Raw genomic sequence first — 288,358 nt, forward strand, 5'->3', positions numbered from 1 at the left:
AAGACTCTTAAGAGTACACAATTTCCTTCATGTCCCAAGAGTTCCTGAATGTTGTGCACATATAAAAACGTCATTTATGAGCTATTTTAGATAAAACTGTCTTTTGGCAGGTAGTCAAGACTGACCAGCAAGATTGTACCCAAGATATTTTGTATTGTGAAGCTGTTTTTGTTTGTTTGTTTGTTTTTGTTTTCCTGGTGAGGGGGAGGTACTGGGGATTGAACCCAGGAGCACTTTACCACTGGGCTACATCCTCAGCACTTTTTATTTCCTATTTTGAGACAGGGATTTGCCAAGTTGCTTAGGGTCTTGCTAAATTTTACTGAGGCTGACCTCAAAGTTGAGATCCTCTTGCCTCAGCCTCCTAAGTCACTGGAACTATAGGCTGAGGCACTTGAGAGTTGGGATTAGCTCTTCATAGAATAGGTCTGAGGATCCAAGAAGGCAATATTTCCTCATATTACACCCCACCACCTCCATGGTGAAGAAATCTAATAGAGATATTTTACTTTCCCACCATACAGCCCCCTTCATAATTTCTGCAACGAAAGACAAATTGAACAATTTTCAAAAATGATTTAGACCACATCTTTAATACCCAAAAGAATTATGACCATCATCATAAAGTCTGTAAAGCCATTGGTGCCACTAATAGCTAGATAAGTAAGCAAAAATATTAAAATTACCCATATGGTTGTCTAAAAATGTTCATTGTCAGATTGCACTGTTAGTTACCATGAGGAATGTGAAGTAATTGTTCAGGTAGGTCATTCCCCCAAGGGAAAACAGGAAAAATAAAACATGAATTGTTTAACAATCAAAATGTAGACAGGTGAAAAAATTGTTAGTGACCTACTTCCCTTTTGAGACCTAGCAAAAAAGTGGGTGAAAGAACTGGGAGATGAAGTATTTAGAATCATATAATAAAATAGTTTTAGAGTGTTCTATTATGTCTTGCCTGAAATCTTGAAGATAAAAAGCAACTTGTAGTTGAAACTGAGTAAAATTCTAGATGGCTAAGGTTTTAATCCTGTACTTAAGAGAAATACTAGTTCTTCATGGAACTTGAGTGTTTTTGTAAGTTGAGAGTTACATATTTGGTTGTGGGGGGGGCTAAATTTCCATTTTATAGTTACCTTTATTTAAATTATTCAGCAGAGCATCCCTGGGTTCAATTGCTTGTACAGGGTTGATGGGAGGGAAGTTGATGTAGCTCATATGGATGAGCTAGTGTTAGTCATACTGTTCAATTAGGAGAGTTGTCATAATAAAAAATCCTGTTTAACGTCTTAGTGAAATAATATGTTCTGGATAAACACATTCTTTCATTTTATTTAACAAATTAAGTACCTATTATATTTCAGGCACGAGGAATACAGTTACTGAGACAAATGTGTAATGGAGTTTGTATTGTAATGTATTATCTTTCTCTAATAATTACAGATAGGTAGTGAGCACTATCTGGGCTACCTGAGTTGTTTTCAGACGTGTTCCACTCAGGTACCTCCAGAGCCCTGAGCCAGAACCACTATTGGTATGGTGTTTCTATTTAAAACACACCCATTTCCTATTGGTTATTTATTACAAATGTATCTTTTTTTAAGTGTTACTCCCTACAGAGCTGCCTTTTATCCCCCAACTGGGGGTAACACACTAGAAGTACTGTCGGTGGAACTATAAGACCTTTAAGTGCTTACTTAACAATATATAGCAGATGTCTGACTACCTTATGGAGAATTTCTACCCATGAAGAAATCTAAAGGCTATACACAGTGCTGGCGATATAACCCATCATGTAGAGTGCCTGCCTAGCATGCTCGAGACCCGGGTTCAAGTCCCCAGCACTGTTAGATTGCGGAAATAAAGGCTATACACAGCTTTTTTATACTCTTATACTTTTACATACATTTTGTGATGTGCCTTGTAAATGTAAAACTCCAAAAAAGCAAGAGCACACTATGAGGGTGTTGAGTGGGGCGTATAGAATGCACCCCTCTGGAACTGAAGTGTAGGATTATTTTAATGGTCAGATTATTTTAATGGTACGAGTAACAACCCATAAGACCATTGCTAGGTCTGAGAATAGGAAAGCGTCAGGTGCTTTATTCCACCTTCCTTATGCAATCTACACCTCAGGGTAACTAAACAGTTGTGAGGAAGATCTTAATTTCAGTTTAACAAGGCATCAGGTATGACAAATAGAAGGCAAGTGCTGATGGACAAGTATTTAATTCCTGAACCAGGCTGAAACACCTGGACCCACTGATGGATCTTCACATAACAGACAGCTAGATACTCTGTGCCTCCTGAGATGATGTAATAAAAGAACACCATCAGGAAGTTCAAATAATTCAAGTTAGATTTGCATCAAGCTTCTAGATCTGACTACCAAGTTAAAAGAAACTTAAAACAGGAACATGTTAAATAACCACAGGGGTGTGAGTAGCAAAATTCACATTGGAATGTTCTATAGGACAATGATCTTATTAAAAAAAAAAAAGTTGCAGGAAAAATGGAAGGGGAAACCTACACATTAAAATAAATTTAAAGCTATCAGTTAAAATGAATAGCCCTTGTTTGGATTCTGATTTGATCAAAGCCACCTGGAAAAGCATCTCTGAGACAATTTGAATAATTTAAATACAATATTTGAAGTTAGAGAATTGTTTTGACAATGGTATTATGACTTTTAAATCCTTATCTTTTAGGAAATATATACTACTGAAGAATTTACCTGTGAAGAAGTGATATATAGACTTTGCTTCAAAACAATTCATGGTGCACAGGTGGGACTACACATGACAGAAAGTTGACCTTGTGTGGGTATTTGTTGATGCTCAGCGATGAGTACCTAGCTTCTTTATACTCTTATACTTTTACATACATTTGGAGTGTTCCATAGTAATAAAACAAACAGTAAAGAAGACATGAGAAACAGCTTGGTTGTTAAAGAACCAAGGTGAAATGAGAAGACATATGAAGACATATCAAAGTCAGTAAGTGTTGTTAGGGTGTCCTTCCAGACCACTTTAAAATAGTACCTTGATCTCTTATCACAGGATCACTCCATTTTCCTTAGAATTCAGATCAGATTTACTGACTGATACAGTGAGAGTTCATGCATGCCCAAAACATAATACCACTATTTAAGGGATGTGTTTAGAACTTGTACTGGTACTTCGTATAAAATACTGGTTTTAATGTTACTCTGTTAAACTTACTAATTTCCCATTTTAAATATTGGCATTTTATTGGTTCCAATGTCTTTTTATAGAAGTATACCCTATTAGCATACTTCAAAAAATACACTAAAACAAGTACTCCAAGCTAAATCAATTTACTGAAAAAAAAAAACAAAAACTTTTTTTTGGCACGAACTGCTTTAGATGTTTTTCTTCTTTTTCTTCTTATTCCTAACTGAAACCTTGTACTCTGTGGCCAGCATCTCCCAATACTCTCCTCCTCCACAAATGCACACCTGGCAACTATCATTCTAGTATCTGCTTCTAAAAATAACATTTTTAGGTTCCATATGTAAGTAATACCTTGTAGTTATTTGTCTTTCTGTGCCTGGCTTAATGTCCTTACCCCAGGACATTGAGCATAATGCCTCGAGGTTCATCCACTTTGTTGCAGATGACAGAATGTTTTTCTTTTTGAATAATCAACAGTAATAGTTATCCTAGCAATTTATTAGACTTTTGTTCTACTTAATGATTTCCTTTTTTTCTTATTGTTCACTCTATATTTTATTGATGTGATACCCAGTATTCCCACTAATGTATTATAAAACTCTTAGCAATTGGTTGTGTTTCTATACATACCATTATTATTAGTCTAATTATCTAAGAGTTTAACTGAATGTCATTCTTACTTTGGAAATAATAGCATACTGTGAGAGTTAAATAAAATGTAATCAACAATTTGTTGTGGGTCGAAAGAATGATTTTGCATTTTACTAAGAACAGAAGTGATTGTGTTCCTGAATGTCTGCCACAAGCCAGGCATACATGTGCATGTACAAATAATATAATATTGAAGTGTTATTGCAGATGTAATTTTTAAATTTAGAAGTATTGCCCCTGTTAAATAGTGTTATTTCAAAGTATATTTCCTAGTGGGTTTTTAGTTTAGTGCCTCTTAACTGTGTATATTTAGTAAACCACTGCCTGGACTCATTAGTTACCCTTTAAACTTAGCTCTGACCTTAGCTGTTGTATGGACATTTTCTCATTTAACACTGGGACTTCATTTATCTTAGCAAACTATTAATAATTGCAGTTTGCATAGATGTTACAACTGCTAACATCTTTTGTATACTCTGGTGACTATTGGTGAGCACTGTGCAGATCATTGTGGGGGAATTGACTTGATATTTCTTAAGCTCTTCCAGTTTCTGCTTATGACCTCATCCCATGTTGACTATTTTATTAAAGGGAATCAGAGCCACTCTTTCCACAGTTAGGCATTCTCTAGTAGTTAAATCAAACCAAGAAGGAGAAAGGTTCACCACTTCCAGGAAATCAGGAAAAATAGCAACCAAACAAACATGTTACCCCAAAGTTAGTATGCAGGTTAGTATGGCCTCTGGGCCATTTTGCTTTACAGTTCATCTTTTTATTCCCTTATGTACTTCTTTTTCTTCTTCCCTATCAATAGAATGATTTTTATGTTTTTCTGTGTGACTATGGTAATAGTCTCCTCCAAAAGTCATGGCAAACTTATGTATATATACAGTTGTGATGAGATGTCAGGCCTTACATACTTTTTTTAATGTAAGGAAAGGTAAGAAAAATATAGGTCTTATAGGTACATATGTGATTTATGCACTGTGAAACTGTTGGAAGGAACTGAAGATGATGAAATGCATGCAGTTGAGTTAGGCTAAGTGGAAAGTCATGTTAGGGGACAGATGGAGTTTTGAAGTGCTAAAAGAACGAGAGAATGAAACTGGGGCCATAAAATTGCTAGAAAGAATATAGGCTGATTTATTCCAGAAATTGGATGCTGTGGGGATAGAAGAGGCAGAAGAGTAAGAACATGAAGAGATGCACACCAGAGCTGCACCTCTGGGTGATCTCTTGGGAAAGGGTGTGTTTTCAGGAAAAATGAAAAAGAATGAGGATTATTCACTCTGTCTCTTTTTTGAGATAGGATTTGCTAAATTCCCCAGGGTGACCTTGAACTTGGAATCCTCCTGCCTCAGCCTTCAGAATTGCTGGAATGATAGGTGTACACCTGGCTTTTGTGTCCTTTTCCACCTTTTCTTCTTCCTCCTCTTTTCCTTCTTCTTCCTCTTTAAAAATGTAAAATCGTTCTTAGCTCATGAGCCATTTGAAACAGGCCATAGGCCAAAGATTTCTGACCCTTTAGACCTTAGCTTTCTCAAAGGAATATTCTTTGCTCTCCCCCCCCCCCCCCTTCTCTCCTTTTCCCTTCTTCCCTCTCTCAATAAGTGCAGGGGAAAAAAATCTTTTCTTGGGAAACAAAAAATTGGAAAAATTTAATACATTTAAATGTATGAACCCCCTGACTTGCTTTTATTCATAATCACTCAGATCTGTGGCTGAAATTGTCAACTATTTGGGGCCACAGGACAACAGTCCTTAAGCCTTCCTTTCTGTTGATCCTTTTCCCAACTGCAGTGTTTTAAAAACGTCTGAAAATTCCTTGACACTTATTCCAGTTTTAGAAAAAAATTAGAATCTGTGTTCCCTTCCCTTGAAAGGCCTTAAGTGGCCTTTGTGACTAACTCAAAAAGAGGGTATGGCAGGGCTGGGGTTGTGGCTCAGTGGTAGAGCACTTGCCTAGCACCTGGGAGGCACTGGGTTTGATCCACATAAAAAACAAATAAATAAAAATAAAGGTATTGTGTCTACAACTAAAAAAAAATTTTTTTTTAAAAGAGGGTATGACAGGAATAACACTGTGACTTCTGAGACAGGGTCTCTCCCTCCTTTCCTCCTGCATGTCAGAATAGCTACCATGCCAAAGGGACCACAGTGAGATCACATAGAGATGGAGAGTGGTCAGCCAAATCTCAGCTGCTCCTGCCCTAGCTTGCCAGGCTGCCTACACCAGGTGCCATGTATGCAAATGAGCAAGTCTGAAATAGCTGGAATGACTGTAAACAAACACAAAAATTTTCCTTCCTCTGAATCTTATACGTAAGTGCCTAGCACAGGGCCTCCCTGGAACATAGTTATTCTTTTGTAAATATTAGCTTTCTTTATCATTCTTTTCCCCTATTAGTGGCATTTCTTTCCCCCAAGATATCCAGCACCTCCTGCTGACTTCTAATTCACCAAGATGAGCCCCTTCAATCCCCTTCACCTCCAGCTCTCTCCATCTGAGCAGCTTTGGGGTCTAGGTCAAATATTTCTTTTGTCTCCTCCATCATTGATGTACAAGTTTCCTATCTAATCCAAATGTTAATAGAAATATTGGAGAAGAAACCCAGAAGAAAGAATTTTTGAAGGAAAAGGAGTTGGAAAAAAGGAGAGCAGTCTTACATGAGTTGTTTTGCCTTGGAAAATAATTTTGCTCATGTAATTATGTGAGTGAATGAATATATGCATATAAATACACATGATTTAACTAGTAGTATTATCACTACGTGACCAGTCACTGTACTGGCTATTACAAAATTAGACCCCTTTTTCTACAGGATAATTCCAACAACAGTTTGGCACTATGCCCTATGTAGGCCTGGGAAATGCTGATTTTGCCATACCTCAGAGAAGGTTTTTGCATCATATCAGGCCCTGTCTCTTACTGCAATGATATGCATTCTTAAATTTAGAAATAATACAGAATTCTTAGGAAATTCTATCAATAATAGAATCTTTCCATAAACTAAGGACTTGCAAAGCCTTAATAAAAAAGAAATCATCTAACTTTAAGAATGAATTTGTTACTAAGTGAATTTCATTCACAAAAAGAATTTTTCCTAATATTTAGGCCATTGTTGGTTTTAGCTTTGTTTTTAATTAACATTTTCAGTTGTTTGGCTTGACTGAATATTGAATTTGAGTTCAGGGATGCATTTCTTCTGAGGATTTAATCTAGAGGCCAAGTAAATAATGAAAAATCATTGTTCCCAGGTGTTAAAGAGCAATGTTCTCTTGTCTTTCCATGGCAAACAGTAAATGTGGTTTTTCTCAGTGTTTTACACAATGGAGCTTCTCCCTCTTACCAATAAATCTTTCCTTCCTTCCCTCCCTCCTTCCTTCCCTTACTTCCCTCCCTCCTTCCTTCCCTTACTTCCCTCCCTCCCTCCCTCCCTCCCTCCCTCCCTCCCTCCCTCCCTCCCTCCCTTCCTTCCTTCCTTCCTTCCTTCCTTCCTTCCTTCCTTCCTTCCTTCCTTCCTTCCTTCCTTCCTCTATTCCTTGCTCAGTCTCTATTTCTTGCCTCTTCTTGTTTGCCTAGTTCCTATATATCTTACTAATATATGGTTATCTTTGAGGAGAAAGGGTGTGGTACCAGAAACAAGGGGCAGACTCTCCATTATGTACTCTTGCCTTGATGTGGGACTCCAGATGGGTCACTAATCATGAAGTTAAGGGTGCAAATGCTTTTTAGGGAGTTGAAAAGATGTAAAACCCAGTGTCTTCAGGCCCTCAATGATGAACTACATATTTCCATTGTTACCACCTAAGTTAGATGATTCTGCAGTGAGTTATTCTGTGCAAGAAGGGGCAAGAACTTCAGAGTCATAGCTAGGGGTTATTTCCTCTCTGTGCCATTTAATAATTATGTGACCTGAGGTAAATTTATCCTTAGTTTCTTTGTCTGTAATACCTGCTTTGTTCTTTGGATCTCAGATAATACACCTAAAGTACCCAGAAAAGTCCTGATGTGGGAAGGTGTTTCATAAATGGTAGCTGTTTAAAGTAGTCTAAAAGGTATTTTTCAAAAGCATAATATACTCATATAATATCAATTTTAATCTTTCTGTCTCACACACAAAACGTTTACCATTCTAACTTTCTGAAATTGCATATCCACTCTACTATCTTTTTTTTTTTTTTTTCTCAGTACTGGGGATTGAACCCAGGGCCTTGTGCTTGTGAGGTAAACACTCTACCAACTGAGCTATATCCCTAGCCTCCGCTCTACTATTTTAAGGCTGTGTTTTTGTAATCAGAGAAATGGCCCTGGTTACCCGTGTAAAGTAATATTTAGGAAACATCTCTATAAAAGATAAAAAAGCTGGGGCTGGGGTTGTGGCTCAGTGGTAGAGTGCTTGCCTAGCATGTGTGAGGCACTGGGTTTGATTCTCAGCATCACATATAAATAAATGAATAAAATAAAGGTCTATCAATATAAAAAAAGCAGAAAGTATTATTATTTTTAAAAATTATCTAAGATAATTTTCTCCCTTGCCAAGTTTAATGTCAGTTTTATCAGAAAACAATAGCCAATCTGAGTCATTTCTTATTGATTGAACTCCGGCCAGCGTAAGATTTGAGTACCCCTCCTTGCTTGATAGCAATTGCACCAGCAATTGTATAACATTGCTTGGATTGACAAGTAAATGGCCAGGAGTCATTTTGCATGACAGCCTTCTAGTTCTACAGAAACTGTAAAACTGACCCAAACAAATGGTTGAAATCCCCTGGGATTGTGGATCTGTATGTTGCTCCATCATTAGAGTGCCAGGCCTTCTTCACTGCCCTGCAGGGCAAGGATGCAAAACCACTGGGCACTGTGCAGCAGTGGTGAGGAGAGGTGGGGCCAGGTGGCATGCTGCCGGTGTGCTGTCATCTCTGGGAGGGATTTTGTCTCTCCTGAAGTGTACTGTGAAAAGTGCCTTTTTGGTCAAAAGCAATAAATCTCCCCTTGTTTAAGTGACAGATGGTTAGGATTATTACTTCTGTTTGCAGCAAACCCATAAGAGGGAAAACAAACAAATAACTGACATTCAGAGTTCTTGGTTTCAGGAATCCTAAGGGAAAAAGCCAGGTGCAGTGGCGCCTGCCTGTAATCCCAGTGACTCAGGAGGCTGAGACCAGGCTGGGCAACTTAGTGAGACCCTGTCTCAAAATTAAAAATAAACAACATTAAAAAAAAAAAAAAAGAAAAGGGCTGGGTATGTAGATCAGTGATAGAGAATCCTTGGGTTCAATCCCCAGTAGAGTGAGGTGAGCATACTAAGTAAAAAAGTGGAAATCATGTGCTTTCAACAAGGCTACACAGTGCTGTGGTCAATAGAATAATGGTGTCCAATTATGTCTCAATCCTAAGCTCCAAAATCTATGAATATGTTAGATTACAAGGTGAAGGGAAACTAAGACAGCAGATAGAATAAAGGTTGCTAATTAGCTGACCTTAAAATGGGGAGATCATTCTGGATGATCCAGATGGGCCCAATATAATCACAGAGGAGGAAGGCTGAAGAGAAGGAGGGGTGACTACAGAAGCAAGGAGAGTGATGCTTTGTGCAGACTCCACCTGCCCTCACTGGCTGTGACGATGAAGGAAGGAGGTGGTGGGTCAAGGTTTGCAAGCAAACCTGCAGAGATAGGAAAAGGTAGGAGACATATTCCATGTTAGAGCTTCCAGAAAGTCCTTGATGCTAGCCCACTGAGGCATTGTGGACCTCTGATCTCCAGAACTATAAAATATCGTTTGTGTTTTTTAAGCCATGAAGTTTGTCATAATTTGTTCCAGCAACAGTTAAAAAAAAAAGTCTAGTATTTAAGTATGAAAAATTAAATATCTAAAATTGGTGAATCCAAATTTCATCTCTCACCTCTTTCCAAGATAGGTGTTATGAGCAGTGAAACAGCAAGGCAAAAGCAAAGCAGAAGAAAGCACCAACAAAAGCATGGCTGGCCAGCTGCTGACGACAGTGGTCTGTCTTCAGTTCCTGTCTTTATATATCCTGTGCTGCCTTTGACCATGTGGGGGTCTTGCCCTCACTACCTCAGTCTCTGTGTCTTTGTATGGCTTCCACTTCTCTTTCTTTTCTTTCTTCCTTTCTCCCCCCCCCCCCCCCCCCCATGATTCCTTCTTCATTTTCCTTTTCTTCCATTTCCCCAATTATTTTCTCTCCAGCTCTTCCCTCTCTATCCCAATAGGAGCTAGCAATGGTCCACGCTGGTAAGAAGAAAATAGGCATTCCTGCTGCTTTCTCCCATCTTCACCACACCAACGTGGTGAATCTTGAGTGAGAGCTAGTGAAGAACAAAAGGAGTAGGCAGAATAAAAGGAGACTCTGAAAATAGTAAGGACAGAAAGTTATGGGCATGGTGGTAGACAGGAGATGGCACCTCATCTGGTTGACTTAGCTTCCCATTTTCCTTAGAGAAGTTATTCCAGTGTTCTGAACACCACTGCAGAGTTTAAATATTGCTCCTGCACTCCTGGTAGTATAGTGGAAATGCTTCCATTTCTCTAGTTAATGGCACACTAAGAGCTCCCGACAGGGTTTTGAATGAAGAGTTAAGGACTCTTGAGTGTACCCAGCCTTATTACCACCTGTGATCTGTTCAAAATTTGATACACATTTTAAGATAGATATTTGCTGAGCCTCATTGTATATCTGGTAAAGCATCAGTTAGAGATAGTATTGTGGGCCTCAGGCAGCACATCCAGTACAGCCTACCTTCTGGTGGAGAACAATCTCTGGTATCACTATAGGAAGTTGCTATTTCTTGGTGTAGTAGATAAGCAGCTTATTGGAGATGTTGTCCTGAAGACATGGACTGCTCATTATTTAGACAAGAATAACAAAAAAATTCCTCTCCCTGATAAAAGGTACACTTACACATTGCTGGTAGGACTTCAGATTGGTGCAACCACTTGGGAAAGCAGTGTGGAGATTCCTCAGAAAACTTGGAATGGAACGACCATTTGTTGTTGTTGTTTTGTTTTAATTTATTTGTGTGTGGTTGTAGATAGACTGCATGCCTTTATTTATTTTTAATGTGGTGCTGAGGATCAAACCCAGTACCTCATACATGCTAGGCAAGCGCTCTGCCACTGAGCTTCAGCCCCAGCCCTGGAACTACCATTTGACCCAGTTATCCCATTCCTTGGTATACATCCAAAGGACTTAAAATCAGCATACTGCAGTGACACAGCTACCTCAATGTTCACAGCAGCTCACTTCACAATAGCTAAGCTATGGAACCAACCTACATGCCCTTCAACATGTGAATGGATAAAGAAACTGTGGGGTATATATACACAGTGAAATATTATTCAGCCATAAGGAAGAATGATTTTATGAATTTTTCAGGTAAATGGATTGGTCTGGAGACTTATGCTAAGTGAAATAAGCCAATTCCAAAAAACCAAAGGTCAAATGTTCTCTCTGATATGTGGATGCTAACACACAACAAGGGTGGTGAGGAGTGAAGAATAGTAGTTCAGTGGATCAGTGGGAGTGAAGGAAAGGGAGGAGGGATGGGAAAAGGAAAGACGGTGGAATGAACTGGACATAACTTTCCTACGTTCATATATGAATACACCACTGATGAAACTCCACATCATGTACAACCAGAATGAAGTCATATTCCATGTATGTATAACATGTCAAAATACACTCTACTGTCATGTATATAAAAAAATAAATCAAAAAAATTTCTCCCCCTGGTTAGCCTGGGCCTCCAAAAGGCATAACTTTTTTCTCTCTCTTTTTTTTTTTTTTTTTTTTTTGCAGTGCTGGGTATTGAACCCAGGGCCTTGTGCTTTCAAGGCAAGCACTCTACCAACTGAGCTATCTCCCCAGCCCATACCTTTTTTCTTTGGATTCAGGCAGGTATTTACAGGGCACAAGGAAAGAACACTCCTTTTTTCTGTTTTCTTCACTCCTTTGACGTGCTCTCCTAGAGGTGCCCGAGATGGCTTGGTATTGTTTCAACCTGTGTTGTTATTTTACAAGTTTTGTCAGATGACTTTGCACTGGATGGAACCACTTTTTTTTTTTTTTTTTTTTTTTTTTTTTTTTTTTTGCAGTGCTGGGAATTAAACCCAGGGCCTTGTGCTTGCGAGGCAAGCACTCTACCGACTGAGCTGTCTCCCCAGCCCAGAACCACATTTTTAAAAGAGACCATCTGACAACTTCAACAGGCCATCATGCTCTGGGCATACTATCAGAGATGTATTTTCACTCTTTAGAATGGAGGAGGAGATTTCCAATGTTCAGTTCTAATCACCAGCATTGCTACAACCCTTTGACTGGCCTCCTTGGCTTCCCCTCCGCCAGTCTTGCCCATGAGCTTTTGCTAGAGGGCAACAAACACTGGCACCTCCTTCTCCCTCCTGCCTCCTTATCTGAGCTAGGTGTTACAACATCCTACACCTTCCTTTTGTCAGCAGTAGTGACACAGTAGTGTGGTTGCCCGCATCTCCCACTAACATCTGTTCCGTGGTGTCTGGCCCTGGCCTGTCTTCTGTGTACTTTTCTGTAGACCCCTTAGCTCTGCTGCTGGGAGCAGTGAGTGAGTAAAAGCCACCCTGCTCCCTTAGAACTTATACTGATTCCCCATTGTTTTCCAGATCAGGCCCAGACTCTGTTTTCAACTCCTCTGACTTTTCATGTATACAAGCTCTCTGATCTCTTCTTTGTTCTCATCTGGTTCTTGCATCTTCATACTGTGGGTTGTTTCCTCTGCCTACTCACCAGTGGTAGCTTGTTTCCAAAGACAGCTGCCGTCAATCTCTTTTCTTCTATACAAACATGCCACTCTGTCATTGACAAAGATGGAGTCTATTAATTTGCTCCCTTGAATCTGGACTGATCTTTTCCTTTCACCAACAGAATATGGCAGAAGTCACATGGCCAATTCTAGATTTTTCTTTTGCTCTTTAGAACTGATTGTTTCAATTCAATTTATTCTCTAGAATTAGTTTCTAATGTCATATTTCTCAGAACCCTGGACTGCCATTAAGTCCTGGCAATTCTTTTTTTTTTAAATTTTTTAAAAAATTTTACAGACTGTATTTTGATTCATTGTACACAAATGGGGTACAACTTTTCATTTCTGTGGTTGTACTTGGTGATTCACACCACTCACGTAATCATACACATACATAGGGTAATACTGTCTATCTCAGTCCATTATCTTTCCTTCCCCCACCCCCTCCAGCACCATTTCCCTCTACACAATCCAAAGTTCCTTCATTCTTCCCTTGCCCCCCTCTCCCCCCATCATTATGCATCGTTATCCACTTATCAGAGAAAACATTTGGCCTTTGTTTTTTGGGGCTTGGCTTATTTCACTTAGCAGGATGTTCTTCAACTGCATCCATTTACCAGCAAATTCCATAATTTTATTCTTCATGGCTGAGTAATATTCCATTGTGTATATATACCACAGTTTCTTTATCCATTCATATGTTGAAGGGCATCTAGGTTGGTTCCATAGCTTAGCTATTGTGAATTGAGCTGCTGTGAACATCTATGTGGCTGTATCACTGTAGTATGCTGATTTTAAGTTCTTTGGGTATAAACTGAGGAGTGGGATAGCTGGGTCAAATGATGGGTCCATTCCAAGTTTTCTGAGGAATCTCCATTCTGCTTTCCAGAGTAGCTGTACCAGTTTGCAACTCCACCAGCAATGTATGAGTGTGCCTTTTTCCCCACATTCACGCCAACACTTATTATATTGCTTGTTTTCTTGATAATAGACATTCTAATTAGGGTGAGATGAAATCTTAGGGTGGTTTTAATTTGCATTTCTCTAATTACTAGAGGTTATGAGCACTTTTTCATAACTTGTTGATCACCTGTATATCTTCTCTGTGAAGTGTCCACCCAGTTCCTTAGCCCATTTATTGATTGGGTTCTTTGTATTTTGGGGGTTAAGTTTTTTAAGTTCTTTATAAATTTTGGAGATGAGTGCTCTGTCTGAAGTATGTAATATTTCCCACTCTGTAGGCTCTCTTTTCACATTATTGATTTTTTCCTTAGCTGAGAAAAAGCTTTTTAGTTTGAATCCATTCCATTTATTGATTCTTGATTTAATTTCTTGTGCTCTGGGGGTCTTGTTAAGGAAATCTGGTCCTAAATCGGCATGATGAAGATTCAGGCCTACTTTTTCTTCTGTTTGGTGAAAGGTCTCGGGTCTAATTCCTAGATCCTTGATCCATTTTGAGTTGAGTTTTGTACATGGTGAGAGACAGGGGTTTAATTTCATTTTACTACATATGGATTTCCAGTTTTATAGTCCTGGTATTCTTTTGGAAAGAGAAACCATGTGGAAGCACCAGGCATGGAAGTGAAGACCCCATCTTGGACAGTCAGCCCAGTTGAACCTTAAGGTAACTCCAGCCCCAACTGCTGTCTATGACAGACCCCAAGCAGGACATTCCATGAACAGTCATCCCACAGAACCACTGAATAATGATATTGTTCAGTCAGTAAGTTGTGAGGTGGTTTTTTTGAGATATCCCCAATACTATTCTTCAAAGACCCAAACCTAGATTTTCTGTGAGGCGTTATATTGCTAGTTTAGTGAACACTGATTTCTTCCTTCACTAACTTACATAGAACATGTTGATACCACACATTTTGTTATCCAACTTTAGAATTGTTTTCCATTTTCTATGCTGATCTGGACAAGTATGACTAAATAATATAATCTTTGAAGATACAAACCATTGAGATATGTCTTTTGTACTCCCTTTAACAACTCCTACTACTGGACAAAAATAATAAGCTGTTAAGTAGAATTTAAATGTATTCTTGGTCAGTTCCGCTGTCTGCCAATATTTTAGCTTTGAGGTTACTTCATAGTATCTTTTGAGCCTTCTTTCAAATCATGACTAGGAAAAATATGGCAGCTTTCAGGATCCTTCCACCTAAAACCAGAGTGTTACAGTGCAGTGATTCTCCAAGTGTGGTCCAAGATCAGCAGCATTAGCACCTGTGCTTAGTCCATTTTGTTTAGTTATAACAAAATACTTGAGACTAGGTAATTTATAGAGAACAGAGACTCACCATTGTGAAGGCTGGGAAGTCCAAGGTCAAGGGCCCCACATCTGGTGAGGCACTTCTTGCTGTATCATCCCATGGCGGAAAGCAGAGGGTAAGAGCAGGGGAGAAGGGGGCCAAGCTCATCCTAAAGTATTAAAGTATGAGGATCACTCTCACAGTATAAAGTCCCTGGTTTTATAGCCAGAAGACTTAGAATTTTTTCATCCTGATACTTAACTAGTTGTATTTTCCACCGCTCTGAGCCTCTTTCCTTATTTGCAATATAATTCCAACCCTGCCAACCTTCCAGGGATGGGAGAGTCAAGTGAGATTTCTGTGACCCCCATTCTTAAAAACTGTAGGAGCATAGTGATGAAAGTTGAAATTAATGTCTGGCTCTTCACTCACAAGGTAGAATAAGATTAAACACCGGGTAGGTTGCTGTTATTTTAAATTATTTTTCTTCCTTTCCCTTCCTGTCCTGAACTCCATATGATTCTGATTTGGCAGGCCTTAGGATTCACAGGTTCATGAGCAGTGGCTTATGTAATAGTCATAAGTCAGGTCCCAGATCGTCTGTGTAGACTTCTCCAGCAGTGGCTACCTTCAAAGCAAATTTTACATTTTTTTTTTTTTTTTTTCCACAGTGCTGGGGCTGGAACTCAGGGTTTTGCATATGCTCAGCACACAGTCTACCAGCAAGCTACTTCTCAGCCCCAAAGTAATTTTTAAGACCCAGTTGATTTTACACTGATGTAGCTGAGAAAAGACAAAAACCCTACCCACTATTAAAAGTAAGGCATTCAGTAACTTCACTAATAATGGTAAGAACTGAACTGGGAGAATAAAAACCAACAAAACAAGTTTTCAATGAATTTAACAAGTATCATGAAAAATCAAGCCAAATTCATAAGAGATATCAACCAGTGAAATTCAATTCACTACATGGGAACTACTGTACCCTAATTATAAATATAGTGAAATAAAGGGAAACTAAAGAGAAAGTATAGTATAGTTTTGAGTAGACAAAGAGATGAAGGCACTGCGAGATCCCAGGACCCTTTGCATGGCTGGACAGAGGTTTCCTGTAAAAGAAAAAGACCCCTTTGAAGAATTCAGGGCATGATTCTCAGTTGCAGTTCACTAGACCCTGAGATAGTAAATCCACAAGAGGGTTAAGGAAGCCAGTGATTTTCTAATCTCTGATTGTCTAATCTCAAAGATTGCCCCAGTGCTTGCCTAATCTCAAAGAAGAACAACCCCTGCTATCTAGGGTGAGCTAGCCTAGGAGTTCCAATCAGATACATGGAGCTGTTGCTTAATTTCCAGGGCCTTCCATTTGCATAGAATGTGAGTACGTGATTTGGGGTAACCCTTGTCCTGGGCCAGGAATATTCAGGCCTTACTGTTTCATCTCCTAACTGATTCATGGAGTGAAATTGGACACATTATATTCTCTTTTTGGGCCTCAATGTTTTGTAGAGTGAGAGGGTTTGCACTCTCAGGTTTGAGTCTGGAGGTGGAAAAACAGAGCTAAAGTTTAAAGAAGGAGCCTGCTACCTTTAATAATGGGAGGCAGTGGGGCCTGCAAGAGGCTTTCCTTCCACATGAAGTATCCATGGCAGTGGCCGCCAGTGACATTGCTGTAGTGTATAACATTGCAAACAATGACTCCCTCGCATAACAGCGGCTGATGAGTGGACTTCTGAAGTAATGAACTGCATAGTGGACACTAAAAATGTAAGGAATATAGCTTAAGAAAAACGTAAGCCAGAAAAGCAAATTAGTTACCTATAGGTGTGTTGCAGTTTCTGAGAAAGATTACAGTAACACAGGAAGGTGGGCTCTGGGTCTCTCCCAATGCCGTGGGCACCTCATTCACCGGGCTCCTGGCAGGATTCAGTTTCTTGTGGGCTGTTGGTCAGTCGTTTACCATGTGGGCCTCTCCATAGTGCACCTCAAATGTGGCAGCAGCTCGTGTCATCAGCGCAAGCACGGAGAAGGACAAGAGTAAGTGCCAGCAGGAGAGAGCGTGGCAAGATGAAAGTTGAAGTCCTAATGAAAGTTGATTGCCTAATCTCAGAAGTGATGTCCGTCTGGACTCTTGTATTCCATTCTTTAGATAGAGTCACTCAGTCCAGTCCACTCTCAAAGGAAAGGGGAGTCAGTATAAGGAGGTGGGATCACTGGAGCCAGAGCAAAGCGCCCTCCCAGAGAAGCCTTTCTGTGTCCATTCTAACTGGAGAATCGCCCAAGTTCCGAGGCCAACGGGAAGACAATCACATGGCAAGGAAAACAATCTCTGCTCCTCCCCTTCTTCCTCCTTCCCTGCCCCTCAGCCTGCAGGAGGCCTCTAGCTGCCCATTGAGCACAGGGGGTGAGGCGGCTCTGGCCTGAGTCATGAGGGCGCTTGCTCTGGGAGGGAACTCGGCTAGCCACAGCATGGGCGCAGCTCAGGAGTACCAGAGAAAAGTCCACGTTTCCCTCTCCACTCTGTTGTGTTCATCTTTCCCTTTTGTTCACACTCTCTTTTCAGGCAACCTTATAGGCTCTTTCTGGCCTTTTTCCCTCCACCTGTCCTTTTCCTTCTCTCATTTAAGCTTTGTTTTCTACCTCTGGCTAGCATGACCTTCTGCCCCTTTTCCTCTTGACCAGTTCCTCACCCTTCATGACCCAGTGCAGTGGGCGGCACGCATGGGAAACATTCCCTGATTCTAGAAGATTCTTAAGCACTCTCTCGGATTTTCTCCTCCGTTGTATTGTCTCACATGAGCATTACACATTTAGGTGTTTGCCTCCCTAAACCTTAGGCTTCTTATTCATCTCTACGTTCCCTGAAATATATGAAAGGGCTTCTGTAATGTTTGCAAAATGAATAAATAAAAACCCAGAGGCTGTCAGAGTCCTCCAGAACTGCTGTTCACAAGCACAGCTTGGGCCCCTGGCTAGCCCCTGGGCTATCTGGCCTCCTGCCCTTGATATGCAGGCACTATAATTCCTCCAGGAAAAATTCTCCAAAGGCTCAAATCCAAAGCACACAGAGAGGTATTGAATAATGCAGCCCAAAGGGAAGTGCTGTGCTCTCAGGTAAGACAGGAAATGGGCAGTGTGTGAAATGGGTGCCCGGAAAAGGCTGTTTGTGATCTAGAATCCACAACTAAGGAAATGTGTATTCTCCAAGACAAAGTTAGCAGCACTCCATCTTCATAGAGCAAACTAGAACTGCTACAGAGACACACAGCTGGTGAGGTTGAATGAAGTAAGGTAAAAGAGGTGTTTTTTGCTTTTCTTTGAGGACAGCCATCAATTGTGCCGTTATAATTCTGATACTGGACAATGAGCTGTTCAGAGATGAGATGAGGAGATGAGGAGGCTAAAGAAGAAAGAAAGAGAAGCATCCATTGCGTGGCCTGAGAGGGAGCTACCTAGTGAGAAAATGAATGCGAAGGAACTGAGTTGATTTCTGTTGTGATGACAGTTGAGTTTCCTGCAGTGTCCAGAGAGTGGCCCAGCAGGAAAAGGCGGAGGGCAAAACTGACCATTGTGCCAGATGTAGGGAGTACTGCCACATAGCTGCCAGCTTGTCTGTCCTTAGATAAAAATACCACCAGCATTCAAGTTGGAATGCTGGGGAGACTGCACTCAGTACTGGGATTTGTTTCCGGGTCACGTGTCATATTAGTGGAGCAGGATTATTTTAAGTTATAAGCAATTATTCTAGGATTTCAGAGGTTCTTTTATGATTTTGGCTTGCCCTGTAATCATTATGGTTAGATATACTTAAAGAAAAACATACAGTTTTCCATTATTTTCTTTAGGAAATTAGAGAAGAAACCTAACTGCTTGTCTTTACTAGGGAGTGAAGTTTAGAGGTAAGACCAGCTTGCAGTTTTACCTTTAGGATCCTTAGCATTACATAGGAGTGGGCAGCCCGGATCAGGTCCTCTTTGTCCTCTCTCCTTCATCCTTGTGCTCCACCATGGCTGGTGAGACTTATGCCCTTTATCCTTGATTAGCTCCTCCTCCTTTATGATCCAATGCAGTGGTCAACACGTAAGAAAAACCTTCCACCCTGATGTGTGTATGTGTGCGTGCGCGTGCGCTACCGGAGATTGAACCCCAGGGGCACTTTACCACTGAGCTCTACCCCTTTTTAAAATAAATTTTGTTTTGAGATAGAGTCTCACAAAATTGCCTGTGCTGGCCTTGAACTTGTGACCCTCCTGCCTCAGCTTCCTGAATAGCTGTTATTACAGGTGTGTGCCACCGCACCCTGCCCCTTATAGATGTGTGTGTGTGTGTGTGTGTGTGTGTGTGTGTGTGTTGCTGGGGATTGAGCCCGGGGCCTTGAGCATGCAAGGCCAGCACTCTACCAACTGAGCCCCCTTATGGATTCTTAAATGCTTCATCCTCTGATTTTCCACAGCACTCTTTTCTTATTTCTATTATTTTCCTATCTCATGTGTTACACTTTTAGGCAGCTGGGCACAAGACCTTTGCATCCTATATACATGCTGTGGCTTGTGGCCCAAACGAGTCCCTGCCCCTGACCTCCAAATCCATTTTTGTTTTTCAGAGGGTTACCATTAACTTCTGTTCCATTTTGCTCTTGTAATAGGACTAAATGGGCCACCTTCATTTCTACTCAAATAGCATTTGATGAGATGAGTCAGTGATGACAGGCAGCCCTTGTTCCCCACTGAGGCAATTCCAACTGGCAGGATTGCTCTTGTCCACCTTGATAGGTGGCAGGACAATCACTGATCACCTTCTCGACCTGCTTCAATGCTTCCTGTAACCTGGCAGTGAATGAAATGCACAACCTTCCAACTCAATGACATTTAAGGCAACCACTCATCGGTTCAGGCAGCAAAATAAATTGATACTCAGCTGCTCCCAGTCTATTTTTCTGGTTTGAGCTATAAATAAAAGAAATGATTGTGCCACTGCATGTGTGACACCAACCTGCCCCCTCCCCCTAAGCAATCAAGTTCTTTCTTTGTCTTTGTCTATTCCCCATTAGGAATAGAGTGTTAAGGATTATATCTGGAGGTTTCCTGGTGCTATGTGTCTACATTTAAGTCCTACACACACAGATAAATATAACAAATGATTGGGGGTACATTTAAATTACATATGCAGCCCTGCCAAATTTGTAATCCATTCATATGAAAAAATGTTCTACTAAATATTATAACTCCCCAATATTCTTATTTAGTTCTTTATTCATGGGACTAAGTTGCATCACTCAATGGTGACATTTAAATGACAGCTACTGCAGTAACCCAGAGTAATGACCTTGTGAAGTGTGGTGTATTGGTGTGTTTATCCAATAATTTATAGATCCCATAAATATTAGTTATGATGTCTGATGAGAACTCAAAAGGCAAAGAAACATTTTTTCCACATAAAGACTATGAAAGTAAACATTTTTAAAAGCACATCCTAATATTGGGCTCCCCACATTCTTTCCCATAAGTGTTGCATTCCCCCAACCCACCCAAAAGCAAAACATTCAAAATAAAAACAAGAAAACACCCTTCCTCCCACTCTGTCTGGTCTGTACAAACATGTGAGGCAAAAAAAAAAAAAAAAAAAAAAAAAAAAAGAATGAGTTTAAATCAAACCAAATAATCTTCGTCTTCTTTCAGGAGAAATCGGCTTTAATCAGCATGCTAGCACATTCTGTCAAACTCCCCTTCTTTTTTTAAAGTAATACATTATTTCTTCAATTCTGGCAAAAGCTTAGACCTCTGCCAGCTCCAAAGTGACTCTACATAAAGGCTGTTACCAAGCCGATCTCCCTGTCTCTGCCAAGAGGCCGCTCCCCGGCTCTGCCCTAAATTAATAAGGCCAATCAGAAATGCACAAAGCCTGGATGGCCAATCATTCTTCCGGAGGTTTTTGCCATCTTCTCTGCGGTCAGATAAATCACGTTAAAGCTATCACACCAATGACCATAAATTAGGGGGCCTGGCGGTGCGTTTCTTCTTGGACGCTACAGACTAAACTGATTCCCAGGGCTGCACTCGGCCCCCCCAGGCGGGGGTGTCGCTCTGTTGTGGGGGGTCCTCGGGGTGAGGGAGGTGGGGGGGGGGCGGGGCGCCGAGTATTTGTTGTTGCAGAATGCGGGAGCTGGACCCGCGCCACCTCCAGGGTCCACGTTCGAGCTGCACCCAGCTGTTGACGCGCGCTGCTCAGAGATGGCCTCGATTCCCCAGGTGCGGGGACTCCATCTGCGCGGCTCCGCGAGACTATTTACAACCGAGGTTAGGTCGGTGATTGCTGGCATGGAAAACTCATTTCTCAGCCTGACTTTTATTTACAGTCTTATTAAGGACGCTTTCGCTCACGTCGGATTGGCAGCAAGGGGCTGGAGGCTGAATGCGCGGTGGGAGAGCGACCGCAGCCCTCCAGCGGAGAGGAGCGTGGCGACGCGCGGGGACAAAGGCGCGAGAAGCCTGGGCGCCCGGCTCTGCAGGCGGCCAGGGTCCGCTGCGTTTCCACCACACTGGAAAAGTTCGATGACTCGGTGGCTGAATTTTTCCTTTCAGTGTTAGCTGGTTCCTGGTTCTCTTCTCCCCCAACCCCCTGGCCCAGAGACTCTGTAAACTCAAAATAGCACGCAACGGTTAGTGAGGTGCTTCACCCCATCTAAAGCCCTGGGTAAAGTTCGACTCCTTCTCCGGTTTAGACCCATGTCCACCTGCAGCTCGGATGGCTGGAAGAAGGCTCTGTACGCCTTCGGGGGGGTCTCCGCTGCCTGGCCAAGCCCGGGCAATGCAGCGGGGTTGGACTCTGCAGGAACCACTCCGGGGAAGAACAGCTCGGGGCTGTTCTTCCGTTAGCACCGCCTCAAACCCGAGCAGGCCCGCGTGTGTGCGTGTGAGCCTGCATGTCCTGAAAATGCTCCTGCAGCCCCGGCACATCTGGGTCCCCTAACCATGCATATTCATGTTTGCCAGCAGTAAAACCCAGGTCAGCTGCTAGGAGACAGCGTTCTTGAAAGCTGACCAAGCCCCAGAATCTAATAAAATGAAGACTGAACTGTCTCCTCTCCAACTCTACGCAGAGTCTCAACACTTGAGACATTATTTTTGTTGTTTTGTTTTGCTTATTTTCCCTAAAAGGAACAAAGGGAACCTGGAGAAGTGTTGCTGCTGTAGAGGCAAGGAGGGCTTTATATTCTTCCCACTGCCATAGAAACTGGTTTCTCTCTGGTAGCTTGCCTGGTTCCCCTGGCCTCTTGGAGGGTTGGATAATATTTTCTTATTTTTTCTTCCGCACAGGTCCCTCCAGTTTAACATGCTCTCCATCCCTTCCTCTATCATTTTCCCTTTGTGTGAGTTGCTCTTTCCTTTCCTCTTCTTCCTGGAAAAGAGTGAATTCCTCTTCTTTCTCTTCCTACATTTCTATCACTTTGCTCAGAAATGCCCCTTTCCTTCTCCCTGGTAGCTCAGGGGTGCAGCCACTCTCTGGCTCAGCCTGGGGGAGAAAGGGGGACTGAACCAGTACACTGGGAAGAGGAAATCAGAGCAATAACACTGGACTGTCCTATCAACTTGGCCACCCCACAGTCCCCCAGGACTACAATTCAGTGAGGTGCACTTGGACTCTATCCAGTTTAGTATGAAGAGAGGCCTCAGGAGAAACCAAACCTGCTAGCACCTCGATCTTAGAATTCCGGGCTTCAGAACCTTGAGAAATAAATTCCTTCTGTTAAAGATACCTAGTCTGTGATTTGTTGTTATGGCGGCCCTAGCTAACTAATACAGGCACCAAGGAAGCCTTCCAGGACCATTTCTGTGTCCCTCCTGCCTCCTCCGTATCTTAGAAACTCTTTCCCTCAGATGGTGTTGACCTGGTACAACTTTTCTTTTTGTTATGTTTCAGGTGATCCTGTTTTTTTGAGACAAAAACTTACACTTGGTGACAATTTTCTGATAAAAGAGTTTTATGGGGCAGGGGGAGTAGCTCAGGGGTAGAGCACCTGCCTAGCACATGTGGGGCACTGTGTTCAATCCCCAGCACCACATAAAACTAAATAAACAAAATAAAGGTACGGTGTCCATATACAACTAAAAATATTTGTAATATTTTTACACCTTTCATTTGATTTTTAGTTTTATTCTATGTAAGGTTTTCAGATAAACGCAGGACACCCATTTAAATTTGAATTTTGGATAAACAGTAAATAACTTTGTAATATAAGTATGCTCCAACTCTTGTATGGGGCATGCAGTACTGAACAAATAAATGATCTGAAATTCAAAATTAAGAGAAGTAGTTTGTTTGTTTTTTGGTTTTGGTCCTAGGGATTGAACCTAGGGATGCTTTACCATTGAGCAACATCCCCAACCCTTTTAAACTTTTTAAAGACACAGTCTCACTAAATGGCCAAGGCTGCCCTTGAACTTGCAATCCTGCCTCAGCCTCCTGAGTCACTAAGGTTACAGGCGTGTGCTACCATACCTGGCAAACTAGATGTCTTATATTTTGTTTGCTAAGTCTGCCAACATTGATTGGTTTAGTAGTGGATCCTTACACAGTGGGTCTCAGATTAGAATCATCTGGAGAACATTCAAAAAGTACTGATGGTAGGGTCCTTCCCTGCAGGATCCTGGTTTAATTGGTCTGAGATCTGAGTTGATTGGCAGAGTCTTTTTTAAAACTCCCAGGTGGTTTTTAACAGGGCAGCCGGAGTCTAGGACCACTTCACAAAGTGAGAGCTACTAATTTAACACTCTTAGCTACCAGGTTGTTGGATTTAGGCTCCTTTAGACTTGTTTGGCTAAAAATTGTCATCTTACCACTCTTCTTATAGCTGAGCTCAGAGGCAAAGGTCAAGCAGATGATCAAAAAAAATGCCCTGTTAGTATGTGAAATGGTCAGCTTATTTCAGGTCAACTGAGCCCATAAAGAGAGATGTCAAGAGCTCTATTATTGGTATCATTGCAGCAAATGGCTCTCCATCCTGACACTTCAGGTTTTGTAATAAACAGTGCAGCTGGGCACCCTGGTAAAAGATTTATGTGTGCCATTGCTTTTATTACAGGTCAATGCTCAAGAATGTAGGATATGTTTTAAGCATACTTGTGGTTCAAGAGGATTTGCACATAATTTTGTTCAGCCTCCAGACCCTGGATAGCTATCCTTCTTAACTATTAGTTGGCATATATAGAGAGCTAAGGCTTACCTATTCCTACCTTTTTACCGAAAAATTCATAGAAAATTCAGATATATAATTATTATACTTGGGGATGAATGCCACTTATTCTATTTGGGCAAAGGCCTTATAATTGAGTCTGGTACTCAACTACTGACATGTCCCTTCATAGCAAGTGGCAAGGAGCTGCTGGCATAGAACTTTAGGCAAATGAGTCAAGACTAGCTGGATGAGATGGTGCATACCTGTAATCCCAGTGACTGGGGAGGCTGAGGCAGGAGGATCCCAAGTTCAAAGTCAGCCTCAGCAACTTAGCAAGGCCCTACACAACTTAATGAGGCCCTGTCTCAAAATAAAAGAATAAAATGAGTTGGGGATGTTGCTCAGTGGTTAAGCACCCCTGGTTCAATTCCCAATACAAAAAAATAAAAATAAAAGAGTCAAGATGCACATGGTGCACTGCACATCTGTAGGCCTAGCTATCAGGGAGGCTGAGGCAGGAGGATTCAAGTTTGAGGCCAGCCTGAGCAATTTAGACTCTCCAAATTAAAAAAAAAAAAAAAAAAAAAAAAAGGGCTGGCAATGTAACTTAGTGGTAGGGTACCCTGGGTTCGATTCTTAGGCCCACAGGGGAGAGAGAGAGCAAGAAATGGCTGAATCTCAGTAAGAACAAGGAGCTTTAAGGCCTTTTTACTTTATAGTCTCTGTACCCTTTTCCCCAACTCTGTGGTAGCTTTGACCACCAACAGCCTCAGAGCCACAATACCTCTGAGAACCAACAGACTAGCAGACTGGAGGGGCAGAATGGATTTGTAACCTCTTCCAATTCTAGAGAATTGTCACTATTTGACCTGTCTGAGAGCTCCTGGAAAAGGCCTCATTCTCAGGGCTTGCCGTCACCTGCTCTGTGTCCACAACTGTATCTGCAGGGAATTCGTTGAAAATAATCACAAGCAATTGTTTAACAGCATAGTTGGTAATATCAGTTGAGGCTAACAGGAGGCTGACCAAAAGACTGAAAAAAGGAAAAACTCGTGACTGAGATGTCCACAGGGTGCTTTGAAAAGCACCAAGATATTATTGAGGATCTAGAAGTCTTCGAAAATGTGCAGGGCAGTGTATGCTCCCAGGAAAGACCCAGAAAGGCCTTAATCTTTCGTCTCTGATTATAAAGTTCTGTAAAAGTTCTGTAAAAGAAGGAAGTGAAAACTCAGCCAGAGTTGTAAATTGCTTACTAGACCACTGGATGTATGCCCCAGATCTGATGAAAACTACACACTCAAGAAGTTCGATGAACTCTGTATAGGACAAATGAGGGACCCATACCCAGACACAACCATAGCCAACCTTTGAAAGCAATAAGAGTGACTCATCACATTCAGATGACTCTCAATAAGATTAACAAATAACTTCCCATCAGAATCATGGAGGCCAGGGGCTGGGGAGGTAGCTCAGTTTGTAGAGTGCTCGCCTCACAAACACAAGGCCCTAGGTCCCAGCACTGCAAAAAAAAAAAAAAAAAAAAGAATCATGGAGGCCCGAAGGTGAGAGAATGACAGATCTAAAGCGCTGACTGAAAAAAAATACCTGTCAACCAGGAATTCTATATCTAAAGCAAAAGTCTCTTTTTTAAAATGAAAGAGAAGCTGAGACAGTCCCAGATAAAAAATGGAAAGAATATGTCCCTAGTAGACCTGTTTTACAAGAAATACGAAAAGGGGTCCAGAGTTGAAAGAACACTAGACAGTCACTTAAATCCAAATGAAGAAATAAAGAATTCCATTAAAAGCAAATGCATAGGAAATATAAAAGACAATATAAATGTATTTTTGTAATTCCTTTTTTCTTGCATGTAATGTAAAAGACAACTGCATAAAATAATAATTATTTAACTGTTGATGGGCTTATATTTGCATGACAAATAATAACATGAAATGAGAAGGAAGAGAATGGAAGCTTATACTGGACCATAGTTTTTTTTTTTTTTTTTTTTTAATAATACTATTGAAATTGTTTCTATTAATCCAAATTAGATTGTTTTAAAGATGTTAATTGTATTTTCCAAGGCAACCACTAAGAATATGCCTCACAAATAAAGAAACAATTGAGAACTAAAATTATGTATTAGAAATTATTTTACATACAGGCAGACAGTAATGGAAGAATAAAAGAACAAAAAGAAAACAAATAGCAAAACCAGACAGTGCAGAGGTGCTCTACCACTGAGTTACATCCATAGCCCCAAATAAGTCCTATCTTATCAGTAATTACATTAAATGTATATGGACAAAACATTCTAATCAAAAGGCAGAGATTGGAAGAATGAATCAAAAAACATAATTCAATTATAGTTTCTCTGTAAGACATGCTTTAGAATAAAAAATACAGATAGGGTAGAAGTGAGAGGATGGGGAAAGTTGTACTATGAAAAAAGTAACCAACTTAGAGCAGGAGTGGCTATGCAAATATGTGACAGAGTAGCCTTTAGACAAAAAAATAACTGGAAGCAAAGAAGGACACTTTATTGTGGTAATGAGATCAATGAATGAGGAAACCAATTATAAACTCATATGTGCCTAACAACCGAGCCTGAGCCTCAAGTTACATAAAGCACATTCTTACAGGATAGAAGAGATGAAAAGACAATGCAACAAAACCAGTCGGTGACTTTCATACCCCCTTTCAATCATGGATAGAATAAGTAGGTAGAAGATTAGCAAGGAAATAGAAAAGCTGTGATATGATAAACTAACTAAAATCTAACAAAAATCTGTAGAATGTTCCATCCAACAAAAGTAGAACACACATCTTCTCAGGAGCATGTGGAACATTCTTCAGGATAGACCATGTTAAGCCATAAGGCAAATCTCAATACATGTAAAAGGATGGAAAGTATACAAAATATGTTCTCTGATTACAATAAAGTTACCTTCTGGTCTGTAAAAGATAATTGTTTTTACTTGAGAAGGGGATAAAAGAATCCAGATCTCAAGTGCCCAGCACAGGGCATAACACATAGTAGGGACAAATTACACGTATATTTTTCTTTGCCTCATGGCTACAGTTTGGCAAACGAGGAATTAACTTAGTCCTTGCAAATTAGAAAAAGAATTAACCATTTAGAATTGGTGGTGGATTATATTACTGATGCTGTGTTAGTACTGAGGAAACAGCATCAGAACCATGATGCAGCTGCCTCTGGTAGCTGGATGGAGAGGACCGTCTAGGAAAGAAACCAGCAAATATATAAGTTGTCCTGTTTATGGCTCTGTAAGTCACTAGTGTTCATTAATATGTGTGACTTTCTTCATTTATTTCCCACCAGAGAAGCAAGATGAGGCTACACTTTAAGGAGTCAATTCTTTTGGTAAAGGTCTAAAGCTTGACTTGATACTGCCTTAGAAAAGATCCTAGTTCAGTTGGTCTACAGCTGCTTTTATGTAACAATAGCTGAGTTAAATAGTTGTGATAGGGTCCAAATGGCCTATAAAGCCTAAAATATTTACTGCTGGGCCAAAGTTTGCTGACCCATAACCTAATAACTAAATAATTCTTGGGTGGCCCTGGCAGATGATATTACAGGAAAGACACTGAAAACATGTAGTCATCCTATTTTTCCCAAGTTTGCATAACTTTCTTTAACATGGTCAATCTTGTTTTATCTATAAACCCATCCAGCACTCCCCTTTAACTGCTCTGAAACAATTCCAAGACATACATGATAAATATTTCACCCATAAATATGAGCCTCTTTGCATTGTATTTGAAGGTATGTAATACCAAATGATAGTACTTATCTGTTTTGTAAGTATGAGAACTATATTGCAGTTAATTTTTCTTTAAGTTCTACTTTGCAAATAGTAGATTGGCCATATGTTCTCTGACTGAATTTAAGGATTATAAGAATGGGCAATTTCATTTCCTAACCTAGAATAATGACAGTGGAGATTTTACAGTTCTCCAGAAATTTCTCCCAACTCTTTTTCTCACTAACCAAACTCAATAGGCTAACACAGAATCGCTGAGACCACTGCTGGCAGGATCTACAATTCTTTTGTTTTAATAAGAGATATGAGGTTACTGTGTACACTCCTCCCAGAAGGATATGGAGTGACTTGCTTTGGGACATTTTGCTGTTGGGATTTCACTTTTCTCCCATTCTCATGTCAACTACTGTCCCTTTCCCACTCCACAAACAGTGCCTTCTGAATGAGCTCATCCACTCTTCATAGATTTGCAGATTTCCATCTTCTTTTAACCTTGAAAAAGAAGATGGGAAAAAAAAAAAAAAAAAGCTCAGATGTATATCCCCCCTTTAGGGAAGTGTACTCCTGAGGGTCTGCATTCAGATCTTCCAAAGGCCAGTCCCAGGTCCCCGGGGTCCAGCAAACTGATTAGATTTTGTCCCTGGAAGACTATCGAGGTACATTCTGTCCCCCACCTTGTGCTTGGTCACACTCTGAATCTCTCGTGGGCAGCCTAATTGGAATCAATGAATCAAGGCAGGTTAGCTGGCTGAAAAGTCTTGTCAGAACTGAAAGACAAGATACTGAAAAGTAGAGAGACAGTGGAGCCAGCAGCAGCCCTTTCCAGGCTCTAATGATAGAAAAAGCAATTAAAAAGGCAGATGAATGGCTAGGATATATAATTTGTTTTTTGGCTTGTCCTTCAGTTTGAAGAAATGGCAGCAAATTTGAAGCATTTTGTAGATACGGATTTTTAAATGATGACTTTTTTTTTAAATAATGAGATTTAAAATATATATATATACTCACATATGATTTTAAAATTGTCTTGTTTTCCCTAGCACTCTCAAGCAACACAATCTCAGTAACCAAAAAAAACCCACTTGACCATTCCAAAAGTGATCAATGGTACAACATAGGAAGGTCTTATCATAAGCAAGGAGTTAAGGACTTTTGTTTTCTCCTTCTGGGCTCAGAGTCCCACAGTGGTCATCATTTCTCTGGCTTACCACTGATCAATGCAAGTGGCATGAAGAAATAAAGGCAACTGGAAGCAGTGGTGTGTGCCTGTAATCCCAGTGACTCGGGAGGCTGAGGTAGGAGGACTGAGAGTTCAAAGACAGCCTCAGCAACTTAGTGAGACCCTGTCTCAAAATAAAAGACAAAATGGGCTGGGGAATGTGGCTCAGTGGTTAAGTGCCTCTGGGTTCAATCCCAGGTTGAAAAAAAAAAGTCAGTTAAAGGCATACATGCATGCATGTAGAGAATTCTTGCTGAAGGATCAGTATGTCTGCATTTTCCTGTCACCCTACATATGGAGAATTGTTTTCCAAGTCACAGGTGTATTTTCTCAAAGTCATTTTCTTTTTTCTTTTTGGTGGTGCTGGGGTTCAAAACCAGGGACTCACACATGCTAAGCGCATGCTCAACCATTTCAAGTTTTTATTTTACCCCAAGCCTTCCAGAGCCAGGTTCTCTCTATATCTTATTCCAGTTGCCTTTTTTTTTTTTTTCTTCCTCCTAGTGATGCTTGGGATGGAACTTAGGGCCTTGCACGTGCTAGTCAAGTGCTCTACCTCTGAGGTATCCCCTAGCCTTCCAGTTATCTATGGATACTTAATGAATTATCCAAAACGTGGAGGCTTCAAACAAAAACCATTTTATATGCCCCTAGTTCTGTGGGTCAGAAGTCTGGGCAGGGCTCAGTGAGGATGGCTCTTCTCTGCTCTATGGTGTCTGTGGCCTCCATGGAAAGTGAAGGACAGTCCAGAGCTGCTGGGCCTACCTTTTTTTAATCTGCAGTGACTCTGTTGGAGCTTGAGGGACTGAAGGCCTAACTCCTAATGCCTGGGCATCTGCTTCTCTCCCACATGGCCTTTTATCACTCAATAATCAGTCTGTCACTTACAGGATGATGTCTTCCAAGAGTGAAAGTGGGTGTTATGAAACCTCTAACCCTCTCTGGCTGAGTGTCTCAGAACCTCACTTTGGTGGTCCATTAATCAAGGTGAGCTTCAAGCCAGACCTAAGTCAAGGGGAGGGGAAACAGATCCCATTTCTTCCTGGGAAGAGGAATATCTGCATCCAGACATATAGGTATCGTTGGCAGGTAAATTACCATTTCTCTCAAAAGCTAACCAGGTAAACAGAACAGGGCTCATAGAAAATTCCAGAAGACTCCTCTATTTTCCACAGAGATATCCCAATCTTCAGAAATTTAATCCAATGAATTGACCCTTTCCATTATTTTCTACTATTAACTGTGACCTGAAAATATGAAATTGAAAATTCCAGGAATAATACACAACTTTTATTTATTGTTACAATTCTGTTGGTTATTGTTATGATTTCTTAGTGTTCCTAGTTTATAAATTAAACTTTATTATATGTATGTATGTAAAGAAAAAATATAATATATATAGGATTATATATATACACTAGGGGGTTCTAGAAAGTAGCTCCCATGGGTAATGGGGGATGATTGTACTTTGATCATCTTTTAACATTTTGTTGATACTTTCTAGATTGCTTTTAACTTCCTAAATTCTAGAATTAAGCAGAATTAGCATTTTGGATGCTGTACCTAACCTGTTAAGGTACCTTTTGTGTATAAGATGGTACATTTTCCCAATCCTTTCTGTTTAAAATGTTTAAGTGATTAAGGATTGTCTTGATTCTTACTGTCTTCAACAAGATCAGGCACTAGCCCTCTTGCTTAAGAATACCTCTTGGGAGTCATTCTTTCCTCCGAATGTTTTGTGTGTTTACACATGCTTATCCACGGTAGTTCCCCAGAGGCCTAGTTGAAATGTGCCAGTCCTTGCTGCTGCTCCTGTGAAGGCCTAGTGTTGGCAGCCTCCCCTTTTGCTTTTGATTCTGTGCTCACAGTTGATAATTTCACATTAATTCATTAATTTCATGCCATTCCAATACCCAGTATGAAGACATTTCACAGTGAATTAAAAGATACAAAAAAAGTTTTGCTAAAGATGGTCTATATACATATATATATATATAATATTTTATTTTAAAACATCATTGAGCATATACATTTCTTTAGCTTCTTCCAGGGGACATTGCACCTAAGTTTCAAAACACACAAAATAGATCCCCTTTGCTAAACAGTTTTCATTTTGGGGTTACAAAAGTCAATGTTTCACAATCACAAAGCATAAAGGTACATGGTTCTGAAACCATTTCCAGGCAGATTCCTCTTAATTCACTGTACATAGGGTAGCTCTGGAAACCCACCATGACATATTCCTGACAAATGATCCTCACCAGGGCCTCCCTGGGTCTCCAGAGAAACAAAGAAAACTGGAGGCAAAACGGAAGTGAAAGAGTAACCTCAGGACTCCCCAAAACAAACACAAAATACTCATATGAGATGGAAAGAGTGGAGGACACAAGGTTCCCCTTCTTTAAGTACATCACAGTAGAAAACAACAGCACGTTTACAGCCTTACTCGGTCACATCTACCTGGTCGCTACACGAACAAAACTTCATCTAAGACACAGAGGAAAAATGAAAGCTATTTACACAGATAACATTGTGGATCAGAAAGAGCAGCACTCCCTAGACTGGCACTCAAGTCTCACAAGAGCCTTGGTGCTCACACAAGAGGCAAGTTGGGCTGCCCGTGTAGTGTCCTTTGAAAACCCCAGTGTACACACGTAAGCCACATCACCACACGGAACCAAAACTTGCTCAGAGAGGTGGGTGAGGTGCCCAGGCTATACTTCTCTGCACTTGTGAGTCCTCAAAAATCTGAGTTCCTAACATAAAATTCTTTCCCGTGGCCAGAAGCTTTTACTATTCTCTTAGATCCAGCATCTTTTAAGGTCAGGACAGTTGTTCTTTGCATAGGCGATGAATGGCATTGCTTTTGCCAACTGCTCCAGAAGCACTAACTTACTGAAATTAGAGTTTCACCGAAGCTTAACATATTCCCTCTGAAAACCATGGAACTGCTGCATCACTTAAGGAAAGGTTAGGCCCTCAAACTGGTGTAAACAAAACCACCGACCCCTTGTGGCCTTATAAATACAGCTGATTGGCAGGTGAGGGAGGAGGTGAGGAAAGGGGATGATAACAAGAGGAAAATAAGAATTTTAAAGACGTGGGAGTCTTTTCCGAGTTGTTTCTACACTAGTGCTCTTGGTAAACTGAAAACCCTGCTCAGATGGCCAAGATCTGGGGCTGAATCTGGCCCCTGAACTCTCATTTTTGCCCACCAATATCTACCTATGCCTCAAATTCCTCCCAAGAAGTAAGGGAATACACACAGGGAAGTGTAAGTGTGGGCACATTGACTTCACTCAGCCCCATGGAAGCAAGTTGCTAGGAAATTAAAAAAATTAGACACTCCAAATTCTCCAAAGTGGAACACTGTGGAAAATACTAGAAGTCCCACTTCTTAGGTTTTGTCTTAATAGACAGCTGAGTACTCAGCCGAGCCAGATTTCCCGCTCTCCCACCCACCTCAAGAACAGGTGTGCAGGATCACACTGGACCACCCTCCACCTCCCTGATTCCAGCTGTAGGTGTCACAAAGTCCAAGCTTTGGTAGTTGTCTGGCAGAGGATGGATGGACTGTGAGTTCACACTCTTCAAGAAAGGGTGTTACCAAACAGTCCAAAGAGCAGGGGCCAGCCCAGCAAAGAGATTTAGAGCTGAAAGAGACTTTCATTAAAGGAAGTAGCCACACAACCCCCAAGACAACCATTAAGACTTGACTAGGAAATCAAATGCTTTTCATTACACAAGACTTCCTCTGAGGCTATTAGGGCAAGCAGATTTGGCTTTAAGTCAGATACACAAGATTTCAGAATCACATATAAATATGTTCTGCAGAATTCTGAGTGTGTTGTCTTTTGACCTTTCCAGGAATGCTCCAAGGTCCAAACCATTATGTAGACACAGTTACTGTTCGGGGATGGGGTGATTTGGGGCCTGAGTGGAAAATAAGGCCAAAATGGAGTAAGCTCAATTCACACAGCAATAACAGTGCTGGTAGATCTGCTGTGGGCATTAACAAATCACTGTTTCCACTTTTGATTTATTCACCTCATTTGTAGTCTTCCACCTATCCCCCAAACACAAACATAGCTTTAGCTGGCTACTAAGATCTTTCTAAGGAGACTTATGGGAAGAATTCCTAGATACCTTTCTAACCAAAACCAGCAGGACTAAATGCTCAAGATTTTAGGGTAATTTGAATTAGGGGTTTCCAGAGTTATTCCTGAGACTGGCCTTGGCAGTAAATGAATTAGTGAATTGAGTGGACAAGTTGCCATGATATCTACACCCAAATTCTGACTCCAGTGGCTTAAGACTAGAGAAGCTCAAGGTAGGGCCCAGAGAGAGGTCCAGAAAAGGAAATAAGAAAGTTAAAAAAAAAAAAAAAGAAAAAGACAACAGGAACACAGGAATGATCCCAAAGGACATGGCTCAGGGTCCTCCATGCAGGACTTTCTCAAGTTTCTATTTTGTGTGTAACTTTGAGAGTTGGGGCAGGAGTGGAAAGTGGACCACACTGCTACAGGATGCTGGAAAGTTTCCCCATAGCATTATACTGTTTCAGTGAAGCAAACTGTTTACCACAAACCTCTCCCCACAGAGACGTTCAGGGTACCGAAGGCAGAGGAAACACGCTGTTAGATGGAGATGGCTCCCATCTCCATGGGAGCAGTGCCCAGCTCTCCTCAGGCAACAGGGTGGCAGACACCTAGGGGGCAAATTCCCATAGTACTTCACCTGCCAGGCAGGGCATGGATTCCACACTATGGAACAAATTTATTTCTGAGTAGTAAGACTCCAAGCCTTTCCTAAGAAAGTATCTACAATTCTAGAAATTGGGGTGAATTACTACCCAGGACGAAAAGTTCCTATCCTCTCCTCTGGGGAAGGAATTCAGACAAACATGAGAACTGGAATTGGCTCTCCAGCAGTTTGGGGAAGTCACACCCTTGACCTTCTTTACTGAGTTGGAAGAGTATTTGAATTACATGAAGTTGTCAAAATGGCACCAACACCTCTTCTGCAGAAGAGGACTAGGTGATTAGAGGTCTTCCTACCAGGTCCCCAGGTGTAGGGTAGCAGTCTGTCTAAAAGACAGGAGTGATTTGTAACATCTATTTTGCCATTCCTCCTGGCAGAAAAGTGGCAGGTATTTATGGGGTCCAGTGCGTGTGTGCTGCTGTGCTTGTGAGGTGTGCACAGAGGTGGGTCCACAGTGGGAAGAGGGGTCTCGGTTCTTAGGTAGCTATGACATGATGCTCTGGAGAAGGGACTGGGAGGTCAGCATGAGAATGACCAGCCTACCCAATCTGAATTCACTTTTATTAAAGTACAATCCTGAGTGGGCCCTGCACAAAACAGCAGAAAGAACTGCTGCTTGACAGAACTCTGATATTTACACTATTTGGAGGGAGCTGAAGGACAGTCACAGCTCATGAAACCTGAACTCAGAGCTGTCCTCAAGTGAGGTACGTGAACTGAATGGTATCAGAACTTTCTAAACTGCTCCATTAAACACTGCAGGTGGAAGGGGGCCAAACATTCCTGACATGAAAATCTAGACTCAAGCAGCCACACAAGAGGGACGCTGAAGATAACAGAGGAACTGTTGGTCCAACGGAACACCCACGTTTTCAAGAAAACACTGATTTGGTGAAAAAACGCAACTTGTTATACAAGAAAGATGTTGGTCTGTCACGCAGGGCACTGTTCCAGATGGCTGCCTGGGTGGTGTGGACCACGGGATATGGGGACAACCCAGCCTAGGCTGGACTTTGACACAAAAATTCCTCAGCAAGGAGTTGGAAAGTCCCAGTCCTGTTCTACTGAAGGGAAATAAACAAGATTCAAGGAATGTCAAAAAGAAAGAAAGAAATATCCCTGCCTCGCCCCACCAATACCACAAAAAAGAAAAAGGTGTGTGTGGGGGGAGGTAAGGAAGGAGAGAAAGAGAGGGAGGGGAAGGCAGAATCCCTGAAATTAATCTTGAGCTTTCTAAAGGTGGACGATTTCGCTTTCTGAGGTGTGATCCCGGATTTTCCAATGCAGCACTTCTAACCCGTAGAGAAGTTGGCAGCTTGACAGGCGGAGAAGTCTTCTGCCAGTTACACCTGAAAATGGCTGCCCCAGCTACTCTAGATCAAATAAATATGATGTAGGTGCCCCACATAGCAACAGCCACTTAGGAGGCCTATTTTAAAAACCAACAGAAATATAACGTTAGCTCAGTAGGAGGCTTTGTCTTCCCCAATCGTGTGGAGTCCAGACCTGTTACTACGGAAATGGAAACCTAGGGGTCATTTTGAAGCGTAGCCAGAGGCCTCTTGGCAGCAAACTTCCCACCTGGGCAGGGAAGAGATTGCATCACCTGGAACTCAGCTGGGGCACTTCCCAGTTCCGCCCTGCCCAGAGGCATCCCAGTTTTCTTCCCTTCCGTCCTCCCGATCCCCTGGGTCATTTTCATGACAGTTTGTTTCCATGTATTAAAGGAATGACATATACAGAAATGTCATCTCCTGAGCCCAGTCGGTCGTTCGATATCCGCCATCCTCTGTCCTTCAGGACACCCCGGGCACGCATCACCAGGTCCTGAGCTGCCAGTGTGTACCTGTGCAGGGAGAAGCAGGAAAGGACAGTCAGTACAGCATCAGGCAGAAGCCGAGGCTGCTGGGTCAGGCGAGAGGCGAGGCTGCGAAGGAGGAGGCATCACTACAGTCGAACCATTTTCAAATACCTTTAAATTCAAAGGAAGCTGAGGTTATCTTTTCCCCAGATGTGGGATGCCTGATGCGAGATTATTTTTTAGGTGGTAGCTGAACAAGGCATTAACTACATCTCCTAAATTACTTTACTGCTCAGTTATTCTATTTTTATTTCTGGTGCTGAGGACTGAACTCAGCTACCACTGAGTTACAGTCCCACCTCCTCTTTTGACATTGCTTATTAAATTGAGGAGCACCTCAGTCTATAGCTAGTGTATCTTAAAGCTCAGAGCTTTCCATGGCAAACACCATCTAGCTAAAGAAGCAGAGAAAACAACTTCTGTTCTCAACATGTTTATTTTTAGGGCTATATTCCTTTTGTGACAAAGGATAGCTATTTTCCATTTATGGTAGGGGTAAATCTCCTTTAAAAATAAAATTTAGCTGGGCATGGTAGTGCATGCCTGTAATCCCAGTGACTCAGGAGGCTGAGGCAGGAGGATCACAAGTTTGAGGCCAGCCTAATAAACTGAGCAAGGACCTAAGCAACTTAGTGAGACCCTGTCTCAAAATAAAAAATAAAAGGGCCTGGGGACGTAGCTCAGTGGTTAAGCACCCGGATTCAATTCCTGGTACCAAAATAAATGAATAAATAAGTAAAATCAAATAAGTTTTTAAAAATTGAGTTGATTTAAAAAATATTAATAATAGTACATGTGTCATAGCAAAAATGTCAAGCTTTTTCTTTTTTTTTCTTTTTGGTGAATGACAGATAAACCTTGGTGGATGTGCTGCTCCACTCATCCTTATTAGTTGCACAATTTCTAGATCAATGTAAGAACAGCAAGGGATCCTTCAAGAATTTGAAAATAAGGTTGCCTCATTGAGATTTAAACTATAAACTGAAGAAAAAAAGAGAGAACGATACTGTAAGCAGATGCAAAGTGTTAACATGTAGACGAAGTCTAACACAGGAGGTGATTTGGGTACTGTGGGCCGTGATTAGCCTTGAGGCACAAAAAAAAAGTTACAAAATACTGGCAGGTGTCTATACAAATTCAGATCAAGGCAGAGAGAATCTTAGTTGACAAACTTCAAAGAAATTAAGTTCCACTGGCAGGGCCCACCCTATTTTGTGTGGGATGGATTACTCTTCAACCTATTCCAATAAACACGATTCACTCGTCTGCTGATTTCACATTCACCAAATAACCTTCTGATTATGGTCTGCCTCACTGTGTAGACTTGTCCACAGGGGATGAATAAGCTAACCATTTGTACACTAAGAATGTAAGTCAGTTATACTTTTCTGCATAATGTGAAATGGCTTTTAATTTTTTTTTTCAATACTACCATTGAGCTTCATCCCTGCCCCTTTTTAATTTTTATTTTGGGATGGGGTCTCTCTAAGTTGCCCAGAACTTTTGATCTTCTCCCTCAGTCTCAGGAGTCACTGGGATTACAGGTGTGGGCCACCGTGCTGGGCTAGCATTTTGGTTTACGAATCAATTTTGCGAGTTTGGCTAAGGTGAGCCCAGCTCTGATAATGAATCTATTCCTGATAATGAATCTAAACACATTCTGAACCTGAAAAACTAAGAGCTAAAGTCTAGTAAACCACCAAAAAACTAACCATGTCCCTCTAAGGCCTGCAGAAGCCAGTGGTGGGACTTTTACAAGGGATCACCTGGATGTTGTCAGTGACCTTTCCCCACGTGGAGTGTCTCAGCTGAGTCTTCAGAACTCTGAGTTAGATAATTCCTTCCATTAAGTAATGCTCCATTCCTTCTGTTAAAACCCCTTATTGATTTACAGATACTCATATAAAAGAGACCTGCTTTTAAGACTATGGGCTATAGCAAATGATCTCAGGATTGTGAAGATTCTAAGTCATAGAGTGTTTGAGAATCAAGTCTTCTTGTATAGCCCAGGGAGCAGAGGGTAAGCGTACACTACAGAGAAGACCTGGCGCCTAATGCAGAATGAATCCCTTTTCTCCTGGAGGGATGGGGAGTTGCTGAGTGGGAAAGATACTGCTTTCTGTTGTATTGAGAGAAGTATTGGCTTTGGGGCAGAAACTTCTCACTTATACTTGAGGGAAGATGCAACTAGTTCATCCTCAGACTATTCTTCTGAGATCAGGAAATAAACAGAAAGGTATCCAAAGGGGCCTTTGAACAAATAACTGTCTTGAAATCCATATACTGCAACTCCTATACTATATTCAAAAGAGCCCCTAAGATGCTCACTCCAGGGTACTCTCCCTTTAAAATTAAACTGTATATGTGAGATACAACCATGCAGGCAAAGGCCAAAGCTAAGGTGACGTTTATTATTGTGGTGACTGATCAGGCTCTGGACCTTAGCTGTTCAGAAACCTGGCTGAGTCAATAAGCTGATTCATCCATCAGGGCTGAACACACCTTAACTCAGCTCATGAGCCGACGAGATGTAGAAAATTATGGCAAGCTGTGAGAAAATATGGCTGACAATAAAAGACACTCAAAGAGGTCAAACAAGCAAGACGCAAGGACTCCAGACACAGCTGTCTGAAGCTCTTATGTCTGGAGGCAAATAGGCCTCCACAGGTCTCCTCAGTCCCGGAGAAACCGCTGAGTTCAAAACAAGGTTAGCTGAGAATGTCTCGCTGGCTTTGTTCAAGTCAGGAAAGAGCATCATCCACAGTGAAGGCAAGAGATCACGCTGATATTGCTACTGCTAGTGACTTTCGGTATGTTTAAAAATGGTCAAAATTAGCTTTGGTATTTCAAAAAGCAAGCATTAGGTCACCTAGAGAAACCGGTTTCCCAGGAAACTCATTTCCCAGAGAACTCCCTATCATTAAGGTCTTATCGTTAAATATGATTGTCACTCATTCCAACAAAACTTCCTCTGAGACTGCTTCTCTCATCACCGTCCATTCTGTCTTCTCTCAGGTGAACTTCTGAGAGAGAAATCCACTCTCGATTTCTTAGTTTTTTGCTTCCTATTTTCTTCCCCTGTCTCTTAGCAGTAGGTCCAAAACCTTTCCAATCTGTCTTCTTAAAGCTTGGTCCAAAGGCAGCTTCTCAATACCCATTCCGGCACAAATACCACTGACCATATTCTTTATTCTGGAGATCTGTTCTTGAATTTTCCTTTCTTTTTCGGATGTCCATGCCATTACACAATCCAAGATCTCCTCGTGAGTCTGTTATTTTCATAGCATGTGGCACAAGTTCTCTCTGATGCTCCTTTGTTTTCTTTGTGGGTCTCAATTAAGACTTAGGAAGGACTCAATAAATGTTCAGTTTTTTGCACTTCCAAGGTGATTCCCCATCCCTCGTCCTGAGTTAATTGCACCCTCGTCTCTGAAGCAAGAAACCATAGTCCTTTTCAATGCCATCTTCTCACCCCGATATTATTCAATCACAAAAGACATAAAGCAGAGTAGGCCTTTTAAACTTTGCAATATTTTAATTGTATTTCATTGGTGGCACATGGTTAATGAAAATAAAATCTAATATTGAAGAGTGGGAGTAATATTTGTTTATTATAAAAACAGGCATATTTGAACTTACTTTTACCCTCTCTCTTTCTCTCCCTCTTGCACACACACACACTCCTTTATCGTGCTTTCAATATTTGTGTTTCTTTTTGCAGTGCTGGGGATCAACCCAGGGCCTTCCTTATGCCAGGCAAGCACTCTGCCAGTGAGGTATACCTGCAGCTTTCCTTCGTTCTTGTCAGGTTGACACCTTTCTAAAATGTCCTCCTCCTCTAACAGGTTTGGAAGGATTGTTTTATTTCTGTTCTTTCACAAGTTTTACTCAAGTTTTTAATATGTAATATTTCTGTCCTCCTGAATATCAGAAGGATCCTAGAATGATTTCTTCATCTTTCATGTTACTGCCTAATATTTTAGCTTCACCTTGTTTTTAATCCTTCATTAGTCATTATTATCATTTATAATATAGGCATACAAATAAACAGTGGGCTGGGGATGTGGCTCAGTGGTAGTCTTGTTTAGTGTGTACATCCTGGGTTTGATTTCCAGCCCTGCAATAAACAGAACAAAACAAAGAAACCCAAAACCCAACAGACTTTTCGTGTTTTGTGTCCAATTAGGGATTGAACCCAGGGGGACTTTATCACTGAACACTAGCTACATTCCTAGTCCTTTTTTAAAAAATTATTATTTTTTGCAGTAAAGTCTTGCTAAATTGCTGAAGCTGGCCTTGGACTTGAGATCCTCTTGCCCCAACTTCCTGAGTAGCTCAGATTATAGGTGTATGTCACTATGCAGTACACTTGTGTGTGTGTGTGTGTGTGTGTGTGTGTATTCCTTCCTTCTGGTTTAAATGTTCTTCTATAGACAGACATTTTTTAGTGATTCTCTTAATAATGGTCTGTGACATTATTAAGGCTAGGTCTCATCTAGCCTTTGGATAACAAAAATGGTTATTTTTATCTTTTATCTTTAATAATAACCTTTTTGGTATAGAATTCTAGATTGGGTGTTTTTTCCCTTAACAGTTTTATAGATATTTTTCCACATCTAGTTTCTAGTCTTATTGAGAAGAAATCTGTCTTTTATCATTCCTTTGGTAGTAAATGTCTGTCCTCACTGCTATCATTGCATAATCACTTTCCTCACATCACTACACTGGGGACTGAACCCAGAGGTGTTCTATCACTGAGCCACATCCCCAGTCCTTTTTACTTTTATGCTAAGACTTGTCTCACCAGACATGGTGGCGCATACCTGTGTAATTCCAGCGACTCAGGAGGCTGAGGCAAGAGGATGGCAAGTTCAAAGCCAGCTGCAGCAATTTAGGCCCTAGGCAACTTAGCAAGACCCTGTCCCAAAATAAAAAAATTAAAAAGGGCAGGGGCTCAGTGACAAAGTGCCACTGGGCTCAATTCCTGGTACACAAAACAAAACAAAAAAAAACCCCCAAAACAGAATCTTGATAGGTTGCTCAGGCTGATTCTAAACTTGGGATCCTCTTGCTTCAGCTTCTCCTGTTTCTGGGATTACAGGCATGCACTACCATGTCCAGCTATTGTTTTGCTGTTAATAGTATGAAGTTCCATTAAGATTTAACAATGAGGATTCTTTTTTATCATTGTTAGAATTCATTTTATTGCTTCAAACAGAAAAATATTTAATTCTGGAAAATTCTCAGCCATGAACTTTTTGAATACTGCTTCTCTAATTTTTTATATATTCTCTATAAACTCTAACTAGGCCTTCCCATCTTACCTTCCAGATTTCTACTTCTGTGATATCTTTCATCTAAGAGGTTCTTCAGTAGTTTACTGTTCATTTCATTTGGCGAGCTACTTTATTTCAATGACAGTGTTTCACTATTATGAATTTCCATTTGGTTCTTTTCCAGGGCAACCTAACAATTCTATTGTCACACGTTTAATTCTTTTCTTAACCCGTCTCTGTTACATGCAGGTTTTATTTGGGGGTCGGAGAGTAAGTTCCACTGGATCTAGTTATTCTTTCTCAAGGTGGGTTTGAAGGTAAGATACAAGCTGCTCTTCAGAAAGCATTTTACTTTGTGCCCCAGGTTATCCACAGAAATTTTAAATTTTGCCTTTACCTGGTTTTAACAGTTTGGATCTGAATATCCCTCAAAGGTTCAAGTGTTGAGGGGTTGGTCCCTAGCCAGTGGTACTATTGGGAAGTGGTGGAAACTTCAGAAGGCGGGGCCTGTTTGGAAGAGGTGGGTCACTGGGGGCATGGCCTGAAAGTGTATACCTTGCCCCTATTCCTTTCCTCTTGCTTTTTCAGCTTCCTGGCTGCCAGGAGGTGAGTAGCCTCTTTCCCATCATACTCTCGCCACCATGATGTTTTACCTCACCTCAGGTACAAAGCAATGGAGCCAACTAATCATGAACTGAAACCTCTGAAACCATGAGCCAAAACAAATATTTCTCTTTGTTTTTTACCTCAGGCATTTTGTCACAGCGATGAAAAGCTGATTAACATAATATGGGTTTTCTATTGCTAGAACATAATAATTTTTTTGGCTTAGGATCCACATGCCACATTAGTAGTATAAGGATTAACTTCACATTTTTTTGTGTGTTTGGAAGGGCTACCCAGCCATTTCTTTCTTATAGAACTTCAATTTTGCCATGTATCTGCTCCCATCCAGGTACTCATATACTTTAGGGAAGGACAGACCCAACCTAAGGGAAAGCCTAGGGAGAATCCCTAGGACTTCTTGGTCCTGCGCTGTTCCCAGTAGTTGAGATTCCTTCACATGACTTTTCTTTGCCAGGCTTCATTAAGGCATGTGATATTCCTCCCTGTCCACGAGCAGTCTCAGTGGACAATTGAAGGGGACTGATTAGACACTGCATTTGATAGGTGAACAGAGCAACAGAGCTCTAGGACCGGCTTCCTGAAATGTGGTTCATGCTACAGCAGATCCAGCACTGGATTGAAAGCAATTGGGTCAGATGAAATCATTTCTAGGAAGCTTTCCTCATAAACTGATCAGCACAAACCCAGGAACCCAGTTCTTGGGAGACTCTTCGCTCCAGTCTCCATACTGGTCTAGGCTGGTGGACATCTTAGTGTTCATTAGCATCCATATAGCCCCATATTCATAGCCCCAGGCACAAAATCATTTGCAAGGTTGCTTTTCATCAGGATTGGTACAGAGAAAAACTGGAGGGCAAGAATGGCTTCTCTTCCCTCCCATTTTTCCCCCTCTAATTTCTACCTTACAGAAGCTGAGTAGGTTGGAAATAATGAGAGAAACTGCTTACTGTGGCAGTAAAACAGGACTCTACTGATTTTGGTACTGAGGCTTAACACAAGGGCATATATGTGCCACAGACTGAGGGATGCAGGGAGAAAATCTGAGTTAAAACATGAGACATATGCATCAAACATTCTGGAGAGCAGTAAAGAACAGGGTGCAGCAGAAGAAAGGGAATAGGAACTTGATTCTGTTATGTATCAAGTGGGACCATGAGGTGGGCTGAGGAGCCTGTTGTTTCTGGAAACTGACTATGGAGCAACCTTAGGGCATTATGAAATGCCTTATTCAGGACTGCGTGGTCAGGCTGCATTAAGGAACTGTTGGAGTAGTTTGAAGTGCCCACTCTCTCCTAAGGAAGATTCTCCCCAGGAGACAAGTTTTGAATTTTGAGAACATTTTTTCTTCTCTGACTGAAGCTTTCAATATTGATCAGCAAAGCTCTGCTGAAAGAAATGGCTGCTGGGGGAAGGATTTGGCTTGGCAAACTTCACAAGGCTGTGCTCTGAAGGGGAAGGGAGCAGAGAAAGGACAGCAGGGGCCGCGAGGAAAACAAAAAAGGAAGAGGGACTGAAGAACCACAGGAAGGCCAAAAGCTCTTTTCACAGTCACCTACTTGAAAGTCAGGGCAGGAGGAGGCCAATAAATCCTCGATTCTCTCTCTTGTCTTTGCCATTTCTGTGACAGTTCTTGATTCTTTCACCTCTTTAGTGGCAATAAAAAAGGGCTCAGGGTGTGGGTGTGGGTTGCGTAGGTTCCAACCCTGACTTTCCCACCACCCAAACGAGTGGCTCTGGAAAGACTCTTTAGTCTATTAGAGCCCCTCTTTTCTTAATTGTAAGTCTGGAATAGTAATCGTGCAGACTGAGAAGGCTCCTGCAAGGACTAAATGAGATTTTTCCATAAAGCATTCAGCACCAGCACGGTGCTGGCGCATGGTCAGAGGTCAATAAATGTTAGCTATCATTTTCCTCATTAGACATAAAATGCCTTTCTCCTCCCCACAAGTTTTTGCCTGAAGTCATCTCCCTCTCACAGAGTCTGTTTCCTACACATCTGAATCACCACTGAAGTGTCAAAAATAAGTCAATTTCAGGCTTTAGGCTCTAACCATGCTTACCATCTTTCATAGTTCTATCTGGGTGGGAACTTTTATTTGCCATTTGAACGGTATGGATAGGGTCTTACAAGAGGGAGGGTAGGTGGCAGGAACTGGGGAATTAATGGGTTCCAAATATTTGCATATAAAAGGCAGCCTCCATCTGCTGATACCCCTCAGTAATACCATGTGATGAGAACAGGAGGAGGAATCCTCTTTGCATTCTGAGCAGGCCTGAGATTTAAGAGGTGAAAAAGCTACCCCCACAGCTTTGGAACATTGGCCTGGATCTCTGGTGACTGGGTGGATGGGGAGAATGGGGGCTGGTTTGGAGGTGGCCTTTGTTGTGCTTGGAAAGTGGCAAATAGCCCTGGTAGGAGGCAGGCATCTTAGGTTCACCAATGGGATCCAGGCCACACCCTGGGAACCAAGCTCTGAAGCAGTTGAAGCTGGTGAAGCTGCTCACACCAGCTTCTGTCCCCAGCTGAGGGTACAGGGACTCCACCCAGGCAGAGTACCCTGAGACACTGGAAGAAGGCCACAGGCTGGAGACAGCTCCCCACCCCCGTGGGAAGGGGGACAGGCTTTGTCTACCTCTCTGTGTTCTGGCACTGGCTTCCTGGCTTTTTTAGATGGCGAGCGAATTTTAGTTCAAATTCCAAACAGTAATATTTCAATACAAAGGGACATAATACACCATCTTCTCAGTCCTTCCTGGCAGGCTCTTTGAAATGCCCTGATGTGGCCACACTGCTAAGTGGCCGCACAGCTCTGCTCTGCCAGCCACACAAACAGCACTGAGGATAGAAAACCAGGCCTGTCTGTGCTGTGCAGAGACTGCTGCAGCCAGGATCTCCGGCTGACTTCCAAATTCCCACGGATCTGAATATGCTAAACAGTGCACAAGAAACAAAAATGCAGATTTTATCTAGTCTTCAAACACCAGATCAAACACTCAACGAATTTGTTCTGAAAACCTGTAAATGACATAGTGGGGGGTGGGGGAGGGAGGAACTCTTCCTTTTTGCATTGGAGGCATAGTTATTGAATACCATATGGTGCTGCTAAGAAATTAGTTCAGCTAACTCATGGAAAGATTTTTTTTTTTTTAAAGGACCTTTGTCTTTTGCCAAAATAAATTTTATTTTATCAAGGCAAGACAAACGAGCATTTAATACCTATATTAAGTTAGCATTTAATGCCTGTTATCATTGGTGGGTGTTTTACCATTAACCTTCCATGGATTAACCCCTTCCTCCTAAAGACACACAGCTAACCAGAGTGTGGCAGTGAAGGACAGTGGAAGCATGACCTGACCATCAAAAAGGCTTCTTTCATTATAGGGAATGGGATTATGGTGCTTTGGTACTTAGAGACTAAATACTTCATAAAATATCCTTGAAGGGCTGGGGAGTGTAGCTCAGTGATAGAATGTGTGCTCAGCATGTGCAAAGTCCTGGGTTTAATCCCCAGTGTGCGTGTGCCGTGCGTGCGCACGCGCGCACACACACACACACACACACACACACACACACAGGTTTAAGGAAATAAAGGACGGGCAAAGCTTTGCAAAGTTATGCCTGGGTATTTGGAACATGAATCTATGCTACGTTTTCATATTTGGTGAACTGTTCTCAGGCTCATTTCTCTTGGCTTTGCCCACTCTCCCTGCCTTTAGTAATATTAACAATGTATTCCTTTCAGACAAAATATTAGGCATCTTTTTTTGTGTGTTTACATATTTGCCTCCATTTTGATATTTCCCCCAGGAGGCCCACCACTAAACCTCCAGGACTAAACCTCTGTCACCCCGACAGAGGGGACAGTCAAATTGCAGAGTTTTCACCTTAGAAAACCCCTTCCAGGTCTTTCTCTGAGTACTTTCTCTAAATCTTGCAGAATCTCAAAAGGTCTCAAAAGAGAATCTTACTGGAATTACGGGAAATTAGAGCCCTGCACAGCCAACCTCCATGACCTCCAACAACCCTACTCCCCAATGCACTGTGATGTGTTTTCTGTGAACGGTTCACTTCATGACCCCACAGGCGAGTCAAAGAGCTGCCAGCTCTGCTATACTTCAGGGCAAACTCCAATAAAAAGAAAAGAAAGACAAAAACCCACTGCACTCATATTCTGGCTTGTCTACAAGGCTGCCTTTAAATTTTCTGGTTTCTTTGTCAAGACAGTTCAAAAGGAGAAAGAGGGCTTAACAAGATGCACTGGGGTCAGGAGGATCACAGAGCCATTTGTCCCCATCCCTGCCTGAGAGGAAGGTGTGAGGTCAGAGCTGGGCAAACACCTCTTTGTGCCACCCATCTTTTCTCTCACAAGGATTCTGTTGAGGGTGGTGGTGATGCTATTTTAAATTCCTTATTGGGAAGGGTGTCATCAGGTGTCACTAGGAGACAAAAGAAAAAACCTTCACACAATAGAAACAAGTGCCCAATAATGAAGAAACTCCCCCAAACTCCTGTCTGTCAGCAGTAGACTTCTGCCCTGTCCCTTTGTTTCCTTTCTAGACAAAACTGGGAAAACCTGGTAAAATTCAAAGTAAAACAGGCCCAAGCAAACCCTCAAATGCAAAAACATTTTGTTCAAAACCTCAAAGTAGAAAACATTTTGTTGCTCTTCTTTGCTTTCTTCCCTTCCCTCCCACCCTGGGGAGTTTATCCTTCCTCATTTTCTCATTTTGTATCAAACAAGAGGCTGGCCTCCTTTGGTCAGCCCCCCAGGCTTGGACCCAGCCACACCCCTGCCCCATGATTCCACAGGCAAACCTAGGGTCCTGGGCTATGTTTGCAGAGGAATGAACTCTCAGTCAAGGAAGGGCTGGTGGAAGCTCTGTGATTACAATTGGCCTTTCCTAAAACCCATTAGGGTGAATTCCACTCATATTTCCATTTTGTGAGACAAGATTAGAATAGCTCCCAGCTGGAAGGGCACCCGGCTTTTGGGTTTGGATGTTGTGTCCTTGGAACTCCCAAGGAGACATGCTAAGGCTGGGGCATGAGTGTGATGCCCTCCTGCCAAGTTACACTCAGATACACGCAAAGATGCCACACGCATGAAAGAGAGCACCATTTGACATGATTCCTGAGTTTGAAACAAATTAAGTTGCTCTGATGTCCCAATATGGCTTAAATTACTAAGGAGCACAGAGGGGTGGAAACAATCCTCATGCTGTTTTTTACCATCAGATTGTGCAGAACGTTTCCTGATTATGGGTCATAATGAACGAATTACACAAATTCCATATCATTACCACAGACTTTCTTTCTTACAAAGAATTTTTACTCATTAATCTTGTGAATGCATGAGGCCTGACATGATACGAACCCGACTGACCTCGCAGCCTATCTGTGGACACTCCACCTCATGGAGGCCCAGTGAGCCACAGTGATCACTGGGTTCTTGAATGTGCCATGCTTTCCCTCCCCAACTCTACCCCACCCCTACATTGCTGGACTCATGCTCTGTTAATTCTTCAGGTTTAAGTGTAGACATCCCTTGCATTAGGATAAGCTCCTCTTTTGAGTCACTCATAAGGTGACTTTCTGAGCTTCTGTAACTCCTCTAGACTTCAGATTCCAATAAGAGGGCAGAGATGAGGCTGGTTTATTTCACAGATTCTTCCCCAGTGTCTAGCAGACCTTGGCTCATAGAACAGGTCCTTACCATTATTTCTCAAATGAATGAATCCGAAAAAGAAGAAAACCTCAACCCCTATGTTCTGTCTCAATAGCTCAAAAATTATCCATACTTTTCCTGATCTTTTGCCTTATGGTCTCTCTCTTACCAACAAACTGGCCTTCCATTTCTCCTTTCACTCATTCATCTATCTGATATAGGATTCTTTGTCAGGTTTTGGTTTGCTGTCTTCTCTGAAAGGCAAACTGAAGGATATATATATATATGTATATATATATATATATTTTTTTTTTTTTTTTTCTGCCCTGTTTGTTCAGAGGAAAACCCTGCAAACTCTGCCTCTGTAGGCAGCAGTTCTCTCTGACCCCAGGAACCTGCTCTGACCTGGCACGCATGCTGCCCATAGGTAACCATTCCTTGGCAGGCAGATTTGTTGCCATGGAGAGAGACGGGCTGGCAGGCAAGACCAGGCCAGCTTAGAGAAAAATTTAAAAAGTGTCAAGCATCTTTTAACTCATAACTGGCAGCTGGCTTTGCAAAGCTTTATAAAAATAATCATGGTAGAGAAAATCGACATGAGAATGTTGCTAGCAAGTAGGACACATAACACAGATTAAAAAGTTGGAAGGAGAAAAGGCATTCAAATTCAAATAAAAGAACCTTTAATTAAAGTAGCATCAATTCCTTTGCACCTAAGCAAATAATTCAGGGAGGAGAGAGATGGTTTAGTTTCACATTTTTTGTGAGTATTTTTTTGTTGTTGTGAAATATATGAAACTTATAATAATCATAAAAAACTTCTATTAGTGCTACTATAGATCAGGCACTTTGCTTTATGTCCATCTACAAGACTGGCACTATTGGAGCCCCATTTCACACCTGAAGAACCAGAGGCACAGAGGAGTTACCAAGGCTAGAAGAAAGAGCCAAAACCTGAACTCAGGAAGTCCAATGGCAGATTCCATGCTCTTAACCACTTGACTACACTGTCTTTCATATTTTACATACATATGGATGTATATAACATTACAGTTTAAAAGTAACATGAACCAGGGGCTGTGGCTCAGTGGTAGAGTACTTGCCTTGAAAGTGTGAGGCACTGGGTTTGATCCTCAGGACCATGTTAAAAAAATAAAGGTATTGTGTCCATCTATAGTTAAAAAAAAAATTAAAAAAAAAAAAAATAACATGAACTATGTACCTGCCATCTAGCTAAAGGAAACATTACCAGAAAATATCTTAGAAGTTCAGTGGGCCCTACTCAAGCACATATCCCCCATGTGTTTACCTCTTTTCCCAAGTTAACCAGAATCCTAAATTTTGGATTAATTCTCCCATCCAAGTACTAAGCAGGCCTGACCTTGCTCAGTTTCTGAGACTGGAAGAAAATGTGTGCACTCAGGATGGTATGGCTGCAATCTGGGTTAATTCTCTTGCTTATTGTTATATTTTTAGTATCTATATTTCTAAATGACATATCAGTAGTTTTTGCTTCACGTAAATGGAATCATATTCTCATCATCTATGTTTTTAAAAAATATTTTAGTTGTAGATGAACACAATGCCTTTATTTATTTTTTTTAAGTTTTATGTGGTGCTGAGGATTGAACCCATGCCTTACATGTGCTTGGCAAGCACTCTACCACTGAGTCACAACCTCAGCCCCATCATCTATATTTTATTTACTCAACTCAGTATCACGTGTTTGATGTTCTTCCCTGTTAAGAGGCACAGCTTTGCTTTATTCCTCTTTGGGGATGTACTGAATTCTGTTTTCATTTTATCTATCCTATGATTGTACATGTAAATTATTCCTGGTGTTTGCAATTAAAAGTGATTCTCTGGGTATCTTTTTGTATGACTGGTGATGTAATACTTGCTCTAGGGAAGTGGGTTCTCAAATTATAGCAGGATCAGGATCACTTAGATGGTTGGTTACCACAAAAATTGTTGGTCCTACCACTGGAATTTTGATTTGGTTGTTTTGGAGCAGGGCTAGGAAGTTTGCCTTTCTAATTAGTTTTCAGGTGTTGTGATACCATGTGGCTCGAAGACTCTACCTGCAGAAGCACCACTGTAGGAACAGACCTGGGGTGCACACTCCACTTTCCCAGGTATGCCAAGGTAAATGACTTCTTAGGGCTCTTTCTAAAAACACTCACTCATTGACAGTTGCTAACTTTTTCATTCAGATGCTGAAAATGTCAATCTGGTGAGAAAACGCATGTCAGTGTGTGTTTTTATATTTCTCTGATTATTAAGGTTGAGTATTTTTCCATATATTCATTGACCACTATTCCTTTTCTGTGCAATGATTGGCTGGTTCCTGGTCATTTTTCTGTTCGTGTATGTGTGTGTGTTCTCTTTATTGCTCTATGACAGTCCTTAATATAGAATGGATAACAGTCCCTCTTTAGTTAGCTATACAAGTTTCAAATACCTCCTCCCAGTTCATGGATTGTCATTTTACTCCATCTTTTGAAGAACTAAAGTATGTAATTTTGTCACAGACTTATTAATCTTCTTAAAACATTTGTGCTTTCTATGTTTTGTTTAAAAAACCCTTCCCAATTCAAAGGACATAAGCTTATCTCCCATGCTATTTTCTAAAACTTGTATTTATTTTGGCTTCTCACATTCAAGTCTGTCTTCACCTGGATTTGATTTTGGTTTATTTTATGAGATAACAATCAATTTTTAATGTTTCCACTGTCTTCATTACTTTGGCTTTATCTTAGTATCTAGTAGGGCAAGAACTATATAGTCCCACAGAAATGTTACAAACATTCTTGGCATCTTGTCCTTCTACAAAGTACTTAGAATCAGTTTGTTAAATTGCATAAAAACGCCATGGATATTTTGATTATAATTTCACTGACTGTGTTGTTTAATTTAGAATAAAGTTATCTTTATAAAGTTCTTATTAAAGAATATGTATATGTTCATAATTGCCTCTTCTATTTTAATTGCTGCTGCATCTGAGTTATTACTCTTGTATTGCTAATACTGTTTATTTGTCCCCCATTTTGATTAATCTTTCAGAAAATTTATTTACTTTATTAATTTTTATTGCTTTTTAATTGCTTTCTTGGTATTGTGATAAAACATCCATAAAGTAAAATTTACCATATTAACCATTTTAAAGTTTACATTTAAAGTGCATATTTCAGTGGTATTAAGTGCACTCATCTTTGTGTAATCACTACCACCCTCTGTCTCCAGTGTTCTTTCATCTTTTCTAGCTGAAACTCATTACCCATCGAGCTTCAACTCCCCATCCTTCCCTCCCGTCAACCCCTGGTAAGCACCATCTCTACTTTCCATCCCTACAGATTCCATTACTGTAGGTCAAATTCACGTACGTGGAATCATACAATACTGGTGCTTTTGTGACTATCTTACTTATATGAGTGCATCTCACTGTGATTTTGACTTATATTTCCCTAATATGTTGTTTTAAAGGATGAAATTTTGGGTTTATAACTTATTTTTATTGTACATTTATTCTCTCACTTGTCTTTTATTTTTCTTTCCTTCCATTACTTTCCTTATTCTGATGTGTTCATTTCTTACATTAGATGCTGTTATTGAATTAAGGACTACAGACTTAAAATTTTAAATTAACACAGAGGTTTACTCATAGTCTGCACACAGGGAAAGTACACATAGTCTGCCGGTAGACGGCTCCATCCTTTGGTTCTGTGGAGCCTTGAAGTTATAAGAATTCCTTTGTGCATGTTTATGTGCAGAATATAGGCAGAACTCGCCAAATAACACAAGTCAGTCCTCAAAGTTTTACTCCAAGAAACAACTTTCTCTGTGGTTAAGGACTCTTCCTGTGGTCAGGGACCCCATGACACAGGGATAGTTTTGGACAAAGTTACCTCAGGATGTGGAGAGAAGGGAGTCACTCTTTGTAGGTCAGGGGTGAGTAGTCTTCATCTGTGCTTAGCTCATTAAAAAAAGAAGGCTCAAATTCAATCTTTAAACTGTTGCTGTGTAGTATTATTATTTAGGCTCAGGTAATTTCTAATTTTCAGTATGACTTTCCCTTTTGATTAATCAGTTGTTCAGAGCTTGGCTTTTATTCCATGTGGGTTTCTTCTCCTCTACTAGTTTGAGAGTTGGATGTTCTAGTACTTTAGTTGATTCCTTAGCTATTTAAATTTGTTTTCTTAAAGTATAAAGTTAAATATCTTTCACCTCTTCTCAGATGGAAGAACCATAGCATCAGCATCCTGAAGCTGATTATTATTCCTCTTTGCCAATTTATATGCTATTTCTGTTCCGTAATTTAGTGCTTTCATTTTAACCCCATATATCAGATATTCTTCTTATTTTATGCAGTCAATATATGTTTAAATACATCCAAACATTTACTAATTCTTTAGCTTAATAATCTATCTTCTCAGATCTTCCACGTTAGATGATTTCCTTTTCTTATGTGAGTACATCCTTTAGAATTTTCTTCAGAGGAGACTGCTTGTCAGTGAAATTTCTCAGTTTTTGTGTGACCTGAAAATTTTGTTACTTCATCCTCTTTATTGATAATTTTACTACATATGAAACACTTTCAGGATGACAGGTTTTTGTTTTTCTTAGCCAATTGAAGATATAATTCCATTGTCTTTTAGCTCCTATTGTTGCTTTCAAAAAGCTGGCTGTCAGTCTAAATGATATTTCTATGTTTCTGTTTTGGTTTTTTTGGCTACTTTGAATAGATTGGGTGAAGTCAAATTCTTCAGTTTCACTGAGAAGTATCTATTTACAATTTTATTTTTTTTTTATTTCTTCTGGCTGAGATCTATTGGGTTTTTTGAATCTTAGGTTTTGCATTGGGAATTTTTTCCTTCATATCTTCTATAGTAGTTCCTTTTGGAAATTTATTTAGAACATCTTAGATCATCTTCCTAGTCTCGTAGTCTCATTTCACATTTTCTCTTTTCTTTGTCCCTCTGAGCCATATTCTGGATTATTATTCAGATACATTTCTAGTTCACTAACATTCTCTTTTACTGTTTAATTCACTGAATTATTAATTCCTATTTTTATATTTTTACCCCTAGAATTTTCATTTCCTTATCTTAAAAAAATGCTTTTCTGTTTTGTAGTCTCTTATCCTTGTTCATTTTCTTGATGTCTTTTAAAAGATTTCTGAAGCATGTTAAAAATATTTCTATTTTTGATAAATCCAGTAAGGAAATATTTACAGGTCCACCTCTACTGTCTGTGTTGTTATTGTTGGCTTTTACTCATGGCGACTTGTTTCTTTGTGTTCCAGTTAAAGCTGCCTTTCTCCAGAGGTGAGTTTTATTTATTTGTGAGAGTCTTCAAGGGTTAAGATATTAACACTGCCACTATACTACAAAGAAAAATCTACTTTACTTTTTCTCTCCCTCCTCAATATTTCTTAAAAAACAAACAAACAAACAAAACAAAAACTAAAAAAAACAATTCCACAATGGATGAAAATCAATGCTGGGAAGGGTCTGTTACCACCCACTTCAGTAGGATTTAACACTGGAAGAATGTGAGAAAGATATGCTGCTAATATATCTAACAAATTAAATTCTTTGCCACTTGTATCTTGGTTCAACTTAAGGAGGACTTTCACTTGGCCAAGAAAGTACCTCTAATAAGTATGGAGCCCTCCTGCAGTTCAGGGACTGAACCCTCCATGTCAACCTCTATTATAAATCATGCATGATGAAACTGCCTGATTGCTATTTGTTTCAGTCAGGTCATGCAAGACTGCTTAGGGAAAAACCCTATGGTCATAGAAATGCACAAACCTGTGAGGGTCATCTGGATCACAGTTAGGAAGAAACTGAGTGATTGCTTCTGCCACTTCTTCATTGGATAAAACATCCCAAAGTCCATCAGTGGCCAAGATCAACACATCATCTGCTCCATGCTCATATTTGGAGAGATCGTAGACTCTTACCTGAAAATAATAGGAATAGTACCACATGAGAAACTGGGAGCATGCCATTTTTGGTCCCTAACAAATTGACTTCTGATTCTTCTTCCCTTTTCCTACCTAACCTAGTGATTTCCAGGTGTGCATTATGAAGTACTTGATTATACACAAGCTCGGCGACCAAGGGTATAGTCTCCTTTGAAGATTTGCTACACAAACATATAGGCCCAATACACAACTGTGAAAGAGTCAAAGAGGTGGGTTTAATAATTAGATTAGAATCATTAGTTGAAAATGTAATGCTTGAGGTCTAGTTGGAATGATGACCAAGTGGATATGGTGTGAACCAGAAAACCAGTAAGGACCTTGCTTGCTGCTCTTCTTTTGCATATTCACTTAGCAAACATTTATTAAGGGGCCACCCTGTACCAGGAGCCATTAATACAAAAACAGATTTTCCTGCGTCAGAGAAGTTCTGAGTCTGTGGGGGAGATGAAGCCAGTCTGCAATCTTTAGTAACTGCTCTAAAAGTATTCAGTTAGGACTAAAGAGAGACATACTTCATCTAATGCACTCATTCAAAATCCCTGCCTTGTTCTGAGGTCTAAGGGATCAGAATCCTCCACATAAGAATGGGGCTCACACTACATTAAGGTTTGATGAGCTCCAATCTACGCTAAGTGACAAAGGACATCCGCTCAGTCCAAATCTTCAAAGTCTGCCTTTGTCTGGACAAATGTTAAGTCTTTCCTCACCTCTAGCACCCTGAATGACTTGGATATTTCAACATTTACCTAAGCTCTTCAAAAAGAATAGAGAAGCCCTGACAAAACTAAAAGGAATAAAAATCAAGCCTTATTTGATTTAGGTGACAAGACTATATTCACCCTATGTGGGCAGGGTTGGGAATGTGTAGGGAAGAGTGGGGAGGAGTTTGGGATTTTATTGCTATCCCTGCCTAATTTGGCAGAATCAGCCCCTGGTATACCACTTCACCAACTGACCTAAAGCAGTCAATTTAGGCTGGGTGTAGTGGTGCATGCCTGTAATCCTAGCAACTTGGGAGGCTGAGGCAGGAGGATCCCAAGTTCCAGGCCAGCCTCAGCAACTTAGTGATACCCTGTCTCAAAATAAAAAATAAAAAATAAAATGGCTGGGAATGTAGCTCAGTGGTAAAATGCCCCTGACTTCAATCCCAGTACCAAAAAATGTATATCAATTTAATCAATCTCTTTCACCCCCTCACTCCTCTGCCCTATTTTCAAAAGCGAGACTGAATAAAAGCTATAGTTGGGGGCAGGATGGAGAAGATAGAGCATGTGGCCTAAGTAACTTTGTCCATGTCATATGTCCAGTCACACAGTCAGTGTTTTGTCACCTCATATCTAGAGACAAAAGAATTCTAAGAAGCTTACCAGCTGTTCAAATCCAAGTCTTTGACAGCCAAGCCTCCTATGTTTTTGTAAGGTTTGCCTGGGCCAGTGATATGCTGTGGGGTACTGGTCCTTTGGGTTAGCAGTCTATCCCCAGCTGTGGAAAACAACAAAATGCCTACCCCTGAACCTTGATAAATGAGCTCAAATGAAAAGCAGTCACCAGGTGCCAGGCCTCTGTGGCCTGCAGATTAGATGGTAACAATTAGCTAATAGCCTAGAATATCAACCACACCCAGGGGAAGAGCACTCAGGGGCATATTGCTCTGGCTTCTAACATCATCTTCTCAAAAGGCATGCTCACTTAAGGTAACGGAAACTTAAGCCTCAAGCAGACTGGAAAGTCCCAAATGCCAGAATTTTATCCTCTGATTTTCACCCCTTAACTTCATCTGTGTGGTTGTGGTTAATATGTGTGTGAGAGCAGTCTTCTCAAAGTTAATACACATAGCATTACATTAGTCAGCGATGACTGGGATCCTGTTAACATGCAGATTCTACTTCAGTTTTGGGCTGGGGCTTGAGAGTCTGTTGTTCTCTCAGGTGATACCAATGGTGCAGGTCCATGGACCATACTGTGAGGAACAAGGTCACAGAGAAACCCCCTGGGCCAAGTTTGGAAACAGGAACTCAAAAGCCCTGGCAAGCTCTGTAATGCCATACACACTGTTCCCTAGAGTAGAAAGGACAGCAAATGTCACTGTGTTGTCACTTCTAGTATGCAATAACTTTAAGAGACTTTTTGCAGGCTTCATATTGCAGTATACCTACAATAAATTTCTGTGATAATTTGAGCTCCAATGAAAAGAACACATAAAGTAATGGGAGGTGGGAAACAATGATGTCAGAAGGCCAATCTTATACTTGCAGTTAAACAGAAGAATCCATTTAACTTCTAGTTCCTTCTAACAGAAGTGTTTCCAGATCTGAAGATATCCACAGGATTTTAGGATCTGTCCAGTGAATAGGGTTCCAAAACCTCTTTGAAATGCTTCCTGCTCAGTAGTTCAAGCTAAAGTTGTCCTGCCTAGCACTCCCATGAAAATCCAGCCACAAGAACTGTGTGAGTTCATACATACAAACATGCTAGAAAAGGTTACTCTTCAATTCCATCAATAAATGGAATCCTTCCCTACTTCTGTTCACAATTCCACTCACAGCTCACTAATGCAGTTTCATTAGCTAACATGAAAGTCTCTTTCAATACCATTCTCCACGTAATTTTTATGTCAATAATAAAAAGCTAGTAGCAACCCTATTCCCCTAGGCACTCCTCAATTAACATCCTTTTAGGTTTTTACTGCTACCCTTTGTTTCCTGCCCTTTAGCCAATTTCCAAAGGACTTTGCCAACTTTCCACTTACAACTCCTGTCTTATACATTAACCTATGATGCAGAACATTTTGTGAAAATGCTTTCAGAAAAATTGGACGGCCACGCAAGTCATCCCACTGCATGCTCATCCTCCCTAGAAGCAAGGGCTTCAAAGGATTCCAGAGAGCTCTGGAGCTCTGACCTTCCCTCCCTGAAGCTATTGTTGGCTTTCCTCAATTGAACACACTCAACTCCCCAAAGTTCCCCTGCTCAATTCCTGAAATAGCTTCTCAGTGTTCCTGGAAGCTTCACATCAAACTTAATGGATTCTGAGGCTCCCTGGGTCTTGGACATCTGGAAGAGTCTCAGCAGTCCCAGAAGGGAGAGGTGCATACAGAACCACCTTTGTCTGAAGGGGGTCAGAGAACAATGGTTCCTTCCCTGGTTCCCATATGCCAAGAAAGGGAGGCAAAGCCCATAGAACTCCCTGGGAGTCTTGTAGCTCCTTAGGGTAACATAAAGATATTCCTTGACTTACAATGGGGTTATGCCCTGAAAAACCCATCATTAAATTGAAAATTGTAAGTTCCACCTAATACACCTAAACTACTGAACATCATAGCTTAGAAACACAGTATAGCGTAGAGTACTGGCAGCTGCCCCTTATGACTGCGTGCTGTGGCTTGATGATGCTGCCCAGCAGAGTGGGGCAGTATCACTGCATACTGCTAACCTGGGAAAATACCAGAATTCAAAATATGGCTTCTATTGAAAGTATATTGCTTTTGGACCATTTTTTGATTTATGAAATCAGAAAAATCGTAAGTTGAGGACCATGTGTAATCTGAGCAGCAAAGGTGGGATCTCCGACTCAAACTTTCATTTGTATAGAGAGCCTTTTCTATGTGCCAAGCACCGGGGAAAATAGTGAACAGAAGTGACAAAGTCTCAAATTCTAACCTGGTAGACAAGATGACACAATTGCAACAGCAGGGAATGACAGGTGCCCTGAAGAACAATGAGGCCAGGTAAGGGCAGCCGGAGTCAGTTTACAAGATATGGTCCTGGGGGCCTCTCAGGGATGCCACCATTTTGAACAAGTGAGATGATTTCCAATGGGTCCCTTCCTGCATCTTCCCTTCCTATCTCTCTTCCTATATTAAGAGTATGTGGACACAGGGTGAAGCCATTGGTGAACAAGTGGGGCTGAAAGGAATGGACATTGCCCTCCGTTATGACAGAAATCCTAGAGAGGACCAAAGAAGAGTTATTGCTCTTTTTCCTAGTCCTCCACAGGCACGATACTTCAAGTCCACTAATGCAATATTTATCTATATGTGTGTATGTGTGTGTGTGTGTGTGTGTGTGTGTGTATATATATATACATATATATATATTCACCTGTTTCTTCTACAAGAATAATCTGAAATTTTCATGGGTTTAAGAACCACAGAGGGAGAGGGTGCTATTTAACCAATTCAGGGGCTCCACCTTTACAAATTCTGATCATACAGATTTGGGCTGGGGCCCAGGTATCAATGTAAACAAGAACTGCAAATGATTCCTGAGAAAGTGATGGGGATATCTCATCTTAAGAATCACTGTAATAAGCAATTAACTCCTCTAGGGGCCTGGTCTGCCTTGTCCTATCCATGTCCAGAACAGAGCCTAACGCTTGGTCACAACTCAGTAATCAAAAGAATCATTTCCCTCTCGGGAAATTTACTCCTGTCCAGTAAATATGAACACCAAGGGAGTTGGTCATCTTATCTTCCATCCCAAATTCAACTTTTAGAAACCAGAGATTCCATTCTGCATTTTTCCTGTGGGCCTAAAAGTATCTTTTCATAGTGTTAGCCACAATAGATCTTCAGGAAATACTTGCTGAGACAAAGAATGAATAAGAGAAGAAGAAAAAAATTAAACCCTGAGACCCCTTCAGGAGATGCCCTAAAATCATGGTGACCCATCAGTTTTGGCTGGATAACTCTGATACTTCCCAAGAGTCATCAAAAAGTATTGTACTGATATTTAACAGGAGTACCAAACACTTTCCTGTTCCTCCTTTTTCCTCAGAGGAGCTACCAACAAATAAACAAAGGGGAAAAACCAAAACAAAACCAAAACAGTGTCAAGGAGCAGGAATGAGTCTGGGGGCACACAAGACCCTTGACTAACGTGCCCTGAATGAGTCAAGTGTAGTTTTCTCACCGGGCTCCGGGCTTCCCAGCACTTAGCAATGTCCTAATGTCATCACTGGTTCCTATTTTAACAGAAGCTGGTGACAAGCTACTCTTTCATCCAGTCCTTCCACTTAGCACTCAGCTGCAGGCTGCTGTTTCAGCATTTGTCTGACATGCACCCCCATCTTTGTCCTATTACTGATGATATTTCGGTGGCATATTAAGAGAGCTCATAGGACTGTAAGCTGACGCTGGTGTCTAGAAGTCACATTTTAAAAAAAGAATCCTTCAATTCTTCCATTTGCCAAATCTCTGCTGCTTCTTTGGGATGCCCTTGCAGCTTTACATCTTTATCAGCTCAGCAAATTCTTCAAGTCTATTTTCCCTTTTAAGTATTCCATGTAGGATGCAGAGCTCCTGGAGTTCAGGCTTGGCTTTGTGGAGGAGAAAGAGCAAGAAAAGAGCTTGCTCAGGTCTCTGTGTCTAGACAGCTTTGTGACTTCAGACAAGCCACTTATTTTCTTTAGCTCTCAATTTTCTCATCTTAGAAATCATTTTTAAAAAAATTAAAAAGAAAAAAACAAAATAAATACTATAGCACCTGCTCTTCCTTACAAAGATATTATGAAGGCCAAATAAGATCACACAGAAGAAAACTGCAAATCCTAATGTATTACATGTTATTCTTTATGATCTCATAGCAATAACTCTGAGTATAAGCTAGTTGTTGGAAGGAAAGAAATAAGACTGGGCTCAGGCAACCTGGGGTCCAATTCCAAAAATCTCATTTAGAATAACAGTGGTTAGGGCTCTCAACAGTGTACTTGGCAGAAAAGCAGAAGGTGGTTCACAAGGTAAAGGCTGCTGTAGGTGGTAGGAAATAAAGAGTATGAAGTCCTGTCCCCTCTACTCCCAAGTGGACAACCAAAAGCTCAGCCCATATAAGTTTGAATATAGCACTTGTACCAGAAGAAAAAACTCCCACGCACTTCTTCACAGTTCGATAAACTAGGTAGATTGTTTCAGGATTCTGGCAGGCCACCAAGGTTGGACCCAAATTCTCTATAGTGATTCTATATATGTAACATGAGGTCAAGAAACTAAAAATGAATCTGGTGGCAAAATTCGGTTTGAGACCGACCTCTGTCCCTTAGTAGTAAGGTAAAACAACTTTGTTCATTCACAATTTCAAAGTTTAGGGACTACCTGCTAGGTGGACATAATGAAGAGGACTACCAACTCCTCAGAGGGAGACTGCTGGGGTGAGGAGTTGGACATCACATACCTTCCTTGCGGAGGGAACTGTGGTCTGGAGATGTGAGACAGGTGCACATCTAGCTTTCCTAGTTTGGTTTAGTTACAGAACTGGATTTATGCTGGGCAGTGCTGTGGGATGAGGCTTGACTTCCCAAATCTCCTTTTGTGAAATGAAAGATTAGGACTAGGTGGTCTGGGCAAGCTATGTCTCTAACATTCTCCGACTCTGTCATCATAGGATGAGTTAGACCTTGGTGTGACTGGCCCCATGACTTCAGAGCACTGGCTGCAAATGAATCAAGTAGCATTTAAGTATTACAAATATGCTGTCTGCTTATACTACCAAGGAGTTGGTTGTTTTGGTTACAGGTATAATTTTATACTAGAAATATATCACAGATTTTTTTTTTTGGTTTATAACAGTTTTATTCATAACAGCCTAAAAGTGGAAATACACAAATGTCCTTTAACATGTGAACAGCTAAACAAACTGTGTTGTACACCACTCATCAGTAAAAAGGCACAAACTACTGATACATGCAACCTCCTGATGAATCTCCAGGGATTCTGAATTGAAAAGTCAATCCCAAAAGGTCTCCTATTGTGTGATTCCATTTTATAATATTCTAGAAACACAGTATTATAGAAATGAGTAGCATATTAGCCACAGATATTCCTGAGGGTTTTTTTTTTTTTTTCCTTTTTTCTTTGTGGAGTCTACAGACAAAATAAACATTTGATGTTGGAGGATAAGGTACAATCTAATAGTTTGAAAAGTTTCTAAATGCACTAAAATATTAGGCAGTGGAGAAGATAGCCTGAAGTTGTACTGGATACCTGGCTGCTATAACACAAGGCTTCCATTTTCTCCACATAAGGCCTGGTAATTCACCACTCCATAGGGAAAGCTTTAGGAAGGAATATGCTTACCTGCTGGGATGCTCCCAAATATAAGCCTTCCACTGGGTTTCCAATGGCTGGCTCACCTCTAAGTGAAAGACTCATAGAACACTTTGGTCAACAAACAGTATTGAATCTAGCTCAAAAATCATTTGAGGAACAAATCCATTGGAACAAATTCACTGAAATGCTCATTTGTGGTGAAAGGGGACAGAAGAAATTCCAGCCTGTGAGTACAAGAATCTAAGTACAGTACAGATGGGTTGAATTGTCATTCAATCCTCTATTCAGGAGGCAGGCAAGACACAGAGTGTCCAAAGAGCCCCTTGCCTGCAATGCTTTTGACGTGTGCTTGTTATCAGTGTCCACCCCTTTTGAATCTCTAAAATGTCCTGGTTGAAGTCAAGCATTCTGATGCATGTCTATAATTTTAGAGACTCAGGGGGCTGAGGCAGGAGGATTAAAAGTTTAAGGCCAACTTCAGCAATTTAGCAAGACCCTAAGCAACTTGGCAAGACCCTGTTTCAAAATAAAAAATAAAAGAACTGGGGATGTGGCTCAGTGATAGAGCACCCCTGGGTTCAATCTCCAGTACAAAAAATAAGTCATAGTTGAGGGCAGATACTATGGTCACCTACAGTATGAATGCTATTCTTGATTCCCCTGGCTACTACTTCTGGTCACTTGGACTGAAAGAATCACCTCTGTTACTACATCACAAGGCTCTTTTTACCATGGTGGGTTTTCAGAGACTTTGGATGAGTAACCTGCTATGCATGTTGCTTGAGAAGAGGAGGTACCGCCACATTGGTAAACTGTGGCACACCTGTCATACAGCAAGGTTGATCCTATTGATTGCAGTTATTCTGGTAGCAAGAAGCCCAGGTCACAGCAGACTTGTGTTGGAGCAGAGATGGGGTGGTTTGCTTCCCTAGCCTTCCGGCTGGCCATATGCGTTGTAAGAAAGAATCACAGTCCAGGACTAGAGTGCGATGGCTCTCAAGCCTATTTTAGGATTATGCTACAAGTTCCTGAGGTACAGTACAAAATGGCTTAGGATAGCATTTCTCAGAGCAGTCTTTGGGTCACCAGCTTCAGAATTATCTAAAAATGTGGAAATTCCCAGGGCCTGCCCTAGACCTAGTGATTCAGATTTTCAGGAAGTGGATTCCAGGGATTTGTATTTTTAAAACAAACTTCTCTAACTATTCTTACACACATTAGTGCTGTAATTAATGCAAAAAGGATACTGCATGTTTTATCTAAACTTCCAAATGAAATTATTTTTTAGTAATGGGTCAGAAGCTCATAATCTCTAACAACAGCAAATGTTTGACACAACTTACAGGTTGGCTCTCATGGTGAGGTCATAAATTTTATGAGTTGCTAAGCAAGTTTTTTTTAGTGTGTGTCACAAGTAAATAAAATAAACCTCAAATTTTGGTTTTATTCAAATAGCTGGTTTGCAAATCTCAAGTCATTGGCTAAACAACTCATGTAAATGACACACAGATGCATACAAGTGATGTTTTACTGTTGCGCTTGAGAGTTAAGAGAAAGAAGCCAGCAGGCCAAATCATGAGTTTCTTGTAGGTAAGCTTAGAGTGTACCAGAATCAAAGAAAGTAGTTTCTGTACGCTCTTCACATGTGATCGACACCTGACATTGAAAGTGATGGTGGTAGTGGGAGGGGGGACACTTGGCCCCCAAGATCACAACTCATCAACTGAGGACCAGAAGTATGAGATATTACAGATGTACAGAACTAAAGAGGAAATTAAGGAAATGGTTAAGTCTGACTGTTTTAGGATACCAAAGTGTCCTGAGAGCTCCTCATTTTCCCTTTGCACAGGGGGAGTCATTTTTGTGATGTCTGAAGTTTATATAATCCTGGGGATTCTCTTTAAAAAAATGATACAAAAGTAATTATGAATACAAATTTATATACCAACATGAATGTTTATTATGAATGAGAAGAGAAGCCACAATAAATTGCTGGAAACTTGGATTCTAATCTTCCTTTCCTCAGACAATGTTTAGAAAAATGTTTTTTGATTGCGATCTTGCTTTTCCTCTCCATCTAGAACATTCTACGTTTTCCAGCAACAAGCAGAACTTGTAGGATCTGATCTGAGCAATTGTCTCTAATACTTTAATTTGCATCTTTGTAAATCTGCCTTTATATATCAAATTAGATTTCCTTTCTTAATTATCTAAACAGTTAAATGATTGATTTGTACTAGTTTGTATTGGAGAGACAGACGATTGTTTAATTCTCAAGACTTCAGAGTAGAGAGGGTACTTCTACAGGAAGACTATCAGAAGACTATCACAGGAAGTCTCCCAGAAAACTGCCATCAGTTCCTTCCCTCTTTTGTACAAGCATGGTGCTCCTCACATCAAGAGGTGGCTTCTGCTTCCCCTCTCCTTAGATGTGGGTTGGCCTCAGTGATTTCCTAGATCAACAGGATATGGTGGTGTGAAGTTATGGATTTCAGAGGCTAGGTCTTAAGACTAATCTGGGACTCCTGAATCACTTGTTCTTGTGACTGTTTATCTCAGGATCCGGAGATGCTATGAGAAGCCCAAACCATGCAGTTTGACTATGATTACTGTCTCAGCTGATCTCTTAACTGCTAGCCAACATCAATGGCCACTCGTCTGAGGACTTCCAGCCCAGCCTAGTCGTCACATGACTCTAGCTCAACCAAAATCTGCCTGTTGACAGTGTGAGAGATTCCCAAGGGAGAACCATCTGGCTAGGCTCAGTCAATGGCTGCAGAATGATGAAAACTAATAGTAATTTTCTGGTAAACCTCTATGTTTTGGAGGTTGCTTGATTTGTAGTCAAAAAGGTATAAAGGTATCGTACAGGGATTAACACTTCCAGGCCCTCTCTCCCTATAGAGTTGGTAAGGGGGGTCACTGAACCCTCTGGAGTTTTGTCCCTACATGTCCATGAGTGGCACTTGTTACCTCTGCTCTCCTGTCTTCCAGCAGGTAAATACTAGGAAAACCCTTCCTCTTTGGGGTTGGAAGACAGTCCACAGCTGTCCATTGGATGTTTAATTTGGGGATTGGAGGAGAGGATTGAGAAGTATATTTTGGTCTTAAATCCAAACCATGGTTTCCAATCTAACTTTATATTAATTATAAAGTTATTTTGATCTCATACTCTTGTGTCTATTTCTTAAATTGGTTTAGAAAATTCAGAAGCCATAAAGTTATTTTTTCTCTTCAGACCATAATAAGCATCACCATTTTTCTTTTAAGTTAGAAAGTGTGTGTGTGTGTGTGTGTGTGTGTGTGTGTGTATACACACACATGTGTGTACAGGGTATTGACCCTGGGACCTCCCATAAGCTACGAATGCACTTAGCCCTAACCAACATCTAACTGGATCATATGACTGAATCCAAGGGAGAACCATCACTTTTACCATTGAGTGAAACCCCCAGCTTGTTCTTTTCTTTTTGGGTTTGTTTTTTTTTTGTAGTACTGGGGATTAAACCCAGAGCCTCACACATGATAGGCAAGTGCTCTACAACCTAGCTAGATCCCCAGGCCCTTGTATCTATTCATTTTTAAAATTTCACTCTGCTTCATCCTCTAAAGTCCACCACCAGTTCTCCTGCTGTCTCACATATACCTTCTTTCAGTTTTGACAGTCCCTACTCCAGTTCAATTCCTCACTGTCACATAGTGACACAGGCTGCTGCCTGCAGCTCCCCACCCCTCCAGGAGCTCCCCAACCTGCATGCTGTTACAAGCTAAGATACTCCCTTGCTTCCTTAGGTCCAGTTCAAGCACCTCTGCAGTAATTAGCTTTATTACAGCTAATAGCCCTTCTAGGTAATCTTCCAAACTCAGTGACTCCCTAATGCAAATTTTATTTCATACCAAACTCACTCGGCTTCCTTCTTTTTCTTGTCCTACTTATTCCCCTCTTTAGATTATATAGTTCTCCCTCCCTTATTCAAACCCTTTTTGTCCCTTAGGACACAAGAAACAGGGTTTATGGCTAATTATTCTTTAGCAAATCTTACCTTCCAACTGGCCCCAAATTCTAATTCCTTGAGGACATGTTCTCCAGTGTTTTACCCATGATTTCTGCAGAAAGAGCCACTGAAATGTTGTGGTTTCGATGGAGTAGGAGATAATAATTATAAGGCCAGGTTGTGTGCTAAGTACTTTATATATGTCATTTAATTTTTTCCCCTTGACTTCCTTCATATAACAACCTTATTGTTCTTTTTTTTTTTTTTTTTTTTTTTTAACTGAAGAGGAAGTTGAGATTTAGATAAAGTAACTCTCTTAAAGTCACTTGGCTAGCAACTGTAGAGACAGAGCTTAGAGCCAAGATTGAGTCCCAGGCTGAGTTTTTACCCACTCTATCATACTGCCCCCCAAGGTTATTCTGAAGGGTCTAGAGAATTTCAAAAAATAAGTGTTTCCTTATCCATCAGCCAAAGAAATTTATTGGTCAGGTGCAGTGTAATCCTGTAATCCCAGCTACTTGTGAGGCTGAAGCAGAAGGATTCCAAGTTTGAGGCCAGACTCAGCGACTTAGTGAGACCCAGTCTCAAAATAAAAATTAAAAGGGCTAACTTGAGATGTAGCTCAGTGGTAGCACACCCCTGGGTTCAATCCCCACCACCAGAAAACCTAAAACAAAACAAAACAAAACAAAACAAAACAAAACAAACACGTAGGTAATGGCTGCTGCCCTTTTTGAAAACTTCAAGATGATTAGTCACACATATACCTTTTTGCCTATTTATGCTTATGCACTGTATATACAATCATATTCTGCTTCACTTCCTATAGCACAGTCATTTACCCATGTCATACACTCATACTGTTTCTTATGACCTGACCAGACTGCAGAAAGTCCAAAATATTACAGAATACACTCTTTCCCCAAACCAGATTTTGGCTTGGAGTACAAAAAGCCAAGAATCAGAAGTCTATGAATGTTAAGATGCAAACATAAGGCCTCGAATATTATTTATGTTTTCATGGGACACAACAGGAATCCCAAACAAAAATTGTCATTCTCCCTCAACGTTGAAGTGAATCCTGGGAATCTCTAAGTGTGAAGCCTTCCAGAAGCTGGTAGGGAAGAATAGTATTTACTGGCCATCTCTGACCTCACGCCAGGTCATTTCACCCATGTTCTTCTTTGCTTTTCTCAATACCTTGTCAATATAGGCCTTTTTGCCCCCAACCTTGAGTAAGAGGAAAGGCAGGCGGAATCATGTGTGCAGGCCATTGGTGCCAGGGCTGGATCCTGGAGTCTAAAATCTGTTCTTTTAGAGAAGGCTGTTTCAGATAAAAAATATTATCTAGATAAAAAATCCCCAAGAGCTAAATGAGTGACCTAGAGCTATTTAAAAAACAAAACGAAACAAACAAACGAACAAAAACCAGCTGATAGGAATCCTGAAGACTAAGAAGAGGCATAAGGAAGCAGGGAGAAAAATTAGGCTCCGTGTGGTTCTGTCTGGCAGGGACAAGAAGAGGGAATTGCTGAGTGGGGGAGGGAGTTGGCTCCCAAACAGAAAAAGGCCCTGTTCTTCCAAGGGCCTGAACTGGGGCATAGGCAACAGCACAGTCCTGGAGTGGAAGCTGGAAAGAAGGGTGAAATTAAGAAGAATCTTAGCTGTACGCAGGGCCTGTCACAGGCCAAAAAGGGGTGTGGAGCAGAGAACATCTGGAAGTTGAGGCTGCAGGTCTGTGCCAAGCTGCCTGAGTCACAGGACACACTGTGTGTGTTGGATGGAGGTGGGAGAATTGCTAGAAAAGAGGGGAACAGCGGAGGGCCTGGGCCTCAGGGCCTGAGAGTTAACAAATGCTTTCCTTCTCCACTTGAACTCTTTGGGATGGTACAAAAACATTTCAGTGAGCTTCATCAGCAAGAAGATGGCAAGCTGGCTGGGGAGGTTTTCCTTCTGCTGGGCCAGGGTCTGCAGCCTGTCACAGAAAATACGGTGCTGTCGACAGAGTGAGAATGGCTCCTATCCTGCACTGTAGCCGCAGCTCGCAGGCCTGGGTTCCCTTGGCGGGGCCTCTTACGGAATTCAGGGCTTGGCCAGAAATCCTTGCCTTCTACCCTGGAAGGTTTGAGGGAGACTCAGCAAACCTGGCGGCTGCTCTTCAGGTTTGGCAAACTGGAGATTTTTCCAGCGCCTTGTGTTCAGTGAAACTGAAAATGTGTTTGGCTAGAAACCCTTCTCTAATTTTTAAACCCCTGTGCATTTTTTACATAAATTTGATCCACATGTTTTTGATTTATTTATATTTAACTCATCAAATCAAATTAGGAGCTACAATGATGAATGGGAACAATGCTAATTTCCAAGAAGATTCTTGAGTCCTTTTTCTTAGAACTAAATCACATTTCCTCACCCCCGCCAACAACCTCCCCCCCCACCCCCCACAACCGTTAAAACTACCAGACTGAGCTGGGTTTGAAATTTAGAACCAAATGTGAAATAAAGATCCATGCTTGGCAAAGACAAAACTTAGCAGGGGAATGTTCTTAGGAAGTACAGTGAGAAAGTGGAGGCAGAGGGGGGCAGTTATCATGAGATGATTTAAACATGGTGACCTCGCTTTCTGGGCACCCCCCAGAAGTGCCCCTGCCTGGGCTGGGGAGATAGCTCAGTTGGTAGAGTGCTCGCCTCACAAGCACAAGGCCCTGGGTTCAATCCCCAGCACCGCAAAAAAAAAAAAAAAAAAAAAAAAGTGCCCTGCCATTTCTCTTGGGTATGATCTTATCACTATTCCCTAGAGCAAAGGACATTTTAGCCCCAAGATTTAGGGATGGGGGTGAGGGGCGGCCCCTGAACCTATCTTCCTTTGTTGGTTCTCTTCCATAGGAGCCAACCAAAGCTGCTCCCCTCTCCCCTTCATGGCACCCGTCTCCACTTTCCTGGCTCTGGCTAAGCCCTCTCCATCTGGAAGTATTTAAAATGTACAACCATATTAATCTCGTGAAAGAGAATCTTAGGATATATAGTACATATCCATTAAGCTAAATTATAGGTACGCAATCTTATTTTGCACAATTCTATCTGGCCTAGTTTGCATGTAAACACACACACACACACACACACCCACTCTCACACCCACACTCACTCACAACCACTACTGCCTTTCCCAGTCACCCCTTCTCTTCCAGCATTTCCCCACTCCAGGCTGCCAAGGTGTCTCTTAGGTTCAAGACAAAAGTACCCTCTACAGAATCCTCTGAGCCAGTACCTTGTGGGTCCCTAGGACCTTGGCCATAGAAATTTCCTTGAACTTGGCTCTTTCCCCTATAGGCCTTGATCTAATTTAGACAGACCCAGGTACAAGTACTAGTTTGCTACTTGTTATTTTTTTTCTTGAGGTCTAATTTCCCAGTCTGTAAAATGAGCCTAAGAGCCATACTTACCTCACAGAGTTGTTACGAGGATTAAATGAGATACTGTCAAACCTTAGTATATTGGGTGGGGAGCAGGGAGGAGGGTACAAAGTGTCAGTTAACGGGAAGAAAACATTTTAGGGATCTGAGCACAGCATTGGCAACTGTAGGTATTATAGGTTTAAAAACTGCTAAAAAAAGTAGACCTTTTCCTGGGATCAACAGTAGCAGAGTGATTTTAGAAGAACTACAAGCACAGAGATTCTCCTTCAAACCATATTGAGCTTCTTCTCACTTTATATAAAAAGTATTTACATATGTCTATGGTGGGGGGGGGGTGAAAATGAGGTTTTCAGTCTGCTCTAAGGAGCAAAATGGTTAATTTGTGTTTCCTGAGATCTCCAGATGCTTCTGGAAAATAGAAAGGAGAAGGTGCCATTTAACATGTCTGATAAATGCCTCTCCTCCAAGGGAGAAAATAGAGATGTTTGAGTCAAGTTACAAGCCCTGTTCTCAGTGGAGTTCAAAGAAACCAAGTTTGAGGTCCCTATTTATTCCTTTTCTCTGGTGGGAAGTTCCTTTAGCAGTAATTCATGATAACAACATTCATGATGTGGGCCAGGAGAGACCAGGAACCCACCAGCTGGGGGCCATTCTGTAGTAATGGGGCTGCCCGTGCACAATTGCTGTGAGGCCTCAAAGAGAACGTATGTTGGCTCCTGAGCAATGGTCGTTTCATTTAAAATCCTGAGTGATGGCAGGAAATGTTTGTTGTTTTCTAAGTCCACTATTTACTGGAGAGTTCCCTTTCAGTGACCTCTTAGGCCCTGTATCTAGATGTGCTTTGGATGCCAGTTGCAGCTCTAAAGGACTCTAAAGAAACTATCCCTGCTCACATCCCTGCCAAAGGGGTGGGCTGAGGTGGCTGTCTGCATCCACAGAAGGCACTCGAGTGGACATACTCTCTGAAAAGGCTGGGAAGACACTTATGGGCTCATATAAAAGGTGAGTTGGGTCAAGCAGGCTCCCCTCTAGAAATCTGGATTTGGGAGACTGAGAAGCCAGGTTGACTTGTAGCAGAGACATGGAATGTGGCTGGCCACATTAACAGCAGAACTCTCTCACGAAGGCTGACAGATTCCTGCTGTGGTAGTTCTCCATGGCTGCTTTGATTCTAGAATCACTCTCCCATAAAGCCTGGATGTTCAAAGATGCCTCTGGTAGACACTGTAAGCATCTTTTCCAATATAATTAAAGTAAACATCTCCTTTTCCTTTGGTGTTAGCTTGAGGGGTTTCTGTTTCCTCCAATCCAAAGAATGGACATACTTCATTAAAAGAGCACCCACTGAGCAGGGGCCTGGTGACTTGTGCTTCTAATTCCAGCAACTTGGGCAGCTGAGGCAGGAGATCCTGAGTTTGAGGCCAACCTGGGCAATAAAGCAAGACTCTATCTAAAACAAAAACAAACAAAAACACCCCAAACCCAGCATGGGAGGGTGGGAGTGTAGCTCAGTGTTAGAACTTCTGAAGTCCTGTGTTCAACTGCCAACATCAAAAACCAACCAACCAAACCCAGTACCTACTTTTGGGAAGAATACACAGGTGGATTGTATCTACACATTCTGGCATTTCCAGTGTGAGGCGTGGCTTTAATACTCAGTTTGACAGTAGGGCTTTCTCACTCACTCCTCCCTGACAACTACAGAAATTGGTAATGCTCCTTCTTCCTCCCAGTGGCCTTTACAGCTAGGGGAGGTCCTGTGATACAGTTCTGGCCAACAAGATGCACGTGAACGTACATTGGGATGGAGGCTGCCTCTCCTTCCTGTCTTTCTTGAGAATGTTATACTTGGGGTTGCTGCCACCACCTTGCAACCAGAACTGCAGAGATACCAGCCCTGGCACAGCTGAGAAGCAGAACCCTCACTAGGAGCTACCAAATCCCAGCCTTATTATGTAAAAAAGATCTGTCTTTAAAATTCTGTGAGATTTTCTAGAACATGGAAACAAAGTCTTTTCCGATACACTCTGCAAGTGAACATAGAACTGATAGGTTTTCCAGTATTGTAGGAAACTTGAGTTTGAAAAAAACCAAATGTATGTTCAATGTTTTTTGATTTAACTTCTCTAAACAACAGTTGAATAATGCAAGTTCTCTAGGTAATTAAAATCTAATGGGAGGATAAGGCGTGCCTGAATAATTGTGATGTAAGGCAGTCAGTGAAAATGCCATTAGAGGACAATGCTCACTGTGTCTCAGGAGTAGGCAAAGTTGACTGGGGTAGGGGAAAATCACAGAAGTCCCTAAAGGAGAAGCACCTGAGTTAAATCACAGAGAAAAATAACTGCATATTTGGAGGTAAGGAGGCAGGGCATTTTTGGCAAAAGGAGTAGTTTTAAACAAATATGGGAAATTAAAGGTCGAGTACAGAAAACAAATTTACCTGGCTGATGCGGGGGAACAAAGATCAAATTTGACCAAAATTACAAGTCTTGAATGACTACTGAAGGAGTCTGGCTTTATTCTCTAAGCCAACAGGGTGCATTGAAGGTTTCTGAGCAATTAGGAGTCAGAGGAATTCTTTGGGAAAATTTACCTGATTGCAATCTGTGGGATGGACTGAAGGAGGCAGAGAGGGCCACCACCAGGAGGTTGTGACGCTCTCTGAGCAGGAGGTGATGAGGGACTGAACCAGGATGTCAAAGTGAGAATGGAGTGACATGAGAGACACTGAGGAAGTGCATGTGACATGAGCTGGCTACTGTTTGGATATGGGGGTGAGCCAGGGAAGGAATAAGGAAAAAATATTTTATTGTACAAAATACACATAAAAACCTCAAGTGGTACCTCTGGAGCTGAAGACAGGAATGGTTTTATGTAGATGTTGGAGTCATGCACCTTCAGGTCATGGTCCCCAAGTCCCCTGGTCACTCCAATAGTTGCCATTACTCGGGCCTAGAAGTATAAACAGAGGATCATCAGAAATAAACACATAGTGAAAACATCCCATCATGCTACAGCAGCTATGGGCTAAGAAAAAAATTGTCCAATTACTCCTGCCCATCTTTCCATGTCCCTTGCTGTTGACTTGTGTGAATAGTTGTTACCAAGGAAGAGTGCCACAAAATCACTTCTGAATTTGAGGAATGGTCTTTCTACCAATTATCCTAACCTTATTGGGTTGCTGTTGTCTCTGCAGCTTTCTTTTGTAGAGACTGGAGAGAAGAGTGCCCCCAAAACGAACTCCAATCCACAAGTAATGTCTGCAGTTACTGAATCAGTTCATCCCAAACCTGATAGCATCCATCCATCCATCCTTCTGTAACACATCCACTCTACAAGTATTTGCTGAGCCCCAGTTATGTCCCTAGTTCTGTGATAGGTACTTAGCAAAACATAAATAGTCAGAGGCCCCTCCTGTCCTCCCAAAGCTCAACTGTTAAGCTTTATGGCTAGAAAAAGTAAATTATTAGCAACTCTGTATCTGTCCTTTTAATGTTCCCACAAATTCCCTCTGGGTGGACAGGAACAAAATGCCATGAGTGCAGTAGCTACCCAGAGACCTCTGGGCTGAGACCTCAAGCTTTCTTCACACTGCTGTTCTGTTTTCTTTTTAATGTTTTAAGATGCCATAGATTTGATGTACCCAAACATTTACTGAGCACCTACTATGCTCAGACACCACGTGATAGGGGACACAATTTTCTAAGGCTTCATTCTTACTATAAAGGAGCTTGGTAAGGAACATGAGAGGTAATGTCTAACTAATAACATATGAAATATGCTTAAGTACTGAAGGACACATGAACAGTGAAGACTATGTGAGTTTACAGGAAATAAAAATTCTGCTGAGAAGGTCCCTGGAGGAGGTGGCACTAAGCTTCATGCTGAAGGATGGATAGCATCAAGACAGGCAGACTCAGAGACGGGGAGAGCAAGTCAGAACGAACTGGAGCCCACTGGTCTAACTCTTACTGTAAGGCCCCCAAAAAGGAAACCCCAACTCTGTCCCATGGATCGACGGCAACCCCAATCAACCGCAGGAGGCATCACTTGATGCAAACCGCAAGAGGTGTTTATTCCAGCGCGCTGGGACCCGACTCATGACTCACGCAGGAGTCCAGGAGTCAAGTCCCTAGCAGAAAATCTTGTAGGTTTATAAAGGCAGAAACCACACATCGGGAGGGGTCGCACATGAAAGGGGGAAAAGGGGGAAAAAAAAGGAAAAATGGGGAACAAAGCTGCCAGGAAATTTCAAAGGGGGTCTGGGTTTGCTGACAACATGTTTCACAATGTTTTACAACAGGTGTAGATTCTGGTCAATAGTTTCTGGTAATCCTACTGTTTGAGCACTATCTGGCTATCAGGCTCAATTTACTCTTTTACTCTCTGTTTGGGGCTGTTTCCTGGAACAGCTTTAAGGGCTTTGTTCCCATTACTGGGAGGGAGACCTTAGGGAGTTGAGATAAGACAGCTTAAAAAAATGTCCATTCTTTCATTACATCATCAATACTATATTCCAGGTAATGTTGTGGTACAAAGACCTGAGCTTGAAACTTCCCTCTGGTACTTGGGTAGTAAGAACAACTCCCTTATAGGGTAAGGATAAAGTAAATAATGGCTAAGAATCAATGCAATCCAATACACTGTCTTCACCTTCATCCTAGTTTTCCAAAAGGGATGGACATTTTGGAGCTGGTCTCAAACCAGAAAGTAGGCAGAGTTAATATCCATGTAGAAATGAGATCATGACATGGTTAAGGGCCAGAGTCAAAGGGAATAAAATGCAAACACGACATGAAGCTTGGGGACCTCTGGGCAGTCAGGCTGCAGAAACCTCTGTTCTGCTGGGAGGCTGGAGAGACTTACTTCCAGCTAAGAGGTGTTCAACTTGCACTGTGAAGATTCTGAGTCCCCTGTGGCCCTTGCACTCTCTCCCTGCACTGGCAATTTCTCTGGCTGGAAAAAGCACATGGCTGTGTTTTAGTTCAAAGAAATCTGATGTTCCTGCTAGTTCCTGAACTTGTTTACAAAGCATACAGGTGTTACCCACACAAATCTTTAAAAGCTTTTCTGGAAATAAAAAGTAACAGCTGTGAAAGCACTCTGAGCCTCCTGTGTAGGAGTATGCATACAGAGAAAAAACCCTGTGAAGGATCTAGGCAGGACTGCATGAAATCACAGAGGCCTCAGACAAGGATGGTGTGCACTACTTTGGGTCAGGGAGAGGCTACCAATAAAAGTCAAGAGGAGACACAGTGCTTGCATAAATTAATTAATTAATCAATTAATTTATAAGTTTGTCTTTGCAGTGCCAGGGATCAAACTTAGCGCCTGGATGGAGCATGCTCTGTAAGCACTCTTACCACTGAGCTACACCCCCCAGCCCATAGCAGCTTTTAAACAGGCCAACAGGTACAATGACAGAACTTGCCAGCTGCTCATCACAGAACTGCCAAGCCTTAATTAACTGAAATGCTTGAGAAACATGACGTTTTCGTGACCTGAACTGGAAAAATCCTGACCCTTTAAATCTTGCTGAGACCTTCTAAGAGCACATCAGTCCATTTTCCTGTTGCAATGTGTACACTGAACAGAACTGCACAACTTACTTAGTACTTAGGCATTTATTGAAGGTCTTCTATGTGTCAGGACCAGGCTGGGCAGGTATGAGGGTTACAAAGACAACAGGATGTGGTCCTGAGCTTACCGGAACATACTGGATAAAGCAGGGTAATGTTGGGAATCTCAGCCCCACAAGGAATGGCAGAAGCAAGCACCAGTCACTGACCTGAACCATGAGACACATTAATGGTGCCCACAGTACTGAAGAGCACATATTCCCAGGGCTTGTCCCTGTCATGATTTTGAAGGCAGAATCGGGGACAGGCAGTTAGTGTAGAAATAGGGAATCGGGTCAGATCTAGGAAATGGAAGTCATGAAAGCCATGTGCCTCTGGAAGTTGGAGACTGCCATGGGACAATGGAATGTCAAGAACCTGCAGAACCCATTGATAACCAAATTTACCTGCCCCAGACGACAGGCAGGAAGATGCTGATTAATGCCCCCTGGGCCCTTATCTGCCTGAATCACCCTGGCCCAACCCCTGTCCATGGCTTCTCACTTAATGCAAAACCAGACCTAGTCATATAGGCAGGAAGAAGAGATAAGGGGGAAAGAATGGGAGAATAAAACCCATAAAAAGGACAGGATTTGCTCATCCCACGGATTCCGCCTTTGGGTCCCCTTCTTCCACCCGGGAGAAGTCTGCTTTTACTTTTCTTTAATAAAGCTGCATTTTCCACTCTACATTTGCCTCGCGTGCTTCTCGGGCGTTATACTTCAACACCTGAGGAAGCAGGACTCGCCACCGGTAAAGAGCGGTATCAATTTCAGTCAGACAATGGTGATGTGGAAGGGCACATTAGTGTATAAAATGATCCCCACTTGTGTCAGATATTCATGTTTTGCTTTCATTTATGATATGCTTCCTTCCATTAAGATCATGGAGGGGCTACACCATTGAAGACTTTTCTGTGTGCCCTCTCTCTCTCTCTCTCACACACACACACACATACACACACATGCACATACAAACACATATTCACATACACGTATGTTCTTTCCAGAAAGGCAAGTTTTGGTTTGGTATTCTTGTCTTGTCAGTTACTTCTTGATAAAACTATCAAATGGTTAAAAAAAATTTCAGTTGAATGTTCTTCTTCATGTGACCACATTTTACTCACTTGGAACGCTTAGCACTGAGTTGAACTGTATTAGTGTTGAGAGCAAGAAAGCAATGATTCAGAAGGCATTTATTCCACTCGGGGAATGGGTTCAAAGCTTTCTCATCTCTACTCCATGATTTCAGTCTCCTCCAGGTCTCTGCTCACAGAGCATCTGAAGATCTCCAGCCTTCCTTTGGTTCAACCCTGTGCTAGTCAGCTCTGGCTTCTGACTGAGGCCCTGGGAGCTGATGATAGTGTTTGCCACATCAGTTGGGCTCTGGCTGATGTGATCTTATAGCTTAATTACAGTGAGGCTCTGGAGTCCCTTCCCTGAGGCACAGTCTGAACTCCCGTGGTGGAGCATGAGAATGGTAGAAGGGGACAGAAAGCCATGGCTCCACATCTGGAGCTGCCCCTCGCTGGCTGTGCAGCTCTGCCTGAGCTGTTTTAACCTCACAGTCCTAGCTGCCTCCTCCAGCAAATGGATATGCCTCCTAGCCTGCTGTCAGATATAAAATGAGATGATGTATGTGAAAGTGGTCCTGTTTCGACACTGTAAAAAGCTACTCAAATGGCCTGGGAAGAGGGGTGTTATTTTCACAAAATCGACTTCCATCTCTGGTGTTTACCACCTGCAGCCCATCCCCCAATCCTGCTACTTCTTGGACCCTCAAGACAGGTGATCTGAAGGATGATGGATGTGGCATTCGTTCAAGCTGGGAAGGCTATAAAATGACGAGCCGCTGAGTGGAACACACAGACTGCCACAGGCCATACAGAGCACAAGGGGGACACAGGCTTCTCTCAATCCCCTGAAGCACAGGCACCTACCTTCTTGCCTTCTCCGTATATAAGGGGAAACTTCAAGTCATCATCTTCAATGGTTTTGTATGCCCTGTGGGAATATAAATAACATTGTAGAAAAGGTTTGCACTCAGTTAGTGACCCTCTGCCTTGACACAGGCTTCTGGGTACTTCATCTTCCCTGAGACCCCATCTGCTTCCCACACTGCCTCTTTTTTTTGTTTTGTTTTATTCCATAGAATTGTTCCCTTTATAGAATCGTGTGTGTGTATCTTAGCAAACTAGAAAATGCCAAGTCTTTATATGCTTGAAGATGGAGAGAATAAGTTGGCATATTCATCATGGTGAGAAGGGGAGCTGAGTTTTCTCCTTATTGTTGGTGTGATTAGGGGGTGACCCAGTAGCAGCCACTGGATCTTTGTCATCCATCTGCAACTGTGAAACAGCAGAGCTGAGGAGAATGGAGTGTGATAGTGCTCCAGGACCAGTTCTCACCTGCAGGGGCTGATCACACCAAAGCAGCCTTGTACTGGGATTGTAATGTATAAAGCTGCTCTCCCGCCCATCAGGTGCAATAATTTTCCCCGCCTCCCAACCACTTGTCAATCTGTGAACATCCTAGCTAGCTATTGGTTCATCAGTCAGCTTGCAAGTATCCTTCTCCAATATTGGTCCCCTGTTAGCCCTGCGGAATTCAACTGTTTTACTGTAGCTTCCCCGCCATCTTTTCCCTATTCTTCTTCTGTCTGTCCTACTCACTTTTCTCTATCCTCCTGGCTTTCCACTCTCTCTAGTGCATGTCCTTTCTTTTCCTTTCTCTTTTCCTCTCATTTTCTCTCTTACCCTGCAGGGAGACACTGTTTGCTTAATAAATTCCCTTATGTGATTTCCCGTGTCTGGCGTGGTTTCGTGGAAATTTCCTTACAGGGATGACTGCAGAAGGAATATGTAGACCCTGTTTAACCTCCAGATGATATTCAAGGTTGGCAGAAAGTTCTTTGTTTCACAATAACTTTTAAATGGCCATTAGGCACATGGTAAGAAAATCCAGTTTATACTTCAAGGGTCTTTTCTGGACATGGTTGTTCAAATGACCCACCACATGTGAAATCCAGGTCTTACAGTTTTTCTCATTAGCAAGCCAACAAACAAACAAACAAACAAACACATAAACCTTTAGTTTTTAGTTTCCTCATCTGTAAAATATGAATTAAAGAGCTTGGCTCAGAGCCTGTACTTATTAAAAGCCAATCAGCAGTAATTGTTACTAATATTTTGTAGATAATTAATACTTGGCATAACAATTTCCCCTTCTGCAAAATGGAATTATTGCTGCTTATGTACCACCTGAAAATGATGTGCTCTCTGGACCACAGGATCCTCACTAATCAAACAAGGCAAAAAAAGTTATTAAAGAAGACTAAGTAAAAGATGGGGCAGGTTAAGTGTTTCAAGTAGATGCTTTTCTAAAATAGCCTCCTGAGTGCATGGAAAAACCCAATATATGAAATGGCCTCCCAGTCCCAGCTACACTTAGACAACTTGGAGTGAACATGAAATCAAATTTATGGAAGTTCTTGATAAACAAAAGAATACAACTCAATTTAAAAAGTGTTCAACTCCAAAGTTAAAGCAAGTTTATTCTTATTGTGCAGGAAGCTACTTGGATAAATCAGGGATGTTTTGGCATCCAATGTACCTGGGCTCAAGTTTGGCACATGTGCCCTCTGGACCTCAGGGTCCTCATTAATCAAATAAGGCCAAAACTGGGTCTCATTCATGGGGTTGTTATGAGGACTTAAGTAGAACAATGTATGTGCTGAGCTGACAAAGTAAGGAGAGCTCAATAAAGGCACATGGTTACTGCTATTCCTGTCAAGGCAGCCAAGAGGTAATCTAGGAATTGAATTTTCAAAAAAGGAGCGCTACTATTTCCTTCCCCCAAATCTACCCAACCAGCACAAATGGGGAAGCACCACTTTGATGTTTTATATATCCACAGGAACTATTTTGAACACCGTGGCACACAAGTCACTTGGGGAAAAAATAAAGCTAATTGTTAGAGTCCAGCACCAGTTTTAGGATTGGCTGAGTTGTACACCTGTGGTTCCCAACCTTGGCTGTACATTGAATCACTCGGAAGGGCTTCAAAACATTGACTAGATGTTATGTCAGACAATTAAAGCAGAATCTCTGGTGGGACTCAGGTATCAGGGTTTTTAAAGCTTCCTGGGTGATTCCAATGTGCAGCCAAGGTTAAGATCCCTGTTGTAGATCAAGGTGCACTGAACTAATATTCAAAATGAGCTAAGCAACATGCCCCTCATCATCTTGACCTTTAAGGGGACAGACTGTGTGGCTTCAGGGATGGGGGAGAGATGACCTGAGAAAGGCCTTGAATGGCAGGAGCAGGACTTGGGGAAGGCCATGTAGAGAGGGAGGTGTGACTAGAGAGGAGACAGACACAGACACAAGAGGGCATGGTGGCAGAGAAGCAGAGAAGGCCTGGACTGGAGATCTAGTTCTAGGAGTGTGTTAGACAGGAGGCAGCAGCTCTAGAAACAAGGGCGGGACATTGCTTACAACTCACTCAAGACTGGCTAAGAGCACTCTGAACTGACTTGAAAAGGCAGTGAGAAAACTGATCTCTAATCCCACCACAAGCCCAGGTAATCAAATTCTTCCAGGGCAAAGACTTTCAAGAGCACGAAGTCCATGTTACCACAGCTCTGAAAGGCACTCACTCACCTGCAGTTGTCACTCTTGGGACCAAGGCAACTAACTGCAGATTTTAAAATTATATTTTAGCTTCTGTTTCTTTATCTTTGGGAATGACAAAAAATTAAAAATAGAAATGACAACCTTGGAAAAGGAAGGTTTATTCTGTGTCTGCCAGTGTGGGTTTTCAATCAGATACTCTTCCTCGTCCCCTGGCAAGAAATGACAAGGATAAAAACTGGAAATAAAGAGAGAAAGTATGATCCACTGTCTGCCTCAGTCTTTTTGGGTTCTAGGTACAGTTCATCTTATAAAGGTAAGTGGACTCCTACCCACAGTCAGGAGGTCTTGCATGATAAAATATTAAATATTTGGGGCTAGGGTATAGCTCAGTGATGCAGCATGTGCTTAGTAGGTGCAAGGCCCTGAGTTCATTTCTCAGCACCAAAAACAGCAACACAAAATCCTTGAAAGTTCAAATGGGCAACTTGATTACAGTAATAATTATAAGAATTATGGTTACTATGATTTACCGAGCACCTTCTACATGCCAGGTACTGGACATGGTGCTTACTTATAGTGTGTCCAAAATCTAAGACCCCGCAGTGTCTAATTTTACAGATGAGGGATCCAAGTCTCAGGGAGATTAAGAGCATATACCAAGTTAGTGGCCCTAAACCAGACTCAGGCTGCCTCAGAAAATATACTTGTTATGGTTTAGATATTAGGTGCCCCTCAAAAGCTCACATATGAGACAAGGTGAGAAAGTTTAGAGGTAAAATGACTAGATTATGATAGTTAACATAATCAATGCAATAATCCCGATAGGGATTGACTAGATAGTGACTAAAGGTGGGTAGGATGTGGCTGGAGCAGATGGGTCATTGGGGATGTGCCTTTGGGGAAGCGGACACTCTCTGCTTCCTGGTGCCGTGTTCCCAGCTGCTTTCCTCTGCCACACCCTTCTGCTATGATGTTCTGTCTTACTTGGAGGCCCCAAGAATGGAGTCAGCCATCTATGAATTGAGTCCTCTGAAACTGTGAGCCCCCACATAGACTTTTCTTCTAAAATTGTTCTTGTCAGGTCTTTTGGTCACAGCAACAACAACAAAAAAAAAACCTGACTAATACAGAAATTGTACCAAGAAGTGGGGTCGTTGCCATGACTAATCTGAAAATATGATTCAGAAGTTTTTGGAGCTTTTTGGAATCTGTGGGAGAAATTTTGGCAAGTTTGGCAATGCAAGCTGGAAAAGAAAATGTTTAAATGGGTTAATGGGAAATCCTGGAGGGAGTTCAGAAGACCAGAATGTCAATAAGACTGGGGACAGCAAAGACTGGCGTCGTGAGGTTTCAGAGGAAAAGAAGAATTCTATTGGAAATTGGACTAGAGGCCAGTTGTGTTACATTATGGCTAATAAGTTGTTTGCATTTTGCCCATGTGAGACTTTCTGTGAGACTCAATTTAAAGGCAATGAACTTCTTAATCTGATGGAGGAAATCTCTAGGCAACATGGTACTCAGGCAGTGGCATGGTTACTGCTGGTGGCTTTTAGCCAAATTTACTGTGATAAGCAGGAACAGAAAGCAAAGCAGAAAGATTTGAAAAACTTGGAGTTTGGTTAGAAAACTGTGAGTAAAACTGGGGCTAAGGAATGTGTGGTTTTTAACGACATTACTGTCTCTAAAGAAATGCCAGAGACTTTGCCCAGAGACAAGAAGATGGCTTGAAGTCATCTCAGAAATTGGTAAGACCACACCCATCTCAGGCTTAAGGTTTGTAAAAATAAAAATTCCTTTGAGCAGAGACCAATGGAGCACCCTGCTTGCACAGAGGGGCCAAGGAACTTGTTTCGCTATGCTCAGCTACCCAGGCATGCAGAGGCTGCAGCAGCCAGGGTCTCAGGAGACTGGACTACTGCTCCAGATGGTGGCAGACCTTGGTGTCAACCACATGGTTCTGGTTCTGCAGGCCTGCGGGCTGCTGGAGTTCAGTGGTCATGGAGGCTTTCACTGAGATTTCAAAGGAAGGCCTGGGAGGCCAGGTAAAATGCAGCAGGGTCAGGGTCCCCGTGGGCTGCCCCTGAAAGGGTGAAACATGGAAATATGAGGAGGAAGCCCAAGCTGCAGTGGAGACCTCGAGGTTAAGCCATGCCAGTACCGTGAGACATTTACTGAGGAAAGCTTCAGGTATGGAGCAGAGACAAGTAAAGAGAGGCCATGCGGGCTGCAACCAGCAAGGCCATGCGGGGGGAGCCACACAAGCCCTTTGGGGAGAACATCAGGATGCCATGTGCTCCAGATGCTGGAATGGAGCTATAGAATTTGTTAGCCCAGCTGGATTTCAGTCTTGCTTTGGTCCCATCCCTTCTTTCTATGCCCCTATTTCTTCACATGGAAATGTTTACTTTGTGGCTTTATATATTGGATATATGTAACTTGCTTTTGATTTTTATAGGGGTTCACAGTGAGAGTTTGCCTTGAGTCTCAGAAGAGGCTGTGGACTTTGACTTTTGGGGAATGTTAAAATGTTGAAACTATGTGGATTCTTGCAAATGGATGAAATGTATCTTGCATTGTGAGATGAGCATGAACTTTTGGGAACCAGGGGCGGGATGGTATAGTTTAGATTTTAGGTGTCCCCCCAAAGCTCATGTATGAAACAATGTAAGAAAGTTTAGAGGTAAAGTAATTGGGTTTTTAGAACCTTAACCCAATCAGTGATTTAACCCCCTGATAGGGATTAACTGGGTGGTAACTGAAGCCAGGTAGGGTGTGGATGGAAGAGGTGGGCTACTGGGGGCATGCCTTTGGGATATATATTTTGTATGTGGTGAGTGAAAACTCTCTCTCCCCCTCTCTCTCCTCTCTCTCTCTCCCTGCTTCCTGGTGCTATGTTCCCAGCTATTTTCCTTTGCCATGATGTTCTGCCTTATCTCTGACCCCAAAGAATGGAATTGGCCATCTATGGACTGAGACCTTTGAAGCTGAGAGCCCTCAAATAAACTTTTCCTCCTCTAACATTGTTCATGTGAGGTATTTTGGTCCCAGCAGCAAAAAAACTGAAACAATACCTCAGAAACGTGCCATCAGGGCTCAGATTTGGGAATGTCTCATTCTAGCCAAAGTGTCTAAAATGAGACCATTACTGTCCACCTCACAGTGGGTGATCTGCAAACATCTAAAGAACAAAAGGGGACTTTTGGCAAAGGAGGAAGGAGAATTTTCTGTGAGTGGCAAATAAACAAAGGTGAACACGTACAGATAAAACCAGTGGCTGCTGCTCTACAGAGTTTTCAGGGGAGAGAAAGGGGGGTCAACAGAAGTGCCAGTCCATGTTCCCAAACCTGTGACTGCTTTCCAGGCCATGTCACCTGTGGCCTCAAGGTGCAGCTGAGTCCTTTCCTACCCAGGATAGATCTCCCTCAAATCTGGAGCACATGTGAAGGTCCCATCCCAGCTCCTGTCCATCTGAAGTCCTGTCTGCTGTTCTAAAGTACAGCCCATATGTAGGCCTGAGTCTGTGCTTCCAGCTCATCACTGGCTTCCATTGAGGGAAAAGGACAGAAGAGAGGTTTGCAGCTTGAAAGCTTTAACACATGGAAGTACTCTGAATCTGAGATTAACAGAGAATACCTGGTCACAGAACCAATTCCTTCATGCCAGGTCCTAAGATATCTGAAATCCTGATTAAATTAAACCCTCCCCGCCAAACCTCTGAAAACCAGATCACTTACTAGTTTTATAATAATATAACTGACCAGAAATTGTATTCAAATAATTACTTGTTACAAGATAGCAAAACCAAAAGTCTTAGGAAAGATTTTTAGAATACTCTTATTTGGGGTCATTTCCTTTATGAATATTTATGAGCTCAATTGACAAAAGGATAAGATGAAAAAATAAATGCAAGGCTTAAACAGGGCTGCTAAATTCTTGGCTTTCCCTAATTCAGAGGCATTATCCTTAGAAGTTTCCATTAAACTATTTTTTTTTTTTTTAAGTAATAGTTTCCCTTGAAATGTTGATTATACAAACTTGAAAAATAAGCCACAATCAGTCTGGATCTATTGGAAGGAGAAGAGTCCTAACGAATATGGCTGATGGATAACTAAGTCACCTGTACCAAGTGGAGGAACCCCGTCCACAACACAGCTTATTTTGGTTCCTGGCCTCTGTTGAATAAACAGTTGCAGACAGTTGTTTTCCTATGGGCTTTGCAGTACTTAATGTTAGTTCATTTGAGTGGAGAACAGAATTAGTAAATTCTTTCTAAATTGACCCAAACCCATCGATGTATTTGAAACGTCTTATGGAAGAACATGAACTAAATTCAGGATCTCTACTTGCTTGAGAGCTAACACAGGAAGAGCTATCTCACACTTTTCCCTTCCCTGATTCCTTCAACTATTTTTCACAGAACCCAGGGGGCTATCTCTTACTGCTCAAGTTGTCACTCATTCAACAAGTACTTATTATTTGAGCACCCAAGTACTGTGGTACGTATCTTCTAGGGAATTTCCAGTTTGTCTGCAACATCAAAGAATGGCGCTCAGAACTGAAAACACTTATGATGAGTCCAAATAAGAATGGAATTATTGCTTTTTTTTTTTTTTTTAATTTGGACTTTGCTCTTTCTAAAATATTAATGAAGCTGTTACCTGGCTCCCTGTGTATGTGTGATTTACAGTCTTAGATTGAGTGAAAACAAATGAACAAAAACAAACAAATAAAACAGACCTGAGTCCATAAGAAAAGTGTCCAGAAGAGATATTTTGTGTGTTGTACAAAGGCTATGAGAATAATCAGATTTTTTTACATTCCAAATCCATACTATTTCCAGGATCAAACAACTAGAAACCCACTGAAAAGAAAAGATTATGAACTGAGCTAGACTTAGTAGTGAACCCTAAGTGGTTCTTCTGATTTTACCACCTCCAATGGATGACGTTCCTTAAATTTTTCTTACTTCCAAGGCAAGGTTTTTCTCCATAGCATATCTTTCTAGATTGGGGCTCTCTCAGTGCCACAAATCAGGCCCTCAGTCTGATCTCACACTCCAGACTTTCAGGAACTTCTCCGCCTTCCCTGATGACTTGCCTTGGTTCAGATCGCATATCCCCTCCCTTGATGTTATTCTCAGCAGTTTCATAGATTTCAATGGTATTTCTGGAACCCTGGCTTAGCCCACTTCCTGAAGGTCTTCTCTGTTCCTCATCAGCACCTGGTCACTTGGACAGCACCAAGAACACCCCTCATCTCTGAGATTCAACCCTTGTTGTGGTTCTCAGGCCAGTTCCCTTCCTTGGACCTGCTATTCTACATGCCTTCTGGCTATGTTTCCAGACTCTACTTGTGACAAATCTTTCTGATACTGTTTTACTAGTAGTTTAGAATACCTTGCCATCTTGATTTGCCAGAAATACAATGAAAATTGAGTAATTGGCTTATTAACATTATGCCAATTACTATAACCTCTATTTTCAAAACAAATTCAGAATCAGAAATTTTCAACCCGTCACAGCCCCAGAGTCCCAGCCATATCATCTCTTCTGGCACGTCTGTAATTGGCTCACTGGGCCTTCGTGCAATAATCTAGGCAAGAGGTAGTGGTGCTAAGACAATGTCACTAGGGCAATAGCTGAAAACTGTTCAGATTTGTCCCTTACTTCTGTTCTCAGAGCAACCAGAGTAATTATTTTAAAATGTCAGATCATGTCATTACTGTACTCCAATTCTTCAGTGGTTTTCCACTGTACTATAAAGTCAAGTAATCAGGTGGCCTTCTTTAAAATTGCTCCCTTCCCCCAAATTTTCGAGTCCACTTCCTTGCTTGATTTTTCTCCAGAGTATCTGCCACTGAGGAAGAGTTATTTTTACTTCTTTACTATGTTTCTTTTTCAAATATTTTTTTGAGTCATAGAGGTACACAATAACTTTAATTTATTTTTACGAGGTGCTGAGGATCAAACCCAGTGCCCCTCAGGTGCTAGGTGAGCGCTCTACCACTGAGCCTCAACTCCAGCTCCACTGTCTCTTTTCTTGACTGCCCCCCATGCTTCTTGAATTCTGTGAGTGCAGAGATTTTTTATTTTGTGAAAACGCATTCCTGATACCCACCATTAATATTATGCCAAATATTGTTACTTCTATCTTCAAAACAGGTCCCGAATCAGAAATGTTATATGGTGGAGCTAGGTGCAGTAGCACCTGCCTGTAATCCTAGCAGCTCCCAGGGGCTGAGGCAGGAAGATTGCAAGTTCAAGGCCAGCCTTAGCAATTTAGCAAGACCCTGTTTCTAAATAAAATACAAAAAAGGGCTGGAGTAAGATATCCTTCTTGGTCATGACAATCTTCTTCTTCTTCTTCTTTTTTTTTTTTTTTTTTTTTTTTTAACTTTCTTAGTTCTGTTTGCTATTGTTTTTGAATATCTCTGTCAGTATTTATAATGGAAGATTGTCTATAATTTACTGTCCTGTACTGCAGGTATTTGGTAAATTTAGCCTTATAGAAAGAATTGATAAGTATTCCCTGTTTCATTGGTGGAAGTGATCATGATTGATCAGTATTGATTTCTTATTAAATTCTTGACAGAATTTTTAAAAATAGGATAGGGAATGTGGCTCAGTGGTTAAGCAACACTGGGTTCAATTCCCATTACCAGAAAAAAGGAAGGAAGGAAGGAAGGTAGGTTATATGCTGGGAAGAGTATCTACCATATAATGGATACATGATAAATATTGAACTGAGTGAGGAAGTTAATGAATACCACCTTCCCCAGGTGGAGCCTTTATTCTGTCCTTACATGTTTTCTTCTTCTACACACATTTACAGAACAAAAACAAGAGCCTTTTTTTTTTTTTTTTTTTTGCTGCTAAGTCTTACCAGGAGTGCCTTGCTTCAGCTGAGGCTCAGTCACAGACACATCCCTTTCTTGTCTCTGGTTTGTCCAGTTCTGTCATGCTCTTTGAAGTCTTGGACACTCTCTGAACATATGAAATGAAGAGGGCCCTGTGCAGCCACGTGGATGTCCTTTCACCTTTCTGATGAGCAGCAATGAGAAGGACTCATGCTGCAGACATGGGTCGTCTCTGGATCACTTTTGTAATTTTCATCAGAAAAAGCTTTGTTTATATTTTTAGTCTGGTTAGGATGTCTGCTAACAAATCTCCCACAACCATTTCTCCCTCTTTGAATCCACAGTCATCAGTCTTCACTTCAAATTCTCCATTGGCTTCCCAGCATCTTATATATATAGTCCTACCATGAGGACCCCTGTGATCTGCTGTTTACACTCTTGGACATCTTCTTTTCCCTCTGCTGCACATTTGTAACACCGTTTGTTGCCGTTTCTTTAACAACACAGAGACTTCTTGTTTCCTGGCCTGGGCCACTCTTTCCCAGATCCTCCTCAGGTGGCTCCTGGGCCTCACTAGCTCCTGACTACTTACCTAACAGTACCACGGTCCCTGTTCCCACCTGCCCCACTTTGGCCCTTCACAGCACTCAGCAGCGCACGGGGAATTACCTCATGTATTAGTTTCTTTCCTTGTTTGTGTTCTGCCTTCCCCTCTCACACATTAGGTTCATGAGGGCTGAGACTCTCTTCTTAGGTACTGCTCCATCCTATTTACAACTGTGCAGGTACATTGTGGATATAAAGTAGACTCTAGCTAAATGTCTGAATCAATGAATGGATGAAGGAAGCCCTTTTCCTGCTAAAGATAAACCATGGTCCAGCATCTCCATTCACTTTGCCTTTAGTAAGCTTTTCTTTGGCTGAAAATCAGAGCTGAGTTCTATCAGTGACACTATTTTTGTTTACCTCTTCATATTAAGTCTTCAGTTTCTTGTTTATTACCTATATATACTAATAGATATTTATAAAGTTATAAAAATACCATTTATGACCCTCTGGCCTATTAGCATCTCCAGATAATTCCTAAATACCATCTCAGAATGGAAGACTTTTCAATCACAGCTGTTTTACTGATTATATGGTGCTACTAAGACAATATTCTGAATTATCTCAGTTTAAAGCCAAGTTTCCCACTTGGGAAAGTTTTTTCTAGGCTGGGGGTGGCAGTGCATGTAGTCCCAGTGGAGGTATGTGAGGATAGCAGGAGGATGGTTAAGGCTGAGGCAGGAGGATCACTTGAGCCAGGAGTTCAAGGCCAGCATGGGCTCGAAAAAAAAAAAAAAAAGAAATAAAAAGAAAATAAAGATGCTGAATAAAGTAGTTTTTTTTCTAGTTTTTGCTGGATTCTTCTAGAGTTCATGCTTTGGCACTATTCACATAGATCACTTCCCACGATCTCCCTTCTCTCCTAAGTCGTGACCTTCCACTAGAAAGAGGGACTGAAAAACCACTTGTCTCCCTAAGTCTTAATTTCCTTAGCAGGACTTCAAAGCCATTTTAAAAGAATATGATCCCTTCTGGGGGAATAAGAAGACTCTCTCCCTTTGGGGACTGCATAATCTCGACAATCCCCTCGTGTGGCTCCAATGACACGCACCAGTGAGTCACATTCTTCCACTAACCTCTGGACAGCGCCTTGGATGCCTCTGCTCCCCTGGGGCTCTTTCTTCCTGGATTCCCTCTTCCCTCCTGGCAGAGCCGGCTGTGGTATATGAAAGACACCAGGCTTGGAGTCAGGGGTTCTGAAGTCACATTGTGATCCTCACGTGAACGAGCCGTGTGAATTTGGGAAAGTCCTGGAAGCCTCCCAAAATTTGCCTCTTTGGCTGGGGGCTTCACAGGATACTTGAGAGGATTAAATGCACACATTTCTGGGGAAAGTCCTTTGCACTGGCTAAGGTGCCATCTAACCATGAGTTGTGGCAGTTAAGGTCAGAGGAGCCTCATTCTTTCTTCAGAGCAGATACAGAGCTCAGATAACTGACTACTAGAGGCAGAAAGCAAGCTCAGAAAAACCGCTTCTTTGGTAGAGTGCTTGCCTTGTAAGCACAAGGCCCTGGGTTCGATCCCTAGCACCACCCCCCCCCAAAAAAAAAAAAACAAACAAAAAAAGAAAACCGCTTCTTGCTCAACAATCAAGCCACCCACTTTATGCCTTTTCTGCCACTGCAGAAAAGATCAAAGCATGAGGGACAGTCCACATGCAAATCAATCTGGAAAAGTCCCTCATTCTGCTCTAATGTGAAGCCTTGGCGACTCAGAGGAGGCTATTAGCCAATAATCTAGAGGGAGCATTGTTGGGTTAGTCAAAAATAGTCTCAAAAGGAGAATTTCCCCACGTTGGCTGGAAGCTCAGAGCACCTTGAAGAGGGAGGGGAAAGCCACAGGCGGTGGTCTTGTTTTCCTCACAGCAGAAACCAAGCCCTAGCTTGGCAGAGGCACGTCTCATAGGGGTTGAGCAGACCTGTGTGGAGGACAGAAGGCAGAAGCATCCTGGTCTGGGTCTCCACTCCTGCCTTCCTCCACAGCAGCTTGAATCCCAGGAGGCCTGGCTGGTCAGGAATAGACACATGCCTGGAGCCCAAAGCCGCTGGTGGCTTCTAAGAGCTTGGCATGACCCCAATTAAGCAATTCTGGAATCTGCAAAGGCTCTCCCCTGTCTCAGCTCCCCCAACACCCGCCCTCCTCAGACCTTCCTGGAAAAAGCAATATAAAATTGGCAGCCATCTCGTGCTTCCTTTTTTCTGCCAGTCATCTGTATTTCCAAAGGAATCAAGCCCAAAGCCTAACCACAGAGCTCAGGAAATGGAGGCAGCTTCCTGCTCCTTGAGGTGGCCCTACAGGCAGCCAACTCTCCCCCTAAGTGCCAGAGAGAGGGAGAGAGGGAGGGAGAGACACAGGGAGAGGGAGGCGGCGGGGGGGGGGGGAGAGAGAAAGAGTATTTCCTTTAAGGGCACAAATGACTTCAGTATTTGAGTAGCTCTTACTATTATTTTTAAAATGTTGTCTTTGAAGAACCCTTCCCCCACCCGCCCCCCAACTTCAAAAATCCACAATTAGAATGTTCTCAGATATTTCTTGTGTTTGCTTGTGGATGGAAACTTAGTGTGCTGGAAAGAGGGAACTAAATTGTCAGAGACAATGAATCTCAGGTCAGCTTAATGAAGGCAGTCTCCTTGAGACTACTTCAGACTAACCCAACAATGCACCCTCTAGATTATGAGGGAATTTTGTAGTGGGGATAAGTGCCAGGGAGAGTCTGAAGGGGTGGAGAAATCTACCATATCCAGAAGGCAGTTTGGGGATTTAAAATCTCCTATACAGTGTTTTGCGTCTGGCCCAATTTTTATGCCACAGGTTCACCACTGTAAGGCAGGCTTTAGTTATCTGCAATTCTAAGTTGGGGGGCAGTGTCCATGTTTGACTCACTGGATTCCTGGGTGAATGTGCTGGCGGCTATTTTCAATTACATGATCCCTGGGAATGTTCCCTAGTTGGGTCAATTTGAGTCTCTCCAAATGAGTGCTACCTGGTTTTCATCCTTTGGTCCTGGGAGTGTCTTTTAAATTAGATGAAGCCTGTAGGTCCTAAGCTATGAACAAGTTGATGCACTTCTGCTAACACAGTGCAACAGATGGATCCAGGCACAAACAGTATGTTCGAATTGTCAGAGTATGATTCATATTTGGTGATAAACTGAAGAGTGTTGGCAGCAGTCTAGTTTAAGCATACCTGGTTATGTGTGATGGAAGAAAACAACCTATTTCCTTAACCACATGAAAGCGGGAGTCTACGGGCCTTCCCTCCAGGAAAACTTTCCATAATGGGGCTTAAGCTCCACTGCTTGAAGAAATCCTGGTTAATAGGTCTGACCCACTGTCTCTGGGAAAATGCCTGCCTCCCATCTTGCACCCCTCAGCATGCCTGAGCTAACCTTGTCTGGAGTTCTGTGGGTGGTATCAATTTCTTTCTTTTGGCCTAACTCCTCGTTTTGCTCCCATCAGGCCTGTGGTTGATAGCAAGAGGCCCTGGAGCTGGCTTTCATTTTACTTCTGTGTTGTCTCGGGAGTTCACTGGGTCAGAGTAGGTTTCACACTTCAGGCTCAGCTCAACTCGTTAACAGAGCACACATACAAACACATCTTAAACAACCCTATTTACACTCACCATGTGACATACACTGGTTATTTTCTTCCTATCGTAGGTGATTTAATTTAAAATGCTTACCTCCATACACTAAATTTGATTGCACAGTCCATAATGGGTCCCCACCCACAATGAAATTTTGGATACAGGAATAGAACCTGTTCTTAGAAGCTTCTAAATCAGGAGCTTAGGCTTTGCCCAGATAAAAGAATGGGTTTTACTGGATTCATTCCTTGTATTTGCCAAAGACCTATTAGGTGCCAGGCATTGGCATAGGTGCTGCAGATAAGTTATATAAAGAAAAGGTCATCTTTTGACTTGCAGGCCCAGATTTATTAGCAAAAAAGTATTTTCAAGGAAGAAAACACTTTGAATCAGTCATTTGAAAAACAGCATTGTGTTCATGCAAAACAGAACCAATAATATTTCAGCATAAAAAATTCTGAATGACTCTTAGGGAAATTCCAGATTTGGAAATGATTTCTGATTCACTGTCTTCTTGGTATGCATTAGCACTTGGCTCAGAAAGCTTCACATTCTAATCAATAACATTTAGGTCTCCCTATGGTTCTGAATCAGAGACCCTTACTTTATGAGCTCACAAATATGGAGTGATTTTGGCTTGCTCAGGGGCCATTCACTCTGAAATAAACATGAATTTGGTAGACATTAGCCTTTTTATATTGTATGAAACCAAGTCAATATAGAAATCAGGAGATGACCAAAATTGACCCCACCATAGTCATAAATGATGGTGAGAAAATTGCAAAAAGATGATTATAAAGAGGTTCCTACTGCAGCCCTCACTTACTGACCTTTTCCCACCCTGGCCATATGAATATGTGTACCATGGAGCATGTAGTCATGTAGTGTACCTGGAAGCCACACTTGGGTCTCTAGCTTATGACACATCTTTCTATCCATGTGCCCTTGAGCTGATATCACACAAAGCAGAATAAAAGTATCTCAAAGCTTTTTAAAGTCTTCTGTTGTCTCCTCCTCCTCCTCCTCCTCCTCCCCCTTCTTCTTCTTCTCTCTCTCTTTCTCCCACCCTCTCTTCTGTGACAGGGGATTGAATCCAGGGGTGCTTAACCACTGGCCCACATCCCCTGTCTTTTTTCTTTAATATATATTTTATATTTTGAGACAGGGTCTTGCTAAATGGCTAAGGGCCTTGCTCAGTTGCTGAGGTTAGCTTTGAACTTCTGATCCTTCTGCTTCAGTCTCTCAGGCTGCTGGGATTAGAGGCATGTGCCACCACCTCCAGTCTTCTGTTCTATCTTAACATCCATGGGAATTTGGCACAAACCTACACATCATCAACATTTACTTTAACACACAAAACATCCCCTCCCCATTTCTGAAATGTTCAGGCAAAAGAGATGCTTATCCTGTGGATTCCCAAACTCTTTGCTAATCCCAAATCACTGGAGCCCTCCAAGGAAGAAGCTATAAACTCCTGGGTGACAGATGCCAATCTTTACCAATGGGAGAAACGTAGTACTGGGCTCCTGCATCAAGGTGATGATCCTACTGTTCCAGAGGATATGAAGATGGTGGGAGAGTGGGGAGGCAGAAATTGGTCAACTGTTATTATCCACCCCTAATATTTACCAGATTCTAATATGTTCAACATACATGCTATACTCACTTGTTCTAGGCACTGTCCAAGTCACTAGGATTACAGCCATGTGCCCCCACACCCAACTAAACAATTTTATTCTTTTAAACATATAACTCCTATAACAGTCTTGTAAGGTAGATATGGACATATCCTCATTACACAAATAAGAAGATGCAGGCATAAGAAAGGCCATACAATTAGGAGTCTGTCCCAAGCATATTATACTTTTTTCTCTGCCCACTCTTGAAGAGCTATGTATAAATACCATCAAAACGGCACAATGGCCAAAACATGTTTAATTATTATTAGTTCTTCTCCTCAGATTAAATTATAAAATTTTTAAAAAGTTCACTTTCAGGTTTTTACTATAAGTCACACTGAAGTTTAAATGAATCACATTCTTAGACTTCTCTTAACAAATGATAGATGTATAAGGTCACTGCAGAATTAGATTTAATGTGAGGTTTGGCTTTCAAATTATTCAAGTGCAATAAGGTTGAGAGACTCCAAATCTTTGTGTCAGCTTTCCAAAGGGTGATCCAAGTCAATTCAGAGGATTAGGCTACATGGTAAAAAAGGGTGGGTGGGTATCATTTACAAAGGATTAACAGGAATGAGAAACCAGCAAGTTAAATGCCCTCGGAGGCTCCTGCCCTACCTGATATATTTACACCATGGCTGGAGCTGGGACTATCCAGAATATGGGAAAGAGCATCAATAAGGAAAGAGGCTTAACTTGAACTTGATGCATTGTTGCACCTGAGGATTTTATTGTTACTACTAATCCACTGCTGGTTCAGTTTACTGATCCCTTCTGAACACCACCCTTGGCTCACTTCTGGTGGACAAAGAGGATCCCAGGCAACAGCAAGTGAATGATCAGGGGCAAGGACCATCAGTACCCTCAAGAGTCACGAGCCTATTACAGAGCCCAGACTGTCCAGTGCTCTTCAATCAGCCACTTTCACATGCTGTTGCTTGTATCCATGGCAAGCATGTCAAGGGCTACCCAAGGTCAATATTTAAGGCTCTAAAAGAATCACCAGGGTGCTTTTAAAAATGCAGATTCTAGGGTTCTGATTCAGCAAATGGGTGGAGCTGGGTTTTAAAAAATTACCCCAGATGACAAAGTTTCACTGTGGGTACATCAGGTTATCAGTTTCGTGTGGGATTATAATCACCCATTTATAGGCCTGACTTGACACCATTCTGTAAGCACCATGAGGGCAGGGGCCGTTTTACTCCTTGTATCTCAAACGCAACACCAGACATGGTTGACTGAGTGCATAATGGTTGAAAGAGAGGACTCCACAGGATGACACCCTGTTCCTGTCCTTTAGGTTCTAAGCATGGTGCCCAGCATCTGACTTTTCCTGGAGGATGTACAAGGTTGAGTCAATCCTAGTGGAACATGAACCTAGAATTTGACAGGTATTCCTGCCTTTGCCAAGCAATGAGGTAAAGAACTAAAGTGAATGTGTTGTCCTCCACCCCTTCACTAGCCTTCTGAAACCTTCCACATGATCTGAGCACAACAAAGGAGAGGGACAGTTGACAAATAACATACTGGCTCTCAAAATATGCCTGGCATGTTATTACCGCCCTTTCTACTTCTTACAGATTTGTGTTCAGTTCTTCAGTCAGGGGAAGACTCAAAACCTTATTCTTCCTCTGAGTAAGTCTTTGATTTACTTGTATGAAGGCAAGAGGACCAGGGTGGTCAGATGAGATCTCTCAAGGTTTAGAGTGATGGTTCTTTAGCTCTCATGTGTGGCTTCAGACAATATTAAACAGCACCCCCACTGATTCTGATGAAGATGCTCTCAGGTCACACCGGGTTAGCATCTCCATCGGCTTGTGGGCTCAAAACCAGCAACACCCAGCCCCGACTCTGAATTCTGGTGGGAAGGGAAGAGGAAAAAAATGTTATAAGTTTGAAATATCTTAACTGGAGGAGTGTTGGTTGGACACAGGAGAACATTTTCTGGCAGGCTTGTAATGTACCTGGAGAATTTGTAGGAGAGTTATGGTGTCTACTCTGAAATTTCCTTAAAATGGGATTCTATAAATAGGCTGAGGATGGTCCCTATGTCCTTTTGAACGTATTGTCAGCTCTAAACTTTTGCCTTGCTGTGTGTCACTTCTGTCCTTCATAGAGGGTAGACTCTTAAGGGTAGAAGAATAAAAGTACGTTAGCATGGGCACTCAAAGTTCCCCAGGGGTGACTCTAGTCCACTTGCAGAGTTCAGTGGTACACTCCATGTACCCCTACTCTACACCCTTACCTCCTCCCATAGGTCATTTATGTGAGGTTCCCACCAGGACTGTTATCTAGCAGAAACACACTAATAATTATGCGAGGAGGGTTAAAATATGAAACGGCTTCCATACTGGTCAGCAAATGACTGACCCAAGCCAACTGACGGCACCACATCTGCTGCTCTGGCCCTCCCAGGATCCCCATGTAGTAGTCAATAAAGGGTTAATGCCTTCTACAGCAGGGGGTTTCCAGGCCTCTGCTGCCACCCAGCTGAGCCCACTCCTTCCTGCTGAGTGTTAAAACATTTGAATATTATCCTCTGGCTTCCACATTCCCCAAACACACTATTTTCACCCCTCTGGGCTTCTGCTTGTGCTGTGTCCTATGCTCAGGATGTCCATCCCTCCAGTCCCCAGCTCTCTTGAAACCCCTCTCTGATTCAGGTCTTTGGTTCATGTACAATCTTCAGGCAGCTGTTCCTGATCCCAATCTCCTCTCTCAAAAACAACCACTGCCTCTCCCATAGCCACAGCCTTTTCTTTTAAAGACCTTCTAGTAACTCATACATTTTTTTACCTTCAGTTCTGCACAATTTCCAACAGGTTTACTCTTCTCACTGCTGAGATTTTTAAGAATAAATTTAAAGGCAAATGGTGTTGTTAGATACATTTCCAGAAGGTCAGTCATGGATCACCTAGATTACGAGATGATCTGGCCATGAGGGGCATAGTGTCTCAATCCCTCGGGCATGGCTCTTTAGGGCTGCAGGTTCAGCCTCTAAGACCAAGAAGGGAGATGGTAAGGTGGAGATCAGAAAAACCTGCCAAACAGAAAGCATCCTGCCACTAAATGCCCAGGGGCAGAGGGCTGGCATGAGGCTTCTTGGGGGCATGGATGGTGTCTCATCTTAGAATTAGAGCCCTAACTCACCTGTGCTGAGCCCTTTTCCTCACTTGCCATGCTGTGGGACAGACTTGCCAGACAGAGGTGGTCAGCACCCCTTGACCTTACTTCAGATGCTTGCATCTCTAAACTTTCTTTTCCTTTTTGGTTTTTATCTTCTCACTGCCTTGTAAAACAAGGGTCTCTGTACATATTAGCTTGGAAGCCTCCTGAGGCCACAGTTGGCTCCAGCTGACTCTTTTACCTCTATAACATCTGATGACTATGGTATTAGACACTTGCTGCATGCCAGGTTTTGTTCAAGGCACCTAGTCATACTAACTTGTGGCACCTTAACCAGGTGCTGCAATTAGCTTCAGTTTACAAGTGGAGAAGCCAAGACAGAGCAGTGACATGATGTGTCCAAGTCACAGGGGTGGGCACTGACCCAGTCAGGTGCTCTGGCTGTACCATCCCTGTTCTTAGCTACTACTCAATGTTTCATATGCAGCAGGCACACAAGAATATTTTGTCAAAAAAAAAAAAAGTGCCTCAGGGGCTCAGTGGCCAAAAAGACACTGAGTACTTTCATAGGGATTTTTGCAAACATTTGATATTTCAAAACTTTCCCAGATGACTTGGAGCTATTACTTTCACACACCAGTGTCATACACTCCCAAACACAAGTCACAGGGGATGAAGGGTAGATCTGCTATGCTTCGGGGTATGTGAATATGTACAGGTAAATGCTGGAACTGTTCACAGAGTCTGAGGAGGGATGAAAGGCTTGGAAGTAGTTTAGCCACTTAGGAATGATAACAGAGTTATCATAAAGGAGAGAGACATGAGGCTGTACATGTGTGTGTGTTTGTGCGTGTGTGGAGGTGTGCCGGGTGAGTACATGATCAATGGGGAGTGAGCTGGTGGGATATCGCTTTTCTTTCTCCTTCCTATGGCCTGATGAAGGCTGTCTGTCTTGGCTTGCAACCATTTGTAAAGATCCCATAGCTTCCATTGGCCTTCTGCACAGGGTGGGAGCAGAGTCATTCATCACTGTCAGGAAATGTGCTGCACACAGCAGGGCAGGCTTTCTTCCCTGCTGCTCCTGCAGCTAGAGCTGCAAATCTTGAAAAGATGCAGAACATGCACATTGCAAATAACCATCCATCATCTCGGCTCTGCATGCCCAGGGAGAGGCACCTCCCCACATGGGGTTGACCCATTCAGACTTCAGCTCCAGCCCCAGCTAGAACTTGGATCACGAGGACTTTTGGGGTGCCTAATCTCTGCCCTCACCAATCTTCATCTGGATAATCTGTTGAGGTTTTGGGGTTCAATTTCTCTGAAATGATAACTAAACCCCCACTTTTCTCTGCAAAACCAGATTTTCAGATTGCTTTCAGCAATTAGACTGCTGCCAAGGTGGCCCATAATCATTAAATTATGAAAATACAAGTTGCTGGGAGGAAATGAATACCAGGTTTCACTAGGGAAAGGCTGCTTTCTTGTGAAGTAATTATAAAATTAAAATGTGATATTTCTCTGGTGAGTCTAGAAAGTCTCCCAGTGCGGTCTGTGGCACAACAGTAACGTCAGAATTTGCAGTGGGGCGGGACTGAAAAATCCTTCTGTGCCCCAAAAATGCCAGTCAGAGACATCGGCAGGTAAATTTCCAAAGATTGGGTTAAGAGTGATTAAAAGCAAAGAGAAGGAAAAGTACAGAGTTTGGATTTTTCAATTACTCTTTTAAAACTCAGGAGTCAAGCTGTTAGAAAATGCAGGCTTTCCAAGCAAGACTACTAATGCTGAGCTAATTAGACCCACAGGCATGGCTAACATATAAATTCAGGACCCAAAGAGGGGCACTGTCCCTTTAAAAACTGCCTTGGGATCAGTGGAAGAGTTAATGGGTAGTGTCAGTGGGGCTGCTTTATTAGGTGGTCCTAGAGAGGATAAAGCCTGGGGTTTCTGTAACAGGGCTTCTGTGCTTGATTCAATAAATCAATTTATATTAAATGCGGGTACAGCTCTGGAGCTGGCTCCACAGAGCACTCTGTGGCGTTTCTCAATCTGCTCATCCACTTCCCTGTCAGCCTGCCAGAATGTGCTGTCAGAGGGCATTGAAGAGAGCAATAAAGAATAAGATAGAAGCTGCATCTACAATATTTGTAAAACTTGACCTGGCAGCTCCAGACCACTCTTGGGGCTGCCTCCAGTGAGATGCTCTCTCCAGAAAATGTATGGACTGTTGGTAAGAAGCCCAAGTGTCTCTGGTTGCTGAGCGGGGCTCCAGGCTGCTGATGAGGATAAAGGTCACCCCAAACAGAATGGAAAGGCTTGGAAGTGCAGTTGCTTTTTAATCACATTCTCAGGGTCTAAAATACTCTCCAAGAGGTAAAAGGGAAAGTGACAGGAATGAAAGTGCCAACAGCTGGTATCAGTCCAGGAGGCAAACAGAAGAGTGGGCAGCCAGGCGATTTGTGGAGAGGGTGGCGTGCTGCTGAGCCAGGCAGACAAACTGGGGCTCTCTTGGCTGGCCTACAGGATGCAGCTTCTCCACTGTCCAGTGAATGGCAGCTAGAGACAACTCCAGTCTTTCCTAAACACAACTGATGTCTGGAAGATCTGGAAGGTGGGGTGACGCCCATCCCCCAGCTGACTCAGTCCTGCAGCAGTGGGGCCAGAAGCCATGGAGTATGGCCTACGCCCATCCGCTTCCCCTGCCTGTGCCTGTCTTTAAACTTTGTGTTTGTTGAGATGCTCCCTTATAGGCAGCTCCTTGCACCACGTTCCCTGACCTCACTAGACCCACACTCTATTATCTGGACCACAGCCCCGTCCAGCAGACCTTTCTGTGGTGATAAGAGTGATTTGCACCATTCACATGTGGCTACTGCATAACTGAGACATGGCTAGTGAGACATAGGGAGTGAATTTTTCGTCTTATTTAATTTTAAGTAATAGAAATTTAAATGGCCACATGTGGTTAGTAGCTACTATACTTGAGAGCATAGAAAATAGAAAAGATTTCCTTTGCCTTCATTGAAATAGGGAGTGTCGAACTGGGCAGATGATGGTTGACTCCACTGTTCCCAGTGGAAAATCCCTTGATTTGCTCATAGTTTTAAGGGGAAAGGGAAGGGGAAAATTACTCTGACACATCATTAAGTTGGAATCATAAAAAGTCAAGGGCTGTAAGAGACTAAAATAAAAGGTTACCATCTCTGCAACCTATCTAGAAGAATCTGTCTTTCCCAGAAGCTCTAAAAGCAGAACAAAGCTTGTTTCCTACCAGACATAGAGGTTGGCAGAAAATGGGCAAAGGAAGGATTTTACAAATGAGAGACTTTGGCAGAGGAAAGTCTCAAAAAAGCCTATTACCCAAAGCAGCACTCTCTTACTAAGTAAGCCATGTGATCTCAAGTCATCAGTTGTGCCTGGCCCCTGAAATAAGACCGTCATAAAGGGTAGAAAGGCTTTGCTTAAAGGAAGAATTCTGGTGTATGCTGTTCATAACCAGAACCATCTGGAAGCAATCTCACTTCACATGATGGACTTTTCTTCTTTGGCCCTTTCTCTCCCTACAAATCCCATCAGCCCAGGAACAGCTGCTGGAGAATCTGGCCAGAAGCCAGGGGTGAAGTCACAGCCCCCTTCCACACCAATGTCATCATGCACCCCCAGCTGGCTTGTTACCCTATGTGGCTACGCACAGGGCACGGAGAACGCTGATCCTACATGAAAAAGCAAAATCACCAGCAGTCACAAGAGGAGGGACCTACAGCCACAAAGCCAGCTGTGAGAAAACTTGTTTCAAGTTGGTAATATAGATACTTGCCAGCAAATTATTGCCTGAGACGGCTCAGAGGGCCATGGGTCGGGACTTAGAGCTCTCAGGACGACTCAGTGTGTGTCCTGCAATGGCAGCTCTACACAAAGGGCCAGGGAGGAGGGGCACCAGCCTGGGGATTCTGGCACCAGGACCACTGAAACCAGGCACAGAAGGTGAGAGCCATGTGGGCGATGGGGACATCAAAGGAAGGACATCAGGGATCAGCACAGCCTTAGACAAAGGCTTTGTAAATCAAGCCACTGAGCTAACTCTCTGAGGAAAGAAGGAAAGGGAGGTGGAGGGGAGCCAGGGAAGAGACCAATTTCATTATGATGGGCCTGGTGACAATAACCTTTTGTCCTCTAAACAATCTGGGCCTGCCAAGCTGCTCCACAGTCTCCAAGAAAGCACGAGGATCCCTTCAGGAGGCAACAGACTCATCCTTAATTATGAGACAAGGCTTCCCAGAGCTGACATCCTCTCCCACACTTCCTTCCTGCTGCACACACTCCACAGAATGCTGGCATGATGCTTCTCTAATGAGAGCAGGCAATTTCCCTAAGCACAGGAGATCTGGTTATTCGGGGGATCTTCCCCTACCATCACCAACCCCAAGTCGTGCTCAGATACTCTTGATAATGAGTGGGAAGCATCAGCTGACCTTGACCAACGGTCTATAGGGTCACATGGGGAGCTAGAAAAGTCACTGCCTGGCAGCTCCTAAAATGCTTCATTCCACTGCCTTATCCCCTTGATTGTCAAGGAGACACCAATTTTAGCAGATAGAGGACCCCAGCTTAAATTTATATCAGAGGTCAAAAGTGTGTAACAATGTCTAGTTTTACCCTGAAAAACGCTGATTGGCACAGCACATCAGAAAGAGCCCCGGAACAAGAGTCGGGACTGGGTTCTAGTCCTCACCCTGACACTTGCACATTGCGGACCCTGTGCAAACCACAGAGTCCCTCAGCCTCTACTTGCTCAACTGCAAAATGAGAAGAAGGGGCCACCCTTTCACAGCTGACAGTTCAGCACAGTGGCTAGCAGTACGCACTCCAAAATTATACTGCCTGGATTTACAGGCCAGGCTCTGGAACCTGCCTAGTTGTGTAACCTTGCACAATGTAGCCTCTGTGCTATCTAGTTGATAGGTCTGTTTTAAGAGTTAAATGTGAGTGGTTAAGTAAAGCTCTCATCACAGGGCCTGGCCCTTAGCTTTCCCAATAAATAGCAGCCAACCCCAGTACTATCATGATTCATGGGGAAGCAGTGGGGGGAATTAAAATCTCCGCAACTAGAAATTTACTATGGAGGATTAAACAGTGTAACAGTAGGTAGACTCTTTGTTAGGGTTCAGACAAGTAAGTTCACAGCCCAAGGCGACTTCTGAAGCCAAGAAACATAAAGGAGGGTCTAGCGAAGGACTTGTTTGCGTCCTTGAGGAGCACACACTACAGATGTCACCAGCCCACCCTCAACCAATTTCAATAACTTGGGAGTGATTTATGGCTTTCATGGGAAAAGAAACAGGATATAGACCCTCACCTCCCTTTCTATAAATTAATTTTCTACTCTTTCTCTTCTATAGACAATTTGGAAAGGCAAAGAACTCCAGTCTTTTTTTTTTTTTTTTTTTTTGTGGTGCTGGGGATTGAACCCAGGGCCTTGTGCTTGCAAGGCAAGCACTCTACCAACTGAGCTATATCCCCAGCCCTAAACCTAGTCTTTTTAAGTCCTAAAAAATAACTATTCCATCTTAGGTTTTTTGTTAGAGGATAAAAGGAACTCATTAGTTGGGGGAAGGAGTTTACATAAGCCATGGTCTAAACTGGTTTTGAGTTCTTCCGACAAAGATATAAAGGGCTTTCTTTCTCCATAAGTCCCATTTTCAAATCAAAATAAGAACAGGTAGGAAATGCACAAAGGTATTCATAAATCTCTACTTGTAGCCAAACTCGTGAGTCAACAGCCATGTTGGGAATTACACTGAAAACAAATCAAATCCTGTCTGACTGAAGCCATTCTCAGACGTGGCTTCTCAATTATTTAGTACCTTCTGTGAAGTTCCATGCAATTAAAAACAGTCCACTTATGGACTGCTTATCTGCATAGGACCCTGCTAACACAGAGAGACAGAGAGAAAAATGGGGGAAGGGAGAGAAAATATGTGCATATAAAGTTGGATGTAATCTAGTTCCTGAACTTATCTGCACTGAGAAAGTTATCAGATGAGGGCAATCTTTAACTGTTTGTTATAGGAAAAATGTATAAGCCACTCCAAAAGCGGGAAAAATACAGCTTCATGGGAATATAAAACACTAACCTCATCGCAAGGCTTGAGTGGACCATTTACAGCCTTTGAAAGCATCTTGGCCATTAAAGTGATGATGCCTCTCATCTCATTAGAAGTGCTTTCCAAAGCTAGTAACAATATATTGTTCTTCCCACCCCGGATGAATTGACACTAAGCAGCTGCAACAAAGATACTCCTCCAAACAAGTCCTAGGCATGCCATTAACCGAGTTTGTGTTGAGTGCTTAGATCTCATTTGCCTTTCTGGTACAGAAAGAACATAAACACAGCCTTGCCTCAAGCTCAAGGTGTCTCCAGTACAAACTCACTGCTCCTGCCTTTCTCTTCGACTGTCCATGACACTGACCTGCTGGCTTCACCTTCTGCCAAACAGACCCCTCTACTTTCAGCCAATAAATAATTGCTTCCTGTCCACTCTGGGTCAGGCACAGGACTAAGCACTGGAGCCTCCTGGGGAGCTTACAGGTTAACTGAGAAGATATATTTAAATAAGTAATTAGAGTCATCAATGACTGACCCCTTATATTTATATTTATCTCTTGACCTAAATAATTTTCTTTTTTATCGATTTCCTTTCTCTTGTTTTCTGCTTCCATCCCTCTAAACAGTGCTTGAGACCTTACATATATATTTCTATGATAGTTTTCCCCTGGGTACCTAAATCTGCTTTCTAGAATCAGTCTCCTCCAAATTTCTCTTAAGATAACCTTACAAAAATATTGCTTCCATTTAATTCTTCTCAGGAATTCACAAGAGCAACCTACAGCCTCCCACAGTAAAGATCAACCTAACAGTTTCCCACAGTAAATCATCCATTTCTCTGTCTGGCTTCCCATGTTCCCTGTTAAGTTCCCTTAGTACAAGTAAATGTGTTTTTCATAATCTCTCCTCTTGTATTTAGCCTTTTTCCTTATTCTCTTTTTAGATATATTCCTTTTTGTTTTTTTAAACGTGTCTACAACCCTGGGTTCCTAATCTTTCCATCTTTCCAAATTGCACAACACCCAAACCAAACTGTCATGGGTATTTCCAAATTATACTAGCCCTCGTCTTAAACATCTCTGCAAGAAGTGCTGATCTGCTGACTGAATACAAATGGATTTATAAGAAAACCCAGTCAGGTTTAGAATAATGGCTCTAGGTCATAAAAACTCAAAGCTGCAAATATGGTGAACCCTTTTTGATAAATCCATTCATCTTTTAGAGCAGGGGCAAATATTTTTGGCTCTGTGGGCCACATAGACTTTGCTGTAACTACTCAACTGCCCTGCTACAGGTGAAGGCAGCTATAGTTCAAATGTAAACAAAGGAGAGTAGCTGTATCAAAAAGAGAATTATTTACAGAAACAGGTGGTGAGCTGATTTTGGCTTTCTAGCAATAGTTTGTTGACCTCATTCTAGACAAAGAGAAGTGAATCTGGGTGAGGATCTGCTTTTTCAGCTGGCAAAGAACAACCAAAGTTTCCTTAGATGAGCCTCTTATGGGTAATTCAACTTGTTCCTTTATGACAATATGTGCCCTAGAAGTAGGTCCCCAGCCTAGAAGTCATCAGCATGGGAATCTCGGCTCTGACCATCTGTTCACAGTGAAGAGGGACAGTGAAAGCTATGGCTCTGCCTTTGTGGGAGATGTGGTAAGGAGAGTAAATGACCTCATTCTTCTATTATCCTCCAGGCTGACAAGAGACTCCCTGATTAGATCTCAGAACATAAGAGCAAATCCCCCACCCTTCTGCATGCAGGGCACTGCTCTCTCATTGAATCCTTATGCCGACACTATAATGTGTAAGAACTTGTCACCCTGTCTACTACTCAGAAGAAACAGGAAGTCTTAGTCAACATTAGACACTGAGGTATGTTTAGGGAACAAGACACCGCACATCAAGAGTTCTTATATCAATCTGAACGGGATACAATGCAGCAGGTCTTTCACATCTGCAGGTGTCTATATCTGTGGTGTCAATCAACTGTGGATTTTAAATATTTTTTTAAAAGTATCTGTAGTGAATATGTCCAGTTTTTTTCCCCTTCATCTTCATTCTGTATATGATACAGTGTGGTAATTATTCATATAGAATTTACACTGCATTAGATATTTTAAGTAGCTGAGAGGTAACTTAAGGATACAGGAAGGACAATGTGCATTGGCTACATGCAAATACTACACCATTTAATAGGAGGCACTTGAGTATCTTGGGATTTTGGTATCTGTAGGGGATCCTGGAACTAATCTCTTACAGATTGAGGAATGAATATAGCTCATCATCTTGAATTTTTACAATGATCTTCAGAGGGCATATCTTTTCTTCACTTTATCCATGGAAAAATAGGCTCTAGGTATTAAGTAGTTTACCCAAATTTGCTCATTTAGAAAGTCAGAGTTAGGATTCAAACCCAAGTCCCTTTGGCTCAATTACTCCTTGGCAGATTCCTTCAAGCCTCTCTACCTCTTCAATAACCCTGGCCTAAAAGCACAAGGCTTAATGTGTTTTATAAGCTCCCAAATGATTGATCAGTGCAAAGTGAGGAATTAAGTCAGACTCAGGGGATCCAGGATCCCTGAGGAGGGCCTCTGAGCAGAGAGAAACAAAAGCCTGTGATTTCAGAACTGGTCCTAAGTGAGAATGGCAGAAGCAGTCACAGACACTTGTCCTTCACCATGAACCCAGGTCTCTGGCTGCACATCCTGACACCAACTGCATAAGTGGCTTTTCGTGGTGGTGACGAGCTTCCTAAGCACACAGACTGCAGTGGCGCTGGGGAGGAGGGTGGCGTGTTCTTACCAGCCTGTCATATTAAAGTCCCTGTAGAGCATCTTCTTTCCAAGTTCCTTTCTCTGTACTCTCCTTGGAAACTCCAAATGTGTGAACTCATTTCCCAGCAAGTGAGGCTGCATGAATGCCTAATAGCAAAAAAAAAAAAAAAAAAAAAAAAAAAAAAAGAAAAGAAAAGAAAAGAAAAGAAAAAAAAAAAAGCCATTCACATTTAGAAGAAAAATAAGATTCAAGGATGTTTTGTACATTGAGACAGGCCATAGTTCAAAAACATGAAAATCATCTCATATTTTATAGGAAATAAATAAATTTCAGCATTTAAACACTAATAGAAGATGACCAAATAGAAATCTTGCACTTAATAAAGGACTGTCACTTTTTCATTTAGTATGAAATATTTGCTATCAGAGACATGTAGAATGAAAGGTGTGAGGAAGAGACTGAGCTCCCAAGTTCACTTTTGAATTCTGATCCCAGATGGTTCACTGTCCTGAATGGCACATGATGAGTTAGAAGGTGAGCATTCTTACCCCGACTCTCTTTGCTCTGATCTCATTTATACATTCCTGCAGTTACCATGGCCTTGCCTTTGAAAGCCGCATGTGAGTCTCCAATGAACACAGGGCTTGAGGCCGCAGGGTGGGGCCAGATTCACCAGACAGGAACATTTTTCTGGACCCCCTCCAGTTTGTACTGCAGTCATTTGCTCCTGTCATTGGAAGACTATTCTGGAGCAGATGGCTTCTCTCCCTCCCCCCAAATCTCTGTTCACACGACCAAAGTCTTGAGCAAACAGTCACTTAGGGAATTGCTTTGAAAAAAACAAACAGTCTCATTGTCACATTCAGAATTCAAATCTGGCTGTCCAAGAGATGGAATGCTCATGTTTTAACATCCCTGCTCAGGAGACACACTGTAAGCATACCTACACCAGACCTTCCCATGTCAAGCCTGATGCTTACATATTAGCAGTGTGGTGGGATGGACTGTCTTTCTCCTTCGGCAGGAAAAAGAGTGGGCAGAGCACATCATGGCCTGGCACTGTGGGAAGGCAAGGGATTCCTACTGCCAGACAGATGGTCATGTCCTCAGCTTACAGGTATAGGTTGACTATCCCTTATCCGAAAGTTTTTGGTCCTGAAATAATTAGAATGTTAAAAAAATATTTCAGTATACCTAATGAGGCATCTTGGGAATGGGACCAAAGTTTAAATACAAAATTCATTTATGTTTTATATATATCTTATACACATAGCCTGGTGGTACTTTTATACAGTATTTTTCAGTGTGCTTGTGTTTTGACTACAAGCTGTCATGTGAGGTCAAGGTGGAATTTTCCACTTATGGCATTAGGTCAATACTCAAAAATTTTCAGATTTTAGAGAATTTCAGACTTTTCAATTTTTTAAATTAGGGATGCTCAACCTACAACACACAACCCCCAAAGTCTCCTTCTCAGGACTGATGCTCACAGTGATTTGGAGGTACTAGTTAGACATTAGTCAATGGAAATTAGGTTTATTAGGAGCCAAGGGAAGCAAGTTGAATTGTCTACCAGGCTGATCACATTTGGGCAGTGGTGAAACTCTGAGGCAATAGTTCTGGGCAGGCATAGGCCAGATAGGATGAGGTGACAGAACAGGGCAACTGAGGCTGAGAGACTTGGGTGTTTCCTGTCTACAGCAGGTTCCAGATCTGGTGGGAATTCTGGAAGACTTTGAGGGGGTATGAAACTCTGGGAGGTGAGACTTGGGTTGCTGATGGTTATCAAGAAAGCTTTAATTCTGGGTTTTACAGAGAAGTTCTCCTGTGAAGGAAGGAAAGGAATTAATATGTACTGGGGCAGGTCAGTGGTGCAGGCTATGTATTAGACAGAAGAGTCTGCATTCAAGCTCTGCATTTATAAACTGTGTGATTTTATTGGGAAACTAATTCCATAGTTTCCTTACCTATAAAATGAGATTAATTGTATATTTTTATTGCTATTTTTATAATTAAATGTCTCAAAGGTATTGATCAAGGTTGTCTTTGCTCATAAACAATAACTGTTGTACTCATGAATGATTATCGAGTCCTATCCCATTCTGAGTACTCTTGCTCAGAGACTTGTGGGTTTCATCTCACCCTCCAACAACCATATGGGCAGGGACAGCTATTTAATTTGTGGGATCCAGAGCAAAATTAAAATATGGAGCCTCTGTTCAAAATTAAGAATTTCAAGGCAGGCATAGCAGTACATTAAACCAAACGCAAGGCCGGTGTGACTGTACAAATTACAGTCCAAGAAGTCCAGCTATGCTGAAGGACAGAGAGCATTTTACTCCTATTTTGGTCCACCAACAAAAACTAAGGAACAGAGGTTTGAATTGTCAATAAACAAAAGCATCTGTCGTGTATCCTTTATCAAGTTTCAGAACTTTGGGACTATCAGCATGGAGTTTTGATCCACCTCCCTACCTGCAAATCAAACTAACACTGATTTAGGGGGTTACCATTTGCCTTATACTAGGGACTTTATACCCCTTATCTTAGTCACTCAATGCTACAAAGCCCATGTCACAGACTTAACTTACAAACTAGGAAACTAAGTCCCAGAAAGGTTAAGACCTTAACCCAAGGTCATCAGCTAGGACTGGTTCTAGAGCCTGAGTTTAATGTCCTCCTCAAAATCTGTCCTATCATCCTATGGGAGCCCTTCCATTCCTACCACAGCAGGAGGGCACAGAAGGCCTGTGAATATTTGCTCTGAGACCATGTAGTCTGAATCGCTAGATACAGTTAAATAATAAATGAAACACAGATCTGCACACAGAACAGTTGCAAGGATGGTCCTGACATTGTTTTTAACAGCAAATAACTAGCAAATAAAATCATTTAAATAATGAGTGACTAAATAAACTAGCATAAATTCATTCAAAGGAACTCTATGCTATTTAAAATGATGCACCAGAGTTGATTTCATTGTACAAAGGTTATCAAATGACACGTGTATGTATAAGCGTATAAGCTTACATGTGTCATGCCATACATACACAGATCTATGTATTAAATATATATATATGTAAAAACAAGTGTGTACTATGGTGTGAATGTGTCTAAAATTCATGTGTTGTAGACAATCCCCAATGCTGTCTTTTGGGAGGTGTTTAGGTCCTGGGGCTCAGCACTCATGGCTGACTAATGCTGCTATAAAAAGGACTGTGGGAATAGATCTCTCTTTCCCTTCTGCCTTCTGCAGTTGAGGACGTAGCAAACAGGCCCACCCAGATTGCTGGCACCTTGATCTTGGACTTCCAGACCCCAGAAATATGAGGAAGAAATTTTCTGTCTTTTATACATTACCCAGTCTATGGTATTCTATTATAGCAGCAGAAAATGGACTACAACAGCATGTATGTATAAATAGATACACAACACACAAATACATTAGTGACAAACTGGACAGGACTCAAAGAACATTTCTGAGCACATATCTTTACAAACCACATGATTACGAGGATGATGGATTTCAGGACACATTACACCCAAAATGACATTTGGCACTTGAGGAAACAGCAGAAGTAGGCTGCTATGGTTTGGATGGATACCTCAAAGTCCAGTGTGTTGAAGGCTTGCTCATCAGCCTCTGGTGCTAGACTGAGACCTCTGAGATTGATTTATCTCAGGTACCTGTTATAATGGTAGAAAGTTGACTAACACAGAGGCCATGGACACTAGAAAGAATTCTTCTCACCACTTTCCCCAAAGCAGGACATAAAATTTAGTTGACCTTCTTCCAAAATTGGTTGTAAGACACTCATTCTAGAGGAGTCGTGCTCCATACCCAGGGGAAAGGAATGTCACACAAGGATGCAAAGAAAATTCTAAAAGAACAGGCCTTGTTGAGCTAATCCCTTTCCTCCAGGTTATTACCATTATATCATAAACCCTTCCATCCTCCAGTCAAATTTATAGAGGACTGTCCATAAAAATAAGCCTTCTTTGTTTCTTTGGCTCTTCATTTCTGAAGGATCTTATGTCACATGCAATTTATATTAAATACATTTTAGACTGTTCTCTTAATTTGTCTGGTGTTAGAGGGCCATTGGCCATGAACCCAGCAATGGGTAAGAATAACTACAAAAACATCTGTTCTCTCCTTCAAGGGTAAATGTGCAGGTTTGAGGCACTGTGCCTCCTAATGAGTGAGTGGCCCCTTAAGTGGTGCCTTAACCGGGTACCCTTGTGCTATTTTTTGCTGGTATACATTTGCCAGGGCAGCTGTATCAGAGGATACAGCAGGTGCCTGCGGGCTAGCTGGCAACTCCTCAGTGGCTCCGTTATCTGCAGGGGCTACTTCACCTCTCCTTTGAGGATGTACATGTTCAAAGGAGCCTTAAACCCCTTGTCACTTGTGACATGGTAGCCTCTTCACATGTGAAGTCTTTCACAGTCTCAACAGAGTGCTTTCTCCCAGGCTAACAACAAGGTACTGTATTTTACCCAATCTAAGATGTCATTATTAAATGCACCATTACTTTATGACTTCTAAAAAAGAAAACAAGAGCTGCCAATTAAATTGTACTCAATGCTTTCTTACCATTTCAGATTGTTGTTTTGTTCATTCTGGAAGAGCTCCTTTAGACTGAAGACAAATTTTATTAACTTTTCCTTTTGTGTAGACTTAGTAAAGGATATAGAAGCAAAGTACAGATGGTCCACGACTTACAATGGAGCTACATTCTCAACATAATCCACTGTAAGTTGAAAATGCCTTTAATATTCCTAACCTACTGAACATCATGGCTGAGCAACACAGTACACTGTAGAATATCCATTGTTCACCCTTGTGATCTTGTGGCTGGGACTTGGAGCTGTGGTTCCCTGCTGCTGCCCTACATCATAAAAGAGTATCGTACTGCATTTCACTAGCCTGGGGAAAAATATAAAAATTCCAAATCTGAAGCAGGGGTTCTACTGAATGTATATTGCTTTCACACTGTTGTAAAGTCCAAAAATCATAAATGGAACCATTATCAGTCAAAGACAGTCTGTATACTGGCTCAGGTTTTCCAAAACTTTTTCACTGTTAGAATCCTACAGCACTCATCACTTTTCGACTTGGGATCGTGATGTTCATGATGTTCCACAGTGTCCTGGGTTTCACGAGAGTGCTGGTGATGCAGTATTTCTTAAATCATCCACAGCAGAACTACATGCCGCAAAGCCAGCGGTGCGGAAGTTCTTAAGCCAGCTCTGCAATCATCTAGAGCCAGCTTACTGCTGACTCCCACTTTGGGAATGTGGTTCAACAAGTCTGATTCACACCTCCCCAACTTCCTCCACACAACCAGTTTGATCCAAAGAGACAAGAGAATCTGAATAAAGACATCTTGCTAAGTTCCCCTGGCTTATTCCCATTTGATCATAACTCCATTGTCCGATCGTATTTCTCCATGGATGCCCATTCTATCAAACCTAAGGCATAAAAAATACACAAGTTTACATATTTCTTTGGAGCTTTATGTTCTTATAAAGGCTCCTGTGTCAGGTACAACTTATAGTACATGAATTTGTTTTGTCTCTTGCTAATCCATCTTTTGTTATAGGGACTTGGCTCTGAATGCTGTAATGGAGAGAGAAATAAATCTTTCCTCCCTTCCAGATGCTTCTCATGTGACATTTGCACATGCCCAAGTCATACAGCTGGCTAACAAGAACTGCAAACTATTCCAACTTCAATATGTTAAAAGGTGGGGGAGGTGTGCTCTAACTCTGAGGGAACACAGTAATGTTCATCCCACATCGACACTGATGCCACACCTTGAGCATTCTCCATCCTTTTGGTGATTTTTCCTTCCTTCTTGCACATTGCCATAACACATGTGGCATGATTCTTTTTTGTCACAGTCATACCAACTGTGGAATTATGAGTAGCTCATGTGCACCTGTGGAATATTTTTACCACTCTTTCTTCTTCGAAATCACCATCGATCCCCCAAACGGTAGGCCTGCTTCTTACCAGCACTTCAAATACTCACTGCTGTTGCCCCTGGCAGACCCTCTGGAGCTAATGGTGTTCAAGCAACGCAACTCAAGAACGAAGTTAAGAGCCGCATGAACATATGGCTGCTTAGTGAAAAATGAGATGCTAAATTACATGGAAGGCACACAATTTGTAAAAACCACCTGTTGATTTTCAGAGAAAGACACTTCTGCTCATTAGTGTATCATTTATGCAATCATCATGGAAGTTTATATAAATGGTCTTACATGCACATGTTTACATATATACATATATGTTCAATGTCATTGAAATATCTAAAATGCTATTTGAGTATTTCCTTTTTAACTTAACCATATTTGTAAATACTTTTACCATTGAACTTTTTTTTTTTTTTTTTTTTTTTTAAGAAGTGCTGGGGATTGATCCCAGGATCACAAGCATGCTAGGAAACTGCTTTATATTGAGCCTTACTCCCAGTTCAGGTTACTCATATATTAAAAAACTCTAAAAATTATTAGTTTTGAGAATCCAGGTTTTAAAAAGTTGAGAAGAGCTTCACTGCTCCTTATTCCAATAATTTTAGGGAAAACTAAAGTCACTGAGAGGAATTAACCAAGTAGGGGCCTGGCTTCCATGCAGGGTATGCAGAAGCTCAAGAGAGTCTCCAAAACGCCAACATGGAGTTATTTGGTTAGCAGAAGCAGAGGGGCCTTGCTACCTGGAAATCTGGAAATTTCTTAGAACCTTCTCAGCATTCAAGTGCCATGATTCACATTGATCTGTCCTGCTAGAGGGACTGCTTACATCAGCATTCAGGACACTTAAGTCCCAAAGTCACTTTACTTTCAAATTCATTATAAGCAACAAACACCAAGTTTAAAGTCTGTAAAATGTAGGGGAACTTGTTAGGTTGTATTAAGCAATAAAATCTAATGATTTCCTGACTCTAAACTTGTAAGATACATGAATAATTTCAGCCTGATTTACCCCACTGGCTGTACCTGGACTGTTTGTAAATGTGTATACATGATGATAGCTCCTTTCCTAGCACATTTCACAGGGACGCTGGCCTATTAAAAATGTGGGCCAAATCCAAGCTGAGATCAAGCACACGTTAAGACCAAAGTCCACCTGCAAAATAATTCTGGACACTCTTCTAAACATTCCTTATTTATCTGATATGCTGAATATATTTTAAGTTTTTTCTTCAATGATGTTATTTGGATATACACATGCTAGAAACATCTGCAGAGTGAAGTGAGTTAGTAAAATAAACCTCTGGGTATATGTGAACATCAGCTGACACCTAATATGTTCATGATTTTTAAAATTTTATCTCAGCCTTCCACTCAACATAGTAAAGGCTTTAAGTAAGTATTTGTTGGAAGAATGAACACACAACATTCTGACCTGTTTTACACAATTAACAGTTTAGTGATTATTTAACCTTTGTAAAAAGTAACATAGCTTTCTATCTTTTGAAAAAGTTAAAACTAAAGCCCATAGCATATAAAAACAATCTTGGATACACACAATCTTTTCTAATTTGATAGAAATCTTCCCATAAATCACGCGTATGTGACTGCAGTTATACTATTTAAAATCCCATGATATTTCACCATTCTAAGAATATAATAAGACTGCATCTCTTTTCTACTTAATGAGCATGCAGACTAGAAACCCAGAAATTGGCATTTTATACTACAGTGCAATTTAAAATGTGCTAGCCTGTTCTGTATGTATAAAAAAAAGGAACCTCTTTTCCTATACTCTCATGTTAAATTTTGAGGTTTTCCTTCAAGGATCCATAATGGAATGTTCCTGAGAAAAGGGTGGAGGTATACCTTTAGTTTTACTAGCACTCCAGAAAAACCAAAGGCATATCATCAAGACTTAAGGATTCTGGAGGACACAGGTTTGCTAAAAAGAGCGTATATCCTTGTCACTTATTGGGCAGTTAATAAGAGCAAGCTTACAGACATGGTTACATCTAGCCAGGGATGAGAAGGACATCTTTTCTCTGTAAGGGATGTTGGAATAACCTACTATACCAGGGCAGGACACCAGAGTTGGGGCAAGGGGACTGATGTCTTCTTTTGGCTGCAAGCCCTTCTTTTTTTTTTTTTTTAATTGTAAACAAATGGGATACATGTTGTTTCTCTGTTTGTACATGGCGTAAAGGCATATCATTTGTGTAATCATAAATTTACATAATGTAATATTGTTTGATTCATTCTGTTATTTTTCCCTTCCCCCCACCCCTCCCATCCCTCTTTTCCCTCTATACAGTCCTTCCTTCCTCCATTCTTGCCCCCCCAACCCTAACTCTAACCCTAACACTAACCCCTCCCACCCCCCATTATGTGTCATCATCCACTTATTAGCGAGATCATTTGTCCTTTGGTTTTTTGAGATTGGCTTATCTCACTTAGCATGATATTCTCCAATTGCATCCATTTGCCTGCAAATGCCATAATTTTATCATTCTTTATGGCTGAGTAATATTCCATTTTATATATATATATATATATATATATATATATATATATATATAGAAAGCTCTTTTGGAAGGAGAGGGAAATTAGTACTATATTGTGAAGAAATAACAATCACCCCATCCTAATGAGAGTTTCCAGGTGCCCAGAGGGATTGAGCCATAACAGGAAGGGACAAACCTGAAGATGCGACACCTTCTGGAACCTTCCAGTAAGCTATCACTTGAGCAGAGGAGGAACAAAGGTCTAGAGTAGGGGAGGAAACTAAACTTGATCCTGTCTTACTCAAGAAGATGTGGACCTGAGTGCTACCCTTCTGAGTTGGGGGAAGCTTTGAGAACCTTGGCAATGTAGAAGAACAGGAAGCTGGAGCAGGCAACCCAGACCCTGGGAGGGAATCAGGGCCTGGTTGTGGGAGCAGGTCAACGAGACTGGAGCTTCAGTCAAGGGCTGAGTAGAGGCTTCCAGTGGACATAAAGACAGTGCGTCTTGAGGTTACTTAAATTTCCTACTAGTGAACACAAAATGCTTCCTCATTTTCTTTCCCCTTTTAATAAAATTTCTTCCTGCTACTATGTGGTCAGCTGGCCAGTGAGCAGTGTCAGCCGATGAGGAAACTGCCTCAGATTTTGGGAAATCCAGCCAAAGGAATTCACATAATAAACATGTGAGCTCCAGTACGTGCCAAGCACCAGGGGTCAGGGTTTCAAAGAATAAGGAAAGAGACTCCTCTTCTCAGAGTTCACTCACTAGTGGAGATGGAGGAAGGTTTATGGGCAAAATGGTGGTATGTCTAGGGGCTAAGGGACAAAGAGTGGAGCACTCACCAGGTGGGAGGATGTCAGAGAGAATCTGCAAAGAATTTTGGGAGCTGGTCAGGCAAGGACTCTGGGGAGAGTGCTGCCAGAGCAAAGGTGAGAACATGGGGAGCAGCTCAGTGTCTAGGGTGCCTGTGAGGTGCTCTTAGAATGGTGTGGGGCAAAGAGGTGGCAGGAATGTGGCTTTCTGTGGGACACCAAAAAGGGTCCTCTGGCAAAGGGTAACAATGAAATGACAGATACATAGAGTTACATAAAGCAAAAGTATTTTAAAAACTCTTCAATGAAGTACAAGATATATGGAAATGTGCTTATATCACACAAGTACAGGATGAATTTTCACAAAGTGACCACCCCACATAGCTAGCGTTGAGATTAAACAGAACATCACCAGTACCCCGGAACGCCAGGACCCCATCCAATCATTGCTGCTTGACTGCTTGGATCAGCTCTACCTATTTCTGTACTTTGTTTGGAATCATACAGGATGCCCCCTTTGCTTTGTTAAGTCTGTGAGATGCATCCGTGCTGTGCATAGTCACAATTTGTTCACTCTTGATGCCGTACAGTGTTCCATCCTGTGACTGTGCCAAAATTTATTTACTCATCCAACTCTCCACGGGCACTTGGACAGTTACCAGTGTGGGCTATTATAAGCAGGGCTGCTCTGCACAGTCTAGTCTTTTGGTGAACATTTGTACACAGTTCTGCTAGGTACATACTGAGGAGTGAAACTGCTGGGCCATGGCATGTTCTGGTTTAGGACTGACTGCCAAGACCTTTCCCAGAGGAGTTGTTCCAATTTCCATTCCCATCAGCAGAATATGGAAAGTAAAAATACTTATTATGTTCCCTAAGATGGCAAATTCCACTCAAGCAGTATTTTGTAAAGTCCTTTAACTAAAACTTTAAGATAAACTAATTTTTAAATGTTCAGACTTCTGAGCATTTGGAAGGAAGTTATCAAAAGGAAGAATTTTGGTGTGTAATAGAAATCTTTTTTTTTTTTTTTTTTTTTGAGTAATCTCTCCTTTTTTTGCCTTTAGGGAGAAAAAAGTCTCATCAGGTTATAAGAGGAGGTTTGGAAGTCATATAATTCAAGATGATTTATCATGTAGAAAGTCTAAGGTCAAGAATGAAATGAAATTAATAATGTCAGCCAAGCCACTGGTGATCTCTAATGGTCACGCTAATAGTTAAATGAGAAAGCTCTTCCAGGGCCAAGGCTGGTCACCTGCTTTACAGAGAAGGAATAGAATAGTTCGGTTTGGGTTACAAAAGTGAAGGAAAAAAATGTGAAATGGCTGAGATCTTAATAAGTGTGGATTAGAATCTTTCATGAAAAATTCTCATTCATAATTTGTCTTTCAAAATCTCAAAGCAGCTAGAATCAAGTTTGTATACGAAAGTTGTTATAGAACTGAATACTGATGATACTCTGCCTGGTTTATGTGGATTCCAAGAAAAATTCACAATGACATTTCTGCATAAATATGAAAAATGCCACAATAGCTTTGAGCCTGCCACTATTTAATTAGAAAATCTGCAACTCACACGCAATTTCATGAAAGGGGATTAAATGGAGAGGAGGTGGCTTTGGGGTGGATTTTTTCCATGATTTGTGCATTTTCCAGGGAGTAAAGTAGAGAGCTGCATCTTTGTGTCTAAAGCTAGGCTGGCCAGGTTTAATCACCTGCTCTCAAGGTGAAGTGGGATGTCAGGGTGGCGAACCTATCCTTTTTACTTTTTACTCACAAGTACACTTGAACCTCTCCATGATAACCTCCTGTTGTAAAAGCAAGTTCAGGTTTAAGGAATACTTTAGTGGAGATAACTCTTGAGCAGGAAAAATCCCAGTGAGCCAAGAGGCTTGTTCACTTGAAGCCTTTCCAAGCCTCGCACCAGGGAGAGCAGACAAACAGAATGAGGCGGCACAGAGAGCAGGGATAGTTCCAAGGACATGGCAAGAAATCACCTCAGATAATGTTGCACTTGCGTGTATCAAATGTGTATTTGAAACCCACTTTCATCTCTTCTGTACATTGCCCTTGATGAAAAACAGCTGCAGGCTTGGATTCTTCCACAAGGACAGAAGTACATTATTTGAAGGTTTGATGATAGCAGCACATCTTAATGTAATCAACTCAGAGTTTATAAATATGTCTAGGCAGAACAGAGGGAAAGCTGTCACTTTTGCACCTCAGGGCTACAGAGGTCCCCTGAGGGAGATCCATTTCTAGCTATCACCTGAAGTGAAGGTGGGGGCAATTTCTTCTAGGCTTTAGCATCAGAGTATTCAACACTGCTGAGAAACATCCAGAAAACAGACCCCCTTCCCTCCTACTTGAGCCTCGACTCCATTCAAAACACTCTGCCTAGCTTGGTGAAACCCCTTACATATTTTATTTTAATCACCCTGGAAATAAAAATTAAAAAAAAAAAAAAAAAAAAAAAAAAAAAAAAAAAAAAAAAAAGCCCAGCTACAAAAGAGCAAGGCTTATGCACAACTGTACGATCAGCAGCTCTCCCTGGCTGCTGGGGCAGGAGTGCAGGGCCCCTGATCCCCCTGTCACACACCTGCCACATTCTGTGTGAACACGTCAAACTGGCAAGTGTGCTCAATTAATCACCCAGCCTGAGAATCTACGAAACAAAGTTCACATTACCCAGAGAGCTGTGCGAAGGGCCTTCTGAGGTCAGGATGCAAGACCAAACAGAATTAACGTGCCTGCCACATCCATCATTTTGTAATCTGCTTCCAGTTCTCTAATCCCCCAACATCCGGACCATGCATACCAAGAGCATTCCTCACCGATGCAGATCAAAATGACTCTTGTACAAAGGGCTCTGGCCGCCCTCCCCAGCCTAAAAACGCCATTAGCCATTTCTACAAGTTAGATGCCTCTGGACTACAGGCTTCTGCTCAAAGTGGTGAGGGACCTAAAAGGTTTAATAAATCTTCTATGTGTGGTTCTTCACACACTATACATATACAATTTGATTTGACCTAAGAATAAGAAATCCATTGTTAATTTTCCAGCAATGTACTAACCGGGTGAGATCAAGTAAAGAAAAAGGACACTACAAGTATCATTGCACCAAATTATATCACCATTAGTTCCAAGGAATGAGTATTCAAAAAACAGAAATAAGTAGGTTAGTCCTACTGATTATGATTTTAAGATGTGTTTAAAAGCACATATTATAGAGATGATACCTGTCTCACAATGGCTGGACTTAAAGATTTTTTTGACTTTACAACACACAGACACGCTGGTTTTCACTTTTAGCACAGTATGCAGCATATTATGTGAGCTGTTCAATACTTCATTACAAAACAGGCTGGTGCTAGAGGATTTGCCCAACTGCAGACTAATGTAAGTGTTCTGAGCTTATTTAAGTTAAGCAAGACGGAGCTCTGATGTTTGGTAAGTTAGGGAAATGAAAGGCACTTTTGACTTAAGGTATTTTCAACTTACGATGGGCTTATAGGGACAAAATTCACATTCTAAGTCGAGGGGCACCTGGAATTACTTTTCATTTCCATTTCAGAACATGTTCTGAGTATCCCAAGGGAAATATTATTACCCATTTCTTTTAGGAGAAAAGGAGACTGAGAGATACTTGTGAGGGGACTGAGGTCACGCAGCTCATGATTGGGGTGAGAGAAGTCCACGTCACATTCTGGTTTTCCTGGTTGATGCTATTTTCAAGATTTTATGCTACAAACCTCCTAATTCTCACAATACTTTACCATAAAGATTTCACCACCATATTATTTTATGCTATAAATATTCTAATTCTCTCAAATACTTTGTCACATTCACATCATTTGATTATTACTGGAGCCATTCATTTCAAAGTATACCTCTCTAGATTCCTAAAGGAACAAGAAGTTAGACAACCAGAGCATTTTATGTTCTGATCATTTATAGTCTTGATGTCTGGGAGGAAAAGTTTTAGTTGTAAAATGGAGAAGTTTAGTTATAAGTTTTACTTATAAACTTATTTAGGAGTAAGAATTTAAAAGAATATGGACAGTGTTATCTTTTGGAAATTTAAACATTAAGCTATGAGCTAATAGTGTCCACAGGAATGATCCAAGAATGACACCAAAATATACATCGATCTTAGGACATTAAAAGTTATTCTTAAGCACAAAAGAGAAAAGGATATCAGTGTGGTTGCTGGTCAGTAGGGTTTTGCTATAGACTGAATGTTTGAATCCTAGCAATTCAGGAGGCTGAGGCGAGAGGATCTCAAGTTCAAGGTCGCCTGGTTAATTTTGTTAGATCGTGTCTCAGAAACAAATAAATGAACTAACTAACAAATAAAAAAAATGCTGGTGATGTAGCTCATTGCCTACCCATGTGCAATGCCCTGGGTTTGATTCCCAGAAAAGAAAAAAAAAAAAAAAATCACATGTTGAAGTCAAATCTCTAATGGATGGCACTGGGCGGTGAACGAACCCTTGGGGAGGGGATCAGGTCGTAGGTGTATATCCCTTATGAATGGGACTTAATGCTCTTGTAAAAGAGGCTCCAGAGAGCATCCTTGTCTCTTCACCATGAGGCTGCAAACAAGACTGCTGTCTATGAAGCAGGAAGAGGGCCCTCACTAGACATCAAATTTTCTGACATCCGAATCTTGACATTGTCAGTATTCAGACCTGTGAGATGAAATTTTTTTTTTTTTTTTTTTGCTTATTGGTTACCCAGTCCATGGTATTTTGTTATAGTAGCCCAAACAAAGGCAGATTTGAAGCAGTAAGGCTTTGATTTGCTGAACTATAGCTGAATGAGTTCTTGTGCCACAGAATTGTGCACATATAATTTCATCTAATCTCTATGTAGACTTCCGAGGTTTTCTATCACTGTAGTGAAGACTGGGCATGTGTAAATTGCTCTGTGGAAATTATGCACATGATTATGTGACAAAGCTGAAATCCAAAGCCACACACATCTTATTTCCACTATCCCAACATATGCCACTGATACTTGGAAATCTGAATAAGTTCAGCATTTCTATCCCTCCTTAAAAAGTAGCCTTCCAGGTTCATTCCTGAAACATAAAAATATGAAATTATTTCAAAATAAGAGGTAAAAAAAAATCAGCCTATTATTATTTATTGCCTCTAGTTGAAAAACGGACACCAGAGGGAATAGGAAATAGGTTTTAATAGGCGGTAGAGGGTGATGAAGATGGGGCACAGAGGAGGCAGGGGAGATAAGGGTCTCGTGCCCTACTATGAGATGCCTGGGAGAGGGCAGAGGGGAAGAGTTCCGCTTGGCAACAATCCAGCATTCTTTCCTTAGTCAGCAAACGCTGATTCCAAGTCTTCTCTGTGTTGAGCCAGACTGCAGGCCTCTAGACGCTGCTGTATGAGCGCTGCGGACTGACTTCCTGGGAGGACTCGTGGACACTTGCAAGAAGTGTCATTTGCTGGCGTCTCAAAAAACGAGGAGGAATTCTCTTGGCAAGAAAGGAATGACAGTGTAGCACAGCGTGTCGCTAAAGTCAGTGGGGTTGGAGAGACTGTGACATGTGCTGGACCCGGAAGATAAATATTTAGCATGGGGTGCATGGTGGCAGTGGTGGTGGCATCAGTGAGACGGTGTGCAGGAGGTGGGCAGGATTCTCTTCAGCCAACAAGCAAGATCTGCATTCTGTATGTTGTGGGCAGCCAAAGGCTTTTAGGCAGGGAGTGACAAGGTCCACAATAAGATCACTTGCATGGTCCTGGATGACAGACTGGAGAAAGCCAGACAGGTAATGAAGAGGCCAGCTGTTATGAACTCTATGTGGAAGAACCCTGGCAGTTCAAAGGCCCTTGGTGGTCCTCTTGTCTATCACTCCATTTCACAAGTGATACACCAAGGTCCAGAAAGGTTAAAACCTATCCAGCCTTGGAACTCGAGAGCCACAACCAGAATGAAAATCCGTGGGCGGAGGCAGGATGCCTTCCACCTGTCTAGACAACCAAAGAGGTCTAGAGTCCGGATTCCCTACAAGCGGCTTCAAGTATATCTACTCGAGACAACACTCAAAGGCTAGAAAACAACAGCAGGTGAAAGAGGAAAGCTGATTTTACACTGGTTTGGGATTTCTGCCATTGCATATATCAGATAACTAGCAACAGTGACACAGCTTAGTTAAAAAATAAGACAAACACAGAGACCAGGGTATGGAGGGAATGGACACGGCTACTTTATACATCAATCAAAGTGATCAAATTCAGACCGTTTTCATATTCTGAAACTCAGAGACACGAACAAAGTCCTTTTGGAGCAGTGTAGATCAATTCTTTCCTAAGAGCAGATGGTCACTGCTTGACTGTGCTGTCTTAAAAAAGAAATCCTGTTGGCAAGAAAGTATTTCCTTCACATACTACTATTCACAGGGCTAGTTACCAGAGATGCTCACCCCAAAGAAACTGGAATGATTACCAGGGTCACTTTTAACTGAGATCCTATGCCCAACACCTGCCCCTGAACTCTGAGGACACGGATTGTTCTGTTCCAGAAAACTGAGATTTTTAAGGGAAGCAGAGCCCTCCTCGATTTCACCCCAAAGAGAATGATCTCTACAGACAATCTATTTTCAGGGTAGAAATGGATTTTACGACATCCAAACCTTCCCCAAAGGGCCTCGAAACTTCCCATCTGATCATGAAGTGTAGTGTGTTAGCTGGGTCTCAGAGATGCCACGTGGGAGGGGGTCTTCCCTGGGAAGTGATCCAGAGCCAGACACTGATACCTAGGAGAAGGTATCTGTACTCCTCAGAACTGCACTTCACATTGTGCACACCAACCCATGAAAAGAAACAGAGCACATTATGTCTCCAATTGGTCACAGATGGGAGAAAATCAACCACAATAATAAATTCACGGAGGTGGAGTGTGCCGTCACACATGGAGCCAGGATGTGTGATCCAGAAGGTGTGTGTGGGGGAGTTAATACCATATGTCGTATGACTGCTGTGGGCCTGCTCTCATGTCCCAGCAGTGTCTTCTTCCCAAAGAGCTCTGATGCTGTTCCCGACACCGCTGCCCTCTGCCAGGCCTATATGTCTCTTACCAGGTACTGAAGTCTCTGGCGCTCAGTCTCAGGGGTGAATTCCGAAGACATGGGGATGATTTCTCCATTTCTGATGATTATGGCCCTGAAATGGTGAAAATGTATTGTCAGCAACCGATCTCATAAGTACTGTGATGAAGATCAACCACAACGAAGTTCAGATCACACACAAAATGCCAGGAGCAGCTTTCTCCTCCCACCTGCAATGCAACTCTGGATCCCCCATGAGGTTGGAAGTATCTATTTTAAGTGCACTGCATTCTGGTCAGTTTATGATGACTTTGATTACTTTTTCTGCTGGTTGACACTATTGCTTTAATGCCTTGGCACCAAGCGTACTACTTAGCACAACAAATACTTGGTGGATAAATGGATGGATGAATGAATACTGTGGAGGCTTACTCTAGTCCAGGGTTATCCAAAAGGACCTTCTGTGGTCATGGTAACAATCTCCCCTACCCAGGGGTGCTGTACTACTGGGTTATACCCACAACCCTTTTATTTTATTTTGAGATAGAGTCGCACTAAATTGCCCTGGCTGACCTTGAACTTGGAGATCCTCCTGCCTCAGCCTCCTGATTTGCTGCACCTGGATGGTAACATTTTTATTTGTGCAGTCCAACATGGAGACATGTGACTATTGAGCATTTGGATTGTGGTTGGTGCAGTCAAGCAATTAAATATCTAAAGTTATTTAATTTTAATTAATTTAAGTAGTTCCAAGTGGCTAGTGTTTAAAGTAGTGGATGATTCCACTTCAGACTCTTGTTATTCAAAGGATTAATAGGCCAGCAGCATTTGGCCTTACCTGGGAGATTGGTAGCAATGCAGAATCTTAGATTACCCACCCCAGACTACCCTCAGGTGATTCATAAGCACAGTAAAATCTGAGAACATCGAGCCTAGAACTTGAGCATCCTCAGTAACATCCTGGGTCCAGAGATAGCCACTCTCATCTCATCTCAAGGCTCAGAAAATTCACACACTCCAGAAAATGTGCTCAAGAACTATTGCCCACTCAAGAGCTCCTGAGAGAAGAGAGTACCCAAAGCCGATGTCTAAAAGAGAGGCTGCAGGATCAATAACCATGAAACAACTTTTCCTGGACCTGGTCCCAGAGGTGCCTCCTATTTTCAGACCTTCTGATTCTGAAGTGGCTCCTGACAGTAACTTTCCAGAAATCCATCCATCAGTTGTGGCAGAAGGCTGCCCTTTTTATGACAAACAGAAGTGGCTTAGGAAACTGCATTTTATACCATCTGAACAGCTCCCTGGCACCAGGAACCCAGAGGCCCGAGACCTGGCTCACTTCTCAGTGAAGACCCACAAACAGGGAAATGCCTTTGATGAGCTCAGCTCTGGTGGATAACTCATTGACTCTAGGGCATGCTGCTTCTTTGTGCTACAAAGCTCTCAGGCACCTCTCTCCCTGACCTGGAGAGGCAGTCCCTATCTTAGAAGCAGTTCCTAACTTGGAAGCAAGCCCTATTATGGTTCCAGTTTCACAACCTTGCCCCTAACTCCTGACTACCTGGGCCCCAGTTGCTGCCATCACAGTAACTGGTGTGGGTGTAGGCAGGGGAGATGACAACAAAAACCTTGGGGGCTTTAGAGAATTTAGGGCCCCAGAGGTAGAAGTTTGAGAAAAATGGAAAAGTATAGGGAAGCTAATTCTGCAAAAGAGATGCCTCTTGCCGTAATGTTCTTTATCCCTTCTATTATTATGCTGCCTAAATTGTGACAAATTGGATTCCTTCTTATAAACCTATAACCACTTGTAAAATGCAACCCCCCCATTCTCAAAGGTGATAGCCACCATTTACAAATCAGTGTGAGTTGATTCACATGATCATCGTCCTAATTATCAGTTGAGATTTTACTACCAAAATAGAGTAAGGGTTTGACAGAGGATGGAGAAACTTGGAGAATTGGAAAGGGTGTTGGGAATTAGGAAGGTATAGGTGAAGGCCTAACAAGAAGGCCCTGAGATCCTTGGAGCTGGACTGCAAGTTATAGGATACATTCCAAAGGAGTTTTTTCTTTCAAAGTTTTGTTTCAAGCTAGTCTTAACTTTTTTTCTTTTTGAAATTCATGACCCCTGAATTTCAGCTGATTTCTGGGTATGGACCAGGAAAGTGAGAACCCTGGAAGGAAGCAAAACAGGATGAGGAAGAGGAAGGAAGGGAAGAGAGGCGGAGGCTGGGGTCTGCAGACTCAGGAGAGGGTGATCAGAGTGTCCACTGGGACAGAGCCGCATCACTCCGTCAGGCCATGGAATCAGGACCTGAGTGTCAGGAGGTCAGGGGCTTTTTGTTTCTGAATGTTCCAGATGTTTAGTATCATGTCTGTCACATAACAGGAGCCCCACAAATACTTGCTAAATGAAAGAAAAGATGAGAGAACTTGGGAGAAACACTTTCTTGAACTTGAGGCAGGAGGAAAACAGAAATAAGAGGCAGCAGAGGCTCAGTTAAATAATGTGAGCTCGACTTCACAGAAAGGAGGAGACTTTGCCTGGAAATCTACCTGCTCCCCAAGTCATCCTCTCTTCCTGTCTGGGGCTAGTTTGTCCATTACTCCCCACCCCAGAGTCCTCCCAAGATCAGTTATTTCTACTCTGATATTTCAACTTCTCTCTCCGCTGGATCTCTGCCTACAGCACAAAACCATGCTCTAGAACACTTTGTATGTATATGCTGGGTCTCTACTTCCTTACTTCCTATTGATCCCTCAAACAGTGGTAGATTCACATCTGACCTCTCTGTCCATCCAGCAGCTGTGACTAGAATTAACGAATAACCCCCTCCCCAACCACCATTGCTACATTTACTAGAAAAATCATCATTCTGATCTCTCTGGTAGCATTTGCTGTCTCTCCCAAGCTGGTTCCTGGGGATCTCCTCCTCCTGGTTTTCCTCCCACCTTCTAGGACATCTTTGCTGTCGGGGACAACTATGTCTCACCACTCTCACATCCTGGGCAATCTCATTTCCTTAGCTCTTAAGGTTAGGTTCAACTCATCGCCTATATTTTTCCTTAGCCTGGTACTTTCCCTAATATGGAACATGTCACATTTTGGATCTGAGGACTTGTCTGCTTTCCATGCTAGCATGTAAGCTCCTAAGGCAAGACCATGTCTGACTTGAGAGTGTAGCCCCACTACTGTGCACAGTACCAGGCCATTGTAGGCAGGACCAGCTATACTATCGCAGGGTCCAGTGCAAAATATAAATGCAGAATTCCTTGTTTAAAAATTGAGAATTCCAAGATAGCAATGACAGGGCATTAAATGAAATGTGGCTTACTTTGGCAAGCGGGGTGCTGCCATGACTACACAGGTCACATCTTCATGAAGCTGGCTCTGATAGTATGCCCTTGATATTGGCTCAATAAGCTGATTTCAACAACTAGATATACTGATGATTTCAGGTAGAAATCCCAACCAGCACATCTCTGTTGTGCTCCAGCATGGAACAACCAGTTGCCAACAGATACAGTCACTTGCATATTTGCAGGAATTGCATACTTGGTGCAGTATTCAAAATTGATAATCTTTGTCCCCACCACACCTCCAAATCTGTCTTCCAACATTCCTGGTCTCAAGGAACAACACTATTTTACACCCAGTTGCCTGTCCCAGACTTCTCTCACCCCACATGTCCAAACAGGCACTCTGTCTTACAGATTTCACCTCCTCAGTTTAACACAATCTGTCTCTTTGCAGGAGTCCTATTGCGGCTGTCTTGGTTCTGGTTTCCATCAGAGACTGCCTGAAGGACTCAGGAGCTCACCACAATCCTCCCACCTCTGACCCACAAGCATAGAGGGTACAGTGTGATAATCAGTACATATGTAAAGTGTATGCAAATCAGATCTGGGTAACTGGCATATTGATTGACTTTAACATTTATCACATCTTTGTGATGGGAACACTCAAAATCTTCTCTTACCAGCTATTTTGAAATACACAATTAAATGTTCTCCACTGTACTTATTCTATGATGCTACAGAACATTAGAATTTATTCCTCTTATCCAACTTTGCCCCTCTACTGGTTAGCATCTCTACCCACCATTCTATTCTCTACTTCTATGAGATTGACTTTTTTGCTTCCACACATAGGAACATGCTGCAAGGTGATTTTAAAGTACTGCTGTCACCTGACATATCCTCAACCTAAAGCCCACTGCTGGCTTCCCAGACCTTCCGAATTCCTTCATTATCTGGTTCTTGCCTGTATTTCCGTCACCTCACTCTTGCTACTCCTTTAATAGCTACTTTTCCCTTCTATAGCCAACCTATTCCCCCTGAAGTCAGTTCAGAGGGCCCTCCCTTGTCCTTCTGGGCTATAGTGGATGCCCCTACTCTGTAGTGCCATGGGATGTTGTCAGAGCTGCCCCATAGCCCTTACCAGCCCTGGCTGCCATGGTTGGCTTCTGAGCTTGTCTCTAATTACCCTGAGGGTATTTTCCAGGCAGAACCTGAGTAAGTGTATCTGATCTCTGATGCTTATTGTCTGCATGTGGCAGACATGCAATGACTGTTTGCTGAGGAGATAAGTGACTGAATGGGTGACAGTGAGCTGGACTTGGGTGGGTGAACACAAATATCCAGAGACCCAGGCCCTAAACGAGACTTTTCTTAGTAACAACATTATTAATTGTACAGAGTCAGTCCTCAAAAACACATACACCTTTCCACTGGTTCTGGAAAACCAGACAACAAGCTTACAAGGATGTTACTGCCGATCAGTGACTTGAAGGACAGGGGGAAATGAGGCAGGTCTTCTTTCCTCAGGGGTCAAGGAGGGGGAATACAGCAAGGGCAGCAGTGACCACCACATTTTCTCTGTTTCTATATTTTGAATTCACCCACGAAGTATTTGCATTCAATTCCAATAACTGCCAGGGTAATCCTAGCTTATTATGTTCTTAAATAGATAATTATATCTAAATCTGTCCATGTGCAGAACACTCTTCACTTCTGTTTGAACTCCATGTTCTTCTTTTCTGAGGCACCATGGATTAAAGATGACAGCGTGTCCGGCTGCCATCCTTTGCAGGCCCTGCACTGTGGTGCCTCTTCCTATGTGATCCTTGGCTTCCTTTTGATCTCTCTCTCTCTCTTTCATCCCCTCTGATCTTGGGATCAATTTGTCAGAGTGCTGGTCTCCAATCTAGAGTAGGGCAGTGAGAAGAGAGGGGTTTCAAAGGGAACAGAGGGCAGGCAAAGGCCGACAAACCTCAGACTAAGCAATCAATAGAGTGGAGAGATGCCTTTAAAGTGGTGTTCTCTCATCACAGACCCCTGAACTTCACATCTTCTTCATTATTTTACGAGACGCTTTTCCTCAGGAAAATTAAAATCAAAGCTAAGTCATGGTGTGTGTTGTGGGTCAGGAGGGCTGGGTGTGTGCCCAATCTCTATCCTGGGGGCTTAGGCCTCCCCTGTGGACATTACCATGGCTGGAATTTGGATGGGATTCCATTTACCACTCAGGATTTAGAGAGAGGGAATGAGAAGTTCCCAGGACTTGGGGTGATTTAATCAATTGGCAACCAGACCCCACCTGGGACCCCTTACCCTGCAGAGGAGATGGTTCTGAGCATGTCCCTCAATGTGAAGGTGAGTCTTTCATTCAGGAACTGAGCTGAAATCTATATGCTTTTATGTTAATCCCAGCATAATAGATAGGGTGTGTCATGATATGGTGACTGTGGAGTTTTAATGTGTTCTTATGAGTCAACTGCAACGATGGTAGAAGACGAAATAAAGACACAAACGGTTTTCCAAATGGCCTCCTCCCAAATATTAGTCACAGCAGAGATAAAGGCAATTTATTCCTAACTGATGAGCATTCTGAGTTTAGAGAATAAGTCCTAGAAAATCCCGCTACTTCTATCCACTTTTTTGGATATATTTTAGAGTAAAACCACCTGTTTTTTGTTGCTAGAGTTAGTGAAAATGTTAAGCAGTCAAGTGGGAAAAAAAAAAGGTAAAATGGAATGCTCAAATATTTGCTTGATTTTGCAATTTAAGGAGATCACACTAACTCGTGTTATATCTCACCTCAACGTGATGTCCTCAGAACAGGAATGACAAGCATTCGACAAACAAGCAGAAGAAAAAAAGCTGATAAAGATACCATTAGGCAATCAACAGAAGGGAAAATGCAAATGTTCAACAAACATGAAAATACATCAATCTCTTACTAGTCCAGGAAAATGCAAATTAAAGCCAAGGTAACATATTATTTTGTTCATCAGACTGACAAACATTTAAAACATCAACACTACCTCACGGTTCTTATAGGATAAGAGGACAAAGTCATTCTCATAATTAATGGGAATGGTTATATCTTTTAAATCTATTAAAATTATAACTACATATTCAATGGTTGGGCCCTCTCACCTTTGGGAATACATGCTAAAGAAATTAAAGACTCAATACACAAGATACACAAACAAGAATTCAAGCTCTGACATTATTTGTTGTGGGAAAGGCTGGAAATAGCCTTAATGTCAAAAGATGAACTGCTGAAGGACTTAGTTTGTAAATTTTGTGGTCATTAAAACAAACAAAAAAAATAAGACAAGGTATATGTTTCGTAACCTGGAGGTCACGGCTTATCAGGTGAAAATTAAAAAAAGTAATTTGTAAAATAATGTGTGGTACAATCTTGTTTTTTAAGAACTGAAACTATACATAGACAACCTGCATACTTTGAGTCTGATTCCAGGGAAAATTCTGTACGTGATCCTTTGAGCTGGGTCTCACCATAGACCATCACAAAGGCTTGGTCTGGCAGGCCCTCTCCACCCAGACTTGGTGCTCAGCCAGTGTGTCACAGTCCCAGGGGACCTGCAGCCAAGGACTGACTCCTACCCTCTCCTGCAGAGCTGCCTGCTTGGCCTCACTTGCTGAGACACTTCTCTGCACTCTGCCTCAGTACTTTTCCGTCCTCATCCTTTCCCTTCTCTTTCCTCCCCCATCCTCTGGTCCATAAGATGGCTGGAGACTTTAGATCAGAGTTCCTGGGGAGTGAGATTCTCTTCTACCTCCTGCCAGGGCTGCACATCCTCTGACAGACCCTAGCCCAAGGCGTCCTGTGGGGAAAACGGAATACCAGGGAGTTGGCACTGTCCTTTCCTTTGCCTCTTGCAGGAAGCGAATGAAGGTTGGATGATCCCTTGTTTGTTTCATTGTCTTAGCTGAGCACCTTGGCACCTGACAGCTGACAACCTAGAATTATGTTTGACTGAGTAGGGTGAGAGGTATGGAAGTGGGAGAGATGGCCAACTTTCCTTTATATATCTTTGTATTATTTGTACGTTACAGGGGATGTGTTCCTTTTGTAAATTCAAAGAGGAATGTCTCTGCTCAGATTTGACTGCCTATTCTCTGAAGTCTTCCCAAATGTGGATTCAGCTTTGCAATACTCCCAGTCATCATGATCCTGGGGGCCCCAAGCACCACTCCACAAGTTCCACCCAGTAGCCCAACCTCTTAGAAGTCATTATGTGGAGCTTAAGCATGACCGAAAAAGTATCCAAGTCTGGAGTCATTAACCAAGAAGCCAGAGGCCAAATTTTGTTACAAAAACAACAACTGGCTGCACCTAAAAATGCTTGTGCTTTTCTCTATCTCTTGTGTTTTAAGATGGGATCCCATAAAAGTAGGTTCAGAATTGCCAATCATGCTCAAAAGTGAAAAAGCATAAAAAGAGTTTCTGAGAGATTAACTGGATGATTAAAAATTTATCATCCCCTCTTGTTGATGGCCAGCTCATTAAATCTTAGCCCACAGGTGCAGCCTGGGCATTCACATTGGTCTGATAAAAACATTTCTCTGGAGACTTAAGGACTGACTTGAAACTTAGACATGGACAGTATGTAACCATGTAGGATTTATTCAGGGCAATAGGGAAGTTTTCTTTTTATAAAAAATTTTTTCTTTGTTCTTTTTAGGTATACATGACAGTAGAACGTATTTGGACATATTATACATACACAGAGTACAACTTTCCATTCTGATGGTTGTACATGATGTGGAGTTACAGTGGCCGCATATTCAAACACAGGGAAGTTTTCAATATGTTACATCAGTGATGCTGATTAAGTGAAAACAAAATAACCTCCCCACCCTAACCCCATTACTGCACTTATCACCTGTGGGCTACCTCCCAACTCTCCAAAGTTCAAGGCTCAGATAGCCACCTGGCAGTCAGGTGGCTTTCCCCTAGAGATCACTACTGGGAGTGAACAGTACAGGTGAGGTCCCTCTCTAAGAGGTAGCAAACAGCCAATTATACCTAATATGGCTCAGAAGCCCTTTCTCTTGTTCCAGAGCAAGCAAAACTCAACATACATCTGGCCCTCTATATCCATGGGTTCTGCATCCACAGACTCCACTAATGGTGGCTAGAAAATATTGGAAAAAAATGTTTGCACTGAACACATTCAGACTTTTTTTCTTGTCATTACTGTCTAAACAATACTGTACAACAGTTATTTACATAGCATTTACATTACATTAGGTATTGTAAGTAATGGAGAGATGATTCAAAGTACAGGGGAGGATGTACAAAGGTCGTATGCAGACACCACACAATTTCACATAGGAGACTTGAGCATCCTCAGATTTGGGTGTCTTGGTAGGGGGTGTCCTGGAACCAGTCCCTCATGGGACTGAGGGATGACCGTTCTGGAGTGTGTATGTGAACCCTCTTCCCAGAGGAGTCACTGTCCGAAGAGTCCTCTCCCTGCCCCTAGGATGTTACTAGGTTTGAAGAGCAGCTTAATCACACTCTTTCTAACCTTCACTGAAATAAGATGATGTGGCCTCAGTACCCTGCAGAACTCCTGTGTCATCAGTTGAAGCCATTAAAGAAAGTTTCAGAACAAGGAAAGGAGAAGCAAATTGAATGTTAAGAGGAAGGTGAGGCTTGGCAAATCAAGGAGGCACACAGAGGGAACCTTTGGCTGTACCCTCTTTCTGTAACCTAAACATCCCTGCTCCCCAGGGCACAGTCTGGAGCATGCCCCCTTTCAGGCTTTCTGCCCCTCAAGATGAAACCTTTTGCTTTAAAACCAAACAAAATTCCCAAATTCACACTCAAATGATTTTACAAATAGGTACTTGGTAAGCATGGCATAGGGACAATCAATAAACATATTGCTTTTCAGTCTCAAGAGAAGGCCTAAGTGTGCACCTGAGGCGGGGGGGGGGGGGGGGGGGGGGGGGGAGAGGGAGGAAAGAATGAGAAAGAGAGCCAGAGCTAAAGGCTGTGAAAGGCATGCTCAAAAATAGGGAAGAATCTCTTTGTAGAGCAGGAATGGGAAAGAAATCCAAAATGGCCAGGCTGCTAGATCCAAGAAACGGGTATTGGTGTCTAGGTGTCCACTTCCCATAGAGTAAAAGGCATTAAAATGCTTAAGCAAGACAAAGAACAGGGAACAAGCTCACACCTGAAGTTAGAATCCAAGCCAAGTTGCTTCATGTGGTCATACCTTGGGTTCTTCTCTCTGCAGCACAGGAAGTTGTTGGGCAGCAAAGTGGTTTAAGGCTGTGGCTTGCAAGAGTCCCAAGAGGGCAGAATGTCATTGCCATGCCTAAATGCTAAGCAATCAGCGGGTTCTGCAGCATGACACGTGCAGTGAAATGTGTGTCGGAGTGGAACGCACAAACCTGCTGGAGGAAGGCTCTCCAGTATATCACCTTTGGGTCCTAAGTTCTGACAGCTTGGGTGGTGACAATGCATTAAGCTCCAAAGCATTAAGTGACACACTGTGGGGCAAAGACTAATTGTCAAGTCCTCTTCCAACTCAGAAAATTCCTGGTTTTGGAGGAAATTCAAGCACATGGGAACAGGTCTGGGAAGCAACACTGGCCTGGCCTGGGAATCGAATTTCTAGATGCCACTTCACCTAGGGCTGGTGTTTAATTTGAGCCCTGGTAACCCAGCCTATAAACAGAAAGGGTAGGGCCAGATGATTTGTTAGGCACCTTTCAGGTCTAACCTGAAATGCTTCTGAAAGGAAGCCTGACACAAGAAGGGTAAGGGATATACCCATGGCTGCTGCAGTTACTGCTTTCCTTCTCAGGAGGTGGCAATCACTGCAATTTAGAGTCTAATAAATATGAACCCAATGTAGAAGCACCAGCATGGGACAAAGCACTCTTAGTGCTTCTCTTAATCAAAAAGGACAAGGAACCCATTATGGAGCAAGGTCCCCAATGTAATTTCACTGTTGTCACCAGTCCCCTTGGAACACAGGGCTACAAACAAAAGGCAGCTTTGACACTGTTAAGAGTATTCATGGATGCCTCGATTCCATTACACACTTTTTCTGCTGGAAGTGATTTGAAACGCAACATTAAGCTGCACACTTCCAGAATAAAGGAGAAAATCTGGTACAAGGTGACATAGAGGAACCATTTGGAAAACCCTTTTTGACAGTGTATATCAATTCCAAGGTATGTGGGGGAGGCATCCATTCTGTCCAGAAGCCTCAGACCTTGCTGCTTCTGTTCAGATGTGGCAGAAGCGTCAGTCTCCTTCAGAAGAATCGGAGATGTGTTGCTGAGAAAGAAAGCAGGGCAGCCGACAGGACAGGCCAGGTTTGCCACTGCCAGAGGACAGCCAGGCTGCGGATGCTAATTAGAGGTGTCAAAAAATAGCTGAAGGGAAAAAGTAATCCCATGAGCTGGGAATTAGTTTGGGTGTGTTTCTAGTCATTCTAATTTCAGAATGGATGCTAAAGATGAAGTATGCTAATGCAATGATTTATTTGCCAAGATCTCAAATACACAATTAAGCTCCTCAGCAGAAAACATTTGTGAGAAATGATCAGGGTGGAAAATTCAGATATTTAAGTAGCAGCAAAAATAAGTGACTACTCACAGATGGGTAACTGAGTCACGTGTTCCTTGCTTTCCTCAGAGCCAGCCCAGTCTGGGTGTCATACCACCCAGAATAATTTCTCAGTGTCATAATTCAGCCACTTTCTGCAAACATCTTGCTATACCAGCAACATGCAAACCCAACACACCAGCACAAAATTTTCCAGTTCAGGTAGAAGCCTAAAAGCCATTAAAGAAGCCTTCAAGGTGCTTATTCTTTTTCTTCTTCTTTTTGCAGTACTAGGAATTGAACCTAGCCTTATACATGCTCCACAAGAGCTCTACCACCAAGCTACACCCCAGCCCCAAACGCCTTATTATTTAAATAAAGAAATAAACAATAACAAAAAGATCAAGGGGTGGTTCCTTGTTTAAGGAATATACCTATAGAAAATTCACACTTTCAATTGTACAGGACTGTGGGTTTTATTATAGTCACAAGGCTGTGCAACCACCACCATTATCTAATTCTAGGATCCTTTTTTCATCTCCAAAAGGATCCCCTGTCCCCTGCACCTGTTAGAAGTCACTCGTCATTTCTCCTATCTCTAGTCCCTGCAACTTGTAATCCATTTTCTGTCTTTATGGATTAAACAATTCTATACATTTATTGTAAATGAAATCATGTGTCTTTTATTACTGGTTTATTCACTAAGCATATATATTTTTTTCCTATCCTCCCTCCCTCTCTCCCTCCCTTCCTTTCTCTCTCTGTCTCACCCCTTATCCCTCCCTCCCTCCTTCCCTTCCTTCCTTCCTTCCTTCATGCATTCCTTCTGAGTGAACCCAGAAGTGCTTAACCACTAAGCCACATTCCTAGCCCTTTTAATTTAGAGACAGTGTCTTGCTGAGTTGCTTAGGGCCTCACTAAGTTGCTGAGGCTGCTCTTGAATTTGTGACACTTCTGCCTCAGCCTCCTGAGCTGCTGGGATTACAGGTGTGTGCCACTGTGCCTGGCTTAAGCATATATTTTCAAGGTACACCCATGTTATAACATGAATCAGAACTTCATTCCTTCTTATGACTGAATAATACTTCATTGCATGAATATACCACATTTTATTTATCCATTTATTAGTTGATGGACATTTGGGTTGTTTCTTTTTTGCTGCTAACCAATGATGCTGCTATGAACATTTATGCACATTTTCATGCAGATGTTTTCAATTCTCTTAGGTATACACCTATGACTGAATAGCAGAGTTAGCTGAGTCATATGGTAACTCTCTGGTTAACCTTTCAAGGAAACACTGACTGGTTTTCCAAAGGGGCTGTACCGTTTTATGATCCCAATTGGGGGGTTTAAAAACTTTCTCTTTAAGGACTACAGAGTTCAAAGCGAATTTATTTTGGAAAATCCCACAGTGAACTCTTACTTAACACTGCTTTAAAACCACCTTGCTGGTAAAGTTTTGCCTGCATGCTTAGATGCCAGTGGGTACACTAAACACTTAATGCTTCACTTCCATTTGCGTCACAGAGTACATATTCTGTTTTTCTCAACTGTAGGTTCAAGGTTTAAAATCCACAGCACCGTGCAGTCCCCAGCACAAACGTGTTTGCCGCTACCCAAGTCCGAAAACAAGCACATTTTTCTCCTTGTAGCAAGTAGTCATTGGGTAAGGCAGTCACTTTTTTCTCTACTGCAATCATTTTTGGAGTAAGATAATTTTTTCTTTGTAAATGGCTGATGAGTAGAACAGCTCCCTGTTTGTGTGTCAGGGCAGGTAGGACATGCCGAGTCCAGGAAGAGATCTCTTTACTAATACTCTGCATTAATCACACCTTTGTTACATTTGTGTCAAATTCTGGGTCTCTTTACTTTAAAAAGACATTGTGATGGGAGTGAGCGAACAGAGCCCCAAGATGGGAAGTAAAAACAATCCAAGGGGTGGAAAATAGATGCTTTGAAGGCAGTTAACGAAATTGTGGTCTTTTTGCCTCTAGGAAAGAATGAAGAGTGATTTGATCATACTTTCCTCCACACATTTGAAATGGTTTGGAATAGAGAGTGGTGGGTGATGAGTTCTTCATGCTCAGAGGGAAACAAACAAGAGGACATTCTATTTAAATCAGATCACCAAGATTCTATGGTCAGAAATGGGAAAAAGAATTTCCTCATCTTCACGTTATACATTTCACAGAAGGCCATGGATCTGCATCCCTGGAATTCTTCAAAAGGATATGAAAGAACTTTGTCTACACTTACCTGCCAAGAATTTTGAGATGTCCTTCACTGTTGTTTATTTATGATGCTATAAATCAGGAATTACATCTGCTACATGAAGGCAAAACTGGATCCGTGAACAATTAGATCTGGACTATATAATAGACTCAGAAAATATGACAATCTTACTGTGAAAGCAAATAAGGCTTCCTCTTTGCTAGATGCCCCTATTGAAAATAAACTACATATTCTATCTGGTAGGACAGGTGGGCTCATCTGCGGTCCCTGGATAGGTTACATGGGCAAGATACTGCTGCCAGTCAGACCTGTAAAGCCTCTCTGGCTTTGCCTGGTGACAGTTATCCATGGCCTGGGAAGCCCATCTTTAATTCACTGAACATAACCCATTCAGTTGGGTCTGGGAGCTGGCTGGGATATAGTAGAAAGCAATCTAGGCTTGGAGTCCAAAGTACAGTTCACTTTGTGAACTACTATGCTGTGAAAGTGAGTCACTGAGACTCAATTTTGCCTAATTCATAAATGGACAATGCCACTGTTTAGGATAGTATGAATTTATGTGCAAAAGGACTTCCTGCAGTATAGCTTATTAGTGATGCTGAATGAATCATTAAAGGAAACACATATTCAAAAGTAAAAGTAGAAGACTCAATTACTTGGAGCACTGTTATTGTACACACAATGATAACTGTCTATAACTGGGATTGTAAGAATTACGTGAAAGAAAAAATTATATTTAGTGATCTCGCTTTGGCTTAAATGATGAAATAGTATGCTGATTTCCATTCATGTGTTGCCATCCCCCCACAAAGCTAGAGAAAAGAGGAGATTCGCAGGGCAGAACTGGGACACTCCTGCTTCTCTTAATCAACAGCTTTAGGACCCCATTACTATTAATGTTAGAATCTTCTTAACACCTTTCCAGGCATATTTGTAATTTATAATTTTGTTTTGACAAACAGATATTTAAGGGTTCCTATGTCAAATCTCCTTTCCCTGCTGAAATTGTACTCAGTCCATAATTTACCTAAGGCTCTGGCAATTGTCTAAATGGAAAGAAGTCTGGACTCTGTAGAAACAGAGAAAATTCTTAAAGATTCTCTCTCTCTCTCTCTCTCTGTCTCTCTGTCTCTCTGTCTCTCTCTCTCTCTCTCCCTCCCTCCCTCCTTCAATGAAGGAAATGAAAAAGAAAAAGCTTGGGACTCTACTATGGTTCCCAGCTTGGGCAGCAGAGGGTTATGATATTAAGGACTCAACAGACAGAAAGAAAGGCCAGTGTCTAAGAGAAAACACAGAGTATTGGACACAGTGATTTTGGGTGTAAGCCTGGTGCCAGGTGGAAAAACAGATTTGGGCCTAGTCATGTTTATGTGGTAGTTACAATCATGGAACTGAAACCAGTACTTCAGTGAACACATATAGAAAAAGTCAGGATGAAAACATGGCTGAGAACAGAAGCAACATTTTAAGTTGAGCGCACAGCAGGACAGGTTCCCTTCCTCATCTGCTTTCTCTTGGTGAGCGTGTCTACTTGGTGAGTGGTCAGGGAATTTCATTTGGCCTCCAAATGTTTCTCATGGAATGCTCTTCTGAGTGATAAAGACACACACACAAACACATACGCACACACACACACGCTCACAGACACCTCATTTTCAAAAGAGCTCACAAGAAATGCTTCTTTTCGTTGCAGGACTTTTCTGAGCCATTAACATACTAATATGTCACTGTTCTCCAACACCAGGAGATCTATGTAACAATGATTAAATCTGGTTAGGGGAGACATATCTCCTAACATCTCTTCACTTTTCTTACCACACATAGGGTCAGATTCATGGATAGATGCCCTTGACTGAAATACAGCTGAGGGACACAGTGGTTTAATTGTTGGAAGCCTCATTCCCTATTCCTGAAGGCTTGTGTGATGAAAAAATCAGCGTTGTTCCCTCTTGGGACAAGGCCAACTCAGTTATTGATCCCTGTTCCATTTTCTTTTCTGAGATGCACAAGCAGAGGTAAAAGGGGCTAAATTGAGGTTGGGGGGAGCCTGGGAGAAAGCCAGGCTAGGGTCCGTGTTCCCTTAATTTTGGACTTCCTTTATTCTTGTTCTTACTAGTTTGTTAGGTAAGAGGGCTCAAGGTATGCATTGGCTGCCTGGATCCATTAGTTCTAATGTGAAGCTTGGGGGCTTTCTTACAGATTCTCATTTTATGTTTGCATTTGCAGTTTCTTTGGGATGATTTTTCCTTTATCATCAGGATTAGAGGGAAAGAGACAACAAGTGTGCCAATTCTATGCCCTGGTACAGATTCGAGCTTAAACAAATGAAATATGCTTCAGCCTGCTTCATAAGGAATGGCACTGGGATTTAAGGGCAAAATGTATTGCTTATAAAGCGTGTCCCCCTCTCCATACATTTCTCTGTTCAACTTCCAGGGCTTGGGAGGCAAAAGAACCACAGTTTATAGTTCTTAGCTATGTAGCTTCATACTTCTCCCTTGACCTTCCAGAAATCAAGTTGAGTTTCGACTCTGCAGAATGTTATTGTCCCTCCCTCTACAGATTCCCTAGTGGAGGTTCCATACATAAAAATCTGACACTTACAGGTAAGGAAATGTGTTTTGAATGTTATAGCTTTCCCATTTGCAAACACTCAGAATACTAGTATAAAGTTAATTGAAGGCCCCATTTCTTTTGATAGGAAGTTGGCAAGGATGGACAGTAATACTTATCAAAAATGTTCACACACCCAAAGCCCAGAATAGATTTGTACTTATGGAAAATGGTAAACACATCAGAAATGACCTTCTTTGTATTGCTTGAAAAACTGAAGTGATTGAAGAAGAGACTGATGGACTGCTTGAGACCAAAGGCATATTGTTCAAAGATGACAAAGCAGAAGGACAATTTTATTTCTGTTCTCTTTGTCAGACTGAGAAGATGGGGATGGGGTGGATAACCACAAGTAAAAGTAAGGCCAGAATTGAAGAAGGTGCTACAGAGGAGAACCTTGGGGCAATAAGCAGGTTCAAATCCTTAGGCTTCCATAGATTACATTCTGGGGCTCTAAAAGTCCTCAAAAATTAGGATGTTACAGTGCTGACAGGGATCTGAGGAGAATGACAGGGAAGAAGAGAGATGTCCAAAGACTGCGGATATGCAAATCATATCTGATTTTCAATAAGGAAGACAATGGATTCTGGAACCTGAGGAGGTGAGACTTGATATCTATCTGGAGTAAATTTCTAGGGTAGATCATTAAGGCTAGGCTGTGAGGAAAGCTGTGGCTGCTGGGGACCCGCCTGGGTCTCCTGAAAGAGTTAAGTCCCACCACTTCCAATCCTTTTCCCCCAACTCTTTTCTAATCCAGAAAAAAGAAACGCTACAGAGAGTGTATTTGCTTGAACTCTAGAAATCAACTATATCATTCATGATATTCTGGATGACAATGAATAGGAGCTAGTGACACCCAGCAAATTGAAAAAGATTGAAATGTTCACAGAACATTTCCACCCACTGTGGACATGTACCACCCACTGTGATTCAGCTTTGTGGCGTGGCTTTCAGGAAAGTGAGGGTGGGTGTAGGGTGCTGGTTTCATGTGGTGAGGTGGCCATCGGCCCTATGGGTTGGTTCTAAGAGGTGCCAGGTGTGACCAGGGATATCATGAGAAGAGGGTCAGGGAGCCAGATCCCATGATGAGAGGCTCAAATAGCTGAAAGAAACCAGGAGGTTCACTCTAAAGAGAAGGCTTGTGGAGGTTTACACAGGTGCCTTTGGATACCTGAAGGAATGTCAAGGAGAAGAGTGAGTCGTTATCTTTGGGTGGCAGAAATGGTGGGAATAGGCTGCCTTTTCTTTCATATCTTCTTATCTTTTATTTTTATTTTTAAAGACTGCATTTTGATTCATTGTACACAAATGGGGTACAATTGTTCATTTCTATGGTTATGCATGATGTAGATTGACACCATTCATGTAATCGTATGTGTACATAGGGTAATAATGTTATTTGTATTTTAAAAATTATACACAAATAACATATATTGCTTACATAACAGTAAAAAGGTGTGTGTGTTTGTTGTTGTGTTTTTTGGGGGTATTAGGGATTGAACCCAGGGGTGCTCTATCACTCAGTGACATTCCCAGTCCTTCCTTCCTCTCTATCTATTTATGAGACATGGTGTCACTTAGCTGCCCAGGCTGGCCTCAAATTTGCAATCCTCAGCTGAGCTGGTGACATATGGGACATGGTGATGAAAGGTGAAGGGTACTTCACTGGGAAACGTAAGGGAAAAGAAGGGGAAAACAAGGAGGGTGGCTAGCTGAATCTCTGAGGAGCTGGAAAAGGATGAGGACACATGAAAGATGCAGGTGCTCACTGAGGCAGCCATCTTGGTTGCCAGCTGCGGAGATGAGGGGGAGGGAGAAACCAGGATTTCTAACCAGGAACCAGTTGGACCTCATCAAGGTGGCTCAAGAGGTGGTTGTGATGTCAGCAAGGATCTAACTAAAGCCAAAGAGAGCATCTCCAAGGGCTCCACGAGGACAGACCTCTTTTTTCCAGAGTTCACAAAGGATACTCAATACTGTCACTGGCCCAGTTGGAAAATGAGGTTGGGAATAGGATGTGTGACCAGAAAGTGACAACCCCAAAGAGAAAGCTCTGTGGAGAGACCTGCTGCCAAAGAGGAGCCAATGGGCACTGCCTGGTTCTCACGAGAAGCCCCAGCTGGACAGCCTCTTAATCCCCATAATCCCTAATGCTCTTGCTAAGGCTGGGTTATGAATATGAATTCTTTGTACATGGACAGTAGGAGACAGGAAAAGAGGGAGATCATCATTAGTAACATCAGGATTGTTGACTTTGGCAAGTCACAAGTGGAAACTTAGCTTCCTTGAAAGAGTTAGGAAAACCATTCCCATTTTCAATTCAAGAATGAATGGGGGCCTGGGCCTTGTAGCGCACACCTGTAATCCCAGCTATTTGGGAGGCTGAGGGAGAAGGAAGGCAAGTTCAAGGCCAACCTGGAAAACTTTGTGAGATTTGTCTCAAAATAACAAATATAAAAGATTGGAAGTTTAGTTCCATAGTAAAGTGTCCCTGAATTCAGTCCCCAGTATCACAGAACAATACAGAACAAACAATGACGGCAACAAAAACAGATGAGAAATAATATTTATATGTATGTTATTTACTAGTGCATTTGAAATTCACACAAAAAAAATCTGGTAACAATGAGTACTTAGGGTTTACGTTCTTCCTTAAAGTATAAAATGCGAACAAACCAGTTCATCCTCACGTTTCACAGGAATGAAGAGAGAAAAACAATGACAATGTAAATTCAATATAAGAAAACACAGAAATATCGTAAATAAATACACGAGAAATATCGTCGTCCATCGACTCTTTTCAGATGGTCCTCTGGGGGCACGGGTCAAGTTGCAAGCCTGTCCTTATCACTACTCGGGTGGAGAGGCACTTCTTATCATAACACCACTCCAGAACACACTCAGGAGAAGCACTATCCCTCAAGCCCCATGTTTCTGTGTCCCAATTTCTATGGACTTGCTCAAATTTACATTTAGCATCAGTTAAGAAGTTACACACTCCATAGAACAAGAGGCTCTTAGAGCACAATTATCCTATTCCTGCTGGCTGGTCTCATTCACAACCACCTTTCAACAGAGAAAAGCTGTGAGAGGCAAACCTTCCCAGTCCTAGTCAGGTGCAATTTAGGGGTGAGGTTCAGAAGAAAGCAGAGAGGGCACCAACAGGGACATTCATTGTAATTTGAACCACAATTTCCTGTTAAAAAGGCTAAAATCTAGTGCTTAAAGCTTAGTGCTTAAAACTAGCACCAGATCCTAAAGTAATGTGTCCTCATTATAATCCTCTCCTTTAAACACAGGTGAAAAACTTAACACTTTCTCATGTTGGGCTGATTCCTTCCTTCACTGTAGTTGTGAGGTCTCTCTAATAGGAATCAGCATCTTCATTTGGTTTCCACATGAATAATTCTTGGAAGCTATAAAGTCTTTGAAGGGTATCTATTTTTGCCTTGAGGTCTGGTGGCCTCAAAGTTCACATGAACCTCACAGATGCAAACTATCTCAGCGTGATTCATCTATGCCTACAGCGCTCTCACCAAAGGGAGGTCTCTGAGTGTGTGGGGGTTTCTGTGTTTATATTGCTTATGTGTTTATTTGTAGTTAAAATTGTTTTCACAAGTCTAAGGAATTGAAAGCTGATCTACAATGCAGATTTATGGAGAATTAAACCAAAACTCAGCTTCTTAACCGAATCAGTGTTTGTTGTACCTTGGCAGGGAGACATATGCTTTGCTGAAGCTTCAAACTTTGTATCTTTCTGCCTACACAATTGCAATCATTTTGCTTCCCACACAGACTACATTTTATTTAAATCTTTAAACTATGGAGTAAGAAAGATGCATCTGACCCAAGAGAGGTCTCACAGAGTTGGGAGCCATATGACAGTTGGAGGGATTTCTTTTCTTCTTGAGATGTTGTGTAGATAGGGCCACTTTTCAGAACAGTTTTTAAAAATTACTTTTCCTATAAAAGGGGATGAAATGGCCAAGTGACACAGACTAGTTCTAAGGGGTAAACACCATGTCCCAGGTTGAAGCCCATGTTCTGACCACCTACTAGTCACATGCTGCTCTACAAAAACCTTATGTACTTTGCTTATGGCCCTCTGACCCAAACTTACATCCTACTTACTTTTAGTTTATTCACAGAAAAAAACACATGTGGTAATATAAGTTCTCAAATAAAACCACACTAGAATAATACAGAAAGGAGAACAAAGTCTATTCCATGCAGGTTCATTGACAGCAGCAAGAAATACCTATCAACACAGGAGGATGCAGAGGAACCAAGGTTTCAAAGAAGATGGCAGCCACCAATACATACCATAAAGAAAGATCCTAAGGGCATCAAAATTATGGAAGAGCAAGGGAATGGAAGTTTTTGTCTGTTTAGTGGTGTGAGGGATTGAGTCCAGGGGCTTACACATGCTAGCCAAGCACTTTACCACTGAGCTCTATCTTAGTCCCTTTATTTTTAAAGGGTCATGCTAAATTGTCCAGGCTGGCCTTGAACTTGTGATCCTTATGCCTCTGCCTCTAAATAGCTGGGATATAGACATGTGCCACTGTGCCTGTCTGGGAATGGAAGTTCATACATGATTTGGAACCTCCAAGAAATGTTTAAATTCATCTCCCTTATACTCTTTGTTTTGGGAGGAAGATAGAAAGAGGTTCTAAAATAGTACATAGAATGTCATGCAGGGAAAAAGACCGGAAAGATGCAACCTAAACTGTTCATAGTGGTTGGGGAGGGAGTGAGATAACACGTGATTTTTAAAAATATTTTACTTATTTATATATGGTACTGAGACTTGAACCCAGTGCCTCACACATGCTAGGCAAGTGCTCTACCACTGAGCCACAACCCCAGCCCACGAGCATGTAATTTTTTTTACGTGTTTGTATTTTCTATAAGGAACATAATGAAGATATACATATAAATACAAATCTTGTGAACTTTTAAAAATATATTAAAAATAGCCTTACCTCCCAAATTTGACTTTTCCTGCTAAAATTGGCCTACCTTTTATAGTAGAATAGAGATTGCTATACGTGTAACCACAAAACATCAGGTGGAGATTTGCCTGTCTAGTACACATTACCCCCAGAGAGGGTACTGAGAATTTCCATTAAAAAAAGAGTCATTTACACAGGTGTTTTGTGAGTGTGTAGGAAGTCCAAACTGTGGAGAAAGGACATTTAGGGATAGTAAGAGGCCTTTTCTCCATAAACCTTAGGATTCATGAACATGACCCACCTTAATTTAAGATATGGACAATGATAAAGCTTACAAGGCTTTCATAAAAGACTGGCCTCTGCCAACTGGTGTGAAGTAATGGTTGTGGCTCCCTGCAGAGCTTCTCCCCACTCCTGGGACCTGAAGCCTGTAGTCTGTACCCAGAGACCCACAGATAAGCAGAGAGCCTCCTGATGGGCCCAGTCAGTGCCCCATCTGTAGCTCTTCTCTGAACAGCACTGCCCTACTTGGGTCCCACAACTTGAGGTCACTATTTTAGAGAATCCAACTAAAGTGCTCAGCCCTACTTCTGATTAACCCCTGCCTGGCTATGGTTCCTCTTAGGGGCCCTTCAGAGAGATTTCCGTCTCTTGAAGGTGGTCAGGTGGGCATGCACAGAGCTCTGTGATCAGGTTCTGTGGTGGAGACATCTGAGGTGTGCCTGCCCACAGTGGTTCTGTGCTGTGGGGCCACCCTCCTGGGAAGGTGGCATCTGCCTAAGCCAGAAGAGTGACAGGGGTGCCAGCAGACAAGGTCTTCCTGACCCTTTGCTGAGGACCCCTGACAGATATGGGGCTGCCCTGAGTTCATAAGGACACAAAGCTGATAAGGAAGCTCAGAAACTCGCCTTTTTCAATTACAGGCCTTCTTGGAGGCTCAAAAGAACATGTGTGAAATGAAGTAGAATTGAGGCAACAGCAGTTTAGATAAGAAAGAGCACAGCGGTGACCAAGAGGGTAGAGGCTTGTATGGAATCCTAGAGATCATGCCTTTGAACCAGAAGAATCTTGCATGATCAATCCTCCCTCTTATTGAAGGGAAAGGAACTGTTCTTTTGTTTTTAAAAGCACCTGTTAAGAGGCTAGTACTGGGTCTAATTTCTCTTCAACAACCCAAGAAGGCAAGGATTATCTTTACTTTGCATGTAAGGAAACATCTCAGAGTCAAGTGATTTGCCTGAAGTCACCAAGCAGGACTGAGAAGCAGGTTGACCTTGACCCAAATATGTGCCATCTCCCAGATCAACTACAGGGTCCTTCGAAGTCTATAGATCCTTCTGAAGGAATCTCTTGCCTGGTCACCACCAGGAGTTGTGCGGGTGGGGTCAGGTGAACAGGGGTGGGGTGCCAGCTCTTCCATTGGTCATCTGCAACTTTGCACTGACTATTTGAAGCTCAACAAGGTTACATGAAACATGGCACCTACTGCATGCTAATCTATGAAGACCAAGTCAGTCAGCACCCATCCAGGGCTCAGCACCGACTACGTCTAGTTGGAGATCATGGGCATGAATGGAGGAGCATCAGGAGCAGCATTCTGCTTTCAGATCACCTGCTTTACAGGTGGTGGACTGCTTTTCAGCTGTGATCCTAATGGTTCACCACTTGACAAAGGAGGCGAAGTACGACATAAATTGCTACAACCTCTCAGTCCTCAGCTCATTTCTTCCTCAGCCTCTCCTCTCTCAATGGGTAATTAGAGAGAACACTTGTCACATACACAAAGTCAAAATCACTAATGTGACTCCAAAACTTACTGCAGGGCATTAAACATTTACGAGAGGTGCATAATACGCAGATGTGGTAAATGACATTTCTTCACAGAAATTCTGGAGCTTAGAAATCTTATTAGTTCAATCATTTCATTTTAGGGATGAAGAAATCAAGATCTGGGGAGGTTCACACTTTGGAAACCTGTTTATTAACTTTCACCTCAGGTTTCTTTCTTCAATATGATGGACTTCTTCCTGCTCATGGTAGACTACTGCTTCTCACCTACACCCCCAGTTGTTTTTGAACAATTAGGGACAGCTTTGAGACAGAAGAATGCTCACTGATGCATTCAGCCACCCCCCTGGGAAGGTCAGGATTCCTTTCAGGCCTCCATTTCTGCTTCAGTCTTTTCTTTTGCCTGCACTGGGTTTGTGTCTCAAATCCTCTCCCCTCTCCTTTGTAAAGTCCAATAAGTAGGTCTCTAATATGTGGTTTCAGTTACCTGAGGTTCACAAATATTAAAAGGAAAATTCCAGAAATAAATAATTCATGTTTAAATTCATAAATTTATTAGAGCATATTGTTACAATGATTCCATCTTATTACTAATTATTTTTGCTCTTACTGTGCCTAATTTACAAATTTATCATAGGTATGTAGGTACGGGAAAAAAAAACAGACTGTCTAGGGCTTCAGGCATCCACTGGGAGAGGGTCTTAGAATGTATCCCCCACAGATAAGTAGTGTCACTTACTACTGTGACACTAACAGTGTTGAACTCTGGTGAATTTCCATCCAGACAATTACCAGGGACAAAAATAGTGAAATGAGAACAAATGGGAGTGACCCAGAAGAAAAGAGAGAGCGCGCACCCAGAGAGACCACTTACTCTGGAGCCAGCATGTTGAGAGGCACCGTCTGGGGACACTAAGGTCCCCTGGCTTATGTCCTACATTGCTGAGAGGGGGACTTGTGCTGGAAATCTAGGTATGCCCTAAATTAGCGAGTGGAGATCATGGCTGCAAACGCTAGACAGAGCCAAACCACCGATCTGAAGCAAATCTGTCTCAAATGTTGGGTAACAGTTACACTGAACAAAAACACTCCCTGCAGATGGAGGGCTCAGCCTCCAAAGGAGCTTCACATTTTTAACCATAAAAACTGACTCAAATTAAATCCATGTGACCTTGAGTGTAATGGGAGCCCCAGTAACATAACCCTTTTTACCAACTGAATTAGAACTTCTAAGACCTTTCTTTTTCCTCATTTTCTTTCAGTGAACATACTTCAAGCACTTCCTCTGTTATAAGGTCTCTGGTCGGCATTGGAATTAGGTGGGGAAACAGGGAGAACAGTATTTGCTGCATGGAGCCCACGCTCTCCGGAGGAGCCATGGCAGTCTAGGAGGTGGAAGATCTGGAGTGGGGGTCTGGGAGGGCACCATGAGGCATGGCCAATAGGACTGATGGGAGCCACTGCAAGTTCTGGGGGTGCAGGTCAGGCAGAAGCATTTGCCTGTGTGAAGCCTGCAGGGTGGGGGACTTCTGGGTGTGTGAGGAGCTGGGTACACCCTGTGTGGCTCTTCAGTGAGGCTGGCAGTTGGCTCAAGGAGGCTGGAGAGGTGGGTCGGGGCCACTTGGGAGAACCTTACATGTCATTTAAATAGTTCAAATAGTTCAGCAGTCAGCTCCCAAGGGCTGTGAGCACAGCAGTTTACTTTTAACAAAGGTTATCCTCGTTGTGTGTGGAAACTGGATAGGTTCAGGACACAGAAGGAGGAGGGAAGCCAGAACCTCTGTTGAAGTTCAGTGAGAGACGTGTCAGTGCCTGCACAGGTGGTGTGACAGAGAAAAGTGCTGCATTTCAGATGTACTTTGGAGTCAGTATTAATAGGATATATGTTAGGATGGGTTGGAAATGGAGGACGGTGGCGGGGGTGGGGGGGAGAAGCCATGTCTATTAAGTGTCTCTGTGTGATGCAAATGGAGAGGGGGTGTTTCTCCACGATTGGCCACCTCTGTCATAGTACAGGTCCCTGTGCATCCACGCTCAGTAGTGTCAGCCCCAGGGTAAAGGCACTTACTTTCCCAGGGCTCTAGAGACTACTAAAATGCTTGCAATGGTATCAACATTGTCATAGCATTTCTAAACAGCAATACTATTTATAAGCAGTTTTGGAAGGACCTAAGCAAAGTTGAGCCTGCTTCTGGGAGAGCTTTGAGGGGATATAAAAATGAGATTTAGGACCAATGAGTTCTCTCCTAATAGGGAGGAGAGAGACAGGCCCAACTACGCTGCAATGTGAAAGTGAAGCAGTAGCACAGGAAGGCAGACCCAGGGCCTGGCAGGTGAAAGGGAAACAGTGACAGGTGTCTGTCTGGGATGGGATGGAGAGGAAGAAAATCCATCAAGGAAGAAGTGATACTTAAGTCGAATATTCTAGGAAGACATTCCAGGGTGTGCTTGACAGAGCAGGAAGGAATTGGGCAGCCTGGAAGTGGAAGCGTGGTATAAAGATAAGGAGCAGGCACAGTTTAGTACTGCAAGATGTGAGTACACGGTCTGGTATTGCCAGGGGTTGGCCTGTGAGGATAAGTAATGACACAAGAAGATAGACAGAGGTTGACAAAGAAGGCTAAAGTCTGGCCTTCATTCTGGACAAAGGAAATCACTGAAGGGCTCTGAACAGGGAAGTGGTGTAGCTACCCTACATTTCTGCAGCCTCAGGAACTAAGCAGATGAGTAACAGTGAAGTGGCGATTCAGGAACAGAGCCCAGGTGAGGCTCCCTATGGAGTGTACAAAAGATGCAGGAACTTGGGACAGGTAAGGGAGGGAGATGGGGAGGAAGAGAAGGTCTTGGCAAATTGTCCCAGGCTTTTGGATTAGCACTCAGTGTTACCTTAAAACAAAATTGGGAATTCAGGAGCAAGAGCAGCAGTTGGAAAAATAAGATTCCTTTAGTTTTGGACATTCTAAGTGTGAGTTTTGTAGGACATCTTATTTATTCATACCTTATCTTGTTCCAGAAAGGATTTAAAGGGAGATTACATAAATGCACACTAGATAAAAATAAATATATGTGCAAAATAAAACTAGAAAGAACAGAGGAAGCTAGGAATTAAGTTAATACAAAAAACATGTGCTGCAGGCCCTTACATTTGCTAGAAGTGGGTCACAAGTGCTTCTCACAGGCAACACAAACACAACCAGGATCAGTTGACACAACTCAGGGTCCAAAATGGAAAAGTAACTACCATCCTACCCTTGACCTCAGTGTTTCCTTAAAGTGCACATAAGAGAGAAGTTGGTGGTGGCACTTTAAAAAGAAGAGGCTGTGTGATAACATGAACAAGTCCTTCCTCAGGATCCTTCGGGGATACTGCATCACACTTCAGAGCTGTCTCTTGCAACCTTTTCCATCGAGACTCATGACATAAATTTGGGAATTTTTAGAAGGATGCAAGGATTGGTAATCCTCCCTGTATACTGCCTCTCTTGACACAGTTTTCTAGAAGAAGCAAAGAAAAGAAGTTCATAGTTATCCTGCCTGAAAAATACCTGGAAAGCAGTTACTCTATGCGGTAAGTCATAGGCTGGCAAAGATGGTTAGGTTTTTGGGGTTAGGGGAAGTGGAAGACCTGATCTGAGGGAAGTTCAACTCTAATCACACTATGTGCCTCACGGAAGGCCACGATGTTCTGCAGAGGGGAGATGGTGACATGAGAGAAGTGAGATGACCAGAGGCAGGAGGTCATGGACCTGAGGTGTGGGAGAGGTTGTTTTGGGCTTCCATATTTGGGCAATGTCAGCATGTAAGTGGTTGATGAAGGTGCACGAGATGGCTCAGGGATGGGATACAGAGAAGTGGGCTGATAAGGAAATCCTGCGGTGGTCTGCGTGTCAGGGGCATGTGAGGAGGACACGTAAGTGAGGGAGAAAGGCGAAAGAGAATGAAGAGAGAGAGTGAGACCCTGAAAACTGATCAAAGAGATCATTTGGAGAAGAGTTGAGTATGTACATGTGGCAGCTGTCTTTAGTTTTTACTTCTATAAGTAATGTTCAAGTTAAGGGTAATAGTAGCAGTTAAACCATAAAATCCTCAATGGTTTGACACAGCACACGCTTATTTCCCACATGAAATACAAAGTCTGATTAGCTTGGGATGAGGTGGGGAGTTCTGCTCCATGGAGTCGTAGGGAACAAGGCTGCTGGGTACCCTGCCAGCTTAGGCCACCCTGGTTTATGAACCTCTGGTTGACAGAAGGGTCAACAAGATGAATAGAGCACATGGTGGTTCCTATGAATAGGATGACAAATTACCATAAGGTTGGTGGCTTAAAACAATAGAAATCTACTCTTACAGTTCTGGAAGCCAAAAGTCTAAAATCAAAGTGGCAGCAGGGTCATGGTCCCCTGAAGACTCTGGGGAAGAGTCATTCCTTGCCTTTTCCTAGCTTCTGGTGGTTACTGATAATCCTTGGCTATGTCAATTCAACTCCAATTTCCACTTCCATCTTCACTGGGTAATGGTTCCTGTGTCTCTCGGTCTCTACTGGACCTCCTTACAAGGACTTGTCATTGGATTTAGGATACATCTAATCCAGATGGCCTCCTCTTACGTTGCAAAGGTGTTGGTAGTAGGATTTGAACATATCTTTTTCAGGGACACCATCACAGTGTATAAGAGGGTATGTGGGTCATACCCTACTTCTGCCCACACCCCCCTGATTGAAACAGTCAGGTAGCCATACCTTAATAACAGGGGAAGCTGGGAAAGGTAGTGCCCTGTGCCTAGAGGAAGAAGAAAAGTGGCTGGCGGGCAGCTAGCTAGCTCCACCATACAGCAGGGCAGGGAAATGGAGAAGCAAATTGCATTACAGGAAGTGGCAGGAACAGAATGAAGTCTGTCATGAGAGAAGAGAAGCCAGAGAAATCCTGGATGGGAAGGGAACCAGCAAGATGAGGGAATTTGGGGCATATTTGCAGGCAAAAGGGATGAAGCCAGGGGAAGGCAGCAGATAAAGATACGTGAGGGCAGAAAGGATGGGTAAAGACTGTTCTGGGAGGAGGTGAGACCAAGAATATTAGTGGAAGAAATCAGTATATTCTTGAAGCTAAATATAGCAAGGTGAAAATCTCATGAAATTCCAAATAATATGAGAAAAGAGAGTTGGGGTTTGTTTGGCATTTTAAGACTGTTGCCTGGTTTCTTTTAGGTCTACCCTAGAAAGTATCTATTTTGTACAGCTCACTATACATTATCATGTGCCCATGTACATATATTACATATGTTAGGAAACCCCATGAAGTGCAATTTCTCTCTTCCCAGCACGACTGGACATTTCCATTGTGGTCAGATTGAGAGTTCTTGTAGAAATGTTGGCTCAACCAGGTGTTCTGGTGGCGATGTAGCAGAACAGTAATTAACACCTGGCATAACGTAATTAGGCATCAGCTACAGAAAGAATGGCAGCTGGCAGGAGGGCAGTGTCTAGCGTTTCCTGGTGTGGCACCGCCACTGAGAGGCTCCACACCGTCAGAGCCCAGGGTCTGGGGGTAAGGCTGTGTATGGGAAAGCTAAAGAACACTCCTTGGTCCTTTTAAGCAGAATAATGATGGCTGTGACATGCAAAGTCCATGTGATGTAGCACCATGTGTGTGAGCAATCGGTCCTTGAGCAGAGAGAGGGCACGCTTGCCCAGTCACTAGCAGAACTTACAAACAACTTAGCCTGTTTGACAGATCACTCATAAGCTAAAAAACTAAGATCCATTTTAGAAAATAGTATGAAGATTTGTTTATTGGTCTTTTTTGACCTATTCAATGTCTTCTGTGGACAAAAGCAATATGTTAAAAGCATGCGTTGCTGGCATAGTACACTATGGAAAACCCTTGGGAACCATTGATGGGGGATAATGTCACTAATAACAAATTATGATTATTATTATATTAATATGCCAAATATTTATTGAGCATTTACTACATACCAGGAACAGTGCTTGGCATTTATATACTTTAAATCACTTAATCCTTCCACTAAACTTATTCTAGATAAGTCTCTAGTTCCTCGTTTTTACTGATAAGATGGGAGAGGTTGGGTATTTTGTTTAAGGTCACACAGCACTATGATAAGTGACAGAGGACAGGATCTCAAATTAGCATGTCTGTCTCCAGAATCTGTGCCATTAATCAGTGCATAAACCTCCTCTATACCATAAGTGCTGTCATCTGTTTTCCACACTGGGCCTCTGCTTTAAGATTTCATTTAAGTAAAGGGTCTGGAAAGTATGTAATATAGTCTAGCCATTTTGAAGATGATCTACTAACACTAAGAAATGAAACAGTCCATTTGGAAAAGGACCACATTGCCTAGAACTATTGGTGGCAGTTATGACCTGTACCTCAAAATCATAAAGAACATGACTGAGTGAGGCAGAAAAAAAAAGCCAGCTGTACAAAAACTTTGACACAGAAAAGCAGAAAAAAAGGAGTGAAAAGCAAGAAGAGAGATGAATCAGCGTGAAAATTAATTGCCCGAATCCAATTTTTGCAGGCAGGGCCCGGTGGCCCAGGTTAGGGAAAGAGTCCCCACTCTGCAACTTCGAATGCCTGTTTACTGCTGGGATGACATTGGAAGAGAAAAGCAAGGGTCCAAGAGCTGGGTGGCAAAGCTCAGTCCAGCACAGAGGGTCAGGGTGGGCTCTGGGCTATGGGCTTCTTGTACAGCTGAACTCCCTGGGGCAGCAGTGACCTTGAATTCACAGTTCAGTCTTGTCAGAAAAAGAAAAGGAAAACAACAACAACAACAACAAAACTTGTGTGTTTGTCAAGTGCTGGAGAGTCTAGAGGCTTTTTAAAGGACTTTGTTGAAAAGGGACTTTTCTGTGTTACTTAGAGACAAACACTGCTTGCCAAAACACTAGGTTAAAAAAAAAAAGAAAAGAAAATTCACTAAACTGAGAGGCTGGAGAGAATATTATGGGTCGCCCAGTGTGCCCCAGAGCAACTAAATTATCACCGTAAGCTATCTGGAGCCATAGACACATGCTTGTGCATGCAATCGTGGTCCTATGGAGTGTGCTGACTTGAATTCAGCATGTTGTCCATATCCAATCTAGTAAGAATACAGTTCTAGGTTGGGTCCAGCATTAATATTTGACAGCAATATCAGCAGCTGAGTTATACTCCACACTGGAGTCTGGAAGCAACTGAGAATGCAATCTGAAGCGTTCACACACACACCCTGTACTCCAAAGTTCATGCAGCTCTTTTCGTTTCAAGCCATTTATACATGATGCAACTTCAATGTTACCTTTCATTTATAAACTGAGATATATTAAAGTGGTAAACCTTACTATTTCTAGGAGTAGCAATAGCAGAAATAATATTGATAATCATTATTACTACCTACAACTTATTAAGCACTTTCCATTCAGTAGGGAGGTGCTTATAGAAACATTTTAAATGCATTCAATTCTTCTGTAATGTTTAATGATTTTACATGAACTATATGCTTTACTTATTTATTATGAGTCTCCCCTACATACACACTAAAATGGAAGCCCCAGAAGAGCAAAGATTTTTGTCTTCATATTATGTCTCTAGTTCCTAGAAGGTGCCTAGCACTCAATAGGCATGCAAATTTGTGGGGGTTCTTTGGTGGGGAAGGGTACACCGCAAATTGAGTCCAGAAGTGCCCTACCATTCAGCTATATCCCCCAGCCCTTTTTATTTACTAATTTATTTTAGAGACAGGGTCTTCCTAAGTTGCCCAGGCTGGCCTCAAACTTGCCATCCTCCTGCCTCAATCTCCAGAGTGGTTGGGATTATGGGCATGTGATACACCCAGCTGCAGATATGTTTGTAATTGAATTAACTCATTGCCTCACATATGGCTGTACCTCCCCAACCAGTATGGTCTATTTCTTTCCAGTCTTCAACTACAAAAAGGTCCATTCCTGGTTCAAGGCCTTTGCTATTACATTTGCCAGAGAGCTTCCCCCCAGACACCTGCTAGACTCCTGCCTTACCTCCTTCAGAGCTTTACTCAGTCACTCCTTTTGTGGGGAATGCCCTCCCTTCCTGCCCCTTCTGAAATTGCAGCCCCTACCTATTCTATTTTTCTCTTTAGAAATCATCACCATCTACTATACCCATCAGGTCACTTACGTGCCTTGCTTATTATTTACCATTCCAGACTGGTCTGTAAGAGCAGGGGTTTTGTTCATGGCTGAGTTTCCTGTGCCTCTGACAGTAGCAGGTATGAGCAGGTTCATATTTGGCAAATGAAAGAAGGAATGAACCAGGTGCCACACTGCTGGGCTTCATGCACACTATCCCAGCCTGAATGGCAACCCTGAAGAGCAGAAACCAGCTTCTTCCGCAGAGGGGAAGGTGAGGTGTTTTCTGTAGGGGTGAGGGCCACCTCTCCCAGACTTGTCCCACTTTACCATGCTGTTTCCCCACAATACTGGTTCATTTCCAAAGGCTGATACCTTCTTCCTCACTTCTTGCCACCAGTAGCTAAACTGCATTTGGCCCTGGAGTGTATTACGTTATTCACATACATGAGGATCATGTTGAAGGTTAAATACCCATGTTGTCCAGTTAACTTTCCAGAGCAAATTACCCACCTGATTACCACAGACTGCAAACCAGTGAGGGCAGTCCAGTGAATATCAATGCCCTACACGAAACAGGAAAGACCTCCATGTACCCTGTCCTGCTGATGATGACCTTAATGAGGATGACAATTTTCAAAACAAGTATGGTCCCATCAAAAGTATTTGTACCACAAAATGACGGCTAAGTGCCAAAAAACTTTCAAGTGTATTCATAACCACAATGACAGTGGAATAATAAGCATGTGAGACCCTCTTACAAATGAATCCCGACCTGTACAGCAATCTTGTTGAGGCAGTGTATCCTCATTGCCAGTACCAAGGACACAGAACCCGATTACATACATGCTAGAGATTTTTCCCAGCCCAAGGCAGCCTCCATTAAAGTCCAGTGCTTCATCTGTCACCCAAAACACCTGCATCTGCCCATCACACTGCATAGTTAACTGTATGCCTGCCTGCCTACCTTCCTGGGCTGACTGTCAGTGCAAAAAGATGGGGACCCTGTCTGTTCATTTGCAGTAGGTGCCTCAGTACAGTGATGAGCAGGTCCCTGGCTCATGCAGCCAAATAAATATTTATTGAATCCTCCTCCTACTGAGGGAGATATAGAAGGGCTTAGGCAGCCAGGGAAAATGGCAAGTGAGGAGGCTGGGGGCAGGGCCAGAACAAAGGAGGTTGGAAAGGTCTTCTAAAGAGGTCAACTTCTTGCTTGACAAAAGTGTTCATGGACACAAGTGGGGGCCCAATCAGACACTCCGTACTCATGCTCCTATGTGGGGGATCCAATAGATAAACTAATAAGACTCATGGGCAGAGGGGGCACCAATCTATAATAGTGAGGAGTATGTGAACGGGGGAGGAGATAAGGAAAGCAAGAAATTATAGAGATGGTAAAAAGAACAGGCCAGAACTCCCCACCGGACTCCCAGTTCTGGGGGCCCTTCTTTTCAGAGAAGTCAATCTCTGTCACTTTTTCAATAAACCTGCTGCTTGCTATTGCTGTGTCCTATTCTTCCATTTTTTGCTGAAGGGAGACAACGAACCCGGCACCTCTAGACAGTAACAATATCATGACATTTTACTTGATTTAAATCTTATCTTCACATTGGGGCTCCCAACAAATGCACAAACATTGAACAAATTCATCATAAATTAATATTAGATGGGTTAAGTCATATTTATAAACAACCCATTTGTAGTAGTTATTTCAACCCAAAAAAGGATCACATGGAGAAGAGGAAATGAGGTCAAACAAAAAAAAAACATTGAAAAACTAGTTTGAGAGCAGATGAGAGATGAAACTATAGAGCTGAACGGGTATGTCACTTAAAAATATCTTGAATATAACATGACAAGCTAAAAATCATCTTAAAAGAATCAAAGTTGTTAAGCATCAGTAATCCAGGCTGGTTAATATGATTTTTCTTCTTTGAGCATGAAATGAGTATTGCTTTTTATGATGAACTTTCTAAAGACAAATATTTGGTATGCAATCTACTTGGAGGTTTTTCCGTTATTGGCATGTGCTCTTCTCAAAGATGAAAGTAGATCACAGCAAGTTTCACTCTTTCTTCACTGTCTTTGATAGTTTGAAGCTGAACTTATATCTCTTCTAAAATGAACAGTGACAAAATTAAAGTAACAAAGAGCTAACTGGTGGTTGGGCTTTAGAAAAGAGAGTGACATCTCTGTTGTAGTTCCATCGGAACAATGGGAGAAATGTATCATTAATGAATAAAGACTATACTAACAGAACCTCATATGAATCCCCTCTTAATGCCATGGGTGGCCCAAACTGCTAACTGTGTGACCAAGTCAATTCCTTGGACCTGGGAATACAACTTAGATGACATTTCCTGGCAGCCTTCCTTGATTTTCAGTATAGCATGCAACTGGATTCTAGCTAACAGAACACATGCAGAAAGGGAGGTGCAGAAAGGGATGGTTTGTTAAGTGGTTCCTTGTGAGCTCCTCCATGCTCTCTTTCCCTTGCCTGGATGGAAATATGCCCAGAACCAAAGGAAGGTAAGTGTTAAAGATAACAGAGCTTCCTCAGCCCAGGTCTCTGAATGCCTGCATGAGACAAAGTCACTGCTTTTCTTAGACCAGTGAAGTTTGGGGTCTGTTATTTCCACAGTCAGCCTACCTGATAGAGCATCTTACAGCAGGAGGCAGGTGTCCTTCTGCTTATACAAACTCAAGATCAGGCAACTCTCTCAAGAAGAAAGCAAAATGAAGAGTCACAATATTTTTTAAAGATTCTCAAAGCCACAGAAATGTAGTGCTGAAGGGGAATCTTAAAAAATGAAATTACTTGGACATCCTTGCTAAGCACTCACACAGTTGACTGCACAGATATTTTCACTAAGAGAGAACCCACTAGGTTCTTTGGCAGCTTGTTCCCTCTCTGGTTAGCTCTCCTGATGAATATGACAATAATAATAGCTGCCTGCCATTACTGAGTAGTCACCGTGCGACTTGACCAGTGCTATGGGCTTTTCTTAGCTGGAAGGTGGGCAGTGCCATCAGCTCCCTTTACAGCTGACAAAACTGAGGTCCTGAAAATGTGGAACTGGCCCCAAGGTCACACCCAGCTAACCGTGGCAGAGCAGGATTCGACCTAGGCAGCTCAAGTCCAGAGTCCCTCCTGTTAACACTACCCCTGTTTCCTGCACCATCACCTCTGTCCCAGACTCACAGGGAGCAACTTCACTGCTCACACCTGAAGTTCTCTTTTACATCAACAAAACTCATCTCATTATGTGGCTGAAAAAATTCTAGCTGTTATGAATCTCCTTGTCTTTTCAAATGTGGTTCCAAATCTCACTACTCCAGCTTCTTTGAAGGTTTCAGTTTTATTCAAAAGGATTGATTTGTGTCACCCAGAAAGGGACTGAGGGTCAGGAGACTAATAAGTAGCACCCCCCAAAAGGGTTGGGGTGAGGATTAGTGAATCATTATTAAAGCCCTAGAAACTAGAAATAGTGCTTGAAACAAAGTGAGTCAACCAATGGATTTGCCTTGTGTCTCAAATACTGCAGCCTCTGATTGCACTGGGTGGATCCACCTCACACTGCTGACCACACTGAATTAATTAATATCGGCTTAAACACATTTCTTAAAAAGTAAGCCACTGATAAGCCCCCCAAGTCCTGAACTTTTTACCTTCTTTGCAATAGGAGTTATACCTGGTACCCCTGGTTAGGTTTAGCCCACACTCTGTTGCACTGAGGTCTTTTTGAAGCTTACTACTTCATCTGACTGGGTTTCACGTCATCTGCAAATCAGGTGATATGACCCTGAGAGGCTTTATCTAGTGGACTGGAGTGGACCAAAGAGAAAGCCGTGGGGTCCTCCACTAGAAAGTTCCCTCCTGCCTCTATCTACTCTGTTATCCTATCCTGGTACCAGGGATAGAAAAGGTCACTAATCTGACCACAACAGCCTCATGCTGGCATTTCCAAGTGCAAGTACTGCACTTATACGCAATTTTCACAAGGCACCCCAGCTCAGCCTCTCACTGGGCTAGGAGAAAAGGGAAGTTCGTAAAAGTGTAAGTTGGATGGAGGTGGTGGTGGAGGCGGGAGGTGGGGGGACAAGAGCCACAGCTCCACAACAAATGACCAAAAGTTCACACAAGCATGTCTGACCCATTACAGAGAAGTGAAGCATGACTCGCTGGGGTAGAACAGGACTTCAGAACCACCCAGTGGTAGAGTGAGGGTGAGACAGAAGCTGGATCATGCAAGAATTCTCACCTCGAATCCCACTTTTCAGAGGAGCAGGGTCAACATAACTGAATATTACTGGAAAAAACAAAAAAAAACAAAAAACAAAACAGATCCACAACCACAGGACAGAGGTGTAGGCAGTCATCCCCCCACCTGCCCACCCAGAAGACAGCACTGTGGAGTGGACATGTGGGCTTTAGCTCCCCTGCAGTGTGATGTCCAGCCACAGCATGATGGCTGAGACTGCCTGACGGTGCTGCCAGAGTCTGCCAGACACTTCAGCCCTCAGGCTTGGAACAGCTACACTTTTAAATCCTGAGGACATATTGGTTCCTTCCTGGCTCTCTCAGATGCCCAGGGGTAGACTTTGGAGCAGTGATTCTTAAACTTGAGAACGTATCAGAATCACCTGGAGGATTTGCTTCCAACACACGTTGCTCAGAGCAGGGCGTGGAAATACTCAAGGGAGGGGACTGGAAGTCCAGAGAGAAGGGGTCTCTTAGATGCCTTCTACATAGACAGTGAGTGGCTTGACAGGAAAAGCACAGATTGTTTGGAGCCATCACTTGATCTCTACGACTCTGCATGTATTTGTGATCATTTGACAATATTATATTCTGTTTGCCGATCCTTCTAGAGAGCATGGGCCTAGCTGAGAGATCAGGGAAAAGACATACTAAAAGATGGGGGTGGTGCAGAAAAAGGCAGAAACAGTCATTTAACTTTCCACAGTGGAGAATGGTTAATTTGATACCTCTGCATGTTCTTTTTCAGATACAGTCAAAGAAAGTGAGAGGTGTAGTGATATTTAATGTAGTCAATGGAAGAAGAATCAAATATATTTCTGAACTCAGAGGAAGGCTACTATCAAAGAGGTAGCTGACTGGCAGGGATGAATAGATGAACCACTTATGAGCAATGAGGAGCTTCAGGAAGGTTCTGTACTGGCCATTGGTGAAATCGCCAGCATAAGAAGGAACGAATAGTTCTTTATGCTCCCTTGGGTTGGAGGCAGTTACATAATGTTTCATTATCTTTCCACCAGCAAAGGGGAGAAGCCTGGGAGAGAAGACACCACAGATGTGAAAGTGGTTTTGAATTTAGAAATGCATGTCTTGTTCAATATCTAACTCCTATCCTCAAGAAAATTCAGACTTGCCATAGGAATTCATATCTCACCTAATATAGAAAGCTTTAACTTCGAATGGGATCCTTCTGAAAAACTAAAAATGAGGTGAAAGACAAATGAAAGAAAACCATTTTGGCTGGACTCACAGGATTCATTTAAACAATTAATGGAATGCTTGTTCAATCTTGTACACAGTAAATGAATGAACACATTTACCTCCCCACCTTTTCTAGAGGGACTTTAAGCTATGAAGATGACTTTGTATTCTCAAGAGTCTGTGGGTTCATATTTACATTAATAACAGCAATAATAGATAATAATTATTATTTTATTAATCTTATATTGGAGATAGAACCCAGAGGTACTTTACCACTGAGCTATATCTGCAACTCTTTAAATTTCTTATTTAGAGACAAGGTCTTGCTAAGTTGCCCAGGCAGGCTGGTCTTGAATTTGCAATCCTCCTGTCTCAGCCTCCTGAGCTGCTGGGATAACAGGCATCCACCACTGCACCCAGAATTGGGAAAAAGTCTGAGTCACTTGCTTCCAAAGGAATCCCAAACACAAGAATGGAGGTTTGACTTCAGGCAGTGGTCACTGATAGAACAGTCGTCAGAAGATCTGTTACTTCCAATGCATCATCATGAAAATGAAACACAACACTTCAGATGGTCTCAAAACTTTGGGACCCTTAGAAGTGGCAGTCCTCACTTTGAGAAAATAACTTTTCCTATACAATAAGTGAATGAGCTGGAATTCCTCCAACCTTATTTGCTTGGCGACTGAAATGCATTTAAAATAGCAGCTACATTCAGTTTCCACTCACCTACATTCCATAATTCATTGTAGGTAAAATCTAAGATGCCACTGAATATTATATGCCATGACTTTACATACAAATAAGCAGGGAAGAAAAATGTTAATTAGAAATTCTTGTTTTATAAATGTTAAATGAGGAAAAACACAAAACCCAAGTCTTGGCATAGATGGGAGATCCAAGGTGCAGCACAGAGATTGAGGACACAGGATTTTTTTTTTTTTTTTTTTTTTTGTGGGGTCGGCGGGTAACTGGGAATTGAACTCAGGGGCACTCAGCCATGAAGCAACATCCCCAGTCCTATTTTGTAATTTATTTAGAGACAAGAGTCATTGCTTAGCACCTCGCTTTTGCAGAGGCTGGCTTTGAACTCACAGTCCTCCTGTCTCAGGCTCCCAAGCCGCTGGGATTACAGAGTTCGGCAGGACACAGGATTTTTGACTCCCAGTTCTGGGCTAGGTGGCAGCCCTGCTCCTTAGTAGCTGGGGGACGTTGAGCACATTGCTTCACCTTGCTGTACCTTCATGTATGTTTCATAAATGGTATTTATCTAATGACAGTACTGCCTTCTATTCAATACACTCTATTATAGTACTTAGTGTGTGCCTAGCACTTACTAGCTATCTTATTATTGCTGTTACTATAATTCTGGCAATAATGGAATAAGAATTTAACAAATCTTAAATGGTTTCCTTTAATGGTTTCCTGAATGGGCTCACCTAGTCTCAGCTGCCAAACCTTTAGACACTGTTTGAAACAAGTGGAAATGGCTTAGCTTCCTTAGGGCCTTAGTTCCCTAGAAATAAATGAATCATCTTCTAAAATGGAGCCAGAGCACCTTCCTAAACTGAAAAAGAGAGTCCCAAGGAGCTGGAGATTCAAACACAATGGGTGATAGTTTGCATATTGCTTTGCATGACATTTACATGCTACTAGTTCATTTTTGCCTGAAATGAAAATCCACCCACCATCTGCTTCTTTCCTAGTCCCTTAAGATCTCTAGGTGTTGAGTTGGTTGCCTTTGCCTAGGAAAAATAAAGTAACTGGTGAGCATCATGCAGTTACTACATGCGCCTCTATGGCTAGTTAGCTCAGCTGAGCAGAGAGGGGAGGTCTGTCTTTGGCTGCTGATCAGGCCACTAAGGTTGTCACCTGCACCAGTGTGAACCATTTTACACAGAGGATGACCATTGACTCAAACACTGGTAAGCCACAAACAGCATCAGATAGCGTTTCCTGAAAACAACCCGTGAAAACACATATGCATGATGGTAAATCAGACAATATATAGCTCAGTGGTTTAGAAAATAGTTCTTGACTACTGGTGACCTCCAAATCAATCAATGTAAAACTTCCCATTTCCTGAATGTGAATAATTATAGGGTAGGAAACATAAAACAAAGATCTATTTTCACTCTCAAAACTGTCATGGTTTAAAGTAAACAATGACAGCTAATATGTAGAAATTTAAAAAAATTAGCACTTCATTCATCAGGGCCCTGTTGCCAGAATCTGCCAACTCTAAGCATGTTTAAACTAACATGTAGATTCCTGACTGCTTGTCCTTAGGTGATAACAGATTTATATTTCCGTAGGTATGAAAAAGTTCACTAAGTTGTTTTCTGTGGAAATAAACTGAGTATCTTTAAAAATTCAAATACCTATAGTATATCATTAGTATATAAAGTAGGCAATAGTCCTATAAATGATATAAAGTATGTATGGTTTATAAAAAAAAATGCTATAAATAGCACCTTAATGAGTAAGTGTCCTAATGAATTACATAGGATAGTTAATGGGTCCCAGTTAAGGGTATATATGTATGTATGTATGTATGTATGTATGTATGTATGTATGTGTGTGTGTGTTTAATGTAAAGGCCACTCCATGAGGTTAACCTATAAACCTTCCAAACATTCCAGCCAACTCCTTTGTCCCAGAGTGATGGGAATAGGGAGGTGAGACAGACCTGTGTAAAGACTACAGACTCAAGAGCTAACCAAGAGCCTTAACACTTTTCTAATACCTATTTAGCATGGATTTTCACCAATAGCCTTGGCACTTTTCCAGTACCTGATTAACATGGATTTTGATCAATGATCCATATCTAGAAGCTATATAAGCCCCGGACTAGTATGTTTAAGTGGCAATCTGCTACCAGGTACCCTCTCACCTTGTGGGAGTTCTATCTCTTTTCTTCTCACCTAAATAAATCCCAGCTCCTTTCACTCTTGCCCTCCTTTATTGTCTGTGCATTCCATTCCTTGAATTTGTGAGACAAGAACCAGAAGCAATTGGCATGGAGTTGCTAGGGTTTGCTGCAATATTGGAGGGCACAGCCTATCACTAAGAGCTGTAATATGCCAATCAATACTAGTGGAGAAGAATCCAGCTTTGCTGGCTGTGACCCTTGTAGCTGATGCCAGTGGGCATCCCCTGCCTTGATCAGCTGCTAACACTAAAATAGGCTTCCCACTGCAGAGCACTGCAGCTTACACAGACCCTACCTGCCAGCAGAAGGGAGAATCGAGTTTTCATCTCAAACTGCAGTTTCACTACCAATGATCCATTTGATAGCACCTATAAATGCCAATTCATATTGTTTAGGTTTCTATATGAACTGTGACCCATGTGTGAGGAACCAATTAGCTATAAAAACCCCAAATTCCTATCTGGATATTGGGGTCTGAATACTACAAATGAAATCAAGTTTATTAAAGTTTAGAGGTACTATTTTATCACAGGCTAATTTTTATTATATGCTTTATGGCTTTATTAAAGAAAAAAACACTTGTTAGGTTTTTTAATTATTGGAAATAAATGGAGGTGGGTACAGCCCAGTGGTAGAGTGCTTGAGTAATATGCATGATCCCTAGCACCACACACACACACAAAGGAAAAACATATTTTATGGACACTTAGAAAAACAGGGACCTTAGTTAAAATCTCAAAAACTGACTCTTAAGAAACATTTGCTGGTAGAGATCAACTTGTTATAACGCTAATTTACTTTCCATACATGTCACTTCCAGAGGATAATCTTAACAAAGCCAAAAGTTTTAGAAGTCATTTGGTCCAATACCACCACCTGTATAGATGAGGAAATCCAAGTCTGGTCTGGAAAACTGGCACTCAAAGGGAAAAAAAAAAAAAAAAGAAAAATGATGGATGGGGGCGGGGGCAAGAGCCCAGGAGATGAACACAGGCTAGGAAGGCTCTGGGCCAGGGCTGGAACTTCTGGGATATAGAACCATGTCTAGGCAGGTGATTCAGTTAGGGAGTGTGGAGTTTTGAAGAAAAAACTGTGTTTAAAAATGAGGAAAGGGAACTGGAATGGAGTCAGTCTTTTTTTCTTTCTTTTTTTTTAGCCAGAGATTGAACCCAGGGGCGCTTAACCACTGAGCAACATCTCCAGTCCTGTTTAAATATTTTATTTGGAACAGGGTCTTCTAAGTTGCTTGGGGCCTCAGTTCCTGAACCACTGGGATTACAGGTGTGTGCCATTGCACCTGGCAGGAATTCAGTCTTGAAGGAAGAGTAGACATGAAGGCAAGAGGCGATGTGAGCATGACTGCGGGAGTCACCGATCCAGTCTGTTCAGTTGGAACAGGAAAGGAACTGCCTCCTTTGCTGCTCACCTGTGTCCCAACAATGTCATGATTCAGAATGGAATAAGAGGACCAGAGTCCTGGCCCCACAGTGTGTTTTATAAGTTTCCTGATTCCTGTTCAGAAGTTGTTAAACACTGGAGCAGGCAAGGAAGGAAAGGAGGAGAGGCAGATGTGCTATGATTTTCTATTTGTCCTCATCTTGGAGATGTAGTCTAAGCCTGTGTCTGTGTCCAGGCAGACCAACCTTGATGAATGGCACTCCTAGGGCTACCTGTCAGCTGGCTTCCGGGCTGGGCTCAACCAATAGGAAGCCCAGGCAAGAGATGAGAGGGTGGGAAGAAAGGTCAGAGAATTTCCTCAATTCCTCCTGTAGTTCCTTCCCTGTGGCCCCTCATTAGTGGCTCCCACTTCCTTGGGATCCTGGAATAGCATTTTGGAATAGCATCTGTGGTCTCTGCAGGTCTATGGGGATGAACTCCTTCCTGGGAGTCTCCTTACTCCTGGTCAGTTCCCTTTTACTTCTTCATTGATGCACTGACTTGGAGTCTGTCTCCTGCCAGAACCATGCCTGGACACAGGAACAGAAGTTATGGGAAAAAAGCATCTTATACACTTTCATTTACTGGGAAAATGTTTACACTGAAACCTGAGCTATCTTACACAGCAAAATAGAGGATGTACTTATACTTTTAAAATAAACGCATCCTCCAAAAACATCCATCCTGTGAGGAAAAAGGTGCACTCATACAATACTAGTGGGACTGCAAATTGGTGTAACTACCCTAGAAGGTGGTATGGAGATTCCTCAGAAAATGTGATCCAGTTATCCCACTCCTCAGTATATACCCAAAGGACTTAAAATCAGCACACTATAGTAATGTGGCCACATCAATTTTCTTAGCAGCTCAATTCACAATAGCTAAGTTATGGAACCAACCTAGGTAACCTTCAATAGATGAATGGATAAGGAAAATGTAGTATATATACAAAATGGAATATTACTCGGTCAGAAAAAATGAAATTATGGCATTTGCCAGTAAATGGATGGAACTGGAGACTATTGTGCTAAGTGAAATAAGCCAATTCCCCAAAAATGAAAGGCCAAATGTTCTCTCGAATATGTGGGTGCTAACACACAATGGGGGGTGGGTGGGGAAGAACAGAAGTACTTTGAATTAGACAAAGGGGAATGAAGAGAAGGGAGGGATGGAAATAGGAAAGACAGTAGAATGAATCCAACATAACTTTCCTATGCTCATCTATGAATCACATATAATAGTGAGAATGGGAAGTATAGTCCATGTACGTATGATGTGTCAAAGTACATTCTACTGTAATGTATAAGGAAACAGAACAAATAAAAAAAACAAAACAATAACAACAAAAACCATATCCATCTTCAAATTCCAAACACTGTCAGTTCTTTGTCCCTTGTTCTCTGGGATCTTCAGTGGAAAGGATGCTTTACTAGGAGGAATGGAGACAACTCAGGCCTAGGTCTCCTGTTTTTTCTATGAAGTAAAATTTGGGTGCATTTCCTGAGGGCCTCATGGGGGGCAGTTTTCCAGGCCACAGAGGTAGTAGCAATGAAATGAGCTGGTGACTGGAAAGGGGGAAGGGGTGAGGGTCAGCCCTCAAGAAGGGTCAGAGCAAATAGGGGTGCTGACCAGAGACATGGGGCCTTGAAGAACAAGAGAATCTACTGCAGCCCTCACTAGTGAATGGTTCATCTTCCAAGAACACTGTGTTTAGATTTTTATTATTTTCAGAATACAGAGTCTTTAGTAAAAGGTCCTGTTATATAGCCAGTTATTTTGTTATTAGAGCAAAGAAGTATAGAAAATACATATTAGAACACTTTTCACAAAGTCTGTGTTTTAAAAATTCCCCACACTAAAGGTAAAGCAGCACCCCATTATTTAAAATGGAATTATAACACACATTTATCTTTTTCCCTGGCAGTGCTGGATAAAATAAGGTTAAACATGACCTCCTGGCCAAAATTCCCTTTAACTGAACCTGGAAGAGAGGGGACTGTGGCCTCCAAGAGTATGTACATAAAAGGAGCAACTTTGGGGAGGGGAGGGGACAGGGCAAAGTTGCAGTGGGGAAGGGCAGAGGGCTGGGAGTCCTGTCAGGTCCCCTTCCAAATACCCACTCCACCTCCCCTCACTCCCTCACATATCCTGTCTCTACTAATCTTTCATTGAAAATAAGGTTCTGAATTCAAAATAACACTTTAATACTCCTGATATAAACTATTTGCTGGTATATATCTGAACTGCTACTATGAACAAGAGAAAGACTACCTTCTAATTCCAACCTGATTGTTCTTACATGAATTTTTATTATGCTATAAATTGATGTTTCTTAATATCTAATCCAAGCAGGATTATTTGTATTCCTAATCACTTAATTTTAAAGAAAAGATAAAAATGATCAGAAGGCACTAGAACTTAGTAGGAATCAGACAGCTAATGCACTTACCTGCTGTCCCCAGCATTTGCCACATACAGCTTCCCCAAAAGGCAAATCACAATGAGAGCTGTACAGCCACCAGATATATTATAGGAACTTCTCTCTCGTTCTATTTGTAGGTCCTGGAGAAGAAAAGAAAGTGAGCGCTGGATTGTGAAGGAACCTGTATCAAAAGCTTTCTTACCCTCTCTCCTCAACACAATCACAGGAGTCTGGATATGCTTCAAGAATGGACAAGGACATTCTCTTTCCTACCACCTATGGAGCACTTCTCGGGGGGCACATGTACTAGACCATCTGCAGACCAGAGACAGGAAGCAAAGGATAGCAGATACAATATTCTTCAAAAATGAGAAGAATAAAATGTCAATCACATTATATCACAGCTTATGAAAACGTGCGTCTGTGTATGGACTGCCTGAGCTGCGGTGTAGTACATGGATTAAAGAGGTTGCAAGGCTCAGAACTGGACCTGATCAATATTTTTAATTCCAAAGTCTCAAAAAAGTAGTTTCCTGTACAGTTGGATAAAAGGGGAGACTTGAACCCTCTTCTCTTCAGCATCGACAGGAGTCAACCCGCGACTTAGAGATCAAACATAGATGCTTCTGAACTTTGATCTGACTTTCCCTCTTCCCACAGCTACTAATTCACAGCAGTGACACACTCATAATGTAACAGCCAACATTCACCCAGCATGCCGAGCACCTTGCCTGCACCACCTCATTTTAACCTTGGGACCATCATGACCAATCTCATGGTTCAGAAGCAGGGAAGAGGGGTAGACTGCTCATATTTACCTGGTTAGAGACTGGATTTCAACCTGGTTCACCTCCAAAGCCTATGTTATGCCACCTAATGAGGCATTCCCAAGAAATTTAACAAGAGACCCTAACTTGGGCTGGGACTGTGGCTCAGTGGCAGAGCACTTGCCTAGCATGTGTGAGGCACTGCATTTGATTCTTGGCACTGCATACAAATAAAAAAAGGTTCATCAACATGTAATAAAAATATTTTAAAAAGAAAGCCAAACTTTTATTGATATATGTACATCATCAAGACAGATGCCTTTGTCATGGGGCCACCATAAGACCCAGCTATTCCCTGCCTTGGTATTTGTCCTCAAGAATTAAAGTCATCATACCACAGTGATACATGCGTACCCATGTTTATAGCACCACAATTGACAATAGCTGAACTATGGAACCAGCCACGTGTCCATCAACAGATGAGCAGATAAAGAAAATGTGGTATGCATACAAAATGAAATTTTATGCAGCCATAAAGAAAAACAAATTATGTTATTTGCAGGAAAATGGGTGGAACTAGAGACGATTATGTTCTCTCATATGTAGAAGCCAGAGAAAAAAAGGAAAGGAAAAGTGGCAGTGGTGGGGGTGGGGGAGAAGGGTCTCATGAAAATCATAGGGAGATCAGTAGAGGAAAGAGACCAGAGGGGGAAGTGTTGGGAAGGGATAGTGCCCAAATTTATTGTTATATCATGTGCACAACAAATACCATCATTATGTACAACCATAAAACACCAATAAATAATGTGGAAAGAAAAAAAAAACATTTGTCTTGTGTGAAATTCTACATTAGTGGCTAGAGTTAAGTGCTCTGTGTCCTCAGAAAAATTCAAGTTGAAAGGAGAAGATACACTGAACATCACACTGGATGCAATCTACTACTACTAGAGAGAAAATCAAGGGTTGGGTAAAAATTACAAGAAGAACAAGAAATGGAGCCCAGGCTGATTTCTGATGGTGCTGTTGGCAGATTTAAGGCCAGGGCACTTCTGTGAGAGCTCAGCTGCTTCAGCAGCCTCCTCATGGAACAGGAGAGAAAACTCAATAATCCAATGTTTTACTAGCAACTGCTACGCTCGGGGGGCCAGAGATGGTGGTATAAAGATAGATAAATCGCCGGTGGAAAACTGCAAGAAAAGTCTCAGCTGAGGATGTAGATTAGGAGCAGCATGGTTTTAAAGAGTGAGTAAATAGAGAAAGACACAAAGACAGGATGGAGGAGGAACCCATATACTGAGAGTGACGTGGGCAAGGAGGGGAAGGGCTGAGGAGCCACATGGCCTGGGAAGCCCATCTTTATTCACTGAACATAACCCATTCAGTTGGGTCTGGGAGCTGGCTGGGATATAGTAGAAAGCAATCTAGGCTTGGAGTCCAAAGTACAGTTCACTTTGTGAACTACTATGCTGTGAAAGTGAGTCACTGAGACTCAATTTTGCCTAATTCATAAATGGACAATGCCACTGTTTAGGATAGTATGAATTTATGTGCAAAAGGACTTCCTGCAGTATAGCTTATTAGTGATGCTGAATGAATCATTAAAGGAAACACATATTCAAAAGTAAAAGTAGAAGACTCAATTACTTGGAGCACTGTTATTGTACACACAATGATAACTGTCTATAACTGGGATTGTAAGAATTACGTGAAAGAAAAAATTATATTTAGTGATCTCGCTTTGGCTTAAATGATGAAATAGTATGCTGATTTCCATTCATGTGTTGCCATCCCCCCACAAAGCTAGAGAAAAGAGGAGATTCGCAGGGCAGAACTGGGACACTCCTGCTTCTCTTAATCAACAGCTTTAGGACCCCATTACTATTAATGTTAGAATCTTCTTAACACCTTTCCAGGCATATTTGTAATTTATAATTTTGTTTTGACAAACAGATATTTAAGGGTTCCTATGTCAAATCTCCTTTCCCTGCTGAAATTGTACTCAGTCCATAATTTACCTAAGGCTCTGGCAATTGTCTAAATGGAAAGAAGTCTGGACTCTGTAGAAACAGAGAAAATTCTTAAAGATTCTCTCTCTCTCTCTCTCTCTGTCTCTCTGTCTCTCTGTCTCTCTCTCTCTCTCCCTCCCTCCCTCCTTCAATGAAGGAAATGAAAAAGAAAAAGCTTGGGACTCTACTATGGTTCCCAGCTTGGGCAGCAGAGGGTTATGATATTAAGGACTCAACAGACAGAAAGAAAGGCCAGTGTCTAAGAGAAAACACAGAGTATTGGACACAGTGATTTTGGGTGTAAGCCTGGTGCCAGGTGGAAAAACAGATTTGGGCCTAGTCATGTTTATGTGGTAGTTACAATCATGGAACTGAAACCAGTACTTCAGTGAACACATATAGAAAAAGTCAGGATGAAAACATGGCTGAGAACAGAAGCAACATTTTAAGTTGAGCGCACAGCAGGACAGGTTCCCTTCCTCATCTGCTTTCTCTTGGTGAGCGTGTCTACTTGGTGAGTGGTCAGGGAATTTCATTTGGCCTCCAAATGTTTCTCATGGAATGCTCTTCTGAGTGATAAAGACACACACACAAACACATACGCACACACACACACGCTCACAGACACCTCATTTTCAAAAGAGCTCACAAGAAATGCTTCTTTTCGTTGCAGGACTTTTCTGAGCCATTAACATACTAATATGTCACTGTTCTCCAACACCAGGAGATCTATGTAACAATGATTAAATCTGGTTAGGGGAGACATATCTCCTAACATCTCTTCACTTTTCTTACCACACATAGGGTCAGATTCATGGATAGATGCCCTTGACTGAAATACAGCTGAGGGACACAGTGGTTTAATTGTTGGAAGCCTCATTCCCTATTCCTGAAGGCTTGTGTGATGAAAAAATCAGCGTTGTTCCCTCTTGGGACAAGGCCAACTCAGTTATTGATCCCTGTTCCATTTTCTTTTCTGAGATGCACAAGCAGAGGTAAAAGGGGCTAAATTGAGGTTGGGGGGAGCCTGGGAGAAAGCCAGGCTAGGGTCCGTGTTCCCTTAATTTGGACTTCCTTTATTCTTGTTCTTACTAGTTTGTTAGGTAAGGGCTCAAGGTATGCATTGGCTGCCTGGATCCATTAGTTCTAATGTGAAGCTTGGGGGCTTTCTTAGAGATTCTCATTTTATGTTTGCATTTGCAGTTTCTTTGGGATGATTTTTCCTTTATCATCAGGATTAGAGGGAAAGAGACAACAAGTGTGCCAATTCTATGCCCTGGTACAGATTGAGCTTAAACAAATGAAATATGCTTCAGCCTGCTTCATAAGGAATGGCACTGGGATTTAAGGGCAAAATGTATTGCTTATAAAGCGTGTCCCCTCTCCATACATTTCTCTGTTCAACTTCCAGGGCTTGGGAGGCAAAAGAACCACAGTTTATAGTTCTTAGCTATGTAGCTTCATACTTCTCCCTTGACCTTCCAGAAATCAAGTTGAGTTTCGACTCTGCAGAATGTTATTGTCCCTCCCTCTACAGATTCCCTAGTGGAGGTTCCATACATAAAAATCTGACACTTACAGGTAAGGAAATGTGTTTTGAATGTTATAGCTTTCCCATTGCAAACACTCAGAATACTAGTATAAAGTTAATTGAAGGCCCCATTTCTTTGTGATAGGAAGTTGGCAAGGATGGACAGTAATACTTATCAAAAATGTTCACACACCCAAAGCCCAGAATAGATTTGGTACTTATGGAAAATGGTAAACACATCAGAATGACCTTCTTTGTATTGCTTGAAAAACTGAAGTGATTGAAGAAGAGACTGATGGACTGCTTGAGACCAAAGGCATATTGTTCAAAGATGACAAAGCAGAAGGACAATTTTATTTCTGTTCTCTTTGTCAGACTGAGAAGATGGGGATGGGGTGGATAAACCACAAGTAAAAGTAAGGCCAGAATTGAAGAAGGTGCTACAGAGGAGAACTTGGGGCAATAAGCAGGTTCAAAATCCTTAGGCTTCCATAGATTACATTCTTGGCTCTAAAAGTCCTCAAAAATTAGGATGTTACAGTGCTGACAGGGATCTGAGGAGAATGACAGGGAAGAAGAGAGATTCCAAAGACTGCGGATATGCAAATCATATCTGATTTTCAATAAGGAAGACAATGGATTCTGGAACCTGAGGAGGTGAGACTTGATATCTATCTGGAGTAAATTTCTAGGTAGATCATTAAGGCTAGGCTGTGAGGAAGCTGTGGCTGCTGGGACCCGCCTGGGTCTCCTGAAAGAGTTAAGTCCCACCATTCCAATCCTTTTCCCCAACTCTTTTCTAATCCAGAAAAAGAAACGCTACAGAGAGTGTATTTGCTTGAACTCTAGAAATCAACTATATCATTCATGATATTCTGGATGACAATGAATAGGAGCTAGTGACACCCAGCAAATTGAAAAAGATTGAAATGTTCACAGAACATTTCCACCCACTGTGGACATGTACCACCCACTGTGATTCAGCTTTGTGGCGTGGCTTTCAGGAAAGTGAGGGGTGGGTGTAGGGTGCTGGTTTCATGTGGTGAGGTGGCCATCGGCCCTATGGTTGGTTCTAAGAGGTGCCAGGTGTGACCAGGGATATCATGAGAAAGGGTCAGGGAGCCAGATCCCATGATGAGAGGCTCAAATAGCTGAAAAGAAACCAGGAGGTTCACTCTAAAGAGAAGGCTTGTGGAGGTTTACACAGGTGCCTTTGGATACCTGAAGGAATGTCAAGGAGAAGAGTGAGTCGTTATCTTTGGGTGGCAGAAATGGTGGGAATAGGCTGCCTTTTCTTTCATATCTTCTTATCTTTTATTTTTATTTTTAAAGACTGCATTTTGATTCATTGTACACAAATGGGGTACAATTGTTCATTTCTATGGTTATGCATGATGTAGATTGACACCATTCATGTAATCGTATGTGTACATAGGGTAATAATGTTATTTGTATTTTAAAAATTATACACAAATAACATATATTGCTTACATAACAGTAAAAAGGTGTGTGTGTTTGTTGTTGTGTTTTTTGGGGGTATTAGGGATTGAACCCAGGGGTGCTCTATCACTCAGTGACATTCCCAGTCCTTCCTTCCTCTCTATCTATTTATGAGACATGGTGTCACTTAGCTGCCCAGGCTGGCCTCAAATTTGCAATCCTCAGCTGAGCTGGTGACATATGGGACATGGTGATGAAAGGTGAAGGGTACTTCACTGGGAAACGTAAGGGAAAAGAAGGGGAAAACAAGGAGGGTGGCTAGCTGAATCTCTGAGGAGCTGGAAAAGGATGAGGACACATGAAAGATGCAGGTGCTCACTGAGGCAGCCATCTTGTTGCCAGCTGCGGAGATGAGGGGGAGGGAGAAACCAGGATTTCTAACCAGGAACCAGTTGGACCTCATCAAGGTGGCTCAAGAGGTGGTTGTGATGTCAGCAAGGAGCTAACTAAAGCCAAAGAGAGCATCTCCAAGGGCTCCACGAGGACAGACCTCTTTTTTCCAGAGTTCACAAAGGATACTCAATACTGTCACTGGCCCAGTTGGAAAATGAGGTTGGGAATAGGATGTGTGACCAGAAAGTGACAACCCCAAAGAGAAAGCTCTGTGGAGAGACCTGCTGCCAAAGAGGAGCCATGGGCACTGCCTGGTTCTCACGAGAAGCCCCAGCTGGACAGCCTCTTAATCCCCATAATCCCTAATGCTCTTGCTAAGGCTGGGTTATGAATATGAATTCTTTGTACATGGACAGTAGGAGACAGGGAAAAGAGGGAGATCATCATTAGTAACATCAGGATTGTTGACTTTGGCAAGTCACAAGTGGAAACTTAGCTTCCTTGAAAGAGTTAGGAAAACCATTCCCATTTTCAATTCAAGAATGAATGGGGGCCTGGGCCTTGTAGCGCACACCTGTAATCCCAGCTATTGGGAGGCTGAGGGAGAAGGAAGGCAAGTTCAAGGCCAACCTGGAAAACTTTGTGAGATTTGTCTCAAAATAACAATATAAAAGATTGGAAGTTTAGTTCCATAGTAAAGTGTCCCTGAATTCAGTCCCCAGTATCACAGAACAATACAGAACAAACAATGACGGCAACAAAAACAGATGAGAAATAATATTTATATGTATGTTATTTACTAGTGCATTTGAAATTCACACAAAAAAAATCTGGTAACAATGAGTACTTAGGGTTTACGTTCTTCCTTAAAGTATAAAATGCGAACAAACCAGTTCATCCTCACGTTTCACAGGAATGAAGAGAGAAAAACAATGACAATGTAAATTCAATATAAGAAAACACAGAAATATCGTAAATAAATACACGAGAAATATCGTCGTCCATCGACTCTTTTCAGATGGTCCTCTGGGGGCACGGGTCAAGTTGCAAGCCTGTCCTTATCACTACTCGGGTGGAGAGGCACTTCTTATCATAACACCACTCCAGAACACACTCAGGAGAAGCACTATCCCTCAAGCCCCATGTTTCTGTGTCCCAATTTCTATGGACTTGCTCAAATTTACATTTAGCATCAGTTAAGAAGTTACACACTCCATAGAACAAGAGGCTCTTAGAGCACAATTATCCTATTCCTGCTGGCTGGTCTCATTCACAACCACCTTTCAACAGAGAAAAGCTGTGAGAGGCAAACCTTCCCAGTCCTAGTCAGGTGCAATTTAGGGGTGAGGTTCAGAAGAAAGCAGAGAGGGCACCAACAGGGACATTCATTGTAATTTGAACCACAATTTCCTGTTAAAAAGGCTAAAATCTAGTGCTTAAAGCTTAGTGCTTAAAACTAGCACCAGATCCTAAAGTAATGTGTCCTCATTATAATCCTCTCCTTTAAACACAGGTGAAAAACTTAACACTTTCTCATGTTGGGCTGATTCCTTCCTTCACTGTAGTTGTGAGGTCTCTCTAATAGGAATCAGCATCTTCATTTGGTTTCCACATGAATAATTCTTGGAAGCTATAAAGTCTTTGAAGGGTATCTATTTTTGCCTTGAGGTCTGGTGGCCTCAAAGTTCACATGAACCTCACAGATGCAAACTATCTCAGCGTGATTCATCTATGCCTACAGCGCTCTCACCAAAGGGAGGTCTCTGAGTGTGTGGGGGTTTCTGTGTTTATATTGCTTATGTGTTTATTTGTAGTTAAAATTGTTTTCACAAGTCTAAGGAATTGAAAGCTGATCTACAATGCAGATTTATGGAGAATTAAACCAAAACTCAGCTTCTTAACCGAATCAGTGTTTGTTGTACCTTGGCAGGGAGACATATGCTTTGCTGAAGCTTCAAACTTTGTATCTTTCTGCCTACACAATTGCAATCATTTTGCTTCCCACACAGACTACATTTTATTTAAATCTTTAAACTATGGAGTAAAGAAAGATGCATCTGACCCAAGAGAGGTCTCACAGAGTTGGGAGCCATATGACAGTTGGAGGGATTTCTTTTCTTCTTGAGATGTTGTGTAGATAGGGCCACTTTTCAGAACAGTTTTTAAAAATTACTTTTCCTATAAAAGGGGATGAAATGGCCAAGTGACACAGACTAGTTCTAAGGGGTAAACACCATGTCCCAGGTTGAAGCCCATGTTCTGACCACCTACTAGTCACATGCTGCTCTACAAAAACCTTATGTACTTTGCTTATGGCCCTCTGACCCAAACTTACATCCTACTTACTTTTAGTTTATTCACAGAAAAAAACACATGTGGTAATATAAGTTCTCAAATAAAACCACACTAGAAATAATACAGAAAGGAGAACAAAGTCTATTCCATGCAGGTTCATTGACAGCAGCAAGAAATACCTATCAACACAGGAGGATGCAGAGGAACCAAGGTTTCAAAGAAGATGGCAGCCACCAATACATACCATAAAGAAAGATCCTAAGGGCATCAAAATTATGGAAGAGCAAGGGAATGGAAGTTTTTGTCTGTTTAGTGGTGTGAGGGATTGAGTCCAGGGGCTTACACATGCTAGCCAAGCACTTTACCACTGAGCTCTATCTTAGTCCCTTTATTTTAAAGGGTCATGCTAAATTGTCCAGGCTGGCCTTGAACTTGTGATCCTTATGCCTCTGCCTCTAAATAGCTGGGATATAGACATGTGCCACTGTGCCTGTCTGGGAATGGAAGTTCATACATGATTTGGAACCTCCAAGAAATGTTTAAATTCATCTCCCTTATACTCTTTGTTTGGGAGGAAGATAGAAAGAGTTCTAAAATAGTACATAGAATGTCATGCAGGGAAAAGACCGGAAAGATGCAACCTAAACTGTTCATAGTGGTTGGGGAGGGAGTGAGATAACACGTGATTTTTAAAAATATTTTACTTATTTATATATGGTACTGAGACTTGAACCCAGTGCCTCACACATGCTAGGCAAGTGCTCTACCACTGAGCCACAACCCCAGCCCACGAGCATGTAATTTTTTTTACGTGTTTGTATTTTCTATAAGGAACATAATGAAGATATACATATAAATACAAATCTTGTGAACTTTTAAAAATATATTAAAAATAGCCTTACCTCCCAAATTTGACTTTTCCTGCTAAAATTGGCCTACCTTTTATAGTAGAATAGAGATTGCTATACGTGTAACCACAAACATCAGGTGGAGATTTGCCTGTCTAGTACACATTACCCCCAGAGAGGGTACTGAGAATTTCCATTAAAAAAAGAGTCATTTACACAGGTGTTTTGTGAGTGTGTAGGAAGTCCAAACTGTGGAGAAAGGACATTTAGGGATAGTAAGAGGCCTTTTCTCCATAAACCTTAGGATTCATGAACATGACCCACCTTAATTTAAGATATGGACAATGATAAAGCTTACAAGGCTTTCATAAAAGACTGGCCTCTGCCAACTGGTGTGAAGTAATGGTTGTGGCTCCCTGCAGAGCTTCTCCCCACTCCTGGGACCTGAAGCCTGTAGTCTGTACCCAGAGACCCACAGATAAGCAGAGAGCCTCCTGATGGGCCCAGTCAGTGCCCCATCTGTAGCTCTTCTCTGAACAGCACTGCCCTACTGGGTCCCACAACTTGAGGTCACTATTTTAGAGAATCCAACTAAAGTGCTCAGCCCTACTTCTGATTAACCCCTGCCTGGCTATGGTTCCTCTTAGGGGCCCTTCAGAGAGATTTCCGTCTCTTGAAGGTGGTCAGGTGGGCATGCACAGAGCTCTGTGATCAGGTTCTGTGGTGGAGACATCTGAGGTGTGCCTGCCCACAGTGGTTCTGTGCTGTGGGGCCACCCTCCTGGGAAGGTGGCATCTGCCTAAGCCAGAAGAGTGACAGGGGTGCCAGCAGACAAGGTCTTCCTGACCCTTTGCTGAGGACCCCTGACAGATATGGGGCTGCCCTGAGTTCATAAGGCACAAAGCTGATAAGGAAGCTCAGAAACTCGCCTTTTTCAATTACAGGCCTTCTTGAGGCTCAAAAGAACATGTGTGAAATGAAGTAGAATTGAGGCAACAGCAGTTTAGATAGAAAGAGCACAGCGGTGACCAAGAGGGTAGAGGCTTGTATGGAATCCTAGAGATCATGCCTTTGAACCAGAAGAATCTTGCATGATCAATCCTCCCTCTTATTGAAGGGAAAGGAACTGTTCTTTTGTTTTTAAAAGCACCTGTTAAGAGGCTAGTACTGGGTCTAATTTCTCTTCAACAACCCAAGAAGGCAAGGATTATCTTTACTTTGCATGTAAGGAACATCTCAGAGTCAAGTGATTTGCCTGAAGTCACCAAGCAGGACTGAGAAGCAGGTTGACCTTGACCCAAATATGTGCCATCTCCCAGATCAACTACAGGGTCCTTCGAAGTCTATAGATCCTTCTGAAGGAATCTCTTGCCTGGTCACCACCAGGAGTTGTGCGGGTGGGGTCAGGTGAACAGGGGTGGGGTGCCAGCTCTTCCATTGGTCATCTGCAACTTTGCACTGACTATTTGAAGCTCAACAAGGTTACATGAAACATGGCACCTACTGCATGCTAATCTATGAAGACCAAGTCAGTCAGCACCCATCCAGGGCTCAGCACCGACTACGTCTAGTTGGAGATCATGGGCATGAATGGAGGAGCATCAGGAGCAGCATTCTGCTTTCAGATCACCTGCTTTACAGGTGGTGGACTGCTTTTCAGCTGTGATCCTAATGGTTCACCACTTGACAAAGGAGGCGAAGTACGACATAAATTGCTACAACCTCTCAGTCCTCAGCTCATTTCTTCCTCAGCCTCTCCTCTCTCAATGGGTAATTAGAGAGAACACTTGTCACATACACAAAGTCAAAATCACTAATGTGACTCCAAAACTTACTGCAGGGCATTAAACATTTACGAGAGGTGCATAATACGCAGATGTGGTAAATGACATTTCTTCACAGAAATTCTGGAGCTTAGAAATCTTATTAGTTCAATCATTTCATTTTAGGGATGAAGAAATCAAGATCTGGGGAGGTTCACACTTTGGAAACCTGTTTATTAACTTTCACCTCAGGTTTCTTTCTTCAATATGATGGACTTCTTCCTGCTCATGGTAGACTACTGCTTCTCACCTACACCCCCAGTTGTTTTTGAACAATTAGGGACAGCTTTTGAGACAGAAGAAATGCTCACTGATGCATTCAGCCACCCCCCTGGGAAGGTCAGGATTCCTTTCAGGCCTCCATTTCTGCTTCAGTCTTTTCTTTTGCCTGCACTGGGTTTGTGTCTCAAATCCTCTCCCCTCTCCTTTGTAAAGTCCAATAAGTAGGTCTCTAATATGTGGTTTCAGTTACCTGAGGTCACAAATATTAAAAGGAAAATTCCAGAAATAAATAATTCATGTTTAAATTCATAAATTTATTAGAGCATATTGTTACAATGATTCCATCTTATTACTAATTATTTTTTGCTCTTACTGTGCCTAATTTACAAATTTATCATAGGTATGTAGGTACGGGAAAAAAAAACAGACTGTCTAGGGCTTCAGGCATCCACTGGGAGAGGGTCTTAGAATGTATCCCCCACAGATAAGTAGTGTCACTTACTACTGTGACACTAACAGTGTTGAACTCTGGTGAATTCCATCCAGACAATTACCAGGGACAAAAATAGTGAAATGAGAACAAATGGGAGTGACCCAGAAGAAAAGAGAGAGCGCGCACCCAGAGAGACCACTTACTCTGGAGCCAGCATGTTGAGAGGCACCGTCTGGGGACACTAAGGTCCCCTGGCTTATGTCCTACATTGCTGAGAGGGGGACTTGTGCTGGAAATCTAGGTATGCCCTAAATTAGCGAGTGGAGATCATGGCTGCAAACGCTAGACAGAGCCAAACCACCGATCTGAAGCAAATCTGTCTCAAATGTTGGGTAACAGTTACACTGAACAAAAACACTCCCTGCAGATGGAGGGCTCAGCCTCCAAAGGAGCTTCACATTTTTAACCATAAAAACTGACTCAATTAAATCCATGTGACCTTGAGTGTAATGGGAGCCCCAGTAACATAACCCTTTTTACCAACTGAATTAGAACTTCTAAGACCTTTCTTTTTCCTCATTTTCTTTCAGTGAACAATACTTCAAGCACTTCCTCTGTTATAAGGTCTCTGGTCGGCATTGGAATTAGGTGGGGAAACAGGGAGAACAGTATTTGCTGCATGGAGCCCACGCTCTCCGGAGGAGCCATGGCAGTCTAGGAGGTGGAAGATCTGGAGTGGGGGTCTGGGAGTGCACCATGAGGCATGGCCAATAGGACTGATGGGAGCCACTGCAAGTTCTGGGGGTGCAGGTCAGGCAGAAGCATTTGCCTGTGTGAAGCCTGCAGGGTGGGGGACTTCTGGGTGTGTGAGGAGCTGGGTACACCCTGTGTGGCTCTTCAGTGAGCTGGCAGTTGGCTCAAGGAGGCTGGAGAGGTGGGTCGGGGCCACTTGGGAGAACCTTACATGTCATTTAAATAGTTCAATAGTTCAGCAGTCAGCTCCCAAGGGCTGTGAGCACAGCAGTTTACTTTAACAAAGGTTATCCTCGTTGTGTGTGGAAACTGGATAGGTTCAGGACACAGAAGGAGAGGGAAGCCAGAACCTCTGTTGAAGTTCCAGTGAGAGACGTGTCAGTGCCTGCACAGGTGGTGTGACAGAGAAAAGTGCTGCATTTCAGATGTACTTTGGGGTCAGTATTAATAGGAATATATGTTTAGGATGGGTTGGAAATGGAGGACGGTGGCGGGGTGGGGGGGAGAAGCCATGTCTATTAAGTGTCTCTGTGTGATGCAAATGGAGAGGGGGTGTTTCTCCACGATTGGCCACCCTCTGTCATAGTACAGGTCCCTGTGCATCCACGCTCAGTAGTGTCAGCCCCAGGGTAAAGGCACTTACTTTCCCAGGGCTCTAGAGACTACTAAAATGCTTGCAATGGTATCAACATTGTCATAGCATTTCTAAACAGCAATACTATTTATAAGGCAGTTTTGGAAGGACCTAAGCAAAGTTGAGCCTGCTTCTGGGAGAGCTTTGAGGGGATATAAAAATGAGATTTAGGACCAATGAGTTCTCTCCTAATAGGGAGGAGAGAGACAGGCCCAACTACGCTGCAATGTGAAAGTGAAGCAGTAGCACAGGAAGGCAGACCCAGGGCCTGGCAGGTGAAAGGGAAACAGTGACAGGTGTCTGTCTGGGATGGGATGGAGAGGAAGAAAATCCATCAAGGAGAAGTGATACTTAAGTCGAATATTCTAGGAAGACATTCCAGGGTGTGCTTGACAGAGCAGGAAGGAATTGGGCAGCCTGGAAGTGGAAGCGTGGTATAAAGATAAGGAGCAGGCACAGTTTAGTACTGCAAGATGTGAGTACACGGTCTGGTATTGCCAGGGGTTGGCCTGTTGAGGATAAGTAATGACACAAGAAGATAGACAGAGGTTGACAAAGAAGGCTAAAGTCTGGCCTTCATTCTGGACAAGGAAATCACTGAAGGGCTCTGAACAGGGAAGTGGTGTAGCTACCCTACATTTCTGCAGCCTCAGGAACTAAGCAGATGAGTAACAGTGAAGTGGCGATTCAGGAACAGAGCCCAGGTGAGGCTCCCTATGGAGTGTACAAAAGATGCAGGAACTTGGGACAGGTAAGGGAGGGAGATGGGGAGGAAGAGAAGGTCTTGGCAAATTGTCCCAGGCTTTTGGATTAGCACTCAGTGTTACCTTAAAACAAATTGGGAATTCAGGAGCAAGAGCAGCAGTTGGAAAAATAAGATTCCTTTAGTTTTGGACATTCTAAGTGTGAGTTTTGTAGGACATCTTATTTATTCATACCTTATCTTGTTCCAGAAAGGATTTAAAGGGAGATTACATAAATGCACACTAGATAAAAATAAATATATGTGCAAATAAACTAGAAAGAACAGAGGAAGCTAGGAATTAGTTAATACAAAAAACATGTGCTGCAGGCCCTTACATTTGCTAGAAGTGGGTCACAAGTGCTTCTCACAGCAACACAAACACAACCAGGATCAGTTGACACAACTCAGGGTCCAAAATGGAAAAGTAACTACCATCCTACCCTTGACCTCAGTGTTTCCTTAAAGTGCACATAAGAGAGAAGTGGTGGTGGCACTTTAAAAAGAAGAGGCTGTGTGATAACATGAACAAGTCCTTCCTCAGGATCCTTCGGGGATACTGCATCACACTTCAGAGCTGTCTCTTGCAACCTTTTCCATCGAGACTCATGACATAAATTTGGGAATTTTTAGAAGGATGCAAGGATTGGTAATCCTCCCTGTATACTGCCTCTCTTTGACACAGTTTTCTAGAAGAAGCAAAGAAAAGAAGTTCATAGTTATCCTGCCTGAAAAATACCTGGAAAGCAGTTACTCTATGCGGTAAGTCATAGGCTGGCAAAGATGGTTAGGTTTTTGGGGTTAGGGGAAGTGGAAGACCTGATCTGAGGGAAGTTCAACTCTAATCACACTATGTGCCTCACGAAGGCCACGATGTTCTGCAGAGGGGAGATGGTGACATGAGAGAAGTGAGATGACCAGAGGCAGGAGGTCATGGACCTGAGGTGTGGGAGAGGTTGTTTTGGGCTTCCATATTTGGGGCAATGTCAGCATGTAAGTGGTTGATGAAGGTGCACGAGATGGCTAGGGATGGGATACAGAGAAGTGGGCTGATAAGGAAATCCTGCGGTGGTCCTGCGTGTCAGGGGCATGTGAGGAGGACACGTAAGTGAGGGAGAAAGGCGAAAGAGAATGAAGAGAGAGAGTGAGACCCTGAAAACTGATCAAAGAGATCATTTGGAGAAGAGTGAGTATGTACATGTGGCAGCTGTCTTTAGTTTTTACTTCTATAGTAATGTTCAAGTTAAGGGTAATAGTAGCAGTTAACCCATAAAATCCTCAATGGTTTGACACAGCACACGCTTATTTCCCACATGAAATACAAAGTCTGATTAGCTTGGGATGAGGTGGGGAGTTCTGCTCCATGGAGTCGTAGGGAACAAGGCTGCTGGGTACCCTGCCAGCTTAGGCCACCCTGGTTTATGAACCTCTGGTTGACAGAAGGGTCAACAAGATGAATAGAGCACATGGTGGTTCCTATGAATAGGATGACAAATTACCATAAGGTTGGTGGCTTAAAACAATAGAAATCTACTCTTACAGTTCTGGAAGCCAAAAGTCTAAAATCAAAGTGGCAGCAGGGTCATGGTCCCCTGAAGACTCTGGGGAAGAGTCATTCCTTGCCTTTTCCTAGCTTCTGGTGGTTACTGATAATCCTTGGCTATGTCAATTCAACTCCAATTTCCACTTCCATCTTCACTGGGTAATGGTTCCTGTGTCTCTCGGTCTCTACTGGACCTCCTTACAAGGACTTGTCATTGGATTTAGGATACATCTAATCCAGATGGCCTCCTCTTACGTTGCAAAGTGTGTTGGTAGTAGGATTTGTAACATATCTTTTTCAGGGACACCATCACAGTGTATAAGAGGGTATGTGGGTCATACCCTACTTCTGCCCACACCCCCCTGATTGAAACAGTCAGGTAGCCATACCTTAATAACAGGGGAAGCTGGGAAAGGTAGTGCCCTGTGCCTAGAGGAAGAAGAAAAGTGGCTGGCGGGCAGCTAGCTAGCTCCACCATACAGCAGGGCAGGGAAATGGAGAAGCAAATTGCATTACAGGAAGTGGCAGGAACAGATGAAGTCTGTCATGAGAGAAGAGAAGCCAGAGAAATCCTGGATGGGAAGGGAACCAGCAAGATGAGGGAATTTGGGGCATATTTGCAGGGCAAAAGGGATGAAGCCATGGGAAGGCAGCAGATAAAGATACGTGAGGGCAGAAAGGATGGGTAAAGACTGTTCTGGGAGGAGGTTGAGACCAAGAATATTAGTGGAAGAAATCAGTATATTCTTGAAGCTAAATATAGCAAGGTGAAAATCTCATGAAATTCCAAATAATATGAGAAAAGAGAGTTGGGGTTTGTTTGGCATTTTAAGACTGTTGCCTGGTTTCTTTTAGGTCTACCCTAGAAAGTATCTATTTTGTACAGCTCACTATACATTATCATGTGCCCATGTACATATATTACATATGTTAGGAAACCCCATGAAGTGCAATTTCTCTCTTCCCAGCACGACTGGACATTTCCATTGTGGTCAGATTGAGAGTTCTTGTAGAAATGTTGGCTCAACCAGGTGTTCTGGTGGCGATGTAGCAGAACAGTAATTAACACCTGGCATAACGTAATTAGGCATCAGCTACAGAAAGAATGGCAGCTGGCAGGAGGGCAGTGTCTAGCGTTTCCTGGTGTGGCACCGCCACTGAGAGGGCTCCACACCGTCAGAGGCCCAGGGTCTGGGGGTAAGGCTGTGTATGGGAAAGCTAAAGAACACTCCTTGGTCCTTTTAAGCAGAATAATGATGGCTGTGACATGCAAAGTCCATGTGAGTGTAGCACCATGTTGTGTGAGCAATCGGTCCTTGAGCAGAGAGAGGGCACGCTTGCCCAGTCACTAGCAGAACTTACAAACAACTTAGCCTGTTTGAACAGATCACTCATAAGCTAAAAAACTAAGATCCATTTTAGGAAAATAGTATGAAGATTTGTTTATTGTCCTTTTTGACCTATTCAAATGTCTTCTGTGGACAAAAGCAATATGTTAAAAGCATGCGTTGCTGGCATAGTACACTATGGAAAACCCTTGGGAACCATTGATGGGGGATAATGTCACTAATAACAATTATGATTATTATTATATTAATATGCCAAATATTTATTGAGCATTTACTACATACCAGGAACAGTGCTTGGCATTTTATATACTTTAAATCACTTAATCCTTCCACTAAACTTATTCTAGATAAGTCTCTAGTTCCTCGTTTTTACTGATAAGATGGGAGAGGTTGGGTATTTTGTTTAAGGTCACACAGCACTATGATAAGTGACAGAGGACAGGATCTCAAATTAGCATGTCTGTCTCCAGAATCTGTGCCATTAATCAGTGCATAAACCTCCTCTATACCATAAGTGCTGTCATCTGTTTTCCACACTGGGCCTCTGCTTTAAGATTTCATTTAAGTAAAGGGTCTGGAAAGTATGTAATATAGTCTAGCCATTTTGAAGATGATCTACTAACACTAAGAAATGAAACAGTCCATTTGGAAAAGGACCACATTGCCTAGAACTATTGGTGGCAGTTATGACCTGTACCTCAAAATCATAAAGAACATGACTGAGTGAGGCAGAAAAAAAAAGCCAGCTGTACAAAAACTTTGACACAGAAAAGCAGAAAAAAAGGAGTGAAAAGCAAGAAGAGAGATGAATCAGCGTGAAAATTAATTGCCCGAATCCAATTTTTGCAGGCAGGCCCGGTGGCCCAGGTTAGGGAAAGAGTCCCCACTCTGCAACTTCGAATGCCTGTTTACTGCTGGGATGACATTGGAAGAGAAAAGCAAGGGTCCAAGAGCTGGGTGGCAAAGCTCAGTCCAGCACAGAGGGTCAGGGTGGGCTCTGGGGCTATGGGCTTCTTGTACAGCTGAACTCCCTGGGCAGCAGTGACCTTGAATTCACAGTTCAGTCTTGTCAGAAAAAGAAAAGGAAAACAACAACAACAACAACAAAACTTGTGTGTTTGTCAAGTGCTGGAGAGTCTAGAGGCTTTTTAAAGGACTTTGTTGAAAAGGGACTTTTTCTGTGTTACTTAGAGACAAACACTGCTTGCCAAAACACTAGGTTAAAAAAAAAAAGAAAAGAAAATTCACTAAACTTGAGAGCTGGAGAGAATATTATGGGTCGCCCAGTGTGCCCCAAAGCAACTAAATTATCACCGTAAGCTATCTGGAGCCATAGACACATGCTTGTGCATGCAATCGTGGTCCTATGGAGTGTGCTGACTTGAATTCAGCATGTTGTCCATATCCAATCTAGTAAGAATACAGTTCTAGGTTGGGTCCAGCATTAATATTTGACAGCAATATCAGCAGCTGAGTTATACTCCACACTGGAGTCTGGAAGCAACTGAGAATGCAATCTGAAGCGTTCACACACACACCTGTACTCCAAAGTTCATGCAGCTCTTTTCGTTTCAAGCCATTTATACATGATGCAACTTCAATGTTACCTTTCATTTATAAACTGAGATATATTAAAGTGGTAAACCTTACTATTTCTAGGAGTAGCAATAGCAGAAATAATATTGATAATCATTATTACTACCTACAACTTATTAAGCACTTTCCATTCAGTAGGGAGGTGCTTATAGAAACATTTTAAATGCATTCAATTCTTCTGTAATGTTTAATGATTTTACATGAACTATATGCTTTACTTATTTATTATGAGTCTCCCCTACATACACACTAAAATGGAAGCCCCAGAAGAGCAAAGATTTTGTCTTCATATTATGTCTCTAGTTCCTAGAAGGTGCCTAGCACTCAATAGGCATGCAAATTTGTGGGGTTCTTTGGTGGGGAAGGGTACACCGCAAATTGAGTCCAGAAGTGCCCTACCATTCAGCTATATCCCCCAGCCCTTTTTATTTACTAATTTATTTAGAGACAGGGTCTTCCTAAGTTGCCCAGGCTGGCCTCAAACTTGCCATCCTCCTGCCTCAATCTCCAGAGTGGTTGGGATTATGGGGCATGTGATACACCCAGCTGCAGATATGTTGTAATTGAATTAACTCATTGCCTCACATATGGCTGTACCTCCCCAACCAGTATGGTCTATTTCTTTCCAGTCTTCAACTACAAAAAGGTCCATTCCTGGTTCAAGGCCTTTGCTATTACATTTGCCAGAGAGCTTCCCCCCAGACACCTGCTAGACTCCTGCCTTACCTCCTTCAGAGCTTTACTCAGTCACTCCTTTTGTGGGGAATGCCCTCCCTTCCTGCCCCTTCTGAAATTGCAGCCCCTACCTATTCTATTTTTCTCTTTAGAAATCATCACCATCTACTATACCCATCAGGTCACTTACGTGCCTTGCTTATTATTTACCATTCCAGACTGGTCTGTAAGAGCAGGGGTTTTGTTCATGGCTGAGTTTCCCTGTGCCTCTGACAGTAGCAGGTATGAGCAGGTTCATATTTGGCAAATGAAAGAAGGAATGAACCAGGTGCCACACTGCTGGGCTTCATGCACACTATCCCAGCCTGAATGGCAACCCTGAAGAGCAGAAACCAGCTTCTTCCGCAGAGGGGAAGGTGAGGTGTTTTCTGTAGGGGTGAGGGCCACCTCTCCCAGACTTGTCCCACTTTACCATGCTGTTTCCCCACAATACTGGTTCATTTCCAAAGGCTGATACCTTCTTCCTCACTTCTTGCCACCAGTAGCTAAACTGCATTGGCCCTGGAGTGTATTACGTTATTCACTACATGAGGATCATGTTGAAGGTTAAATACCCATGTTGTCCAGTTAACTTTCCAGAGCAAATTACCCACCTGATTACCACAGACTGCAAACCAGTGAGGGCAGTCCAGTGAATATCAATGCCCTATCACGAAACAGGAAAGACCTCCATGTACCCTGTCCTGCTGATGATGACTTAATGAGGATGACAATTTTCAAAACAAGTATGGTCCCATCAAAAGTATTTGTACCACAAAATGACGGCTAAGTGCCAAAAAACTTTCAAGTGTTATTCATAACCACAATGACAGTGGAATAATAAAGCATGTGAGACCCTCTTACAATGAATCCCGACCTGTACAGCAATCTTGTTGAGGCAGTGTATCCTCATTGCCAGTACCAAGGACACAGAACCCGATTACATACATGCTAGAGATTTTTCCCAGCCCAAGGCAGCCTCCATTAAAGTCCAGTGCTTCATCTGTCACCCAAAACACCTGCATCTGCCCATCACACTGCATAGTTAACTGTATGCCTGCCTGCCTACCTTCCTGGGCTGACTGTCAGTGCAAAAAGATGGGGACCCTGTCTGTTTCATTTGCAGTAGGTGCCTCAGTACAGTGATGAGCAGGTCCCTGGCTCATGCAGCCAAATAAATATTTATTGAATCCTCCTCCTACTGAGGGAGATATAGAAGGGCTTAGGCAGCCAGGGAAAATGGCAAGTGAGGAGGCTGGGGGCAGGGCCAGAACAAAGGAGGTTGGAAAGGGTCTTCTAAAGAGGTCAACTTCTTGCTTGACAAAAGTGTTCATGGACACAAGTGGGGGCCCAATCAGACACTCCGTACTCATGCTCCTATGTGGGGGATCCAATAGATAAACTAATAAGACTCATGGGCAGAGGGGGCACCAATCTATAATAGTGAGGAGTATGTGAACGGGGGAGGAGATAAGGAAAGCAAGAAATTATAGAGATGGTAAAAAGAACAGGCCAGAACTCCCCCACCGGACTCCCAGTTCTGGGGGCCCTTCTTTTCAGAGAAGTCAATCTCTGTCACTTTTTCAATAAACCTGCTTGCTTGCTATTGCTGTGTCCTATTCTTCCATTTTTTGCTGAAGGGAGACAACGAACCCGGCACCTCTAGACAGTAACAATATCATGACATTTTACTTGATTTAAATCTTATCTTCACATTGGGGCTCCCAACAAATGCACAAAACATTGAACAAATTCATCATAAATTAATATTAGATGGGTTAAGTCATATTTATAAACAACCCATTTGTAGTAGTTATTTCAACCCAAAAAAGGATCACATGGAGAAGAGGAAATGAGGTCAAACAAAAAAAAAAACATTGAAAAAACTAGGTTGAGAGCAGATGAGAGATGAAACTATAGAGCTGAACGGGTATGTCACTTAAAAATATCTTGAATATAACATGACAAGCTAAAAATCATCTTAAAGAATCAAAGTTGTTAAGCATCAGTAATCCAGGCTGGTTAATATGATTTTTCTTCTTTGAGCATGAAATGAGTATTGCTTTTTATGATGAACTTTCTAAAGACAAATATTTGGTATGCAATCTACTTGGAGGTTTTTCCGTTATTGGCATGTGCTCTTCTCAAAGATGAAAGTAGATCACAGCAAGTTTCACTCTTTCTTCACTGTCTTGATAGTTTTGAAGCTGAACTTATATCTCTTCTAAAATGAACAGTGACAAAATTAAAGTAACAAAAGAGCTAACTGGTGGTTGGGCTTTAGAAAAGAGAGTGACATCTCTGTTGTAGTTCCATCGGAACAATGGGAGAAAATGTATCATTAATGAATAAAGACATTACTAACAGAACCTCATATGAATTCCCCTCTTAATGCCCATGGGTGGCCCAAAACTGCTAACTGTGTGACCAAGTCAATTCCTTGGACCTGGGAATACACTTAGATGACATTCCTGGCAGCCTTCCTTGATTTTCAGTATAGCATGCAACTGGATTCTAGCTAACAGAACACATGCAGAAAGGGAGGTGCAGAAAGGGATGGTTTGTTAAGTGGTTCCTTGTGAGCTCCTCCATGCTCTCTTTTCCCTTGCTGATGGAATATGCCCAGAACCAAAGGAAGGTAAGTGTTAAAGATAACAGAGCTTCCTCAGCCCAGGTCTCTGAATGCCTGCATGAGACAAAGTCACTGCTTTTCTTAGACCAGTGAAGTTTGGGGTCTGTTATTTCCACAGTCAGCCTACCTGATAGAGCATCTTACAGCAGGAGGCAGGTGTCCTTCTGCTTATACAAACTCAAGATCAGGCAACTCTCTCAAGAAGAAAGCAAAATGAAGAGTCACAATATTTTTTAAAGATTCTCAAAGCCACAGAAATGTAGTGCTGAAGGGGAATCTTAAAAAATGAAATTACTTGGTACATCCTTGCTAAGCACTCACACAGTTGATGCACAGATATTTTCACTAAGAGAGAACCCACTAGGTTCTTTGGCAGCTTGTTCCCTCTCTGGTTAGCTCTCCTGATGAATATGACAATAATAATAGCTGCCTGCCATTACTGAGTAGTCACCGTGGACTTGACCAGTGCTATGGGCTTTTCTTAGCTGGAAGGTGGGCAGTGCCATCAGCTCCCTTTACAGCTGACAAAACTGAGGTCCTGAAAATGTGGAACTGGCCCAAGGTCACACCCAGCTAACCGTGGCAGAGCAGGATTCGACCTAGGCAGCTCAAGTCCAGAGTCCCTCCTGTTAACACTACCCTGTTTCCTGCACCATCACCTCTGTCCCAGACTCACAGGGAGCAAACTTCACTGCTCACACCTGAAGTTCTCTTTTACATCAACAAAACTCATCTCATTATGTGGCTGAAAAAATTCTAGCTGTTATGAATCTTCCTTGTCTTTTCAAATGTGGTTCCAAATCTCACTACTCCAGCTTCTTTGAAGGTTTCAGTTTTATTCAAAAGGATTGATTTGTGTCACCCAGAAAGGGACTGAGGGGTCAGGAGACTAATAAGTAGCACCCCCCAAAAGGGTTGGGGTGAGGATTAGTGAATCATTATTAAAGCCCTAGAAACTAGAAATAGTGCTTGAAACAAAGTGAGTCAACCAATGGATTTGCCTTGTGTCTCAAATACTGCAGCCTCTGATTGCACTGGGTGGATCCACCTCACACTGCTGACCACACTGAATTTAATTAATATCGGCTTAAACACATTTTCTTAAAAAAGTAAGCCACTGATAAGCCCCCAAGTCCTGAAATTTTTACCTTCTTTGCAATAGGAGTTATACCTGGTACCCCTGGTTAGGTTTAGCCCACACTCTGGTGCACTGAGGTCTTTTTGAAGCTTACTACTTCATCTGACTGGGTTTCACGTCATCTGCAAATCAGGTGATATGACCCTGAGAGGCTTTATCTTAGTGGACTGGAGTGGACCAAAGAGAAAGCCGTGGGGTCCTCCACTAGAAAGTTCCCTCCTGCCTCTATCTACTCTGTTATCCTATCCTGGTACCCAGGGATAGAAAAGGTCACTAATCTGACCACAACAGCCTCATGCTGGCATTTCCAAGTGCAAGTACTGCACTTATACGCAATTTTCACAAGGCACCCCAGCTCAGCCTCTCACTGGGCTAGGAGAAAAGGGAAGTTCGTAAAAGTGTAAGTTGGATGGAGGTGGTGGTGGAGGCGGGAGGTGGGGGGACAAGAGCCACAGCTCCACAACAAATGACCAAAAGTTCACACAAGCATGTCTGACCCATTACAGAGAAGTGAAGCATGACTCAGCTGGGGTAGAACAGGACTTCAGAACCACCCAGTGGTAGAGTGGAGGGTGAGACAGAAGCTGGATCATGCAAGAATTCTCACCTCGAATCCCACTTTTCAGAGGAGCAGGGTCAACATAACTGAATATTACTGGAAAAAAACAAAAAAAAACAAAAAACAAAAACAGATCCACAACCACAGGACAGAGGTGTAGGCAGTCATCCCCCCACCTGCCCACCCCAGAAGACAGCACTGTGGAGTGGACATGTGGGCTTTAGCTCCCCTGCAGTGTGATGTCCAGCCACAGCACTGATGGCTGAGACTGCCTGACGGTGCTGCCAGAGTCTGACAGACACTTCAGCCCTCAGGCTTGGAACAGCTACACTTTTTAAATCCTGAGGACATATTGGTTCCTTCCTGGCTCTCTCAGATGCCCAGGGGTAGACTTTGGAGCAGTGATTCTTAAACTTGAGAACGTATCAGAATCACCTGGAGGATTTGCTCCAACACACGTTGCTCAGAGCAGGGCGTGGAAATACTCAAGGGAGGGGACTGGAAGTCCAGAGAGAAGGGGTCTCTTAGATGCCTTCTACATAGACAGTGAGTGGCTTGACAGGAAAAGCACAGATTGTTTGGAGCCATCACTTGATCTCTACGACTCTGCATGTATTTGTGATCATTTGACAATATTATATTCTGTTTGCCGATCCCTTCTAGAGAGCATGGGCCTAGCTGAGAGATCAGGGAAAAGACATACTAAAAAGATGGGGGTGGTGCAGAAAAAGGCAGAAACAGTCATTTAACTTTCACAGTGGAGAATGGTTAATTTGATACCTCTGCATGTTCTTTTTCAGATACATGTCAAAGAAAGTGAGAGGTGTAGTGAATTTAATGTAGTCAATGGAAGAAGATCAAATATATTTCTGAACTCAGAGGAAGGCTACTATCAAAGAGGTAGCTGACTGGCAGGGATGAATAGATGAACCACTTATGAGCAATGAGGAGCTTCAGGAAGGTTCTGTACTGGCCATTGGTGAAATCGCCAGCATAAGAAGGAACGAATAGTTCTTTATGCTCCCTTGGGTTGGAGGCAGTTACATAATGTTTCATTATCTTTCCACCAGCAAAGGGGAGAAGCCTGGGAGAGAAGACACCACAGATGTGAAAGTGGTTTTGAATTTAGAAATGCATGTCTTGTTCAATATCTAACTCCTATCCTCAAGAAAATTCAGACTTGCCATAGGAATTCATATCTCACCTAATATAGAAAGCTTTAACTTCGAATGGGATCCTTCTGAAAAACTAAAAATGAGTGAAAGACAAATGAAAGAAAACCATTTTGGCTGGACTCACAGGATTCATTTAAACAATTAATGGAATGCTTGTTCAATCTTGTACACAGTAAATGAATGAACACATTTACCTCCCCACCTTTTCTAGAGGGACTTTAAGCTATGAAGATGACTTTGTATTCTCAAGAGTCTGTGGGTTCATATTTACATTAATAACAGCAATAATAGATAATAATTATTATTTTATTAATCTTATATTGGAGATAGAACCCAGAGGTACTTTACCACTGAGCTATATCTGCAACTCTTTAAATTTCTTATTTAGAGACAAGGTCTTGCTAAGTTGCCCAGGCAGGCTGGTCTTGAATTTGCAATCCTCCTGTCTCAGCCTCCTGAGCTGCTGGGATAACAGGCATCCACCACTGCACCCAGAATTGGGAAAAAGTCTGAGTCACTTGCTTCCAAAGGAATCCCAAACACAAGAATGGAGGTTTGACTTCAGGGCAGTGGTCACTGATAGAACAGTCGTCAGAAGATCTGTTACTTCCAATGCATCATCATGAAAATGAAACACAACACTTCAGATGGTCTCAAAACTTTGGGACCCTTAGAAGTGGCAGTCCTCACTTTGAGAAAATAACTTTTCCTATACAATAAGTGAATGAGCTGGAATTCCTCCAACCTTATTTGCTTGGCGACTGAAATGCATTTAAAATAGCAGCTACATTCAGTTTCCACTCACCTACATTCCATAATTCATTGTAGGTAAAATCTAAGATGCCACTGAATATTATATGCCATGACTTTACATACAAATAAGCAGGGAAGAAAAATGTTAATTAGAAATTCTTGTTTTATAAATGTTAAAATGAGAAAAACACAAAACCCAAGTCTTGGCATAGATGGGAGATCCCAAGGTGCAGCACAGAGATTGAGGACACAGGATTTTTTTTTTTTTTTTTTTTTTTGTGGGGTCGGCGGGTAACTGGGAATTGAACTCAGGGGCACTCAGCCATGAAGCAACATCCCCAGTCCTATTTTGTAATTTATTTAGAGACAAGAGTCATTGCTTAGCACCTCGCTTTTGCAGAGGCTGGCTTTGAACTCACAGTCCTCCTGTCTCAGGCTCCCAAGCCGCTGGGATTACAGAGTTCGGCAGGACACAGGATTTTTGACTCCCAGTTCTGGGCTAGGTGGCAGCCCTGCTCCTTAGTAGCTGGGGGACGTTGAGCACATTGCTTCACCTTGCTGTACCTTCATGTATGTTTCATAAATGGTATTTATCTAATGACAGTACTGCCTTCTTATTCAATACACTCTATTATAGTACTTAGTGTGTGCCTAGCACTTACTAGCTATCTTATTATTGCTGTTACTATAATTCTGGCAATAATGGAATTAAGAATTTAACAAATCTTAAATGGTTTCCTTTAATGGTTTCCTGAATGGGCTCACCTAGTCTCAGCTGCCAAACCTTTAGACACTGTTTGAAACAAGTGGAAATGGCTTAGCTTCCTTAGGGCCTTAGTTCCCTAGAAATAAAATGAAATCATCTTCTAAAATGGAGCCAGAGCACCTTCCTAAACTGAAAAAGAGAGTCCCAAGGAGCTGGAGATTCAAACACAATGGGTGATAGTTTGCATATTGCTTTGCATGACATTTACATGCTACTAGTTCATTTTTGCCTGAAATGAAAATCCACCCACCATCTGCTTCTTTCCTAGTCCCTTAAGATCTCTAGGTGTTGAGTTGGTTGCCTTTGCCTAGGAAAAATAAAGTAACTGGTGAGCATCATGCAGTTACTACATGCGCCTCTATGGCTAGTTAGCTCAGCTGAGCAGAGAGGGGAGGTCTGTCTTTGGCTGCTGATCAGGCCACTAAGGTTGTCACCTGCACCAGTGTGAACCATTTTACACAGAGGATGACCATTGACTCAAACACTGGTAAGCCACAAACAGCATCAGATAGCGTTTCCTGAAAACAACCCGTGAAAACACATATGCATGATGGTAAATCAGACAATATATAGCTCAGTGGTTTAGAAAATAGTTCTTGACTACTGGTGACCTCCAAATCAAATCAATGTAAAACTTCCCATTTCCTGAATGTGAATAATTATAGGGTAGGAAACATAAAACAAAGATCTATTTTCACTCTCAAAACTGTCATGGTTTAAAGTAAACATATGACAGCTAATATGTAGAAATTTAAAAAAATTAGCACTTCATTCATCAGGGCCCTGTTGCCAGAATCTGCCAACTCTAAGCATGTTTAAACTAAACATGTAGATTCCTGACTGCTTGTCCTTAGGTGATAACAGATTTATATTTCCGTAGGTATGAAAAAGTTCACTAAGTTGTTTTCTGTGGGAAATAACTGAGTATCTTTAAAAATTCAAATACCTATAGTATATCATTAGTATATAAAGTAGGCAATAGTCCTATAAATGATATAAAGTATGTATGGTTTATAAAAAAAAAATGCTATAAATAGCACCTTAATGAGTAAGTGTCCTAATGAATTACATAGGATAGTTAATGGGTCCCAGTTAAGGGTATATATGTATGTATGTATGTATGTATGTATGTATGTATGTATGTGTGTGTGTGTTTAATGTAAAGGCCACTCCATGAGGTTAACCTATAAACCTTCCAAACATTCCAGCCAACTCCTTTGTCCCAGAGTGATGGGAATAGGGAGGTGAGACAGACCTGTGTAAAGACTACAGACTCAAGAGCTAACCAAGAGCCTTAACACTTTTCTAATACCTATTTAGCATGGATTTTCACCAATAGCCTTGGCACTTTTCCAGTACCTGATTAACATGGATTTTGATCAATGATCCATATCTAGAAGCTATATAAGCCCCCGGACTAGTATGTTTAAGTGGCAATCTGCTACCAGGTACCCTCTCACCTTGTGGGAGTTCTATCTCTTTTCTTCTCACCTAAATAAATCCAGCTCCTTTCACTCTTGCCCTCCTTTATTGTCTGTGCATTCCATTCCTTGAATTTGTGAGACAAGAAACCAGAAGCAATTGGCATGGAGTTGCTAGGGTTTGCTGCAATATTGGAGGGCACAGCCTATCACTAAGAGCTGTAATATGCCAATCAATACTAGTGGAGAAGAATCCAGCTTTGCTGGCTGTGACCCTTGTAGCTGATGCCAGTGGGCATCCCCTGCCTTGATCAGCTGCTAACACTAAAATAGGCTTTCCCACTGCAGAGCACTGCAGCTTACACAGACCCTACCTGCCAGCAGAAGTGGAGAATCGAGTTTCATCTCAAACTGCAGTTTCACTACCAATGATCCATTTGATAGCACCTATAAATGCCAATTCATATTGTTTAGGTTTCTATATGAACTGTGACCCATGTGTGAGGAACCAATTAGCTATAAAAACCCCAAATTCCTATCTGGATATTGGGGTCTGAATACTACAAATGAAATCAAGTTTATTAAAGTTTAGAGGTACTATTTTATCACAGGCTAATTTTTATTATATGCTTTATGGCTTTATTAAAGAAAAAAACACTTGTTAGGTTTTTTAATTATTGGAAATAAATGGAGGGTGGGTACAGCCCAGTGGTAGAGTGCTTGAGTAATATGCATGATCCCTAGCACCACACACACACACAAAGGAAAAACATATTTTATGGACACTTAGAAAAACAGGGACCTTAGTTAAAATCTCAAAAACTGACTCTTAAGAAACATTTGCTGTAGAGATCAACTTGTATAACGCTAATTTACTTTCCATACATGTCACTTCCAGAGGATAATCTTAACAAAGCCAAAAGTTTTAGAAGTCATTTGGTCCAATACCACCACCTGTATAGATGAGGAAATCCAAGTCTGGTCTGGAAAACTGGCACTCAAAGGGAAAAAAAAAAAAAAAAGAAAAATGATGGATGGGGGCGGGGGCAAGAGCCCAGGAGATGAACACAGGCTAGGAAGGCTCCTGGGCCAGGGCTGGAACTTCTGGGATATAGAAACCATGTCTAGGCAGGTGATTCAGTTAGGGAGTGTGGAGTTTTGAAGAAAAAACTGTGTTTAAAAATGAGGAAAGGGAACTGGAATGGAGTTCAGTCTTTTTTTCTTTCTTTTTTTTTTAGCCAGAGATTGAACCCAGGGGCGCTTAACCACTGAGCAACATCTCCAGTCCTGTTTTAAATATTTTATTTGGAACAGGGTCTTCTAAGTTGCTTGGGGCCTCAGTTTCCTGAACCACTGGGATTACAGGTGTGTGCCATTGCACCTGGCAGGAATTCAGTCTTGAAGGAAGAGTAGACATGAAGGCAAGAGGCGATGTGAGCATGACTGCGGAGTCACCGATCCAGTCTTGTTCAGTTGGAACAGAAAGGAACTGCCTCCTTTGCTGCTCACCTGTGTCCCAACAATGTCATGATTCAGAATGGAATAAGAGGCCAGAGTCTGGCCCCACAGTGTGTTTTATAAGTTTCTGATTCCTGTTCAGAAGTTGTTAAACACTGGAGCAGGCAAGGAAGGAAAGGAGGAGAGGCAGATGTGCTATGATTTTCTATTTGTCCTCATCTTGGAGATGTAGTCTAAGCCTGTGTCTGTGTCCAGGCAGACCAACCTTGATGAATGGCACTCCTAGGGCTACCTGTCAGCTGGCTTCCGGGCTGGGCTCAACCAATAGGAAGCCCAGGCAAGAGATGAGAGGGTGGGAAGAAAGGTCAGAGAATTTCCTCAATTCCTCCTGTAGTTCCTTCCCTGTGGCCCCTCATTAGTGGCTCCCACTTCCTTGGGATCCTGGAATAGCATTTTGGAATAGCATCTGTGGTCTCTGCAGGTCTATGGGGATGAACTCCTTCCTGGGAGTCTCCTTACTCCTGGTCAGTTCCCTTTTACTTCTTCATTGATGCACTGACTTGGAGTCTGTCTCCTGCCAGAACCATGCCTGGACACAGGAACAGAAGTTATGGGAAAAAAGCATCTTATACACTTTCATTTACTGGGAAAATGTTTACACTGAAACCTGAGCTATCTTACACAGCAAAATAGAGGATGTACTTATACTTTTAAAATAAACGCATCCTCCAAAAACATCCATCCTGTGAGGAAAAAGGTGCACTCATACAATACTAGTGGGACTGCAAATTGGTGTAACTACCCTAGAAGGTGGTATGGAGATTCCTCAGAAAATGTGATCCAGTTATCCCACTCCTCAGTATATACCCAAAGGACTTAAAATCAGCACACTATAGTAATGTGGCCACATCAATTTTCTTAGCAGCTCAATTCACAATAGCTAAGTTATGGAACCAACCTAGGTAACCTTCAATAGATGAATGGATAAGGAAAATGTAGTATATATACAAAATGGAATATTACTCGGTCAGAAAAAATGAAATTATGGCATTTGCCAGTAAATGGATGGAACTGGAGACTATTGTGCTAAGTGAAATAAGCCAATTCCCCAAAAATGAAAGGCCAAATGTTCTCTCGAATATGTGGGTGCTAACACACAATGGGGGGTGGGTGGGGAAGAACAGAAGTACTTTGAATTAGACAAAGGGGAATGAAGAGAAGGGAGGGATGGAAATAGGAAAGACAGTAGAATGAATCCAACATAACTTTCCTATGCTCATCTATGAATCACATATAATAGTGAGAATGGGAAGTATAGTCCATGTATGTATGATGTGTCAAAGTACATTCTACTGTAATGTATAAGGAAACAGAACAAATAAAAAAAACAAAACAATAACAACAAAAACCATATCCATCTTCAAATTCCAAACACTGTCAGTTCTTTGTCCCTTGTTCTCTGGGATCTTCAGTGGAAAGGATGCTTTACTAGGAGGAATGGAGACAACTCAGGCCTAGGTCTCCTGTTTTTTCTATGAAGTAAAATTTGGGTGCATTTCCTGAGGGCCTCATGGGGGGCAGTTTTCCAGGCCACAGAGGTAGTAGCAATGAAATGAGCTGGTGACTGGAAAGGGGGAAGGGGTGAGGGTCAGCCCTCAAGAAGGGTCAGAGCAAATAGGGGTGCTGACCAGAGACATGGGGCCTTGAAGAACAAGAGAATCTACTGCAGCCCTCACTAGTGAATGGTTCATCTTCCAAGAACACTGTGTTTAGATTTTTATTATTTTCAGAATACAGAGTCTTTAGTAAAAGGTCCTGTTATATAGCCAGTTATTTTGTTATTAGAGCAAAGAAGTATAGAAAATACATATTAGAACACTTTTCACAAAGTCTGTGTTTTAAAAATTCCCCACACTAAAGGTAAAGCAGCACCCCATTATTTAAAATGGAATTATAACACACATTTATCTTTTTCCCTGGCAGTGCTGGATAAAATAAGGTTAAACATGACCTCCTGGCCAAAATTCCCTTTAACTGAACCTGGAAGAGAGGGGACTGTGGCCTCCAAGAGTATGTACATAAAAGGAGCAACTTTGGGGAGGGGAGGGGACAGGGCAAAGTTGCAGTGGGGAAGGGCAGAGGGCTGGGAGTCCTGTCAGGTCCCCTTCCAAATACCCACTCCACCTCCCCTCACTCCCTCACATATCCTGTCTCTACTAATCTTTCATTGAAAATAAGGTTCTGAATTCAAAATAACACTTTAATACTCCTGATATAAACTATTTGCTGGTATATATCTGAACTGCTACTATGAACAAGAGAAAGACTACCTTCTAATTCCAACCTGATTGTTCTTACATGAATTTTTATTATGCTATAAATTGATGTTTCTTAATATCTAATCCAAGCAGGATTATTTGTATTCCTAATCACTTAATTTTAAAGAAAAGATAAAATGATCAGAAGGCACTAGAACTTAGTAGGAATCAGACAGCTAATGCACTTACCTGCTGTCCCCAGCATTTGCCACATACAGCTTCCCCAAAAGGCAAATCACAATGAGAGCTGTACAGCCACCAGATATATTATAGGAACTTCTCTCTCGTTCTATTTGTAGGTCCTGGAGAAGAAAAGAAAGTGAGCGCTGGATTGTGAAGGAACCTGTATCAAAAGCTTTCTTACCCTCTCTCCCTCAACACAATCACAGGAGTCTGGATATGCTTCAAGAATGGACAAGGACATTCTCTTTCCTACCACCTATGGAGCACTTCTCGGGGGGCACATGTACTAGACCATCTGCAGACCAGAGACAGGAAGCAAAGGATAGCAGATACAATATTCTTCAAAAATGAGAAGAATAAAATGTCAATCACATTATATCACAGCTTATGAAAACGTGCGTCTGTGTATGGACTGCCTGAGCTGCGGTGTAGTACATGGATTAAAGAGGTTGCAAGGCTCAGAACTGGACCTGATCAATATTTTTAATTCCAAAGTCTCAAAAAAGTAGTTTCCTGTACAGTTGGATAAAAGGGGAGACTTGAACCCTCTTCTCTTCAGCATCGACAGGAGTCAACCCGCGACTTAGAGATCAAACATAGATGCTTCTGAACTTTGATCTGACTTTCCCTCTTCCCACAGCTACTAATTCACAGCAGTGACACACTCATAATGTAACAGCCAACATTCACCCAGCATGCCGAGCACCTTGCCTGCACCACCTCATTTTAACCTTGGGACCATCATGACCAATCTCATGGTTCAGAAGCAGGGAAGAGGGGTAGACTGCTCATATTTACCTGGTTAGAGACTGGATTTCAACCTGGTTCACCTCCAAAGCCTATGTTATGCCACCTAATGAGGCATTCCCAAGAAATTTAACAAGAGACCCTAACTTGGGCTGGGACTGTGGCTCAGTGGCAGAGCACTTGCCTAGCATGTGTGAGGCACTGCATTTGATTCTTGGCACTGCATACAAATAAAAAAAGGTTCATCAACATGTAATAAAATATTTTAAAAAGAAAGCCAAACTTTTATTGATATATGTACATCATCAAGACAGATGCCTTTGTCATGGGGCCACCATAAGACCCAGCTATTCCCTGCCTTGGTATTTGTCCTCAAGAATTAAAGTCATCATACCACAGTGATACATGCGTACCCATGTTTATAGCACCACAATTGACAATAGCTGAACTATGGAACCAGCCACGTGTCCATCAACAGATGAGCAGATAAAGAAAATGTGGTATGCATACAAAATGAAATTTTATGCAGCCATAAAGAAAAACAAAATTATGTTATTTGCAGGAAAATGGGTGGAACTAGAGACGATTATGTTCTCTCATATGTAGAAGCCAGAGAAAAAAAGGAAAGGAAAAGTGGCAGTGGTGGGGGTGGGGGAGAAGGGTCTCATGAAAATCATAGGGAGATCAGTAGAGGAAAGAGACCAGAGGGGGAAGTGTTGGGAAGGGATAGTGCCCAAATTATATTGTTATATCATGTGCACAACAAATACCATCATTATGTACAACCATAAAACACCAATAAATAATGTGGAAAGAAAAAAAAACATTTGTCTTTGTGAAATTCTACATTAGTGGCTAGAGTTAAGTGCTCTGTGTCCTCAGAAAAATTCAAGTTGAAAGGAGAAGATACACTGAACATCACACTGGATGCAATCTACTACTACTAGAGAGAAAAATCAAGGGTTGGGTAAAAATTACAAGAAGAACAAGAAATGGAGCCCAGGCTGATTTCTGATGGTGCTGTTGGCAGATTTAAGGCCAGGGCACTTCTGTGAGAGCTCAGCTGCTTCAGCAGCCTCCTCATGGAACAGGAGAGAAAACTCAATAATCCAATGTTTTACTAGCAACTGCTACGCTCGGGGGGCCAGAGATGGTGGTATAAAGATAGATAAATCGCCGGTGGAAAACTGCAAGAAAAGTCTCAGCTGAGGATGTAGATTAGGAGCAGCATGGTTTTAAAGAGTGAGTAAATAGAGAAAGACACAAAGACAGGATGGAGGAGGAACCCATATACTGAGAGTGACGTGGGCAAGGGAGGGGAAGGGCTGAGGAGCCACGGGAGTTGGGGGGACACACAAGGAAAGATTTCTGTAAGGGAGAGGGCAGCAGCACCAGAAGTCACAGAAGGGTCTAGCGGAGGACCACATAGACCGGACTACGTCAGATTTTTTTTTTTTTTTTTTTAACATTTAAACTCAGTATAACTTGACTTTCTTAAAGGGCTGTCATAATGATTAAATTAGATGGCATATGCAGGGCTGGGGAGCCTAGCAGCCCATATGGATCCTTCCTACAGCCTGAAAGCTTCATGATGGAGAGAAGTGACCTTTTTGCTCACTTTAGACTCTCAATACCAACACGGGACCAGGTAAAGGGTAGTTTGATAAATGTGTGTTAAATGGACAAATGAATACACTTAAAAATGCTTGGGTTTCCAAATTATCTCCCTACTACCTTATCTGTGCTTTCTCATGAGAAATGGATTCTACATTTCACACATGAAAAGCTTACCATGCAAAAGCTCCTGGAGATAACAATTAAGCAGGAACCCTTGCTTCAGTGAAATGCCCTCAGTAGATTAAAAAGGAATGAATAATTATCACATCCTACAGAAGGAGGGTAGGAGGCTTGGCGGGTAAAAGGAAGGAGTGGTAAAGATGTCAGGCAGGAAGGATTCTCTCAAGGAAGTAAAAAAGAGGAGAAAGAACATTCATACACGAGACAGTTTAATACCCAAAATATAAAGCCAGAACCAACAAACCCATCTGCAAAGTTTGTTGATTGTTTTTTGCCTTAAAATAACTATATAAGTTGATATCAGGGTATAGCCATATTCCATATATAATCAATATATAAATTGGTGTATCCAAGTCCACAATCCAAAATTACTGTTTTAAACACATTGGACGGAATTGCTCTAGAGCTACAGAAACTATCTCTTCTCAATCAGAATAAATATTTGTTTGAATACCTAAAATCTTATTGAAAGATGATTTTTATTAAAAACTCAGAGCACCCAACTGCTTGCATGCTGTACATGGACTGGCTTGTACAGGCTTACAGCAAATGATCAGTGCAATCCAAGAAGGAGGAAAGCCCTTGGGGACACAAAGTCCATGTAAGAGAGTTGTTGATGGTGAAGAATTCCCTCAGGACTCAGACGAATAAGTTTATTTTACATTTTAGGTAAGGGTATTATTTATCATGGCTTCTAAAAGAAGAAAATCTAATTTAAAATTTTTGAATCCTTAGGGGGAGAAAATAAAAAAGAGTGTGCAACACCAAGATGTTGTGCTATGGTGGAGTTATAGTCACCCTTCATCTTGAGTGGAAACATCCCAGTTCCTATACTCAGTTAATCCCTTAGTATTATGTGAACCGGTGTGGCTCAAGATTCTTTTCTAATTAATTATATTGTTTCTTTCATCTTTTTCTATGTTTCAACCACATTCCCTCTGTAACTGCCTCCCAATAAGGCACGCTAAATCTGGCAGTGCTTTCTCACCCAGTGTGGACTCCAGTGTAACTATTTTTTGTCCAAGAAACTTTCTAATACCTGCTTGCTTTCTGGTCCTCTCCTCCACAGTCCTGTGGGACTGAATTCGGGCACCGTACACACAGGCACACATTAATTACAAGTGTGCTCTCTGCAGTCACGGTGGCGAGGATTTGAAAGATGCGTTTCTTGCAGACTTCATCCCCCTGAAGGATTCACTGACATTAAAACACACTCTTCTACTTCTAAAACCAAGCACAACTAGAACAGAGTCTAAAAATAATTGCTTCTTTCCCCTCCTCCCTAGAAGCCAAAATAGCACATTTATTTTTTCCTACTTACACCACCTACTCCTCTTTAAAAGATGTTTCACCAAATCTTAGCACTGAAAGGAACATTAAAGCACCATCTGGGTGGTTCTTTTACTATCAGATTAAACATGATAAATGAAGTCAATAAAGATATATTTACCATCAAATTAACTGCCTTTTCCCTCGAACCCTTCATCTTTCAAATTAGCTTCAGTTTTTTTACACTCTAGGTAAAAAATAAAATTGTATAACTATTTTTTAAAAACCTTCAAGTTCTGGGTATTTTTTCACAAATCAATGAAATTGTGAGAAAAACTGCCTACTGCTTTGTGCTAAGCAATAACTTATTTGCAATGTTTCCCCATTTGAGCCGTCAATGAACTCCAAGACATAAGTCTAGAATAATTCACTAGCAAAACACATACTATCATTCCTTTCAAGTGCCTCTAAAGGATCACGTAAATGACTCAGAAGATTCAATTAACAAGATAATTGGTTTATCTGCTCAATCAAGGGTCCTGAAGACCTCTCAAGGCAATTTTCTGCTTAGCAAGACTGAGTTGTTCTGGGCTGTGTCTGCTTAAATATTACATTTAAGCCAGACTTATCTCTAAATCAAAGAATAGATCCAATTTTTAAGACTGGGATTTAATTTTACTCCTCTTTGTTGCAAGGAGTGGGAGCAGAGAAGGAATAGAGACATGTGTGTGAAATGAGGCTGATTCAACAGGAAAGAATTGCAAGAAAAAAATTATATTGCCCAGAATGGTTGTAATTTGGTTTGGAAGTCTCACAGATGATGCAACTCCAGGGTCAGTCTTTGTTTCCTACTAATTTCAGGTTGCAAAAGGAAAGCAAGAGCAATCTGCACCAGAGAGCGGGTGTTGGGTAGTTTCAACAGGACCTGGCAGCTCCCACTAGCTGGGTTAAAATATGGTTCTGAGCACACTGCTAATAGTGTCAGTCACAAATAATATGATTCTGCATGGTTTTAGTATCCGGGTCTCATCCTGGTTTATTCTGAGAACACGGCCATCTGCCAGCCAGGCAATGAGGGGGAAAAAAAAAAAAAAAAAAAAAAAAAAAAAAATCAGTCCTGCCTAATATTGCCACCTGCTGGCTGCTATGAAATAACAAGCTTGTTCCTTCTGAAGGAATTTCCCGGACTAACAAAAATGAAGACAAAACAAAACTAAAGCTTAAATAAAGGCAGACATCCAAGTTCCCAGCTTACCATTAATATGCTAATTTTTAAAGTGTTAGGATTTATTAACTACGAGTTAGCCTTGTATTTATTCTCCCCCATTTTGTCCCAGTGTCACTATTTATATAGTTTTTGACAAAACCAAGCTGGTATTTTCAAACACCCAATAACAGAAAGATGTATGGTGATTTTACAAGTTAAAATATTTTAATTTCCTCCTTTTCCTAATAACCAAACTCCTAGAAATATTCCTCACGGTGGCAGAGAATTGATAACTCACAATAAAAAGGAAATAGGGCAGAATTTAAATTCCTCCTGTCTATGACCAGAACTCCAATCCTGTAGTGATGAGCTAAAAGGCTAACCACTGCTGGCTTGGTTCTGACTCCTACTACAGGCCTCCTGTACCTACCCCAATGCTGGAACCGACTTCCTCAGCTACTCTGAAATACCGAGTATTCAATTTTTTTTCCCCCTGGAGGGTGAGAAGTAGGGAGATTTGAAATAAAGACTTAGAAGACATATCTTATGCATATGGATTGTCTGTCCTGGACCAAGGAACAACTTAATCAGGTGACAAAATTTAGCTGCTAAGCCAGGTTGCTGCAAAGCATTGTTGGGAAGAGGAGTTGAAGTCAGTCAAAAGGTTTCTGAGGTTCTGGTCCTTTAGGAAGCCACAATTTGTTTTTCATGGCAGACACAAAAGAGACTAGCCACACAGCCTTCTTACTAGAAACGAAGACCCAGGATGAGACACAAGGGAGTCGAGGGGTAAGCCTGCCTCTGACAGCTGCACAGTAAGTCTTAAAGACCAGAGGTCAGAAGCCACCTTCCCCACAAGCCCCACGCAGTGCCAGGCAACCTGAGGATCAAAGATGAAAAGCAATGACCTCAAAGAAGCATAGTGTTTGATGAAACCACTACCACCTCCCTGTGCTCAAAGCACAGTTTCCTCTCCTCTGTTAAGTCTGTATTTTGCAAATTGTACCTACTATTTCCTAGAAATAGGTACTACTCATTCTGGATGGTATTTCTGAACATCTTTACAGATGGTCCTTTACAACAGGTAAACACCACCTCCCTAAACATCATTTAGAACATCAAAATAAATGAGATGTGGCACTTTTCTACATTCATATAATGTATAAGGACAAATACCCCCAAATACAAGCTCTTCCTTTTTATTTCTTTTCTCTGTGTTACTTGGAAGAATGTTGATTATAAAATGTAAGCTTAATAAATACTAGTGATTGAGAAAAGAGTTACTGAGAGAGAGTCAAAGAGAGAATTCAAGGAATTCTGATCCTATATTGTTGAACAACTATAAGTAAGCAAAACCCTTGGTGAAGGAGAAGCTCCATCTCTGAGGCACCTGCAACTGACATTCTGCTCCTCAGGAGCAAAAGTTGCAGAGAGGCCATCAGTGAGGCAAAGTAAAGTCTAGGTGCTGGGTTTGGGTGCTTCACTTTTAGGGACTGAAAATGGAAAACCAGCAAGAGAAACATTGATATGGCAATCTTAGTTGATAATGAATTTTCCTATTATAGATCAGAATAGCAGAAACCTGGGATACCCAAAGAACACCCAGAAACAGGAAGGCTAGAATGTGGCTGACTATTGTGGGGGAAAATGTTCAGGAATGGCTTGAAAATTCTAAAGCTGATTCTATCTATAAGGGCCAGGAGGAGCCACCTGATCAGGTCAAAGAGGTAAGGAAACTGGCTTCATCAAAACCCCCCAAAGCTTTCAAAAACCTAATACTGAGAGGATGAGGAAAGAAAACATGTTTTAGATGAATTGGCAACGGCCTTCCAGGCTCTTATTTTGAGAAAACGTGGTGTAATTTCTGTGTTGTTGGTTCTGAAGCACACCTAGAACAACCAAATGATTAAGTTGGGCAGGCTTTCTGACACTGGAGAAGATTCTTCTGCAGTGCCTGACAAAGCAAAGAAAAACAAAAGTACCTCTTTATGATGAAGGTAAATATAAGCTCATCATTAAACAGGGATAATTCTGAGAGAGAAAGAGAATATTAATAATTACCCTAGGACAACAGGCATCAAGAGGCTCAGTCCCTGTCAAACAAAGCATGAAGTATGGCAACTTTATCAAGCACCATGAGAACCAAAGAACAGATGGCAATTCTCACTTAATAAGACCAAGCATGTGGTACAAAGTCCAGGTAGGCTGTAGGCATGTTGTGGCTGAGAAGCAACCTGGGGGGAAGAAGTGTGAAAAGGAAGTTGGGGGTGGGACAGATTGAAGAGGAACACATATGGAGAAGAGGTGAGGATTAAAGCTGAAAGTGCATCCAAGTTGAGCATCTGTAACCCAAAAAGCCAAAATCTGAAATACTCCAAGATCTGACACTTTTTGAGCTGATACCAAAGGTAGAAAATTCTATATGATAGAACTTTGTTTCATGTACAGTTATTAAAACTATTGTATAAAATTACTTTCAAGCTAGGTATATAAGGTGTATATGAAACTTAAGTGAATTTCATGTTTAGACTTGGGTCCTCTTCCTAAGATCTTATATGGACATGCAAATATTACAAAATCTGGGGGGAAAAAAATCCCCAATCCGAAATACTTCTGGTCCCAAGCAATTCAGATAAGGGATATTGAATCTATAATATGCCATACTGAGTCCCACACGGAGGGTTCCAGACTATCTCTCCAACTCACCTTTCATCATTTCTGTGCTCAAAATCTACCTCTTAACCACAGCAGATATCAGTTTGCTGCTTTGGCTCATCTGGGTTCTCTCTCTCTCTTGTGGTGCTGGTGCTTGGTCTTAAGCATGCTAAGCGACTGCTCTACCACTGAGCCACCTCCCCAGCCCTGGGCTCTTTCTCTGATGTGGTTCTCCAGTTTCCTCAGCTCAGAGCACTCTACTCTCTACTAGGCAACCCCCCACACGTTTTGTCTCCTTACTCCCATAACCCCCATCATCTCCCCTTCATCTCTTTAACAGATGCCCACTTCACCTTGTATTTTCCCCCTCGAGGCTCTTCCCATTCATATTTTATTTGTTGGATACCTGTCTTTTCCTAATTAGTTCGATCTATTCCCATTCAGGTCAGGCTTATAGTTCATTTTCAAAAATATTTATTGATTGAATGTATTATATAAAAGTAAAGCAAGATCCCCCACTCTCCATGCCCCTTTGACAGATGAGGAAAAATTCCAGGTAATAAACTACCTAAGTCTGAAAAAAATTCAAAGACAAACATGTAGCTCGTTATTAGTTTTTTTTTTTTTTTTTTTTTTTTCTGAATGGACACCTTAAATACAACTGCTGATAGCAACCCTGAGCCATTCATGGATAGAAGCAGCCTGCGACCCTTGTGGAGGCCTGAGTCAATGTGACATTGGCCTCTAGTGGATGAAATTGAGAATACAGCAGTTCCTGGTAAAAGGTCCTGTAGCCCAAGCAATGACTGAAGGAAATGCAAATCCCAGAGTTTCCTTTATTTTCTCTTTTACTATGTAAATTGAATTTTTTTTCCTTTCTTCATTTCAGGGAGAGCACATCATCAAATTCCTCAATGTACTTCCTCAATGAAATACTTAGCACTGTGAACATCAGTGTCTAGAAACACATCATAGCTTCTCTGAGAGAAGCTGAGAGAAAGAGTGTAAAATTTTATAGCAGGCTTAAGTAGGAATCAATTTTTTGTCCTTGATCCCTTTTTCCCTAAGTGATATCTTCTAACCCCAATATACTTATTGGGATTGTAGGGCTGGAAGCTACCAGACATGCCCGAAACAGAAGTGCATTTTAAACTATCTGCTAATTGAAGGGTAAATATTATGGGTATGACAGGAGAGAAAAGTTGAAACCAAAGGAGGGATGAGTTTAAATTATAAGCAGAGGCAAATATGAGGTGCAAATACATGAAGTGCTTTTTTTTTTTTTTTTAACAAATTGAATGATAATGATCATTATTATTTACTTTTTTCCTCTGATGATGACCTGACATGGTGAGATCCTGGAAAGGGCATAGCGTACATTCAGTCCTGATGAGAAGCTTCTAGCTGTACTTACTCACGGAATAGCCTGTCATCGCTTTTCAATCTCTAGGTTTTAAGGACACTACCGCCCACTTGTCTTACTCAAATACTTACAAACATCCTTAAATCTTTCTTTATTGGTATGCAGGCTGCTGCTCAGGAAAGAAGTATCTGGAATCGAAATAATGCCTCAGTAAAGAACTGGCACAGAGAGGGGAGGAGATGACACAGAACAAAACAGAGGGGCCTTCTTGGTGCATTCCTGCCAGGAAGTGGGACAGCACGGGTCACTCTTGGGAGCTGCTAACCAGTCAGCGCCAGTACATTCTCCAGAGCAGGACTGGGAAGGATGCTGAATTCTCTGACCAGAACCCTTCAATGCAAATGTAGAAACAAATCCATGTGCCAGGTAAACAAAAGATTCTTGGATACTGGCCCCCTGGTTCTGTTCTCCTCCAGCCAAAGATCCCTTTTCACTAGTGTGAATCACATCACCAAACCACGGTCAAATAGCTGTTCTCAGATCAGATTTGTATAGGAAGTGGACTTTTGAGCACTTCACTGAATGCTGTTTCTCCAAACACCTGGACTTCATACACATGTGTAAAACAGATGGCAACCGTGCTCACATTTCAATGAAGTAGAACTGTACCAGCTCTACTTCAGGGTATCAGTATGAGTCCGATGAAATGGAAGCGATAAGGCAGACATTTAATAAGCTGAAGACCTCATGCGCTAGCCTTCCCTTTCATCTCCTTTTTAATTTTTGCCAGTACTTGTGCTAGGAACTCTCTATCTTGCTACCGACTTTTACTGAGAATGGAAGCCCAGTTGTAAAAGGGAGATGTCCACGTGCAACAAACGGGTGGTGCAACCAGGCAATTTCCAAAAAAGAAGGCTTGGATTCAAGTGACCCCTGGGGCCCTGGACCCTGGACTATCTGCTATACCTACCATCTCCTTGAAAGCGCTTTCCAGAGCCCCGATGACCAGGCACTCGTGTGGGATCTTCTTCTCGGTGAAGAAGCGCGTGGGCGGGGTGCTGGGGGAGCCTGGGGCGCCCACCCCTCCTCGCAGGGAGGCAGCACGGGTCAGAGTCCGGCTGTTGGCGGGTGTGTTCTCAGGCTCCTCCCCCAGGCAAGTCGGGGGCAGGACGGCAGAGTTCTTCAGGATCTCCACGATGTCCTGCAGCTGCTCTGTGACATGGTGCTGTAGTAGGCGTGAGGCCACCACAGCGGCCCCGGACCCCGCGTGACCATCAAACAGCGACCAGTAGTGGCAGGAGACACCCTCGGATTCCTGGTGGGACAAGAAGATAGAGAGGAGTGAGAAGGGCAGTAGAGCCTCTGCCCCAGGACCACGCTGACACTGTGAGGACGACAGGGCTCCGTGTCCACTTGATGGTCTCTGGTCTGAAGATGGTGGGATTAAAACATGGCTAAAATGTTCAGAGAAGTGTCTCCAGATTAGTCACTGCTTTTACTGCCACCCAAGGCATGACATGGTGCACCTGGAAGAGAAGCCCAAATTATCACATACTGGGATACTACTTGGAAGGCAAGATCTGCTTTCATTCCATGTCCACAGGGTTTTCTATAAAACTCCATACAAAGAGTCCTGCTTTAACATCTCACTTCCCACCTCCCTGTGATTTCAACCCCAGATGAGTTTGGGTGAAGCTTTGGAGAACATTAGGTCTATTTGTAAGTAACAAGTAGACATGCATTTTTTCCCCCCTTTTAGGACCCTTACCATAGATAATTGTCCCATCTTCCTCCGTCTGTATCCTGAGTCTTATAACATGTTCTCTTCCTAGTCAGAGAGTCTCCTCCAGGCCTTATGAGATACAGCCGGTTCAGACCTGCCTTTCCTGTCTCCCTTGGTTCTCTAGCAGTCATCACTGGCATCTTTCTGTTCCCGCTTCCTTGAATTTTTGCACAGTTTATGATCTCTCCTCTGTACCTGCCAGTGGATTTCTAGAATACTTGAAGATTAGCACCATTAGAAACCATGTTTAATTTGCACATGCCTAAGCTCTTGGCTATAAGAGAGAGTGTTCAACGATGATGTAAGGGAGACTAGAGAGGCCTGAAATAAGCCCACATGTATAGTGTCAACTAATCTTAAGGCTCAGAACACACACTGGGGAGAGCATAGTCTCTTCAATAAATGGTGTTCAAAAAACTGGATATCTACATGCAAAGGAATGAAATTGGACCCTTACATCATAAATAAAATGAACTCAAAATGGCTTTAAAAGCTTGACTTGAAATCATAAAACTCCTAAAACACAGAACAAAAACTCCTCAACATTGATTTTTTTTGAATGACACCAAAGCAAAGGAAAAAAAAAAAAAAAAAAAAAAAAAAAAAGACTATAAACCTAAAAGCTTGCAGAGGTAACAATCACCAAAATGAAAAGGCAACTGATAGAATTGGAGAAAACATTCGCAAACCATGTGTCTGATAATGTGAGAAGAGCTTGAACAGACATTCCTCCAAAGACATACAAAGTGGCCAACATCTGTGTGAAAAGGTGCTCAACACCAACCATGAGGAAAGGATGAGGTGAGCATAAAGGAGGCCTTCAGCAGGTGTGACGGCACACACCTATAATCCCAGCAGTTCAGAAGGCTGAGGCAGGAGGATCCCAAGGTAGAGGCCAGCTTCATCAATTTAGCAAGGCCCCAAGCAACAGGGAGACCCTGTCTCAAAATAAAAAAAAATTAAAAAGCTGGGGATGTGGCTTAGTTGTTAAGTGCTCCTGTGTTTAAGCCCTAGGAGACAGAGAGAAAGAAAAAGAAAGAAAGACAGAAAGAGAGAGAGAGAGAGACCCTTTCACAGTCAGATAAAGAGAGTCTATGAGAAACCTACAGCTGTATCATGAAATACTAAAAGATTTTCCCCTAAAATTGGGCAAAAGATAAAAAAGGTGCTCTCACCACTTCTATTCAACATTGTACTACAGGTCCTATATAAGCTTGAAGACTGCAAAGGAAAATAAAATTGGATTTATAATTGAGCAATTTGTGGTGTGCCTTGGTATCATTTTATTTGTGCTTCATGTACTTGGTGTTTGTCATTTTTGAATCTGCAAGTTTAAAGCTATTTTATAAAATTTAGAAAGATTTCAGGCTGTTTTTCTTCCTTTCCTCTCCTTTTTTTCTTTATTTTAAGGTTGGGAATTGAACTCAATACATTGAACATGTCACACTTGCGAGTGTTCTACCACTGAACACTGAGCTATGCCCAAAGCCCCTAAGCCATTATTTCTTTCTTCTTTAAAGAATCTCATTACACATATATTAGTCCCTAGATGTTGTCCCAGGTTCACTGAGGATGTTTTCATTTTTAGAAGTTTCGTTTTGGCATATTTCTACTGCTATGTAAAGTTTACTAGTGTTTTCTTAATCTTTTTCTGTTTTGATTTTAAAATGAGCAAAGGATTGAACAGACTTTTCTCCAAGGAAGACTTGCAAATGGTCAACAGGGATATGGAAAAGTGCTCAACATCACTAACCATCAGGGAAATGCAGATCACAGCCACAGGGGGTATGGTCTCATGCCTGTCAGAGGGTGACTACAAGAAAAATAATTAATAAAAGATAAATGTTGGTAAGGATGCTGAGGAAAGGAAACCTTTGGTTGGAGGAATGTAAACTGGTATAGCCATTATGGAAAAAAGTATGGTGATACCTCAGAAAATAAAAAACAAAACTACCATATGACCTGGTATATACCAAAGGAAATGAAATCAGTACCCCAAAAAGATATCTGCACTTTCATGTTCATTGTAGCATTACTTACACTAGCTAAGATACAGAAATGACCTAAAATTCACCCATAAAAGAATGGACAAAGAAAATACAGGATCTTATTCAACCATAAAAGGAGGGAAATTCTGCTAATTGCAACAACATAGATAAATCTGAGGACGTTATGCTAAGTGAGATGTGCCAGACACAGAAAGGCAAATACTGCATGATCTTCCCTCTGTGTGGAATCTAACACATTGAACTCACGGAAGCAGAGAATGGTGATTTCCAGGGGCTGAGGGATGGGCAAAGGGGAGATAATGTGGTCAAAGGCTTTAAACTTTCTGTTATAAGAAGAATAAGAATGTTATCCTTAACAGAGTAATGTACAGAATGTGAGTACAGTTAACAATACTGTCACAAATTTCAAAATATCTGTCTACCAACTAGTAGTTATGTGAAGTGACAGATGTGTAAATGAGTGGAAATCATTACAAATCATCGCACTGTACACCTTAAATACATACAATTTCAATTGCATATCTCAATAAAGTTGAGGAAAAAATTACATGTGAATAAAGTCTGATATAACCAGAGGGTTGGGATATTAAATTCTAAAATTAAATAAACATTTGGGATCTTTATTTTCAGAAAACTGATAAAGATATGGGCAAGGTGCATATAACATCCATTTCCGACTAATAGGTTTATCTACTCTACAATAACAAATAATGAAGTCTTTTCTTTTTTTAGTTGAAGTCATTTAATAAAGGTCTTTTTGTTCATCTTAGAACAGTGCTGGAAGATGCAGTGAGGTTAGTGTGACAGTATGCCATTACTCTCTGCTCTTTCAAACACTGCTTACCTTTAATTCTATGCTAGGTAATAAGATAAAATCATTGTTTTTTTGTTAATAAATATTTGCTGAGTACTTTTTATGTGACAGGCACTATAGCAGACAGTGAGGCTCAAAGACTCCTTCAAGAGATATCAGACATGACCTGTTCTTAACAATCCAGCAAAGAAGGTAGATACTGATCAAATAATAACCAAAATAAGTGAGAGATCATATGCCTGGTCAGTGGTACAAGGAAAGGTTCTTGATGCCATGAGATCAGCCTACATAGGGACACATTGGAGAAGATGTCACGAGGAAATGAGGATCCAACTGAGGACTGCATGGCAGTCATAAAATGAGAAGAAGAGGGGAGAGAATGCCAGGCAGTAGCAACAACAGGTGCAAAGGCCCTGTGGTAAGAAGGTGCATGGTGAATTAAGAGGAGACTAAACCATGGCCCTTTGGCTCAGTGCAGGGAGTGAGACAGGAAAAGGGGAAGATGACGAGGCTGGAGAGAGAAGTAGTAATTAGACTACTCAGTCCTTACAAAATACATGAAGGATCTTGGCCTTTAGTCCAAGAGTAATAAAAAGCCATGGATTGAGTGGGAAAGACAAAATTGATTCATGCTTTAAAAAGACTACTTGATCCATGCTGTAGGATTAAGAGAGAAGAGTTAAAGCAAAAGTATCAGGAGGTAAATCCTACTCTAAAAAAAAAAAAGCAACCAAATTCAGGCAGAAAAAAAAACACATGAATGAATAAAATCACCCTAAAGCAAAGGTACAACTCAACTCAGAGGCAAGCAAGGTGGAAAGAACACTGACCTCAAGATGAGGAGGTTTGGATTCGAATCCCATCTTCCATGCCAGTCAGCCGAGAGGGTGGCAGTGCCAGGTTAGGGAGGCAGCAAGGGTTAGACCCTGCCTGGGTGGGGTACCAGCTGGCTGTCCCTGTTGCTTAACAAGTCTTTGCCATGATTTCCTAACATGGAAAATGCAGGTGCTGGTTACCTGATGGGGAGGTGGTATGGGAGGGTTAAAAGGCAATTTATGTCAAGTGACAGGCTAAATGCTATGTGCAGAGTGTGTGTGCACGTGCGTGACCATTGCCGTCAGGATGAGCTCTTGTGTCAGTCGTTTTCTGGATTTCAGCTTTCTGCCAAAAGGTGGGGCCACCCAATGGACTCTTGTGCTTTTGCTGATTCTAAGCTTTTCAGAAAGCTGGGGAAGAACTTGGGCCTTGAAGACTGCAAGGCCTGGGAAGGACTGCAGGGTCACATGGAAGGCGGCAGCCTGGCAGTCCAGGAGTGGCAAGTCCCAGGGACTTAGGTGACACCGGAGAAACTGGTAGAGGTGCATCCAGGATATAGTCTCCCTTCTTGTTACTACTGATTTCAGTGTGGGCCAGCAGTGTGCCTATTAAAAATATTTCCCAGACTCCCTTGCAGCTCTGTGTTGTCACATGATACACAGGGTGCAACTGGGAGTTTCCTGGATGAAACTTCCAGGAAAGCTATTCTTTTCTTGATAAAAAGGATCAGCTTGACTGGCCTGATCCCGTTTGCTTTTTTTTTTTTCTATTTGGTAACAGGGTCTGATGCATACTTGGCAAGTGCTCTACTACTGAGCTGCATCCCCAGCTCTTTTTCAGATTTTGAAACAGGGTTCCAATCAGTCACCCAGTTGATCTTAAACTTGCCCTCCTTCCGCATCAATCTCTCAAGTAGCTGTGAATATAGGTGTGCACTACTGTGCTAATTTGGGCTCGTCTTTGGCCCTTTTTATTCTTTCCTGTTTCTTCCTGTCTGAGTGACAGGAGCAACACCTGGAGGCAGAGTAACAAACAAACAACAGTCTAAAAGCAGAAGGCTCAGAGCAATGGGCCCTTGCTGTCTTGCCTGGGATGCCACACAAGCCCTAAACAGTTTAGCTTCTGGGCTTTTTGTTATATGGGCTTCATGACATGTGGATAAGCCACAGTTGTTAGTTTCTGTAACAAGAGCTGGGGACATGGGACTTGTGGGATGCACAGGTGAGAAAGTAGAGAGCAAAATAAGGCACGTGTAGGTACAAAAAGAATGACGAGTAGGTCAAAGTGGGTATCAATCTGGAGGAAAGCTGCCGCCCTAGGCCATGGTTCTTAATTTAGGGCACCTGTGAATAGGATTCAGGGAGTCCATGAATCGATCTTTATTTTTACAAAACTCTGAAATTTAGCATTTTAGGTTGTGATGTAGCTAAGTGGTAGAATCCTTGCCTAGCATGTAGGAGGACTGGGTTTAATCTTTAGTGCCACAAAACAAACAAACATATACCCACTCCTGAAATTTAGCACTTCCTCCTATGATGAATATAAGAGAACAATGGTATTAGCAGTGCCTGTAACTTGGTTGTCAACAGAAACAGTGTACTGCTATTCCAAATATCTTGAGTTACTGTTTATGCTCACGACCACTTTGAAATTTCAGTCATTATTAAACCCTCTACCAGCACTTTTGTTATCTGCTGCATTAATAAAGGGCATAATATCATATTATAAATTTGGTTAAATTTAAAAAAAATTTTTTTAGTTGTTGATGGACCTTTATTTTATTCATTTATTTATATGTGGTGCTGAGAATTGAACCCAGTGCCTCACACCTGCTAGGCAAGTGCTCTACCACTGAGCCACAACCCCAGCCTGAAATTTGGTTAAATTTTTGATAAGCATTTCAATATAATTCATTTCCTTGGTACAGCTATGCATTTTTATTTTATTTTTTGCATATAAAAACAAAGTCACAATGAGTCTTTAGGTTTTACTAGGCCACATAAATAGATAAGCACCAGCCTTCACTTCTGTGGAAGAAGGGCAAGTGGGAAACAGGCTGTGCTATACTCCCTATACGACCTCTGACCAAAGAGTGGTTTTCCTTCATGCAGAAGAAGGGACATTAACCAGTCAGTATGACCACCTAGTGGACACATCAACCCTGTCAAAAAGGAAGTGATTCATTCTGCATATTGGGCATCTGCCAGAGTGTCCTGAAGGGGACGAGTCTTCTTTTAGGTTGGATCTCCCTAACCAGGAAATAGTGATCTTCCCATCTGAAAATATCCTCACAACCAGGAAAAAGTGGCAGAACAAAAGGATTTCTTGTTCATTATATCTAAGTCCCCAAAGGACTCAAGGCCACCAGAGTGAAACCTGCATGCACAACCACAGCCCTCTTTAGATTAAGACCCAGCAAATCTCTTTTAAGAGTGCTGCCACAGGAGCAGATGAGGGATGCAGGGGAAGGGATATCAGTGTCCAGGCCCAGATTCTGTTCTATCGAACTTTATCATGTTTCTAGAGCCATGGTTTGGGACAAATAATAGCAAATCTCATAAAATGAGCCATAGTGCAATGGGGTTCTATTGTTTTTTTCTTCTTCCTTTTGTGGTGCTAGGGGTTGAGCCCAGGGCTTCACACATGCTGAGGCAAGTGCCCTAACTTAGTCACATCCTCAGCACCCCCCTACAGTTTTAAAAAGGAGACTTTGAAGTTTTCCTGACAAGTAATCCATCCATTTCCTGCAGCAAGGGGAAGCAATCCACAGCCACTGCAACAGTAGAGGAAATACTAGGGGAATTTTTTTAAAAAAATATTTTTTAGTTGTAGATGGACACAGTATCTTTATTTACTTTATTATTATGTGGTGCTGAGGATCGAACCCAGTGCCTCACACTTGCGAGGCAAGCGCTCTACCATTGAGCTACAGCCCCAGCCCTATTAGGGAAATTTTTAAGTGGTCAAGAGAAAACTTGATTGGGGGCTCCAATGTACAGTCCCCTGTGCACAAAGGTGCCATAATTGGGACAGCCTGTTTTTTTAAATGCAATCAATAATTCTTGCAAGTAACACCTGGAAGGGTTTCTTTTCCACAAAGAAAGTTTGTTGCTTATTAAACATGGAATAGTTCAGCTCTGGATAATGCTGCCAATCCCAGACCGGTTCAGCCAGGAACTCTGAAGGTGGGGCCCTGACACTGATCCCTTTTAAAATTCCCCGGATAATTCTAATTAACAGTTAGAGTCGAGAATTCCTGATCTTAATGGAGGGGGGATTGTCCAGAAGTCAGGAGACCCACACTGTTGCCCCTAATCCACCATCTGTTCACTCTGGGCCCTTGGATAAGTCACATCTCCCAGAACAAACCAGAACAGTGGGGTGTGCACTGCATTCTCTGGTTCTGAAATGTTACCTTAGGAAAGAGGAAGTGAAGTGGTTGTGTAAGTTGTGAGCCCTTTTGACCTTTATTTCGACTACACAATCATGGCTTTATTAGTTACAAAGTAGGGGCTTTACCAAAGATTTTGGTCAATGAAAGAACTCAAACGTTTAAAAAAAAAAAAAAAAATCAAAAGCCCCTGAACTAGATAAAACTAAGTTCATCAAGAGGTTTCAAAATTGTCACTGTACTCCGAGGTCACTGAGCGATGTATGATTTGGGGAACTACAAAGACAAAGTGAGCTCTCCCTATATGCCTAGGTTCCAGCTCAACTGTTGAAGAGTGAAAGACCCTAAAGTCAGAGAAACATCCAGTTACGGGTCTAGAGCAACCATCCCACCATGTAACAAACCTTCTGTAGTAGGCAACATTGGAAATGCTTTGCAAATATGAACTCATGTCATTCTTCCTCCAGTCCTATGAATAACCACCCTACGAGGTGTGGTTATTATACCCACTTTACACAGCAGGAAAATGAGAACTGCTCTAGGTCACCAGCAGTGAGGCAGCAGCGACCAGTGTCCATGCTCTCAGCCCTCAACAACACCCCCTGCTCTGCCTGCCCCAGAGGGAAAACTTCCCTTAGTGCACACTGGGCCTATTAATCCATTTCTCCACACTGGAACTTGAATTGCAACCATTTGGGTGTTTTTCCCCTGAAATACAAAATACGATCCTACATATTTCTTTTTTGGCCGGGAAACCTGCTCTGTGGGCTGGCTTCCAAACTGTGAGCCCCCAGTTTGAAATCTCTGCTGTAGCCTCTCATGATCTCTTCCTGTTCAAGCTCTTGTTCAAATCTCACTCACACCAATAGAGACCATGCAGCTCATCCCAAACCCCTCTCTCTGCCTCCTTTGCCAAACTCCCATAATACTCGACTTAAATGCCATTCCTTCCTGGAAGTTCTTGGTGGTACTGACCTCCTGGGGACAGTGGCCTTGAGGTCTAGGTAAGGCTAGGGCGAGAGGTTAGAGACAAGCTTCTATCCACTGCCTGACCCCTCGAGAGTGGCAATGGCTGTACACTAGAGAGCACCATGAAAGTTGTGCTGCCAGGAGGTAGCACGGGGGTTTGAGAGGCCCCAAAGGACTGTCACTGTGACAGGACAAAGAGGGTCAGGGTTGGAGTAGTACCAATGTACATGCAGATGGATGAATGGCTTCAAGAGACATTTTAAAGAACACCAGGAGGCTGGAAAGGGTGATATAGTCTTTGAAATGTGTCCAACCTGTTATGGAGAATAAAGATGTGACCAAGATATTACAGAGAAAAAAGTCTCTTTTCAGAAGTAGCATGATCAACAGGATGTGCTGTGCACTTCTACAGAAAAGGATATGAGGGTTTCTCCTCTCTCACCCTCTTACAATAATGCCATCACCTGCTGCAAGGGAAGCAGATGGTTTGCATCCAGTCAGATGTCAGACCCGGGAACCTTGAGGAACGAGTGCCTCCCCAGTGTCACACAGCATTGAGGCCTTCAGGGGTCTAAGCCAGGAATAAGGTAACCAAGGTGACCCACTGTCACCAGTTATCACCATCTGTGAGCTTCAAGACAGGCTTGTAGAAACACCAGGTGCAAGAACATGATGTTTCCAAAGCATCTCAAATCTTATTTCACTGTAAATACACCTGAACTGCTTTGTTGATTAGAACCTTTACTGACCTTCCACTACCCTTAAACTACCATTTGGTCTCCTGGATGCTGACATTGCTTACCAGCTTGGAATGATCTGGCAGCTACTCCTACCTTCCAGTGCACCTACCTCTTGCTCCTTCTCAGTGGTCCTGAGCGCCTCTCATTTCCTCTCTTCTAACCCTCAGTTACTTCTAGAACTATGTTTTTCTTCTGTCTGAAACACTTATTTCTAGCTCTCTGCTTTGGGAACTATTTTCCTTCAGTTTTTGGTCAGACCATACCTCCCCCATCCAACCTGCTGGTCCCCCTGGCCTCTGCCTGTCCCCTACCAAAGTGTTTATCCCACGGTTGGTGGCACTGCCTGTGCAGGTCTGAATCAGCCCTAGTCACAGACACTCAGTGTCTCTCATTTGCTCTGGAATTCCGGGGAGTGCCTGCTAGAGAGTAGACGCTCAGTGAATGACACCATCAACACATCAACATGCCTGGCTACTTAAAGGTGGGGTAATTTACCTAGGCGATTCGAATGGGATAAGATAATTCTCTCTCTCATGGTATGTCTTAACATAGAAAGACTACAGGCTACAGGTCAAGACAATCCTGAATTCTGGAATTTACTATTATCTGATCTTGGGCAAGTTTTTTAACTTCTCTCAATCTCCATTTCCTTATAGGAAGAAGGACGGCAGCAGGGGATGTGGCAGAGCACTTGCCCAGCATGCACGAGGCCCTGGGTTCAATCCCTAGTCCTGCAAATAGAACAAACAAAAACACCTTGAAGGCTGTGCTTCTCTTCTGTTTGTATGCTGGCAACTAGAAGGAACTCTAAAACTGCTTGTTGAGTTAAACAGCAAATTCAAGTTTAACAACAAGGTTTTTTTTTTTTTTTTTTCTTGTCTTTAAGGGAAAAAAGGAGGAGGAAGAAGGAATTAAGAAAAGGTGAAACTGAGGCACAGACAGTAAGGACTGATTCACTTAAGACACGTCTTGGAGTCTCCTCTCCTATATGCCCAGCACTTGGAGTAGAGCAGGGAATAAGATATCACAGTTCCCAAGCTCTTGACCCTAAAAATCAAGAATAGGACCATGTGAAGAATAGGACAAGTGCAACAAGTGTTAGGAAAAGAAATGCACAGTGCTGGACAGCACGCATTCAGTGTGCAGATGACCCTGGGTTAGAGGGAGTGGGGGACCAGAAAGGATGGCACCAGGGAGATGCTGGATGGAACAGTGATGGATCCTGATGGTGGTGGTGATTATACATATCCACGTGTGTGTTAAAATCAACAGAACTGCAAACCAAAAGAAAAAAGCCAATCATTGTATGTAATAATAAAAAACAAACAAATGTGAAACACCATGACCAGCATGTAGGAGAAGCCAATGCCCTTGAAGTGGTGGTGACTGCCTACACTCACCATCACACAGCCTGAGGGACACCGGGCAGGAGGAAGACCAAGCTGCCTCTCGAGCTCCTCACTCTCCACCCTGAAAAATGGGGTGCTCATCTCCCCCCACTGTGGGACTCCTGTTCTTTTCTCAAGTTACTTCCCCTCTACCAAGTCCCAGTTCAGAGGACATCTATTGAGCACCTACTATATTTGACCTTCCTAAGACCACCATTTAACGGTGGCCATTACCCCATTTTTTTTTTTTTTAACTGATGATGAAACCAGGGTATGGACAGCTTAAGTAATACCACTGTGGTAGAGGTAGGACTTGAATCCAGTTCTTCTGATTTCAGATAAGGAATCTTTCCAACTTTCCAGTGTCACACAAGTCTGTGTAGCCTCCCTGGTTTCCATTACTCAGGCACTTCAATGTTGCCTGCATTATTTCAGGCTGGATGCTGCTTAGTAGTAACTGTGTATGTGTCCTGGGCCATCATTTGATGGCTAAAACTTTCCAGCACTGACTTCATTACTCTCCTGATAGCATCTGAAAACAACTCTGGGCCCCAGCTTAGAAGCAAAGCTCTACACCTGAAAAATCAGACCCTCCAGATTTATAACATCACGCTTTAGATAAGATGAATTTTAAATTTACCAATATTATATTTTAACAAATGTTTCCTTTGTTTTTGCCTCAGATAAGCATAAGGGAAACATGTACTTTAAGAAAAAATTACCAAACAAATTTGTAGAAACAATTTATGACTCACATTTTTTTTCTGGGGTACCAGGGATTGAATCTAGCAACATGCTACTACTGAGCCCCATCCCCAGTTCTTTTTTTAATAATTTTTCATTTTGAGACAGGGTCTCACTAAGTTGCCAAGGCTGGCCTCTAACTTGTGATCTTCCTGCCTCAGCCTCCTCAGTAGCTAGGATTACAAGCATGTGCCACTGTATCTACCTAAATTTTTTTAAAAAAATATATCTAATTCAAATAAACACATATAAATCAACAATAAGCGGCTTTTCAGTTATTCTAAATTACTTCATTTACCAACAAAATTAGTCTTACATGCAATTTACAACTCGCATACCCTTCTCTGGAGGAATACATCTAAAATTTGATAAAGGAAGGTTCCAGAAAAGAGGAGTTTTTCAATTGTACAGTTTCTCTTTGGCTTTCTCTAAAGTAGGCCCAAAGTTGCCTTCTCTTCTCTCAGAAGTCCTAGAAACGGCTGTTTAATAATATTGCTTATTATCTTTTCAAGACCATTGAAATTCAGGAGATTAGTAAGTTCTAACTGGAAAGGGGTCCAAGGGCCTTCCAACGAATATGACTGCTCTAGGCAGAAATTTATCCACTGATCAAGGAGCTGAAATAATTTCATATATAAGTAGGTGATGCTTATTCAGTTTCTGCTGTAAATACACAACCAACCAAAGATGTCAAAAATAACCAGCCTTCATTTTAGTCCTATTGCAACAGGAGCCTCACCAGGTGCACCTTAACTCAGAGGAATTCACAGATGCAGAAAGTCAGAGATCCATGGGGGTGGCAGTGAGATGCCACTGACTCCCAGGAGGGGGTGGCAAAGAAGGGGGTGCGCTAGATCACCTCAGATGTTTCCTGTACAGCCCCAAAGAAATACTGAGATGCAAGGCAGGAAGCACAGGAAACCAAGAGAGAGGTTTAAGAAATGAGGGCTTTGCATTCTTCCAGTTACTGCACAGAATTCTGAAGTTTAGAAAACGTGTTCATCCTGCCTGTGCCTCCAGGACGGTCTCCACAGGGAGCACACAAATCCCAGGAGGTGTTAAAAACAATCAATCAACATTTGGAATCCTTTCACGTTTTTCACCTGAATTTAAGCTTTACTGGCATTTCTCATAGAATCTGACACTGGCGCCCTCAGGTGGCAGTAAGCAGGACAACGAGGGGCGTGGGCAGCCTCTGTATACTGTGACCTACCATGTCTCCAGCTGAGAGGTGCAGAACAGTATAATGCTAATTTAAATGAAATTATTCCTTGCAGAGTGGACAACAGATTAAAAAAAAAAAATTTCTGCAATGAAACTGCAGACTGAAAAGATGAACAAATAAAGATCCTGTCAGCTCTGGCACTTCTTACTCTGAATGATGACAATATAGTCATATCTGACAATAATGATATTCATATCCAGTCAAAAGAACCTCAACGCTCAAGGAGACAGCTGAAATATGGAATTATACTCGCTATTGTTAGTGATGAACTGTGCCTTGAGACATTAGCTAATGATAGCATGAAGCCTTTGCTCTTAGCAAGATGGTAAATGAGATGCTTTGGAAAAAAAAAAAAAAAAACACCTCAGGACAATGCGTGGCATATAATTAACACCATAAAATTGTTGGCTGCTATTATTTGAAAATACGACCTTGAATTATTTTTAAAAACTTTAATATTATTCTTTCAATTGTAAAGTAATTATATACTATATGGATATATGGCAGTAGGATTATGTATCAATGAATGAACAACACATTTCAAAAAAAAAATTTTAACTGATGGTCTGGAGACTGCTACTATCGAAATAACTGTCCTGAGGGGGAAGTGGTTTCCCCTGGATGCGTTCCATGGGGACAAAGTACTCCATGCATTCGATGACCCCCTTCTTCTCCCTACCACACAAACCAGGGAGGGGCTGAACACACAGAGTAAAGGCAGAATACAAATGAAAAGTCCCACTTTCAAATCGTGTGATTCATTTTACAACAGGTTCCTCAAGGGCTTGGCATGCAGGTGTCTCCCTTCTTTCCCAAGGTCAGAGAAAAGGGATTAAGTCTTTCCCATTGGGGAAATGTTGAATTCACACTTTCCTGATTCTCCACTAAAAGCTATTATAGGGTTTGATTTCCCTAGACTTTCTGGCCACTTTTCAAGGTGTCACAGACAGCGTGATAATTCAGGGTCCAGAATATGTGTGGTAGGCCTTCCGTCCACAGAGCTTTCAATCCCGTTTCTCCCTGGATCCTCACTGCAGCACATTGAGTGCAAGGAGAAAGTCAGTGTGGAGGCAGAGGTGAGGAGGAATTTGAGTAAGTCTGTCAAAGTCCCTTATAGGGCCCACATTCTATTGCTGTCCACTTGGAACCTTGACCATACAGCACAGTTTGCTTTTTACTGTACTTCTCCTTTTGACTAACTTATTCAGATATTTTGTTCCACAACGGTGGGGGGGAACCCTTAATTTTCCATATTTCATTAAGTATGCTGTTTCTTTCTCATAAGACAATAAGATATAGGATAAGTTTATTTTTTGTTTTTGAATTGCAATTTAAGTTTATTTATTTACTTAATTATTTAAAGAGACAGGATGTCACTATGTTGCCCACTATCTCACTTTGGGCCCAGGTTAGGCCCAAAGTCCTGGGCTTAAGCAATTCTCCTGCCTTAGCCTTCCAAGTAGCTGGGCCTATAGTACATGTCACCATATCTGACTCAGTCTCATACATTTAAAAAAAAAAAAATATTTTTTTAGTTGTCAATGAACTTTATTTATTTATATGTGGTGCTGAGATTTGAACCCAGAGCCTCACACATGCTAGGCAAGTGCTGTACCACGAGCCATGACTCCAGCCCTCAGTCCCATATTTTAAAACACCATTAGATACATATTAATTTCACAGAGCTAGCAAGTCTGAAGTTTGTAATAGTTTTCTTGCAAAGCTGTGTTCTGGTTTTTCCTAGATTCAAATTATTTTAGGAATGTTCTCAAGCTATCACCTTATACATCAACAAATTCTCCCTAAATTAGTAATAAAAACCCCCATAAGTTCCTAAGATAATATTGAAATACAGCTGTTAAGTACCGATATTATAACAACAACAACATTGGATAATTTCTGTCAAGCACCATATGCCAGGCACTATTCTAAGCACTTTTAATATTTTTAACACTATGAGGTAGAAACTATTACACCTGATTTACAGATGAGGAAAAGGAGGTATGAAGAAGTCAAGAAACTTGCATAAAAGTAGTGTATCAAGTAAATGGGAAAGTCAGGATTCAAACTGAGATACTCATTGTTATTCAATCAGGCTCTTTATTCTTGTGGTTTACGTGCATGATAGTCTTTATAATTTAGTAAGAAATATGTACTATAAGGACAATTCACTTCATCTGTCAGGAAGAGCTGCTACCCAGTTTTGGAGCTGACAAGGGGCACTGCTAACTAAACTGCTAGATGAAATGAGAAATCATAATGAAAAGGAGAAAATATTTAGTATCAAATGGTATTAAATACACATATCAGCTGGGCACAGTGGTATATGCATGAAATCACAGCGGTTCAGGAGGCTGATGCACCAGGATCGCAAGTTCAAAGTCAGCCTCAGGAACTGAGTGAGGCCCTTTATCAAAATAAAAAAAAAAATAAAAAAGGGCTGGGGATGTGGCTTAGTGGTTAAGCACCCCTGGGTTCAGTCCCCAGTACCAAAAAAGAAAGAAAGAAAAAGATATATATATATCAACATTAAAGGTTGTTATATTTCTCAACTGCTAATGGATAAAGAGGCAGCATGTTTCAAATCTGAACTTTGAGGCCAGACTGCCTGGGATCCATGCTGTCCATCTGTGTGCTTTAGTTTACTCATGAGCACAACGGAGATAATAATACTAATACAAACTGACCTATGTATTATGAACATACAATTAACTAAGACTGGCAAAGCACTAAGCTCAGTGTCTGGCACATGAATGCTGAATGTTACTTTTGAAAAATAAAAGAAGACTCTGATGAAGGAGGAGGAGGAAAGAAAGAAAAGAATCTTAAGAGTTATCACCCTTGCCAGCATTCTTCCCACTTAATGCTGTGGGAAGTTAGACTACAATGGAAGCCAGGAGAAGTTTCCAGTTCAACACTGTTTATTTTCCTTTCGCCTTAAGATTTGCCACAGTGGGGAAATCTACAGTGGAAGCAAGTTTTAGTTGTGGTCTCAGCTACTGCATATATCTTGGTCAAACCTGGCCTTCAGGATAAACCAACACCTACTGAGGTGGGAACTTTAAAATTATTCTGGCGGACAACAGCCTTGTTGATTCCTGGTGGTAAAGTCATCCTTCTTAATCACTGGCAACAATTCTTCATTCCTGGAACTAAGAGATAAGAGTTTTGAAGAAAAACCTTGCCCTCCTACTTAGAAAAAAAAAAAAGGATAGAAATTATATATCTTCTTGACACACACAGAGCAAAATGAAAATTTAGAGTAAACACAGATGAAAAAAGGTCACTCATATTGCTTTTTATAGCTGACGTGGTTATAGGGAGTGGACCAATAGATGAGGGCCAAGTGTTTCAGGAAGACTGCTATGTGGAACCAGAAGCAGCCTTCATTTAATATCTTGGGGTTGAAAGAGTCCCTTTTATAGAAAATGGATGGAAAGAAGGCAGATTTTTAGTTCAGAGTTGAACTAGCTCCCTTCCCCTTTCCTTTTACTTCTCCCTGCCCCAGTTTGATCCTACTTGCCTTGAATTCCCACAGCACTGCCCTATGGGCTGCTGAGAAAGATAATCAGCTTCCCTCTCCCCTGCTGATGAACTTGGACTGATGCTGACACAGCCGTCTCCTGTTATTGTAATCAGACACTGAACTAACATACTGAAACCATACACTTTGATGTGTTTTGACTAAAACAAACAGCATAAGGGTACTCTCAAGGAGATAGACTTGGAATGCATGGTACACAAGTCTAGTCTCAAGCCAAAGACAATCTGTTTCAAATATGGAGTCATTCATGGCAGGGGCCGGTGATTGCCACAATAACCCGACTATTTCCACCCAGGCGTCTTACATAGGAACATGTACTTCTTATCTTAATACTAAGGCTGCAGGAGACCGGTAAGCATGGGTTCTCTCCTTCCTTAGAAAAATCATCTCTTGGTATTCTCCTTTTTTTTTTTTTTTAAATTTCATTCTCAGAAGGACTAGATATTTGTAAACTGAAAAGCAAAAACTCTTGGAAAAGCTCTGACTACCTGGGGATGGTACTCACTATGATGAATAACCCTTTATATCCTTTCAAAATCAAAGGAAAGAAAACCTAGAGATGTTGATAAACCCCCACAAGTCCTGGTCTGTGCAATGAAAAGGCTTTCAGTGGGGGCAAGAGGCTACTGGGAACAGGGTGCTATCCTCAGCTAGCTTATGGCATCTTTCCTAAGGGATGGTCTAATGCAAGTGATTGTTAGAGATGCTAGCATTTTAGATTTACTCCCTCCTGGTTACCCACCCTATCTCCCCAAATAACCACAGTACAGGAATGGTTAAGAGGCTTATGGCTCATCACACATAAGTAATCTGGGCACAGGAAAAGTTCCACCTTCACTTGTCATTGAGAATATACTTCTCTATAGCCCTGTGCATCCATATTATCAGAGATCTCAAAACTCATCTACCTTATTCCTCAAAAGAGATGCTTTTACTAATTTCTTACAGAGTCTATTATGTGGGAAGCTGTCCTTATTTAGCAGAATCAGACTAGGTTCAGCTATGTGATGCAGAGGCCTGGCTTCTAGGAATTGCCAGGAAGTATGTAGTACTACGTGGGAGTGGTTCCCTATCTCCTTCTGGAATTTCCCCCCTAAGAGGATGGCTCCCCCAACTCCACCCTATCCTGTTCATCACAGAAAAAGCTCCTCTCAGTCCTTGCCCCCTTTACCTGTATATTCTAAAAAAGGAATTGTAAGAGGCCAGAGCTGGTATGGCCAGACCTGTCACATCCCCTCTCTCATAAAAAGAGTACTGGCTTTTGTATGTTCATTGAGTAGATAAGCTTTTTTGGGGGAATAGATAGAAAAACCACCAGCGTCCTCCTCCTGCAGTTAACCCTTTCCTCCTCCATGTGGGATGTGGCAGAGAGGACCCCCACACTATTACTAATCTCTTAATTAAAAACAACCAAACCTAGATGGATTGCAGAGTAGTTATAAGGGAGAAGAAAGTAATTCAACCATAGCTCCTAGCCTTTCTTAAGTCTACAGTACTACTAGGCCAAACACTTTAAAACTTTTATATCTGTACTCTTTTTAAGTTTTGTGACTTCTTTCAAGCATTACTTCTGTAATCCCTGACATTTTACTTTTCATGTAGATGGAACTTGACATCAATTTGTTTTCTTTCTTAGAAGGCACTGCGGTCTAATTCTCAGCCAAATACAGGAAATGACACACCTCCCGGACATCCCTCACCAAAGTCAGAAGCAGAATGTAGTGTTTTATTATTTTATCTACCAAAATATTTTTAAAAGGCTTGTATGTTTTAAAATAGAAGGCTTAAGTTGAGTTCTTAGGCTGAAAGATGACTTGTATTAATGGGATAAAACATCTGTGAGTTGGCATGAGGAATGGCTTAAGGTTGCCTTAAAATCTTTATACTGAATGATAATTATCTGTGGTGAGAATCATCTCATCGCTACCCAGCTACCCTGTTGCCGCTCAATATAAGAAATGTCATCAAATATAGTCACACTTTTGCTGAATTGTTCTGCATGTCACTGATATTTCTAACAAAGCATTCCTACGACAATTTCTTTCACTGTGAATTTTATGTTATTTGACAGGAAATTTTAGGTTTTCTATAATCTCCAAGGAAGATAAAGGTGATATTATGCACAGAAGAAGTCTTATGGAAACATGTATTGTGATTTTACTAAATTTCTTGGGAACAAAGAGGTCAAGGAAGGAGGGGGAAATTTTACACATGCATCCAGGAGGGAGACCACCCACTTCCTTTTGCTGTTCCTCGCGGTCAGCAGCTCTGTCTGCAAGTGAGATAATGTTGCTCTTTGTCCTGTTGTTCCATTTTGGCTTATGATAGTATGTGACCAGCTTTTCTATCCTTATCTTTCTTGACCTTTCTGTGGTCCATGGCAGAGTTACCCGCCTACTTACAACCCTTCTCTCTTCTTGGAACTTTTAGAAACCCCTTGGCATCAGATTTGCATTCTTTTTGTTTTGAATTCTTTCTGTTTGGTGATATAAGTCACATCTTCAACTTCAACTCCTCTAACTCCTAAGATCTAAATCTCTTTAGATTTGTTCCTGAGCTCCAAACCTTTATTTTCTTCCTAGAAAACACTTTGCCTAGAAAGGCAGAATTAGCATACTCAAAGCTCAAGTTCCATCTCTGCACATCCCATCCTTCAACCTGCATCTGCTCCCCTGGTCCAGCACACACTGGCTGGGACCTGCCATTCTCACTTCCTCCGCACCTCAAGGAGCTGGTCAACTGTCCTCTCAATTGTTCCCTCTCACATCATCTCTTCTGAGCCGTCCCTCACTCGCATTACTGCCTCACCTTAAGCTTTCATCATTTCTTCCCTGGATTTCTGCACAAGAGCCTTCCAACTGGCATCACAGCCTCCAGGTCTGCACTGCCAGCCTTCCCAGCTCAGCCCTCCCCACAGCCACTACTGTCTTGATTCCGTGTGCCCTTGTCTAAAATCATTTGGTTAACACTCCAGCTTATTATGGTAACTGTCAGGTGTGAAATTTGCTTGCTGTTCCTGCCTTACCACCCTCCAAGTGACCACATGTGCTCCAAAACAATAGAAGACATGTCTCATGTGCTCTCATGTCTATGCGTCTCTGCAAATGCAGTTTCCTCATATCAGAAACTCTCTTTTCTCATATTTGCTTGGTTAACTCCTATTCACAATTCCATTTTTCCCTTTCCCTTTTTCTTTGCAGTGCTGGGGACTCAGCCCAGGATCTTGCACATGCCCAACAAGTGCTCTTACCACTGAGCTATACCCCAGCCCTCTTGTTCACTTTTCAAGGCTATAGCTTTGAAGACCCACTTTTCTCTAGGAAATCTTCCCTAATCTGATCTATCTCCCTCTTGACTGTTCCCCAAACTACCAGTTGCTGATGTGAGTTAGGCTTCCATACACACTGGGATTTTTATCTTTATCAAAACTCACTATGAGATAGAGTCACTGCTTACTGACTTTGTCCTCCAGCAGTAGGCAGACTGGAGTGTATGGAGCTCATCCCTTTATCCCAGGGCTCAGGATGCAGACTCTGCTCACTGTGTTTGCTGGGTGAAGGAACAGATTCATAGGGGGAACAGGTAGCATCTGCTTTACTTGTCTCCCACAGATGCTTTTTCACCCAAGGCCCTATAACTCTCAATATTCTTTAAGAGGTTTTGAAACACACAGTACATTATCATTATCTATAGTTACCTGACTGTGCAAAAGACCTAGGCCCTATAATCTCACTATGCTTCCTTAAGTGCCACTGCATTTGAGTTTTACTCTTCAGGGGATGCCTTTTAGATGGGAAAAACTACTGGCTTCTTTTAAGAGTATCAGTGTTCTCTGCTAATAAACCGCTCATTTCAACTAGAAGCCCCAAACCTGATCATGACCTTCAAAGTCCTGCCACATTACTGCACTCCACTTCCATGGCCTCTCGGTTCATTACTGAGAAAACTGGGTCTGCTCCCACCTCCTGGTCTTTGAAATGGCCCAGAATGCTAAAATGCTCTTCCTCTAGATAGCCTCCAGATAGTAATGCCTTCTATAGTTACCCCGGAACTTCACACTTCCCTAGAATCCTGCTTTCCATGTTTCCACATTTCCTAGAGTCCTGCTTTCCTATTCTATTTCCCTCCACTGCATTTATCATCGGGCACACCATGTATTCTAACCATTTCTCTCAATAGATGTCAGTGGCCTGTGGGTAGGAATTGTAGTCTGTTTTATCTCTGCTGAACTCCCAGCATCTCATTCTTCGTACATAGCAAGTGCTCAGTGACTGATCTGGCTCACTAGATCATGGTTTGCAGGTTTTAAAAAATCAACCCGAACAGCAACAAAAAAAGACAACCCAACTCAAAAATGTATAAAAGGCTCAAATAAATGTGTCTCTAAAGAAGGTGTACAAAAGGCCAATAAGCCCATAAAAACACATCATTGATCATTAGGGAAATGTAAATCAATCCTATAAAGAAAGACCACCTCATACATACCCATTGGTAAAAGTATTATTACAAAAAAAAAAAAAAAAAAAAGAAAGGAAATAACAAGTATCTGTAAGAACCCTTAAGCATGTTGGTGGAAATGGAAAAGGGTGCAGCTACTATGGAAAATAATCGCCATAAAAAATTAAATAGAGTTACCACATAATCCAGCAATTCACTTGCTGTATATGTACAAAAGAACTGAAAACAGTAACTTGAAGAGATATCTGTGCACCTATGTTCATAAAAGCCTTATTCACAATAGCCAAAAGGTGAAAGCATCTCAAGTCTCCACTGACAGATGAATGAATAAACAAGATGTGGGATACACATAAGATGGAATATTATTCAGCTTTAAGAAGGAAATTTAGACTCATGCTGCCACACGGATGAACCTTGATGGCATTATTCTAAGTGAAAAGAGCCACCATAAAAAGACAAACATTATACAACTGTACTTCTATGAGTTACTTAAGAGTGGTCAAATTCATGAAGAAAGAAAATAAGAGTGGTTGTCAAGGGATCAGGGGAGGGAAGAATGGGTGGTTAATGTTTCAAGTGCACCAAATTTCAGTTTGAGAAGAAGAAAAAGTTCTGGAGTTAGATCATGGTGATGATGGCATAAATACGTGGATGAATTCAATGCCACTAAACTGTACACCTAAAACCGTACACCATAAAATGACAAATTTTATGTATGTAAACAATTTTATGTATATTAATTCTGTGTAGCACACACACATAAAAGGAGGCACAGTTCCTTCCTGAACTCTCATAAGAAGCCTACTACATAAGGAAGATAGAAGTGAAGCTGCCGAGGCTGAGGCTGAGACTGAGACTGAGGCAGGAAATGGAGGCCCAGGCTATGCCCACTCTGCTCAGTGCCTCATTACTGCCTCCTGGAGCATGAATCCCACAGAGATTTAGAACCATCACAGGGCAGGGTCATGGCTACAACCTAAAGCTCATACACACTAGCTCCACAGTTCTGATGGACAGGAAGATAAACATCTCCCTGGCTCCATTTCTAGGAGGAGCTTAATTTGCAAAAAGGAAAAATGCCATCACCAACTAGCCTTGGGACAAATGTCCACACTGACTTGTCTTTACAGAGATCACTTTATTTCCTAGTGGCAGGGAAGAAATATTTGAGGAAAAGAACAACACTAAATCACCAACACTTGTACTCCATTATCATTAATGCCTTACATTTTGAAACCCTTTCCCATAATGACTCAATTCTCAAAATAATCCTGTCAAGAAAGGAATTGTATACTCTCCAATTCACAAGTGAACAAACATCTGAAATTCACTGGGTCTTATCCGTAGAGTGACAGAAGAGCTGCCCTTGGGATAATCATCACTAACATTTATTAAGGATTTATTAATTAAGACACTGGCTCAAAGTTTTCCACAGACTATTGCATTTCACACATTTAACTAGCCTGTTAATATTCTTTTTTTATATACTAGAAGAGCAAGGCTCAAATAATAAATAACTATCTCAAAATTAAATAGTTGATAAGTGGTAGATTTCACTTACCATCTTACCCTAAAGCCTGTATCTTTAGCCATGATTATTCTATCTTGCCCATTAGCACCCTCGAATCTTTGGGACAGGCCTAACACAATGTTTCCTTCAACCTTGCTGCGAGTACAACTGGTGAATCCCTTGATCACTGTGTTTTCCAACTCTAAAATGAGCTAGTACTTGTAAAATTAATCAGTACTCTTATTTTCTAAGAATAAATGTAAAAAGACACCATTTTTTAGACTAAGAAGAAATTCCTAGTTCCTTTAAAATTCTATAAAATTTTTTGTAAATACCCTTAAGATTACTAGAATAGTCACATTTGGGTTATTCTGTTCAATGTCCCCTGGTTTTCCCACTGAACACCTCTCCATAGGATTAATAATTTGCTGATGGACAGACTATTAATGATCTGCTGACTGTTCCCTATCCTTTTTTGAGGGGTTCTTCAGAACTTTCTGAGGATATGTCTTCTTTATTCTCCAGAAACTGGAGAGAAGAGACATGCTTCGCAGTTGATTAATAGTAGGGCATTCAGTCTGCAAGGCCACCCCACGGGCTGCAAGGGCTTTAGGCCAAATGAAACAAATATTAATTTGGAACAGTGTCAGGCACAGGCTCCAGCTGAACAACTCCGATGAATAGGCAATGGGAAAAAAAGGGGCAAAGTCATAGCAGGGCTCTGGGCCAACAGATGGAGGTATTTCCACCCCTTATGAGAAGCTTCTGGATCATTTCTTTCATAAAGGCCTAGAAGTGGTTTCTTTGAAACCACTGAAGATTATGTACACAACTCCTACAGCAAAACCTATATATAAGGATGGTGATTTACTTATTTTGTTAAAAATGGTAACACCAGCTTGCCAAACGTGCTACCTTCTGCTTGGAATGTGTGATGCCCTGAGCATGGACCCACCACCCCACTAACTCTGAGACAATGCTTTCTCAACAACACTCCTCACCCTTATTAAGCCCTAACATGCTGTATGCATGTGGGGCTGTATGCACTGTTCCTCTCCCCTGAAAACCAAGGATGGAGGTCTTACCGAGTTCTCCTTTAGCTGAAGCCCTTCCCCATTGGGAAGGGAGGACCGTCTCTTGGAGTTCCTGTTTGGGGTTGAGGTAATGGCCCCTGCTTTCTTCTTCACAGTGAGCACCTCACAGCTGGCTTGGTCTTCATTGTGTGTGCTCTTCCCAGCATTGATAACCCTGGAAAAGAAACCAGAAAAGCTGATCAGACAGAGTGGTGCCCGGAAAGCCAAGAGTCTCCATCTCAAGGGTCAGCCAAGGCAGTCTCCAGAGCTGGCGTAAAACTAAAGCACCACTTAAGGCAAAGGACCTTGTGGTCTCTATATTTTATCTTCCTGAATAAACAGATTTTTAAGAAGTGTAATTATATTAGCACTCACTGAAACACTCACTGAAGTTGTTCTGCACCTGGTTCACTTAGGTGTCTTATAGATGTGATCAGATCCATGACCTATTCTAGTCAAAACACAGGAGGCAATCACTCCTTCAGGTTCATTTGGAGCCTTAACATTTTGGCAGTTACAAGGAAGACAGACTGGCTGGCTCAGGGAATTGTGTTTTGTCTAAGTAATAAAAGAGGAAATCCATCTTCCATCTTATCAACCAACATGGTAGTAATTTAGAGCACATTAGGAACCCCAAGCAAATAAAGAACCACATTCCACTATGTTGTGACCAGTTTTACTTTACACTCAGGGAAGTGAGTGGATCAAAAGTGTATTCTTTGAAACATATTATTTTTAGTAACTGGGGATTAGATCTAGGGCCTTGTGCATGCTGGGCAAGTGCTCTAGTGCTAAGCTAAATCCCCAGCTCTTTTTCTTAAAACTTATTTATGTATTTATTTATTTAGAGACAGGGTCTGCCTAAGTTGTTCAACTGGCCTTAAACTTACAATCCTTCTGCCTCAGCCTCCGGAGTACTGGGATCATAGGTATGATAAATGGCTATTTTAAAAGCCTCCATCTTTTGTCCTATAGAATAATGCTCATCACACTGGCTACAGGGCAGTCTGTTTTGTACAATAAAGACCCATAATAATGATACCACAGCATGTAGACTTGGCTTTGTTCTAATTACTAAGCACAGGGATGCTTCAGAACACCACACTGCATCTTCCATACACTTTCTCCTGTCTTAGGTGACTGCAGACTCAACTTTTGGCTTCAGTACTATGATGTTATTAAGCAATTAAGCAGCAGCTAGAATAGATTTCCTGAAAGAGAGCTCTCCTTGATTTGCCATTGGTTGTGTTTTCTTTCTGAAACTTTAACAGGGTCAAAATAGCTGACAGAGTGTGGAGTACACAGAACTCAGTGGCAAGGAAAAAAATAAAGGGTGGTTTTTGTATTATTTGTTTTCATTTAAGGTAAGCCAAATGAAAATTCACTCTGTAAGTGTGGTACGTATACTGCTCTATTAATATGGTTACACACCCTCCTACCAGTTAAGTAAAAGATTATCATTCTTGAATGACTTTAAAAAAATGATTCTCCCATAATTGTAGACTCAAAATGTAGACTCAATAAGAAATAATAGTCTCATGTACCATCTTCCCCCAATGGTAACATTTTACATAACTATGGTAAAACATCAAGTCAAAAAATCCACGTGGATATAATACCATCGCCCAGACTAAAGACTTTATTCAGATTTCACCAGTTTTTCCATCAGCTTTTAGTACTAAAAATCATTTACCCCTTGTTTGTCCTTGGTAGTGATATTAAACTCCAAAGCTGACCCAACTTCACCAAGAGGTCCCAGAAACTTTACTTAACACAGGAGAAAGCCAGGGCCCTGGAAGACTGTGACCTGCACAAGGTTACACGGCTAAATGCAGCAGAGCTGTGAACACACTTCTTGAGTCTGGAGCCCTCTCTCTGCCTCAGCTCTCAATTGTGTTATTTTCCTACTGTGCACCTATTCCTGGCGGCACGTGGTTCAGAGGTCTATGCTGCAGTGACTCATCAAAGCCAGAGAACTGTGAAAGAAAAATTACTGGTGACCTTACTTTGCTGTATCATGTTGAATGCAGCAAAATATTAAGAAGTCGGAAATGTCTATCTAGTGAGAAGATGGCAGCCCCCACCCTGCAAAGTCATTTAGTCAGACCGTTGATTATTATCCAGATAATATACTAACTTAAACATAATTATCAAAATACCAATTTCAAATCCGTCACTTTAAAAAATATATAACTCTTATCATCCCCTACCCTGCCTTTTTTGTAGTGCTGGACTTGAGCCCAAGGCCTTGCAAGTGTCAGACAAGTGCTCTTACCACTGAGCTATATCCTGGACCCCTTACCCCATATTTTATATCATCCCAAATTCCATACTCCAGACAACTTTAGTAGAAAAATCTGATTCTTCTCAATTTACTTGGGTTCTCAAAAGTTCAATTGCTATCAACTCAAACATTTTATTTTGCTCTTCAGAGGCAAAATTCTCATTTACCAACTGTAAAGGAAATCTTTAATTCATCTAAAAATAAATTGAGGAAAACGTGGCTTCCCAAACTGTGGTGTTAATAAACTCAGTACTTTGCATTTGTCTCAGCAGCTACACTCTCTTCTTGTCTCTTGCTCTAGTGTAAAATCAGCACGCCCTTGAGAGCAACAGGTACTTCTCTTTGTCTACACAATATCTATGATGCTTACTTTGAACACTTAATATGCTGCTGGGACATGAATCATCAAACTTTTGGTGACGTTACTTTCCAATCTCCTACAGAGAAGGAAAACGTTTTCCTTGAAATTAAACTAAAGGTAATGGACTGGGTGATAAGGAACCTGGGGTCTCTAATAGCAAATGCTATTGACTAAACAAAGGAAAGAATCAGATAGAAAATAACCCTGATATTTCCTGATGTGAGAAGAGTTCTTGAATTTGTTGCAGACTGTCTACATGCTAGAGATTATTGGTAGCACCTCAAATGTAGCAATTAACTCATTTCATCCTCTCATTAACTCTGTGAGGTAGTTGTCACCACTAGTGCTTTTTTAAAGATAAGCACAGCTATCAAGTGGCAGAGTTTGGTCAAGTTACTTCTTCAAATCTCAGATCCTTAACTGTACTTCATGAATTAAATTCAACGAATTCTTAAGATTTGTGTGTTGGGCAGGAGAACTTTAGTCACTTAAAGAATTGAGTAATTTGAAGTTAGGATTTAAATTCAAGGAAAAAATATTAGAGGGCAAAGGGGAAGGAAAGCTACTGCCTCATCAATACAGTAAGTTTATACCCACTTTTTTCAAATCTGAGAAGAACAGCACATGTCTATCTAAGTAAAAAACAAGTGGCAAACTTACTTAATTTGTGTACTACTTTAACCCACAAACCCACCTTCAGCTGAACCACCCCTAGGTTTTCTTTCTTTCCTTGTAAAAATAGGTGAAAAGTATTTCAAAGACTCGAGAGTCCTATGCAAAGGGACAATGGCTTAACAAGGCTGCCGCCATTATTCTGCCCCCACCCCCACATACCATTTTACAACCTAGATTGTTAGTCCGCAAACTACCTCACCAGTCATTGGTCTGATTGTTATTAGCCTGAAACCTTCCACTACTTGAGAATAGTTCCCCCGCCATTCTCTCTCTCTCTCTCTCTCTCTCTCTCTGTCTCTCACCCTTAAGGACAGACACTCTGCCTGCTTAATAAAATCTCTTGTGTAAGTTCCCACATCTGGAGTGGTTTTCTGGGTGCTTTCATTGGTACCATGACTTGGGTGGGCTCTTCTACCACCATTTAGGTGAGTGGAATCCCATCTGATGTCCCAGACCCTCGGATGCTGGTCTCACCTTCCATTTGCCTGGACGCCTGGCTCCACATCTACTACTGGCCTTCAGATTGGTGAGTTTCCCCCTAGGTCAACCTAAACACTCCTCTGCTGACCTGAGATGCTACTGTTGATCATCTGACACTGTCAAGGCAGTTGAGGAGTGGGGGTCCCCCCAGCCATGACTTTTACAGTTACGGCTGGCCCCCTTAATTGATCCTATCTGATGGGGGTGGGGGTCCCCGATCTTCATGGTGGAGATTCCCTGTCTGGGTTGAGGCTCCTCTTTACTTTTCTTCTCAAAATTCCTGGTACCAGATCCTCAGCCCCCTCAGCTTTTGCCTGGCACACACTGACCCATCATGTGCTGTGTCCTCATCTCCAACCAATTAGTCTGTGACCTTGGGACGCCTTGGACACTGACTCAGCTGTTTATCAGTCTCCACCATGGGATCTGGGTCCTCCAATCTGGCAGATTCACCCCTGGTGTATCTACTAGACAATTTTAAACCCCTTTGCCTGACCCCTGGCCTAAAGTCACCAAAACTTATTCGCTTGTGTAATAATATTTGGCCACAATATACTTTAGATAATCAATCCAAATGGTCACTTAATGGCACCCTGGACCCCAATGTTCTACAGGACTTATACAATTTCTGTGAGCAAGTGGGCAAATGGAAAGAGATTTCCTACCTTCAAGCTTTCTCTTTCTTGCGCACTAAACCTGATCTTTGCTCTTCCTGCAAACCCGAACACCTCCTTTGGGCAATGAAACCTTCACTTCCCCCAACTTCTTCTCCCCCTCCTAATCCCTCCTCCTCCTCCAACTTTGACCCAGCTAATGAACCACCCCTATACTGGTCCCCTGTGGCAGAGGCCCCTCCAGCCCCTGCTCCTCCATCTCCTTTGCCCTGCTCTGCTTCCTGCTTCTCCCACTCAGCCCATTCAGCCTACCCAGTACTCCCATCACTTGGTCCCTCACACGTGTTCTAGCCCCCCCTACAGGAGGAGGCTGGTGTGGAGGCAGTGATCAGAGTTCATGTTCCTTTCTCGCTCTCCAATCTTTCTCAGATAGAGAAGCGATGAGGCTCCTTCACCGCCAGCTCTGCAAACTTCATTAAGGAATTTCAGTATCTTACCCAGTCTTATGACCTTACCTAGCATGACATTTATATGAACACATCCAACACTTGACCCCTGAGGAGCACAGGAGAGTCTGAGAACAGGCATGCAATTATGCAGATGAGGTTCACTGTAATCGACCCCAACCCATCCCATTGGGGCTGAAGTAGTACCAGATAGGGAGCCCCAATGGGATAAAATGGGGACTGGGCATCTTAGGCAGGACAAGTTCTAAACCTGAATCCTTTCAGGTCTCTGAAAGGCTGCTGTTAAACCCATTAATTCTTCACGAAGAAACACAGGACAAAACTGAAAACCCATCCACCTTTCTGAGTCACCTCAGAGAGGTCATGCTCAAATATACTAATCAGGATCCTGAAATTCTGGAGGGACAACAGTTACTCATGGCTTATTATTTTTCTCAAAGCTATCTGGACATAAAGGTTAAATTGAGGTGGTTGGACAGGGGGCCCCTTACCCCATAGTCAGAGGTTCTAGCAGTGGCATTCAGGTTGTAAAAATGAAGGGAAGAAAAAAAAATTAAACTATGAAATGCTAGCCAAAGCCTTTCAGCCAGCTAGACCTGCCCAACTGGCCACTACTAGGGGTACCCTAGCTCCAGGCCCATGCCTCAAGTGAGGAAAAGAGGGCCACTGGGCATGAGCCTGCCCCAATCCCCTGCAGCCCCCAGGTCTTGTCCAAAATGCCACCAACTGGGACATTGGGCAGTGGATTGCCCTGGTGCTCAGGGAAGTGCTAGGTCACCCTCACTTCCTCCCCCCAGTAATTTACTAGGATTGGCAATCGATGATTAAAGGGGCCTGGGACTTCTACACCTGATGAACATCACCGCTCAGGAGCCCCAGGTGACCCTTATGGTGGCAGGCAGGCAGCGTCCTTTCCTTATAGACACTGGAGTTACCTTTTCAGTGCTGTGGGAGTTTTGGGGACCCACTTCCCCTGCCAAATCCTCTATTATTGGGATAGAGGGAAAACCATACCACCCCCTACAAACCCTTCCAATAAGTTGCCATAGAAGACAAATCTGCTTCACTCTTTCCTTTTTGATAATTCCTATGTGTCCCATTTCCCTCCTGGGAAGGGACATCCTAACCAAATTGGTTGCCCCTATTTCCTTCTCACCCACCATGTGCCTCCACCAAGACTCCTCTGCTATTCCTCTCCTCATGACTTGTAGGAACATACAACCCAACCTGAGTCTTCATATCCCCTTCCTCCCTCCCTGGTTGACCACAAGGTCTGGGACACCCACACACTCCCTGCAGCCACATGGTTACCTGTACTCATTTGCCTGAAGGACCCAACATCCTACACAGTCCAGGCCCAATATCTCCTTCCCCAAAGGAGCCTCTTAGGGTTTTAACCAGTCATCCAGAATTGAAAGCAGAAAGGCTTCCTATGCTCTGCCAACTCACCTTAACACTCCCATCCTGGCTGTTAAAAAACCTAATAGGTCTTACTGTTTGGTGCAAGGTCTCTGTATCATCAACTGGGCAGTTGTTCCCATCTTCCCCATTGTGCCCAATCCCTACACCTTGCTTTCATCTATTCCCTCCTCCACCATATACTTCTCTGCATTGGATTTGAAGGATGCCTTTTTTACTGTCCTTCTTCATCCTGATTCACAGGAACTCTTTGCTTTCACCTGGACTGATCCTCTCACTCAAGTTTCTTCTCAGCTGTCCTGAACAGCTCTCCCACAGGGATTTCAGGACAGCCCTCACCTCTTGGTCAAACGCTGTCTCAGGATCTTGCCTGTCTTACTTTCATTTCCTCCCCTCTCTTACAGTATGTTGATGATCTTCTATGTAGTCCCTCAGTCGAGGACTCCCAAGGAGACACTTTTAAACTTCTAAATTATCTGGCTGACAGAGAGTATAGGGTCTCTCCAGCAAAGGTACAGCTTTCTCAACCTCTGGTTATCTACTTAGGGGTCAGCCTTTCACCTGGATTTAGGACCATCACTGTAGAGAGAAAAGCATTGTTGTAGGGCACGCCCACTCCATCTACCAAGGAAGAAATCCTTTCCTTTCCAGGGCTAGCAGGATACTTATGATCCTGGATTCCAAATTTTTCTATCCTGGTTACCCCCTTGTATGAGGCTTCAAAGGCACTCCTACCAAACCTTTCCTCAACCCAGTGGAAGCCCCTTTCCAGAACCTAAGGAAAGCCCTCCTTCAAGCCCCAGTCCTACACCTCCCTGACATCACCAGACCATTCTACCTGTTTGTCTCTGAGAAAAGTGGGTTCGCTCTGGGGGTCTTAGGACACGTGTTTGGCCCCACCTTTGGCCCAATAGCATACCTACCAAAAAGGCTAGACCCCTACCATAAGAGGCTGGGCACCATGTCCTAGGGTATTGGCCACAGCATTTGTCTTAACCTTTGGGGATCCCACTGAGGTGCTCCCACCTCATCATCTGTCCATGCTTCTTACTTATTATAAGGTCTGAAAACTCTACCACTCTGTCAGGTGTTAGCTTTGCAAACTGCTCTTATTGAGGACACTTTTATTTCCTTTAAGACATGCCCTCCTTTAAATCCAGCCACCATCTTACCCCCACCTTCCAACAAACATGCTTCAGCAACACATAGCTGCTTTGAGACACTGGAAGAGTTACTCTCCTGCCCCTCCAATGTTCAGAAGGGGTCCTTACACAACCCTACTTTCATATGGTTCACTGATGGGAGCTCTTTTCTCCATGAAGGGATTCAATGGGCTGGATATGCCATTGTCTCCCTGGAAAAGGTTGTAGAGTCAGGATCACTACCTAACAACACCACCAACCAACAGGCAGAACTAATCACCCTCACCCCACATTCACCCTTGCAAAGTGAGAATCCCTCACAATCTACACTGACTCCAAATACACTTTTCATAATATCCTTCCCCATGTGGTAAGAGGCTCTTCACCTCCCAGTAACCATAGGCCTTGTACATTGCTGTGCCCATCAGACAGACCAATCATTCATCTCTTCAGGCAACAACAAAACAGATGAGGAGGCTAGCAGAGAGGCCCTGTCATCCACACCTGCCCCGTCATGACTGTCCATGATTCCTTACCTCTACTGCCCCGCAACAGGGAGATACTTTACTACCTTCACCGTCTATTCCACCCCAACCTTTCTTCGCTCTCACAATTTGCTAAGACTCATTTGCAACTATCCTTCTCTGACAACTCATTTCTGAAGGAACTCTCCTCCATATGTGAAGTTTGCCTATGAACCAATCCTACAGCTGTCAGACTCCCCACTTTCCCGACTCACCATGGCCAGGGTGCCATTCCAGGGGTAGACTGTCAACTTGACTTCACTCACATGCCCACAGTAAGAAAATCTAAATACCTTTTGGTCATAGTAGACACCTTCTCAGGATGGGATGAAGCCATCCCCACCTCCAACAAAAGGACACTAACTGTTTCTACCTTCATCCTTCATGAAATCATTCTTTGCTTTGGAGTGCCTACCTCCTTCCAATCAGATAATGGGCCTGAATTCATCTCCAGAATTTCCCAACAACTTGCCAAGGCTCTTGGAATCCCTTGGTATTTCCACATTCCCTTTCACCCAAAGTCATCAGGTAAAGTAGCACAAACAAACTGAACTCTTAAAAATGTTTTAACTAAACTTTCTTTAGAACTTCGCCTTGACTGGGTTAAACTTCTGCCTCTTGCTCTTCTGTGTCTTTGCTTGCTCCCAAAGAAACCTGTCAATATCTTTTTGAGCTGATGTATGGTCATCCCATCCTTCCCCCTGGGATAATGCCCCTTCCTTCCTTTCTTCCTTCTCATATATTCATTCCTCTCCTAAACCACATTCAGGCATTCCTATGGGATTATACTAACTCCTCCCTGCCTAGAAACTTGTCTAGCCCCCTGGCTTAACCTCTTCAAATAGGAGACCAAGTTCTTATTGCTCCTCCTCAGGAGGCTACAGTCTATCTCCTAAATGGCAGGGACCCCATACAGTGATCCTTGAAGGGTTATGAAAAATAATATTCCTATAAGATAACTCCCCAAGAAAATGGAGGGACAGTGTGGCTCAGGAAATCGGTGAAACATTAAACCTCATCCAGTGCATTCCTGATAACAATGGGCCCTAAAAGAAAGGGGTGGATATGGTATGCCAGGCCATAAACCTTGGCCTTCCCCATGTCAACCTGGTCCTGAATGACAATGGGCAAGATTTAAATACTCATCCTTCCAGGTCTGGTATTAATCTGTACAACTAGCCCCTAATGGTCAAAACTGCACATGCACAATGATTACATCATCTTCCTTGTAATCGATAAAACCAGAATCCCCTGTGTAACTGATGGTCATTTTCCTATCTGGAAAGTTGATCCAAATGGTGCCTGAGTCTGCAAAGGAATAAAGGCTTCTCTGAATCCGTGGAAGTCTGCTTGCCCTCCTTTTGTGCTTACAATCCTGGCTAAGTCAATGGTTGTCAAGGTGCAAGTTTTACCGGGATGGTTAAACATTTCTTGGTTAAGCTCTACTCTCAATCCACAAACTCCTCTCCAGCTTCTAACCCTCAGGCTTCTTCCAACCAATACTTGGTCACCCTGGTGGGAACTCTCCACCTCAGACTGAAGGCCATCAAGCCCTCCACCCTTCTTCCTATTTTGGAGGCCGAGGACCAGAACACTGAGGCACGAGAAAACCACACCGACCCATGAGGACTGGACTGCCAGCTACATTCTTGCCTCCACTGTCATTCGCCCTGTCATTTTCCTATCTATCAGATTTTTCACCAATAGATCTGCCCAGGTGCCAGCCATTTCCTCCCTCCCAGATTGCCCATGGGACTGCTGGAAGACTGACTCCTACTGTCCCCAGGGATGTTTTACCCATTTCACATAATGTTCACAGCCAATGCTCAGAGGATTCACTCTTAACAGTCACCACCACACACCACATACTCAATTTAACTAACCCTCTCATGGCACAGGGATGTTGGATGTGCATTAGAGTGGGGTTCTCTCATCTTCTGGCTAGCACCCTAGATTTTGACAGTTCTTTGACTTTCAAAAGCACCCCCTCAGTACAGGCAGATATCACCCCCAAAATTATCATGAGTCCCTCTCTTTCAATTTGCTTCCAGGTGCATATATTCCAATTCAAGCCACACTGTGGGTTCACTAGTAAAAGGGAAGTGCTCATAGGAAGAGTGCTGCTTCTATGTCAACCAATCAGATACTGTTAAGGGCAATATCGAATAGCTGCAGTAGGACTTAGAGACAAAAAGGAAAGAACTTACTTGAGGAATCCTTGTGGCCCATTTCAGGCCAATTATGGCAACCTATTTTCCCATTTATGTCCTCCACGCCTTATAATTGTCATCATACTGGACTTTGCCCCCTGCACATTGAAATTTGCATAAAATCAGATTTGAAAAAATTTCTAGTCAGACTATTAATCAGCTTGTATTACAGAACCATCAGGTCCTCATAAAGGAAGAATCAGAGCCTGGCTACAAGTGCACTCCCCAGGTGAACTAACCAGTCCCCAACCCCCACCTACTGCAGTGACCTCTCCCTCTCCTGAATCAGCTCTATGCCCATGCCCAGCAGCAAGCAGTTACTGAAGATGGATCTTTGCCCATATGCCCAAAAGGGATTGTCTTATAAAAACAAAAATAGGGGAATGAAGAAACAATGGGTTAACAAGGCTGCAGCCATTTCTCCCCTGCCATTTTGCTGCTGCCATTATTCTGCCCCTGCTCCACACCATTTTACAACCTAGATTGTTAGCCCACAAACTTCCTCGTCGGAGTCACTGGTCCGATTGTTATTAGCCCGCGAACTTCTACTACTTTAAAATAGCTCCTCCCCCATTTTTTCTCTTTCTCTCCCTCTCTGTCTCTCTCTCTCTCTCCTGTCATTAAGGGCAGACACTTTGCTCATCTGCTTAATAAAATCTCTTATGTGAGTTCCCATGTCTGGAGTGGTTTTCTGGGTTTTTTCACTTTAGGTACTTCTGTAGCTCAAAGTTATGATTTAAATACCAGGTGTGAGTGTGACTTTGAGAACATAAAAACAGCAGCAAGTGATTCATTTTGTGCTACTCTCATACCCTTGGGAAACTTGTTCTCCTTCTTTCTGTTGGTGAAATACACTAGTCCCATTATTTTGGCAACCAGGTCCACTTGAATTTCAGCAGAAAATTCCTGCTTTTAATTGTAATTTTTAAATTATGATGTTATCTACTTTTTCAACTACTCATAAACTTGATTTCAAGGACATTCATCTGACAGGACATTCATCCAACATGAGAACTGGATCATGTCCCCATACCTAAATATAGGCAAAGTAAAAACCCTCAAGAATTCTCAAATAGTAAACCGATGCCACAGAGATCACTGGACCCAAGAACTCATCATTGTGGCCATTTTCAAAAGGATTTGCACAAGACAATCAAAAAAGACAGTCATCATTGACATGATTTGAAGAATCCTGTGTGCCATGTATTGTGCTAAATACTTGACAGGTGTCAAGGCATTGAACACCACTCCTTCTTCCCCTCCAGAGGCAGCCAGTCGAGCACAGAAGGACGAGCAGGGCCAAACTAATTCAAATGTGCTTTCTGCTAATTACCAGCTCTAGCTGTGTGTTCCTGGGCAGGTTACTTTCTCCCTCTAAAAGGCGGATATTAATAATCACTTCCCATCTTATAAGAGCTGTGAGAATTAAATGGTCTAGCATGAAGAACATTTAACACTACCTGCACGCTGCAAGCACTCAACAGGTTATTTAATAAAAAAGATCAAATACAAAGACAGTTGCCTCTTCTGTTAGACCCGGGGGACTTTATCCAGTCAGGTGACTTAGAAGAGAACCTCCTCTCCCCTCCCTTCTCTTCTATCAGCCTCCCTTTGCCACCCCAAGGACACAGGCAACCTCTAGACATTCAGAGCCCTCTGGTGGCATGGCAGGAGACTGGCCAGAAGAGGGACCTGGGCAAGGCCACTGGCTTCCTCTCAAGCCACATGAGATGGTGTTGTATAGACAGGGAGAATCCCACATGGTTACAAATTCCTACCCAGATCACCAGCGCCAGATCCCAAGATACTGGTCTTGGAAGCTTAGGTCTCAGATCCCCAGAGACAGACAAAAACAAAGAATTCAGTTTTATTTTTAGAGAAAATATAAAGACCTGAACAGTTTAGGCTAAAAATTCGCACTGTTGATTCTGCTCAGCAGGAGTAATTACACTGGTTAAAAAAGAGCTATTTTATAAGGGCCATCAGGTGAAGTGAAATATTGTTGATTCACATATAATTGAGATGCAGACAGAAAACTGCTTTATGGGGGAAATGAATCTTTTATGGGAGACTAAATATAGCCATCAATTATAATAATTCTCTTTTCCAGGTAACCTCTTAAGCTATGCTTTGTGTTGTTTTCTGAAACAGCTGCCGACCACCCAGGCAGGCTAGGGAAGAAAGACAACTTAATTCCTAGCTCCCAGGGAGATAATAACCTCTCATTCTTGGGGTACTAGAAAACCACGGCTCTGACCAGGGACCTAATCCTTTGATAACAGCTATCAGCAAAACCAGCCAGAGGATCAGCAGGAACTCCCTCTAGAATGATGGCTTTTGGCTTCTCCAGGACAGTTCTAGCCATTTCCGGGTAGGAGGGAAAATGGAGGTCACCCAAGCCAATGCAGTTAATAGCAGTCAGATGTCACCAGGGTGGAAAAAGGACAGTATGAAACAAATTTGCTGTGGTTTTGAAAGGTAACTAGGTACCACCTAGTGGAAGAGGCAGCATGGTGAAAGCAGAATAAATATGCCAAGGGAAAGGTCCTTCTCTCAGTGCACAAAACCACGCCGCCTGGCCCCAGGCCCTGTCTATGAAGAATAAAGGGCTGAGACCAATCAGGGGTTGCAAAGTGGGGTCTTAAAAACCATATTCAGCCTACAAATAAGCTGGTATTTAAAAAATTTTGTCCACAAGTGCTTTAAAAAAAAAAGGCAAATTTTGTTGCCAATATTTAAAGTTTAGATTTATATTAAGACCAATTTTCTCTCTTTTCTTAAAAATGAATACTCTCAGCTACATTTCATTACATTTCTACACGACAACAATCAGCTGGACCTGAGGGGAGGCTGACCCATGATGGTTATAAACAATATAAATTCATTTCTCACAGTTCTGGATGCTGGGAAGGCCAAGTACAAGGTGCTAGCAGATTGCGTGTCTAGTAGAACCCCCTGGTTCACAGATGGTTGTATTCTTGCTGTGATCTCATGCGGTGGCAGGGACAAGGCAGCTGTCTGGGCCAGGGTTTCCACCCCCATGACTTAACTCCTCCCAAAAGTTCCAGCCCCTAGTATTATCACTTGGGAATGAGGATTCAACAGTGAATTTTGTGGCAGGGACACAAACATTCAGTTGATTGCACCTTCTTACAAAAACCTACAGTGTTTTCAAACAGATGCCATAGTTGAGGTTTGTATCACAAGGGAACTAAGAAAACAGAAGAGAAAAGTCTACAAGATAAGAGTCGCAGAAAGTGTCATAGGTGGCATCTGAGTATAGTCTCTGAAAACGTCTGCTGATCTGAGGACTTAGGCTAAAATCTCTGAAACTATTTTTGTACATCGGAAATGGCTTCTTCTGGGCTGGGGTAGCTCAGTGGCAGAGCACCTGACTAGCAAGTATGAGGCACTGGGTTTGAGCCTTAGCACCACACAAAAATAAATAAAATAAAATAAAATAAAGGCATTCTGTCCATCGACAACTACAAAAATTTTTTTAAAAAATGAATTCTTCATACTGGTTGTTTAGAAATGAACTTTAACTTAGTAAAAACAAATATTGGAAAGATGCCTGTAGGCAATGGAAAGCCAAGATTGTGTGTGGGTTCCTGCCGTGCCCCTCCCCACCAGTTATTCTCTGCTCTATGCCCCTCCCCCCAGTTATTCTCTGCTCTACCCCCCAATCCTCTTGGCAAAACCATTAATATTCTCAATGTCTGACTTCCATATTTAAATAAGGAAATCTGTGCTTTGTCAGATGCTGATCCCCATGCAAGGCCACAGTGCTGCCCTGGGGGGGGCAAGTGAAGTCAAACTAAGGCCCCCACCCAAAAGGAGCTGAAGTATTGAGGTTTTACATTAATAAAGCACAAAAACACCTTTTTCAGGTTCACCCCAATATTGCTTGTATATAGCTGTTAGTGTCTGTTGGCCATTAAGAAAAAAAGGCAACATATTACTTTTCTAAATAAGCCTACTTCAGCAATGTGAGAGAAATGCATTTTTTTAAAAAAAACAGTGGAAGTTAATTTTAAACATATAATTTAAAAACACAAGCTTTAAAAAGTCTGGAATGAATAAAGAAACCAAAAAAGGAGAAATATTCAAATCTCCACAGATATCAAACCAAAATAATTTTTTAATCAACAGTTTCCTCAAAAAAAATCCCAGACATGGTCTTGGATTTTCCTTTGCTGTTGGATAAAGAAACTATCAGATTCTCTAGGGTGCTGATATTTCCCTTATAAATCTTTAATGCAACGTAAGTGGCACAGTGTTTATAGAAGAGGGCCCTTTGGTGGTAAGCAGGGTTAAGCTCCAACTTGCTTGGAGTTCTGAGTCCTTGCTTTAGATAATAACTTTAAGAATGTGCTATCACTTTCTCATAAGAGGGGGCCACTCCAACTAAACACAACAGAGCAGGAAACACCAGGTGGGGAAGGGCAAGCAGACAGGATCTACAGAAACTTTGGGAAGTTATTTCATACAATAACTAAGAGCAGAGACTGAAACCAGAGTCACTGTGTTTTGAGTCCTGGATTAGTCAGTTGGTAACTGTGTGACTTTCAGCAAGTTATCTCCCTGTACCTCAATTTCTCATGAGTAAGATGAGAATAATAAAGACTACTTTCCTCATAAGAGAGTTGTCTCACTATGGGAAAACAGAACTATTCAAAGTTCTTTACATCTAGTAATTTGTAACCCTAAGCATGAGGAGAGGTATTGTCATTGTCCTCATTTTATTAGCCCCAGCAGTCTCAGGCAAAAGGACTCAGTGAACCATCCTACACAAGCCATTCTAGCATTTCCTTGTAGCAACTAAGATTTTTCAATGGTGTATTGTGTTCACATGGATGATGCTCTTGAAATTACTTGCACAACAACTGAATGGAACACAGGTGATACAGGGTTTGTGACATGTCACACAGTTTCAGCACTCCAACATAGTTTTTCCAAGTCAAACTTCGTATTGCCACAAATGTACGTTAAGAGCAAATTTTCCCCTCATTACTTCAGTCTTGTTTTGTTTTGTTTTTTTAATGCACTATATCTGAAAATAATCTGATTTGGAAAATATTCACCCCTGGGTTAACTAACTTGCAGAGAAAGTTTGTTTCCAGTGTAAAGTTTGAATAATATACCAAGGGTCCTTTTGAAAACTGATTGTTATCTGATCAAACATTTTTACTTTTGTCTCCAGAAACCAGGGCAAAGCTCAGTGAACAATCCAAATCTCCCCAATTTACCAGAAAATGAACATGCCCATTTAAGCCTTGAAGTTCCAGAAGGGCCAGTCTGGGTTCCATTTTAGGCAAATTGAACTCTCAACTCTCAAAAAAGTGAGAAAGGACAATGAGATTTGCCAAAGCCTTGAACAAGACAAATGTCATAAATGTAAACTATTTTAAATAGGGTGTCCAATATCATGTTCAAATAAAAAGGACAAGGTGGTCTATCAAGACATTTGTTAGTAAGAAGAAAATATGCTCCATAACGATGTATGTTTACTTTGGTTACATTTTCTTTCCCCAATCTCAAATCACTCATCTGGGAACAGGCACACAAATGTAATGAACAAATTAATTCTTTTTTTTTTTTTTTTTTTTTTTTTTTTTTTTGGTGGGGGCAGTGCTAGAGATTGAACTCAGGGGCACTCATCCACTGAGCCACATCCCCAGCTCTATTTTGTGTTTTATTTAGAGACAGGGTCTCAATGAGTTGTTTAGTGCCTTGCTTTTGCTGAGGCTGGCTTTGAACTTGCAGTCCTCTTGCCTCAGCCTCCTGAGTTGCTGGGATTACAGATGGGCACCACAGCACCTGGCAAATGAATTCATTTTTACCATACCAGTCCATGGAAGAAACTAATGAAGGAGTTCTAAACCTGCCTATTTGTTTGTGAAAGCTTAAAATATTTTGTCTGTGGTTTCCCATTATTGGTGCCAAAAAACAGTTTCATCAAAATGATTTTAATGATCAAATTGGCTTTTATTAGTGATTCATGAATCAAGCTGAATTCCATCTAAAATTAGAAAGGTACTCTGTTGCGCATACCAGAACACTCAGTTTTTGTAAAGTTTGAGCAAAAAAAAGAACAAGGAAATAGCGCAATACATAATTAAAAGGCAGATTGGTTAATGTCAGTTTACTTCAGGTAATTTCTTTGTAAAGGTTAAAGAAAAGGACTTCCTCATGCCAGCTCAGGTTGACCAGGCCCCCCTGCTCAATTGGCTGCTGCAATCTCTTGTTTTTAGTAAATAATGGTTTGGGGATTTTCCAGTTTTCTTAAAGTTTCCATTTGATTCTGTGGCATTTAGCATCAGTGGTTCCATTTTGGTATTGTCTGTTGGGGCCCAGTGCATCAGCTCAGTCTAAAACCATGGCTTTCCATAAATGTTACTTAACACTTGGCTTTAAGAAAAACAAGTTAATATTCAAAAGAAAAATATGTATTTAATTTTAAGCACTTTTACTAGAAAAGGGACTTGGGAGTAAGATTTGCAAAGTGAGCCCAAAACATCTCAAGCACAGGAATGGCCAAGGGACATCAGAGTCCAAGGCAGCTCAAGGTGAAAGCTAATCTGAACTACAGGGTCCCTTATGCCTTACAGTCAAGTGCTTGCTTTATTAACAGTCACAGTCTATAAAGTCTTTGAGGTCCTGGACAGGTTGGTCTCCACACTAAGACCATTGTGGAGCAGGGAAATTCCAGGGGCCAAGGGGAGAATTGGAAGCAACAAGGCCATTCTGACACAATTACTTTAAAGCTATCCAGCAAAACAATGAGTTTCCTCTAAAAATAGGAATTCCTGTAACTGGAAATGTCTAGCACCTGGTTTGTCACCTATCAGAAGTACTCTGAAGATTTCTGAGAAGGTTCTGTGGCTTCTTTTCCGACTGTTGAATGTCTCTCTCTCCACACACTGCACCGTACCCTCAGCTAACACAAAATCAACATTTCCTTCAGAGCTAAAATGAATTTGCATGGAATATAGTTTTAGACTGTCTTATGGAGGTAATTTTCTGATACCTGGCAAGCCATATATAACATATAAGTCTCTATAAAATAGAAATCCGATTAAACTTCCAAGTGGGGGTATACAGATGAGCCTCAAGTGTTGCTGCTTTCTGGGGCTCTAGATTTGACTTGCTTTTCTTCCTCCCAAACAAACTTCCCTGGAAGATCATCTCTATTCCCAAGGCTTCATTTAAGATCCAAATACTAAGCACTGCAAAGTTCATATCTATAGCACACATCTCTGGGGCGTCTGGACTGTGGTTCCAAATGCCTTCAGAATATCTATATTTGCACATCACGCACATGCAAGCTGCTCAAACCTGTATTCATTTTCCTTTTCCTTATGTTGACCTCTTGTCTCAAATACAATCCTCCTTCTGAGGTTCCTGGTCGTGATGAACCAAGAATTCCCAGGAACATGCTTGAGCTCCTACCCTCTTGCTCTTAACCACATCTAATCTCTCTGCCTATAGATTTCATCTCACTACTGTGACTTACATCCCCCGACCCCCATGCCTTACTCAGGCCCTCATCATTTCCTCCAGAAATCAGTGCCTAAACTTCCTCACCTGTTGTCTCCTCCAAAAAGAACCCTGTCCACATGGGCACACTGACCTTTCTCAACCATGAATTTTCCCATGTCTCGCCCATGTTCAAATCCCATCAAATGAATTTTGAAGATTTCAGGATAAAATGTAAACTCCTTGGCTCACCACACAAGGATCTTCATGATCTGGGTCTTCTCCACACTCTAAGTTTGCCCCATCTGCTCTGCTGGCACCCCTTGTCCCCAGCCATGACAAGCAACTTAAAGATTATGGAAAGCAGCATGTTGCTATACAATTCCCTTTTCCATGTTAAATGTCCCTCATGACCCATGTTAAAGCCTTGGTCCCCAGATGATGCTTCTGGGAGGTAGTGGAAACTGTAGGAGGTGGGGCCAAAGGGGAGATCTTTAGGTCACTGGGTGTGAGTCCTTAAGAGGACTGTGGGAATATAGCCTCTTCCTCTTCATTCCTGGGCTAGGAAGGAAACAGTTTTGTCTTGCTGCAGGCCCAAAGCAATAAAGGTCAATGGATGATGGACTTAATCCTCCAAAAGTGTGAATAAAATAAATCATAAATTTATATGATTATAAATTAATGACCTCAGGTATTTCACTGCAGTGATGGAAGTTGACTAATATGTTGCCTTTAGCACTTTGCTTAAGGCAGCCTCATGTACACATTTTTTTAAAAATTATAGTTCTAAAACACTGCAATGTAACCATAAAGTAATGCTGTGCTTCCACTGATGGAAAACGTCAGAAATATGGATCAGTATCCTAGTTCTGGCACTAACTAGTGGTGTGAATTGGGTAAGTTAACTGACCCTTCTAAAACTTGGCTTCCCTAGCGATAACGCTGGGCTGGCAGAGACACGTTTATATCTACCCAGACTCCTTTTCTTTTTGACATTCTTTTCCTTCCCCCCTCTATCCCATGTATATAGTTGTTCTGTGGCCATAGATCATCAGTCTAGGGACTGCCACCTCACCCAAACTGACCAATTAGAGCCCTTCCATGCAAATGAGAGAAAGATAAAGGTGGGGGAGAAGAAAAAGAAACAGAGACAGACAGGGAGGAGAAATGGGGAAGATTACAAAACAAAGCACACAGATTAGAAAAACAGAATCTTAATGGAGTCCTTAGTTCTATTTCCAAGAACCATTTATCCTTGGAATGTCTGGGTAACTCCAATATCCTATGCTAAATTTCCCTTGGTGGCTGTCAATTGAAATATCAAAAATCTAATAATACACGTCTCTCTCAATTCATGTTCACTTATCTTATTATTATTAAACCATAAGCACCCTAAAGGCAGGGTGGACTCTTACTTGATTTTTTATCCTCAGACCAGCATAGTCCCTGATCACAACAGACAAATACTTTCAGAGTGAAAGGTGGCTGAATTCAGAGCGGAAATGGTTAAGTTGGGGTTAAAAATTTTAAAACAAGCTGTAAATACTATCCTGTGCTAAGAGAAAAAAAAAAAAAGAAAGAAAGAAAGAAAGAAAAGGGAAGAAAAAAATGAACAACAACAATAATAGCAACAAAAAGTAGCAAAATTTTGACAGTTGTAAGTAGGAAGAGTCAGTGGGGTACACATCTACGAGCCACTGTTCAGGCATATTTCATTCTCTGGATATCTTTGACTTGTTAACACCTGAGCTAATCATGGCTTATTTGGGGGATTAAAAAATAAGTTGTATTCTACAAATAAATGTTAAAGTCATATAGAAAACTATTCCTTTTCCCACAAAGAGAGACAGTAAGAGGTTCAGTCATCAGAAATCCAGCAACCAAGGAAAACAAATCACCACCCGCAACCATGACCCTGGGATAGGAAAGAGCTTAGACAAGTCTCAGAAACCATTGGAAATTCCACAGACTTGAAATGAGGTAACTGTTTACCTTCCTTACTGCATTTCAATCTAGAGATTAAAATAGATCTCATTGTTCCAGAATCCTGGCTGTAATAAGAAATAAGTACTCAATGACTGAGAATGAATTTTGGTAGCGGAACCAGGAGCATGAGAGGAAATTGGGAGGAAGAATTTTTCATCATAAAGGGGCATGAGGGTAATTTTTATTTTGATAGGTTTCTAAATTGCATATATTTTTGTATGCTGGTTGCAACATATCCTTTCTGCTTTGATATAAAGTATAATTAGCAAATAATAAAAGTAGTACAAAATCCTACATCTTACATTTTCCAAATATTTTCTAACTTACTAATACATTCCTGAAAAAGGGCCTTTGTCCAAAAGTTTGTGAGTAAGGTTACTGATTTACTAGATATCCAATTTGGCCAAAACCAACATCAAATATTGTTAGACCCATATACAGGCTTACCTGGAAATTTTACTAATTCAAATTAATAAAGTATACTAAGTGGCTACAAATTCAACTAATGACACTGTTTCTGTGTAAGGGATCATTAAGAATTCCAACCTCTGTTGTTCAGAATGTTCTCAACCTTCTGTGTGCCTCCAAATCACCTGACGGACCTCTTAAAACACAATTTATGGACTTTACTCCAGAGATTCTGACTCGGCAGAGCTAAGGTTGGATCTGAGGAAAGTCCCGTGTGGCGGTGTTACTTGTGGTCACTGGTGATAACTGAGAGGCACCTGGTGAGATGACTGCTTTGCTTCAGCCAGGAACAGAATCTTCCTGCACCTTCAGGCTCATTCCGCTGGGCTTCAGGAGAGCATGTAGCTCCCTCGTGGTGTTAGCACCGCCAGGGACAGAAACTCAAAAGGCTTCTAGGGCAGGAAAGGGGATCCCACTGAGGCATAGAGTTACAGTGACAGTAACATGAACTTGCGGCAGAGAGGACAGTCATCGAGAGTGGTAGGAGCTTGAGGAGGACAATGGATCCCCAATGAAGGGACTGAGAACAAGAGCCCTGGCAGGGCTTATAGGTCACATTAGCCACAGGGGAAGGGAATTTGAGTAGTGGTGACTGAGAGTCTATCACACAGGGCATTCTTGTTAGGAAAAGAAATGGTAAGGAGGTGAGGAGTGAGAATCAAGATGTAAGAAGGTTGTTTCCCATGGCAGACGTGGCTGCAATAAAAAAGGATTTGGATTATTTAGCATATCCAACATGGAAAGTCAATTACCACCTGGGGCACCTGCTCTCACATCCAAGAGAACCATACCCCATAATCCAAATAATTAGCAAGATATTTGTTACTAGAAAGAAAAATGACATAATACGACACTTGTAAATACTATGTGATTTAATTGTTACAATATCTTATTTGAGCCTCTCAACAACAAGGTAGATAGGAGAGGTATTATCTGTCCCATGTAATAAAAACTGACTCCAGAAAGTTAACTAACCTGGAGTCAGACAACTACTGAGTAGCAAACCTGCCTTAGACCCAAGCCTATCTCAACCCTGTCCTTATACTGCAAAGAAAGGAAACTGAGCAGCTTTCAGTCCCGGAAGGAAAATAGGGGTCAACTGGAATCACAGAAGCCTAGCAGGTAAGATTTTAAACAAGTGTCCAGGGCTAAAGAAAGTTCAAGTGTGCACTAGATCTGGCAATTATGAGGTTACTGGTGGCTACTGTTAAGGACCATAGAACTTGAAGTACTAAAATACTCTCCTCTCTCAAGGAAAGGAAAGTTGTGTGGTAATAAAATGTGCCAAGTCTGAGACTGAATGCCCTAATTTCCAGGAAAGTATTTCACGTCTGCCTGCTTTCATGAATAAGGTAAAAAACTTAAAACGGCATCTGCGACTCTCCACAGACAGACTGTAACTGGAATCCAAAGGTGATACTTTCAAACAACTGCTCCAAAATGCCCCCAGGAATTTCTAAGGCTTAATAGGAATGGATAGAGCAACTGAATAGGTAACAGACAATGTTTAAATTAGCTTTAAATGTAATGCTACACAGACATTTCAAAATTCAAGGTACCATTGTAGTTAAAAGATTTACTAATAATTTATAAAAGTTTTAAACTTTCATATTATTCTTTTAAAGCTCAGATTCAACCTCTGGTTTTAATGAACATTTCATGGAGAGAAGTTTTTTTTAGTAAATCTATATTCGTGTTGTCATATAAAATGAAATAAAGCAATATTGTACTATTCTTTGAGAAAAGAATACGTCATATATATGTGTATGTGTATATATGCATATATATATGTACACAAACATATATAAGAAAATGCTGAAATGATAAATTGGAATCTAATAAAAACAGATTCATATAAGGGCTATTTTTGTTAAGTACCAGAGCAGAAATAATGATGGAAAATAACTTTTGTAACTAAAAATAATTGTAATTTCTGAAGATTAAGTTACAAATGAAAAAAGCATACCCTATAATTGGAAACCAACCCAAACTTAACTGCATATCAGATTGGTAATCTAACAATACATGTTATGCAAGCAACTTTTAAACAACTATGAGGTAAGATATAAAGGAAAAAACTGTAAAATGTCAACATTTGCTCAGAGTTTTACTGAATTACTGTTATTGAAAATTTGAAGCCATCGTACATATATTATTGAATATTGAAAATACTGATGTTATTTATTCAATGTAAGGCAATAAATATAAATTAAATTCAAGTTAAGAAAAATCTTTTAATGGTAACTTTGAACATTCTGAGCTCCTAGACCTTGGTTTCTAAATACCACTCCCCTCCAAAGAAACCAGGATTTCTAGGCAAAATGGTCTGGTTCCAGATATAGTCAGTGCAAAATGAGTCAGTGGCACTTGTTGGGTCAGAGGGTCAAGAAGTACTAAAGACAGTAGACCACTTCAGAAGGACACAGCGGTATAACTAGTTAAATCTGAGGTAATTTGAGCATCAAAAACATACAAACTGATTTTAGCAGAGAAAAATGTTCCCAAATCCAGTGAAAGGTAAAAAGGAAAATAAAAACACTGAATTGCCACCACTGTTATTTTAGATGCTTATTCTGAAAATAATTTAAGAAATTAAACAGATTTTATCTTATTTAGAAAGAACTGCAGTTCTTTCCCAGTTCATAAGGTACTATGGACTGAATGTTTGTATCCTCTTCAAAATTCATGTTAAAATCCTAACACCCATGTGATAATATTAAGAGGTAGGGACTTTGAAATGTGTTCAGGTCTTAAAGGAAGAGCCCCCATTCATAGGATTAGTTCCCTTATAAAGAGATCCTGGAGGGTTCTTAGCTCACTTCCTGCATGAGGGAATGTAAGAAGTCAGCTGTCAGCAACCAGAAGGAGGGTCCTCACAAGACCTGACCACACTGGCACCTTGGTCTTGAACTTCTAGTTTCCAGAGCTATGAGAAATAAGTTATTTATAAATGGTCCCTTGTTATAGCAGCCTGAACTAAGAAATAAAGAAAGTCCTTTACAGAAAAATGCCATAAAATATAAAGAATTGATCATCAGAAAACAATCCTCAAATGATAAAAATGGTTTGGTCAAAACTCATGCACAGATGTCAACACCTTTAGGTGAAAGATTATTGTCAAAGGGGTTTGATACGTGTTTGATTGTTGTCAAAGGGGTTTGATATGGTGCCAAAGTGTCTTTCTTCTGCAAAGATTGCCTGCGAATTATACCTTAACAATGGAGAGATTGCCACCTTAACCTCTCCACAGCTTGACAATATGAGTTAGGTACAGATGGGAACCAACAGGAAGTGCAGGGCACCAGCTGGAAAGTACCCTTCTAACCTGATCAAGCCTTTAGGTAAAAATTCTAGTACATGTGCACAAAGGGGACAAAGAAATGTGCTAAACAACATAAGGAAACACCCATAAAAACCTAAAACATGATACAATGTTGCAAACTAGTTTAGTTTCTTCAAGAAGTTAAATCACAAAAAGACTTGAGAAGAAATTTCTGGGACAGTGGGGAAAATGTAAATGTGGACAATATGCTCAATACCCCAGCACATGGGACGATGAGAAGTTTCTTGGTGGTAATTACGTTTCTGAGCTATGTAGGACAATGTGTTTGTTTTTTAGGTGGTTTGAATGGAAATATCTAAGCATAAAGGTATTTGAAAAGGATTCGGAAAAAAAGGTATATTTAGAGAGACAAAGAAAACTAGCAAAATGTTAATAACTTCTGACTTTAAGTGAAAGGTACTCAGGTATTCATTGAATGATTCTTTCAATATTTTATATGTTCAAATGTTTAATAAAATGTCGTGAAAATAATTTACATCTCACGAGGAAAGTTTTTATGAATGCATGCAATAAGATGGTGAAAAATACATATGTAAGTCTCTAGATAATGGCAAAGAAATAAAAGGAAGATCATGGATGGGAGAATTTACATGCCCTTATGCTGGCTATAGTACAGACACTTAAAATTAAACCTCAGATGTAACTCTCAGTTTCCTGGTTGTCACTGCAGAATGGGAACCATGGTGACTGTCACAACATTCCAGCATCCAAAGGCCAAGGGTTTGAGTTCCATAGGGAAGACTCACTGATAAAGCAAACATCCTCATCATCACCCCCATAATAAGTACAAGAGGAAGGGAGACCATTCCCTTCTGATATTTCTCTATACATAAACTAAGAGGGTACGTTCTATGTCAAGTGCACTGACAGCCCTCTGGGGTAGGTAAGGATGAGGAATAAGGACAAAGTTCACAGAATGTCACAGAAATGGACATACTGCCTGTCATTCAAATTAACTTTCATAAGTGACATTTGCTCCAGAAAGACTTTTGCTAAACAGCTAGACTGCGAACAACAACAAAAAACCCTACACGAACAAACAAAAATTTTCTTTTCTGTTTGGTGCTCACATATAGAAATAAAAAATGACATTTTTATTGGGCAGCACAAGATTTCCTGTTACCATCTGGCAAGTGCATACAGTGCAGAAGAGCTCTCAGACTTTTGGAAACTAGAGAGCTCAGGTAACTACCCAACAGATGGCTGCCCTACCTCCACAGGACCAGTGTTGTTTTTAGAAAGTCACTTTGGTTTGCTGTAACTCAGGAGTGATCTAGATTCTAAGAAAATCTTATATGTTCAATGCTGAAAAGTAATGTATCCCAAACTGTGGTCATTTTCCACAAATTTTACCCTTTTTACCTTATCCACATACCATTTCTAATTATTTGGGGAGGGAGGTAGGGGCAGAGGTGACCTTGGGCAAGTTACTTGCTACTTAATTTCTCCACCTTCAAATGAGGATAACAGCATTTTCTCTCAGTGTTTAAAAGATAAATGAGTTTTATTACAACCTGTGAAAGCCAGGCATCCTGTAAGGTCTGTGGAGACATCACAATGACCACTTTTTTTTCCTCCTAGGTCACAGCCATGAAATCACTGGCACCACATGGAAGCTTTTCTTTTTTCTAAGAGATATTGAGATTTTGTGCCTCCTAAATGATTTGTACCCATCAGAAACTGGTAAATGTTATCTTGATGTCTTCTGAAAGGCGGGATGATGCAAAGGCAACATAAAAAACGAGAATAAAAATTTGGAAAGTATATGTATTTTGGGAGAAAAGAGGAAGGACTGAAAATCTCATCATAATGGTCAAGAGACGGTTCCTAGGATCCTGACCCTCACCCACAGTGGAGGTCAGAGTGTAGGTCTGTTGAATTAATATAATATCCTTTAAACCAGCCACTGTCAAATGTAAAGTAAGGTCAATAAAAGTCACTTGTTCGAATGGTCTTGAAGACTTTTCCCACATGAAAAAGAATATGCTAATCTTGGTCAATAGTAGAATAAAGCTAGGGTGACAACTGTTCCAGCTTGCCCAGGGCTGTCCTGGTTTTCCCAATGAAGTCCTATGTTCTCAGTCCCTAGCATGAAGGGCCAATGGTACGCCTCCTTAAAGCTCACTTGCTCCTAATATAAAACATTCCTCCAAGAGACCAAGACTGGTGATTTTTTTTTTAAAGTTGGAAACCAGCATAAATAATAGACTGTCCAACAAATTGACGCTGAAGCTGAGGAAGGCAGAAATGGGTGAACAATATTTCAGACATATCCACACGGGATCATCCGTGGGATAATAAACAGAAACAGGTTGTCATGGCACAAAGCCCCAGGATCACATTGGACTTTGAACAAGTGCTAAGGTTTTAATTAGTGCTGACAAAAGATGACTTCTTAGGATTCAGTATTCAACAGGCTAATTTGTTACATTCGCAGTTGATTCCTGGATCTCTGGGATTTCAAAGTCATATGAATCCAACCTTTCAGATGACAGGGGATTGTTGAAGACCTCCATGTATAGTACTTATGTTATTCCAGGGCTTAGGGACTGTGCAGGCATAGTCAAGTTAAAGCCAACAACCGAGCCATATTCCTCTGCATCTTTGCATGCCTCGTCATTTTTGATTAGATTGTAGACATTATGAATTTTACTTTACTGAGTACCAGCTATTTTTGAATATCTATATTTTTTTTCTTTTTTTTAAATTTTATTTTGATTCATTGTACACAAATGAGGTACAAAATTCATTTCTCTGGTTGAACACGAAGTAGAGTCACACCATTTGTGTAACCATACATGTACATAAAGAATGACGTTTGCCTCATCCTATTATCTTTCCTTCTCAAGCCCCTCCCCACCTCTCATTTTCCTCCATACAGTCCATCCTTCCACTATTCTTGTCCCCCCCCACCCAGTTATGTATCATCATCTACTTAACAGAGAAATCATTTGTTTTTTTTGGAATTGGCTTATTTCACTTAGCATGATATTCTCCAATTTCATCCATTTACCTGCAAATACCATAATTTTATTCTTCTTTATGGCTGAGTAACATTCCACTGTGTATATATACCACAGTTTCTTTATTCATTCATCCACTGAAGGGCATCTAGGTTGTTTCCATAGTTTAGCTACTGGGAATTGAGCTGCTAAAACATTGATCACTGTAGTATGCTGATTTTGAGTCCTTTGGGAATAGGCCAAGGAGTGGGATAGCTGGGTCTAATGGTGGTTCCATTCCAAGTTTTCTAAGGAATCTCCATACTGCTTTCCAGAGTGGCTGCACCAGTTTACAAACCCATCAGAAATGTATGAGTGTGCCTTTTATTGTTTCTTGTATTCTCATTGAGGTGAGATGAAGTCTTAGAATAGTTTTGATTTGCATTTCTCTTATTACTAGAGATGTTGAACATTTTTTCATATATCTATTCATTGCTTATAGATCTTCTGTGAAGTGTCTGCTCATTTCCCTAGTCCATTTATTTATTAGGTTATTTGTATTCTTGGTGTAGAGTTTTTGAGTTCTTTATAAATTTTGGAGATTAGTGCTCTATCTGAAGTATGTGTGACAAAGATTTTCTCCCACTCTGTAGGCTCTCTCTTCACATTGTTGATTGTTTCCTTTGCTGAAAAAAAGCTTTTTAGTTTCAATCTATCCCATTTATTGATACCTGCTTTTATTTCTTGTGCTCTGGGAGTTATGTTAAGGAAGTCTGGTCCTAAGCCGACACGATGAAGATTTGGACCTACTTTTTCTTCTATTACATGCAGAGTCTGTGGTCTAATTCCTAGGTCCTTGATCCATTTTGAGTTTTGTGCAGGGTGAGAGATAGGGGTTTAGTTTCATTTTGCTGCATATGGATTTCCAGTTTTCCCAGCACCATTTGTTGAAGAGGTTATCTTTTCTACACTGTATGTTTTTGGCACCTTCGTCTATTTATGTGGGTTTGTCTCTGTGTCCTCTATTCTGTACCACTGGTCTACCTGTCTATTTTGGTGCCAATACCATGCTATTTTTGTTATAAATATTCTTAAGGTTTGTTACGGGACACAGTCACTTGAAGAGTTTGAACCTTTCAAGTTTTCCTGTTAAGGTGTGTTAGGCAGGACCCACCTGTGTTTAAGCCAGGACTAATTATTATCACTTCAAGCAAGACCCTGTTGAGCACTCTACCCAATAGTTCATGAATGATGAGGTTTTCCAATCTGGCCAATGGGAACCTGTTTGTTTTTCAGTTTTGAGTAAGCACTGGGTGATTTTCGTCTAATCCTTTTGGATAGCTCAGCTAGTTTCCTTACATGAATGTGATCAGAAGCCTACTGAATACTCGAACACTCTTCAGATCCCTGGAACTTTCTCTCTCCACATAACTATCTCTTCTTTAGTTTGCTATTCTGTAAATATGGCAGCGTCAGTCTTCTCAGACTCTCAGATCCTCTTCAACTCAGGGAGTTTGCTTGGTTCTCCCTGGGTTTCCCTGTATCAAAGTTAGGACAATCAGGGGATCACATCATTTGTTTTCTCTCTCCCAGAGCTCACTCTATTGTTGCCTGATGCCAAGTTTCCCCAAATCCCCTATTCCTATATTTATATCCCATCTTTGAGTTACTTCAGGTGAGTTGGCTCATTTCTCCTGGCTGGATGCTGACATGCCCCAGGCTCATTTTCAAGATGTAATCTTTGTCAACATTCTAAAGTGAATTGATGCTAAATAGGATCTGACGGTGTGCCTGGCCCTGCACCAAGAACAGTATTTCAGAAGTAGAATACTATCAATATCAAGGAATGGCCTGGGAGATGACAGGGGCTGGAGAGGACCTACAGCTTTCCAGGTTACTATGCACATGGTTGTTTCATCATAATAATCTACTTCAGCTAAGTAAAGATCCTAAATTACCTAAGAAATATATTCTGTCTTTTCTTAAATTGGCTACACATCAAGTCAGAGTTGAGGCCTCGAAGAATCTTCTGCAATCATAATCCCCTCCTGCCTTTACTCTCAATGTAGACAAGAGTTGAATGTGTGTATGTGTGGAAAGGGCAAAGGAGGACAGGTGTCTTATTTATCTCAGCATCCCTAGCACCTAGCAAGAAGGCTGGCACGAAGGCAGCACTCGGATGTGTAATGAGCGATGACATGGTATGATTTTGAGAAACTAAATATCTAACCCAAACTCTTTCTAGTGCTCCCAAGCTTCCCTTGCTTTAAGTAGTGGGAATGTAGATGACTGGTTTTTATATCCTTGTCTTTTAAAAATTTTTTCATCCTGCTTAGTAGTAGGGAAGACTAAGAAAGCTCCCCAAAGAGATAAAATCTGATTCTAAAGAGCCTCACATGCCATTTTGTAAGTGAGTACAAATTAGAAACTCTCTTGAAGCCTTTTGGATGAAGCCTCAAGAATGGATTTAGACACTGTCTGGGTTTAGGGTCCACAGGCATGTCAAGCTTTTTATTTTTAAGTCCTTCATATGAAAAGGTCAAATTCATTTTATCATGTTGTCAACGGAATTTGACCTCTTCTTCACATGAGAGCATCCTTTCTTGTCTTTGTAATTGTCCCTTTACCCCTCAAATTCTATACAGAACATTTATATTGTGGATATTACACTCTATTGTCCTCTTTTGAAGCACAGCACACTTCCTGTATGAGGGTTATATCAAGGCAGACCTAACCCAGGACAGCAAGTCTCACAAATTGTTCTGTAATGATTTTCAAATACATAAACTCCTGTCCATTTGTCATGACTCTTCAAACTCCTGTGCCCCATCTTAAGTCTCAGCATGCATTTGCTACACATGGACCATGATCTGATAGAAGAGAATTCTACCAATTTTTAAAATTAATTACTAAAATAAAAAATGGTTCAATGAATAGTGAATTCACAAGTTCCCATATTTAAGAAAACTTTTACTTTTCAAAGGTATGTAATATGTTCATATACCAGATAGAAGCAGTTCTGTGATCTCTTCCCTCTCAAAGTATTAAGAACAGTATGTCCTAATGGCTAGACTTACTTTTATCAGTAGTCTTTGTTGACTACATTTGTTATTACATTGACCTCTGCACTATTTTTATTCAATAAAATTTGCATTAGATCAAATGTTTGAGGGTAAAAAATGATATAAAAGTGAAAAGACCAAATCCTGTTTTATTGTGAAACAGGTTTATAATAAAATCAGTGATTTCAAATAAAGCAACATTGATTTGATAAACATGAGAATAAATGATCAAAATCAAGTGTTTCTTGGGCTGCGGGGGGGCATCCAGCTCAGCAGTAGAACGTCAGTGCCTAGCAAATACAAGGCCCTGAGTTTGATCCCCGGCACTGTAATCAATCAATCGAGAAGTGTCTCTCCAGCTTTTCATTACGGCTTCCTTAAGGAGAAAAATTGAACTTAAATTCTTCCTAACAAGATAAACAAGGAAAAAGACTTGTCAGATAGAGCAACCACACTGTAAAGTGTAAAATGTTTTTGTGATCTCCCCCTTAGCGAACAAGCTTTTTGCATCAGGGTATCTTAATATCAAAATACTCAATGTTTTGGCACCAGGGTCTGCACTCACTAGTCAAGCACATTTAATGTGCTCCACGCAGTAGATAAAAGTATTACGATGATGGAACATTTCCAATGCTCTCTTACTTTAAAAACATTCTCCTAGCATTTACCCCAGTGACCCCAGAGAATCTCCCTCACTTATACCATGGGACCCACGGATTTTATATCTCAGGGGTTGCCACAGAACAGTTTATATTCTAATTATGTAGGTAGGTATTTTTCTACCCTATTAAATTGGTAAGAGCCCAAAGAGTTGGAACTTAGTCATCTTTAGGATAAATCCAAGAGGTTGGTACACAGGTACGAATGAATATATTTTGCTATTAGTTATTACAAGCACTGAGAGAGGTTGACCGGGCCTTTTCCTGAGGTTTCTTGCACAGCTGGCTTTATTGGCTAACTTATGCTCATTTATCAGCCCTGGTACATGTAGTTGCAAAGTGGAAAACCTTTTTTTGCACAGTGTTTTTCATTTATGAGTCTAAAACTTTCCTTCTAAAAGTTCACTATTCAGTGACTACCTACAAATAGTCATCTCCCTCCTCTGCTGTCCCCAACCTCACAGAGCAGAAATTGCAGGGAAGCCATCATTCCTCCAATGTCCCACCAGTTCCACTCAAGCCTTAAAAGCTGTCCCCTACCTTTTCCAGTCATATTTTGCTATTACTCAACGGCAAGGCAAAGAGAAATGTCCACTTCATCTGAAGATGTTAATCAAAGGAGTGATGGGTAAACATCACCGGGTAATTCAGTGGACAGTTTCATTACCCAGTTATAACACCATTATAATGTACCTGTTTTGTCCAAACATAGGAGCTTTGGATAACTCCCACTCTGCCAGACAGCAAAGTGAAGGGGGACCTTTTTTTTTTTGCTTATTTTTTAGGCTTTCAAGGAGAATATAATCTAAAACCCGGATTAAGGATTTTATTTTTTCCTTTTATCTATTAAACAAAAACTATGGGAGATCACTATTTTGGGCTGAACTCCTGCACTAAATCCCAACATACCAGACCAAACCAAAACACAATCATTTCTGCCAACTGTCACATCACCAAACTGAAAGTTTAGGGAAGTAGACTGATCTCAAAACAGACCAGTTTTTCGTGAAAATAGGAGATTACAGTCTACCCAAAACATTGTAATAAAGAAGTCTCCTATGCTTTAACTTATAAAAAAGCAACCTAATGTTAACCAATCAGTTTTTCCCCCCATTTTTCTCCTTTAAATCCCCCCGTGTTCTGCTAGTGTGCCATGGAAGCTCCTCTTCTAATTTGTGAACTGAAGGCTGTCCCAATTCATCAAGCAAATAAAAGTAACTTTGATCCATAACTACATTAGTCCTAATTTTGACTTTTGACACCTCAGATTATCACACATAAAAGGTACCTTAATTTATTATCGTTTGCCTCAAATTGCATACAAACATAAATGAGCTAAAATTCTGAAAATGTCAGAAGCTAAGTTCATAGCAGCAAACTGACAATTACCATAAGGGGAACTACATAAATTCCATAACCAGTTACACTTATCCAGTTTCAACATAAGCAGCAAATGATGTCTGGAAGAGACATGGGAGGTGTTTCTTAAGGAAGTAGCCTCATTAGGAAACAAGCCTCTAAAAAGCACATGTCTTCAATGCCAGTTCCTCATTAACATCCACCCAGAAAACAAGGGGGGAAGAGCGCATAAAAAGCAAGATCTACAGATACATGGAGGTCACGATTTCACAACTCAATATAGAATCTGAAATTTGTTCACATTTCTGTTCCACAGGTAAACCAAGAGGTTCAAATTTCTATTTTCAAAATGAACCCTGCAGTGACTTGCATTTTAAACAGCATGATGCATTATCTTTAATAATAGCACTGGCCACATTTTGGAGGAAGTTAACTGTCTCAGCAAATGACAGAAAATGATCCTTTCACATCTGCAGCTAGTAATCTAAGCCCTGAATAGCTGCTCATTCACATCAGTCAGTCAAGTAATGGCCTAATTCCTCTTCCAAATTTGTAACTGCTCATTGTCTTATGGAACAATCACAAATGAAAAGGCTTCAATGCTTTGCATAAAAATCTGAAGTTAGGAAGTAGATCACCTGAATGAGAAGAAATGAAGTTATCATTTGACACCCAGGCTTGGCTCCAGGTTCTTCCAATCTTAAGGGACAAGCTCCTGCCCAAAACAATGCTAGGAGGGGGTTCCTCTTGTTGCTGGGGGCCCCTCTAAGTAGGATTTCTTCAGTAAGCTTCTCTTTCACTTCTTAAAGGACATTCAAAAGTCAGAGGCACAGAATTTTCAAAGGAATTCAGCATGAGCTGTTAGCACTTCTTAAATCTAAGAGGCTAAAAAGGAAAGGGTGGTGTCTGTGTTTGTCTTCAGGGTGGGGTGGGGGGGGGTGAGGACAGGTTGTTGAAAAGAACCAACAGTGGAACCCTTTGAAAGTGTTCCTGACAGGACTAAAGACCTTGATAAATATTCATAATAAAAAAAATTCAAGGAACTAACAAAACAGGAACACAGCTCAGTGTCATTTAAATTGATGATTGTGGAAAATCAGAGCTGGGACATTGGAAATGATTTGTATAAACTGTCTCATTTTTCAGATGAGGAAACTGAACTTTAGCAACTGTCCAAGCTGTCCAAGGTCACATGGTGGTGATCCTGACTGTGAAGTCTTGGATCCCTGTCTAATAATGCTGTTCTGATCACGAATGTGGAAAGGCTCAGCAGGCCTCAGCACTCTTCCTTCCAAACATAAAGATCAAACCTACCACAAAACCCAAACCTCTGTCTTCTCACGGGTCACATACCAGCATCACCTCCGACAATTCACAGCAGTTTGCATTGCTGATTTTAAGTTTCCTGGCCACGGAATAATGGGGCTGGTGGATGAACACGGTTTAACACTGGTGGACCAGATGGGGGAAATGGAAGTGCGTCCCCTTTTCTAGTGAGTGTCTTGTCACTTACCCAGCACCTCTGTATACATCATCTTACCTGACACTCCAACAAGCCGGCAAGGCCAGCAAATGGGCATCACACCTCCACTTTTCCAGAGAAGAAAACTGAGTCTGCCTAGTCACAAGACCAACGATATGAATAAGAGGACACTGGAAAGGTACTGAGAAAGACAGTGAGGTATACTGGGAATTGCATCAACATAAAAATCAAATTAAGACTGGGCTAAAATCCTACCTTGTCTCCTCACTGGCAAAATAAGTTATGGACCTTATTTTTCTCCTCTGTGAATTGGGGATACTATACCACCTTCCTTCCAGGCTTTTATGAAGATTAGACAGAACTTCTGCAAAGTGCCTGGCACTCAGCAGTCTCTCAAGTGAGTGCCAGCTAATGTTAAGAAGCACTAAAATTAAACACTCTAACAAATTACAAGTTTCAAGTCATTGCAACTGTAAGTAGATAATAGAGCAGTTTCATTAAAACTGGAAAATCTTTAGACATGGAGTTGACAACAGCTGATTAGCAACAGTGATACTGGTAGCTATCCCTTCTGTTATTTCTTGCCATATTGACTTTATGTCAATTTTCCAAAGGTTGCTTTCCTATGCTCTCAAAACATTGAGCTCTTTGTATATTTGAAGAAAACCCATATTGCTGTAGAGAAAGAGAAAGGTGAGAAAATGAGTACTCACAGCTAAGACTTCCTGGAAGACCTCAGGGGCTTTTACCCACTTAGAGCAGGGCTTAGACCCAAATGCTGCCTGGGCCAGAATGTGTATCTAGGGCAGGTGGTGCCTGCAGCAAACTGGAGAGCTGTGCCCCCTTCTAAAGAGGGCAGCATGTACCCAGCTCCAGTTGATTATAGGAATATGGCTCAGAGTTGCCAAGTATCTTCGCATTTCAAGAAAAGCAAAAAATATTATGGAAAATGTCTAGATTTTGAAAATATTGAGTAGGTCTACCTAAACATGGTTATGAGTAAATCTAGTCCATTTGTCACCAGTGTTTCCAGTATTGTCTTAAAGTCTTCTGAGACACATGAAACCCACTGCAGAGACAAGCCTGGAAAGGGAGACAGAGAGCAATGATCATGAAAGGCCTGGAGTGTGGGCTGCTGAAATAAAAAAGATGAAACCCTGAACAGAATCCATCAGAGAGCATGCAGATCAAGAAGTCAGGGTTTAGCAGAATAGGCAAAGCAGTCCTCAGCAAAAAAGTGAAGCAGGAGACATCACAATACCAGACCTTAAATAATTCTACAGAGCCATAGTAACAAAACCAGCATGGTATTGGTACCAAAACAGGCATGAAGACCAATGGTACAGAATAGAAGGCACAGAGACAAATCCACATAAATATAGTTATCTCATACTAGACAAAGGCACCATAACCATACATTGGAAAAAACAGCCTCTTCAACAAATGGTGCTGGGAAAACTGGAGATCCTCATGTAATAAAATAAAATTAGACCCCTATCTCTCACCCTGCACAAAACTCAACTCAAAGTGAATCAAGAACCTGATTTGGTATTAGACCAGTCCCTGAGCCTACTAAAAAAAAAAAAAAAAAAAAAAAAAAAAAAAAAAAAAAGTAAGCCCAAATCTCCATCATGTCAGTTAGGAACTGACTTCCTTAACAAGACCCCTAAAGCACAAGAAGTAAAAATCAAGAATCAATAAATGGGATGGTATCAAACTAAAAAGCTCCTTCACAGCAAAGGAAACAATCAAGAACAGGAACAGAGAGAGCCTACAGAATGGGAGAAAATCTTTGCCACTTGCACCTCAGATAGAGCATTAATCTCCAGGATATATAAAGAACTCAAAAAACTTAACGCCAGAAGAACAAATATCCCAATCAATATATGGGCAAAGGAACTGAATGGACACTTCACAGAAGAAATATGAATCAACAAATATCAAAATCATTAGCAATTAGAAAAATGCAAATTAAAACTGCACTGAGATTTCATCTCACTCCAGTCAGAATGGCAATTATCAAGAATACAGGTAACAATAAATGTTGGTGAGGATGTAAGGAAAAATGTTCACTCATACATTGTTGGTGGGACTGCAAATTGGTGCAACCACTCTGGAAAGTGGTATGGAGATTCCTCAGAAAATTTGGAACCACTATTTGACCCAGTTCTCTCACTTCTCAGCATATACCCAAAGTACTTGAAATCAGCACACTGTTGTGATGTGGCCACATCAATGTTCACAGCAGTTCAATTCACGATAGCTAAGCTATGGAACCAACCTAGGTGCCCCTCAATAGATGAATGGATAAAGAAAATGTGATACATATATGCAATGGAATATTCCTCAGTCATAAAGAAGAATGAAATTAGGGTATTTGCAAGTAAATGGATGCAACTGGAGGCTATCATGTTAAGCGAAATAAGCCAGTGATAAAAACCCAAAGGCCAAATGTTCTCTCTGATATGCAGATGCTTACTCACAATAGGCAGGGGAAAAGGGAGGAGTGGAAGTTCATGAGAATGGATGGAAAAGTCGGGGAAGGGACTCACAGTAGGCAGAGGTGGGGGAGAAGTGGAGGTTCACCATATTGGACAAGGGGCATCAGGGAAGGGAAGGGGAATAGGAAAGACAGTAGCATGAACTAGACATAGCTTTCCTCTGTTCATATATGGATACATGACCAGTGTAACTCCAGTGTGACTCCATATTATGTACAACCACAAGAATGGGAAGTCATACTCCATGTATGTATGATATGTCAAAATACATTCTATTGTCATGTATAACTAAAAAGAAAAAAAAAGAGAAATAAGAGTTAGGATATGAGGTAGTTGTTGGACATGCATGCTGCCCTAGCCCAGGAGAGGTGGCAGCTGGGGCCTTGTACTCAGATGACAGTGAGAGTTATCAGCTTAAAGACAAGAACTTAGAAAAAGGTTTGCACAAATACCATAGATATAAGGATTGCTGACCATGTATTAGCTTGTGATCTAGATAAACCTGAACATCTGAGAGCAGCAAACTCACTTGAATGCTTCTGAGGTCTCCATTTGAATCTTCAAAGTGTGCAGGTGCACTAATGATAGATGATAATTTGCCTTTTACAAAGACTGTTTTTGATGACACAACCCACACTTTTTAAAATAGTATTTTTCTAAGGACAAAACTGAAAGGAACTTAGAAAAAAAAATGTAAAAAAAAAAAAAACTTTACGAACTTAGAGTACAACTATTATAAATATGTACAGACTGCTACCCTCCTCATGAAATAAACTTAGAAGTAGTAAAAAAAAAAAAAAAAAAAAAAAAAAAAAAAAAAAAAAGCCCAGCCACCTTAATGTTTTATTTAGCAAATTATGACTCATGGAATAGTCAACCTTAAAAAGTTGCTGAGAAAATCCATTTGTCAGACATTTCGATCATTCACTCACACATGAAAGGTAGAGGTCAGAAAGGCACCAATTTATTCTTATTGTCTAACTTAACACATGTCACTTCAATCACTTTTAAATGCGTCAGTGAAAATTCAATCATGTTTTAATGGAGTTTTTATTTTTTTCTCCAAGGTAGCAGAATATCATACAATCCCAAGAATTTCTCAAATCTTTAAATTCATTGAAATTTCATTACACCTCAAGATTCTACCTACAGAGCTCTTTGAGGAAAAAAATAATTAGAAGTTTAACTACATATTGCTATTCACATATGTGGACTTTATAACCCAAATATTCTTATTCAGAGATACTCAATCAAAATGTAAAGTTTCCATGGCTAAGTTCCCGGTTACAAATGCTGCATTTCTCAGAGGTGAATTCTCAGCTAATTCACTTTTATACTTAAGGAAAGGTATCCAGTACCTTAATGTGCTCTGAGACCAAGCAAATGCGTGAAAATGATACTGTCATTTTTTATCACTGTACCTCTGAACCTTTTTATATTTGCCGGTTAAGTAAGAGTTAACCTGGGACCATAGAGTTTTAAGCCATCACTTTAAAGTGAATAAAAAGGGGTGCTGAGAACTGAGTTTGAGGAAAGAAACAGGTCTGATTTTAAAGTTGGCTTAAAAGGTTCAGGGATGCTTTCTCATTTCACAGAGACAGGAAACAGTCCAGATGATGACACAAACCATTGCTCAATAAGTCAATAGACCCGAGATATCTTAATTTCATTCCTGACTTTTTCCTCTATTGAGGCAGCTGATAAAAAATTAACAAAATAACATACACAATCATGGAATACAAGGGCCTTTCCAGCACCACCCCTACGCTTCAGTGTTATAATCTTATTTTTCAAATTCATCTGTGAAAACCAGTGCTTAGTTTAGACATTTTGGGTACAGGAACCAGGTGAAGGGGGAGCTATTTGGCATAGGATTCATGTAATTAACAATTTAGTCATTGCACTGGAAAGCCCCTTGCAGTTTAAATGAAACAGGTAGAAGCCAAGGAATGAAGTCCAACCTCCTGCAATGTCTCAGGCAGCACCCCACCAAATTATCCCACCTGAAATGCCAATATAGTCAAGGCTGAGAAGCCCTGAGACAGAGGCAATAAAAGTTAGGCATTTCTTCTACAGAGCAAGTTTGCATTTAGAAAACAGGATACAGTATTACTAGGACAACATGGAACAGTATTTTTAAAACGAGGCTCAATACTGGTAAAGAATCTGGAATAGGCATTATAATTAAAGATATAAGACAAAGCAAATTTAGAGTGTCTGGCCACTCAACTGACATTCTCTATTCAGGACTTGCTCAATGTTCAGCATTATTCTTATCTATTTGGAATAACTGGTTTACTTTTATTTTGCAATAATAAAATAGAATTACATAAGGACTTTTTCCTTACTGAAATCCATGTGGGAAAGTAAATGTTGCAGATCTAACCTCTCTTTACCCCCCAGCCCACGCCTGCCCTCTCCTGCTTTAGGGTCACATACAGTGGGCATTCCACAAATGTTTATTCAAGAGCTACTCTGAGTTAAGCCTCAGCCTGTGGTCCATTCACATAACAGAAAAAATGCACCAAAAAGCTGAATTGCCCCTTGAATGCTCACAGAACTTAAGACAAAGCATGGAAATTTGTAACCTGCCTTTTCATTATGAAGGGTTTATTATTAATATAGGCTCTGGATTTGGAGCATTAAATCTGGCTCAGACGTTTAATCTGTCTGTGCTAATTTAATGCTAAATCTTAGCTCCAATGCCTTTATCTCCACAGGACTCATTTCAGATCATCAGTCACTTACTATACATTAGGAGTGGTGAAATTCTATTTTACACCAGATCAATGCCCGCTCAAGCTCTTTATTTTTAAACTTTTCCCTCTGATTGTTTTGCCCTCTTATCTGAGTTTACCTTCCTGCCTCCTCCCACAGACCCATATTTGTGCTAAATATAACTCTAGGGAAACAAAACACTCTATGACGTGGTCATAACTGATACAATTACTTTAAACCAGCTTCCTCTTCTGGAAAGGGCTTAGGAGTACATTTATCCAGCAAAAAAAGCAAACATTCTTTTGGACTTTTCTTACGAAAGAACAAAACACATTGCTTTTCCCTCGGAGCCACAGAAGCTGGTGTAAATGCCCATGTTAAGATCTGGGTGATTCCAGAGCCTGGTTCTATTTTCACTTTGTTTTCAGTTTCTCACCATGTCTAACAAGATGTAATGTCTACGGGGCTCTGACAAGGTCAAGTGCAGGATAGGTTACCAAATGCAAGATGACTCTCCTGCCCTCCTATCTTGACCTAAATCAAGATAGGATTGACCTAAATCAATGTAGGGAGCTAATGAGACCCCAAAGCAGTTTTCTCTTTATATTTTAGGTGTACCAGGGATTGAACTCAGGGGTACCCCACCACTGAGTCACATCCCCAGCCCTATTATGTATTTTATTTAGAGACAGGGTCTGAGTTGCTTAGTGTCTCGCTGTTGTTGAGGCTGGCTTTGAACTCGCAATCCTCCTGCCTCTGGATTACAGGTGTGCACCACTGCACTTGGCCAAAACAGTTTTCTTAATACTACAAACAATGCAAGGTCAATCAGAATTCTTATAAGCCAGGTATATGAAACTGTGAGTCTCTTCTATTCAATATACATCCCATATACATTCCCTTAACAGAACCTGAAAATTAAGAATGTGTGACAGATTCCCCCCTAAGGACCACGTATATCTGAGTTTGCAGAATGTCTAGGTCCCATGCTGGTGCCTCCCTCCTGCTTCAGAAGGGGTACCCAGGCTACATGGCAATAGGTCCCACCTCTGCCCCCCTCTAAATTAAAAACCCCACAGCCGAATTTTAAAAACTATATTGGCGTTCACTCAACACTACCTTATGGACTGTTGCCAAACATTGAATGATTCTGTAGAAACCAATCTCAGCAGGCAATGAACTGAAATTTTAATTTTTACTTTTAAATGCCATTTTCGCTTATATCAAGAACACAACAATATACCATGCAAACATCCCCAGGAGATGGTGCATAGTTCAGGCCATGGGAAGTGCAAATAAGGAAAAGAACTGCCCCAGAAATGTAGAAAAATAACAGCAACAGCCACTTCTGTAGGCATGAGTGCTCCTTGTGGGGCTAATGGGGAGCAAAGTGTTCTTTGCATATTATCAAGTTACTCCCTGGGTGTCCCGTGAGTTCCTGAGGACTCCTGATTCCTCATGTGAGGAAGCTGAAGTTCCCAGAGCCTGTGAAATTTGCCCAGAGACCCCCAGCTAAAACTAGTAGAGCCTGGATCAAAGCCAGAGGTGAATGACTCCCAGTCCCTGGTTGGACCCACTCACCGCGCTGTACCTGGTGCATGCTCCAAAGTCCATGTGGTCACACAGCTGGCAATGAGACCAGTGCCCCTGGAGCCACACCCCACAGTGCATGATGCCCTGCTCAGATCCACAGCCACACTGTATCTGGCTTCAGATATTAAGACAAGGGTATAAAAAAGCACCCTGAAATAAAAACAACCATCTTCCTAGAGTTTCTCTTACAGCTTTGTTTTCACAGTATTTTCATTTTATTTGTATCTAACAAATAATGTTTTAGTAGAACACTAAAGTCATTCCTTCAAAATAGTTTACTTTCCAACTGTGTTAGTAAAATGCTTACTTGACACTTAATTGGTATTGGGATTTGTTCTAAATTCTTTACGCATATTAGCTCTTTTATTTATATTTTGAGGGGTACCAGGGATTGAACTCAGGGGCACTTAAACACTAAGCCACATCCCCAGCTCTATTTTGTATTTTTATATAGAGACAGGGTCTCACTGAGTTGCTTAGTGCCTCACTTTTGCTGAGGCTGGCTTTGAACTTGCAATCCTCCTGCCTCAGACTCTTGAGTTTCCAGGATTACAGGTGTGTGCCACCACACCGGCTTAACTCTTGAACCTCAGAACTCAAAGGGCATGTGATGTTAATGGTCCCATTTAGTAGATGTGCAAACTGAAGACTAAAGAGTCTGAGTAACTCAGGATCCTGGAGTCAAGAGGGGACACTGGAATGCAGGCAAGGCGACTCCAGAATCCACATCTTAACCACTAGACCATGTTTCTGTGCTGCACAATTAAATGTTTCCCTGTGTGCATGCTTGCCAGCCTTCAAAATCACCACCACACAAAAGATCTCCCTGGGATGCACTAACTTCAAACAGGAACATGACAGAATATTGAGTTTCATTCAAAGCCCTTTTAATGGTTTCTCAGTGTACTTGGGATAAAATCTAAAGTTTTTTTTTAACCTGGCTTAAAATCCTTGTGTGGGCTAATCCCCCTCTCTCTCATTAGTCTAGAGAATGCTCCCTCTGATTATAGTCTCTGAACTTTTTCTTCAACACAATACAGTAGTATTTTTTACTTCAAACCTTCAAACCTGCTGGACACGTCTAAACCATTCTTGCCTCCAACTCTTCTCAAGCTAACTTTTGCTCAGTTTTTACAAGTCACCTCATACTGCCTCAGAAAGAGGCCTTCCCAGCTTCTTCTCTGCAGGCAACAAGGCCTGGTACATTTGGGGCACTCAGTAGATATTTGCTGAATAAATATCTGATGGGTTACTCTATCCCAGAAACTACCAAACTCAGAGAGAAAGACAGAGACAAAGACAAAGAGACACGATTACTTATTGCCCTAAGACAAGAATATGGGCAGATATGATGAGTAGAGAGGGAAAGGAAGCAAAACTGAGGTTGGAGATGCCTGGAATCAAGGGGGAGCATTCAGAGAAGTCAATCTTGAACTGTACTTTGAAATAATTTTAGACTAGTAAAAAGGCAAGGATCCAAGGCCTTGCAGGCTCCCTCAGGCATGTGGCCGTTAGCCTACAGGGCTTGGGTAGCCCTGGAAGGATGTTTAGCAATCTGATTTTGCTTCAGAGAATGTAGAAGAGAGAGGAAGGGCAGACTGTAGGCTAAAAGACCAGAAAGGAGATCATTTTAGTTTTATAAGAGAGAGGAGAGTTTAGAGAAACATGATGATAGTAGCAAAGGAGAAAAGGAGAGATTTGAGAAATATCCCAGAGGAAGAATCCACAGGACATGCTAACAGACTAGAGATACTGAATGGTGAGAAGAGAGGATTCCCAGATCCTATGCCTTGGCAACTGAACAGAGTGATTCTCTTCATGTGATAGGTAGGGAAAATGGCAAAACGACAGGTTGGTTCTTAGGCTGAGGAACACTCAGGGACTAAATGCCAATTTTAGGTTCTTAGGGAACATCTGGGCAAAGTATTTGAACAGGCACTTTTGCAAAGTGATATACTAATGGCCAATAAATATATGAAAAGATGTTCAATATCTTTAGGCACTAAGGAATGCAAATCAAAATCACAATGTGATACCACTGCATATCCACTAGGATGGGGAGAATATAAAAGACAACGAAAGTGTCAGTGAGAGTGTGGAGAAACTAGAATGCTCATACAGTGGTTGGTGATGGGAATGTAAACTGGGGTGGCCACTGGAGAAAACAGCAGGCAATTCCTGAAAAAGTTAAACATAACCCATAATAGGTAGCAATTCCACTCCTAGGTATGAACCCAACAGAACTGAAACTATTATGTTCACATATAAACCTGTACATGAAAGTTCATAACAGCATTGTTTTTAACAGTTAAAAAGCAGAAGCAAACCAAATGCCCATTACTGATAAGGGAACACAAAATGTGGTAAATCTATATAATGGAATGTTACTCAGACATAAAATAAAAGGAAGTACTAATTCATGCTACAACATGGATGAACCTTGAAAGTGCTGGGCCAGTGAAAGAAGCCAGACCAAAAAGTCACATATTATATGATTCCATTTATATGAAGTGTCCAGAATCGGCTAGAGATAGCAAGCTGATTTAGTGGTAAGGGGCTGGAGGAGAGGAGCATGCAGAGTCATTGCTAATAGGTATAGGGTTTCTTTTCTGGAGTGATGCAAAGGTTTTGGACTTAGATAGTCATGGTTGCACAACTTTGTAAATATTCCAAAAATCACTGAAATATACATCTTAATTGGGTGAACTATATGGTAGGTAAATTATATATCAATTAAAAAAACCCATATGAATTATACAAGGTGGACCGTGCATCTATAACTTTTATTATATGGGGCACAGAATTTAATATTAGTTTTCAGGATTTGCAAACACTTTCTATAAGCTGGGGGCAGTGATGCATGCCCGTATCCCAGCTACTCAGAAGACAGAAGGATCACAAGGTCCAGGTCAGCCTGGGCAATCTAGTGAGACATTGTCTCAAAATTTTAAAAAAGTGTGTGTGTGGGTAATGGGGTATAGTTTAGTGAGAGAGATCCCCTGAATTCAATCCCCCAGTATTGGGGGCGGGGGCGAAGCCTTCAAACCCTTACTAAGCTTTTGAAAACTGAATCTATGGAAATCAATGCAGCATTTAGTTTCTTGCCAAATGTTTCTCCATAAACTTTAAGTTAAATGTGTAGCTTTTGCAATCTCATCAGAATTTCAGAGATAAGGTATATTGGATGAAAGGGACTTCAATGATTTTCTGTTCTACCCTAAAAATGCACACGCACAAAGAAATTTTTTTAATTCATAACATGAAACAGCATGCTAAAATGTTGAAAGCAACACTAGTACCATCAACTGAGGTGTTCTGAGAGACACAGGACATACCGATGGCTCTTCGTGCTGCCTTACAGCCTGCCCTTAACCTCCAAGTCACTAGAAAGGACAGGACTGGAATGTTTTTAGTTCTAAGACGTGTTTGTCGCTGGCTCTTTGCGGTACAAAATCCGTGGATATTTGTCACCGCTTGCAGCAACAACTTGCACGGGTCTTATGGGTGGTGGACTGGAAACTGAGCTACTTCTATCTTCCTCTTTAGTGCACTGCTTTTCTTGCTTGTTTGTTTATAGAGGACAGAGGAAATGAAGCTTACTTGCTTTGAGAGGAGAGAGAGACTTTGCTTATCAGAGAGAAAGAGACTTTGCTTATCAGAGAGAAAGAGACTTTGCTTAAGAGAGATTTTGAGAGAAGGACAGGCTTTGCTTAGAGCTTAGAGGAAGAGAGACTTGCTATGCCTCACTTAAGGCCTGCCCGCGTCTTCTTCTACTATCTGCTGCCATGTTCTTCTAGCTGCTGCCGCCGTGTAGCGCTGTCTTGTTCCGCCTGCGCTATATCACCTCCAGGAGGCGGAGAGTAGGGCCACGCCTCTTACGCAAAGATTAGGCCAGACGCTCCGAGCAGGCACAATTAGGAGTGCTCGAGAACACATGCGCATACATTGTGTGCGTGGACGATAAATCACCTGAGTGTGCTTATGTCAGTTAGCCTCCTTGCTGCCGATGTGATCAGGCGCCACCCTGGAGCGGTCAACATGGCACAGCCCCCAACAGTGTTTTTAATATTTTAATTCTTTTGACATCAAGATGACATAGAATACAATGGTTATCTTTTGTGCTAAATCACTATTATTAAAATTTTGGGGCAGTTTAAAATTAATAGGTAGTCCAATCAGATGGTGTTAGCTGGAGGCATGAGGCACACTTCCTAGTTCAATTTCTCTGAGATATTTTATACCCTAGTTCAATTTCTCCCTGAGATATTTTAACTGATTTCTGAGTTAAAAAGAATAATTACATTTGCATACATTTTAGCAGTCTCCATATAAAAATAGTGAGGTACTCTCTTGCTAGCAAATGTTGATCAAAATATACTACCCTTAAATCAATCAGGATGTATGGAAGTTCTTTTCCTAAAAGGTTCTTCTACGAATCCACACATAGTAAGTTACTATATTCATAAGCATTGTAGCTAAAAATGAAATTATTTGACTAAAATATATTACTAAGAAATTTATGTATGAATTTTGTGCAAAGGAGGTACTTCAGAGAGTTATTGATGGATTCTTCTACAATTTTTAATTTAAGCACTGTTTTCTGTATATTATACCTTGTATATTTCCAAAGTGTATCTGCATGTTATTTCATTTGATCCCTCCCCACAAAAACCCTCGAATGAGAAAAATAGTACTGTTTTTATTTCTATTTTATAATAAGGAAACAAAGGAACATAGGTTAAATATGTTTATAAGGCCACAAACCTGTTAATGGCAGGATTAGAACTTTTAATACATCTCTCTCTGAGTTGGGAATCTTCCCACTGTGGTACACAACCTCTACATGGAAAGGGTACAGGAACTGGTACCAGTAAACATCAGCACCTGTCTCACATCGTGAAAAAGAGCTAAGGGGACCTGGCACAGACTTTTGACAGGGATCACCCCCTGCAGCTCTGCACATCCTCTCTCTCTCTCTCCACACACACACGCGCACACACACACACTCTTCTGGTGCCTGGCATCTGCTCCTTCCCCCAGCCATTGTGCTGGCCCAGTTCCTAGCACTTCTCTTCCTTTCATCCTCTGCTAGTCACGATCTGAATTATCTCAAGACAATAGACATTAAGGACAAGTAGGTGCTCTGTTGTATAGTTGTGACTACATTCAACCAAAAATGACTCATCTGAGCTTTACAACATCTACCCCAGATAGGTCAAGATCTTTATCCTCAGCTTAAAAGATGAGTGGAGGACAAGACGATCAAGAGATCTTTTTAAGATTATGAAGCTGATAATCAGCAGGATTGAACCTGGAATCTCATCTTTTTATTACCAGGCCATAACATTTTTCTGTTTTACCACGTTTTGGTAAGATTATGTAGCATTCTCCTACATGTTCATTCAACAAATATCTTTTTTGTCTTTTCAAAAAATATTTCATGATATACTATGGATTAGACTACAGGAAAGTTTGTAGGGATTATAGTAAGTAAAGACAAAATAATTTCCATCCTCATAAACTTTACAGCCTGTGGAGACAAAGATTTAAGGAGATAATCACAAATTATGAGAGCTGCCAAAATAATCAAGAACCATTAAGAGAATATGACAAGGAACCTTCATTTAGATTAGAATGTTAGAGAAAACTTCTTTGAGGAAGTTACATTTAAACTTAGGTACAAATCAACCAGGGGAGGGGGTGGTAAGAGAGGTCCTTACAGAGGAAAATGTGCAAAGGCCCTGCGGCAGAAAATATCTTGGAAGAAGGACAATGTGCCAGGAGACACAACTGAAGAGATATTCCAGAGGCAGATCATGGGCCTCATTCTACAAGTTAATAATGTTGGTTTTGTCTCCAAATCCGAGCAGTAGCCACTGAAAGGTTTTAAGCATGCGGATGCTGTGATCTGACTTCCAGTTTTAGAAGTTCCTTTTGGCTGCTATCCAGTTCAGAAAATGATCTGGAGGGAGATGAGAAAGATAGTGAGGAGACCACTTACACCATGACAGTGTCCCAGGAAAGATGGTGGCTGCTACAAGATGGTGGCAATGGAGACAAACAGGAGTGACTGTGAAGGGAGAATGAATGAAGCGTGGCTGGCAAATCCAAAGGGTCCCGGGGCCCGATCATGGTCTGAGAGGCCAAGCACATGCCGTTAGCACCCTATCCTCAAACATCTCAAAAATGGATCATGAATGATGGGAAGGCATCTTCCAGCTGGTGTGGCATCTGGCTACTTTTTTAATTGTTAGTTGTCCATGTTCCTTTGAGTCAAATAGGGAGGGCACTCCCTAAAGATGTAGGCAACAAACTTCTAAGCTATTTCTAGGACTTGGAACCTAAGATATTGGGCCACTGCTGAGAACTACTTCCCAAGGTCAGAGATTATTTCTTGTTTAGGAAAGTTCAAGATCCAAAGGGATAAATATTCTCATCCACATATGCATTCTTTCAAAGGTCTTTTTCCCAAAGAAAATTAAGATGACTTTATCTTAAGAACAGCACAAACACACTTCTATAGCATCTGCGCTTTATGTTAATTTAAGAATAGAAAAACGGCCTTGCCATTTTCAGTCTCAATACTTGGATTGTGTAACTTAAACACTCACCCTTGGATTCTACCAGATGAGAACGAGGAGAGGAACGAACACGTGGGAGTAGAAGGAGAGTCATAAAACTCACAGATAAATCATAACTACTCTGAGGTCTGCTCTGCAAAAGGGCAGATGGCCAAAGCTGAGTTCCCTTAGCACTGCTCCAGGGCAGGATGGCTATTTAGTACCTGCACATTGGTGGGACTCAGGCCTGGGAGAAGTCTTACTATTTCTTACTTAGAGACAATCAGCTTGGCTGTCACATCCATTGAGGGGTAAAGCTTAGGCTAGAAGTTCTCAGGCAACAAGGGCATGGTCATCAACGCACAATTCAGAAACAGAAGACTGTTTGTGAAAGGTAGAAGCTCTGACTAGGCAATGCCCAGAAATTCTAATGAGAAGAAAAGTGAGAGTTGCTATGGAAATCGAGGAGGTTGTTTAGATCTCAAAAGGTCATGTTGAAGGTTTGGAAGACACAGAACTGAAGCCAAATGAAAGGAAAGGCAGCTGGGGGTGCCTAAGAGAGGATGGGGTGACAGGTACGTTCACTCAGGAATCCAAAGACTAGAATGAACCGGGGATTATAGAAATCACACAGACAATGGAATTAGGCTTTGGGGACAGACTTTTTTTGTTAAGATCTCATGAATGTTTTTGAAATAGCAAATCAAGGCTGGGGTATTTTTGGTACATGAGGTATAAGGAATTTATATTTGGCCTCAGGAATTTGTATTTGGCCTCTTTAAACAAAATTTTGCTTGGATAGAAAAGAACAAATGAACATTGATAAGGTGGAATGAAAGGCACAGATGAATAAAAAAGATTATAAAGAGCAAATAACTGGTTCAAAATGGGTCAAGGCATCTGGCATGGCTTTATTCTTCATTCCAACAACTTAAAATTTTTATTGATGATCCATTGTTGGTGAATGTCTAGGAGGAAATCAGGGAGAACTGAGCCACGCTAAGGCCTCCACATGGTTTTCACAGTATTCCTACTGACTAGAGGGTAAGCTGATTAGAACAATCTGCATGTTAATGAGTGGTTCCATACCCAGCTGGGTCAGGGGGCTGGTTCATGCCTGCCAAAGACCCTTTCATTCTGTTCTTGCCCAAAGGGCCGGACCTGTGCTTTGAAAGGTGATAAAGAAGGCAAAGTTATCTATCACATTTGTGGTTGGGAGAAAGCCGGGTAATAGTGAATTTCTTGGCCCACTGAATCAGGATTTGAAAATTTTTACAAGCTGAAGAAATAAAACAGGGATCAAATAAAAGGTCTGAACTTGGGTTGTAAAAACAAAGTATACAAATACAGGAAGGAGAGCAGACATTAGGAGACACTAAACTATCAAAAAGACAAAACAAAACCACCTCTATAGATCTTAGCTGACACGCAAGCTCACTTTGTTAGCACCAGAAGCTCCAGCATTGACAGAGGAGAGTTTAGGGAGACAAAGGTGAAGACTCATAATCTTGCGCCATTCAAGGTGAATCAGGCCACTTATTGAATGATTCAGTGCTTTCACCACCCAGGAGAGGAGCAGAAAAAACTGATGTACAGAGGCAAGTTATCAAGATGGTAAAAGGTCTTGAAACCACAATATAGTAGGATGTTCAATTCAAGGAAAAGAGTCATGAGTGCACAGGAGAACTGTCTTGAAAAGACACACAGATGGGGAGTTTGCATACAATACCTCACCTGTAAGCCCTCGCAAGGTAGAATCAGCCCCAAGAGCAGAAACCAGCTGTTCAAGAGCAGAAGCCAGCTGTTCAAGGTGCCAGGGTTTGCTCCCAAGTCTAAGTTCACCATCATTTGAGGTTTTAAATGGAGACTGGGTGCCACTTGACAAAATCAATGCAGAAACGACTCGGTGACACCCTTCATGGTCCCTTATAAACCTGACATTCCATTACATAAATGCAGTGACTAGTTCCCAAGTGGTGCCCAGTTGCTAAAGGTGCCAAGTCCAATGATGTAAATGCCACCCACCATTTTTTAGCATACACCCACATGCAGAGGCTTTCTTTTAGCAAAGGACAAGCTTGAGTCAACACTTATGCCCATCTTGAGTAAAATTTTAAATCATTTCTGCCCTAAGCACATGCTGCTGCCCAGTTTATTTCTTGCAGTCTCTTATCTCAAAAACAGTCATATTGTGTTCCCTGACCTAGGCTTTGTATACTTTGTTCTAATTGGACATACAATCTATGCTAGTCTGAGACAGCCATTCTGGAGGTATATTCTTGGCCAAAGTTTTTGAAATCTTGGCAGTATCTTCCTCCCAGGGCTCATACTGTGTGAGCAGCCTGCGACTGTGGGCCATTCTCATAGCTGTGTGTCCACAGATGCACCAGGCCCATCTGCAAAGGGACAGAACACAGACGAGGGGATACTAATGAGGCATCCTCATGTAGTGAGGCACTAAGCCCTTTGCAGAGGATGGCTGCCCCTCACCAATGCAGCAATCATTGCTGCTGGCCAAGTTTGCAGCATCTGCTCTATCACTGCCTGCATTCCTCTGGCAGCTCTGTTCCTTAGTGCTGGTCCACCCTTCAACTGTCCTTCACGAACTCTCACACCCCCTCACCTTTGTCCTGTCTGTGAGTCTGAAATGCACCCCCCCCACACACCAACATACTCCCTGCCTCTGCTGTCCCCAGGCACCTGCATTAGTAGAACCAAGGTCTCCATGGCAGAGCTCCTGTCATTCAGTCTTGCTGCATCACAGCGCCCGGGCCGGACTTTGGCCCACAGCAGGCTGTCAGTAAGTATTTATCACATGAACTGATAATTTCCAAGTGCTTCTCCCATCTCAATTATAAGCTGCTTGAGGACAGAAGGCATTTTGTTCCAAGGTGCCACTTGTTGATAATAGTAATTAAGATCAAGTGAACTTGCCATGTGCCGGGTTCTGCTAAACACTTTATATGAGACGGATAAGATGCTTACCATTTTGAGATGGAGAAAACGTGTAAGGTCATGCAGCTGATAATCATCCAAGCAGACCCCGGGCAGCTCACAGTCTTAAGGCATGCTATTCCTAGCATAGCAAACCTAGGTGAACAAATGAGTCACACCCACATCTGCAGAGTGAATCCCTGCAGAACACACAGCATGGCTCAGAGAGGTTTGCTCTGCTAGACATGAGACTCCCAGCTGAGACTAGAAACTGATCACTATTAGGTGTGGTGGCACATGCCTGTAATCCCAGCTACTTCAGAGGTTGAGGCAAGAGGATGGCAAATTTGAGAGCAGGTTTGGCAATGTAGCATGATCCTGTCTGAAAAATTAAAAGAGGTGAGAATGTAGCCTGGTGATAGAGTGTTCCTGGGTTCAATCCCCAGTACCACAAAAGAGAAAAACATGAAAACAAAACAAAAACCCTAAATACTGTTATTTTGTCTTTGCAGAGATGTTGGACATTTAAAATAGTGAGGAAGGAAAGGTTAGATGCACTCAATTTTGATGTCTAATATTAAATTTTACTTACTTTCCTGTACCTATTTCCATTGAAAAAGATGTTATCTATGCTGAAAGGAAAAAAAAAAACATTTTTCATCCCCTTGCTATGCTAGGAATAGCCACCATCAGGGTGTGACATACTGTTGAGATGGAAAGATGATGTCCTGAGGTGGAGGAAGTCTCAGGAGAAAATAACAGACCAAGGTTTTATGGAGCAGCTGGTTTCAATTTGATAATAATTTTGCTAATTTTAGCTTTTACTAAACACAGAAGTAACTTTAGCACTTGATGCTTTGGCTTTTGAGTTGCTTTGAGGAACCCTACTGCTACTAAGAAGGGTCTCAGGGGAGGCTGGTGACTAAAGGGTGGGTGTTGGAGTTCCAAGATTAAGTCTGAAATAATGGTTATATGGTTTAAAACAACAACGATGAAAAAAAGAAAAAGAAAATCAACAACAACAACAACAACAGAAATTGCTTGAATGTATCTGTGAGATAAAAATATTCTTCATTTGTATCCCTTAATGACAACAGGGTTCTGCTCTGCTGGAAGGTGGTTTCGAGTTTTAACACAGAAGTTGGTTTTCACCGTAGACTCTGACTAGTCCATTTGTACCAAAGTCTGACCCTCGAGGTAGGGAAGGGGCAGGAGGCGTGGACAGTGCTAATGAGTCACCGTTTAGGGGAAGTGCAGCTTTGTCTGTGTTCCTTATCCATCCTCAGAAGCCTGTAGTGACTCTTTTCTCCCTCTCCCTAAATAGATGTCAATGGTATGATCAAAACCAGGGGTATAACACTGGCTGTGCCTTATATGGTATTTAAAAACGGCATTGCTGGCCAGGTATCTGTGCTGATCAATTAAATTGGAATCTCTGGGAAGTAGGGTCAGCTTTGCATGTCTGAAAAAGGCCTCAGGTGTGTGCTGGATGGCCAGGGTAGAGAGCCTGGATTAGACATTCTGTTCTGTGGTCATTTCTGTCAGAGGCTAATGTCCACAGGTCTGTAAAACTTTTATTATCAAAGATCTTTATTTCCCAAAACTTTATTTCTCAAAAACTGAACTTTGGGGAATAAAGTGAATTGTACCTTGATTTAAGCATGCTCATAAATGAAAGAAGAGAGAGGTAAGTGACTAAAGATAGAACAACCACACATGCATCAATGTATACACACATTGACTGACATATAAAATTAAAATACATATATATGTATGTATAATAGCTCTATGGAATAATTTAGATGTAATTTAGTAGATGTTTTAGTCAGCTTCATGTCATAGTGACCAAAATACTAGATAAGAACTTGGAGGAGGGAAAGTTTATTTTGGCTCAGGCTATCAGAAGTTTAGTCCATGGTAGGTCAATTCTGTTGCTCTAGGACCAAGGTGAGGCAGAACATCATGGAAGAAGGATGTGGTGGCAGAGGCTGCTCTATTCTTGGCAGCCAGGAAGCAGAGAGAAGGGCAAGGGACTGTGGGGAAAATGCAACCTTCCAGGGCATGTCCCCAGTGACTGGCTCCTCCTAGCCAAGTCCCACCTGCCTATAGTTACCACCCAGTCAGTCCAGTCAAACTAGGATGGATTAATTAGAATCCAGTTTTTATAATCTAATCATTTTACCTCTGAATATTCCTGCAATAACACAGGAGCTTTTGGGAGACACCTCATATCCAAAACATAACAGCAGAAAACACATATCTTTCCAGTCAAGCTCAGACTAGGTTGTGAAACACTGTTCTAAAGAAAAAATGAATTCATCAAGATCACAAGATTACATATGTTCAGGATCACTGGGAAAATAGGATATCAGTTCTCCCCCACACCTTTTTTGACCAATGCCTACCTATCCCAGTGATCACAACTTTTGTTTTTTCTTCTGTGAAGACTTCCATGAGCTCCAAGACTGGATAGGGTCTTCTCCATTCATAACCCCTGGCCTGGAGGCTGCACCCACCCAAAACATATGCACGCTTAGTGCATTTGGGGGGACATAATCTGCCATGATCACTCTAGTCAGCATTCCCAATTACATTTCCTCAGTGTCCTCCTCTGACTATGGATCAGCTGCAAAGTTGTCCTCAACTGCTCTTCCAGGCTAGAAAACTGACACAGACTTAAGCCACAGCTATCCTTTCACTTGTACCTGCTCAGCTCCATCTCAGCACCTTTGTAGGTCCACCTGTTTGGATTCCTCTTCCCTCTTCAACTCCCTGTGTGTGAACACTCTCTGCTCAAGGTGCTCTCCTTGCTTTCCCTAAATAATCCAGAATAGTCACTTGGTTCTAACTACTATGCACATGTTGGGGGCCCTCATTGGTGTCCTAAGCCCAGACCCCTCATGAGTTCCTAGAGCTACATTTGTGAGCAGGATGCGTGAAGATCCAGAGGTCCTTCAAAACCTCAGCAAACTAGAGATTTATCAGCTGCTCCTCTCCACTGTCACACAGTCTTCCTCTTATAACCATTATACCTCAATGAACCAAACACAAGTACCCACATGGTTGCCCTAGTTAGAAAACTGGGAGCTGTCTGTGATATTTTTGGGGTATCAATTTGGCTAGGCTAAATCAACCTCTGCGAGTCCCCTTCTAGCATGTTTCTACTCAGGGTGGGCTAGAAGGAAGAGCTCTCATGAGAATTGGAAGATGGAGGCATAGCCAACTTATAGTACATGCACACTCTCAAATCTTTAGTCCAACATAAATCTAGGTGCTGCTGTGAAAGGATCTGGAAGATACATGTTGGTCAGTGTTTTTATCACTATGACCAAAATACCTGATAAGAATAACTCAGAGGAGAAAAGATTTTTTTGGGGTTCATGGTTTCAGAGGTCTCAGTCCATGGTTGCCTGACTCCATTGCTTTGGGTTTGTGGTGAGGCGGAGCACCATGATGGAAAGGCATGGCACAGGAAAGCTTCTCCACTCATGGCAGGGAGGAAACAGAGAGGCAGGAACCAGGGACAAGATATAGTCCCCAAGGGCATGCCCCTGCTGACTTACTTCCTCCAACCATGCCTCATCTGCCTAGAATTACCGTCCAGTTGTCCATTCAAATGATTAATGCATCCAACAGATTAATCCACTGATGAGGCAACAGCTCTCATAAGCCAATCTTTTAACCTCTGTACACTGCTGCACTGCCTTACACATGAGCTTTGTGGAAGACATTAAACATCTAAAGCAGCCGGGTGTGGTGCTGCATGCCTATCATCCCAGCAGCTCAGGAAGCTGAGGCAGGAGGATCACAAGTTCAAAGCCAGCCTCAGCAACTTAGTGAGGCCCTGTATCAAAATAAAAAATAAAAATAAGAAAGGACTGGGGATGTGGCTCAGTGGTTGAGTGCCCCTGGGTTCAAACCCCCATAATAAACAAATAAACAAACAAACAAACCAAACCATAACAAGATAATTAAAGTTGACTTTAAAAGAAATTATACAAGATGACAATCAGTGGAAGGGATAGAGAAAGAGAAAAAGAGGTAGGGAAGGAGGAGGAGGAGAGGAGAGGGAAGAGGGAGAGAGGGAAAGAAGAGAGGGAATGGGAGCAAAGAGGAGGGAGAAAGGGAAAGAATGCTGAGGGAGAAGGGACAGAAAGAGACTGACTCCCACCTGCACGAAACAAGTTTCAGTTTGAGCCTGTGGGGCTCCATCTGGCTTAGGCAGCCCTCACCTGCACGAGCCAATTCCTTGTGATAAATCCCTTCAATACATACGTTCCTAGATGTTTACTTACTCTCTCAGGACCTGCTTACTCTGCTTCTGTGGTTGAACTCAGACATCTACTTTACCTCTTCCCTCACCTAGCCAAACTTAGTTAAGTAATTTTCTCATTCGAACATTGTCGCTACCTTAGTTCATGCTGTCATCTCTTGCTTGAGATTTGCAAAATTAAGCTAATTGGTCTACCTGCCTCTGGTTTCTCCCTAACCCTTGACCCCAATTCACCCTCCAGATCAGTGCTGTTCATATGCTTTTCAATAGAAGCTTCTATGTTCTAAACTTTAACTGTCCTGTATAAGTCACCTCTAGTTATAAATTTAATAGCACAGTTTTTTTTTTTTTTCTTTTTGTGGTGCTGGAGTGAATCCAGGGGTGCTTTACCACAAAGCTATGTCCCTAACAATTTTTATTTTGAGACAGGTCTCCCTAAGTGGCTGAGGTTGGCCTTGAACTTGTAATCTTCCTGCCTCAACCTCCAGAGTCTGAGGGCACTGACTCTTAGAAAGCCCCTTCAGTTCCAGGCACACGTTTAGCATCTGCTGGGATTACACATGTGCTACTGCTCCTGGCTTAACAGCACAGTTCTAGACCACCAGAGTTATTTTTCTAAAAAAAAAAAAAAAAAAAAAAAAAAAAAAAAAAAAAAAAGAAAAAAAAAAATCAAGAAACATGCCAAATAATACAGGCATTTGTCAAAACAAAGCAAATCAAATGTTGAAAAATGCTCACTAATCAAAAATAAAATTAAAATAAATCTATGCATAGGTACAAGATTAGGGAATATATTCAGTTATTTACATCAGTTTTCTCTGTAAATGAACTGCAAATTAATTGGAACTCTCCAATTCACTTAATAATAACTGCTGAGTATCTACCTGCTAATGTTCTAGGTGTCCTGTTAGATTCTGGAGACTACCAGGCAGGCTTTGGCCACCTTAGGGAGTTTACCATTTAGATTAACTGTGCAATGTCTACCCTGGGTGTTGAGAGGTGTAGCAGGTGCCAGAACTACAGCAGGCAACTAAAGCTTTGCTCCAGGACATTAATTTTTAGAAAATCCCAGAGTGAAGTAACATTTAATTTAAAAAAAATTGCATGCACTTAAAGCTCCTTCAGTCTCCGCTTCTAGGAACGGATGGGGTTATTCAGATCAGGGAAAGACTGAGAGTCCTTGAAATGAGGGCAGGGTGAGCTGTCTTGCCAGTACCTCATCTTGTTTTAAAGGCAAAGAGTTTTTTCTGTTATTTGCTCCAGGTTCTAACATGGCAAGTTAGGTCCCGCAGGGTTCTATGGGAGCCAGAGGAAGGGCCAATGGAAACCTTCAAACCAAGGGGCAAACCAAACCAAGGGAACTTCTATTCCCTGCCTCCTTCTCCAGCAGGCTCTTCTCTACCTACCTCCAGTTCCTCTGCCAGGCATGCAAGGGAGGAGAGATGTTACGATTTCCTCTGAGCACAGGCTTACCAGCCACACTCCCAGACATGAGAGTTCTCGTGAAGCAGGAATTCATGACTGCCAGCTAAACGAGTTCTGTCCCCATCATTACCTCTGGCTCCATGCATCTGGGTAAGTAATGAACCCAGTGGCCTTTAACTGGACTCAGGTTGGGATACTGGAGGCTTTGAAAGGTTCTCATAAAGAGTTCAGTTCTCAGAATGGAAAGCTGCCCAGCCCAGAGACTTGCAGCAAGGTATGGTGTTGTTGGTAGGGTTCAATATGAATATTTCTGGTCTTTGACTAAATTCCAACAAAATAGCACCCAAACCCCACTCTTGATCTGTAACATGAGCATACAGCAGACCATACTAGAAGCAAGAACAACATACTAGAAACAAGACGGCCTAGATTCCAGTCATGGAAAACTCCCTGGGCACCTTTAACCTAACAAGTCTCCTCTTTGTCACCCGGGAAATGAATGCATTGAGTATAAGGTCACCATCCTGGTTCTATGGCAGCTGGGGCATTCAAAAACATCTTGTCAGGCACCAAACCAGCAATTCAAAGCTTAAGAGTTAGAGCTAGCAGGATGCATTTCCTCATACAATTGCATCTTTCCCAGACAGCTGGATCCTGCACAGTAAGAAGAGGAAAAAGGACAAGAGAGTCTGAGGCTTATTTCCTAGTCTCTCAGCATTCTGTTAAGCTCTGCTTATACTTGACAGATCACCTGGAGAGGCCCCTCTGACAGGGACAGGACCAACAGACAAAAGAACTCCATGTCCTGGAGAGAATCAAGCAACCTGCTGTTAATGTGACCAAACATGAACTCAAATATTCTGAATACACTCCCTGTTGGTTCCCCCAACCCTCATCCACAGCAAGTCAGTGAAATGAGATATCCTGCAGTCGATTTGCAAAAGCTGATTACTTATCATGAGATATCAGATGTAACTTTCATCTTATTAGGAATGAGAATGTTAAGGATCAAAGTTTGAGTGATCCTGGGACAGAAAAAGATAACAGTAGAAAAAACTAATAAAAGGACAAAGCTTGTATTTCAGTTAATGATATGGCGCCGTGTATTATTTTTCTATTGTAACAAATTACCACGAACTTAAAACAACACATTTTTATTCTCTTTAGTTTTTGTGGGTCAGAACTTCTGGCATGGTGTCGCTAGACCTCACAAAGTGAAATCGAGGTGTCGTTCTTGCCTGGAGATCAGGGTCCACCTCCAGACAAGCCCATGGGGTCTGGCAGAACTCAATTTGTTATGGTTGTAGGACTGAGGTCTCTGCTTTCTTGTTGGCTGATGGTCAAGGGTCAGTCTTGGCTTCTAGCGACCACCCTCAGACCCTGGCCACATGGCTCCCTCCTTAGGCCATGCGCAGTAGAGCCGTTTGCAGCATGAAACCCACTGTGGCTGCTTCTTGCCTCCCATAAGGGCCCATCTGACTGGGTCAGGCCCATCCAAGAGAATTCCTTTCCTGATTACTCAGAGTTCATCTTGGTTCCATGTATCACAGTGTGCCATCTCGTCATAGTCATAGACTTATAGCACATTCCAGGGAAGGGATTACACAGGGCACGAACACCGGGAGGCAGGAATCTTGGGGTCAACTCGCAATTCTGCCTACCACAATGTTAATTTCTTATTTTTGGTCATTATACTATGACTAAGGTCTTAACAATCCTAACTGTGAGTAAGACCTTCACAATAAGAGAAATAGGAAAACAACAATTTTTTGCAGTACTTCTGAATCTCAAAATGAGAAATTTAAAAACATGGAATAAAAACCATGTGCTCTGAAATAACACAGTAATTTGTCAATCCATGACATCTTGTTCTCCAGTCTATGTTGCTATGTTGAATTTACCAAAAGGGAAAGAGTTGTGTCAGGGCTATAAATCTTCAAATTATTGGGGTAAGAATTTTAGAGCACCACACTGCTACTTCTTTACCTTCAAATATGGGCAAATGGTCCTGAATTTAAGATAACCCCTCCAAAAAGGCAATGTGAAATTATGTGATACATCTATAGCCAATATTTGCTTCAAGGATAAAGATTTCTCATTGGTGAACTGCCTTGGGTTAGCTTAATTTATGTTTTGCCACTATTGTCTTTGGTCCTTTATATCTTACATGGCTTCTGGTACTCTATTACTATTACTATCTTCAGCAAGCAAGCATCACATTAGATGCATGCTAATACCATCTCCATGTAACTTCTAAGTAAATCTCCACTTACTAGAGATAAAACTGGGCTTACAAACCTATGTGTATTATGTCCAAGAATAAGGTATTAATCTAAATTATTTTATATATTTTGGATAAAAACAATTTCTCAAAAATCAGTTTGCTTATAGTTGTATGTCTGGAAAAGTGTAATATTTTTCAAACAATAAATAACAGAAACTGAATAGTAGCACTAAAAGCATACAGCCATTCTGTAGGAAATGTCTATACCCTTCCACAGAAATATTCATGAAAGCATGAACCCTTATTTTCTAACTTTTCTGGTGGTTAGACATTACTGTAAATGTCAATCCAAGAGAAGAACTATATTTCACAAGACTAACAGTTTGCTTCAAGATATTTACCAGAAGTGGCAAATTAGGGTGAGCAGTTCATTACAAATATTTCACCATAGTAAAGTCTTTAAATCTCAACCGAATAGTTGGGATTTCTGTAGTCCTTGAAAATTTCATTTATACAATAGATGTATAGAAAGTCCAGTCAGATCAGGAACTGCTAAAACAGAGGGTTTAGTCATGGTGCTTTCGATTTGACAAGGAATGGAATCATGCTGGCACCTAGAAAGGGAAGACTAACACAATGGAGTAACAGAGTGGAAAGAGAGACCAGTTTGACCACCTGTATGTGATCAAACCAGAAATGAGGGAGATGTGAACCCTGCTGCTCTTAGGGAGCGACTCAGGCCAGAGATGGGCAAACAAAGCACAGTTTAACTTTCCAGGTGACAATGGCCAGTGTTTACTGAGCACTAAATCCTAAAAGTGATGCAGGGAGATAGAGCTAGGATTAGAAACTTCAGGGGGATTCCAGAGTTTCCATTCTTGAACACTGACTTGAAATTTCAGGCAGTTGAATATGACTTGAAAGATGATTTCTGGTGACCAACACTATTGCTGTCAAACGAAACCACCCAGAACCCCCAGCAATACCTGGTTAGAAACCATGGCCCAAATCGCTGAGTCAGTTGTAGGCTGGCTACCTGCAGCTAAGGCTGCTGTGGGTTAAGACCCACTTCCATTCCAGAGACAGAATTTCAAAATTAAAATCAAAAGTTTCCCAATATTGTCAATATATCAGTCTTTTTTTTTTTTTTTCCAACTTGATCTACAGATTTAAAGTGATCCCAGTCAAAATATTGCAAAATCATGTCTTTTGGGGGATTGTTAATAAACAATCCTAAAGTTTGAGAGGAAAAAGATCCAGAATGACCAACACGGTATTGAAGGAGAACAAAGTTGAAAGAGTGATGCTTCCTGACTTCAAGACTTACTATAAAGCTAAAGTAATCAAGAAAATATGGAGTTGGTCACGTAACAGACAAATACAAGAAACCAATGGAACAGAAGAGAGACTCCAGAAATATAGACCCATGTAAATATAATCAACTTATCTTTGACAAAGAAGGGCAAGAATCTTTTCCATAAATGGTTTTAAAACAACTAGACATCTACATGCAAAAAAAAAAAAAAAGGTAAATAAACATAAGACTTTACATATTTCACAAAAATTAACTCAAAATGGATCACAGACCTAAATATAAAATGGAAAACTATTTAACTCCTAGAAGAGATGACATAGGAGAAAACCTAGACGACTTTGAATTTGGTAAAGACTTTTTAGATATAACACCAAAGGCACAATGTCTAAAATAAAAATCTGAACTTTTTTAAAATAAAAAATATCTGATCTGTGAGAGACACTACAAACTAATTACAAAGAGAAACCACAGATTATCAGAAGATATTTGCAAAAGATGTATCTGGTAAAGGACTGTTATTCCAAATATACAAAGAACTCTTAAAATTCAACAATAAGAAAACAAACTGATTATAAAATAAGCCAAAGACTTTAACAGACACCTCACCAAAGAAGAAAAGCAGAAGACAAATGTATGAAAACATGCTCCACGTAATACATCATTAGGGAAATGCAAATTAAAACAACAATTAGATACTACTACATGTCTATTAGATGACTAAAATCCAGAGCACTGATAATTCCAAATGCTGGTGAAGATGTGGAGCAACAGAGACTCTCATTCATTCCTGGTGGGAACGCAAAATGGCACAGACACTTTGGAAGACTGTTTGGTGGTTTCTGACATGCTCTTACCATTATCATTCAGGAACTAACTCTTTGGTATTTACCCAAAGGAGCTGAAAACTTATGTCCACACAAAAACTTGCACATGGATATTTATAGCAACTTTGTTCACAACTGTCAAAACATGGAAGCAACCAAGAAGCCCTTCAGTGGGTGAAATGGTAGAGCGTGGTATACACAAACAGTGGTGTATTCAGTGTAAAAAAAGAAATAAACTAACAAGCATAAGAAAGCATGGAAGAACCTTAAATGCATACTGCTAAGTAAGAGGAACCAATTTGAAAAGGCTACATACTGTGTGATTCCAACCACAGAATTACCTGAAGTACCAGAATTTCCAAAATTGGAATAACTAGACAATTGCTATCTTTGTGGCATGTGTAGTCAGCAAAGATATGAGTCTTGGTTATCTTGATCACAAAAAAGTGGTTGCCTGGGGTTAGGCAGAAGAGAGGAATAAACAGGAGAATACAGAGGTTTTCTGAGGTCAAAGAAATTGACCTGTCTGGTAGGCACATGTCATTAAACATTTGTCTAAATCCACACAACGCAAAATATCAAGAATGAATCCTAATGTAAACTGAGGACTTTTGGTGATAATGATGTGTTGGTGTAGATTCATTATATGTAACAAATGTACCACTCTGGTGAGGGATGCTGGTAATGAGAGAGGCTATAAATGTGTGGGGTTTGGGGTGGAACAGGAAGTCTTTGTATCTTCCACTCAGTTTTCTTGTGAACGTAACAAAGTAAAGTCTATTTTAATTATTTCAATATTTTTATTGAAAAATTAAAGTCTATTTTAAAAAGTAAAATGATTCTTGAACATTTATTACTTTTAGGCATCATCATGAAAACAAGGATGAGTTTTAGCAGCTGCTAAAAGGGGAAGAGCTATTAACAACAGAAGACTTCACCCTATTTTAAAATCTTTCAATGGTTATTCATGAAGTCTATACAATAAATTCAGTGCTTATTGATTTGTTGAGAATATGTAAATTCATATATGAAATAGCAGGAAAATAAGTCTCATATCTAATACCTATAAGACTTGGCTGTTAGGAATTTGAAGTGTATTTTTCCATAAAAGTTATAAATGTGCTTCATATTCTTGCTCTCATACACTCTTTCTGGGAAAATGAATTTCCATGTTGGAACATGAATAGAAATATCCCATTAAACCTAGACTGGAAACTCCATGAAAACATCAACTTTTGCATCAGTGCCTGGCACGTTTATCTAGTCCAAGATGCAATCGATTATAAGATGAACCATCAGTCTGCACACAGCTAAGAAAAGATGCTGCCAAGTAAACTATGATGTGATGCTTTCTTGTCACTTAGAATTATTGGAAAAGCTTTTAGAAAAATTGGCCTGTATCAATCATGTACCTACATAAAAAATAAACTGGCTAAGATATTTATAACACATCTTCACAGACTGCTTTTGACTCTTTGAAATCACTTTAATTCAGTATCTGATGTCCATTTTCTTCTATGTGATGTTCTATTATTGTTTCTGGGGCATTTTTATCTAGCTATTCTACATTCAGCATGCCAGTTTTGAGGTTGCACTTTCTTGTTCTTACCTGGTGTGACTTCAGAAGGCTTTTTGGATAACCACGGCTCCTATCTTTGTTAACTGAAAGTGCCACAAAGAGAGCAGTTGCTGACAGAATTACAGCAGGTCAATGTACTTTTCAGTGAATTTACTCTTCACCGTTCAGATACTCATCTATGAAGGAATCAAGAACTTATATTCTGGTGGGTTTTGCAGGACTCTGGAATGGTTTTTCTAAACAATTTTATTTCTTCTTCAGTTTGGCTGAAGTGTGTGGGTATGTGTACGCATGTGTACAACAATTCTGGGGAAAGAATTCTTTCTTGGGAATTGCTCTGCACTTAAAGATTATTACAGTGGTTTTTTTTTTTTTTGTTGTTGTTGTTGTTTTTTTTGTTTTGTTTTTTGCAGAGCTGGGGATTGAACCCAGGGCCTTACGCTTGCAAGGCAAGCACTCTACCAACTGAGCTATATCCCCAGCCCCTAAATTATTACAACTGCAAGTTTCACCATTAACAATTCTAAGCAGAACTGTAGTAACTGCTTTTTATAACTAATGCTCATGACCTTGA

At 41.7% G+C, this 288,358-nt stretch overlaps 2 protein-coding genes across 2 annotated transcripts in view; both read right to left on the reverse strand.

The window, feature by feature from the left end:
- Positions 1-31,060: 31,060 nt before the first annotated feature.
- Positions 31,061-162,022, reverse strand: LOC306660947 (protein phosphatase 1H-like). Its single transcript, XM_079139700.1, has 7 exons — positions 161,915-162,022; positions 119,086-119,170; positions 102,719-102,837; positions 75,269-75,332; positions 70,556-70,663; positions 53,083-53,234; positions 31,061-35,685 (listed from the first exon to the last, which is right to left on the reverse strand). Exons 2-7 carry the CDS (start codon positions 119,134-119,136, stop codon positions 35,538-35,540), a joined length of 642 nt encoding a protein of 213 aa, XP_078995826.1. The 5' UTR covers positions 119,137-119,170; positions 161,915-162,022; the 3' UTR covers positions 31,061-35,537.
- Positions 162,023-187,514: 25,492 nt separating this feature from the next.
- LOC306660943 (protein phosphatase 1H) overlaps positions 187,515-288,358 on the reverse strand; it is a 140,676-nt gene continuing 39,832 nt past the window's right edge. Inside the window, exons 2-4 of the mRNA XM_079139695.1 lie at positions 226,894-227,056; positions 203,388-203,732; positions 187,515-193,498 (exon numbers count right to left, since the gene is read on the reverse strand). Coding sequence (XP_078995821.1) covers positions 193,382-193,498; positions 203,388-203,732; positions 226,894-227,056 — 625 coding nt within the window. The 3' untranslated portion in view covers positions 187,515-193,381. The remainder of the gene's footprint in view (positions 193,499-203,387; positions 203,733-226,893; positions 227,057-288,358) is intronic.

This window comes from Sciurus vulgaris, assembly GCF_902686455.1.
Source record: "Sciurus vulgaris genome assembly, chromosome: 5".
NCBI classification, from domain to species: Eukaryota; Metazoa; Chordata; class Mammalia; order Rodentia; family Sciuridae; genus Sciurus; species Sciurus vulgaris.

What these genes read in the sequence shown, in the direction of transcription:
- LOC306660947 (XM_079139700.1), bottom strand. Translation starts at nt 119,136, where the DNA reads ATGTCTTCGGAATTCACCCCTGAGACTGAGCGCCAGAGACTTCAGTAC. An exon ending in GACTTTAATATGACAGGCTG is followed by an intron (nt 75,333 to 102,718) that starts GTAAGAACACGC and finishes ATATTCCCACAG; the next exon opens with GGCATACAAAACCATTGAAG. An exon ending in TCCTGTCTTCAGCTCCAGAG is followed by an intron (nt 53,235 to 70,555) that starts GTACCACTTGAG and finishes TATTATTTTCAG; the next exon opens with GTAAGAGTCTACGATCTCTC.